At 42.9% G+C, this 287,779-nt stretch overlaps 13 protein-coding genes, 1 long non-coding RNA gene and 3 pseudogenes across 26 annotated transcripts in view; 10 read left to right on the forward strand and 7 right to left on the reverse strand.

The window, feature by feature from the left end:
- The first annotated feature begins 5,871 nt into the window (after positions 1-5,871).
- Positions 5,872-12,112, forward strand: nudt9 (nudix (nucleoside diphosphate linked moiety X)-type motif 9). The gene is made up of 8 exons (XM_021626068.3): positions 5,872-6,607; positions 6,793-7,077; positions 7,201-7,290; positions 7,728-7,814; positions 9,350-9,461; positions 10,271-10,417; positions 10,540-10,624; positions 10,864-12,112. The coding sequence occupies exons 1-8, from the start codon at positions 6,516-6,518 to the stop codon at positions 11,007-11,009; spliced, it is 1,044 nt and encodes a 347-aa protein (XP_021481743.3). The 5' UTR covers positions 5,872-6,515; the 3' UTR covers positions 11,010-12,112.
- A 176-nt stretch (positions 12,113-12,288) lies between these two features.
- Positions 12,289-28,443, forward strand: LOC110537909 (uncharacterized). Its single transcript, XM_021624378.3, has 12 exons — positions 12,289-12,638; positions 21,791-21,902; positions 22,173-22,266; positions 22,456-22,510; positions 23,695-23,835; positions 24,062-24,222; positions 26,024-26,122; positions 26,267-26,412; positions 26,572-26,743; positions 26,879-26,991; positions 27,108-27,192; positions 27,273-28,443. The coding sequence occupies exons 1-12, from the start codon at positions 12,521-12,523 to the stop codon at positions 27,327-27,329; spliced, it is 1,353 nt and encodes a 450-aa protein (XP_021480053.3). The 5' UTR covers positions 12,289-12,520; the 3' UTR covers positions 27,330-28,443.
- Positions 28,444-54,049: 25,606 nt separating this feature from the next.
- Positions 54,050-84,607, forward strand: atp2a1 (ATPase sarcoplasmic/endoplasmic reticulum Ca2+ transporting 1). The gene is made up of 25 exons (XM_090192976.1): positions 54,050-54,302; positions 54,505-54,641; positions 55,991-56,008; positions 59,083-59,165; positions 61,209-61,313; positions 61,727-61,865; positions 64,949-65,029; positions 65,596-65,681; positions 65,951-66,106; positions 66,934-67,075; positions 67,567-67,733; positions 71,298-71,386; positions 71,492-71,594; positions 72,001-72,132; positions 72,398-72,523; positions 72,693-72,911; positions 73,099-73,210; positions 73,434-73,657; positions 73,852-74,072; positions 74,352-74,554; positions 77,671-77,756; positions 78,648-78,781; positions 79,530-79,647; positions 80,218-80,335; positions 84,257-84,607. The coding sequence occupies exons 2-25, from the start codon at positions 54,524-54,526 to the stop codon at positions 84,292-84,294; spliced, it is 3,018 nt and encodes a 1,005-aa protein (XP_090049102.1). The 5' UTR covers positions 54,050-54,302; positions 54,505-54,523; the 3' UTR covers positions 84,295-84,607.
- Positions 84,608-85,327: 720 nt separating this feature from the next.
- On the reverse strand, positions 85,328-95,207 carry rabep2 (rabaptin, RAB GTPase binding effector protein 2). 2 transcript variants are annotated; one of them, XM_021624380.3, is made up of 12 exons: positions 94,948-95,207; positions 94,056-94,217; positions 93,681-93,763; positions 93,249-93,611; positions 91,585-91,680; positions 91,384-91,482; positions 91,173-91,292; positions 90,997-91,075; positions 90,844-90,855; positions 86,920-87,074; positions 86,615-86,731; positions 85,328-86,377 (listed from the first exon to the last, which is right to left on the reverse strand). In XM_021624380.3, the coding sequence occupies exons 1-12, from the start codon at positions 94,982-94,984 to the stop codon at positions 86,273-86,275; spliced, it is 1,428 nt and encodes a 475-aa protein (XP_021480055.3). In that variant the 5' UTR covers positions 94,985-95,207; the 3' UTR covers positions 85,328-86,272. The 2 variants fall into 2 exon arrangements, with proteins under 2 accessions (XP_021480055.3, XP_090049109.1); XM_090192983.1 differs by lacking the exon at positions 93,681-93,763 and having other exon boundaries at positions 94,948-95,128.
- A 1,785-nt stretch (positions 95,208-96,992) lies between these two features.
- Positions 96,993-97,649, reverse strand: LOC110538926 (heat shock 70 kDa protein-like; annotated as a pseudogene).
- Positions 97,650-98,876: 1,227 nt separating this feature from the next.
- LOC110537916 (uncharacterized) lies at positions 98,877-102,685 on the forward strand. Of its 2 annotated transcripts, none has more exons than XM_090192985.1 (3): positions 98,877-99,201; positions 100,953-101,478; positions 101,958-102,685. In XM_090192985.1, the coding sequence occupies exons 1-3, from the start codon at positions 98,958-98,960 to the stop codon at positions 102,172-102,174; spliced, it is 987 nt and encodes a 328-aa protein (XP_090049111.1). In that variant the 5' UTR covers positions 98,877-98,957; the 3' UTR covers positions 102,175-102,685. The 2 variants fall into 2 exon arrangements, with proteins under 2 accessions (XP_090049111.1, XP_021480059.1); XM_021624384.3 differs by having other exon boundaries at positions 98,889-99,201; positions 100,953-101,434.
- Positions 102,686-119,512: 16,827 nt separating this feature from the next.
- Positions 119,513-122,095, reverse strand: LOC110537915 (heat shock 70 kDa protein-like; annotated as a pseudogene). Its single transcript, XR_016485182.1, has 2 exons — positions 122,007-122,095; positions 119,513-121,375 (listed from the first exon to the last, which is right to left on the reverse strand). The product of XR_016485182.1 is annotated as a heat shock 70 kDa protein-like (transcript).
- A 1,958-nt stretch (positions 122,096-124,053) lies between these two features.
- sh2b1 (SH2B adaptor protein 1) lies at positions 124,054-142,116 on the forward strand. Of its 4 annotated transcripts, none has more exons than XM_036937984.2 (11): positions 124,054-124,428; positions 124,895-124,946; positions 125,542-127,734; positions 128,449-128,550; positions 128,776-128,867; positions 129,069-129,151; positions 132,412-132,558; positions 132,724-132,929; positions 136,875-137,049; positions 137,670-137,760; positions 140,433-142,116. In XM_036937984.2, the coding sequence occupies exons 3-11, from the start codon at positions 125,959-125,961 to the stop codon at positions 140,452-140,454; spliced, it is 2,694 nt and encodes an 897-aa protein (XP_036793879.2). In that variant the 5' UTR covers positions 124,054-124,428; positions 124,895-124,946; positions 125,542-125,958; the 3' UTR covers positions 140,455-142,116. The 4 variants fall into 4 exon arrangements, with proteins under 4 accessions (XP_036793879.2, XP_036793877.2, XP_090049103.1 ...); XM_090192977.1 differs by having other exon boundaries at positions 124,107-124,268; XM_036937982.2 differs by lacking the exon at positions 137,670-137,760 and having other exon boundaries at positions 124,080-124,428.
- Positions 142,117-142,362: 246 nt separating this feature from the next.
- On the forward strand, positions 142,363-162,356 carry atxn2l (ataxin 2 like). Of its 3 annotated transcripts, XM_021624381.3 has the most exons (24): positions 142,363-142,695; positions 142,971-143,077; positions 144,301-144,340; positions 144,581-144,637; positions 144,815-144,886; positions 145,888-146,071; positions 146,247-146,368; positions 147,232-147,323; positions 147,597-147,815; positions 150,235-150,542; positions 150,630-150,716; positions 150,821-150,943; positions 151,088-151,165; positions 151,274-151,335; positions 151,421-151,719; positions 152,621-152,687; positions 152,898-153,047; positions 153,182-153,245; positions 153,412-153,575; positions 153,792-153,924; positions 154,129-154,244; positions 160,168-160,350; positions 161,508-161,679; positions 161,769-162,356. In XM_021624381.3, exons 1-24 carry the CDS (start codon positions 142,675-142,677, stop codon positions 161,825-161,827), a joined length of 2,979 nt encoding a protein of 992 aa, XP_021480056.1. In that variant the 5' UTR covers positions 142,363-142,674; the 3' UTR covers positions 161,828-162,356. The 3 variants fall into 3 exon arrangements, with proteins under 3 accessions (XP_021480056.1, XP_036793876.1, XP_036793875.1); XM_036937981.2 differs by lacking the exon at positions 142,971-143,077 and having other exon boundaries at positions 142,380-142,695; XM_036937980.2 differs by lacking the exons at positions 142,363-142,695; positions 142,971-143,077 and adding an exon at positions 143,364-143,498.
- Positions 162,357-162,415: 59 nt separating this feature from the next.
- Positions 162,416-181,224, reverse strand: LOC149979247 (uncharacterized). Its single transcript, XM_090192990.1, has 13 exons — positions 180,792-181,224; positions 179,476-179,590; positions 179,228-179,267; positions 178,978-179,009; positions 178,827-178,884; positions 178,687-178,736; positions 178,530-178,562; positions 176,570-176,612; positions 175,760-175,836; positions 173,617-173,712; positions 171,857-171,946; positions 169,822-169,911; positions 162,416-163,624 (listed from the first exon to the last, which is right to left on the reverse strand). The coding sequence occupies exons 2-13, from the start codon at positions 179,582-179,584 to the stop codon at positions 163,617-163,619; spliced, it is 726 nt and encodes a 241-aa protein (XP_090049116.1). The 5' UTR covers positions 179,585-179,590; positions 180,792-181,224; the 3' UTR covers positions 162,416-163,616.
- Positions 164,002-167,447, forward strand: LOC110537918 (uncharacterized). The gene is made up of 2 exons (XR_002475689.3): positions 164,002-164,172; positions 164,869-167,447. It is a non-coding gene; the product is annotated as an uncharacterized LOC110537918 (long non-coding RNA).
- A 1,145-nt stretch (positions 181,225-182,369) lies between the features above and the next one.
- LOC110537919 (SPNS lysolipid transporter 1, lysophospholipid) lies at positions 182,370-195,514 on the reverse strand. Of its 2 annotated transcripts, none has more exons than XM_021624387.3 (12): positions 194,665-195,514; positions 193,212-193,430; positions 191,431-191,633; positions 188,767-188,918; positions 188,568-188,634; positions 188,212-188,354; positions 187,786-187,938; positions 187,206-187,395; positions 186,119-186,184; positions 185,592-185,690; positions 184,685-184,853; positions 182,370-183,892 (listed from the first exon to the last, which is right to left on the reverse strand). In XM_021624387.3, exons 2-12 carry the CDS (start codon positions 193,420-193,422, stop codon positions 183,822-183,824), a joined length of 1,524 nt encoding a protein of 507 aa, XP_021480062.1. In that variant the 5' UTR covers positions 193,423-193,430; positions 194,665-195,514; the 3' UTR covers positions 182,370-183,821. The 2 variants fall into 2 exon arrangements, with proteins under 2 accessions (XP_021480062.1, XP_090049108.1); XM_090192982.1 differs by having other exon boundaries at positions 193,212-193,427; positions 194,665-195,452.
- A 769-nt stretch (positions 195,515-196,283) lies between these two features.
- On the reverse strand, positions 196,284-202,791 carry nfatc2ip (nuclear factor of activated T cells 2 interacting protein). 2 transcript variants are annotated; one of them, XM_021624389.3, is made up of 9 exons: positions 202,251-202,791; positions 201,530-201,643; positions 201,106-201,160; positions 200,550-200,667; positions 199,827-199,910; positions 199,420-199,672; positions 197,915-198,059; positions 197,119-197,234; positions 196,284-196,865 (listed from the first exon to the last, which is right to left on the reverse strand). In XM_021624389.3, exons 1-9 carry the CDS (start codon positions 202,329-202,331, stop codon positions 196,704-196,706), a joined length of 1,128 nt encoding a protein of 375 aa, XP_021480064.3. In that variant the 5' UTR covers positions 202,332-202,791; the 3' UTR covers positions 196,284-196,703. The 2 variants fall into 2 exon arrangements, with proteins under 2 accessions (XP_021480064.3, XP_036793888.2); XM_036937993.2 differs by lacking the exon at positions 202,251-202,791 and adding an exon at positions 201,953-202,160.
- A 6,086-nt stretch (positions 202,792-208,877) lies between these two features.
- Positions 208,878-209,729, forward strand: LOC149979248 (uncharacterized; annotated as a pseudogene).
- Positions 209,730-211,379: 1,650 nt separating this feature from the next.
- LOC110537921 (SAGA-associated factor 29) lies at positions 211,380-219,092 on the reverse strand. Of its 2 annotated transcripts, none has more exons than XM_036937996.2 (10): positions 218,960-219,092; positions 216,931-217,004; positions 214,327-214,402; positions 213,734-213,806; positions 213,346-213,410; positions 213,073-213,202; positions 212,689-212,835; positions 212,502-212,537; positions 212,187-212,349; positions 211,380-211,915 (listed from the first exon to the last, which is right to left on the reverse strand). In XM_036937996.2, exons 2-10 carry the CDS (start codon positions 216,994-216,996, stop codon positions 211,799-211,801), a joined length of 873 nt encoding a protein of 290 aa, XP_036793891.1. In that variant the 5' UTR covers positions 216,997-217,004; positions 218,960-219,092; the 3' UTR covers positions 211,380-211,798. The 2 variants fall into 2 exon arrangements, with proteins under 2 accessions (XP_036793891.1, XP_036793890.1); XM_036937995.2 differs by having other exon boundaries at positions 218,954-219,090.
- Positions 219,093-221,309: 2,217 nt separating this feature from the next.
- Positions 221,310-222,700, forward strand: LOC110537923 (nuclear protein 1). The gene is made up of 3 exons (XM_021624391.3): positions 221,310-221,549; positions 221,780-221,917; positions 222,199-222,700. Exons 1-2 carry the CDS (start codon positions 221,450-221,452, stop codon positions 221,905-221,907), a joined length of 228 nt encoding a protein of 75 aa, XP_021480066.3. The 5' UTR covers positions 221,310-221,449; the 3' UTR covers positions 221,908-221,917; positions 222,199-222,700.
- A 50,565-nt stretch (positions 222,701-273,265) lies between these two features.
- Positions 273,266-287,779, forward strand: part of doc2a (double C2 domain alpha) — a 56,164-nt gene continuing 41,650 nt past the window's right edge. Inside the window, exon 1 of one of the 2 annotated variants that reach the window (XM_036937998.2) lies at positions 273,266-273,775. The gene's annotated coding sequence lies outside the window, so the exon portion shown is untranslated. The remainder of the gene's footprint in view (positions 273,776-287,779) is intronic. The other variant, XM_036937999.2, reaches the window with a different exon arrangement.

Here is a 287,779-nt window from a genome sequence, read left to right on the forward strand (position 1 = left end):
TGGTCTGCGCATGCTCTAAGGACGCGGCTAGGGATGCCATCTGGGCCGGCAGCTTTGCGAGGGTTAACACGTTTAAATGTTTTACTGACGTTGGCCATGGAGAAGGAGAGCCCACAGACTTTGGTAGTGGGCCGTGTCAATGGCACTGTATTGTCCTCAAAGTGAGCAAAGAAGTTGTTTAATTTGTCTGGGAGCAAGAAGTCAATGTCCGCGACGGGGCTGGTTTTCTTTTGTAATCCGTGATTAACTGTAGATCCTGCCACATTCGTCTTGTGTTTGAGCCGTTGAATTGCGACTCTACTTTGTCTCTATACGGACTCTTTGCTTGTTTGATTGCCTTGCGGAGGAAATAGCTGCACTGTTTGTATTCGGTCATGTTTCTTTGCCATGTAGCCTTGCCATGATTAAAAGCGGTGTTTTGCTCTTTCGGGTTTTGCGCGAATGCTGCATCAATCCATGGTTTCTGGATAGGGAAGGTTTTAATAGTCACAGAGGGTAAGACATCTCCAATGCACTTGCTAATAAACTAGCTCACAGAATCAGCGTTTACATCATTGTTGTTGTCTGAGGCTATCCGGAACATGTCCCAGTCCACGTGATCGAAGCAATCTTGAAGCGTGGAATCCGATTGGTCAGACCAGCGTTGTATTGACCTGAGCACGGGTGTTTCCTGTTTTAGTTTCTGTCTATAGGCTGGGAGCAACAAAAGGGAGTCATGGTCAGACTTGCCGAAGGCAGGGCGGGGGAGGGCTTTGTATGCATCGCGGAAGTTAGAGTAGCAATGATCCAGAATACTAACAGCTCGTGTCGCGCATTCGATATGCTGATAGAATTTAGGAATTATTGTTCTTAGGTTAGCTTTGTTAAAATCCCCAGCTACAATAAATGCTGCCTCAGGATGTATGGTTTCCAGTTTACATAGAGTCCAGTGAAGTTCTTTCAGGGCCGACGAGGGATCTGCTTGGGGAGGGGGGGGGGGGGGATATACGGCTGTGACTATAATTGAAGAGAATTCTCTTGGAAGATAATGCGGTCAGCATTTGACTGTAAGGAATTCTAGGTCAGGTGAACAAAAGGACTGGAGTTCCTGTATGTTGTTGTGATTATACCATGAGTCGTTAAGCATAAGGTATACTCCCCCGCCCTTCTTCTTACCAGAGAGATGTTTGTTTCTGTCGGCAAGATGCATGATGTACCGACTCTGACAACATATCAAGAGTGAGCCATGTTTCCGTGAAACAGAGAATGTTACAATCTCTGATGTCTCTCTGGTATGCAAATTTAGCCCTAATTTCATCCACCTTGTTATCTAGAGATTGGACATTGGCTAGTAATATGCTCGGAAGCAGTGGATGGTGTTGCTCGACTTCTGAGTCTGACCAGTAGGCCGCTCCGTCTGCCTCTCCTGCGACGACCGCTCCGTCTGCCTCTCCTGCGACGACCGCATTGTTATGGGTCAGCCTCTGGGATAAGATCACATGTCCAGGGTGGAGGTCTGAACAAAGGATCCGCTTCGGGAAAGACGTATTCCTGGTCATAATTATGGTAAGTTGACATCGCTTTTATATCCAAAGGTTCTTTCCGGCTGCATGAAATAACACTTGAGATTTTCTGGGCTAACAATGTAAGAAATAATACATTAAAAAAACATATAACTGCATTGTTTTCTAAGGACCTGAAGCGAGGCGACCATCTCTGTCAGTGCCATTTTTGTGCTGCTACAATGTTGTGTTGCTACCATGTTGTTGTTACGTTGTGTTGCTACCATGCTGTGCTGTTGTCTTAGGTTTCTCTTTATGTAGAGTTGTGTTGTCTTTCTTCTTGTGATGTGTGTTTTGTCCTATATTTATATTATATTTATTTTTAATCCCAGGGCCCCGTCCCCGCAGGAGGACTTTTGCCCTTTGGTAGGCCGTCATTGTAGTTAAATAAAGGTTCAATAAAAAAAATATATAAAAAAAATCATGAGTAATACAACAACAGATCTACTATCGGTGTGATCATATAGCCTACCTCAAATTTTGTAATATAATTTACAAACATGTCCTGAACAACAATGCATTGGCAGGGCAATTCAAGCAAAGCCAATATGCAGTGATAATGTATTGGGCCTATAGCTCACTGCACAAAGCTCATTGCTACAGTACTGTTTTTAATTGGTTAATGTTGCATAAGCTTATGTTTTTTTAAGTCTGAGTGGTAGATCTCAGCTTGCATTTTGACTCAAAGTGATCTTGACTCAGAAAAGGTTGGTGGCCACTGTTCTAGAGTTTTCCCTGTTAACACTATCAACGTGTCCCTTTACTGTGGCAATTGTGATCAAATCAAATCAATGCAATATTAGCCACTTTCAATGCAACATACCAAAAAGAAAAAAAACTATGTAAGAGATTTTGTTGTAGGCAGAACGCATTGGAGTAGTATTCTATTGCATTGACATGCACTACTCAGCCCGTACTCTACACAGACAGGTGTGTTATAAACAATCAGAGCTGCAGTAGGCTTATATGCAAATAGACCATTGCCATATGTGGATCTGTGCCATTTACTTTTAACTGGACTACTTTTAACTGGTGTTTACAGCACGAGCGTTGGTGAGTAGATGCACTTGTTTTGAGATCAAAGCGAGAGCTACATGTAGCCAAGCGTGCACATTGTGTTCACATCCTTTGCTAGGTATTGAGTTATTAGCCCAGTTATAAATGATCTGTAGTAAGTAATATGGGAGTGATTGCTTCCTACAAGAGTACAAAACATATATATTTCTAGACATCTTTGAAAAGTGAGTCAGGTAAATAGCTTTTTTTTGTCTTAAAGGGCCAGGGTTGTATTTTGAGACAGGCTGGAATAAGCTAAGTAGCTAATAGGCACAGGGTAACATAATTTGTCTGATTCTCTGTAATAATGATATGGGAATAATAATGCATTTTATTTTGTAAAGTGGTTTCTTGCATCAAACAACACAACAACATTCAGTCACCTCCTTGTCTGAAGGACAAGTGGATAAACAGGTTAATGTTAAGCCATGCATGTTTTTTTTTCAAAAGTGTCATGGAAAGTAGACCTACATTGAACACCACATATTGGCTGCTAGAACAGCTATTTCCATGTTAAAATGTTATGGGATGCATTTTCTCCATTGTTTTTGATGGTAGGCCACTCTGTAGGCCTACATTATGATCAAATAGCCACAGTAGCCTACATGGCCACTGTTAAAACTGTAACTTAAAGTGGGTACAGCCTCATCGTTCACAGTAAATGCACGCTTGAAGTTAGCACAGAATTTTCACAATGTTCAAGTTTATGCTCAGCAGACCTGAAATTTGCTCAGTGCTGAAAAAAACGAGAGGGAATTTTGTAAGCAACCTATTGCTTAGGTAGGAATGTCTGTCACAAGTGCTTGGGAGGATGGGTCATGGCTAGAAGCGTTTGTCAAATTAACATCAGATTTGACATTTTGTAGCAGGTTAGGAGAACTTATGCAGCAGGTTAGGATAATTAACATAGCAGGTTAGGAGAATTATGTTAAGGTTAGGAAAAGGGTTAGGTTTAGCTAAAATGCAACAACAACAAAAAACATTTGACGTTCATTTGACAAAAGCTGGATCCCTTCTAGTCATGACCGGGAGGGAGGGTAGGGGACTAAGCAGGGGATAATTTGGGATCAAAACAAAGATTTTATAACTAGCCCAAGATAGAAAACTGAGGTATAATATTAACTGTCACTTCCACTGGGTTGTTTCAAATGGGAGCAAATTAATCATAGTGGGCAGAACAAGCAAAGAGGTGAGCAGAGCCAAGCACAAACTAGCAAAATCCTATTGGCGCGTTCTAGCATGTGTTTGCATATTTCCGTTAAGGAACTCCTACTCTTTGAAGTCTGCATGTGCAATAACTAAATTCACCCTTGCACTCCTAAAGAACACCATTTTTTTCCCTTTTTTTTCCCCCGCAAAGGGTAAAATCTACAAAACGTAGTCCACTCTGTTTGTAACAGATTATAGTTTTGGGAACAAAAAACTGTATTGAGATCAAATGTTTTATTGATGAGAAAATTAGCAGAATGTCGGACAAAATCCATCTCACTCCATCTTCTCTCACTGCCGGCCACTGGGCATCCTCTCATCACCATATTCGGTGGTGAGTGGAAATGCCTTCTTCTTCTTGTGAATTTCTGGGAAAGCTTTTTGGCATATTGCCGCCTTTTTCAGTTCGGAATGTGCATTCCACATTGTGACAAAAAATACTAAATAAATATAGGGCAAAGGGGAATGGGAAAAACTTAATTGCCACACCATCTTACCCTGCACCTATACGCTTTCCCCAAAAACCCACCACCCCATCCCACTACTTTGGCCCTAAACGATCCTACACCAGGCAGTCAGCCTGGGAGGATGGAACACCTCCTGTCAAAACTTCCTGTAGATCTTCTGCACTAAAATCTCTCACACCATAATATTTCTCTGCTGCTGAAACTAACACATCTATCTTCTGTGATTTCCGCTCCATCAGTGCAGTGCAGTTGATCACAATGGCTATAAAAGCAAGAAATTCAACCTTACTATAATTCATCCTCTCTGGCTCTCTTCAGGCCTACTCACTGTGGGCCTCCCAGTCAACTCACTCACCCTTGGGCTATCCTCTACTCTCTTCACTGCCTCAGCTTAGGAAACGTTCTTCCTCAATCGGACTCTGGCAATCTCAACCTGTCTCTCTCTCACTTCAGATTCCCAGCTGCATGGGCACCCTCACAGTTGACACACTGTGCTTTCTCTATCCCAACTGTACACTCCCTCTGACTATGCCCTCCTGCACATTTCTCACATTGTGGGATCTCCCTTCTACACACTGCTGCAACATTTCCGAATCCTTAGCACCTAAAGCGGGTTCGAAACATAGGCCCTCACAGAATAGCAAATATAACATTACCTGAGCTTATCAGGAAGAAACTCTGTATCAAGGCTCTACAAGACAAACAGGGTATTCTCAGTCTTGCCATTGCCACCGGGTCTACGTCTCACCAAACGGCGAGCGTCACAAACACTATAAGTCATATTACTTTGTTTGAAAACAGGAGATGTAGGTATGTACACCTTGAATGAAGGTGTAAACTCAGGAGACGAATCTCTGATCTTAACAGCGCCATTCTTACGCTTTCACGTCATCGAACCTCCTCCGTCCGTCTCGTGTTCCTTTTTTTCCCTCAAATCGTCCGTCTCGTGTTCCTTTTTTTCCCTCAGATCCGTCTCGTGTTCCTTCTCTTTCCTCAAATCTGTATCCCACCGAAGATTATGGAAAAACTGACAAGATTACATGTCTCTCCGCCCTAACAACAAGGCGGTGGGCTGTCTAGCTATCCTTTCATTGGAATGGTGGATACGTCTCATTATTGCAATCCTTTTAAAAATATTCGATGAGGGTTGTTGACGTGAACCGCCTGTATTCAATGGAGAGAGATTCTATGCTACTAGCCTCATGCCATGAATATGCATAGCCATCTTGAGACAACTCTAATATAAAGTGTTTTTTTTCTCAAATTTGCCGGGATGTCACATGTCCTACTTATATTAGTACACTTGTAACAACTTAAGCATTATGAAACTTATATTTGATCATGTAGCAAATAAGACATACACTATTTGGGGACCAAATTCGACACTCATTGACCTCCATACTAAACCTCTTTGCTTGGTGTGCGAAACAATGAAAAACGCCACCTGCTGGAGGGAGATAGATTTTCCGCCGAGTTGGGCCTCTCTTCCTCTCTGATCCCTCTCGTGTCTACACCACCAAGTGGAAATGCTAACCGGATGCTTCAGATTCATACATCCGGTGAAACATCTGGCTTATTGTTTTATTTGTGATCAAAGTGCAGACTGCCGATCACGTTATGACGACATGCGGAAGCAGAAACACGGGTTGAAACTAAAGACAGTACAGTCACATATAGAACAATGAGCCAGATATTTCACCAGACCTTTAGGTGTGAAGCATCCGGGTATCCACTCCCTACCACATATGGTGATGATAGGAAGCCAAGTGTCCAGCAGTGGGAGAAGATGGAACGAGATGGATTTTGGCAGACGTTGTGCTAATTTTCTCATCGATAAAACGTTTGATTTCACACGCGCACTTCACAGAGTAGGAGTTCCCTAAGCAGAAATATGCAAATGCCTGTTAGAACGCGACAATAGGAACTCGCTAGCTTGTGCTTGGCTCTGCCCCCGCCCCCTTGTTTGTTCTGCCCACTGTGACTCATTTGTCACATTGGCAACGAAAGGCTGTGGTGTATTTGTGGTACAGTGTGTTGAAACTGAATTAAACATCGAATCATATGAGCAAAGGCAGCTTCAAAATTATTTATGATTGCGCCGTCCGCAACAACACTGAAATATTCCTATACGATTCAGTGCGCTCCTTTAAAAAAAAAGCATAGCAGCGGGCTTTCTGTATTTCCTGGTTACTGCAGCATTATCAACTTGTATACAGGCCTGTACAGTGTTGACTGACTGGTTATGATACGAGTGAGACGGAACTGGGTTGGGTCGATTCGAATAGCACTTAGCCTTTTAGGATTTCCATTTTGCCTCTGCACCTCAGGAATCAGGTATGGAATCTTTCTGGAGTAATTTTGGAGACCTATGATCATTCTATTCGTATCATTAGGTAGTTTTTCACCTGCCTTTTTCTCTGCATTGTAGCTACTCCCTGTTTTATGTTACTATTGTCATAGAATGCTAAGATTACTTAAAATGTTACTTTTAGATATTAAATCTCTCTCTCCCTCCCCAGGCCTCTCAACTCATTCTCTCCTGACCAGTTTATTGCCAGAGTTAGTAAAAGCCTCAGTACCAGTGGCTGTAGTCTGTGTGTGCTACCGCCCAGTGTCTTCACCATGCCCTGCTCGGCCCCTCACAACAAGGCCAGATGCCCAAAGTACCCCGGCTCAGAGACACAGCGGTTCCCAGTGCCTGATGACAAAGTTGACTGGAATACTGATTGGCCCCAGTACAGACCAGTGTGCTACACTGCCCCAGCTGTGCTCATCAAGCCTGTATGGGCCGATCAGGACATCAGGTGAGTGAGAGAGAGAGGGTTTCAAATTAATTTTCTCATCTGTTTTACTGACATGTGGCTATAACTGATTAGTTCATTATTGATGATTATTAAGTATTTTTACAATGTTGTATTATTTCACAGGTCTTTCTCCCCGCGGTTTAACGCTCTGGATGGCAATGTGGACAGACGGAGTCACGAGGGAGACTACAGAGTGGAGCAAGGCATGCCACTGTGAGCCTTCATCCAACACAGTTCTACAATGGTGATCCTCAGCAAGATTACACCATAATACACAACTTCCTACTTACAGACAACGTCAACTGCATTCAAATATGCCAAGGATGCCATTTGTTGTCTCAAATTGTGGAAATCTCCAAGAAAATCATTCTTAGCAGATTTGAATTCTGTTGAAGCTGATGTCATCTTGCTGAGTGTATCTTTACAATCTCCAACATAATGCCTACTTGACATGAGCTGTCAGAAGCAACTGTGGCAAATGTGTGACCCTATTCAAGCATTGACTAGCCAATGATAAGCTAGCATTCTGCAGCATGTTACTAAGCAGGGTTTTGCTACAGAGTTCTACATGTATATGACCCCATATCAATTTTAAATAATTGAATGTGTAGCAATTCATCATACGTAAGCTAACTCTTGTCCTCCTGTAGAAATCCTCGCGGCCGCACTGGTTTGACTGGGAGAGGTTTGCTGGGACGGTGGGGACCCAATCACGCAGCAGATCCCATTGTTACCAGGTAACTTCCCCACTTTATTCCATCATCTCTTAAGCTATGCATCTACTTTTCAGATAACTTAACCTTCCCACAAACTCTCTTTAAAGTCAAACCAACTCCTGTGCCCAATGTTGGCCACCCCTACCCCCTCGGGAAAGATATACAGTTGAAATCGGAAGTTTACATACACCTTAGCTGAGCTTACCTTAACTGAGTTTAAATGTACAGTGCCTTGCGAAAGTATTCGGCCCCCTTGAACTTTGCGACCTTTTGCCACATTTCAGGCTTCAAACATAAAGATATAAAACTGTATTTTTTTGTGAAGAATCAACAACAAGTGGGACACAATCATGAAGTGGAACGACATTTATTGAATATTTCAAACTTTTTTAACAAATCAAAAACTGAAAAATTGGGCGTGCAAAATTATTCAGCCCCCTTAAGTTAATACTTTGTAGCGCCACCTTTTGCTGCGATTACAGCTGTAAGTCGCTTGGGGTATGTCTCTATCAGTTTTGCACATCGAGAGACTGAAATGTTTTCCCATTCCTCCTTGCAAAACTGCTCGAGCTCAGTGATGTTGGATAGAGAGCATTTGTGAACAGCAGTTTTCAGTTCTTTCCACAGAATCTCGATTGGATTCAGGTCTGGACTTTGACTTGGCCATTCTAACACCTGGATATGTTTGTTTTTGAACATTGTAGATTTTGCTTTATGTTTTGGATCATTGTCTTGTTGGAAGACAAATCTCCGTCCCAGTCTCAGGTCTTTTGCAGACTCCATCAGGTTCTTCCAGAATGGTCCTGTATTTGGCTCCATCCATCTTCCCATCAATTTTAACCATCTTCCCTGTCCCTGCTGAAGAAAAGCAGGCCCAAACCATGATGCTGCCACCACCATGTTTGACAGTGAGGATGGTGTGTTCAGGGTGATGAGCTGTGTTGCTTTTACGCCAAACATAACGTTTTGCATTGTTGCCAAAAAGTTCAATTTTGGTTTCATCTGACCAGAGTACCTTCTTCCACATGTTTGGTGTGTCTCCCAGGTGGCTTGTGGCAAACTTTAAACAACACTTTTTATGGATATATATATATATATACAGTGAATTGTGAGTTAAATAATCTTTCTGTAAACAATTGTTGGAAAAATTACCTGTCCTAACCGACTTGCCAAAACTATAGTTTGTTAACAAGACATTTGTGGAGTGGTTGAAAAATGAGTTTTAATGACTCCAACCTAAGTGTATGTAAACTTCCGACTTCAACTGTACATCTCTCTCAGAAGTGCCTATGACCCTCAAACTCAACTCTGGACCTCGAAGCCCGTGCCACTGCATTTTTTAAATTGTTCCCCTCTAATCATGTGTGTGCAATTAATGATTTAGACCAGGGACACCGGATGTGTAATTAATTATCAGGTAGAACAAAAAAAAACAAGACTCCGGACCTCGTAGGGTAAGAGTTGAATACCCTTGGCCTATGGAGTTAGGGGTAGATTTCCGTACTGTAGTTTCCGTAGTTTAACCTGTCTCTACTGTATGTGTCACCGCCCTACAGGTGGAAGAGAGACTCAGCTGGACAGCAAGTGTCGCACCCAGTGTCCAAACTGCCAGTTTTGCAGTTTGTGTCCATCAAGAGGAGAGACTGTGGGGAATGGGCCATCCCAGGGGTCAGTGTGATTCTTTAAACTCCTTCCTTCCTCCCTCATCTGTCTAACCCTCATCCTCCACATACAACACCCGTTCTGCCAGTCACATTCTGTTATAGGTCCCCAAAGCACACACATCCCTGGGTCACTCGTCTTTTCAGTTCGCTTCAGCTAGCGACTGGAACGAGCTGCAACAAACACTGAAACTGGACAGTTTTATCTCCATCTCTTCATTCAAAGACTCAATCATGGACACACTTACTGACAGTTGTGGCTGCTTCGCGTGATGTATTGTTGTCTCCACCTTCTTGCCCTTTGTGCTGTTGTCTGTGCCATAATGTTTGTACTATGTTTTGTGCTGCTGCCATGTTGTGTTGCTACCATGTTGTTGTCATGTTGTGTTGCTACCATGCTGTGTTGTCATGTTTGCTGCCATGGTATGTTGTTGTCTTAGGTCTATCTTTATGTTGTGGTGTCTCTCTTGTCCTGATGTGTGTTTTGTCCTGTAGTATTTCATTTTAATTTTAATCCCAGCCCTTCCCCGCAGGAGGCCTTTTGGTAGGCCGTCATTGTAAATAAGAATTTGTTATTAACCGACTTGCCTAGTGAAGTAAAGGTAAAAAATAATTATTCATAATAATACAACAAAAAAAAGCTATTTCCTCCTCTCTCACCTGCTACTCCCTCCTCTTGCTCACCTAGTCCTCCCTCCTCTTCCTCACCTGCTCTGAACATCTGTATCATCTTGGCCTTCTTGGGAGCATAGGGCGTCAACTATGGATCTACACCTCACTGTATTCTTATGGACGATGACGTGTGTTTGTGTGTAGGGTATGGTAGACCCGGGGGAGCTGGTGTCCCTCACCCTGCAGCGTGAATTCTCTGAGGAGGCTCTGAACTCCCTGGCAGCTTCCCCCCAGGACAGAGAGCGGATCCACGAGCGCATCACTCAGCTGTTCAACTCGCCGGGTCTGGAGGTCAGCAGGCTAGAAAGAATTTATCCTCATATGTTTATTTTCATTTTGTATTTGTTTGTGTAGTTGACATAAAACACTTGTTTTCTTTCTCTCTCTCTCTCTGTCCTTCATCTACTTCTCAGGTTTATAAGGGCTATGTAGATGACCCAAGAAATAATGACAACTCTTGGATGGAAACGGTTGCTGTCAACTTCCATGATGATACAGGTAAATCAATGATTAGTCTTATGATATTATAGACCCTGATCAACAACAAGTTAAGGCAGTCTTATCTATGCAGGAAAAATGTTGACTAAATTCAATGAAAACCATGAGGATTTGGCTATTCTCACAGCAGGATAGCATGCAACATGTTTCCTTATCCTGTACATTTTTCCCCATTCTGCTCTTTATTTGTACACACATTGCAGTTCTCTGAAATGTAAATTTTTGCTCTGGTTACCTAGGTAACAGTGTGAGCGAGCTCCCATTGCAAGCGGGCGATGATGCCGGGCAAGTCCACTGGATCGACCTTGACTCCGTCCTATCCCTCTATGCAAGCCACTCCCAGTTCTTGGAGGTGGTCGCCAAGGAGAGGCATGCTCACTGGTAACCAAGGAAACTGTCCTCACGTTCAAGAGGATTGGCCGGAGCAAGGCCCTGCAGCATTATCACTATGTTTTGGCATCATGGCTTTGGTCAGGGAGTAACGAAACAATGATAGCATGTCTTCTTTTGAACAAATCATGTTCCCATCAGCCCTGATTAGAGGGAGTGGTTACAGAGTAACCACATACCACATAGTAAACAGCGAAAAGCAATAGGTAATATACATTTATAAATATATATACACTATCAAAATGCATATTGAGGTTAGAAGCAGTAGAAAGGTCTAAGTAGTTAGGGCCTTTTTATTTCACCATTATTTAACCAGGTAGGCGAGTTGAGAACAAGTTCTCATTTACAACTGTGACCTGGCCAAGATAAAGCAAAGCAGTGCGACACAAACAACAGAGTTACACGTGGGATAAACAAATGTACAGTCAATAACACAACAGAAAAGTCTATGTACAGTGTGTGCAAATGTAGAAAGGTTAGGGAGGTAAGGTAATAAATAGGACATAGAGGCGAAATAATTACAATTTAGCATTAACACTGGAGTGATAGATGTGCAGATGATGATGTGCAAGTAGAGATACTGGGGTGCAAAACAGCAACAACAACAACAAAAATAACAATTGAATATGGAAGGACAAAAACATATATAGTGAGAAGAGCCATACTACAAAGCTCACTAGATGGCAACAACTATGAACCACAAAACACAGAAAAGGGTAATAGGGCTAAAAACACACCACAAAGTAGTTTTAGCAAACTATTGACCCTACAGAAATGGTGAGAAATACATTTGTGTCCTTCCATATTCAAGGCAATAACCACTTAGACCTCTAATGCTTCTAATCTTAATATGCGTTTTGATATATCTATTTAGAATGTATATCACCTATTGTTGTTTACTCTGTGGTGTCCACCAATGACTAATGTGTAACCACTCTGTAATCAGGGCTGATGGGAAACTGGTTTGCTCAAAAGAAGACATGCTCTCATTGTTTTTTTGTTACTCCTTGACCAAGGCCATGATGCCGAAACGCGTCTGAGTTTAGCTTTTGCTTCAATTAAAAATGCCGTGATCAAAAATAAAGGCATTTTAAACAATATATGTCTATTTTGTTTGTGATGAAGCCAAGTGTTATGTAAACAAATATACTTTGGTATATGTGTGTAGGGTTAGTTGGTGGTGCAATTTTTTCATTTGATTTTGTATTACAAAACGTAACATGACTGACCACATACAACTGCACAGTAGATGCATGTGCAAACGACATGATACCAAAGAAAAAGGAGAACCAGGAACTACACTACCCGAAAGGCTTTGCGTATTCTAGTTGACTACGTGGCTCCTACGTTCCTTTACAACCGACCGGGGTGATTTAAACTTAGAATGAGTAAGAAGAGGGTCATTTTTTAGATCAATCTGAAATTTAATGAGTAGCTAGTTAATACTTTTATAGTTTAAAGCAACATTTGTTATTTTCATTGATACGTTTGGATTAACGTTTTGCAATGTCTGGGAAAATCAAGAGCCGAATCGCGGCAAATGCCGACTCGTTGTCTGGAAGTGTGTCTTGCGATGAGCGCATTTTACGAGACTGTCATCAATTGTACATCGATGCCGACAGTGGTGAGTTAGCTAGCTAATGTCTCATCAAATTAAGATTTAATGAAGATATCAACCGATTTCAGCAGACATTTGCTGTCGGAATGTCATTCAGCCTGTATGTTTAGCTGGCTATATTTGGTATGACTCATTGATTCTGACTAACGCGTTAGCTAGTAGCTAGCTAGCATTACGTTGAAAGGGAAGAGGGATTCATAGTTGTACAACTGAATGCCTTCAACTGAAATGTGTCACCCATTTAACCCAACCCATCTGAATCAGAAAGGTGCGGGGGCTGCCTTAATCGACATCCACGTCTTCGGCGCCCGGGGAACAGTGGGCTAACTGCCTTGCTCAGGGGCAGAACGACAGATTTGTACCTTGTTGAAATGTTTGTTATAAAATGCATTTTAGGAAGACAAATCAGACGTTGGGACTATAAGGGTCCATCTTCACAAAGCATAGTTCTGAGCAGGGCTGGCTCCAGGCATAAGCAACATAACCGGTGGCTTAGGGCAGGGTTTCCCCAAAGCCAAACCCTGGTTTAGCCCTGGCCCCCAAATATGTTATTGTGTTCATTGTTTTTAATCTGGGTTCAGCCATAAAGTTCTATCTGGCACAGAATGTTAAAAGTACATGCGTTTAATGGATTAATTATATCACATCAAATATATTAATTCATGTTCATCACACATTTTGTTAAAGCGATAGTTCTCTAAAATGACAAATACACTATATCCTATGGATGAGAGACTATTTATGCTTGATAAAAAGCGGTGTGGATGGTGTGACGTAATTGCATAGCCTCCAGAGGCCAAATTGAGCTCCGTACCACATCGCTGTGCACCTCTCAAGTTGGTTTACTATGTGGAGGGCTCTGTATAGCTCTGCTTTGACATGAACCAAAACGTGGTGCTCATAGTGGCCGGGGACTTATGCAGGGAAACTTAAATCTGTTTTACCTCATTTCTACCAGCATGTTAAATGTGCAACCAGAGGGGAAAAAAAACTCTAGACCACCATTGCTCCACACACAGAGACACGTACAAAGTTCTCCCTCCATTTGGCAAATCTGACCATAACTCTATCCTCCCGCTTACAAACAAAAACAGGAAGTAACAGTGACTCTCTCAATAAGGAAGTGGTCAGATGACGAAGATGCTTAGCTACAAGACTGTATTTCAAGCGCAGACTGGAATATGTTCTGGGATTCTTCAGTTGGCATTGAGGAGTACACCACATCATTCACTGATTTCATCAATAAGTGCATCAACGATGTCGTCCCCACAGTGACCGTACGTACGTACATACCCCAACCAGAAGCCATGGCTTACAGGCAACACTCGCATTGAGCTAAAGGGTAGAGCTGCTGTTTCAAGGAGCGGGACTCTAACCCGGAAGTTTGTAAGAAATCACGCTTACCCCCCGTCGAACCATCAAACAAGCAAAGCATCAATACAGGACTAAGATTGAATCGTACTATACCGGCCCCCCTCCTGTACTCCCTGTTCACCCATGACTGCATTGCCAAGCATGACTCCAACACAATCATTAAGTTTGCTGACGACACAACAGTGGTCACCGACAACGATGAGACAGCCTATAGGGAAGAGGTCAGAGACCTGGCCGTGTGGTGTCAGAATAACCTTTCCTTCAACTTGATCAAGCCAAAGGAGATGATTGTGGACTACAGGAAAAGGAGGATCGAGCACGCCCCCATTCTCATCAACGGGGCTGTAGTGGAGCAGGTTGAGCTTCAAGTTCCTTGGTGTCCACATCACCAACAAACTATCATGGTCCAAACACACCAGGACAGTTGTGAAGTGGGCACAACAACGCCTATTTTCCCTCGGGAGACTGAAAAGATTTGGCATGGGTCCTCAGATTCCTGAACAGCTAATCAAATGGCTACCCGGACTATTTCCCACCCAAATTTTTACTCTGCTGCTACTCTGTTTATTATCCATGCATACAAGGGATGCGACGGTACACAGTATGTTGTCAAATGGTTCGGTACGCCCCCTACGGTTCAATACGCACGTGAACCGTGGAATTACGATATGCCTGTCATTTTCCTATAATTTCCAAAACATGCTTATTGTGCTGCAGACTACACGCACGTTGTACACTCAGATCCACAGAACCAGACGTGCAGCTTGTGAACAGGCCCGGCAGGCAACTGCTTGGGGCACCAGGCCGTTAGGGGTCTCATGAAGGCTGAAAAACTTAACTCCATAGCAATGTGGCAACCGCAGTGAGCGCACCCCCCCCAAACAACCAATGGACGATTTGCAATGACATGGGAAACTTAAAACAAATATTCTCTCAGCTACAACATGACAATGTTGAGCGCTCGTGAGACAAAGAGAAGCAAATTTGAAGAAGCACTGCCGTCTTTCAAATCCGCTCTGTGGGAACATTTTGGATTCAGCGTTCAATATGATGACGAGGGTAAGAAGACCGTAAACAAACAAAATACAGTCTGCAAGCATTGCTTTGACACTGTCAGCTACTCGAGTGGAAACACTTCTAACATGTGTCATTTACGTCGCCCTCACCCGGCCGTATCCCTTGCAGGTGGAGCTGGAGCAAGGAGAGTCCACTCGATAGCGAAAACACAACAGTCTCGCTGGTGCCTTCCAATAACAATTTGTGACAAATTCAGAAAAACATAAAGAAGTAACGAAAGCAGTGGGAGTATTCATAGCCAAAAATGTGCAGCCCTATACGGTGGTTAGTGACTTGGGATTTCGTCACCTGATGAAAAAAGTTGAACCACGTTACAATGTCCCCTCCCGCACACATTTCAACAGCTAAGTAATTCCCAAACTCTATGAAACATCACAGAGAGAAACTGAAAATAAATTGATACAGACACCCTATCTAGCTCTCTCCACTGATAGTTGGACCTCCAGAACAACTCCAAGCTACCTCACTGTGAAGGTTCTGGATTGGGAAATTATTGGGAAATGGATTGGGAAATGAAGAGCTACGTTTTGCAAACTCGTATGAGAGTCATACAAGCGCACTTTTCTTAAATATAAAGACATTTAGTGTGTGTGTGTGTGTGTATATATAGCAGCCTCTAATGTGTTAGTGATGGCTATTTAACAGTTTAATGGCTTTGAGATAGAAGCTGTTTTTCAGTCTCTTGGTCCCAACTTTGATGCACCTGTACTGACCTCGCCTTCTGGATGGTAGTGGGGTGAACAGGCGGAACAGGCTCAGGTGGTTGTTGTCCTTGATCTTTTTGGCCTTTCTGTGACATCGGGTGGTGTAGGTGTCCTGGAGGGCAGGTAGTTTGCCCCCGGTTATACGTCCACCCTCTGGAGAGCCCTGCGTTTGCGGGCGGTGCAGTTGCCGTACCAGGCGATGATACAGTCCGACAGGATGCTCTCAATTGTGCATCTGTAAAAGATTGTGAACGTTTTAGGTGCCAAGCCAAATTTCTTCAGCCTCCAGAAGTTGAAGAGGCACTGTTGCGCCTTAACCACACTGTCTGTGTGAGTGCACCATTTTAGTTTGTCAGTGATGTGTATGCCAAGGAACTTAAAGCTTTCCACCTTCTCCACTGTGGTCCCGTCGATGTGGACAGGGGGGTGCTCCCTCTGCTGTTTCCTGAAGTCCACGATCATCTCCTTTGTTTTGTTGACATTGAGTGAGAGGTTATTTTCCTGACACCACACTCCCAGATCCCTCATCTCCTCCCTGTAGGCCGTCTCGTCATTGTTGGTAATCAAACCTACTACTGTTGTGTCGTCTGCAAACTTGATGATTGAGTTGGAGGCGTGCGTGGCGACGCAGTCATGGGTGAACAGGGAGTACAAGAGGGGGCTGAGTACGCAACATGGTGGGGCCCCAGTGTTGAGAATCAGCGAAGTGGAGGTGTTGTTTCCTACCTTAACCACCTGGGGCTGCCCCTGTGCAACTGGGGTTCAGACCCAGAGCTTCAATCTTAATGATGAGCTTGGAGAGTACTATGGTGTTGAATGCTGAGCTGTTGTCAATGAACAGCATTCTTACATTCTTACGTATTCCTCTTGTCCAGGTGGGAAAAGAGAAGTGTGATGGCGATTGCATCGTCTGTGGATATATTGGGGCAGTAAGCAAATTGGAGTGGGTCTAGGGTGACTGGTAAGGTAGAGGTGATATGATCCTTGACTAGTCTCTCAAAGCACCTCATGATGACAGAACTGAGTGTAGTCAGCCTTAATTCTGGCACAGAATAGCTGACATGATGCAATTTTCCAGAATTTATTTTATTTTGCCACTTTAAAAAAAATTCCCCCCTCTGACCTTCATTGTTTGTCACGCTAATTCTGGCCATTCTACAGAGAACTCCAGTAACGTTTGTAGTGGGCAGTAATATTTAATATTTGAATATGCAGTATATTATAAACAGGACCCTGTCTTTCAAAGGTAATTCGTAAAAAAACAAGTCACTTCATAGATCTTCATTGTAAAGGGTTTAAACACTGTTTCCCATGCTTGTTCAATGAACCATAAACAATTAATGAACATGCACCTGTGGAACCGTCGTTAAGACACTAACAGCTTACAGATGGTAGGTAATTAAGGTCACTGTTATGAAACCGTAGGACACTAAAGAAGCCTTTCTACTGACGACTGGAAAAACACCAAAAGAAAGATGCCAGAGTCCCTGCTCATCTGTGTGAATGTGCCTTAGGCATGCTGCAAGTAGGCATGTGGACAGCAGATGTGGCCAGGGCAATAAATTGCGATCTCTGTACTGTGAGACGCCTAAGGGAGCACTACAGGGAGACAGGATGCACAGCTGGTCATTCTTACAGTGGCAGACCACGTGTAACAACACCTGCACAGAATCGGTACATCTGAACATCACACCTTTGGGACAGGTACAGGATGGCAACAACAACTGCTCGAGTTACACCAGGAACGCACAATCCCTCCATCAGTGCTGTCCGCAATAGGCTGAGAGAGGTTGGACTGAGGGCTTGTGTAGGCCTGTTGTAAGGCAGGTCCTCACCAGACATCACTGGCAACAACGTCGCCTATGGGCACAAACACGCCGTCACTGGACAAGACAGGACTGGCAAAAAGTGCTCTTCACTGACGAGTCACGGTTTTGTCTCACCAGGGGTGATGGTCGGATTTGCGTTTATCGTCGAAGGAATGAGCGTTACACTGAGGCCTGTACTCTGGAGCTGGATCGAGGTGGAGAGTCCATCATGGTCTGGGGTGGTGTGTCACAGCATCATCGGACTGAGCTTATTGTCATTGCAGGCAATCTCAACGCTGAGCATTTCAGGGTAGACCTCCTCCTCCCTCATGTGGTACCCTTCCTGCAGGCTCATCCTGATATGACCCTCCAGCATGACAATGTCACCACACACAGAATGAGCAGTATGGCTGATTTCCTGCAAGACAGGAATGTCAGTGTTCTGCCATGGCCAGCGAAGAGCCCGGATCTCTTGCTGGGCAACATTCTCACAGCAAGAACTGGCAAATCTGGTGCAGTCCATGAGGAGGAGACGCACTGCAGTACTTAGTATCTGGTCTGGCCACCAGCTGCATTGACTGTTACTTTTTATTTTGCCCCCCCCCCCCCCCCCCCTTTTTGTTCAGGGACACATTATTCCATTTCTGTTTAGTTATATGTCTGTGGAACTTGTTCAGTTTATGTCTGTAGTTTAATCTTATGTTCATACAAATATTTACACATGTTAAGTTTTCTTGAAATAAACGCAGTTGACAGTGAGAGGACGTTTTATTTTTTGCTGAGTTTATATACCTCACGTGCGACAAGTAATAAGACTAAGCAATTATCCCATGAAATTATCTTTATCTGGCCCCATAGTATACATAGGAATATGCATGGAGACGTGAGTAACAGTAATGGGCAATGAAGAATAGAATTCTAAACACAAGTGTATTTAATTACTTTGTAAAATGAATGGATTCACATACAAGGCCTAAAGCTTAAATTACAAGGCATTATTTTAATCATGGGCATTAATATGGAGTTTGTCCCCACCTTTTGCCACTATAACAGCCTACACTCTTCTGGGAAGGCTTTCCACTAGATGATTGAACAATGTTGCGGGGGCTTGCTTCCATTCAGCCACAAGCATTAGTGAGGTCAGGCACTGATGTTGGGCGATTAGGCCTGGCTTGCGGTTGACCTTCCTATTCAAGATTGAATATTTTCCTTCACTGGAACTAAGGGGCCTGAACCATGAAAATCAGCCCCAGACCATTCATCCACCAAACTTTACAGTTGGTACTATGCATTCAGGCAGGTAGCATTCTCCTGGCATCCGCCAAACCCAGATTTGTCTGTCAGACTGCCAGATGGTGAACCGTTATTCATCACTCCAGAGAACGCTTTTCCACTGCTCCAATGACGGTGAGCTTTACACCACTCCAGCCGACTCTTGGCATTGCGTATGGGGATCTTAGGCTTGTGTACGGCTGCTCGGCCATGGAAACCCATTTCATGATGCTCCCGACTAACAATTATTGGGCTGACGTTGCTTCCAGAGGCAGTTTAGAACTCTGTAGTGAGTGTTGCAACCGAGGACAGGCGATTTTGACTTGCTATGCACTTCAGCACTCTGCGGCCCGTCCTGTCGCTTCTGTGGCCTACCACTTTGCGGCTGAGCCGTTGTTGCTCCTAGATGTTTCCACTTCACAATAACAGCACTTACAGTTGACCGGGGCAGTTCTAGCAGGGCAGAAATTTGATTAACTGACTTGTTGGATAGGATGCCATGTTTAAAGTCACTGAGCTCTTCAGTAAGGTCATTCTACTGCCAAGAGGTGTCCACATTCTTTTGTGGATGTAGTGTATCAGAGCTAGATGGTGTTACCTTTGCTTCTCAGAGGTATGAAAATGGGGGTTGGCAAGACCAACACAGACAATACTGAATTCCTAAGACAACACAGAGAACATTCTTGTGCACATTTGAAAAGAGGAGTCACTTTGGCGGCTGCCCTACACTTCTGAACGGATTATGATCAAGAAATTAGGTTTGGAACATTTGATATTAGAGGATTAAATACAGAATTAACAAATGATTTTACCCATTGGTCATTTTTTTTTGGGGGGGGGGGACACCTTAGTTGCTTATAGATGAATGGTATTTAGCTACCCATTGATTCATGAAGAATATAACGTATAAATGCCTGACCTTAGTTCAACAGTCGAACCCCATCAGAACCCTTGCATCCATAGCGTAGTCTATGGATTTGAAGTGGTTGTATTTGACTGAAACTGTGGCGGGGAGGACACTGTTAATATTTCAGTTAAGGATTGCCGCTTTAACGTAACTACCAGTAGGAGTTGTTAGCAATAGTTAGTGGTAGCAGTTAGTGGTAGCTAGATTAGTTGGCTAGCTATAGCTTAGTGGCTAATACTAGTAAACTAACAGTTGATCAATCGGCTTTATACGAAACTCGTCACGTCAACAAGCAAGTTTTTAAAGCTACTATTTACAGTGCCTTGCGAAAGTATTCGGCCCCCTTGAACTTTGCGACCTTTTGCCACATTTCAGGCTTCAAACATAAAGATATAAAACTGTATTTTTTTGTGAAGAATAAACAACAAGTGGGACACAATCATGAAGTGGAATGACATTTATTGGATATTTCAAACTTTTTTAACAAATCAAAAACTGAAAAATTGGGCGTGCAAAATTATTCAGCCCCTTTACTTTCAGTGCAGCAAACTCTCTCCAGAAGTTCAGTGAGGATCTCTGAATGATCCAATGTTGACCTAAATGACTAATGATGATAAATACAATCCACCTGTGTGTAATCAAGTCTCCGTATAAATGCACCTGCACTGTGATAGTCTCAGAGGTCCGTTAAAAGCGCAGAGAGCATCATGAAGAACACGGAACACACCAGGCAGGTCCGAGATACTGTTGTGAAGAAGTTTAAAGCCGGATTTGGATACAAAAAGATTTCCCAAGCTTTAAACATCCCAAGGAGCACTGTGCAAGCGATAATATTGAAATGGAAGGAGTATCAGACCACTGCAAATCTACCAAGACCTGGCCGTCCCTCTAAACTTTCAGCTCATACAAGGAGAAGACTGATCAGAGATGCAGCCAAGAGGCCCATGATCACTCTGGATGAACTGCAGAGATCTACAGCTGAGGTGGGAGACTCTGTCCATAGGACAACAATCAGTCGTATATTGCACAAATCTGGCATTTATGGAAGAGTGGCAAGAAGAAAGCCATTTCTTAAAGATATCCATAAAAAGTGTTGTTTAAAGTTTGCCACAAGCCACCTGGGAGACACACCAAACATGTGGAAGAAGGTGCTCTGGTCAGATGAAACCAAAATTGAACTTTTTGGCAACAATGCAAAACGTTATGTTTGGCGTAAAAGCAACACAGCTCATCACCCTGAACACACTGTCAAACATGGTGGTGGCAGCATCATGGTTTGGGTCTGCTTTTCTTCAGCAGGGACAGGGAAGATGGTTAAAATTGATGGGAAGATGGATGGAGCCAAATACAGGACCATTCTGGAAGAACCTGATGGAGTCTGCAAAAGACCTGAGACTGGGACGGAGATTTGTCTTCCAACAAGACAATGATCCAAAACATAAAGCAAAATCTACAATGGAATGGTTCAAAAATAAACATATCCAGGTGTTAGAATGGCCAAGTCAAAGTCCAGACCTGAATCCAATCGAGAATCTGTGGAAAGAACTGAAAACTGCTGTTCACAAATGCTCTCCATCCAACCTCACTGAGCTCGAGCTGTTTTGCAAGGAGGAATGGGAAAAAATGTCAGTCTCTCGATGTGCAAAACTGATAGAGACATACCCCAAGCGACTTACAGCTGTAATCGCAGCAAAAGGTGGCGCTACAAAGTATTAACTTAAGGGGGATGAATAATTTTGCACGACCAATTTCAGTTTTTGATTTGTTAAAAGAGTTTGAAATATCCAATAAATGTCGTTCCACTTCATGATTGTGTCCCACTTGTTGTTGATTCTTCACAAAAAAATACAGTTTTATATCTTTATGTTTGAAGCCTGAAATGTGGCAAAAGGTCGCAAAGTTCAAGGGGGCCGAATACAGTGCCTTGCGAAAGTATATCACCGCTAGCTAGCCCATGTTAGATAAGCTAAAGTTAGCAAAGTGTCCTGATCACATCCCTCCATGTCTCCATTCTAGGGCTGGTAGCAGTGGCCCAGTCCGTTGGCGTGACTCTGCTGGCACCCAGGAAAAAGATCACGGTCATGTTGATGGGCAACCACTCTGCCGGCAAGAGCTCCTTCATCAACTGGTAATGTTCATTCAGATCAAGGTTACCATTGACAGCCACATGAAGAGTGGAGAGAAGGATGCAATTTGAAAAGTGTTCCATCAGAGACTGGGACTTTTCCCTACACTGATGCTATACTGTCCCCTATGCTTCCCTTTGCTTCAAAGTCATTGTAATTATGTCCCGTGGTCCATTTGTTAATGTGTGTCGTGTGTGTGGACATACACCTCGTATAACGTGAATACCAGAAAGAGTGCTTGTTAAAATGTCTGCTGTAACTTTCTGTCTCAGGTATGTGGAGGAACACATCCAGCGTACAGGAGTGGCCATTGAGACGCAAGGCTTCAGCTTTGTCACAAGTGGCCGCAAGAGAGAGTCTCTCACAGTGAGTACAGCTGGTACAGTTCGGCGTGAATTTCCTCTTCAACTTCCGTTTGCCCCTCAATTCATGCACTTTCGTTGAGGTACTTTGAGGGGTTTTACCTTTTCACTGAGTAAGTGCTCACACAGTGGATGGTGGATGTGTTTTTCTCGCAGAATGTAAACTTTGGCTTGGTTTCTTGGTGTATTTTAGGGAAATGCCACGCTGCACCTTTACCCACACTTCAAACCTCTACACGAGCTCAAAGGTGAGATTTCAGAGTTGATTCAACCTCATTCGTCAGCGTAAAAGCAGGACTCAGGAACCCCCCCCCCCCCCCCCCCCCCCCTGTAATACAGTGGCAAGAAAAAGTATGTGAGCCCTTTGGAATTATCTGGATTTCTGCATTAATTGGTCATAAAATTTGAAGTCACAACAACAGACAAAAAGTCTGCTTAAACTAATAACACACAAATTATATTTTTCTTGTCTATATTGAATACAGCATTGCCTGATGTAAACCATGCCTTGAACAAAAGAGATCTCAGAAGATGGAAGATTAAGAATTGTTGACTTGCATAAAGCTGGAAAGGGTTACAAAAGTATCTCTAAAAGCCTTGATGTTCATCAGTCCACAGTAAGACAAATTGTCTATAAATGGAGAAAGTTCAGCACTGTTGCTCCTCTCCCTAGGAGTGGCTGTCCTGCAAAGATGACTGCAAGAGCACAGCACACAGAGCTCAATGAGGTTAAGAAGAAGAATCCAAGAGTGTCAGCTAAAGACTTACAGAAATCTCTGGAAGATGCTATGATCTCTGTTGACGAGTCTACAATATGTAAAACGCTAAACAGCGGGAGTGGCCCAATCAGAGTCCTGACCTCAACCCGATTGAGACGCTGTGGCATGACCGCGTGAGCGGTTCACACCAGACATCCCAAGAATATTGCTGAACTGAAACAGTTTTGTCAAGAGGAATGGTCCAAAATTCCTCCTGACCGTTGTGCAGGTCTGATCCGCAATTACAGAAAACGTTTGGTTGAGGTTATTGCTGCCAAAGGAGGGTCAACCAGTTATTAAAACCAAGGGTTCACATACTTTTCCCACCCTACACTGTGAATGTTTACACGGTGTGTTCAATAAAGACCAGAGAACGTGTTATTAGTTTAAGCAAACTGTCTTTGTCTATTGTTGTGACTTAGATGAAGATCAGATCAAATTTTATTTGATCAAAATGTATGCATAAGTCCAGGTAATTCCATAGGGTTCACATACTTTTTCTGGCCACTGTATATGATGTGATAGTCATGCTGTCATCACCATTGTATTTCTGACAACCCATTCTAAACATTAGTCAGCACTGAGTGAAATGTTTGAAAATACCATTCAAGTAAAGGTCTCTCCCCCTCCCACACACTCACTCTTTCAATTTGTCTTTCTCTCTCTGCCTGTAGGTGTGTCTGAGTACCTGAGTACTGAGATCTGCACTTCGAGGCAAAAGCGCTTCAGCCTGGTGACGTTTGTGGACTCTCCTGGCCTGGTGGACGGGGACATGAAGTACCCCTTCGATGTGGACCAGGCCATCATGTGGCTGGGTAGGTCACCACAATATGGCGCTGTGTGTGTGTGGTGTAGGGTGTGTAATTCTGTGACGGTACTGTTGACTTTACAGCATGTTTTCTTATTCATCTGTGTTTCATCATGACACACACACACACACACCATCTGTGTGTAAAGATGGCTACAGTATTTCATGTTTCTGCATTTCTCTATCTGGCTAATTGAACAGAACATAACAGACTCGTCTCTGTCCCATCCCAGGCGAGCTGTGTGACCTCATCCTGGTGTTCTTTGACCCCATGGGCCAGGCGCTGTGCAAACGCACCCTCAACATCGTGGAGAAGCTCAACGAGAAGCACGGCGACCGTCTGCGCTTCTACCTCAGCAAGGCCGACGAGGCCGGGGGAGAGTCGGACAGACAGGTACACACACACACTCTAGTGGGACATTTTAGGATTAATACAATTCATGTTCAGTTAAGTGCTTAACGCAATGCATTATGCTTTTCCATTTCTGTAATGCACATGATTCTGTTCGTGAAAGGTTTTTTGGTCACTAGACTTGGAGGCCAGACGGGAAAGGTTATGGACAGTTATCCATCTGCTGATAGTATTGGCGCCAGTCTAAAGGTGCCAGTTCCGAGGACACACTGGTTTTCTCTGCTTCCTTGCTGGAGGTTTCGTACAAAACCAGAGATAGAAAAAAAACAAAACAAACAAACAACACACCTTTAACAACGACCACTTTTGTGTCTATTACACCTGGAAATTCACCTGGACAGAGTCATCAGGCCAGGTAGTCATGAGGCATGGTCCTAGGGCTCAGATAGAGATTAAATTCACACAGGACACTGGATAAGACAGGACAAATAATCCAGATATAACAGAATGACCCTAGCCCCACGACACACAAACTACTGCAGCATAAATGCTGGAGGCTGAGACAGGAGGGGTCAGGAGACACTGTGGTCCCGTCCGACTATACCCCCAGACAGGGCCAAACAGGCAGGATATAACCCCACCCACTTAGCCAAAGCACAGCCCCCACACCACTATAGGGATATCTTCAACCACCAACTTACCATCCTGAAACGAGGCCGGGTATAGCCCACGAAGATCTCCGCCACAGCACAGCCCAAGGGGGGGGGCGCCAACCCGGACAGGAAGACCACGTCAGTGACTCAACCCACTCAAGTGATGCACCCCTCCTAGGGACGGCATGGAAGAGCACCAGTAAGCCAGTGACTCAGCCCCTGTAATGGGGTTAGAGGCAGAGAATCCTAGTGGAAAGAGGGGAACCGGCCAGGCAGAGACAGCAAGGGCGGTTCGTTGCTCCAGAGCCTTTCCGTTCACCTTCACACTCCTGGGACAGACTACACTCAATCATATGACCCACTGAAGAGATGAGTCTTCAGTAAAGACTTAAAGGTCTGACGCCATTTACCACATTCACAAGTGTAGTCTCAGTGCTATGATGGGGTCTAAAACCAGACTGAATCGTTTCGTATACATTGTTTGTCTTCAGGAAGGCAGTGAGTTGTTGCGCAACAGCTTTTTCAATTTTGTTTGAGAAGAATGGGAGATTCGATATAGGCCTATAGTTAAAAAATATATATTTTCTGGGTCATTTGACTTTTTCAAGAGAGGCTCTATTACTGCCACTTTTAGTGAGTTTGGTACACATCCGGTGGATAGAGAGCCGTTTATTATGTTCAACATAGGAGGGCCAAGCACAGGAAGCAGCTCTTTCAGTCGTTTAGTTGGAATAGGGTCCAGTATGCAGCTTGAAGGTTGAGGCCATGATTATTTTCATCAATGTGTCAAGAGAGATCGTACTAAAAAACTTGTCTCCCTTGATCTTAGGTCCTGGCAGAGTTGTGCAATCAAATGTTATTAGTCACATGTACTTACTTACGAGCCCCTAACCAACAATGCAGTTAAAAAAATTATGGATAAGAATAAGAAATAAAAGTAACAAGTAGTTAAAGTGCAGCAGTAAAATAACAATAGCGAGACTGTACACAGGGGGGTAATGGTACAGAGTCAATGTGCGGGGGCACCGGTTAGTTGAGGTCATTTGTACATGTAGGTAGAGTTATTCAAGTGACTATGCATAGATAACAACATCGTAGCAGTAGTGTATAAGAGGGGGGGTTGCTGCTTGAAATTTCTGTTTAGTTTATAACATCAACTAATCTCCCTGTCATGTGAATGGCTGTTTCAGAGGGTGATGATGCAGATAGTCCAGGAGCTGTGCAAGCGGCCGGGACTCAACAAGTGTGGCTTTGACATGCCTACCATCTATGTCCCCAACCCCAACAAGGTAGCCACCTTTTTGTACACTGCACCTGAAAGTCACTGGATGTGCCAACCTGGGCAATCTTGGGACTATCCTAGCTAAACAAATGTGTGTATACTATGTACGTGCGTTTTGAACTTCACTTCCACCTGCTTGTCCCAACCCCAGCCCAGTCGCTGTGTGAACCAGATTGAGGAGGCATGTCGCACCATCGAGAAGACCATCAACCAGACGGTCCAGAACACACTCAACTCACTAGAGAAGGACTGTGAGCTCATCACTAAGGCCATTGCAGATACACTCAGCCACGACAGGTAACACACGCCTGCATACTTAGTGTGTTTTACAACTACACTCATTCTCAACTTGCTGAAAAAATAGTGACTGAGGATATTGTTGATGACACGAGCACACATCACTGATCTTCTCTCCTTTCCAACACAACAATCTCTCTGTCTCTCTCTGTCTCTCAGGCAGACCAGTGTAGATAACCGGCGGGCGCGCTGTAAGGGCTGTGTGTTGGCTCTTCTGGGCTTCAGTGTGCCCTTCATGCTGATGGCAGCCCTGGTGCTGGGCAGCCTCTCCAGAGAGCTGCTGGAGATGTCCCTGGGGCATGATGGCATCGAGGCCCTCTCTCTCTACCTGGTCAGTGTATTTGTAAGAGAGAGACAGAGTGAAGGGGTGTGGGGAGGGGTGTTAATCTGACCATGGTCGTGTGTGTGAGACGGAGTGGGGGATGTTTTTGTGTTTGTTTGACTCTTTGCCCTTTGTCCCCAACAGGTTCCTGTAGTGAGAGTGTTTGACTCTATGTCTGTGGAGTACCAGCTCTACAGTTGTGGTGGACTCATCTTCCTCTCCTTCCTCCTACTCATCCTTGCCCGCTTCTCCTTCAGGTAAGAGCTGAGCACACTCTCAAACTGCGGGATCTTGTTCAACTTCAAGTGTCACCAGTTATCAATGAATAATGCCTAAAGCATCTCTCTCTCTCTCTCTCTCTCTCTCTCTGCAGATCTCGGCCCACTCTCTCTGGCCGACAGAAGAGGCAGCTACAGGAAAAGCTGGATTATGTGCAGGAGGTGGTAAAGACCAAGAAGGTAGTGTGTGTGAGCGTGCGTGTGTGTGTGTGTGTGTGTGTGCGCTTGTCCACTAACAGCGTATCTCTCCCTTCCTGTAGAAGAAGCTCTATGAGGAATACCTTCGCCAGAGTGTGGGTGATCAAGATATGGACTGATAGAAAAAGCAAGGGATGGATCGATGAATGGAGGAAACCACAGAAGTACCACTTAACATTCCTACTGTAGAGGACCAAATGTAATGTAGGGTTTAAACTGTTCATGCTTTACCTTCCTGGCCATGCCTTTATGGTGCATTTATGACAAGTTGGAAACTCTGGGGCTGTTCAATGTTGGCCATCAAAGGCCAAAACACTTCTGGTGTTAATCCTGTCCTTCTAATCAGGGACTGATTCAGACCTGGGACATCAGGTGAGTGAAATTAACCACCAGGTAGAAAACTGGAAAACTTGGGCCTCTTTCTACGATGAATTTCCAAGTTGAAAATGTTGGAGTTTCCGACTTGTCTTGAATGCACCAGTTACGTGTCTCTCGGGCACACGCAGGGTGACATGGGAAATGTATCCTTGTCCAAGTGTTGCCAGTCCAATGTCTGTTCATTCATGTTATTGTAAACCATAGATCACCTTTAATGTCTGATACAGTAAGCTCTTAGAAACCAACTCCGAACTGTGGTACTCATTCATTTACCAGTGTTTCACTCCCATGTTACCTGATTGTTGCTTTTCAAATCCTCATGCAAACTGGCATCATGGGACCGGTATTTTTGTATGAGAGAATTCTGTGCACTAACTACATTATGAATTGAACAAAGCATTTATATATATATTTGTTTCACTGTTTTTTGGTAGCCACAGCTGTGCCTGTTTGCTCAGACAAACACCTATGATGCAATATAAACCAATAACATTTACAAGGGACCTGTGTTTTTGTACAAGGTGAACTCAGCAATCTGTGTCTCTGTAAGCAAATCGGCATCAAATGACTTTTGCTGGGCTGTTTACTTGCTGTTTCTTTTGTTCACATGTAACGGTTCAAACCTGCAATTGTGCACTTCCACACATTTTCTGACCTTGATTATGTCAACTGTTACTAACTGTAAGACTATGTAATGGGAGACTCGTGAATAAGCACAACGGCTGCTTTGTACTGATGTGTGACCAAGCAGTTAACAACCATGATATGACACCTTTTTTTTTTTTTTACTTTTCCTACATTGTTACTGTTTCATTCAAAATTATATAATTAAAACGCACAGTTTGTACAAACCAATGTTTTCAGTTCAGCAGGTGTCATGAATTTTTAGAATATCGACCCCATGTTTGGCATCAGCCAAGACAACCTCTATTATTTCCATACGGGCAGTGAGAAAATTGATGTCACGTTTGTTAACCTATTATGTGGCGTGTAGTGTCCCCCCCCCAAATAGGATTTGAGCAGGCAGCGTCACATTTTCAAACCACTTTGTGGTTAAAAATAGTTTAGGCATTTAATAATCAACTGGTCTACACCCCAAGGAGCAAGCTAAGCGAAAGGACAGTGGCCGGGAAGAATTCCCTAGAATGAGGGAACCTGGAGGGGAACCAGGCTCCGAGGGGTGCCTAGTTCTCTTGTCTGTACCGGGTAGTCCAGGCATACTGCATTTCTGAAGCTCCTCTGAAGAGTTTGGTGAGGGAATGGAACATCCTGACCATGAGAGGGTGTTTGGGGCACTCCTGAGCAGGGGGTGGGTCCTCCTGGATTGTGGAAGTGGATGGAACCTCACACTCAGCATCTGTGATTAAGAGAACATTGTGGGGATCAGAAATTAACATACATGGGATGCATCTGTCTTAACTTCTGCTTAAACAAACTGGTAATGTTTATGACATTTCATGTAGCCTACATTTTGTCATGAGGTGAAACCAGGGGCGGACTGGGACCAGATATAGCCCTGGCAATTTCAAGGGATGAATGCCTCTAGGTCTGCCAATGGCAGGCCAAATAAGACCGTAAATGTAATTCTAATCACAGGTAAGCTCAGTTTTGTCATGTGTCAATTTCAGAAACCATTCTCAGTTGAGTTCGCATTGAGTCATACACTATGTGGCCAAAAGTATGTGGACCCCTGATCATCGATCATCTCATTCCAGTTCTCAGTTGTTGCGCTGACGTTGCTTCTAGAGGCCGTTTGGAACTCGGTAGTGAGTGTTGCAACCGAGGACAGACGATCTTTACACGCTACGTGCTTCAGCACTGCGGTCCTGTTCTGTGAGCTTGTGTGGAAGCTTCCACTTCACAATAACAGCACTTACAGTTGACTGGGGCAGCTCTAGCAGGGCAGACATTTCTCCACGCCACCTTTTCTTTTTCTCTACATTATGACACTACGAGATTACTCAGAATAGTTATTTGGAAGACACAGAAGATGGAACAAATCATAGTTTGATTCAGGGCTCTCCAACCCTGTAGGTTTTCAATCCAACCCCAGTTGTAACTAACCTGATTCAGTTTATCAACCTTCTAATTATTAGAATCGGGTACGCTAGATTAGGGTTGGAGTGAAAACCTACAGGATGGTAGCGCTCTAGGAACAAGGTAGGAGAGCCCTGCTCTAGATGGATAAAACCTATTTTGGCATGGACATTGCCATTGAGCGCTTCCACCATTTGAAAGTAGTCAATTGGGCGGGAGCCAGGACTTTCTATGGGTTAAGGAACATGATAGTCCCGCACTTCCCTATGGGAAAAATATAATTCTGATCATAAACTACTCTTAAGACCCAATAGGGGACATAGAGATCATTTTGACCATAGTCCAGCAGCTACGTGAAGATTTATTGGACTTTGTAATAGAGCCACCAAATTTCACACAGCTAGGGCATCTCTAAATAAAGTAGTTTTGGCAATAGTACAATCACAGATTTTGTCCTTTACCCCCCCTGGGTGGTCATTTCCAATATGGCCGCTGACAAATTGGCTAAGAAACCCAAGAGAAGTAACTCCAGAGGTACTCTGCTCCATTCTGAGAGCACACAGACAGAGACAGTGCCAAAGTAAAAATATTTATTAAGGGCTTATGGTTGGACTTGGTGAAGTTGGATTTGTGTGTGGCTCTGTAGCAAAGGAGAGACATAAGCTGGTTGCATAATAATAAAAAGGTAATGGTGATAAGGATGAATCTATTAAACCAATATACCTCAAACAAGGAAATGACATCTTAATGTTATGACTGAACTAAAATATACATGGTAATGGGACCCAAACGTACTCTTAACTTGTTCGCACACAACTGGAAAGAAACTGAGGAATGCCTTGACAGGATTTAAATTATTTATTTTTTTACCTTTATTTAACAAATTTAACAAATTCTTATTTTCAATAACGGCCTAGGAACAGTGGGTTTACTGCCTTGTTCAGAACGACAGATTTTTACCTTGTCAGCTCAGGGATTTGATCTTGCAACCTTTTGGGTTACTAGTCCAACCACTAGGCTACCTCATTCAAACTAACCACTAGGCTACCTCATTCAAATTTAAGGTTTGAATGAGCCTATCAGGACAGTCCTGATAATTAGTGAAGGCTTTGTGGCATTGAGAGAGGGTCAACAGGTGACATCAACTTAGTTGATCAAGTTAATCTCAGTAGTATGTTGCTCCACTGAGGGCAACCGCCAACCAGATGCATGGGGACATATCGGACACGACTCACATTGCCATAGCTCCATAAATAGTTGGCATTTACAGCCCAATGATGGATTGAAAGGTTTAAGTGGGTCTGGAAAACACAATAAAATGGCCCAAAGATGCCATATAAATGTATTTGTACTTTTTTAATGTAGAAAAGTGTTGAAAACGTGCCAACATACTGTTTTTTTTGTTAGTGTATTTATGGATAGTTCCAATAGTTTATGTGCAAAATGTTATGGGTGTTCCCTGAAGTCTACTGATTGCAATGATATATTATATGATATTCTGTTTTGTGTCAATTTTAAATGTGACAGGAAACCTGCCCAGTACATGTCACTTTAGGTAAAATCCTATAGGAATGCATTCCAGTCCAGCAGAGAGACAGGTAACCCATTATTGATGAGAACTTTCAGGCTTTACACAAAGTGTGTAAACTGCCATTTCAGATTGAATAACCTATTATACTCTAAAAGGACCACCAACCAGCTACATTGGTTTTAATTGGGCGGGATTCACATGGACATACTGTACCTCCATAAATAATTTGTACATTACAGCCCAATAATGTTTGAGGTGGTGTGGAGAACACAATAAGCCCAAGTATGCCTTTATGCAGAAATGTGGTGGAAATGTCCCCTCAAATTTGTTCTGTAATTTGAATCGGCACTAACTTCATTAGTAAGTGGCTTATTAAGCCTAATGATGACTTAAAATTAAAATGTTCAAGGTAGCGTGGACAATATAATCAAATGGATCACATATGTTTTTTAAAGAAGTTTTAGAAAATATGATCAAAAATGTGCCCGAAATGCTGTCCAAATCACAGATATTTGTTGATATTTTGATCTCTCGATTTAGAGGATCACGTTTCGGCATGCTCCTAATGATATCAGAATATTGTGTGATATCGGTGGATTAAAATGTCCCAAAACAGTGCTGGCATAATAAGTAATGGTAGTCTTAGTATCGTGTCCCACACATCCCATTCAGAAAGGCAGAGTCCTATTGGAATGGCTTCATGTCCATGGTTCCATTTTCAGTACAGGGAAGTCAGTACAGGAAAAGATTTATTGAAATTGACAAAATAATGAATATCTTATTTTATATCATTGTAATTAGTAAACTTTAGGGAACACTCATTTGACAGTTTTAAGTGTTTAAAAAGAAGATGGAAGGAAGTATGTTCAATAATCAGTATATTTTGTAATTTATTTAAAACTGGCTGACAACGTTCTTATCCCTTGCTAGCTAGCCAGCTACGGCTAACTTACAGTCACGTCAAACAGTACTGCATTTTCATTTGTTTATGCTGTTTTCCCGAGGAGGTGTGGTCTATGGCCAATACACCACGGCTAAGGGCTGTCCTTATAGCACGAGGCAACACGGAGTGCCTGCATACAGCCCTTAGCCGTGGTATACTGGGCATATACTATACCACAAACCCCAGAGGTGCCTTATTGCTATTATAAACTGGTTACCAACATAATTAGAGCAGTAAAACAAATGTTTTTGTCATACCTGTGGTATATGGTCTGATATACGACGGCTGTCAGCCAATCAGCATTCAGGGCTCGAACCACCCAGTTTATAATGAGAATTACACAATGGCTGGGTCAAATCCTGAATGCTGATTGGTTAAAAACTCATTCCAGCCTGTGCCTATTCCACAAGTTACCACCGGCTAAATCTATGACATTAAAATGCCTATTTACTCTGTTCCATCTGACTTTATTTTATAATGTTCACATGTAAACTATTGGAGCTAGCCATGAAAACATTTACCAAAAAACTAATTTGATATGCGATTTCACCACTTTTCTACTAAAGTCTTAAAGGATACTTATATGTTTAATTTTTTGACATTTTATTGTGTTTTCCAAACCCATTCAAACATTGCAAGCCATCATTGAGCTGTTTGTACCAATTATTTAGGGAGAAATGGCCATGTGAATCATATGGCCCCATCCTGTTTCAGCATGGCAATGCCCCAGTCACAAAGCGAGATCGGTGTGGATGAACTTGACCAGCCTGCATAGAGCCCTGACCTCAACCCCAACGAACACCTTTGGGATGAATTGGAATGCCAACTGCGAGCCAGGCCTAATCGCCCAACATCAGTGCCCGACCTCACTAATGCTCTTGTGGCTGAATGGAAGCAAGTCCCCGCAGCAATGTTCCAAGATCTCGTGGCAAGCCTAATGCCCATGACTTTGGAATGAAATGTTCGACAAGCAGATGTCCACATACTTTTGGTAATGTAGGGTACTTACCAGTCTACCTCCAATCTTTAAAATGTTCCTTTATATCATAAAGTGAAACGATCTTGGATATATTTGGTTCTTACCCACTGGACCATGTCGGGTACATGTGCTTAAACAAGGACGTGGTGCTAAAGAACATATCGATATCCACAGGACTTTCCATTCACTGTCAAAAAAAATAATAATAATAATATTTCCACACTAAAACAAGGTAATTGGACTGTCATCTAAAATTGTCCACTCAATTTGCTGCATGCTACCTGGGCTGTTTGAGAGAGGATGGAAACTTTTTGGACCCAATGTCGACTAATTCTGCACTGCAGCGAATTGTGGCAGTTATATTCTAGATTTTCTGTGAAGAGACATGCATTGCTTAAAATTCCATGTCCAAGCATACAATAATGTTGGGTGTGTAGGCATAATAACCTTTCAAGGTTTACCAAAACAAACATTTAGCCACAAGGGGGAGGCCAAACTCTATTGTTGTTTATACCTACTCAATCCTCTTAGATCTCCTGCTAGTGTTGGTTCAATTTGGAATTAGTTGATTTGGGATAACAACAAATGTGAATTTCCATATTCTGCACAGGGCACAGTTTTGCCCCAGGACAGGTGCGTACCTCTCCCTCTCTCTCTCTCTCTCTCTCTCTCTCTCTCTCTCTCTCTCTCTCTCTCTCTCTCTCTCTCTCTCTCTCTCTCTCTCTCTCTCTCTCTCTCTCTCTCTCTCTCTCTCTCTCTCTCTCTCTCTCTCTCTCTCTCTCTCTCTCTCTCTCTCTCTCTCTCTCTCTCTCTCTCTCTCTCTCTCTCTCTCTCTCTCTCTCTCTCTCTCTCTCTCTCTCTCTCCCCCCCCTCCCCTACCCCGCACCTCCCTCCCTTCGCAGCAATTAAACGACAGGCCACACTTCAAACATACAAAAACACGTGGCACGATTATAAATAGCACCTTATGCAAAGTGTTGGAAACAAATCTCTTTATATACCCCCCCAACAAGAGATTGGCCGAAGGCTGTGTCGGGTTTCACATATCAAATTGTTTGTTAACCTAAATCGGTCTCTTAATAGGGAGTGTTAAAAGAGCGGCTGAAGCAGGGGTATCACCAGCCGAGCATCCAATGTCAGATTATAACGAGAGGGGAAGTCATTATATGGCATTATCACTTGGTTCATTTGTTTGACTTTGAGAAAAACACCTATCCGAGCCTCTTTGAGCAGCAGATTTGTTTTGACTTGGACTGACTGTTGATGATATATACAGTATTACGCCAATATCTAGGCCTAGAAGACCTCTTTCTGTGTGCATTGTTGTGAGGCATTGTGTTAACATTTAGGGTTGCGATTGTCCTTTTGTGTGTGCTGTGTTTGTATTTCTAGATGTTTTTATTATAGTACACTACATGACCAAAAGTATGTGGACACCTGCTCGTCACAACACCTCATTCCAAAATCATGGGCATTAATATGGATATCCATATATTAATATGGAGGCATTCGTGAGGTCGGGCACTGATGTTGGGCGATTAGGCCTGGCTCGAAATCAGTTTTACAATTTATCCCAAAGGTGTTTGATGGAGTTAAGGTCAGGGCTCTGTGCAGGCCCGTCAAGTTCTTCCACACCGATCTCGAAAAACCATTTCTTTATGGACCTCGCTTTGTGCACGGGGCATTGTCATGCTGAAACAGGAAAGGGCCTTCCCCAAACTGTTGTTCCAAAGTTGGAATCACAGAATCGTCTAAAAGGTCATTGTATGCTGTAGCGGTAAGATTTCCCTTCACTAGAATTAAGGGGCCTAGCCCCGAACCATGAAAAATAGCCTCAGACCATTATTCCTCATTTACCAAACTGTGCAATTGGAACTATGCATTGGGGTAGATAGCGTTCTCCTGGCATCCACCAAACCCAGATTCGTCCGTTGGACTGCCAGATGGTGAAGTGTCATCATTTCAGAGAACGAGTTTCCACTGCTCCAAAGTCCAATGGTGGCGAGCTTTACACCATTCCAGCCAACGCTTGGCATTGTAAATGGTGATCTTCGGCTTGCTCGGCCATGGAAATCCATTTTACGAAGCTCCCGATAAACAGTTATTGTGCTGACGTTGCTTCCACAGGCAGTTTGGAACTCAGTAGTGAGTGTTGCAACTGAGGACAGATTATTTTTATATGCTATGCGCTTCAGCACTCAGCAGTCTTTTTCTGTGAGCTTGTGTGGCCTACCACTTCGCGGCTGAGCCGTTGTTGCTCCTAGACGTTTCAACTTCACAATAATAGCACTTACAGTTGACCGGGGTAGCTCCAGTAAGGGCAGAAATTTTACGAACTAACTTGTTGGAAAGGTGTCCTCCTATGACAGGGTTTCGTTGAAAGTCACTGAGCTCTTCATTAAGGCCATTCTACTGCCAATGTTTGTCTATGGAGATTGCATGTTGGTGTGCTTGATTTTATACACCTTTCAGCAATGGGTGTGGCTGAAATAGCCGAATCCACTAATTTAATTTGGTGTCCACATACTTTTGTACATGCACTGTAAGATAAGTAGATTCTTGTAATCTTCCCCATCTCCCTCTGTCAGTCTTTTTCAGGTGTTTCAGCACCTCTACTCCCTCGTTCTCTCTCTGCCATTCTTTATTTCTCTCTAGCCATCTTATTTACACATCTCTCTCTTTGTTTCTCTCTCTCTCATTTACTCTAGGCATTGTACCTCTCTGTCTCTATCTCTCACGCCTTCCCGCCCTGTCTCTCGCTCTACCCCCCTCCCTCTCCTTACATCTCTGACTAGGGTGGTGTGGTGAGGAGAGGGGAGTGTCTGTTCCAGAGACATTAAATCAGGCATGTGCGTGCAATGTAAATGTAACCTCCGGGATGGAAACACAATAAAATAAAATCCACCCGGCCTCAGGTTTCAAAATGGACACTAACAAATCGCTCACACAGACAGGTTAGCTTAGATTTAGACAGTGAATATATTTCATTCCCCTTCAGTTTACTGGCCTGCAGAGGGCAGTCTGCTAGAGAGGTTGTGTAAGGGCATGCGCATGCCTGGTTTGACTAGAGTCGCATGGCCCTGTCAAAGTAGTGCCTTATATAGGGAATAGGGTGCCATTTGGGTACAGCCCAGCATACATACATCAGAGTTTATAGTTATCAGGAGCAGTTAGGAACAGTGTACAGTAATTTAATTGGGACTGGCAAACTGTAGTGCACCTAAACAGAGGCTGCACATATCCGAAGTGCACTTATAAGGAGTGGACTGTCATTGGCCATCAGTCTTACTTTCTCCTTGTCAGTCGACAACAATCTGCCTTTATCTGTGTCCTCTGTCTATGCCTTGGACCGACTATCTCTCTCTCTCTTTCTGTCTCTCTCTCTCTCTGTCTCTCTCTCTCTCTCTCACAGACACCTGTTACAACACCCTCAGCTTGTGTTACTGTTATAAATGTAATAGAACACTATGTCTTTCCTCTCCTCTCCTCTCTCTCTCTCTCTCTCTCTCTCTCCCTCTTTTCTGTCACTCTCTCTCCCTCTGTCTTTTCTGTCACTCTCTCTCTCTCTCTAACTATGTTCTCTAGTTATGTTATCTGAACCTGCCTGCCACAACAACAATCTGGCTTTGCACTTTTTGTATGTAAATCATGATTGGGGTCAATTCCATAAAAATGTCAGTCTGCCCGGGAGTTGGATTGTACTCCGATGAAGAAACTCCTCATCCAATTGACTTCTGATGATACAGGCTGTGTCCCAAATGGCACCTAATTCAAATAATGAATGGCACCTAATTCGTCACATGCTTTGTAAACAACAGGTGTGGACTAACAATGAAATGTTTACTCGCGGGCCCTTCCCCAATAACGCAGAGAGAAAGAAAATGGAGAAATAGTAGAAAAGTCAAATAGGTCATTATAAAGCAATAATAGATACACAATGAGCGATGATAGCTTGACTCATATACAAGGGTTACCAGTACCGAGTGGATGTGCAGGTGTACGAGGTAATTGAGGTAGATATGTGCATCCTCACCGACTTGCCAAAACTATAGTTTGTCAAAAATAGATTTGTGGAGTCGTTGAAAAACGAGTTTTAATGACTCCAACCTAAGTGTTTGTAAATTTCCAAACTCAACTGTACATGAAATGAGTTGCAAAATGAATAGGAAATATAGTCAAGACGTTGACAAGGTTATAAATAATGATTTTTAATTGAAATAATTATTGCATCCTTCAAACTTTGCTTTCGTCAAATAATGCTCCATTTGCAGCAATTACAGCCTTGTAGACCTTTGGCATTCTAGTTGTCAATTTGTTGAGGTAATCTGAAGAGATTTCACTCCATGCTTCTTGAACCACCTCCCACAAGTTGGATTGGCTTGATGGGCACCATACGGTCAAGCTGCTCCCACAACAGCTCAATAGGGTTGAGATACGGTGACTGTGCTGGCCACTCCATTATAGACAGAATACCAACTGATAGCATTTTCCCTAAATAGTTATTGCATAGTTTGGAACTGTGCTTTGGGTCATTGTCTTGTTGAAATTGGCTACAATTAAGCGCTGTCCACAGGGTATGGCATGGCGTTGCAAAATGGAGTGATAGCCTTCCTTCTTCAAGATCCTTTTTACCCTGTAGAAGCTGTTCAGGGTCCTGTTGGTTCCAGACTCGGGCACCGCTTGCAGTGCTGTAAACAGAGAGAATAGACTATGACGTGGCTGGAGTCTTTGACAGTTTTTAGGGCTTTCCTCTGACACCGCCTGGTATAGAGGTCCTGGGTGGCAGGGAGCTTGGCCCCAGTGACATAGTAGGCCGTACGCACTACCCTCTGTAGCGCCTTGCAGTCGGATACCAAGCAGTTGCCATACCAAGCGGTGATGCAGCCAGTCAAGATGCTCTTATTGGTGCAGCTGTCGTACTTTTTGAGGAACTGAGGCTCCATGCCAAATCTTTTCAGTCTCCTGAGGGGCAAGAGGTGTTGTCGTGCCTTCTTCACAATTGTGTTGTTGTGTTTGGACCATGATAGATCCTTAGTGATGTGGACACCTTATTCCCCATAGGACACTGGCCAAATTCCTTATATAGTGCATTTGGCCAGTGTCCTATGGGGAATAAGGTGACATTTGAGACTAGGCCATATAGAAGGAGACAGGTATATTGTAATCTCTTCCCCTGCCTTGCTTTCTCCTCATATGACCTCAGTCTCTCCAGCAGCTGCTGATAATGCCTCTGTCCTTCGTTATCCTTGTGGCCTCTGCCTTTCCCTCCTTTTTGCTCTCACACGCCTCTCGCTCTCATTCTCTCTCTTTCTCCCTCTTCTCTCTGTGACTCCTTTTCTCTCTTCTCACTCCTTATGTCTTTGTAATGGAGGTGTGTGATGGCGACACGTGTTGCACCTGCAAACAGTTCAAATGTTTTGAAGAAGACCTCTTGTACGCAGTTGTTTCAGGCAACACTGAAGCACATTGGTTTTATTAATAAAGAAGCATGTTTGACATCTACTTCTGTTGTCCTCCAAGAGAAGCTGAATATTTTCCTCTCTTCTGTTGTTTCACTGTCTACAATGTATATTTAAAAAAGGAGGTGAAGGAAGAGGAGGAGGTGGAGTGTAAAGGTAATGCTGCCGGTGGTGATGATGAAGGTGAAGGAGGAGAAATCAGCACTGAGTATAATAAATAAACTCATACTTTCAACTTTGAAAAAAGGTTTTGAAAGATTATTAGAAAGAGATAATAAGTAAGGAGAAGTGTGTTCTAATCCATGCCAACATGGCGGCTTCAGTAACTGCTAGGTTAGTCCACCCCAGGCCACCATACTTTCAGACGACAGTCTTCAAGCACCTTTTCCCCAATAGTTTGAGCACATACCATTCTCCTCTCTAAAACTCAATGAAGCACTGTAGATGAGCGAGCGGACAGACCGTCGTTCCACTGGACATCTGTTTATCAAGCGGCCGCATTAACACCGTGAAGGATGACGAGTAGGATGAGGATGATGGTGGTGGTAGTGATGGTGATAATTAGTGCGGCGAAGGCTAGGTGGGGGTCGAGCGCTGGACCTTCACAGCTTAGGTGAAAACACGGGCGGTTACCAGGCAACCGTGTCCCTGCCTAGGCCTTGTAAGGCTCGGAGTGGCAGTGAGTCTGAGGGGTTGACAGCTCTACCACCGAACCCCCTGCAGCTAAATATAACTCAGAGGAGAGAGGGGAGGAGAGAGGGAGAGAGAGGGGAAGATGGAGATTGAGAGAAAGCCAAAGAACAGAGAAAATAAGTGAGTAATAGGGGAAGACAGCATTGAGGAGTGACAGTTGAGAAAGCAAGTGAGAGATAAAGTAAAGAAGAAAGAAGTATGAGAGAGAGAGATAGGGAGAATAAATGCAGTGTTAAAGGGGGCGGAAGGGTACAGTAACACTTGCTTATCCCCTCTGTCTTCTCTGGGAAATCCTCAACTGCAACCCCCACCTGTCTCCTTTTACCTAAAATACACAAGGATAACCCTACCTATTAATAGCAAGTGTTGTCATCTGTCACCGGAGAAATGAGACCTTCTGTACAGTTAACTATTTTCCCCTCTGTCCTCTTTGTAGCCCAGCGACCGCTCCCATCGTGAATTATCCCCAGTCAACATCAGATATTCCCAATTGTTATCAATCCATTCATAGCCAAAACATTCCCATTTCCTACCATCTGTCACTAGTCACTCACTCTCCATCCAGCATGTTCTTCTCTATCACTTTTGGCCAAGGACACCTGGGGATGTTCTGAAACAGAATTTATTTATGTTTTTTTTGCAGTATTTAGTTTGAATCGAATCCTCAAGATTTATTTGTATTGATTCACGGGGTTTTGATTCATGGGGTCTCCTCACTATTCCATCGAGGCAAACATCTATCAAATCATCGCCATTTCGCGTAGCTATTTGCGCTCTTGCATTGTTTGGGTTATTTATTTAACCTTTACTTTGACAGGGAGTTGTGCTGAGACCAGGGTCTCTTTTGCGGATGAGCCCTGTAATTACAAACCTCCATTTGGCAAATCTGACCATAACTCTATAGTCCTGATTCCTGCTTACAAGCAAAAACGCAAACAGGAAGTACCAGTGACATATCCAATACAGAAGTGGTCCGATGAAGCGGATGCTAAAATACAGGACTTTTTTGCTAGCACAGACTGGAATATGTACCAGAATTTATCCGATGGCATTGAGGAGTTTATCACATCAGTCACCGGCTTCATTAATAAGTGCATCGACAACGTCATCCCCACAGTGACCTTACGTATCAAAATCAGAAGCGATGGATTATGGGCAACATCCCCATTGAGCTAAAGGCTAGATTCAAGGAGCGGGACACATCTGGACACTTAAAATAAATCCTGCTATGCCCTCCAACGAACCATCAAACAGACAAAGCATCAATACAGGACTAAGATCAAATCCTACTACACTGGCTCTGACGCTCGTCGGATGTGGCAGGGCTTATAAACTCTCACAGATTACAAAAGGAAACCCATCCACGAGTTGCCCAGTGACGCGAGCCTAACAGATGAGCCAAATGCACTCTATGCTTGTTTCAAGGTAAGCAACACTGAGCCATGTATGAGGGCACCGGCAGTTACGGACAACTGTGTGATCACGTTTTCCGTAGCCGATGTGAGTAAACAGGTTAACATTCACAAAGCCGTGGGACCAGACTGATTACCAGGACCCTGGCCTAGTCTGTAATACCCACATGTTTCAAGCAAACCTACATATTTATCCAAGTAGCCATGAAATGCTTTGAAAGGCTGGTCATGTCTCACATCAACACCATCATCCCAGACACCCTGGACCTACTCCAATTTGCAAACCTCTCCAACAGATCCACAGATGATGCAATCTCTATTGCACTCCACATTGCCCTTTCCCACCTGGACAAAATTAACACCTATGTGAGAAAGCTCATTACTAAGCTAAGGACCCTGGGACTGAACTCCTCCCTCTGCAACTGGATCCTGGACTTTCTGACAGGCCGCCCCCAGATGGTGAGGGTAGGCAACAACACACTGGCTATGCTGAACCTCAACACGGGGGCCCCTCAGGGATGCATGCTTAGTCCACTCCTGTCCTCCCTGTTCACCCACAACTGTGTGGCCGTGCACAACTCCAACACCATCATTAAGTTTGCAGACGACCACAACGGCACTGTTGGCACAAAGGCACTGTTGGCAGTAGGTGCAATTGATTCAGCAGCCCTAGCACAGGGAAGTGTTCCCATTTTGAACCATTTCATGTGTCTGAAGGTAGAACTCTGCCTACCCGGCAGGCCTAGAGAACAAATCAAGTGCACCTACGGGCTTACCGCTGGCCAATCAGATAACTCACTGTCTGCACAGTTTCCTCGAGCTATAGACTGTAAAAAGACTCCTCGAATGCACAGCAAAATTGATACTGTGAGATTTCAAATGATTTCAAAAGTTGATGTTTTAGTTGTTATTCAGCACTATCAACACTTTGTTCGACACTTTTATAAGCCATACAATGTGTGTTCTCCCTACTTCCACTTACGTTACAACCAGTACGGCAGATACAATGAATGTCTATAGCAAAGTGGTCCGATAAGCTTGCGTTGTTATTATTAGCAGCTTGTGCCTTTTTTAATATCAAGGAATATTTCACTTTCTCTGGTCATAGTAACAACATGAATTGGTGCATGAGGCAGAAATAATGGGGTGCGACTTGAGTTTGGCAATCAACTGGAACACTGTCCTCATTTCTCAACGGAGGAAAGGGAGAGCAGAGGGACGTCTAACAAATGAACTTGATATCCTGAATACAAAGCGTTATGTTTTGGGCAAGTCCAACACTGAGTACCCCTCTTCATATTTTCAAGCATGGTGGTGGCTGCATCATGTTATGGGTATGCATGTCATCGGCAAGGACTAGGACATTTTTTAGGATAAAAAGAAACAGAATAGAGCTAAGCACATGCAAAATTCTAGAGTAAAACCTGCTTTAGTCTGCTTTCCACCAGACTCTGGGAGACAAATTCACCTTTCAGCAGGACAACAACCTAAAACACAAGGCCAAATATACACTGGAGCTGCTTACCAATATGGCATTGAATGTTACTGAGTGGCCTAGTTACAGTTTTGACTTAAATCGTCTTGAATCTATGGCAAGACTTGAAAATGGCTGTCTAGCAATGATCAACAACCAACTTGACAGAGCTTGATTTTTTTTAAAAGACATAAAGACTCACAGCTGTAATCTCTGCCAAAGGTGATTCTAACATGCATTGACTCAGGGGTGTGAAAACTTATGTAAATGAGATGTTTCTGTATTTAATTTTCAATACATTTACAAACATTTCTAAAAACATGTTTTCACCTTGCCATTATGGGCTATTGTGTAGAGATGGGTGGGAAGATTCAGGCTGTAACACAACAAAATGTGGACTAGGTCAAGGGGTATGTATACTTTCTGAAGGCACGGTATGTTGTCATTCACTGGTGTCCTGTTTCAGTGGCTGCTTATTTTGGCTTTAGCCACAGAGCTAAAGGTGATTTATAGACCTGGGGGCACGATAAGGCAGTCCTCTCCTCTCCATCACCTCCTATGACAACACAATTTCATTACTCATCTGCATACACACAGCCTGTAGTATCACTCCACACGCAATAATACCACTGCTTTGGTTATAAAAGAGATGTATGTGGGTGTGTGTGAGAGAGATTGTGATTGTACGCCTGTATGTGCAAAGAGTAAGGTGTGTGATCATATGCGTGTGCAGAGTGTAAAATTATCTGTGCTTGTGTTCATACAGGGTGGGCGTGAATTTGTTTCAAGGGGGGGTATTCTGTCATGTGGTGTGTGTATGGATGCAGTGTGTGCAGTGTAGCAGTGTGTGTGTAAGGCACAGAGTGTGTCTTGGCTCTTTAAGAGTAGATCAGTTGTCCTGAGTTGTGGGACCACCAGCTCAAAGCCCCAGGAATAAGGATAGGAACAACATTTGGAGCTTAGCACCATTCCACCCCAACACCTGTCACACACAGACCTAACTAGCACATACTGTACACACAGAGACATTTTAACTTACCCCGGAATAGCCCGGAATGTTGATACTTATGTCTGCAAGGCCATCATATATATGTTCTCTCACTTTTCACACACAGGTCTATGTTTCTCCAATTTCCACGTTGTTCTCTACTTGTGGGTTAGGTCTGTTCATGTGTTGCCATATCTCTGCATCCCCATGTCTCAGTGAGAGTATCACTGTCTTCCTATCTGCAATTTTCTGTGTTTCCATGTTTTGTGTATTTATATATATTTTTTTATGGAGGCTTCAAGTTTCCTTCGCATAGCACAATGGCCTTATATCCAATGTACCATTGACTATTTTGTTACCAGCAAACTCAATTCAAGTTTTTCCTAAAGCACTCTCTCTCTCTTTTCTCCTTCCTCTCTAAGTGTAACCTCTCTCTCCCTCTCTCCTTATTGGTCTCCCACTCCCTCCATCTCTTTTTTCATTCATCTGTCATTCTGTCATCAACATGGTGTGCGACCCAGCTTGCACCAGCCTTATATGGCAGAGGCAGTCGGAGAGAGAGACAGGGGGTTAAAAGGCTCGAATATAATTTTCTTAAATCTTTCAGCGCTAACCTGTCAATGAGAGATGCACCCTGGGTCAACAGTGAGTGGCACCCCATGCTAGCTGTCACTTGTGGAGAAACCCTTCTTCCTGCTACAGCATTCAGTGTTATTACCAGATATGTAGCATAGCATGTTAGAACTAGCTAGCTAACATAGCATAGCACGTGAAGTCTAGCTATTTTATGGTTGCATGATAGGTTTAGCTAGTTTTCATAGTATATCATGACAAGTCCAGCTAGTTAGCATAGCATGTTAGGTGTAGTTAGTTAGCATGACATAATATAGCATGTTACTGTAACCTTGGTCTAAGAGCTAGCCAGTTAACATAACATGTTGCTAATGCAAAACCAGTTAGCATGGATCATTACTAGCTAAATAGCTTTTGAATTACATTTGGTTGTCATTTAGATTGCTGGTTATGTACCAGCTAATGTGGCATATAGAGCTGCTGGTCAATAGGGCCTATTTACATCTTAGACATAGACTTAATGGTTGTTTATAAGTGAGTGATCGCTTGTTTACAGTCTCTTGGAGGTGTACTTTGGATGTAGACTTTAGACTGAGGTGAAGATGAGATGGTTAGTAATGGGGGTTAGGAGGTGTTGAAGGGTGGCTGCAGTTGCTTCTCTAAGTAAACAGTCTTGCAAGATGAGACGGGTCGTCCGTCTCCAAGAAAAACTGTCACTCTCTGGATATGAGAGTAAACCTGAAACCCTCAGTGGCCAACCGAGTCCAACGATTCCTCCTGACGCATGTCACACACAGCAATGAGAGTAGATATGCAGACTGAAGCTGCTGCCATAAGTACTGACCCCTCCACGGAGAAGTTGAGACGTGGTTCTGTTACGGCTATACTATGCGTAGGTCATTTTACAGTCACAATGAGTCTGTAGGGGCCAGCTAAGGGTAAGGGCTGTGAAGGGAGTGACAAGGCAGAGTGTTAAGGGTGTCGAGAACTGAGGCGGTTATAGAGTACCAGGTCAAGAGTCAAAAGTCATCGCTGGTAAAATGAAGAGGAATGACAAGGGGGTCCTGAGGAGGGTGGTGGATGCAGGCGGTGATGAGCAGGGGTTGAGTAGGGGGTCGAAAGAGGATTGACACCCACCATCTCAGATTGTTCTGAAATTGTTTTTATAGTTACTAACAGATACAATTAGCATTCCTGAAACATTATTTTGTTGAAATATAATTTGATCTCTGAGGAATTAAGCTAAATGATTTCACCCAAATTGGACATTTTCATTTATAGGATTCAGATTATATTCCATAAATATAGTACCCGACATCCGATTTGAACCAAACTTTTTCCTACCAATGAGTAAGACATGAGGAATCAATTTTTTTCAAAAGCCATACACGGACTCCCCACACCCCATGCCAATCCCACCCCAATGACCAGTATACAGTATCAGATCTCTATTTTTGGCAATAAGTATGAAGCTGTGGCTTGGAGTATTGCTTCTCCATACTATGTCATGTGAATCTGGTGATGTTTTTTTGTTCTCTAGGTTTTGTCATTTAAATTGATTGCATTATCTACCATAAAGTAGTGTGCAAGTAGATAGATTTGTCTCATTATGAAAATAAATTGTGTGGTCATCCTCACAATTCAAGCCAGTCCTCCATGAAAGCAATCCGTTTTTCCTAATAGCAACCTAATGCTTCAACCCAACTCTGCTTGAATAGACCAACAGGTGGCTGCTCTCTGAGAGGGCTATCCCTATGAAATTCTCATATGAAGACTTTTTCGACAAGCCCAAAACTTTGATGGAGAAATGGGCTAGGGACTAAAATGTTGTGACAGCCCTAATACAATAACGAATTGCAAGGCAGACATGTTTTTCAATAGAATGATCAGGAAACGGGTCTATATGTACTGTGATTAGTGACATGTACCATTAAACCCAACACAACCCTATAACATTACAATTGTGAAACGCTATACAGTGTGTTTTTGGGACTTTTACCATTGAATACTATAAAGAGACAATAACATTAAAACCATTAAAACTGCCGTAGCCTAATGGTTTGCTTGTTCACCAGGAATGATCTAACAGTAACTAATCCAGACCTTTTTTGAAGGGAATAAAGGACACACAAAGGGGCCACTTGAATTGCGGATGATTCATTTTCATCATGAGCCAAATCTATTGGTTTTCTACCCAAAGTTGCAAAGAAAATGTTGAGCTATTTAATAAACACGAGACCAGCAAAACTGATAAAAGAGTGTGGCAGTATAGCAGGAACAGCGGCCTCTAGTGGTCAAAACCTGGTACTTTCACACTACTTTATGGTAGATAATGCAAGTGGCTTAAATGACTAATTTCTCTGAACAGGAGATGGGGACCATCAGCAGATTCACGTGGAATACATTACATGGTATGAAGCTTCCTAATACCTGTCAAACATAGAGAACTGATACTGTATACTGGTTGTTGGGGTGTTTCTACCTGTTTCTAACTACATTAACTATTTCAGAACAATCTTGTTGGGCAAGTCCCACAACCTTAACACGGGACAGAGGATTATGTGACAATTCCATTGTTCTTTCTTAGAAATAATATCAAACTAGTCCATTTTAAGCGGAGTTTCAACCCCATACGACCCTGGCTGGATAAAACTGTAGCAAACATGATATCACAATGAGAGGAGGTTGGGAATGAGGTAGGCTAAGAGAGGAGGATATACATTAGAATAGTGTGAGCCACAGAGCATTTAAGCATGTAGCATGTAAATCTATCAAAATGACAAGATGTCAGGTCAGCCTGCTTAAAGGAACTGTCTGTTCACTTCACTCTACCCCTCCTCTCACCACAACTACAAACAAGAACAACCTTAACCTAACCTTCAACGCTCAACCCCTACATATGTTGCGTTAACGGGGTTAACACATTCCCCCACCACACCGAAATAACACCGAAATTTGTGAATCGCGCCGTACCGCTGTCTGACTGCATCACCAAGGGTTATTTATACTGAGGCAGCACAACTGCTACTGTAGCTACGGTTACCTCAAACGTTGCACTCTCCTAATAATACAACACACTATTTTAATGTTTTCAAATACTTGAAGCATTTGCTTTAGCCTGCCTGGAGTGCCAGATGGGCGGGGTTTGCAGTTTTGCGACTTTCTATTGCAGGGATCATCAACTAGATTCAGCCACAGGACAATTTTTTCTTAAGCGGATGGTCGAGGTGTCGGGAAAAACAATCATTTGTAGACTACAAATTGACCGCAAGAAGCCCAAACAGATATATTTGACTAAAACATAATCATTTCAAACGTTGCTTACATTTGTAAACAATCACGTGTCTATTATGCGTAGGATAATCACTTGGAGCTGATTTCCTGGTGTTTTTACAGTCTTTTATGTCCAACAATGAGTAAAAACAAAAAATAATAACACAAAAAATTGCTCAGAAAAGTTGGGGGGGCCAAATAAAACCACCTGCTGGCCAAATTTGGCCTGCGGACCACAAGCTGGGGAACCCTGTTCTATTGATTTCATTGCATTGGGTCAGGCAAGCTCAATCAAGCCCAGATGAAGTATGTGAATTTATTTCAAATGATATTTGAACCCAGGTCTGCAACACATATGGTACTTCTTCTATCACTACTACTACCCTCGCTCATAGTCATTCCTCAAAGTACTGCCCCCACATCCTGCACATTTGATCAATTCCCATAGCCATAGCCCCTCTAGTGTTTCACAGCTGCTCAGTAGATATATGGTTCTGAGAACCACTGATGAAGTTATTCACCCTGAGGATGAAAGCTCTTTAGCTGAAACATTGGTCAAATAGTGTGTGACTTTGTTTTTCAATTTGGTCTGAGAACCACTACATTACAATAACTATGAACTAAAGATTGATTCAGCAGACACTCAAGTCCAAATAGATGGAGCATCCAAACAATAAGGAGATCTGAAGTGAATAGCCACATTCATTGCTAATACATGCTCATCGTATTCCTTGTCATTATTTATTTATATCTCTTATTTAAATTATTGTTTTTAATGTATTTTATTTTATAATATTTTGTTGTTGTGTTTTACTGTCAAGCAGCGATAATTTTGGCACTCTTATTTAGATTTCATTCAGTCAGTCATTTTGACAAAAATATCATTAAGTTGTATTTTTGTCATTTGAATAATGATTTAGTCTAGTTATTGTCAAAATGATGAAAACAGTTGACAATTTTAGTCACCTAAATTACCTTTCATTTTAGTCACATTTTAATCACATGCTGTTTGTATTGCCTCATTAACCTGTAGATGTAGATGTAGAGAGAGAGAGATGTAGAGAGAGAGAGAGATGTAGAGATAGATGTAGATGTAGAGAGAGATAGAGAGAGAGATGTAGATGTAGAGAGAGATGTAGATGTAGAGAGAGAGAGATGTAGATGTAGAGAGAGAAAGATGTAGATATAGAGAGAGAGAGAGATGTATATGTAGAGAGAGATGTAGATGTAGAGAGAGAGAGATGTAGATGTAGAGAGAGAGATGTAGATGTAGAGAGAGAGAGATGTAGAGATAGATGTAGATGTAGAGAGAGATAGAGAGAGAGAGATGTAGATGTAGAGAGAGAGATGTAGATGTAGAGAGAGAGAAAGATGTAGATGTAGAGAGAGAGAAAGATGTAGATGTAGAGAGAGAGAGATGTAGAGATAGATGTAGATGTAGAGAGAGATAGAGAGAGAGAGATGTAGATGTAGAGAGAGAGATGTAGATGTAGAGAGAGAGAAAGATGTAGATGTAGAGAGAGAGAGAGAGAGAGATGTAGAGAGAAAGAGATGTAGATGTAGAGAGAGAGGGATGTAGATGTAGAGAGAGAGAGATGTAGAGAGAGATGTAGATGTAGAGAGAGATAGAGAGAGAGAGAGATGTAGATGTAGAGAGAGAGAGATGTAGATGTAGAGAGAGATAGAGAGAGAGAGAGATGTAGATGTAGAGAGAGAGATGTAGATGTAGAGAGAGAGAAAGATGTAGATGTAGAGAGAGAGAGAGAGAGAGAGAGGGATGTAGAGAGAAAGAGATGTAGATGTAGAGAGAGAGAGAGATGTAGATGTAGAGAGAGAGAGATGTAGATGTAGAGAGAGAGAGATAGAGAGAGAGAGAGAGATGTAGATGTAGAGAGAGATAGAGAGAGATGTAGAGAGAGAGAGATGTAGAGACAGAGAAATGTAGAGAGAGAGAGTGATGTAGAGACAAAGAGATGTAGAGAGAGAGATGTAGAGTGAGAGAGAGATGTAGAGAGATATATAGATATATATATAGAGAGAGAGATGTAGATGTACTACATCATTGGGCGAAACAGTCATTAGCTCCCTTCAAAGTCATTAGCCACCGTTCTTCTTTTGGACATCAAGGTGGCTGCGGCATCTGTGGACATTGATAACAATGGCAATGATGTGACCAAGTGACGGAGGTGAAACCCATATTACTTTGCCAATTCTTTCTGGCACCATTTGGTGATTGAGCTATTATCATTTCATGAATAGAGTCAATTCCATGAATAGAGTCAATGTTATTACTTATTCAACATGTCCAGTGGCGACCCATCATTCAGGGCATGTGGGGCAGAGCACCACCTGTTTTGAACCTCACATTTTTAGCAAAAAATTATTTATCAGTTTGTCACATATCAGTTGGCAAACAATGTAAAAATATATATATATATATATATATTTGAGTTAATAACGCCGCATACAAACATGTTCTGTTTTCTTGAGAAAGGCAGCCTAGCTCAGTGCTTTCTGTGGTGGTGGGGCCAGCCAGCAGAAAATATGGAGCATTGCGCCGTGATTGGCTCAGTGTTCTGTCACTCATGGGGACACTACGTCACCGCCAAGTCTAAGGGTAGAGCTCGAAAATTCTAGCCCCTTGGGTGTTGCCATAGAGTTACATTAGACGTGCCCATTCAAGAAGGCTCAAGGTCATTGGCCACAGATGACTTCAAATCACGTTATATCTAGAGTAGCTTTGATTGGACTGATCATGTCAACATCATACATTCAAAATCTTAGCTCGCAGTCATCATCATGAATCAAGTTGACAATCTACTGGAAAATCCGTTTTAATCCTTGTCATATGAAGCGAAATAATGAAGAGAAATTATAGATAAAACGTATCGGTGCTCATCGGCCATTGGACATAAACATTACACAACAAGTTGGAAATCGCAAATTCAACAATGAGTGGTTTGGAAGGAATCAGTGGCTAACTGTGAGTTCAAGACAACTGGGAACTCGGGAAAAATGAGCTACGACTGGGAAAATACGTTTTGAACTTTTTCATCCAACTCGGAATTGTAAATCGGGAACTCGGGTCTCTTTCTAGAGCTATGACCTGAAGATCACTGCCGTCATCATGATTCAACCTTTTTTGTTGTTGTTCCCAGTTGTCTTGAAAGCACGATACATCCAGAGAATGCCAGACTTTGATGACGAAGTTTGATGACAAAACAAGGTGAGTCCAAACATGTTTTGTATGCTGCTGCATAAATGATGTAATAAGCCAGGGAGGCATACTCTAGCTAAGAAAGTAATACTAAATGTATATACCCCCTTTATTTATCCTACGGTTCTGACTTGATGTACAGGGAGAACACCGTAAGAACGGCCCGTGTTCTGAATTCTGTCGCTGTACATTTCAAAAGTGCTGAACAAATAGTTATATTGACAACTTCCGTCCTAGCTCGCTCATTAATGTCTTAATCGAAATTACGGATGGTCTCTTATCTGCTCGTCATCCCCTTATGCCATAGTTTGTATATCTCAACTTTCAGTAGAAACCACATTTGTTTAAGCAAGTCAGCCATATCAGCTATGTTTTTTTAAAGGCAGTAAATGAGGCTGAATGAACTGTTTCGCTGCCAGACAAGGTTCCGCTGATAGCCAAGTGTAGCAGTGGTAAAGTGTTGGAACTGCTCTTGGGACAGCTTTATGTTGGCTCTAACAGTTTGTGGGCACCGTTTGTCACCGTTGTACTGCAATTCATGTGTTGTTTAGTGTTGTGGAGTGTAGTGTAGTGACTTTGCTGGCATGCATCCCACATATTTTCTTTGTTTGTTGCCCCACCAAGATTTACATGCTAAAATTGCTACTGAACATGTCAGAGGCATGTTTGTTCTAAATAGCATATTTCTATCTGAACGTTCCAAAACATTGCATCCTGCTGAACGTACCCCAGGTTGTTAGATATAGCTACAGTAGCTAATGAGATAACATGACTGAACAAGGTGTAGCCCAAACAAATGGTAACGGTCCAGGTACGCAAGTAGCCTAGTTTTAAAACAGCCTGCGATATGCTGTAGCGGCTGTATCTTTTCAACAGCAAGGGCTAGAATCAAGACGTTTCCTCTGCAGAAAAGAGGGAGACTTGGTTACGTTGGCTACAGAGCCTGGCTATGAAGTGCAGTGAAAGTGGAAGGGTTGAGCAAGACTACAAATTCAAAGACAGCTACTACTTTTCTCTTTTCTATACTCAAGGGAGAGAAAAACATAAGTAGACTGATGTTTTACTATTAAACTCAATGCTGTTATTGTTTTTGATTTCGTAAAGCAGCTTGTGTTTCTTAACCAGGCAAAGGGCAGCTAACTAGAAGGCTGGTGGTGACTGGTTAGCTCTGGGGAAGCAAGAGAGTCACCTGCACGATGTGTATAATCTGTCACACTCATTGCTTGCTCCTCCGCAGCTCACCAGCTGATGTAGGCTGTGCGTGCTGGGTCCTTCCCGCTGCTGAACAGAACTGCGCTGCACATCTGTGCTGCTAATATTAATTGTGCTTTTCACTAAAAAGCTCTCAATCTCTCTGGAAACTCTTGTCCAGTCCACCTAGTAGTCAGATTTTAGTCACAGAGATACAGTAAATTCGTCTCGTTTTAGTCAAATGAAATGGGAAAAAAAAAAAACATTTTTGTTTAGTTTTTTTCTGGGTCTATTTAGTTAGTTATAGTCTCGTCAACTGCCCCTGACAAATAGGTGTTTGATGAATATTTTGTTAATGGAATTAACAAATTAAATAATTCAAATAAACCTATTCCGGTATAGCCGGCTTCACGCAAAAAAAATGTTTCCCCATCATCAAAGGCTGTATATGTATACATGTATATATGTAGAATCTCTAGGAACTGTATTTACCAGATGTAAAGTGAAATGTGTCCCTCACTATCAAATAAACGTCTGAATCCAACTTTTGTCTTAACGGCACCATATTCATGCTGTGTAAACAGCAGGGTTGGGGCCAATTCAGAATTGTATTCAATTCAAACAATGAATTTGAACTCAATTTGAATTGATCACACCTACAGGAAGCAGGAATTTGAATTGAAGGAAGAATAATTTAATTCAAAACCATTCAAACCAATTCAACTGAGACACGAAACATGAAAGGATCATTCATTTGAAAAATCTTTTATCAAAAGGATATGCCACCTATTAATGCAAAAATACAGATTTCTAATATTAATTTGAACTTTGATTCTAATTTAAAGAGTCAGTCAAACAGTATTATTCTTTGTCACAAGATGTTCCCTTCCATGTTCCCTTCCGTGTTTGATTTAATGTATTCTGGGTTTTTTTCCCACCAGATATTTTAAAAACATTAAGGAATTATGAATGATTATAGACAACCCACAACATGATCTTGGAATATTTCCAGACCACTATAATTATAAAAAATTGTTTAATACCACATTCAATTAGTTTTAGCCAAATGTTTATAGATATTTCAATTTGAATTTGTTTTTTTTATGGTGTAGAATGCCCTGCGTGCTTTCTCTCTCAGTTCATTCTCCGCCTCATTTAGGTGTCCAACTGAGCTTATTATTAAGCCTGAGTAATTGTAGTGTGCAATACCCTATAAACTTTGGTCTAATTCCCTGAGATCTGGATATTCTCTGGAAAATGGGTCTGCTAGGCTCTGCTAGAGGCCATGTGCTGTGGGTGACAGCAAGCACAAGTCATCTGCGAAGAGCAGGCATTTAACCTCTTAATTGTGGAGACTAAGACCAAGGACTGAGGATTTTTCTAGAATAGTGTCCAATTCATTGATGTAAATATTGAAGAGCGTGGGGCTGAGATTGCAACCCTTGCAAAGGCCCTGCCCCTGGTTAAAGAATGATGTTCTTCTCTTGACAATGTTGATGCTGCACCTGTTTCCCCCCTAAATAGTCATATTATTATGCCATTTTATTGAATTATGTCATAGGTTTTGCCTCGGCACCACTTTCAATAACTTATAGAACAGTCCTGTATGCCAAATAGAATTAAATACTTTTTGGAAGACAATAAAGTGAGCATACACTGGTGTTATTGTGGTGGACATGTTATTCTATCAGGATGTTTAGGGTGGAAATATGATCGGTTGTGCGATGGTTTGGTATAAATCCAATTTGGTTTTTACTCAAGACGTTGTGCTTATTAAGGAAGTTTAGAACTCTCTATGTCTCTGCCACTGTACTCTCTATTTGCCTCTCTCTCTCTGCTCCCTCTCTCTCTGTGTCCCCCCCTCTGCTCCCCCCTCTCTCTCTTTATCTATATCTGCCTCTCTCTCTGTACCCCCCCCCCCTCTCTGTCCTCTCTATCTCTATCTGCCTCTCTCTCTATCTGCCTCTCTCTGTACCCCTCTCTCTCTCTGTCCCCCCTCTCTTTCTTTATCTGCCTCACTATCTGTCCCTCCTCTCTCTCTGTCCCCCCTCTCTCTCTCTTCATCTCTATCTGCTTCTCACTTTGTTCCCTCTCTCTCTCCATCTGCCTCTCTGTCCCCCCTCTTTCTCTCTGCCTCTCTCTGTCCTCCCCTCTCTCTCTGTACCCTCCCTTTCTCTCTCTCTGTCCACCCTCTCTATCAGCCTTTCTCTCTGTCCACCCTCTCTATCAGCCTCTCTCTATCTGCCTCTCTCTCTTCCTCTGCCTCTCTGTCCTCCCCTCTCTATCTGTCCCCCTCTCTATCTGCCTCTCTGTCCCCCCCTTCTCTCTTCATCTCTATCTGCTTCTCTCTCTGTACCCCCTCTCTCTATCTGCCTCGCTCTCTACCCCCCCTCTCTCTATCTGTTTCTCTCTCTGCCGCACCCCCCTCTCTTTATCTCTCTCTGTCCCCCCTCTCTCTACCTGCCTCTCTCTGTCCCCCCCCCTCTCTCTATCTGCCTCTCTCTGTCCCCCCCTCCTCCTCTCTCTCTCTTTATCTCTATCTACCTCTCTCTCTGTACCCCCTCCCCCCCTTTGTCCTATCTGCCACACTGGACCCATCATTAAATGCCCCCTACCTCTCATTCAAAGCACCCCTGCCCCTATCTCCCCCTCCCTGTTCTACTGACCATGCTCGATCCAAAAACACATCTTATTTTCAGTTTGACGGCAGACAGCGGACCCCCTCTGCAGTTGGTGAACAATTCTTCCACGCGTGACCCCCCCCCCCCCCCCCCCCCCCCCAGGACCCTCCCGGCCCACCCACTTTTGCTTCCCTCAGCCAATGAGGTGCAGGAGCATGGTGAGAGAGCACCAATCGCACCACTTTTGTGTCTGTATAAAACTTTTCATGAGCCTGTGCCAGGTTGCACTTTCTGTCAGTCCAGGGCTCCAGTTTGCCGGAGAGGTGAGAGAGAGAGTTGTGAGAAAGAGTACGAAGGGGGTTGACAGTTTTTATCCCAATCCCACGCTTTTATAGAGTGATGGGTAACAAATCATTTCTCTGGTTGTAAAACCTCATAACTGGAGAACTACCTACTGCGCCAAGCCACGCATTACTGGACAGACGTGTCCTAAACGTGTTTTTGTTTTGTTCTCTTCTTCTGAAGCGTCTCCTGTTTGGTGAGGATGGAGAATGCACACGCAAAAGAGCCGGAAGAGGTCGTGTCATACTTTGGTGTCGACCAGACCACCGGCCTCACACCAGAGCAGTTCAAGAAGAACCTGGCCAGATATGGTCACAATGGTGAGAAAGAGAGACTGAGATGGATGGATGGATGGATGGATGGATGGAAAATAATAGAGAAACCAAGGGATGGACAGAGGTACACGGAGATAGATAAGAGGAGGGATAGGGCTTGTTGGAAAGATGATGGTGAGGAGGAGGAAGAGGAGGAGAAAAAGGAGGAGGATCTGGTTGGGTGTAGAGGTTCAGACCCAAAATGGGGTTCATTGGTCCTAAATGCTGTGGAAAGGATGAATGCAATGGAGGGATAGACAGACAGACATACATACATACAGCAACAGGTGTTCCACTGGCTTGGACAATAGTTAGTCTTTGTTTTGGTTATGAAGAGGGGAAGGTCGAATGTTGACTCTTTGTGATTGGCCGTTGGCTGGCTGGCTGACTGACACATTGGCACACGGCAACCAAAATGGTTCACGTGACCTTGTGATGGTGCGGCAGATGCCATTTGAAGGTCAGCGGCACCAAAGGATGCTTGGGTAGTGTAGTTTGTGATCAGTCCAGTACAGGCTCTCTATCGTGGTTGGTTGGATTCCAGAAGTTCATGACAACTTCTACTTGCATAACTGTTGTATCAGTCCTTTTATTTGAGTGTATTTGCAGTTAGCACACTTGATAATAACATTGAGGGGCTAAGCATCAGACTTGATATACAGAGGCAAAAGTCAAGTTATGAAGCTTATGATAATATTTTTTTACAAAAATGTTTCTTCTTGGTCATCCGTGCTTAAATCATGATATGAAGCATTGGTATAGTCATTGTCTCATCCAGCCAATCAAAAGCAACGACAGACTCAAGGCTCTGATTGGCTAACCAATCAGAGGTCAGTGAGAAGGACAGAGGTTTGCAATGGCTACTGTCGGGCCGACCTGGAACAAACCAAGGCCCTAACACTCGTTTGCAAACGTTTGCTAAAGAAAACCACTTAGTTCGATCCTTTAGAAATAAAGTAGAATCACAGGTGTGCAATACCAGTTTGTTCATGTTTTTGTTTTTGTATCATTTGAAGGTTTGAAATGAGTTCAGAGAGATTTCAGTCCTGACGTAAGTTATCAATCAAAAGGTGGATGACATGAGCTAAGTAAAGGTTTTTAGCTAATTAACTATAGGCATTTGTATCAAGTGCACAAGTTTGCACCTGTATTTTCAATGACCTGATCTGACCGTGAAACAGGTGGAAACAAAGGCTTTGTAAATCTGGTCCTTTATGTTTAAACAGTGCAGAATTAGCATTTCTGCTATCAAAGTTAGAGGTAGCAGGCCTAATGCTGATCTCAATTAGCAATGTTAGTAGCAAATAGCAATGCTATGGTAATAATCTCCCGTCTCTCGCTTTCCCCTTTTACAGAGCTGCCAGCTGAGATTGGTGAGTTCCCAACGTTATCTTTGCCCCTCACACACCTGTCTGTGGTCGGTCTGCACACACTCTCCTATTTCTGTCCCAATGTCCAGGAGGTTACACATCCCATCAGTCACACTACCTCTTTATTTCTTGCCACCATGTCACACACATTTGCAGTCACACATACACACCTGTTGTTCTGCTTCCTGCCTGGGATGATGGACTTCCTGTCAGTCGTGCCATCGTGACATCTGTCATCACAAACCCTCCAGACATTCCTGATTCACCCATTTATCTCTGTATATGCCCCCTCTAGGGTTTAAAATCACTGGATTGGTTGGTGTAGAGTAGCCATATTTCTTATCCAATCCGATGCTTGACAGGGAGTGGCTACACACTTCAGAGAGAAGGAAGGGGAGGATGTGAATGGGATTCCTCTTCTTGTCAAACTTCTCATAACCCTGAAAGAAAAGGATCTTCCTATGCACAGATCTGTGTCCTTACATACCCATCCCATCTGTCACACAAAACCTCAAAAACCCAGAAGTAAAAACTTAAATTGGGTTATCACTAGTTAACACAGTCACAAAGTCATAAACCCCACCCGTTTCTACAATTTCTCTTCTAAAAATCGGATTTTAAACCAGAGGTGGCCGGTAGCACCTCAATTGGGGAAAACCGCCTCATAGTGATGGCTGGAACAGAATAAATGGAATGGTATTGAACACATCAAGGACACAATTTCCATGTTTTTGATACCATTTCATTTATTCTGTTCCAGCCATTATTATGAGCCTTCCTCCCCTCAGCAGCCTCCTGTGTTTTAAACCTAACCCTAAACTTAACGTTAATCTTAACCACACTTCTAACTTTATGCCTAATCCTAACCTTAAATTAAGGCCAAAAATGTCATTTTTGCTTTGATACATTTTTATGACACACCCAGTTTTTGACTCTGTGGCTGTGTTATCTAGTGGGAACCCTTCCAGTTGTGTTGCGTGTGTCTACCCATGAGAGATTATTATCACACTGACTATTCCTCCCTGTAACGGTTATGATTCTCACCTCTGACAGTACTATATCATCGTGATGCAATAGAGACATGGTCATCGAAATTGTTAAAAAAAAGTTTTAAAAACAATTATAATAAATGCAACAGTTGGACAATGGATGAAGGCACTGCAAACCAGATATTGACTGAATTGTAGCACATAAAACATTTTACTGGCACGGACAAATAATGAACGGAGTCCAGGGATTTAGGTATTCAATTTATTGTAGAATGTCCCAATATTTGGGGGGCGGCGGGGGGATGCACTCATATATACATTTCCTTATTATATCAGCTATTTGTTTGTGAGTTAAAATAAGGGAACGTATATGTGCCTACTTTGCATATATTTGCATGTATGCATGAATTTGCATATATTACACATTAACATAAAGGGGAGAGACAGGGCTGTAACAACTAAACACTTGCACTGTCTACCCTATTTGCACTCACCTGCGCTGTCTCAACTGCCTCATTAATTACAGTTATTTTATTTTATGAAAAAAAAAATCCAATCCAATTGGTAGTAGTTACAGTCTTGTCTCATCGCTCATCGAGCCATTCGTCCTCCGAAACACAACCCAACCAAGCCGCACTGCTTCTTGACACAATGCCCATCCAACCCGGAAGCCAGCCGCAGCAATGTGTCGGAGGAAACACCGTACACCCGGCGACCTTGTCAGCGTGCACTGCATCCAGCCCGCCACAGGAGTCACTAGTGTGCGATGAGTCAAGGATGTCCCTGCCGGCCAAACCCTCCCTAACCCGGATGACGCTGGGCCAATTATGCGCCGCCCCATGGGCCTCCCGGTCGTGGCCGGCTGCGACAGAGCCTGGACTCGAACCCAGAATCTCTAGTGGCACAGCTAGCACTGCGATGCAGTGCCTTAGACCACTGCACCACTCAGGAGGCCCCTTCATTAATTACTGTTGTTGTCACTTTATTTAGGATAAAACAACAAGTGTATCAATAGCAGGATACCCTTGGATTATAAATCAACACGCTTGGCTCTGGATTACACCTACTTTACATTGTTTGTGAGACCAGACATGCACTACATGATCAAAAGTATGTAGACACCTGCTCGTTGAACATCTCATGCCAAAATCATGGGCATTAATATGGAGTTGGTCCCTTCTTTGCTGCCATAACAGCCTTCACTCTTCTGGGAAGACTTTCCACTGGATGTAGGAACATTGCTGCGGGGACTTGCTTCCATTCAGCCACAAGAGTGTTAGTGAGGTTGGGCACTGATGTTGGGCGATTAGGCCTGGCTCGCAGTGGGTGTTCCAATTCATCCCAAAGGTGTTTGATGGGGTTGAGGTCAGGACAGGCACAAGCAAGAGAATGTAAGAATCGCAGGAGTAAAGTGAAAACAATCAATCGAGTGAGATTTAAGTGACAAGGTTTTGCGCCCCACAAACAGAGGGGCTGAATAAGACAGCCCCTCAGGTGGTCGGCCGGGCGTGCACGTTGCTAGGGAACATTTCTGTTGGTTTCCACATTGCATGATGTTGGCAAGTGTCTTGAAGAGTGCACTCCTCTTTAGGTCTGATTTTTCTGCGTGTGTAGTAGTAGTAGTATTGCGATTTAATTTGGCATTATTTTTATTGTTGTATTGTGCTAATACACTCCTGCCAACACACACAGATCCACACACACACTGACATTATTCTCATTCCCCCCTCTCTTTCTATCTGCCTCTCTCTTTCTATCTGCCTCGCTTTCTATCTGCTTCTCTCTTTCTATCTATCTGCCTCTCCCTTTCTATCTATCTGCCTCTCTCTTTCTATCTATCTGCCTCTCTCTTTCTATCTATCTGCCTCGCTTTCTATCTGCCTCTCTCTTTCTATCTGCCTCTCTCTTTCTATCTGCCTCTCTCTTTCTATCTATCTGCCTCTCTCTTGCTATCTATCTGCCTTTCCCTTTCTATCCATCTGCCTCTCCCTTTCTATCTATCTGCCTCTCTTTCTATCTATCTGCCTCTCTCTTTCTATCTATCTGCCTCTCTCTTTCTATCTATCTCTCTCTCTCTCTCTCTCTCAGGTAAGACCATCTGGGAGTTGGTCGTAGAGCAGTTTGAGGATCTGTTGGTCAGAATCCTGCTGCTGGCTGCCTGCATCTCTTTTGTAAGTAGACAGTTGTCACTGATTTTGACCGACTATGGTAAAAAGATATTGCTATGGGTTACAGGGGAAAGATTGCAGAGTAATGACACAAGACAAGGTAAAGACATGACCTCCTAGTCGCTAGATTCATTGCTGCGTTAGAATGGTGAATGACTTCAGATGTTCTGTTCCTAACTTCATTGGTATAAGACAAAGTGATGTCATCTGGTCTGCTCCTCAATGATTGGTGTAATTAGAGCAAGGGGAAGATATTCATGCATTGATAATACCTATTGAGTCTTCTCAGATCTCCACAAGTGGGTTAGGGTCTATACAGGTCGATAGGTTTGGGTGTATGTATCTGTTTGTTGGTGTTAGCACAAGTGAGGTCACTTCCTGTCAATTTCCTCCCTCCACGTCCTCTCCTTACCCCAACGCAGGATGGGTAAATGTTTCAGCGTAGCAGCTGTGCATGGTGGCAGAGGCCATGAGAGGACACTGAAAGCTAACACACACACACACACACAAGGTTACATACCTGCACAATGAAAGACACATACTGTACACACACACAGGTCAATTATGATTTGCGTACACACACACACAGAACACATGCTGTGACCCGTCAAGTTATATTTCACATGGATTGATGTCCTCCCTCTCTCCCTCCCTCGCTTACTCACTCACTCGCTCGCTCGCTCACTCTAGGAATCCCTCCCCCATCCCTCTCTCTCACTATTTCATTTCACTGTTGTCTCCCCTCCACCCTCCTGTCTCGCTCTCTCTTTTCAAATCTGTTTCGGGGGTGGGGGGGGGGTGACACAATGTTGTAACCCCCCCCCCCAACCCTCTACGCTCTGTCCCTGGCCAGCTGTCATTATGGCCTTAGAAAGAATGGTGTGTGTGTGCGATATAGTGTGTGTGTGTGTGTGCATGGTGTGTACGTGCGTGCGTGCATGTGTGTGACAAGAGGGCGCGAGGGGAGAGAGGCCCGCGTTATTTTAAGAAAGTCTCAAGCCAGGCCGAGAAACTGTATCCTTCCACAAAGGTCAGGGATGAAAGGAACGAAGGATTGCCGGCGAGAACGCAAGAGAGAGACGGTGTTGCACAATGGCATTGATTGTTGCAAAGACAAACAAACCGATGATGATAGGTCCATACAGCATATGGTTGAGGAAGACACTGTAGTGATTATATTATGCATTTATGAATGACATATTATTAAGTTGATATACTGCGTGAATGCATAAACGCATTGGCAATATTGCTGCAATGTTTCTCATGTACTTCCAAGTGAAGTTTTGCTAGGAATGGAAGGGCTCTGCGATAGCACGGTACGTGTGCGGAGGCTACAATGGATTTCAATGCGGTAACTTTTAGAATAGAGAGACAGAGAGGATGAGCGATATAGAGATCTTAAAAGAGAGGGAATAAGATAATACATGGATCGAAACAAGAAAAGAAAGAAAGAAACAAGCAAAAGAAAGAGAGAAAGAGACAGAAAGAAAGAGAGAGAAAGAAAGAACGAAAGAAAGGAGGAAAGAAAGAGGATGGAAGAATGAAATCATTGCACTAAGGAACAACGGAGTAGAGAAGGGAGAGGCGATGGAAGAAGGTAAAAAGAGGACGGTTTGGACAAAGGAATAGGCAATAAAGAATAATGGATGGACGTATAACATAATGGAGGGATGGAGGGATTTCTGTCTCTCTCTGTGGGTTAGATTGCTTCTCACTCTGCTTCAGTGGATCAGAACTGATCTGTGTCCATGTCAACACAGCATCTTTCCTAAACAGACCAGTGACAACAACTCGTTACACTCACATACACGAAAGCGCACACACACACACGTGAGGAAACACACACACAAAAACTCCCTCTATCACACATGCACATGTGCACGGACACGCATACAAAAAAAAAGTCTTGCATAGAGTGGAAAAAAGTGATTCTGATATAGGCGCATACTGTCAAGTGTCATAAAAATGCATTCCATTCCATTGTCACTAAACATAAATTCTCTTTCTCCCTCTCTTTCTCTCCCTCTGTCTCTCTCTCGCTTTCAGGTGCTGGCCTTGTTTGAGGAAGGTGAGGAAACAGTCACAGCCTTCGTGGAACCCTTAGTCATCCTCCTCATTCTCATCGCTAATGCCATCGTTGGAGTCTGGCAGGTCAGTTAGTGGAAACACACACACGCGCGCACACACAAACACCACACACACACACACACACACACATAATACATCACATGCATTAGTTTACCCGCTCAGGGTCAGAATGTGTTAACCGCGGGGTGGGGGTGTTAAAGGGGGAAATGCAGCAGCCCCCAGTCCTACAGTAAAAATACAGAGGGACGATCAGGTTACCGCAAGCCACAAGCAGCGGGTCCATATTGGCCTTGTGGTGGTCATTTGGAAACTATGTACAAGGATTCACACATAGGGGGGTTATGGGACGAGGGAGCGGGGAGGGGGTGGATGTGACGGGTGTAGGGGGTGGCCATATTGGCATAAGTCTGGCTTTACACTTCTGGACGGGAGGTCAGGAGGAACTGATGTTCTGTGGGGTTATTGTTGCCCTGTAGGAGCGCAATGCAGAGAGCGCCATCGAGGCTCTGAAAGAGTATGAACCTGAGATGGGGAAGGTTTACCGGTCGGACAGGAAGAACGTCCAGATGATCAAGGCCAGGGAGATCGTCCCTGGAGATGTGGTGGAGGTGTCCGGTAAGATTCAGATCTGTGCCCAAGGGCAACTTCTACCCCAACCGGCCCAAGAGTTGTAGGCCCAGTTCCAAGTCGACCCATAGCCCCAATACCCACAAGCCACTAAAAATGAATGTAGATCTGATGTAATCGAGAGAGAATCTACCTGGCCTATCAGAGACGAAGGGTGTACAATTTGTCACAAAATATGTCAAAGTGCTTGAATCTGTCAAATCCTCTCAGATGAACATCACGTCTTTAGGGTTTGCTATTAGCCCCCCCAAGAAAAATAAATAAACAAACAAGGCCTAATACCCATGGTGAATATTGTCAGTCTACTGGTTGACAGACACATCACAAAGGGCACTCTATTCACTTTATAGTCATAGGGCTCTGGTCAAAAGTAGTGCACTATGTACTGTAGGCCCCAGGACCCCTGAGGGTACTTGGCTTATCCACAGAGTGTACTTGAGAAGACTCATGACACCATAGGGCTACTGGTAAAATGCACATGAGGGGGTACTTCAGGGGTACTCAGGGCAGAGCAAAATTCACTTGGTGGTACAGTAACTGAAAAAGGTTGGGAACCACTGATGCAGGATATAGGCTGATATTTGGGATGCATACCAGAGGCTGGTCCTGGGTCAGATTGCTTTATCGCTCTAATGGTTAAGGTTAGGTTTAGGGTTGGCTAATCTGATCCAAGTATAGATAAAGGGACAGATTTGACCAATAAGGGCACATTTTAATGTTGAATGCGTGTTATTCATTTTGCAGGCACAATTTCCAAATTTAGCAGGTGACCTAAGAACAAACACTATAATTAATGCATTACATTTATATTTGACATTTGAGTCATTTTACAGAGGCTCTTAGCCAATGAGTCTTACAGTAGTGAGTCCATACATGTTTTCTTTTGAACCCACAACCCTGGCGTTGCAAGTGCCATGCTCTACCAACTGAGCCACACGGGACCTGCACCAATGTACTAGATGTGTGGCTTGGCATTGTGAACGAGTGTGTGTGTGTGTGTGCCCGTGCGTATTTGAGAGGGTAAGAAAGAGAGAGAGAGAGGGATAGAGAGCGTATGACAATGACTAAGTGTCATTGTGTGAAGAAGGGAGGGAGGGTGGCTGTCCTTGTGTCCTTGAGACAGTGGGTCCTTTTAAGGCAATCAGAGGGTAAGAGAGAGGGAGGTGTAGAGAGAACGAGAGAAAGTTATATATACTGTATATACTGTAAGTGACAGTAAAACAGTGTAACCATCATCCATACATTTTGTTGTTTATTTATTAGCCATTCTTTATTTTTATTTTTATAATCCTATTTTTATTTAATGAAATAAAAAATGACCGAAGATTCCACAATACAGCAGCAGTGTTGTACCTGTATACATGATTAGATGTACTGTTATTATTACTACTGAAATGAACTGTATTTCATTATCCTCATTCCATTGTACTGAAATGCTGTACCACTATACTGCTTTGGCAATATCTACAAATTGTATTTCATGCCAATAAAGCAATCTGAATTTGATGTTGAATTTGAGAGTGATAACGTGTGTGCTTAGTACTCACACCCGTCTATTTATCTCTCTCTCTTACACCCTCTCTCTCTCTCTCTTTCTCTCCCCCATACACCTGTTTGCTATCACATCGCTGTGTCTCGCCCTCTGTCTTTCTCTCCCTCTCGTTCTGTCTGTCCGTGGGGTCGGCTTTCAGTGTTGCTACTCATCCAAAGTTCTAAGACGAGTCAGTCACGTCAGGCTCTCTCTCTCACTCTCATTATTGGCTCTCTCTCTCTCTCATTATTGGCTCTGTCTCTCACTCTCATTATTGGCTCTCTCTCTCACTCTCATTATTGGCTCTCTCTCTCACTCTCTTTATTGGCTCTCTCTCTCACTCTCTTTATTGGCTCTCTCTCTCACTCTCTTTATTGGCTCTCTCGCTCATTCTCTTTATTGGCTCTCTCTCACTCTCTTTATTGTCTCTCTCTCACTCTCTTTATTGGCTCTCTCTCTCACTCTCATTATTGGCTCTCTCTCTCACTCTCATTATTGGCTCTCTCTCGCACTCTCATTATTGGCTCTCTCTCTCACTCTCATTATTGGCATGTACTTTGAATTCATTGGGTCTTCATTGGCATGTACTTTCAATTCATTGGGTCTTCATTGGCATGTACTTTCAATTTATTGGGTCTTCATTGGCATGTACTTTCAATTTATTGGGTCTTCATTGGCATGTACTTTCAATTCATTGGGTCTTCATTGGCATGTACTTTCAATTCATTGGGTCTTCATTGGCATGTACTTTCAATTTATTGGGTCTTCATTGGCATGTACTTTCAATTCATTGGGTCTTCATTGGCATGTACTTTCAATTCATTGGGTCTTCATTGGCATGTACTTTCAATTCATTGGGTCTTCATTGGCATGGGAAGCAATGTTTTACATTGTGTATGTCACTTGCTTTGGCAATCACAAATAAACAGTTCAAATTAAAAAACACAAGTTATATTATTAACTATGTACAGTGTTGTTACAACGAGTAAATAGTACAAGTGTTTTCCGAATAGGTAATATAATTGTTTTTTTTTCGTTTGGTTATAATGTGGTTGGATCAGACTGTCCTGAGGCTTTGTTGGGTTGGTAGGGGTTAATAAACTTCGAGAGTCAAGACTAGTTGGATGAGGGGACTTTTCTCCATGATCAATTCTCTCACTCTAATTTTGCCATACTGAAGAGTCAAGATGTCAAATGGTGATATTTTGACAATGTTAAAAAGCAGTGCGTTGGACAGAATACACTGTAAAAATAAGTCAGACTAAGCACAATGTTATCCAGGGAAAACCTTGATTGTGATAAAGACTGTGGATTCCAGTGTAGCAATTATGTTTGAACATACGTGAAATGAACTCTGAAGTGGAGTGGAGTGTGTGTGTGTGTGTGTGTGTATGTGTGTGTGTGTGTGTGTGTGTGTGTGTGTGTGTGTGTGTGTGTGTGTGTGTGTGTGTGTGTGTGTGTGTGTGTGTGTGTGTATATGCATGAAGTTGAGACAGCTACTTTGAGCTAACATTGTATATGTTTGTTCTTTCTTTCCCAGTTGGTGACAAAGTCCCCGCTGACATCAGACTCGTCAAAATAAACTCTACTACTCTGCGGGTTGACCAGTCCATCCTCACTGGTGAGTGATATTATCAACTCTGACTGTCAGTCGTAACCATCTTTACAAGACCACAATAAAAAAGAAATGAGGGCTGACAGAGTTAATCAGTTAACTCGAGTTCACTTTTTGTCATTTTAGTGCACTCTTTTTTTCCCCTCATTGTCTGAAAGCATTGAAAATACACTGAAAACATTCCCCGCATTGTCTGAAAGCATTGAAAATACACTGAAAACATTCCCCGCATTGTCTGAAAGCATTGAAAATACACTGAAAACATCCAAAATACATGATATATACAGCTAAAATCTACAATGCCATGTAAAAACAAGTTGACATTGAGGTTCAGTAAAGTGCGCTTTCTCAATTTGAACCGTTATTTTAGACAAAACCAAGACGTCAATATTCTTGCAATGTTTTTTGTATGAATTTTTTTTAATTACACTTGGAATATGCAATAAAATCCTGAGAGTTAACTTGATTAAATGTGTTTCATCTTTTGACAGCCCTATTATAAATACATGTAAAACAATTTTGTTGTAAAACTCTCTCACTCTATCTGCCTCTCTGTCTCTCACCTCGCTCAGGTGAGTCTGTCAGTGTGATCAAGCACACTGATGCCGTCCCAGACATGAGAGCTGTCAACCAGGACAAGAAGAACATGCTTTTCTCTGTGAGGGACTCTCCTACATTTTTATCCATCTATCTATCTTTCTATTCCTCCATCTCGGAATCTTTCCATCAATCTAACTGTCATTTTCCACACTCCTGCCCTCTTCTACTCTCCATCTCCTCCACCCTTACAGCCATTCATTGACCGCTCCCTCTTTTCCCCTCTCACTCTCACTCTTTCCACTATCTCCTTCTCCCCTCTCTCTTTCTGTCTCCCCTTCTCCCCCACTCTCCCTCCCTTTATCTCGCTCCCTCTGTCTATCCCTCAAGGGCACCAACATTGCATCAGGCAAGGCTATCGGCGTAGCCGTGGCAACTGGTGTCTCTACAGAGATTGGGAAGATCCGCGATCAGATGGCTGCGACAGAGCAGGAGAAGACACCCCTGCAGGCCAAACTGGACGAGTTCGGAGAGCAGCTCTCCAAGGTGAGACAGACAGCTACTACTATACTACTACTACACTGCTACTACACTACTATTACTACTACTACTACTACTACACTACTACTACTGCTGCTACACTACTACTACTACTACTACTACTACTACTACACTACTGCTGCTACACTACTAATACTACTACTTCACTACTACTGCTACACTACTACTACTACACTGTTACTACATCACTACTACTGCTGCTATACTACTACTACTACTACTACTACATTACAACTACTGCTGCTATACTACTACTACTACTACTACTACTACTACTACAGCTGCTATACTACTACTACTACACTACTACTACTACACTGCTACTACTGCTGCTACACTACTACTACTACTACTACACTACTACTACTACTCCACTACTATTAATACACTACTACTACTACTACTGCTGCTATACTACTACTACTACTACTACTACTACTACTACAGATGCTACTACTACTACTCCACTACTATTAATACACTACTACTACTGCTGCTACACTACTATTACTACTACTACAGCTACACTACTACTACTACAATTCTACTACACTACCCTTTAGTTGTTGCAACTTGACAAGATGAGTTTCCCCACGGCCTTAAAATGGTCAAGTAGCCAATTTTTACCCGTTTTGATTTGATACATCTTAAAGGGATATTTCACCCAAATTACAAAATGACATTGCAAAAGTCATACCTTGTCCATAGACTTAGAATGTAAGGAAACCAATAGTGCAATGATTACAATTGTATTATATATATTTTTAAACCAGGGTTTATCTGACAACCTGTGGTTGTCTATTCCATAACAGGTCATCTCCCTGATCTGTGTTGCCGTGTGGATGATCAACATTGGCCACTTCAATGACCCTGTCCATGGAGGCTCCTGGATCCGCGGGGCCGTCTACTACTTCAAGATCGCTGTGGCCCTGGCTGTGGCTGCCATTCCTGAGGGTGAGCAACTGATACTGGACTAGCACTAATCTAATCTAAAAAGTCTAGATGGGTCAAAGTAAAGTGGACACAAGTCAATCAACCAATCACCCTCAAGACTGTGTTAACCTGGGCTAAAGCCTATGTAGCAAAACAAATGTATTTATTTTTTTATTTATTTTACCTTTATTTAACCAGGTAGGCAAGTTGAGAACAAGTTCTCATTTACAATTGCGACCTGGCCAAGATAAAGCAAAGCAGTTCGACAGATACAACAACACAGAGTTACACATGGAGTAAAACAAACATACAGTCAATAATAAAGTATAAACAAGTCTATATACAATGTGAGCAAATGAGGTGAGAAGGGAGGTAAAGGTAAAATGCATGTCTTCAGGTCTCAAGAGAGGTTTCAATTCACAAGAACATGGTTTACTGTATAACTAATAACACTCTTTTCCCCTCACTCTCTACCATCTGTCCCCCTTCTCCCCCCTCTCTCTCCCTCCCAGGTCTGCCCGCTGTGATCACCACCTGCCTGGCTCTGGGTACCCGCCGTATGGCCAAGAAGAACGCCATCGTCCGCTCCCTGCCCTCTGTGGAGACCCTGGGCTGCACCTCCGTCATCTGCTCCGACAAGACTGGCACCCTCACCACTAACCAGATGTGTGTCACCAAGGTAGGTACACACACATGCCGCACAAACACACACACACGCCGCACAAACACACACACACCGTACAAACACACACACACGCCGTACAAACACACACACACGTCGTACAAACACAAATGCACATGTGTGCTGTGCGTTCTAACACACACACACACACACACACACACACACACATCAGAGATCCAACACACTGTAAAAAAAAAACGTGTAATTTGTTGATCAAATGTTGAGGAAACACACAATCCTATTGCAGCTGGTTGCCTTACAATTTTACATTGATTCAAACCTCAATGCTGACTTGCAAAGTGATGTGTAATTCCTATTGGAGTCCAAAGTGAGGATATCCAGCAATTTGAACTTTTATTCACCTGCAGCCTGCATTGAGAATGACTGCCGGGGAAGGGAAGACTGATTAATGAGACTACCTAAATCATATACACTGGAACAGACAGCTCAGTAACTAACGGGTGCAAAACGTCCAACTACTAACAGATTGGATTAGTTTCTGAAAAACATTAGGAACACTGACCAGGTGAATCCAGTATGAAAGCTATGATCCCTTATCGATGTCACCTGTTAAATCCACTTCAATCAGTGTAGATGAAGGGGAGTAAAAAGGTTTTAGAAGGATTTTTAAGCCTTGAGTCAATCGAGACATGGATTGTGTATGTGTAGCCATTCAGAGGGTGAATGGGCAAGACTAAAGATTGTAGTGCCTTTGAACGGGGTATGGTAGTAGGTGCCAGGCGCACCGGTTTGAGTGTGTCAAGAACTGCAACGCTGCTGTTTTTTTCACGCTCAACAGTTTCCCTGTGCATCAAGCATGATCCACCACCCAAAGGACATACTGTACAGCCAACTTGACACAACTGTGGGAAGCAATGGAGTCAACATGGGCCTGCATCCCTGTTGAACGCTTTCGACACCTTGTAGTCCATGCCCCAATACATTTAGGCTGTTCTGAGGGCAAAAGGGGGTGCAACTAAACATTATTAAGGTGTTTCTCATGTTTTGTACACTCAGTGTACGTTATTTGTGTAATCAGCCAATCAACCAATGTAATCAACCAATAAGTGCCTTAAGAAAGTGTTCAGACCCCTTGATTGTTTCCACATTTTTGTTGTGTTACAGCCTGAATTTAAAATACAATAAATGGAGTTGATGGGCTCTATTTCAACAAACCTAACGCAGCGGTAAATCTAGGCACTGACAGTAGCACTATAGTTTCAGGGGTGTGTCAAAAAATATGTGTGCTATTTTCACCAGCATAATTATAGGCACAGTTGCTGGCGGTGGTGCGTTTTGATAAATAAACCAGTTGTTGGTGTGTCAAGGCTTGCTGGCCAATCAGAACGTGATCCATGGCTAAATATGTGGTTGCTTCAAGTTGTGTATTTACAGTCTTTTGTGGATTGCGTTGTTATCAACTCCAATCCGAATGTTACTCCATTATCACCTATGTTGTTAAATAGCCTGCCCCATATTTGCAATACATGTTGAACATGTTTGCAGTCGAACTGTTTATATAAGCATTGCATTGCTTTAGTATGGAAATACATTGTTAAATAGGCTATAGCATTTGCACTGCTATAGGGGCTCCAGGCCTACCATAAATTCAGTCTGGACATGGACAGGCCTTTCGTAGTCATAAACTAGATTAAATTCACTAGGCTATTGATAAGGCCTAAAAAGACAGTGTATCATTTTTTATCAAATTCTTATAAAAACGAAACGGCAATTTATTTTAAATAGTCTCTGTCTAAATACAGTTACAGGCACCATAACTGCTCCTTGTGGGCATAATACATACATCTTAGACTATGGAGGGTTTTATGCACATTCAAACTTTTCACAGGTGCTGGATAAATATCAAATATAAAGAGAAAGGGGAAATGTCCACACCAATATACTACTGGCAAATGTAATGTTTATAAACATTATGGAACCATCTACAGATCATATTTGCACCCCCGGAAATAGCAGATGAAATTTGCATTGCATTTGAGCCATGTAGCAGTTTACTTCATCACCATAAACCCATGGATGTGAATATTTCAAATAAGTTTATTTTTCAATCAAATTAAACGAAACACAATCAACCTGCTTTTTTAAGCAACAACAATATTTTTTTAAAGGATCGGGTCAGAAGCTTGATATCATAAATTGCGTATCTCATGCCTTGGCATGTTTGCACAGGTACGCCTAAATTATTTTAGGCGTAACATTCGCACGTCTATATACAAACTAGACTCCTGTCAATTGTATCGTTGCCTATGTCCTAGGTCAGATTCTGAAAAAAATACAGCATTGATATGGCATTATAGGAGGTTTGAATAGTTTGAAGGAGCACGGGTGTCTTTGGTAACGTTATTTGGGTGAGGAGCGCTCTTTGAAAATGGGGATGGATAGCCTACTCAAACAAGCGAAATGAAGTATGTAGGTATGTGAATTTTGAATAGCTAATGAAAAAAGTATTAGGGCAGAAACCTCTAAAATATTTCAAAGCATGCTCAGTATACCATTTAAAACTAACTTATTCATAGGCTAGTTGGCTAATGACCAGGCTAAAAAGATGCACCTATGTGATGGTGCTTAACCAGCCTTGATTAAGGGAAGGGTAGGCTATGCTTGGTTCTTATTTAAACGAAATGGAGAGAAACCAATAGTTTATGTTTCTAAATACTAGATTCAGCGGCATAAAATCACATCTCTCTTCCACGGGCACTCACTGTGCGCACTCACTGTGCATCACGGCTGGATAGGCTGCACTTCTGCTCTCAAAATCCATGCAATTATCAACTGCAAAGACCTGCTTTTTGTGAGTCTTAAAACTTCCCATTAGCACTGCATGAAATTGTCACTTTTGCTCGTGTTTTTAAGGACACACCTCAAATATGGCCACCCCTCCCACTACAACGTAAAGTGAGCTGATGTCAGAATCTGGCGTTAGGGCTGGAAATTGCTATAGTGCGAAATTGACGACAACAAAAATGTCTACAAACATGTTTTCACTTTGTCATTATGGGGTATTCTGTGTAGAAAATAAATCTATTTTATCCATTTTGAATTCAGGCTGTAACAACAAAAGGTGGAATAAGTCAAGGGGTATGAATATTTGATGAAAGCAAAAACACGGGTATTGAAAAAGTCAAACTGCAATAAAGCATGCTGGAAAATAGGATAATGATGGCTCTCGTTTTCAGTGGTTTTGAGCAAACATACATTTTGTAATTTTACTCATCAAGCTTGTTTAAATTCAGCTCACCTCAATTATAGTCTGTTGATTCAACGTACAATTGTAAGGCAGCCAACTGCAATAGGATTGTGAGTATGCTCAACATTTGGCACATACTGCAGCAGACCCAACATACATTGTTGCCTCCCTAAGGTAAACATTAATTTGTCATTTTACTCCAAAAATTACTCACACACACATTAGATCAATTTATTGTCCTTCTAAAGTCCACCCAACTCACAAAATAACGCTGATTAAGAAATTTGATCAGTTGGCTTTTTTAAAGTGCATAGTTAAATAGTGTGTGTTGTGTCTTTGTGGTGTGGTTCCAGATGTTCATCATTGACAAAGTGGAGGGAGACAGCGTTTCTCTGGGTTCTTTCGACATCTCCGGTTCCAAGTACACCCCCGAGGGAGAAGTGTGAGTATAGCTGGACATGCACACACACGCACGCACACACACACACACACACACACACACACACACACACACACCTGCTTACTGTCTTCTCCATCTCTCTCTCAGTACTAAGAACGGTGCGTTAGTGAAGTGTGGCCAGTATGATGGCTTGGTGGAGCTGTCCACCATCTGTGCTCTGTGCAATGACTCCTCTCTGGACTACAATGATGTAAGGAGAAGCTTTCTATCTGTGTGTGTGTGTTTGTGAGTTTGGGTGCGTGCGTGTGTGTGCGTGGTACTTTGTCAGCACTCAGTATCTGTATATGTGTAGCTGTTATTTTATGGATCTGATATGTGTATTAGTCTAGCCCAGATCTGATATGTGTATTAGTCTAGCCCAGATCTGATATGTGTATTAGTCTAGCCCAGATCTGATATGTGTATTAGTCTAGCCCAGATCTGATATGTGTATTAGTCTAGCCCAGATCTGATATGTGTATTAGTCTAGCCCAGATCTGATATGTGTATTAGTCTAGCCCAGATCTGATATGTGTATTAGTCTAGCCCAGATCTGATATGTGTATTAGTCTAGCCCAGATTTGATAGTGTCTTTCTCCTCTCCCTCTCTCGTGCAGTCTAAGGGTATCTATGAGAAGGTGGGCGAGGCCACTGAGACCGCTCTGTGCTGCCTGGTTGAGAAGATGAACGTGTTCAACACTGAAGTGCGTGGCCTGTCCAAGCCCGACAGAGCCAACGCCTGTTGTTCTGTAAGTCTTCCTTCCTCCCTCCCTCCACCTTTCCTCTACCCCTCCTTTCCTCCCCCTTTCTGCCCTCTCTCCAGTCCACCCTCTCTCACCTCCCTCTTTTCCATCTGGCTCCCCTCTTCCCCTACTCCCCATCTCATCCCTCTCGTTCCTCCCTCCCTCCCCTCTCCAGCCTACCTCCCATTTCTCCCTCTCTAACGCCTGCCTTCATTTCTAAACCCTCTCCTCCCTCCCTCTCTAACCCATGTCCTCTCCGTCTCTCTCCCAGGTGATCAAGCAGCTGATGAAGAAGGAGTTCACCCTGGAGTTCTCCAGAGACAGGAAGTCCATGTCAGTGTTCTGCTCCCCAGCCAAGTCCTCTAAGGCCGCTGTCGGCAACAAGATGTTCGTCAAGGTGAGAGAACACCGTCAACAGTCTCCATGGAAATGCTCAGAGTAAAGGTCCCGGTGACGTTGTCATATCAATAATCTCTATAGCAATCTTGCAGTGATTGTTTATGAAGTTCCTAAATGCTCCTTGAGTCCTGACCGCTCTCTCTCTCCCTCCATCACCCTCTCCCTAGGGCGCTCCCGAGGGTGTTATTGAGAGGTGTGCATATGTGCGCGTTGGCACTACCCGCGTGCCCCTGTCCGAGCCTGTCAAGAACAAGATCATGGCTGTGATCAAGGAGTGGGGTACCGGCCGTGACACCCTGCGTTGCCTGGCACTGGCCACCCGCGACACACCCCTCCGCATGGAAGAGATGAACCTCGAAGACGCCACCAAGTTCGGCGACTACGAGGTGAGAAAGGAGAGAAGGGGGGGGGGGGGGGTTTAAGTACCTACTGTATTAATTTCTAGGTAAAGAAAGGGGTTCCTGAGTTACTAGGTAAATACAAACAGTACTCCTGGAATTTCTAAATTCATCCGAAGCACTTACCCTACGTCTCCTCTCTCTCTCTCTCTCTCTCTCTGTCTGTGGTCCTCAGACTGACCTTACCTTCGTGGGCTGCGTGGGCATGCTTGACCCCCCTCGTAAGGAGGTCATTGGAGCTATCGAGCTGTGCAGGGCTGCTGGCATCCGCGTCATCATGATTACTGGTCAGTATGCTGGACTGCTAAAATCTGTTGTATTTCCAAGAATCCTCTAACCAGGATTTCTGGAAAACCTTTATCACTCCCACTGTTTCCATCCATCTACCTCTTCTCTGTTGGTTGTCTTTCCTCCGTTATATTTCACTCTGGTGGTCTCAGAGAGGACTGAAATAAATTGAGAAAAAAACAAACAATACAATACTTCACTCTCTCTCTCCCTCCCTCCCAGGTGACAACAAGGGAACCGCCGTGGCTATCTGCCGTCGTATTGGCATCTTCACCGAGGATGAGGACACTACTGGCCGAGCCTTCACTGGCCGTGAGTTTGACGATCTGCCCCTCCACGAGCAAAAAAAAGCCGTCCGCAAGGCCTGCTGCTATGCCCGCGTTGAGCCCTCTCACAAGTCCAAGATCGTTGAGTTCCTGCAAGGCTTCGACGAGATCACCGCCATGGTGAGAGGAGGGAACAGGAACAGAGGAGACACTCCTATTCAAAACTCAAAAGCTTATTGTACAACCATCCAATTTACACAAAAAAACAGAATATGTGTGGAAATACGATTCACATCATAACAGAACACATCACTAACAGTCGTCCTCCTTCTCTACCTTCTCTTTTCTTCCTTCTTTCTCGCTTCCTCCACCAGACCGGAGATGGAGTGAACGATGCCCCCGCCCTGAAGAAGGCCGAGATCGGCATCGCCATGGGCTCTGGCACTGCCGTTGCCAAGTCTGCCTCTGAGATGGTCCTGGCTGATGACAACTTCTCTTCCATCGTGGCAGCTGTCGAGGAGGGCAGAGCCATTTACAACAACATGAAGCAGTTCATCCGTTACCTCATCTCCTCCAACGTTGGTGAGGTCGTCTGGTGAGTGTTCGGGGGGGATGGGTTGAAGTGACCACATCGTGACCCCATCGTGACAGACATAACCGTGGTTGAACGCCAATCCAGACGAAAGACAGAGATTCACTGTATTAGCAGCCTAACTACTTGGTCACGCTCCTGTATTGGCTGTCAAGACACCACCGTGAGCAAGAACATCAATATGACTGCCACACACAGTTCTAGTCAAAACATACTCTTCTCCTTTCTTTGTTTTCTCTTTCTTTCCCTCGCTCTCCTCATCCATCCCTCCATCTCTCTCAGTATCTTCCTGACCGCTGCCCTGGGTCTGCCCGAGGCTCTGATCCCTGTCCAGCTGCTGTGGGTCAACCTGGTGACTGATGGTCTTCCTGCCACTGCCCTGGGCTTCAACCCCCCTGACCTGGACATCATGGGCAAGCTGCCCCGCTCCCCCAAGGAGCCCCTCATCTCTGGATGGCTGTTCTTCAGATACCTCGCCATCGGAGGTACGATAGGATAAGATACCATACCATATAGTATGACAGCATTTTTATTGTCCATTTGCATGGAAATGTATTCTGGGAAGTCAGGAACACATCAAAAACACTAAATACAAAACAAAACCATTACAAATGCACTGGCCATTATGCTTTCCTCCTCTCATGTTCCTTCAACAACCGTTGGGGTCACTAGAATACCACTGTGAATGCATGACCAATACATTGCCTCATTCTAAGTAGTTTGATAGTGTGGAAGTTGTCTCTAAATAGTATGCTATGGTGGATATTGTGTCTAAAGCCCCGTCTATACCTGGTGCTAACATGCAGCCTTTGTCCATATTCTAAATTGTGCCCACGTTTTTAGACAGGTGTAGACAATTAAAAGACTCCTTGTGATCTGATTTTAGTCAGATCTTCCAAGTGTAACAAACAAGATCAGGTCAAATAACACATTTTTTACATGAACGAACAAAATTGAGTAATTCAGCATATGCTCCTAACCAGAGAAACATATTTTTCATACCTGTCCCCCGTGGGAATCAAACCCACAACCTTGGCGTTGCAAGGCGCCATGCTCTGCCAACTGAGCCACATGGGACCTGTTAGCAGTAGTTATACATGGGGCTTATGTAGTACGCTAGTGTGGATACTGGAACACAGTCATGTTCCAGGTTCAACATAGACGCTATGCTCACTATCCATCTCTGACCTAATTCTATCTCATGAAGCTATGTCTGACTCTCCAACCCTGAACTATCCCTGGCTCAGTCGTGAATCTAAATACAACCCTGACCCAACGTCAAACGCTTAGAGCTTTCAACCCTCACCGACTGGGCGTACAGCAGTTGTGGTCGGTGCCATTTAAGATGAGGGAGGACGATGATTTTTTTTAATGAGCATGGCTTTATTTCTATTACAGCATATTGTATAACTGTCATTTATATTCCATTCCCCCGGGCTCAATGTAACATTGATAGGTTTAGGCTACTGCGTGATACTCACATTTTCCCTATACCCATCATTAGATTTCTACATCCTAGCCTATGAATGAAAGTTTACAATGTAGTTGCAGAGGTCGAGAGAAATTTGAGTAATCAAGGTGACAGACAGTGACACATTCAATACCGCCTTCCACACTCTTGCCTACATCTAGCTGATCTAGGGTGTAATCATTAATCCAACAGTTACAAACGAGAGTTTCTCTTGGACAAATTCAGGTACGTTTGTCCCCATTTTATGTACGTTTGCTTCTGTTTAAGAAACGTTTTAACAGAATCGGCAGAATGAATATACCCCTGATCACACACAAACACAGTTCACTTTCATAGCAGCCACATACAAACAGCATGATTACTTTTCTTGTAGTATATATCCTTCTCGCATCTACGTGATCGACCTCCTTTCACAGTTCTCTTCGCTTGTGGACTTCAGTGCACAACACATCAGTTGTCTGTGACCAGGCGAAAAAAAACTTTCCAAGCCAAGCCTTCATATCATAACCGCTACACACAACCTACATCGTTGTCACCATATCATCTAATGTCATAGTCAACATAGCTACTAGAACTAACACATTAGTAAACCCGCTACAATCACACAGTACAGTCAGCAAGCAGTTTAGCCATTGCACTGGTGGGGGCTCCAGTGGCAATACATTTATAAAACCAAAAGCTTACCTTAACTTAGAAGAGTTAAAGTGTTGGATACCCAAAGCTAGCTAGCTAACATAGCATCCCTTTCTGTTTGAGCCGAGTGTTTGAGTAGGCTAAAGTAATTAGCTGCATTCACTAGCTCAGTAAGTGGAAGTGAAAAAAAATATGCAAAGAAATATAGCTAGCTTTCTCTCTCGCTTCACCTTAATTTTTGAAGAAATTAATTTGTTCAAAACTGTTCAACTATTGTCGTTCTCTCTCTTTGAGTCAGCTACTCACCACACTTTATGTATTGCAGTGCTAGTTAGCTGTCGTTTATGCTTTCAGTACTAGATTAATTCTCTGATGCTTTGATTGGGTGGACAACATGTCAGTTCATGCAGCAGGAACTCTGATAGGTTGGAGGACATTCTCCAGAAGTTGTCATAGTTACTGTGTAAGTAATTCTATGGAAGGGGGTGAGAAACATGAGCCTCCTAGGTTTTGTATTGAAGTCAATGTAACCAGAGGACGGAAACTAGCTGTCCCCCAACTACACCATGGTGCTACCCTACAGAGTACTGTTGAGTCTATTGTAGACCTTCATTGAAAACAGTGTATTTGAATCAATTATTTGGTGACGTGAATATATTTAGTAGTTTATATCTAAAGAGGATAACTCGTTTTTTTTACATTTCACTATTTTTTGTTTTTATGAAATTCAACATAGCATTACTTTCTGTTTGAGCCGGGTATTTGAGTAGGCTAAACTAGCTAGCTGCATTCACTAGCTAAGTGAAAACAAACACAATGAAATATAGCTAGCTCTCTCTCTCTCTCTCTCGCTTCAAAAATGTAAAAATGTTCAGCTATTGTTGTTCTCTCTCGGAGTTAACTACTCACCACATTTTATGCACTGCAGTGCTAGCTAGCTGTAGCTTATGCTTTCAGTACTAGATTCATTCTCTGATCCTTCGATTGGGTGGAAAACATGTCAGAGGACGGCGGAAACTAGCTGTCCTACAGCTACACCATGGTGCTACCCTACAGAGTACTGTTGATTCTACTGTAGACCTTTAATCCATTATTTGGTGTCGTGTATATTTAGTATAGTTTATCTAAAAAGGATAACTGTTTCACAACAACAACAAAAAACACCCCTTCCTCCTCTGAGGAGCCTCCACTGGCGCACAGCGTAGACACCCCCCTCTCTACAACACCACATTCAAATTGAGCAGTGCTTTATTGGCATGGTGGTGGGACACAAACTGAAGCCAAAGCAATAATAAAATTAATGTTATACTGTTTCTGAACATCCTCGTGATAAAGGAACACAGTAGATAAAAAGATAATTAAAAAGTGATGCAAAGCAAATAAACAACAAAGTATGTCATCATCTCATCTCTATACTTCCAACAGAAAAAGGAAATCAAATAGGACCAATTATAATTGAGATCAATGTTACCTGACCTCCTGTGGTGTGTGTTCCAGGCTACGTCGGTGCTGCCACCGTTGCTGCTGCGGCCTGGTGGTTCCTCTACAGTGAGGACGGCCCTGGTGTGTCTTTCTATCAGCTGGTGAGTAGCAGCATCAGATACGGAAGAGGAGGGCAAGACCTCCCACATTTTTCTTTCAATTGAAGTCAATGAACTAAGCAGACTGCTATCTCATTGGTGTCTATGGGAGAGGTACCCCCTTAAGCAGACAATGGTAAACGGCTTGAGTCGTTCATCTTAAAATCCAACATCTTTGGTAGCATCACCAATCCAAAATTGGAACCCTAGGCCTAGCTCATTGCTCTCCACGTAGATCTGAATATATATATCTTTAAAAAAAAGTTTCCTATACAATCGCGGGGGGTACGGGCTACCTAGGACTTACATTTAAATGAGTCATTCAACAAAAACGTAGTCCGATGAGTAGAGCAGAGGTTGCGTCCCAAAAGGCACCCTATTCCCTATATAGGGCCCATAGGGCTCTGGTCAAAAGTAGTGCACTATGGGAAATTGGGTGCCATTTGGGATGTACCACTCTGTAGAACAGGGAGTGGTCTCCACCTTTACTGGGTGTGCAGGCTTTTGTCCCAGCCCAGCACCAACACACCTGTATCAGATACTAATATCAAATACTCACTGTATTTTTTATTTATTTTAAAAACTCGACACAATGTAAATATTTGTCTTTGGCTTCACCAATTAATTTAAGAAACCGTACAAAGTACATCTGCAGTTCCAAATTCATTGGTCATTGGTCTAAAACCATAATTATCATCAAGAGATCCTCATTTAAAATACATTAAAGGTCATAGACCTTCAACATGATCATCATCAATCTTGGAGATTTTTCATCTTAGGTGTAGGGTCTACCTAGGATCTACATTTAAACTTCTTACTTAGCAAAAATGTACAGTGAATGATTGTGATAATCCAGTAAATGGTTCCATCCTAATTTCTGATTTTTCTCCTCAGTCCCACTTCATGCAGTGCCACGAGGAAAACGAGGACTTTGTCGGCGTCCACTGTGAGGTGTTTGAGGCTGCTCCGCCCATGACAATGGCCCTGTCTGTGTTGGTCACCATCGAGATGTGCAATGCCCTCAATAGGTCAGACTGCAAATAGAGCTAAAAGCAACTTTGGTTCCTGCCTGGTTCAATATAAAGCAATGTTTGAAGATTCATGGTAGAAATGCTAGATTCAATTCATAACATTAAAAGGCCCGTTTCCCAGTCCCAGATTAAGCCTACTCCTTGACTAAAACAGCACTTTCAATGGAGATGATCCATTTGACATGCTTTGTAGTGCAGGACAGGAGTAGGTTTAATCTGGGTCCTCAGAATTAGCAACATTGGTAGTTTGTTAGCACTGTAATTCTTGATACACACACAGTATATCAATTTAGAGGTGGAACATGAACAGTAAAGTTATATAAAACACTTTGTTTACGTTTATAAATTATAGCACTTCTATAACAGTGTGTTTCTAAAACACAGAGTATCAAGAGTATGATATGAAAGCCCAATCCCAAAAGTAGCTATAACGTTGAAAGTGTAGTGTAACCCCAAAGACATTGGAAGAGTAACTTTAGATTAAACGTGCAGAACAGACATTATCCTCCATCCTTCACCATGTCATCTCAGATCCCCACATGCTTTAGCACACCTCTTGGGACACACACCTCTGTGGATAACAGCGTATAAACACACACATTTTAAATACTTTATTTGGATCCACAAATCAAATGTACATTTCAAGAAGGATCCAAATGTCTCAGTGCGCCCGCGCACACACACAGTGTTTAGCCAGCGTGGATTACGTAACCCCTCCGCCCCATCCCCCCCTTTCCCCTCCCAGCTTGTCTGAGAACCAGTCCCTGCTGCGCATGCCCCCCTGGAGCAACCTGTGGCTGGTTGGAGCCATGTCCCTCTCCATGTCACTCCACTTCGTGATCATTTACGTCGACCCCATGCCCGTGAGTCTCTCTCCACCTCTCTTTGTCTTACTCTCTCGATCTCCTTCTGCCTCTCTTTCTCGCCTTCTGTCTGCTTCTCGCTCTCTCTCCCAGTCAAACATTATTGTTATACAGACATTATTGTTATCCACTCCCCTTTACTGTGATATTCAGCGTTAGAGCATGATTGAAATTTAAAGGCAATGTCCCCGCGTTATCGTCGGATTCACGGTAAACGCTACATATGTCTGCTCAACCTGAACATTTCTATCACATAATCTGTAATGAATCAGCGATACAGATTGAAGAGCCCTAAGAGGGATAACTGAGTAAGAGTATTTGACAACTGAGTAAGGCCTAGATTCAATCTGGGACGTTATAGTGTGATTTACATTTAAAGGTAATTTCCCCGATTGAGCCGACATATGCAGCGTTTACAGTGAGTGGTCTACGCAAACACGGAAACATTGCTTTTAAAAAGGTGCATAGCATAAAAGGGCCGATCGGATTGAATCTAGCCGTAAGAGTATGTGATAACTAAGTAGTAGTGTGTGATACGTGTCTGAAATGTGCCTGTCCTCTCCGCTGCAGATGATCTTTAAGTTGACCCACTTGAATGTGGAGAAATGGATGGTGGTGCTCAAGCTCTCTTTCCCTGTCATCCTCATTGACGAGGTCCTCAAGTTTGTGGCCCGCAATTACCTGGAGGGTAAGTACACACACATCTGTTATCGATTAAATCTACACTGCTCAAAAAAATAAAGGGAGTCACACTCAAAATGAAAGTGGACAATCACACTACAGGCTGATCCAACTTTGATGTAATGTCCTTAAAACAAGTCAAAATGAGGCTCAGTAGTGTGTGTGGCCTCCACGTGCCTGTATGACCTCCCTACAACGCCTGGGCATGCTCCTGATGAGGTGGCGGATGGTCTCCTGCGGGATCTCCTCCCAGACCTGGACTAGAGCATCTGCCAACTCCTGGACAGTATGTGGAGCGAGACATGATGTCCCAGATGTGCTCAATTGGATTCAGATCTGGGAAACGGGCGGGCCAGTCCATAGCATCAATGCCTTCCTCTTGCAGGAACTGCTGACACACTCCAGCCACATGGTCTAGCATTGTCTTGCATTAGGAGGAACCCAGGGCCAACCACACCAGCATATGGTCTCACAAGGGGTCTGAGGATCTCATCTCGGTACCTAATGACAGTCAGGCTAACTCTGGCGAGCACATGGAGGGCTGTGCGGCTCCCCAAAGAAATGCCACCCCACACCATGACTGACCCGCCGCCAAACAGGTCATGGCTGGAGGATGTTGCAGGCAGCAGAACGTTCTCCACGGTGTCTCCAGACTGCCACATGTGCTCAGTGTGAACCTGCTTTCATCTGTGAAGAGCACAGGGCGCCAGTGGCGAATTTGCCAATCTTGGTGTTCTCTGGCAAATGCCAAACGTCCTGCACGGTGTTGGGCTGTAAGAACAACCCCCACCTGTGGACGTCGGGCCCTCATACCACCCTCATGGAGTCTGTTTCTGACCGTTTGAGCAGACACATGCACATGTGGCCTGCTGGAGGTCATTTCGCAGGGCTCTCGCAGTGCTCCTCCTGCTCCTCCTTGCACAAAGGCGGAGGTAGCGGTCCTGCTGCTGGGTTGTTGCCCTCCTACGGCCTCCTCCACGTCTCCTGATGTACTGGCCTGTCTCCTGGTAGCGCCTCCATGCTCTGGACACTACGCTGACAGACACAGCAAACCTTCTTGCCACAGCTCGCATTGATGTACCATCCTGGATGAGCTGCACTACCTGAGCCACCTGTGTGGGTTGTAGACTCCGTCTCATGCTACCACTAGAGTGAAAGCACCGCCAGCATTCAAAAGTGACCAAAACATCAGCCAGGAAGCATAGGAACTGAGAAGTGGTCTGTGGTTATCACCTGCAGAACCACTCCTTTATTGGAGGTGTCTTGCTAATTGCCTATAAGTTCCACCTGTTGTCTATTCCATTTGCACAACAGCATGTGAAATGTATTGTCAATCAGTGTTGCTTCCTAAGTGGACAGTTTGATTTCACAGAAGTGTGATTGACTTGGAGTTACATTGTGTTGTATAAGTGTTCCCTTTATTTTTTGGAGCAGTGTATATTATTCCTTGTAATAATATCCTGTAATATCCACAGAAATGTTCCCTCTATTTTGGGCCCTGGGCAAATTTCAGGTCTTGCGAGTGGAAACTTGAATGTTGTGAGAACTTCCGGCGCATTGTTTACAGTGAACACTGAGGCTGTACCCTTACAATTTTAGACAGCAGCCAATAGGATATCGTGGCTATTTGAGCATAATGTCTATCAGTGGCCTACAAACAAAACCAATTTTGGAAATCCCATAACATTTTCTCAATTTTGATTTCTATGATATAGCCTACAGTAGCCTATATGGGGTGTTCAATGCAGTCTTTTAAAAAACGTTTTTACATGATGCTCTTGTAGGAAGCAGTAACACCCCATTGCTGACCAATTGAAGACAAGGCTCTAGGGTGGACTGTAAATTAGGTTTAAGACTGTTGCTACCGCTGTTGTATATTAGTCAGGATGTTAGAGGAATGAGGAGCAGGAATCCAATACTTGAGTTTATTGCACACACAAAGCACACTGGGTTGTTTGGCGGTTTTGGAGTTGTGTTTTTTTGTCAGTCACGCACAACAAAGAAAGAACAAAAGCAAGATGGCCACCCGATTTAAAATCACCAGCACAACTGCAGCTTAAATAGTGCAGAAATGTCAATTAGTTCAGTGGGAACAGGTGTGGTAATTAGACAGGAGCAAGGCCAGAGTAGAGGGAAAACCTGGTTGCTGCCATGAGGCTTTGTAACACCACTACTTACCTATAACTGGGCTAACTCGCTAACTAGCAAAGAATATCAAATGTGCACACCACACTTGCGCTACCCGTCAATAGAATTATACTCCGATGCGCTTTGGCTTAGCCTCGGCAGCCGATAGTAGCCACTTAATCTGTACTATTTTTTAAGATTTGATGTGCCCAGTCAGTAATACATTTGTGTCCCCTATGGGCCGGCTCGTCCATAAAGCATCCTCCATTCATGCTGCAAAGGCATAATTTTCCTTAACTAGCTTTGATGGTGGGCCGTCCGAAAAACCTGGAATAATGTGTACTGTAGCAGTGATGTAAAAAATACTTTAAAGTACTACTTAAGTAGTTTTTTTTGTTGGTAGCATGCCCCTGGCTATCCGTAAAAAAACATTTTTTACTAGAAAATTATGCAGCCTGGATTGCTTAAGGAATTATAAATAATTTATACATTTACTTTTGATACTTAAGTATATTTAAAACCAAATACTCAAGTAGTATTTTACTGGATGACTTTCACTATTACTTAAGTAATTTTCTAATTTTTTATGACAAATAGGGTACTTTTTCCACCACTGTAGTGTAGTTGAGGAAACGATCGAGAACCGGCTGCCCAGGCTAGCTGTGGCTCTGTCTACAACAAAATCACAGACTCAATCTTAGATTTGTTTTGGTTTGTTGCATTGAAAGTGGCAGATAGTGAAGATTAATCTCTTGCATCTCTGTGCGGGCTGGCATTTCTTCTGCACGGCAGTCCTGGCGGTGGTGCGTGGCCGCGCACGCAAACAGCTTAGAGTGAATATTGATCCAGACTTTCATACTCGCTTCAATTCTAAATATGAATCTATTTAATTGCAAAGTATTTCATAATAACAATGATTAATATGATTTATCTCCCCCACTTTTCCTATACCTGCCACTGCCTTGGCTCCTCCCCCCTTCCTTCCTGTTTTCACTTTGTTTATGAATCAATGGTTTTGTATTGTGTCCAGATGGTGTCAACACTGAATTTACACTGATAATATATAATACCCACCCTTACATGTTTTCACTAAAGTCTGTGTGAGTGTCTTCCTACAGGTTTCTATGTATCCCCATACTGCTTAAAGTTTGTCTAATTTTATGGCTATAATGTCACATTTAGGTAGTAATTGCCTTTGTGTACTCTTCCACCAGCAAGATCATGCTTGGGGATAAGGTTAGCCATTGCAGTTTTAACTTGTTAATATAAAACATCTCCCATATTAATATTTAACTACGGTCAACATACAGCAGCCTATGATTGTATGGAAAAGTCCGTTTTTTTAAATGAACATAGTCAAAATATTGGTATCATTTAGCGGACACTTTTATTCAAAACAACTTGGTCATGCGTGCATACATTTTATGTGGGTGGCCACTGGGAATTCACAATCCTGCCGTTGGAAGCGCCATGCTCTACAGAACCACCAATATTTGGTGTTGAGTATATAAGTGTTGGATAACGTAAATTGAGCCGTACTAATATATAACTAAAATGGCCAGAATAATAGATGCATGCCCAACTCCACATCAATCAATAGTACTTCATGTAGATCTAAAAGGGTTGTAATTATTCAAAATATGGTCATTTTTAGGCTGGGTTGGAATGTTCCCCATATTGCTTATACCTATCCTCCAAATTGATCCCTGGGGGCTAGTGCTCAATTTGGGACTTGAGTCTAGTCCTACCTCATCCGATTGCCAATACCCTGAAAATGACAGCCATTTTCTTTCCCATGCAGTTGCTGATGACAATCTAGTAAGCAAGAAGTGGGACTAAAAGAACACGAGGAGTATAAAGGAGAGAAAAGAATGAGAAGAGAAAACGGTGGAAGCGCTTCCCAGAAACGAGAGCGCAGACCGTCACTAGAAGTGAGATTTTTTTTTTGACAAGCTCAAAGAATGAAACATACAAAAGCCACCAGAAAAAAAATGATAAAAAAAAAAAAAAAAAAAACATGCAAATAAACACTTTTTTCCTTTGTGTATGTATTGAAATAAAGTTAATATATATAGGTAAGCGTTATGAACATGAACAATATATTCAAATTATTCTGACTATTCTTAAAAAATAAAACTGTATTAAAAGAGAATGTGAGTGTGGCTGGTTAATTGTTATTGGTTTTGGTTTTATTCCCAGTATCTCACTTACTTACGGTCGATGAGAAGCATCTTCTCCTTTACTTTGGAGTCCTTTGGTGGCTGTGGAGATCAATCATGGTTTTACAGCTGCGGCTGCAGACTGGGCATGTGAAAGCTTGGTTGGAGGGGGGAGGAATAGCCCTGTTAGCATGCCTATGCACGCTTTGCCTCCAGATGTGTGCATTCGTCCTCCATACTCCTGATGCCCATTGCACAATGAGAGCGCCAGAACGTTTGGCAGGTGGCTAGGTCCTCTTTACTGGATGGATTGATCTTGCACCTCTTCAGAGTGGTTTTAATTCGGTCCTGCATCCGCTTCTTCTGGCCAACAGCAGAGCGTTGGCCTTCATGTGACCGTTGAGCACTTTCGTTTGGCAGTCGGCCCTCTGGCATGTGGATGACATGACCAAGCCATCTTAGTTGGTGATTGTTTAAGGTGGACTGCATGCTACCACTGCCAGCCCGTTTCAGTACCTCGGTGTGGGGTATTCTGTCCTGCCAGGTAACAACGAGAATCTTCTGGAGGCACTTTATGTGGAAGGACTCCAGGGTTTTCATGTGCTAAGGGATCCATGCTTCCCGGCTGTTTAACAGGGTTAACACACACACACACACACACACACACCGCTCTCTCCGCAAACAATTACACAAGAACATGATCCTGCAAAGAGTAGTCTTTCAATGTATATATTTATATATTACGGCAATTAGTATCAACAAGAGAGAATGCCAAATTCATTCATATTATTTTTTACAGGTTTCTTATCTCTTACTCTTCATTTAAAAACATGGTCAAGTCTAAAAAAGGTAAAGATGGTAATTGTGTCAGAGTGGTTTGGAACAGGGTTGGTAGTGTTACTCGCTGGTATCAACGGTCGGAAGTCCTGAGAGGTGGGTGTGTGTGTGTGTGTGTATTTACATGAGTCAGAAGTATCATAATACAGTATAACTTACAGTAGTAGATACTGGCCTTTTCTCAACATATTGCCTTTTAGTGACATCCACTAAAGCAGTAACGGACTGTTTCTCGTCACATCTGACTAGCGGGAATGTCAAGTCAGGAACTCCAATACTAACATGTATTGACTCGGGTGTGAATACAATCCAATATTCAAGTTCTCTCAATAAGTCCAGTTTTAAAAAAGGGGGTTAAGTTTGGTCATAGAATGAGTGTTTGGTCATTGAACATGAGAAAATACATTTTAAAAACTCTCAAATATGGAAAGATGGAGGGCGCTCAAGCAACATGAGTCGAGGTGCAACCAAAATAATAATCAGAACATCATTGAACAGCTCCAAAGTACAAATATTCCAAGTCACATTACAAGCGGAGGTGGTGATTCCCAATGTTGGAGAGAACTGGCCTGAGCAAGGCCAGCACAGATCTGATTCTCATTAGGAGTTGTCTGAAATGCAAGCTGATTTGTATATCAGTGATTATGCACAGCTCCTTGCTCAGCCCACTCCTCTTCAACGTGGGCATAGTCATGATAGTGGTCAAATCTTTCTCTGTGGTTACTGTTGCACTTCATGTCCAGCCGCATTCTTATTGGTCACCCTTGGAATATTTCTTGTTTCTCCCGTCGCTTTGGCTCTGTTGTGTTGCTCTGATAGACTCACGTGGCACCAGTGGGCGGGGCACCCTCTTCAGGAAGCCCCTCCTCCAAGATGTCCCTGACCTGGTCCAGAGTTTCAGCCTGACGGATCAACTCCAGCTTCACCTAGAAGAAAGGGATGAAGGGAGAGAGAGAAGGAGGGGGGGAAAGAGGGGGAGAGAGAGGGGGAGGGGGTGGAGTAAGAGAAGGGAAAGCGAGAGAGAGACCATGAGGAAGGCATTTGACTATGGACCGAAATCCAGCTGGACTGGTTCTAGATCAGTGCTGTAAACTAACATAAACCAACTCAATGTGAATACACCATGAGTGGGCTGGTCCTGAATCAGGACCAATCTACTATACCTGCAGTGACTGCGAAAGCTGGACAAAGTCCCTCTGCACCGTCTGGCTGGTGTCCACCTGAGAACGCATACTGATGATCTGGCTACGCAGCTCCAAACACTGTTGCTGGAGGGACGCCTGGGAAATAGATAGATAGAAAGGGAGTGAGTGAGAATGGTAAGGGTAAGGAGAGAGAGATAAAGAGAGAAAGGTACAGTAACATGTTAAGTGTTCCCAAAGTAGGAAAGATAAGTACACAAAAGGTATAACACGGACAGAGAGACGCACGCACACACACCTCTATCCCTGGTCCCCCTGTACAGTACCTTGTCATGGGTTAGAGTCTTGCTGTCTCCCTGTAGGTGTGAGAGCGCCACCTTGAGTGCTTGTAGCTCGGTGCGACAGGTCTGTAGCTCCAACTGCAGCTTCTCTTTCTGACACTGGACCCGCTCCATCTCGGTCTTCAGACTGGACAGCTGCACTGCAGAGGGCAAAGGTCAACAGGACTATTTTTACTGAACGTTTATTTATCAAGGAAGTCCCGTTGAGGTCAGACGACCTATTTCACAAGGGAAAGACAATGGGCTTGTTGGAGCGGATACGTTTTGTCAAGTCACCGCCTTTCAAAAATGCATTATGTGGATAACTGCCTGAACTGCATGAAAAACCATGTGATCTAAGGTCATGCGGTTTTTGATATAGTCTCCTTCAATTTCTGCAGTTGCTTTTCACCGATGGCACCATACAGCCATTGCCTGGCAACTGGTTGGAACTACTTGTCAACCAATCAGTGTTTTTGTTTGACCCACGCGGACTCGACCAAAGACGTGACTGAAACAGGAACCAGCTTTGCCGCGACTCTAAAGCTACAGGGGATACAAATGAAAGTGATATTTGAGAACTCTGACAAATGCATTATACAATAGCTTCAGAAAGTATTCAACTCTCTTGATTTATTCCACATTTTGTTGTGTCACAGCCTGAATTCAAAATGGATTTTCTCACCCATTTACATACAATACCCCATAATGAAAAAGTGAATTTTTTATTTAGGAAATGTATAGATAATTAAATACAGAAATATCTAACGTACATAAGTATTCACACCCAAGTCAATACATGTTAGAAACAACGTTGGCAGCGATAACAGCAGTGAGTCTTTCTGGGTAAGTCTCTAAGCCACGTGTCAAACTCATTCCAGGGGGGGGGGGCGCTAGTGTTTTCGCTCCTCCCTTGTACTTGATTGATGAATTAAGGTCACTAATTAGTAAGGAACTCCCCTCATCTGGTTGTCTAGGTCTTAATTGAAAGGATAAATTAAACAAGCATACATTAAGCCCTCCATGGAATGAGTTTTGACACTACTGCTCTAAGCGCTTTGCACAGCTGGTTTGTACAACATTTGCCCATTTTCAAGTCTTGCCAGAGATTTTCAAGCAGATTTAAGTCATAACTGTAACACAGCCATTCAGGAACATTCACTGTCTTCTTGGTAAGCAACTCCAGTGTAGATTTGGCCTCGTGTTTTAGGTTATTGTCCTGCTGAAAGTTGAATTCACTCCACGTGTCTGGTGGAATGCAGACTGAACCAGGTTTTTCTTTAGGATTTTGCCTGTGCTTAGCTCCATTCCATTTATTTTTTATCCTGAAAAATGCCCCCGTCTTTAACAATTACAAGCATACACATAACATGATGTAGCAACCACTATGCTTGAAAATATGGAGAGTGGTACTCAGTAATGTGTTCTATTGGATTTGCCTTTGTATTCAGGCCAAAAAGTGAATTGCCTTTCCACATTTTTTTCAGTATTACTTTCATGCCTTGATTGCAAACAGGATGCATGTTTTTAAATTTGTTTTATTCTGTACACTTCATTCTTTTAATTCTGTCAAATAGGTAACATGTGGAATTGTTTTAAGATGGTCATACCAAGGATCATTTAGCTTTTTGATTTAGAATTTTAGATATATTCTTTATATCTTATTTGATAAAATAAAGTGTCTGCCCAATATCTGAGAAAGATGAAAGATCAGGAAAAAAATAATAATAATTGGGACCCATATTTAACAAAAAACCTGGCACTAAACTACTTCCATATATACTTCCATTAATATTTTTAACTGGTACCGGGCTTCAGACAAGTCTTGTGGGCGTCAAAACGACCAACATCTACAGTGCATTCGGAAAGTATTCAGACCCCTTTACTTTTTCCACATTGTTACGTTACAGCCTTATTCTAAAATTGATTAAATTGTTTTTCCCCCCATGAGAAATCTATAAATCAATGATAAAGTCCTTGACAAATGTCCTTGTGTAGCCCAGCCAGAGCCCGGACTTTCCGGGAGGTGCAGATTGACTGTAGGGGGTTATTGAACACTATTATTGCACAGACTGAGTCCATGCAACTTATTATTGTTAAGCAAATTCTTTACTCCTGAACTTATTTAGACTTGCCATAACAAAGGGGTTGAATACTTATTGACTTTTGTGACCTGTTTCAAGAAGTTAGGCGCATGTCGCACGTCACTAGTTCACATTAGAGGCATTTTTTTTTAAAAATTAAAAAATAATCAAAATGCATTTTGGGGCAGAAATGCCTTCTGGAACATGTGAACTTTCATGTGCCTTAATAACAAACTTGCATGCCATCTGTAAATAAAAATACAATTGTTCAATTACTAGCCTAGTTGGTTTAGCCACAGGAAAATACAGGAACCTTCCCGCTAGCCATGATTGGCTGAGATAGACGGGCTGGCCATGCCAAGAGATGAGTTCAGATAGGTCTGCCATTGTAGCATGCTTCTGTATATAACATAAGCTGCACAGTAATGTTTTGATAATCCTTTCTATAGCAGATTTTTTTGAAAGATATCAGAAAGAACTGAAAAAGTGTTGCATTGCTGCTCTGAAGTTAATAGCGCTATCGACTAAGATCAGTGGGAAAAAGTTGTGATGGACTACTTTCTGGAGGACGATCGCGCGATGCCGACTCTGAAAATGATCCGAGGTTGAGAAAATCCCTGATTTAGGTAAAAACATTTTCATTGAACCAGAATTTGTCGTCTTCTGATGACCATGATGGGGGAAGAAACGGCAATCAACAGTGTTGTTCTCACGTTGACCGAGCTTTGAAATCAGTGGAATGCCCAGTTGAAGCAGAGAGATGATTGCCAAATGCGGAGAGTCAAAAAGGCTATTGTATAAAACACCTGTCTCTGGATTACATCTTCAAACTATGGGCAACCATGGCATTCATGACAGAGGGAGAAGCGTTCATCCATGTACATGGGTAAGAGTCTAGCTAAATGTTCAGTTATTACAAGTCTGTAATTTCGTCAGAAAATGGTTTTCATTGCAAGTTAAAGTGTACTGTTAGCTAGATAGATGGCTGGCTGGCTGGCTAGCTAATGTTACATGTATGATCTGTGTAGTAACAATATTTGTATCTCAGAAAGCCATTTGCATTGTTAGTTATAGCCCAATGTCATTGAACCTAGTTGGTTATCTTTAGCTACTTGCAGAATCATGCATGGTAGTATGAGTTGGGATCATCGTTTATTGTTTAGCTAGCTAGCTACATGTCTAAACAAAAGACTCTCCTATGCAAGTAACCATTTCACTGTACCGTTTACAACTTCTGTATCCTGTGCAGATGGATAATGTTGCAACATAGGACCGAATCCAGGTGCTACATTTAAGCTTTACATTTTTTTATTAATTTGTACAAATGTCAAAATACCTAATTCCACTTTGACATTACAGGGTATAGGCCAGTGAAAATAAATCTACATTTTATACATTTTAAATTTAGGCTGTAACACAACAATATGTGGAAAAAGTAAAGGGGTGTGAATACTTTCTGAAGGCACTTCAGAAAGAAAGTATGTTATGTTTTCAGTTTGTGAGTGTGTGATATTATGGGTAAAGAAAAGTTTATTTAGACCTTTCTTAAACATTTGCAGCTATGTTGACACTGCCATGTTGATCTGAGCTTTGCTGTTGGAAAACCACTACAGTGTCCGACTCGGCTGTGGCAGATGGACCTCCCCCGACTTCGTCGACTTTCGTCTAAAGTTGGCTTCATTAGCCTAACTACTCGAACACACCCCATGAGTTTACTATGGTCAACGCCTGTTATCAACTGCCTGTGTGTAATGCATTACGGATTAATTCCTATGGCCTTCTTTACCACACAATTTTCTAATTCTCTCGCTCGCTCTCGCACACACACATACCAATGTCCACTCACCTTGTAAAACTTCTGTTGCGGCAGTACCAGGGAAGAGAGAAAGAGAGAATGGTTAAAAACCAACATACAACTGGCAGTTTCTATTACACTTATCAACACAAAGAAAGAAACAAAGACACAAAGAAATTGCGAAGGAAAGGCAGATGAACAGACCGCTCTCCTCCACGCGGGTCTCCAGTTGTTCCTTTAGGTTGACGATCTCAATAAGCAGCCTCTCTTCACTGTGTGCCCCCTACAGGTGGGAGTACAGTAGTGCATACAGTAATAGTATGTTTCTATGTATTTCAATGATTCTTGACTGTATGAATACACACACACACAAACTGCACCTGTAGTGTAGGACCAAGGGGTGTGTTGGCGTCCCCTGCCCCATCAGTCTCCTCGATCTCCTCCCCTTTTAGCCTGGACAGCTCGCTACACACCCTCTTCTGAGAGAGAGACAGCTCCGCCTGGGAACACAACAAACACACAAAACACCTCAAACACACACATGGACCTCATCCCCCTCCTCCCTGGTTGGACCAGGTGCCTGTCACTCACCAGCCTGCTATGGACGGCATTCTGTGATTGGTTGAAAGATTTCTGTAGCTCCTGTAGGAGGGCCTCTGAGGTCTGAACCTGAGTCTGGAGAACTGAGACCTAACACACACACACACACATAGTAACATTCACATTCAATTCCGTGGATAACTGACGCTTCTCAATATACAATATATGCCATGTGTGTAAATGTGGGAGTACGTGTTTGTGTGTCTCGGTAGTCTGTGTGTCCAGCTCGCTCTCCAGCTCGGTCCTCTCGTCCCTCAGTCGACTCAGCTCTCCCTTCAGCTCCTCAACCTGCACATCAGACCACACCAGACGCCACAAGTCCACATCAGACCACATCAGAGATAATGAGTCCACACCACATCAGACGTCATGAGTCCACTCCAAACCTGTAAAGTTTGGCTCACCTGTTTGATAGACAACGTTGGTGTTTGACTGGCTTTAAGTACACTTAACAAAAATAAATAGAACATGCAACCATTTCAAACATTTTACTGAGTTATAGCAAAATAACATTACAAAATCAATCAATTTAAATAAATGCATTAGGCCCTAACCTATGGATTTTACATGACTGGGAATACAGATATGCATCTGTCGGTCATAGAGATAACCTAACCTTTCTTCTGAAAACCAGTCACTATCTGGTGTGACCACCATTTGCCTCATGCAGCGCGACACATCTCCTTCGTAGAGTTTATCAACCTGTTGATTGTAGTCTGTGGAATGTTGTCCCACTCTTCAATGGCTGTGCAAAGTTGCTGGATATTTGCGGGAACTGGAACACTGTCGTATATATATGATATATGATGTCGGATGAATGGCACGACAATGGCCCTCGGGATTTCGTCACGGTATCTCTGTGCATTCAAATGACCATCAATAAAATGCAAATGTGTTCGTTGTCCGTAGCTTATGCCTGCCAATACCATAACCCCACCACCACCATAGGGCACTCCGTTCACAACGTTGACCTCAGCAAACCGCTTGCATACACAACGCCATAAACGCTGTCTGCCATCTGCACGGTACAGTTGAAACCAGGATTCAACCGTGACAAGCACACTTCTCCAGCGTGACAGTAGTCATTGAAGGTGAGCATTTGCCCACTAAAGTCGGTTACGACGCCAAACTGCATTCAGGCAAAGACCTTGGCGAGGACGACGAGCAAGCAGATTAACTTCCCGAAGACGGTTTCAGACAGTTTGTGCTGAAATTCTTAGTTTGTGCAAACCTACAGTTTCATCAGCTGTCTGGGTGGCTTGTCTCAGACAACCCCGCAGGTGAAGTCAGATGTGGAGGGCCTGGTGTGGTTACACGTGGTCTGCGGTTGTGGGGCCGTTTGGACGTACTGCCAAATTCTCTAAAACGACGTTGGAGGCGGCTTATGGTAGAGAAATTAACATTAAATGATCTGGCAACAGCTCTGCTGGAAATTTTTGCAGTCAGTATGCCAATTGCACGCTCCCTCAACTTGAGACATCTGTGACATTGTGTTGTGTGAAAACTGCACATTTTAGAGTGGCCTTATATTGTCCCCAGCACCTGTGTAATGATCATGCTGTTTAATCAGCTTCTTAATATGCCACACCTGTCAGGTGGATGGATTATCTTGGCAAAGGAGAAATGCTCACTAACAGGGATGTAAACAAATGTGTGCACAACATTCGAGAGAAATAAGCTTTTTGTGTGTATGGAACATTTCTGGGATCTTTTATTTCAGCTCATGAAACATAGGACCAATACTTTACATGTTGCGTTTATATTTTTGTTCAGTAGAAGTCCTAGTTGGAGTGTGTTTCTGTGGCTAGTGCTCACTTGTTTGCTTAGTGAATTGATGTCAGAGTGTGTGTGTTCACCTGTGTGTTAAGCGAATCCCATTCGGTGTGTGTGACCAGGCGGTGGCCGGGCGGGGGCAGGTAGATGGCCTCGGGCACCAGGGTTCCCGTGGAGACCAGGGAGGCAGTGTCTTCCTGGGGGGGTGGGCGGCGTGGCAGTGAGGGCGTGTCCAAGGAGAAGGAGGAGAAAGAAGCGAAGTCACAGTTCTGGGAGAAATAGCCCTCCAGTCCCGCCCCTTCACCCTCCCCTGGTCCCTCAGCCTCCGCTGGTTGGCTATCCCATCCGTCCGTTCCTGGTTCTCTGAGGATATTGGTGGGAGAGTCTGTCGACTGGCTCTCGGACTGCATAGCTCCTGCCTCCAACCTGTCCTTCTTTACACTGCCCTGAGAGAGAGAGAGAGAGTCAGAGACAAGGAAATAGGTTTAGTAACATTGAGGTGAACACACACACACCTGAGACTGCACACTGGCTCTCCTCCATTGGGCACGCTCAGACTGCAGAGTAGATATTCTAGCCTCATACTGAGAAGCCGTCTCTGAGAATAGAAGAGAGAGAAATGAGATGATGACAGACAATAACAGGCCATCTAGGTGGGTCCTACACATTATCTGCGTCCCAAATGAAACCCTATTCCCCATCTAGTGCAATACTTTTGACCATAGCCACCATTGGGAATGCATGATGAATAGAAGGTATGGAGCGACCTTTCTCACAAGAGAGAGGGGGCCCGCCCCATCTATACAATGGTAGGGAAACACTAGTATGTAGAAAAGGTATCTTCCACCTCTGACTGCATCTCCTGGTCACACTTAATATCTCTCTCTGACCTCTGAGGGCCTCCTGAAGAGACTGCATCTCCTGGTCACACTGTTTCTGCAGCTCTCCCAGCTCCTCCTGTTTGCTTAGTTCGCAGATCGTCGCCACGCCCTGCCAGTGCTCCAGCTGCGCTCGGCAACCTGCTAGCTGGGCCTGCAAGCTTTCCATTGCATCTGACAAGCAGAAAAATTGAGAGATAACATAAGATATCTGTTTATGGTGAATATCGGATAATACAAGGTTGTGAATAGAGTTCAACACTGACTTCCATGTATCTTATGAGCAGGATAAAGCATGATCATGCAAACAATTGCACTTAGTCCTACTACACAGGCTATTCCTTCCGATGTCAATAACATTACAAAACATCACATGCAAAGCAATTCATGAATGTAATAAAACACCTGTTGACAATCGAACTGACAGATAACATTGTTTTGTCTGTGTATCAGTGGAGACACGGCAATCCTTGGCACACACACCTGCCATAGCTTCTAATTAGGTTGACTGACGTTTCCACAAAATCATAATTATTATGGCTAAACCCCCGCCCATTTCTACAATTTCTCTTCTTAAAAATAAGATTTTCAACCTAACTACACTGCTAAACTTATGCCTAACTAACCTTAAATTAAGACCAAAAAATATATTTTCGTTCATTCATTTTTACGATACAGGCAATTTTGACTTTGTGGCAGTAACAGAAAGGTCAAACGAGTTCACTTAGAGTGACAGCTCTAGTAATAGCAACATTTTGTACATTTTCAGTGATCTGTAGCTACATTCCTGAAATGCACACGCATTTGTGAGATTTGGTTATCACGAAGGGTTAGTTAGCTAGCAATCAAGCTAGCCTAGCTAAAACACTTGTTGATGGCTAAGTTAGCTAAGTGACATTCTTACCAGTGTCGTCATTCTGAGATTGCTCCGACGGTTCCATTATCAATCCTTTGTGTCGGATCTGTTCTGTAATGGCACCAAATGTCTTAGTCGTGAAAATAATCTGCTGTATGTGTGTTTAGGGGTCGGGTTGGTGTGAGAGCTCAAAACAGGACTTGTTCACTACTGGTCAACTTCAGGAAATAACTTTCCCCGGTTTAAGCCTACGGATATTACGTAAACATCCTTCCTAATGCGGACGACTGGATAGAATTTTCCCTTATTCTTCCCAGTTCCAACTACCGTATTGTCATGGGATGAGCGAATGATAATATGTGAAAAGACATACAGTACTACACCAGTCAAAAGTTTGGACACCTACTCATTCAAGGGGTTTTCTTTATTTTTACTAATTGCTACATTGTTGAATAATAGGGAAGACATCAACACTATGAAAGAACACATATAGAATCATGTGGTAACCAAAGAAATGTTAAACAAATAAAGGTTCAATAAAAAAATACAAAATAAAACAATTATTCAAAGTAGCCACCCTTTGCCTTGATGACAGCTTTGCAACCTCTTGGCATTCTTTCAATCAGGTTAACCTGGAATGCTTTTCCAAAACAGTACTGAAGAAGTTTCCACGTATGCTGAGCACTTGTTGGTTGCTTTTCCTTCACTCTGCAGTCCAACTCATCCCAAACCATCTCAATCGAGTCTGATGCAGCTCTCCATCACTCTCCTTCTTGGTTAAATATCCCTTACACAGCCTGGAGGTGTGTTGGGTCATTGTCCTGTTGAAAATAAAATTATAGTCCCACTAAGAGCAAACCAGATGGGATGGCGTATTGCTGCAGAATGTTGTGTTAGCCATGTTGGTTAAGTGTGCCTAGAATTCAAAATAAATCACCTCCTCCAAAAATCTCACGTTTGGACTCTTCAGACCAAAGGACAGATTTCTACCGGTCTAATGTCCATTGCTCATGTTTCTTGGCACAAGCAAGTCTCTTCCTATTATTGGTGTCCTTTAGTAGTGGTTTCTTTGCAGCAATTCGACCATGAAGGCCTGATTCACACAGTCTCCTCTGAACAGTTGATGTTGAGATGTGTCTGTTACTTGAACTCTATGAAGCATTTATTTGTGCTGCAATTTCTGAGGCTGGTAACAGTAATAAACTTATCCTCAGCAGCAGAGGTAACTCTGGGTCTTCCTTTCATGTGGCAGTCCTCATGAGAGCCAGTTTCATCATAGTGCTTGATGGATCTTGCAACTACACTTGAAGAAACTTTCAAGGTTCTTGACATTTTCCGGATTGACTGACCTTCATGTCTTAAAGTAATGATGGACTGTCATTTCTCTTTGATTATTTGATCTGTTCTTGCCATAATATGGACTTGGTCTTTTATCAAATAGGGCTATATTCTGTATACCACCCCTACCTTGTCACAACACAACTGATTGGCTCAAACGCATTAAGAAGGAAAGAAATTCCACAAATTAACTTTTAACAAGGCACACCTGTTAATTGAAATGCATTCCAGGTGACTACCTCAGGAAGCTGGTTGAGAAAACGCCAAGAGTGTGCAAAGCTGTCATCAGGCAAAGGGTGGCTACTTTGAAGAATCTCAAATATAAAATATATTTTGATTTATTTAACACTTTGTTACTACATGATTTCATATGTGTTATTTCATAGTTTTGATGTCTTCACTTTTGTTTACAATATTTCATGGTATTGTGTCCAAAAAATATATATATGTGAATACTGAATCTGCTATGATGAGAAGCCAACAGCCAACATACCAATAAACTTATTTCAATACATTTTATGTTCAATGTCCAGCAATGCAATACGGTATGAAATTACATATTAACATCAACAGTGTGCTTTCCACTGTCTCTTTACAGTACAACCAATACATATAAACACTTCCTGAATAGCTCTGAGCCATAAAAGGGCATTATAATGTCAAACAGTAGAAATTAGTATTTTCAGAATAGCAAAACATATTCAGTGATACTGTACTAATGCATTTTGAAAAGTCCATTATACAAGTCCCTCACTTCAGTCAATCTCTTCAATTGTTGGGCCTTGGGAGCTGGCACCAGGGCTGGACCGTGCCTGATTTCCACAGCTGCCTATAGGCATCCCTCATTGCTGGTATAGCTTGGTAATGATAGGCTGGCACACTTTCTCCAGCTCCTTCAGCTGAAGCTCGTACTCCTCTTTGTCGTCCTCCAACCAGAAAATGGCCTGGTTGCATCCTGTCCACCACTTTCTTCTTGTCCTCCTCACTGATATTGCCTTTCACGTTGTCGTCCTCAACGCTGCTCTTCATATTGAAGGTGTCCGACTCCAGGGAGGTTCTTGGCTGCTATTTTATCCCTCTGTGCATCGTCCTCAGCTTTGTATTTGTCGGCATCATGCAACATCCTCTCAATGTCCTCTTTGCTGAGCCGCCCCTTGTGGTTGGTGATGGTGATCTAGTTCTCTTTGCCATTGCTCTTGTCTACCGCTGATACGTTCAGAATGCCATTGGCGTCGATGTCAAAAGTCATGCACCTCAAGCTGAGGGATTCCTCGTGGGGCAGGGGGGATTCCAGAGAGCTCAAACCAAATATTCTAACAAGCTATAATGTTATAGCTAAGGCTTTGTCTACACAATCAAAATGGCGTACTTTTTGATTTCTATGAAGCCTGTAGCCCAATTGTTACAGCCATTTATGAAAATAATGAAAGTTACTTACAGTTTGTTAATGTAGAAGTCTCATTGAAAGGTATAGGGCAGTAGCTTAAGGTCGCTCTTTTCTTTACTTACTTTCTTCTCTCTTTAGTGTTCTCATTGAGTCGATGTTTGTAACTGAATTAATTTATATCATCCCTTTTGATATCTCGACATTTCTCAACTCTCTGACTACACTGTAGAGCTCTGCTACCCGGCCCGAGCCTGTACAGCGCAGTACAGTCATATCTGACTAAAACCATAACATGGTGTCAGAAGTGCTTTAAAATCATCAAATAAAAAACGGGAGAGAATATTTCACAGAAAATAATCATGTTCCTTGAGTTTTGTCAGAGTTTAGAGTGATGAAAAGTTGCTCAGCTAACTACTCTCTCGTCTCATTATTGAACAGAGCAGCCCAAGCGGAGCTGACGTTGCTATGGATACTCACACACCCAGAGCTGCCATAAGCAGAGCGTATGCAGAGTAAGCAGCGTGCAGGGAGCGGGCGAGACAGGGAGGAGCAGCTAATTGATTCACTAATGGAGTAAGTTATTTCTGATATCGGCTTTCGGGCAGGGCTGGGCCTTAAATTTGGCAGAAGCAATCGGGCCTAGGTAGGGTAAGGCCTGAACGATGCGGACATGGGTAGGGCTCGGCTTAAAATTCATGCAACTGCAGGGCTTTGCTATACTGACCAATGAGAGCGCAGCTTCCTGTGCAGTGGTCTTTCGGTTACAGAAGCACGGAGACCTGTCCAGAATTACTTGTGGAAGATTCTTTGTGCCATGAACTTTGACAAATAAATAATTTACTATTATAAACTGGGGGGTTTGAGCCCTGAATGTTGATTGGCTGAAGGCCATGTTCTATCAGACCGTATACCTAATTGGTAAATCGGTTTATAATAGCAATAATAGCAATAACGCACCTTGGGGGTTTGTGGGAGATTGCCAATATTCCACAGTTAGGGCTGTGTCCAGGCACAATGCGTTGCGTTGTACTTAAGAACAGCCATAATACATCGTATATTGGCCATATACTACACCCCCACGGGCCTTATTGCTTAAGTGTCCAACGTGGAATAACATCTAAAGGCAATTATTATTATTACTCATGGATCAATTCATTTAAAGTCTTTGCTACTAGTCGCTTTATGGACACCACGGTTGAATCAGATCACCCATTACACAAACTCCACAGCAGGTGGCGGTAATGAAACTTCTGTCAAGCCGCTCAGTGGATGAACGAGGAACAGAGCATGCGCACACCTCATTGTTTTGTGCTGTTCGGTAGCAAGAGAGTACATGTGGAATTCTGTTCGGACAGGACAGAACAACGACTTTCATTCTGCGAAAATGGCTAAAATATCGTTGCTGAGAGTGCTTCTCAATGAACGATTAACAGCAGTTGCTGATGAGATATTTGGGGCTGTTGAAAAAACGGTGGCAGAGTACCAGGAAGAAATCTATCGTTCTAAGGAGGAGAACGAGAAGCTGCGGAGGCTGCTTGATATCGTTCTTAAACCAGATATAAAGTTGCATAGATCGGGTTAGTAACGTTAATTGATTAAAATGTGTGTATATGAAACATTTTAAAAGGGAAAACAACTGTTAGAAAACAACAACAACAACTACCACCCATCCAGGAGCCTATTCACACCCAATACCAATCTAATTTCACCTCATTTTAAAAGTCAGACTTTGTTTTAAACTACTTTTTACGTGCATTTGCAGAAAAACAGTCGCTAAACTGGTGGCATATGAATAAAAAAATAAACTCGACATGCAACAATTTCAACGGTTTTACTTAGTTGAATCAGGCCCTCTATGGATTTCACACGACTGGGTAGGGGCGCAGCTATGGGAGGGCATAGACCCACCCACTTAGGAGTCAGGCCCACCCACTGGGGAGCCAGGCCCAGCCAATCAGAATGAGTTTTCCCCACAAAAGGGCTTATTACAGGCAGAAATACACCTCAGCCGGATGTGGAGGTCCTGGGCTGGTGTGGTTACACGTGGGCTGCGGCTGCGGTTGCGGTTGTGAGGCCAGTTGGACGTACTGCCAAATTCTCTAAAACAATGTTTGATGCGGCTTATGGTAGACAGTATTTTTGTGCATTCAAATTGCCATTGATAACATGCATTTGGGTTTGTTGTTCGTCACTTATGTTTGCCCATACCATAACACCACCATTATGGGGCACTATTCACAGCGTTTGACATCAGCAAACGGCTTGTCCACACAACACCATACACGTTCTGTGGTTGTGAGCCAGGTTGGACGTGCTGCCAAATTCTTTAAAAAGACATTGGTAGAGAAATGAACATTGTTTTCCCTGGTGGAACAGTTCTGGTTCAGTTCTGGTGGACATTCCTGCAGTCAGCACGTCTATGCACGCTCCATCATCTTGAGACATCTGTGGCATTTGTGTTGTGTGACAAAACTGCACGTTTTTGGTTCCCAGCACAAGTTGCAGCTGTGTAATGATCATGCTGTTTAATCAGTTTCTAGATGTGCCACACCCGTCAGATAGATGGATTACATGTATCTTCTAAAATGTCTGTGTTCAGTTGCAGTTGGATCATTGGAATTTACAAAATGCTCTGTTTATTAAAATAAATGTTTTACTCCATGAAGTAATCCAACAATGTGTACACCGCCATTTTGTCTATTTCAAATTTTCTCTCGTTGATCGAGACAGGTGAGTGTCATCATGACATGCGGCACTTTTGGGTGGACCCACCTATCTGTCAATGAGAGAAGATTTGAAATAGACAAGATGCCAGTGTACACATTGTTGGGTTACTTCACGGAGCATAACAATGTATTTATTTTAATAACGGAGCATTTCAAATGAACCACCTGATTGATTGGCCAGGTGCCGCTTGTAAGATATATATCTATATGTTTTTACTTGACCTTTATTTAACTAGGCAAGTCAGTTAAGAACAAATTCTTATTTACAATGACGGCCTACCCCGGCCAAACCTGGACGAACCTAATAGACTTGAGCTCCCTCGTCTCCACTGCTACAGCCACCTTTCAACTACACTACTGTAGTTACTAGGCTACTGTATTGTGGTTGCAGTATTGACAACAGAAATGCTACGGTCATTTTAATGAATCAATAACTAGTAATAAAAAGAGGTAGCCTACCTTTTGGCTGCCTGTCATGTTCCAGTAGGCCTAAAGGAGTTCATGATGCATTTTTCTACAGTGATTATTATGCATTATGTTGTCTTGGTTTATTATTGTTGTCAGCTGAATTCACTTAGTCATCCGTTTCATCCTTCCTCCAGACCTACAGCAGCTCACTGTCTCTGAAAAGGTTCCCCCTGAGCAGCAGCACTGTGAACAGGAGTTGAGCCCCAGTCTGGGGCAGGAGGACCCAGAGTCCACACAGATTAATGAGCAGGAGCTCAGGACCAGTCACGGGAGAGAGCAGCTTCATGCTCTGGAGTCAAAAGACCCTAATGTTATATTCACAATTGCTTGTGTCAAAAGCTTGTGCCAGAATCCGGTCTCAACTGAGCCTTCACATATTTACCAAACCCAAAGTGTGGAATATGAACAGGGACCCTCTCTACCAAGCACTTCAACGGAACAGATCAAAACAGAACCTGATGGAGAGGGCTACATGTCATTAGAACCAACCAGTGAACCTCAGCCCCTCTCTGCATTTCATCACTATTCTGCAGTTCAGCGTGAAAACAGAATTCTCAATGTGGCAAGTGGAGAGCTTCCATCAGGGTCAAAGCCATCGGAATCAAAGAGAGCACGGGTCAGTCAAATTGGTACTGCTGGTCTTCATTGGGGCACGTTATGGTGGGGATTCCTTTCGCACCACGTTTTTTGTTATGACCAGAGTGCATGCTAGTGAGAGAGAACCTGTCTGTGTGTGTGTGTGTGTGTGTGTGTAGAATGCTTTAAGTCAAAACAAAGTTTAATAGATCATCTTGAAACTAACGTTGACACACATTTGATTAAATGGAAATGTCTTCTTTTTTTTCTTTTCTTTTTTTTTGCACATATGTCTCTTGCAAATATAATCTGAACCTGCACATGGATGAGAAATCTTTCCAGTGCCAGGTCTGTGATGATTGCTGTAAGGTAAAGGGTACTCTTGTAAAACATCAGAAGACTCACATAAGGGAAAATGGAGCAATGAAATGGCAGCAGGTCTGTTAAATGAAAGGGAATCCCATGAAAGTAACTTGAGTATTTAGTGCCATCAGTGAGAAGGTATATGAATAGATTAAAGTAGAATTACTTCTAGGTATTCTGATTCTGCGTCTGTCCTGCAGGATCGAGGCCCCGCTGCTGCCACAGCAAGCCAGTCCCTGGACCCTACTCTTTCCTCACCACCTTTCCACCGCCCAGCTGTGCCCCGTTCCATTGCATGGCGCCAAAAGAGGAAGGGGGAGGAATATGCACACGCCCAGCAGCAGGGCGCTCTTTACCCAAAACGCTCAAATGTATACCGCTCGAAGGTACATCCTGACATTTCCATTCCTCATCTGACACCAGAATATGACGAACTGCTCACCAACCGCAGCGGGGGCCGTCCGGACCGCTATGCTGTTTTGCTATTCCGTGCATGCGTAAGCGAAGAGAGATACCGCGAGTGGGAACAGAATACCAACTGGGATGGATCACGAGGAAAATTTGGCTTGCCAGTGAACCTCCGAATGTTCATCAGGACCACTGTGTCTCAAAAGTTTCCTTCCATGAGTGATGTAACCCGAAAAAACATAAAAGACAGAGTAAATGAGTACTTGAGGTCACCGAGGAAGTCTGGACATGGACTGCTCTCGCTTATCTAAGGAATTAGGCATATTTCAGACCGTTCTCATAATCACTTCCTTTCCTAGCTGAGGTGATTACAAACAGCTGCCTACAGTATGTACAGAAACTCTCATTGTCCTGTTTGTCACACTGTACAGTACCTTAATGCGAATCTGCATTTTGAAATACAAAAAAAAAAAAATGAATTTGAATATTTTATTAATAAAAACACAAAGACGTTGAAAAAGTACTCTAGATTCTATATTTTTATTAGAATACTGGTCACAGTTCATGCCTTGATGAGCCATTCAATTGGACAATAGCTAGCCAAAACTCTCTCAATAGAGTACCACAGTATGAGTAATAACATAGTTGTCAAACACTGAAATGGTTCAAATCGTTTTTCCACCATTCGTTTTTCCCAATTGGGGATTTTAGAAACACTTCAAATAAGGGCTGTGTTTTACGGGAGAGTATTAGAGCCATGTGAAGATAAAGAAATCTATGGGTGGTGGTACATGGATATTTATTCTTCTTGCATTAGTAGTACTTAAAAAAAAAAAAAAAAAATTATGTGCCAATATTTTGAGAATAAACAAAACATTTAATTTAGGCAAAGTCCATTTTGAGAATAACGTAGACATTTTGAGAAAGTTCTATTTCAAGAGTAAAGTATGGGATTTGGTTATTAAGCACATAACCATATAGCCCTAATCCCCCTTAACCTAACCTTATTTAAACCAATTTGTAAATAGGCCATGGTAGATCAGGAATTCACCATTTATCAGCATAGAATATCCCATGTCATACATCTAACTCTCCATTTCATTCTCTTAAACACATCCTGCTCAGCTTACATATAGGCTTGCACTGCCAACTCCTCCTGCCCCTGCATTACGTCCCTCATCTTCACTGACCTCACTCCCACTTGGACCCTCTACAACAGAAGACAAGTGTTTCCAGCATGGAAAAGCAATAAGAATGTGTCTTGTACACAAGTAAATAGCCTGTGGCGGAGATAAACTGCACAGTCATGTTGTGTCACTCATTTGACAAATGGATTCAATATTCAAGTTAAGGCTATTGGAAACACTTCATAGCAAAACATAACATGTGTGACTAACTTTATTTTCCCAGAAGGAATTTAATTTGTGCTGTCAGATACATCAAGCACACTTTAATTTAAAACACACAACAGTGCATTATTACATTAAAAAACAGGGCATGTGTAAATTAGCAAATAAAATACAGTGCATGCGGGTGTAGCCTATTAATAAATGTATCCATAAATCGCTAAATAGGTAGCCAGGGTGCCTAGGAGGACAGTGCAGCACTCAGTATCTTTATGGAAGCAGGTATAACGCTAGAAGCCACTTCTACTATCCTGGGCCCCAATGGTAGGAAGGCATACTGGTTAGATATGATGTCCTTGCCCTTTTTGTGTGCCTTTTCTTGTCTTTGAGGCTGCATAGTCGGTTACCTACTATCTTGAAACTCACTGACAACTTCTTTCATTTACTTTTCCAGCCTGTTATAGTTTGTGACCCTGTGTTACCCAGCACAGTGAGGGGCAAGAAGCAGTGGACTGGGCCAGGCAGGACTGGTTCTGAGCCAGGCAGGTGGTTGGTCCTGGCAGCAGGAAAGAAAAAGACAACATGAAGATACATCCAATGTAGTGTATAGTGCAACGACATACGGTGCCTTCGGAAAGTATTCAGACCCCTTGACTTTTTCCACGTTTTGTTACTTTACAGCCTTATTCTAAAATGGTTTAATCTGAGAAAAAAAATACTCATCGATCTACACACATTGCCCCATAATGACAAAGTGAAAACAGGTTATTAGAAATTTTAGCAAATTGATCAAACTTTTTTTTAAATACCGTATTTACGTAAGTATTGAGACATACAACATGTATTATTAAACTAGTTTAAGGCAGATAAAGTAAATATGCGTTTTTATCAGGAGCAAACACTTTGCACGTGTTGTAATAATTACTCCACGTGTTTGACATATGTCCATTTTGTTTTAAGCCGACTTCGCTATTTCACCCGGCTCACGCCCAGGAGAAAGCCCGGTTTCAAAATGAATGTAATCACTTTTCACCCGGTGAAATCTCCCACCCGGGTGCCTGGGCCAACTTGATCAAATTTAAAAATGTATTGTTTTGGGCATTTAAAATGTATTGTTACGCATTATTATGATGTATTATTAGACTTCTTGACGTAAGGACTAAGGCAGGGGTGTCAAACAAATATCCTGGAGAGGCAAGTGTCTGTGGGTTTATTATTTTGGAACTCCTCTCACCTAGTTTTCTAGGTCTTAATTGAAAATGAATTCAAAGGAAATAACCCAATAGACACGTGGCTCTCCAGGAATTGAGTTTGACACCCCTGGACAAAGGTGTAGGACTGATTGTCATAGGGAGTCCCAGCCTGGCTACCCATCAAATTAGCTTTTGTAGGATATTATGCAGTTAAACTGAAGATAGAATTATGGTAGACTGATTATATACATACATAATAAATTAGGGTTGATTTCACCAGAATGTCACCTTGAGGAACGTCACATCAAGGACAAAGAACAGCTTATCCAAGTTTGCCAGCCTGGGGTGCACACCACCCAAGATGATGGCTTTAGGTTCTGTGGGTCCTGTCTGGTGTGTCCTGTACATGACCTATGAATGTAGACACAGAGAATGTGGTTGCAGAGCATAAATACAGTCATTACAGAACACCATTACATACATGAAGGGTACCTTTTGGCATTTGCTGAATGATCGATGAGAAACTCCATATTGCAAATGTAAGGTCCCTTACTCGACGTCCGCGAATGTTTGAAAAATTCGGGCCGTGCACCGGGGCCAGATCTTCCGGGAAGTCATCGAATGAAGTCTCTTGGACAGTCGGTTTCTGCTTTATAAAAATTTCAAATGTTGGTCATTTTTCCGCTGTTCCGGTAAATTCCACCAGATGGCGAATGGAATCTTATTGCAAATGTACAAAACATCCCCAATCACGACATGGCCATTTCTCCTAAATGGAAAAGACTTCGAAGACAAAACTTGGTGAGCATAGGTTTGGACTAATGGGCTGTTAGCCCCGAAACAAGATGGCGTCAAGGCCTCAACGCTTTTTAAGTTAAGGCCATTTTTCTGGGATTAAAGGTCAAAAATGAAAATAGAGCTCTAATTTGACCACTTCACGTCAAAGTACATGAACCTACGGTGTGAGGAAAAAAAGAACCAGCAATTTATCGTAATTTAAGAGAAATCGTACAATGTACAATTGGTGATGTTCAAAGAAATGTGTTTTTTTTTTATCAGAAAAGTTACAGATCCAGTTGCGGCATGTTCAGACAAATCCGTTAAGGTGGGCTTCGGAACTCTACGTGATTTCTGTAATTTTCTGTGATTTTCTGAAATAACACTCAATCATTCAACCCTCTGTAAATAAGTCAGTTCTTAACGTAAAGACTTAAAACTCAAAAATCTGTAAGAGCCTACCCCAAGGAGGATATGTTTTCACTTTCAGCTTCCTGTGTCAACCGGAAGTGCCTTAAATTGGGGTCATAGGGGCTGTTTTCGAAGGGTTAAAAATGTCACATCTTTCCAAAACTTCATACTGTATGTGTGATTGGGCAACCCTCATAAACTGTAAATCAGTCATTTCTCCCAACAGATGTAAAAGAAAAAACTCTCTCTCTCTCTCCCTCACACACACACACACACACACACACACACACACACACACAGAGAGAGCAAGGGCAAGAGTGACACAGTGCGGGCTTAAAGACACGCAGAGCCTGCAATGGCATTACCATAATCTCTAGGCAGTGCCGAGTTCAACGAGACACCCTGCTTGATCGTAGCTTGCTCTGAGCGCAGCAACCATGAAAAAAAGTAGGCCCATAATGAAGCCTGTCCCTAAATTGTAGGTGCTTTTGGGGGACAGTGGCGGAACCGTTAGGGTTAGAAGGACAATTCAACCACAGGAATGTTCTTAAGGTCCTCCCGATCTGTGCAAGCCTAACCTTGACCATGTGGCATTATCCCTTAACAGTGAAAACAGGGTTTTTTCATCTCACAGTTTACAATATCTGTCCCCATAGGAAAACATTGCCTGCTCCCCTAAATTCAACCTGAAGCCTATGTGGGTTATGAATTCCTTATGAACCTGTCTTCGATGACAATTCATCAGACCACTAAGAGGTCTACCTGTGTTGATTCTAAGCTTCCTGGAGCAACCGGAAGTGGTTAAATTTTGATGTACCAAACCTGCAGTTTGTGAAAATCACTGCATTCAACCCTCTGTAAATAAGTCAATTCTCAACATAAAGACTTTAAACTCAGGATTCTGTAAAAGCCTTCCCCAATGAGGATATGTGTTTACTTTCAGCTTCCTGTGCCAACCGGAGGGGCTGTTTTGAAGGGTTAAAAGAGTGAGATCTTAACAAAACTTCATATGTGTGATTAGGCAACCCTCATGAACTGTAAATTAGTCATGATTTACAGTCACTACGGTAAGCACACATGCATTTTATCGTTTTCCGATCTCTGTATGTGAGAGCAGTGCTTCATTTGTAAATTGGGAGGTCCCAGGGGCTCCGAGATACCGGAACACATTGAGAAAAAAAGTTTCTAACACAACATAGCAGTGCAACAGACGGAGTACACAGCCAAGTCTTATGATGGTGAAACGGACAGCACTCTCCAAGGTGCTGATTAATTCAAAGCTTTTTAGATGTCACTGCTTTATGCAGACATACTTGAGAATAGATCATATTTGTTCTATCTTTTCAGGGGGAGGAAATTAAAGTTGTAATCAGCTCTGTAATGCTTTTTTTTAAATAGAGATACCTTGAAAAATATATAATTTTCAATTAATGCACAAAGGCAAATGGGACATTTTTTAATATTGGATGAGCTTTTCTTAGTAATCTACTTGAGAACCATTTAGGGTTCAAGTAAAACTTTTGAATAAGTGAAGCTTTTAGAGAGAGGTTTAGTGCGTTTATATTTAATAATCTTAACCCACCCAATTGATAGTCATTATATACTGTAGATAGGCGCACTTTATCTTGTGTGGTTTAGTGTCCTAGATTAAGCCAAATATTTTTTGCTCATATGATTTGAAAACAAATCATCAGGAGTAGGCAGCGCCATAAGTAAGTGAGTAAACTGAGATACGACTAAGGAGTTAATCAGGGCAATTTTTCCATAAATAGACAGGTATTTACCTCCATGGTTGCAGGATCTTGTCTATTTTTTTTCTAAGTTATCTTTTGAAATTCATTGTGGAGAGCTCATTTATGTATTTTGTGATATGAATACCAAGCATGTCTACTTTACCGTCAGCCCATTTATAGGTAAACTGCAGGGTAGTGTAGAAGTTTTATTCTTTAAATATCCAATACGCAATATTGTACACTTATCATAATTAGGTTTTAGTCCAGAGTCCAGAAAAATTATCTAGATCTTCAATGAGATATTGCAGGGATCTAGCTTGCAGACTTCATATAAAACTTGAGTCATCGGCATACATGGACACCTTTGTTTTTAAGCCTTGGATTTCTAATCCTCTAATGTTGATATTTCATCTGATTTTAATAACTAGCATTTCGATGGCCATAACAAATAGAAATGGTGACAGCGGACACCCTTGTTTAACTCCGCTTGACAATTCAAAACTTGACAATAACTCCTTTATTTACTATTTTACACCTGGGGTTGTTATACATTACTTTTACCCATTTTATAAGAGAATCACCAACATTGAAAACATCCAGGCATTTATAAATAAAATCCAGTTTTGAGGCCTTTTCAAAATCCACTATAAATGCTTCTTAGATGTTTCATGATGTTCTATTATTTCTAGTAGTTTCTGTATATTATCTCCAATGTATCATCCATGTAAAAAAAACCTGTCTGATCAGGATGAACAATACCTGGTAAAAACCTATGCTATGCATTTTGCTAGTATTTCTGCATCACACATTGAAGTGTGAGGCTTCCAGTTTTTAAGATAGACTGGATCTTTATATTTACCATCTGGGTCTTGTTTTAATAATAGTGAAATCAGACCTTCCCGCTAAGTACCTGACAGACTACCATTTCTATAGGAGTAGTTAAAACAAGCTAACAATGGAGCTTTGAGTATATCAAAAAAGGCTTGATTTTCCTCTACCGACATGCCATCAAGCCCTGGAGTTTTTCCAGACTGAAAGGATTTAATAGCCTCAAAAAGTTAGTCCTCTGCAATTTGGCCTTCTCACTGATCTTTATGTAGATGGATTTCCTTTTTTATTATTTGTAAATAATTCCTTACAGTAAGGATGAGACAGAAAAGAGAACATCTGCTTAAAATATTTAGCTTCCTCTTAAAATATAATTTGGAGAATCATAGATGACTCTCAGTAACGAGTTTCTGTAAAATATTTTTGTTAGCGTTCCTGGTGCATTTTTCTCCATATTCCATCCAGTTTGCTTTATTTTTGTAATAGATTACATTAGATCATTCTTGAATAAGTTCCTCCAATTCTTTTTGATTATCCTCTAACTTATTTTGTATCTCTGTAGTATCGTATTTGTTGCTGTCTATGCAACAGTTGAAAAGTTTTTGGTCACTTAGAAATGTCCTTGTTTTTGAAAGAAATCCAACTTTTTTGTCCATTAAATGATAAACTTGGATTAGCTAACACAACGTGCCATTAGATCACAGGAGTGATGGTTGCTGATAATGGGCCTCTGTACGCCTATGTAGATATTCCATAAAACATTTGCTGTTTCCAGCTACAATAGTCATTTACGACATTAACAGTGTCTATACTGTATTTCGGATCAATTTGATGTTCTCTTATTGGACAACAAATGTGATTTTCTTTTTAAAAAAATGACATTTCTTAGACCCAAAACTTTTGAACGGTAGTGTACCTGGACTATTAGTTCACCCCCCCCCCCCCCCCCCCCCAGGAAATTTTCTTTAACGGTCGACTTTGGACACAAAAAACAGTCCAACACCGCCTCTTTCTCAATTTTCAAACAGAAATGTGTTATGCAATTTAATCTATGTGTCATTCTGGTAACCAAAATATCTAGTTCATTAGCTAAGCTAGCCACTTGTAGCTACCCAATAACTCCTCCAGTATGTGTTGACGAAATTTCACAGGATCTTTTTTTCGGGTGAAAGCTGTAGAGTTCGGTAAGAAATAGCACTGCTGTAGCTACCGGTCAAAAGTTTTAGAACCTACTCATTCAAGGGTTTTTTCTTTATTTTTCTTTCAAGGACTTTCAAAGTTCAAATGGCTTGCATTGAGCAATAGCCCTGGTTTCCACAGACAGTGTAGTATATTCTGAGCCTGTGTGACATAGGATGTGAAATCTGAAACCACTGGGATGCCCTTCCTATCATTTAATTTGCTCGTCCGACTGTCCAACTCCTGGCAGAAGCCTATGTCAAAGCCACTGACAAACCACATGCCTGCACTGACAAACCACATGCCTGAACTCACGAGTGAGTTCCAAATGATTTCAGGAATCCAAGCTAGTAATCTGTGAGATATTCACAGCGATGGGGACAGATGTTTTGATCAACAGAGACCTTTAGAAAATAGTCTAATTTTCTCTAACACTAAACATACAAATATGTATTTTACAGTTGAAACCTTATAATTAGTCGTATTAGAATTGTATTAAACTATATTTAGAAAGCATATAAGTCATTTCAAGCTTTATTCATACAGTTTTGTTGAATAGGAAATATACATAAATATTTATTTATACTGTGTACTTGAACTTGTGTGCTCAAAAGTGCCTACACTACACCTCAGACATGTATAACTATTTTTTACCAGAAAGGTGAGGTTTTAACCTTTTGGAGTATGCAATATTACTACTTATTGTTTTTTGCCCTCTCATGGTAATTACTTTTGGGAATTATGTAGATTACATTTCCGATTACATTTAGTTACATCAGAAGACCTGGTTTGGTATTTTGGTATTTTATTAGGATCCCCATTAGCTGTTGCAAAAGCAGCAGTTACTATTCCTGGGGTCCACACAAAACATGAAACATAATACAGAATGACACTCATCTGCTGCCAAACATACCCTTGTAAAACTGACCATCCTACCAATCCTTGACTTCGGCGATGTCATTTACAAAATAGCCTCCAATACCCTACTCAATAAATTGGATGCAGTCTATCACAGTGCCATCCGTTTTGTCACCAAAGCCCCATACACTACCCACCATTGCAACCTGTACGCTCTCGTTGGCTGGCCCTCGCTTCATACTCGTCGCCAAACCCACTGGCTCCATGTCATCTACAAGACCCTGCTAGGTAAAGCCCCCCCTTATCTCAGCTCGCTGGTCACCATAGCATCACCCACCTGTAGCACGTGCTCCAGCAGGAATATCTCTCTGGTCACCCCCAAAACCAATTATTTCTTTGGCCGCCTCTCCTTCCAGTTCTCTGCTGCCAATGACTGGAATGAACTACAAAAATCTCTGAAACTGGAAACACTTATCTCCCTCACTAGCTTTAAGCACCAGCTGTCAGAGCAGCTCACAGATTACTGCACCTGTACATAGCCCATCTATAATTTAGCCCAAAAAACTACCTCTTTCCCTGCTGTATTTATTTTATTTATGTATTTATTTTTGCTCCTTTGCACCCCATTATTTTTATTTCTACTTTGCACATTCTTCCACTGCAAATCTACCATTCCAGTGTTTTACTTGCTATATTGTATTTACTTTTCTACCCTTATCTCATCTCATTTGCTCACATCGTATATAGACTTGTTTCTACTGTATTATTGACTGTATGTTTGTTTTACTCCATGTGTAACTCTGTGTTGTTGTATGTGTCAAACTGCTTTGCTTTATCTTGGCCAGGTCGCAATTGTAAATGAGAACATGTTCTCAACTTGCCTACCTGGTTAAATAAAGGTGAAAAAAATATATACAAAAATAAAAAACCTGGATTCCAATCAATGAGATGAGATTATAGATGTTGGTTAGAGCTGCCTTGCCATATAATTTTTTTTTGTTTTGAGTTTGCTATTCACAAGAAGCATTGCCTGATGTGAACCTTGCCTCGAACAAAAGGGATCTCAGAAGACCTAAGATTAAGAATTGTTGACTTGCATAAAACTGGAAAGGGTTACAAAAGTATCTCTAAAAGCCTTGATGTCCATCAGTCCACGGTAAGACATTGTCTATTAATGGAGAAAGTTCAGCACTGTTGCTACTCTCCCTAGGAGTAGCCGTCCTGCAAAGATGACTGCAAGAGCACAGTGCAGAATGCTCAATTAGGTTAAGAAGAATTCTAGAGTGTCAGCTAAAGACTTACAGAAATATCTGGAACATGCTAACATCTCTGTTGACGAGTCTACAATACGTAAAACACTAAACAAGAATGGTGTTTATTGGAAGACACCATGGAAGATGCCACTGCTGTCCAAAAAACACCATTGCTGCACACCTGAAGTTTGCAGAAGTGCACCTGGATGTTCCACAGTGCTACTGGCAAAATATTCTGTGAACAGATGAAACTACAGTTGAGTTGTTTGGAAGGAACACACAACACTATGTGTGGAGAAAAAAGGCACAGCACACCAACATCAAAATCTCACCCTAACTGTAAAGTATGATGGAGGTAGCATCATGGTTTGGGGCTGCTTTGCTGCCTCAGGGCCTAGACAACTTGCTATCATCAACGGAAAAATGAATTCCCAAGTTTATCAAGACATTTTGCAGTTGAATGTTAGGCTATCTGTCTGCCAATTGAAGCTCAAAAGAAGTTGGGTGATGCAACAGGACCACGATCCAAAACACAGAAGTAAATCAACAACAGAATGGCTTCAACAGAAGAAAATACGCCTTCTGGAGTGGCCAAGTCAGAGTCCTGACCTCAATCCAATTGAGATGCTGTGGCATGACCTCAAGTGAGCAGTTCACATCAGACATCCCAAGAATATTGCTGAACAGAAACAGTTTTGTAAAGAGGAATGGTCCAAAATTCCTCGTGACCGTTGTGTAGGTCTGTTCCGCAACTACAGAACATGTTTGGTTGAGGTTATTGCTACCAAAGGAGGGTTAACCAGTTATTAAATCCAACGGTTCACATACTTTTTCCACCCTGCACTGTGAATGTTTATATGGTGTGTTCAATAAAGACATGAAAACGTGTAATTGTTTGTGTTATTAGTTTAAGCAGACTGTGTTTGTTTATTGTTGTGACCTAGATGAAGATCTGATCTAATTGTCTGACAAATTTATGCAGAAATTCAGGTATTTCCAAAGGGTTCACATACTTTGTCTTGCCTCTGTAGCCTACATATCAGTGCATACACATAAACTATCTAGTTCAAATAGGGGAGAGGCGTGGTGCTGCGAGGTGTTGCTTTATCTGTTTTTGAAACCAGGTTTGCTGTTTATTTGCGCAATATGAAATGGAAGGACGTTTCATGCAATTAGGGCTCTATATACGTAATGCTGTACGCTTCCTTGAATTTGTTCTGGATTTGAGGACTGTGAAAAGACCCCTGGTGGCATGTCTGGTGGGATAAGTGTGTGTGTCAGAGCTATGCAAAAGTTGACTATGCAAACAATTTGGGATTTTCAACCCTGTTTCTTATAAAAATAAAAAATTATGCAGTCAGTCTTTCCTCAACTCTTAGCCAAGAGAGACTGGCATGCATAATATTTATTTCAGCCCTCTGATTACAGTTAAGAGCAAAACGTGTTGCTCTGTTCTGGGCCAGCTGCTGCTTAACTAGGTCTTGCAGTACTGGACCACACGACTGGACAATAATCAAGATTAGACAAAACTAGAGCTTGCAGAACTTGCTTTTTGGAGTGTGGTATCAAAAAAGCAGAGCATCTCTTCATTATGGCCAGACCTCTCCTCATCTTTACAACCATTTAATCTATATGTTTTGACAATGGCAGTTTACAATCTAAGGTAACTGCAAGTAATTTAGTCTCCTCAACTTGTTCAACAGCCACACAATTCATTACAAGATTCAACTTGAGGTCTAGAACTTAAGGAATGATTTGTTCCAAATACAATGCTCTTAGTTTTAGAGATGTTCAGGACCAGTTTATTACTGGCCACCCATTCCAAAACAGACTGCAACTCTTTGTTAAGGGTTTCAGTGACTTCATTAGCTGTGGTTGCTGATGCATTTATTGTTGAATCATCAGCATACATGGACACACATGCCTTGTTTAATGCCAGTGGCAGGTCATTGGTAAAAATATAAAATAATAGAGGGCCTTGAGAGCTGCCCTGCGGTACACCACACTTTACATGTTTGACATTAGAGAAGCTTCCATTAAAGAAAACCCTTTGAGTTCCATTAGATAGGTAGCTCTGAATCCATGATATGGTAGAGGTTGAAAAGCCATAACACAAGGTTTTTCAACAACAGGTTATGGTCAATAATAAAGGCTGCACTGAAATCGAACAGTACAACTCCCACAATCTTCTTCTCATCAATTTATTTAACCAATCATCAGTCATTTGTGTCAGTGCAGTACATGTTGAGTGCCCTTCTCTATAAGCATTCTCTATAAGCATGCTGAAAGTCTTGTTAATTTGTTTACAGAGAAATAGCCATTAAAATAATTAGCAACATCAAATGGTTTTGTGATGAATAAGCCATCTGATTCGATGAAATGTGGAGTTGAATTTGTCTTTCTGCCCATAATTTAATTTCAAGTTCTCCAAAGTTTTTTTCCATCATTCTTTATATCATTGATCTTGGCTTCATAACAGTTTCTTCTTCTTTTTGTTAAGTTTAGTCACATCATTTCTCAATTTGCAATAAGTAAGCCAGTCAGATGTGCAGCCAGACGTATTAGCCACTCCTTTTGCCCCATCACTTTCAACCATACAGTTTTTCAATTCCTCATCAATCCATGGATCCTTAACAGTTCTAACAGTCAGTATCTTAACAGATGCATATTTATCAATAATTGGAAGAAGCAATTTCATAAATTCATCAAGTGCACCGTCTGGATGCTCCTCATTAATCACATCAGACCATCAAATATTTTTAACATCATCCACAAAGGAGTCACAGCAAAATCTTTTGTTGCTCCTGAGTGGCGCAGTGGTCTAAGGCACTGCATCTCAGTGCAAGAGGTATCACTATAATCCCTGATTGGGAGTACCATAGGGTGGCGCACAATTGGCCCAGCATTGGCCGGGGTAGGCCAAACCCGGACGGACACTATTTTAGGCCCAGCTGGATGTAGCCACTCTATTGTGATCACTGCATCTAATGTGAACGGATATAGCTTTAGAATTTAAGTTCTGCAGTATTAGTAAAAATGTGATCGATACATGTGGATGTTCTTGTTCCTGTAGTGTTTGTAAACATCATGGTAGGTTTATTAATAACCTGGACCAGATTACAGGCACTGGTTACAGTAAGAAGCTTCCTCTTGAGCGGACAGCTTGATAAAAACCAGTCAATATTCAGGTCCCCAAGAAAGTAGACCTCTCTGTCTACATCACATACACTATCAAACATACCACTATCAAACATACACTATCAAACATACACTATCAAAATGTGGGTATGAGAAAAGTAACATTCACTGGACAGTTACTTTAAAGCTGCAAATGTTCTCTGAGCCTCATGGCAAAATGTGTAGAGTCGCAGGAAATTTGCTTTAAAACTATTATTTCACAAAGATTATTTTACAATCAGTTTACCCTTCACACTGTGCCTCTTTTTCCAAGAAGGACCGTAGTGATTGTCTCAGATGTTATCACAGAATAAAGAGTTGATAAACTGTTGCTATTACGATGGCTTCACCTGCTCTCCTCTCTCTTGTGGTTTAGCTGTCGATCAAAGTTTTGTTTACAATATTTCATGGTTTTGTGTAAAAAATATATATATAAAAATGTGAATACTGAATCTGTTTTGATGAGAAGGAATACAAAGAAACAACCAACAGACCGAGAAACTTCTCAATACATATTATTTGCAATGTTCAGCAATGCAATATGGTATGAAACAACACATTTACATCACTGTTTCTTTTATATTTTGTTGTGACGTGACGTGACTATCATTATTGTGATGACTGCTATTTATCGAATATTTATCTACTGTCTAATTATTACTCAATTCAATTAATCGTGTAACAATTAACTCATTAGAAATTTGGGGCACCATGGGAAAAGTTTGTTTAATGAGTTACCATCTCCCGAATTAACTCAATAATATATAGAGATCATACCAGTCACTAATGAATAATTTCCTCCTATGAGTCTCATTCTGAACGTCGTAGACTCTGCACACAAATTGATTTGATTATTTATTTACTAACAAGCTAAATGATGACATAAGGTACACACGGTATAGGTTATTGATTAGAAACTTTGATGACAGCAGGTCCCTAGCGGACTAACACAATATGACACTGGTTACACAAGATGGAGAGTTAAAGAGAGAGTGAGAAAACGAGAGGGAGAGAGAAGCAACACTTGGATACATTTGGGAACTACACTCGCAATAACCCTAATACCTTGCCCCGAACTGCCTCTCTTATGGGTAAGCGGTGATGCATGTATTTACGTGTTGAAGGTCTTTGTCGGGTATCTTTGTTAGGCCTGGGCCTTCGTGTGCCGGGTTCCGCTTGGTGAGGAGGGTTTGATTGGGACTTCTTATTTCAGATGGCCTTCTCCTTTGTTCTCTGGTGTAAGTCTCTTGTCCACAAGATGTCACACTGTCCTTCTTAGTTGTCTGTTTACTTGCACTCGTTCTGGAAGAGGGGTCTCCTGAGGACGGCTAGTCAGCCGTGTTGATGATCCCAGAGTGGTGATGAAAGCAGTGTAGGACACGAAGATTTAAAGAGAATAACCAAATGGTCCAACTTAAATTAACCTTCTTAGATACAGAACAGCTACTCAACCATAGCATTGATTTTTAAGAGGTTCCTTTGTCTTCTTCAACCTTGTGTTGCGTTTCGTAGACTTCAGCTGCAGATGGTGGCCCTTCTAGTCTGATATGTTAATTCTTAACTCAACACTTTTATACCTTGGTATGTGCCCAATAATGTTTGTACCATGTTTTGTGCTGCTACCATGTTGTGTTGCTACCATGTTGTGTTTCTACCATGCTGTGCTGTCATGTGCTCCCACCCTCATCAGACTGTGAGGCTGCCTGAGAGACCGGCCCATTTAACATCGCCACCTGTCATCCTAGGCAGCTCTATGGTGAGAAACATCTCGGTTCCCAAGGCAAAAACCCTGTGCTACCCAGGTGCACGAGTACAGGACATCACAAGGCTGCTTCCAACTGTTCTACGACAGATGCCGTGAGTTGACATTGTCGTAGTCCATGTGGGGTCAAACGACATAAGGAGGGCTAGCTCGGAACATCTTAAAATGTATTTTAAAGAACTGATTTTAGCATCAAAAGACTCCAAAAAAACAGCCTATCATTTCAGGTCCAGTACCATTGCTGGACCACGAGTGTGAAAGATTCAGCAGGCTACTGGCATTACACATCTGGCTAAAAGATTATTGTAGCTCTGCTGGAGTCACTTTTATATATAACTTTGACACCTTCTGGAAACAGAAGATACTCACCAGGAATGACAGAGTCCATCCAAATCACCTTGGCTCCTGTCCATGCATGTCAAGGCTGTGTTGAAACAATGACTTATCAATGACCCAAGAACAGCTCAGCTAATCCCTACCATTGTGACAATGAGTCGTCATAATGCTGCATTAAATGTACATTATCCTCGGGGCGTTGGCAGACACAATGTAAGTAACTTAATTTATGTCCCCCTAATTGCCCTGAATACCTTTGTTAATCCTTCAGCTATTGGATGTAGTAATCATGAGCCTATGAACCAGAGTTACACTGTTAGCACTGAGGCGGTGTGCCCTAGTAGGAAGACCACTTTGTGCAGCTCACCCTGCACTATCAAGTCTACTTCTGATAAGATTCCCAGGAAAGGGTTAAAAACAATCAAGCAACCCAGAAAAGTGCTAAAAATAGCCCATATTAACATATGCAGCCTGAGAAACAAGGTCCATGAAGTCAATAACTTGCTTGTAACAGATGACATTCATATTCTGACAATACCTGAAGCTCACTTAGATAATACCTTTGATGATACAGAGGTAGCAATACATGGTTATAACATTTACCGAAAAGACAAATGCCAACAGGGGTGGTGGTGTTGCGGTTTATTTAAAGAACCACATTCCTGTAAAGCTTAGAGAAGATCTAATGTTAAATACTGTTGAAGTAATATGGCTACAGGTTAATCTGCCTCATCTAAAACCCATTCTTGTGGGAAGCTGCTATAGACCACCAAGTGCTAACAGTCAGTATCTGGATAATATGTGTGAAATGCTTGATAATGTATGTGATATCAACAGAGAAGTATATTTTCTGTGGGATTTAAATATTGACTGGCTTTCATCAATAAAATCACTCAATAAAAAGCTTCAAACTGTAACCAGTGCCTGCAACCTGGTTCAGGTTGTCAGTCAGCCTACCAGGGTTTCTACAAACAGCACAGGAATGAAAACATCAGCATGTATTGATCACGTCTTTACTAATGCTGCTGAAATTTGCTTTAAAGCCGTATCCAAATCCATAAGACGTAGTGATCACAAAATAATAGCCATATCTAGGCAAACCAAAGTTACAAAGGCTGGGCCTAATATAGTGTAAGAGGTCATACAATAAGTTTTGTAGTGATTCATATGTTGATGATGTAAAGAATATTTGCTGGTCTGTAGTGTGTAATGAGGCGCAACCAGATGCTGGACTTGACATATTTATTCCAGTTTATTCCAGTTACTAATAAGCATGCACCCATTAAGAAAATGACTGTAAAAACTTAAATCCCATTGGATTGATGAGGAATTGAAAAAATGTATGGTTGAGAGGAATGAGGCAAAAGGTATGGCAAATAAGTCTGGCAGCCAAACTGATTGGCAAACGTACTGCAAATTAAGAAATCATGTGACTAACCTAAATAAAAATAAACTATACTATGAAACAAATATATATATATAAAAAGAATGATAGTAAAAAGCTTTGGAGCACCTTAAATGACATTTTTGTGGAAAAAGCCAGCTCGGCTCCATCATTCATTGAATCACAAAACCCACTGATATTACCCACTGATAACTACTTTTTTATTGGAAAGATAAATAAACTTAGGGAGGACATGCCATCAACAAACACTGGCACTACACATCCAAGTGTATCTGACAAAATTATGAATGACAAGAATTGTACTTTGGAATTCCGTAAAGTCAGTGAGGAAGAGGTGAAAAAAAAGTATTGCTGTCTATCAACAATGACAAGCCACCGGGGTCTGACAATGTGGATGCAAAATTACTGAGGATAATAGTGGACGATATTGTCACATCTTCAATTTAAGTCTTCTAGAAAGTGTGTGCTCTCAGGCCTGGAAGGAAGCTAAAGTCGTTCCGCTACCCAAGAAAAGTATAGCCAACCAATCAGCCTGTTACTAAACCTTAGTAAATTCTGGGAAAAAATGGGAAGGACACTCAACAAGGACGACACTTACACAAATGACTAATGATTGGCTAAGAGAAATTGATGATAAAATGATTGTGTGGGCTGTCAGACATCAGTGCAGCTTTTGACATTACCAATCATAGTCTGCTGCTGGAAAACCTTGTCTTATGGCTTTACACCCCCTGTATATAATGTGGATAAAGAGTTACTTGTCTAACAGAACACAGAGGGTGTTCTTTAATGGAAGCCTCTCAAACTTAATCCATGTAGAAGCAGGAATTCCCCAGGGTAGCTGTTTAGGCCCCTTGCTTTTTTCAATCTTTACTAATGGCATGTCACTGGTTTGAGGAAAGCCAGTGTGTTTATGTATGCAGATGACTCAACACTACATGTCAGCTACTACAGCGACTGAAATGCTTAACAAAAAGCTGCAGTTAGTTTCGGAGGGGTAGCTACTGCCTTGGCAGCAGCTAATGGTGAGCCATAATAAATACAAATATATTAAGCACTTCCTAAATAGCACTGAGTCATAAAAGGTCATTACAATTTCAACCAGTTGAAATCAATATAAGTACAAAGTATTCCTTGAATAGCAAAACGTATGCAGTGATACTTAATGCATTTTGAATAGTCCATCATACAAGTCCCTCACTTTAGTCAACTACTTTGATGGTTGGGCCTTGGGAGCTGGCACCAGAGCTGGACCGTGCCTGATCTCCACAGCTACCTTTGGGCATGCCTCCTTGCTGGTATAGCTTGGTAATGATAGGTTGGCACACTTTCTCCAGCTCCTTCAGCTGATGCTCATACTCCTCTTTGTCTGCAAGCTGGTTGTTTTCCAACCAGGAATTGGCCTGGTCGCACATGTCCACCACTTTCTTCTTGTCCTCCTCGCTGATATTGCCTTTCATGTTGTCATCCTCCATGCTGCTCTTCATATTGAAGGTGTACAACTCCAGGGAGTTCTTGGCTGCCATCTTCTCCCTCTGTGCGTCGTCTTCAGCTTTGTATTTGTCTGCATCCTGCACCATCCTCTATGCTGAGCCGCACCTTATCGTTGGTGATCTTGTTCACTTTTCCTGTGCTCTTGTCCACCGCTGATACATTCAGAATGCCATTGGCATCGATATCAAAAATCACCTCGATCTGAGGGACTCCTCGTGAGGCAGGGGGGATTCCAGAGAGCTCTAACTTCCCCAGGAGGTTGCTGACCTTGGTCATGGCGCTCTCTTCCTTGTAGACCTGGATCAGGACCCCGGGCTGGTTGTCAGAGTAAGTGGTGAAGGTCTGGGTCTGTTTGGATGGATGGGATGGTGATGTTGCGTTTGATCAGAGCGGTCATGACCCCCTCCGGCGGTTTCGATGCCTAAGGACAGGGGAGCCACGTCTAGCAGCAGCAGGTCCTGGATGTTTTCACACTTATCGCCAGACAAAAAGACAGCCTCGACGGCAGCGTTGTAGGCCACCGCCTCGTCTGGGTTGATGCTCTTGTTCAGTTCTCTGCCGTTGAAGAAGTTCTGCAGTAGCTTCTGGACCTTGGGGATCCAGGTGGAGCCTCCGACCAGGACAACGTCGTGGATCTGGGCCTTGTCCATCTTGGCGTCCCTGGGAGCTTTTACCACAGGTGCCAGGGTTCCAATGAAACATCTCCTCAAAACGAGCCCTGGTGATGAAGGTGTAGAAGTCGATTCCCTCAAAGAGGGAATGCTGGCCTGGGAGCTGGAGGACAGGGTTCTCTTGGCCCTCTTGCAGGCCATCCTCAGCCTCCTCAGAGCCCGCTTGAACTCCTCCACGAAGTGGCTGACGAGGCGGTTGTTAAAGTCCTCCCTACCCAGGTGAGTGTCCCCAGCAGTGGCCTTCACCTCAAAGATCCCATCCTCGATGGTCAGGATGGACACGTCGAAGGTACCCCCGCCCAGATCAAAGATGAGGACGTTGCGTTCCCTGGATTTGCCTTTGTCCATTCCGTAGGCGATTGCCCCCATTGTGGGCTCATTGATGATCCTCAGCACGTTCAGCCCAGCGGTCACTCCAGCATCCTTAGTGGCCTGTCTTTGTGAGTCGTTGAAGTAGGCGAGGACTGTGATGACTGTGTTGGACACCTTCTCTCCCAGGTAGGCCCCAGCGATCTCCTTCATCTTTACCAGCACCATGGAGGCGCTTGGCGTCGATAACGGTGTTGTTGGGGTTCATGGTCACCTGGTTCTTTGCTGCGTCACGGGATGAGTCTCTCGGTGTCTGTGAAGGCCACATAGCTGGGCGTGGTCCTGTTGCCCTGGTTGTTGGCGATGATCTCCACTTTGCCATGCTGGAACATCCCCACACAGGAGTAGGTAGTATCCAGGTCAATGCCGATAGACAGGCTTTTAGCTGATGACATCTTGATGGTTTGGAGTTAGTAGCCTACAAAAGAATGAAAGAAGGTTTTAGAAATTGATGTTATTCTACAAAAACCTAAAACATATGAAAACCTAGGAGCAAGTAGTGTCAATCTCCACCAACAGAGGTCTTAGCCTAAATATACTTGAATAACAACCAAACCTGAATTCAGTAATATATGAGTATTTAAGTATTTGTATTTTAAAGGCTTATTTTCTGTTTATTTTTGTATTTTCAAATAATAGGGCCGAAACAACCAATTCTATTTGAAATATTTAAAAGTATTTTCTAATAATTTCCTACAAATACTATTTGAAACTAGTTTCTAAATACATTTCAAATACCCCTTGGACCAAACAGCCCTGGGTTCAAATGCATGGAGTCTTTAAATATTTCTTATTTGAAAATACTCATGTGTATTTAAGTAATTTCACATACATGCTGATACTTTCCAAATGTATTTCCAAATGCATTCCAATATACAACTAATTGTATTTTCAAAGAAAGAATGCACCTGTAATTGAAATACAATAAATAGTATTTGAATGTGTCTCAGAACACTGTTGTCAATGTTGTCAATGCATTTAATTGTGCTATATAGCTAAAGTTAACAGTCATGCATATAAAAATAGGCTACTGGAAGTTACTTACTTACCTGTGATTGTAGAGGTCTCGTTGAAAGGAATAGGGCAGTAGCCTATAAAGTCGCTCTGTTCTTTTCTTGCTTTCTTCACCCACACAAATAATGAAACCAGAAGTTCAGTAGTGTAGCTAGCCTGTTTCCTGTATTCTCATGTTGATTAAAAGGATAAAAAAGTGAATTCAAATTTCACCACAAATGAAACAGCATGCGGTTCAACCTTAGTCAAAAGTTCAGTCAACACCTTGTAGTTCCTCAACAGTGCACGAGATGTCAGTCTATGCATTTCTCACTAATTAATTATATACAGTTTAAGTCGTAAGTTTACATACACCTTAGCCAAATACATTTAAACTCCGTTTCACAATTCCTGACATTTAATCCTAGTAAAAATGCCCTGTCTTAGGTCAATTAGTATCACCACTTTATTTTAAGAATGTGAAATGTCAGAATAATAGTAGAGAGAATGATTTATTTCAGCTTTTATTTATTTCATCACATTCCCAGTGGGTCAGAAGTTTACATACACTCAATTAGTATTTGGTAGCATTGCCTTTAAATTGTTTAACTTCAGTAAAACGTTTTTGTGTAGCCTGCCACAAGCTTCCAAAAAATAAGTTGGGTAAATTTTGTCCCATTCCTCCGGACAAGAGCTGGTGTAACTAAGTCAGGTTTGTAGGCTTCCTTGCACACACACTTTCAGTTATGCCCACACATTTTCTATAGGATTTAGGTCAGGGCTTTGTGATGGCCATTCCAATACCTTGACTTTGTTGTCCTTCAGCCATTTTACCACAACTTTGGAAGTATGCCTGGGGGTGTTACGAATCACTTTTGTCCCGACAGTCTAGGGGGGGGGGGGGGGGGGGGGGATGGTAACGAGACCTGTAACAACTCATGCAAATTATAATAGGACGAAATATAACCACAGACAACTAAATTACAGTCAAACACTCATGGGTTATTTGAAAACACACAGTAATGGGGGGGGAGCAGGAAAGGGGGCTGAGCTGGACCCAAGGAAAGACATAAGTATCCAAACACACCCCTAAGCTAAACTAGCCTACTTCACCAACAGCTAACTAACCAAAAATACAGTGGGTGGTCCGCCCAATTCTAACTAGTATTTTTATACAAAGTATTCCTACAGGTAATGTATGCCCATGGGCGACTTTCCTTGGTACCCCCTTTTCCCACCGTCAAACAAACACCATAACAAAACCAATACTCACAGGTGGTGACAAAGTGACATGTAGTTGCAAAAACCAAACAAGAGATCTACAGACCAATGGCATTGACAGAGCGATTGAGCTCTAGAGCAAACAGACACACAAGGTTTTTAAACCAAGGGAAAGGGAATGTGATAGGGTAATGGAAACAGGAGGTGTGTCTTCTGATTAGCGACTGATTGAGGAATGATGATTGCCACCTGTGAGGGGGAGAGAAAATAAATACACACACAGGATACCTGTATCCGTAACAGTGGGTCATTGTCCATTTGGAAGACCCATTTGAGACCAAGCTTTAAATTCCTGACTGGGGGAGAGAAAATAAATACACACACAGGATACCTGTATCCGTATCAGGGGGTCATTGTCCATTTGGAAGACCCATTTGCGACCAAGCTTTAAAATCCTGACTGATGTCTTGAGATGTTGCTTCAATATATCCACATAATTTTCCTCCCTCATGATGCCATCTATTTTGGGAAGAGCACCAGTCCCTCCTGCAGCAAAGCACCCCCACAACATGATGCTGCCACCCCCCGTGCTTCACGGTTGGGATGGTGTTCTTCGGCATACTACAGTAATCACGGATCTATTCAACTAGTTTGAAATAAATGATTTACTAATCTCCATAAGGATATATTTTAATTACAAAAACATTTTACATTCTATGCAATTATATAGGCTTGTTGTAAAACATTCATGCATTTTTAAACAGAAAGTCTAGTAGTTCAGTATGAGACAAATGTTCATTTACGCCTCATACAATTCACAGACGGTGGTGATTGTTTTTCAAAATGTTTTTAGTGCCCCTCCATTTTCCCACCACCCAAGTTACCCTGAATGCAAACGTAGTCCCTGCAACTCCTCCTGCTGCCACCCTCCTCGCTAGTCGATTTTCCCTTCGCATCCGCTCTCTCCCACTATATCGCGAGAGATAGGGAGCACAGAAATATTCACGTTAGCAACAACTGTTATAAATTTATATTTATATCGCGGATATATGAACGAATTGTATAAAACGCTGGCGCGTATAAATTACAATTATAATGTAAGCCAACGCAAGATTACTAAATTAGTTGTTTTATTAATAGCTGGCTAGCTAATAATAATATATAGGTAGCTAGCTAGCGATTCGCCTGTTGTCTGTAGCAAGTATGGGAGGCTAGCTAACTGTAAGTGGACACTATTTTGAAGACAAGCGTGTACAAGTGGGTAAACATAACATTACTTCAATTAGCTAGCACCCCTTATTCAACGATAATAGCCATAGTCTAGGTAGATACTATAACACACGATATATCGCTACTATTAGCTGACTAAACCGCTGTTATTTAATTAAAAACAGCTAGCTAGGCTTACATTTTAGCTACATTGTTGAATATTGGCTAGTTAGCTACTTAGCTAACTGCTTCAAGCTGGTGCTTTTTATTTAGCTAGCTAACATGGTTCTGTTAAGATGGATGGCGTTGCTAGCTAACTGTGATGGGTCGCTAGTTAGCTCAGTAACGCTTACGCTAACTAGATTGTTTATCACGCGATGTGCTGGCTCTTGTTGCTAGTTAACGTTAGTTAAGCTAACATGACCTCACTGTGTGTCATTTTACCATGTCCATGCACTATCATTACTCCGTAATATCAGCTATCTAGTTAACTGTCTCTCCTCCTCTCCTTTAGGTTATTTTAGCCATCAAGCATTGGCCTCGAGTATCTGACTAGGCCGACAATGGTTTGTGAATTCCAGCTAACTTCGTTAGCCAGTAACGTCAGTACTAACCAGGCTCTCTGGATTGTTTACATCCAGCGCCAGTTTGTAAACTAGCTGGGTAATGTTGTTAGCTAGCTAACGGGTTTCATACGCAGCCAGTTGTTTAGCTACAATAATCTAGCCAACAAGGTATTTTATTTATTTTGTTGCCAGTAAGGTAGTTAGTTAGCTATACCACACTATTTGGCTTTGCTACAGTGTGTGAAAGTGACCATTTGGTTCTTCACCATATCTAGCTACCACATCTAGTACCGTTATGTAAAGATATCTAGCTAGCTAGCTAATTGAATGGGTTGTCAGTAAAACGGGTTGCTTAACAATTTGTTTTTATGGATGTAAAGCATTGACTCAATAAAAAATAAAAAACTTGACAACTGTTGTGACCACTAGTCCAACAGACAACAACTACAGGTGGCAACCGGTGCTAGGGGTATTTGTATTAGTAACAGTTGATTAGATATTGTAGATCATATTAGAGTTGGTTATGTCTCTGGAGAATATATGTAACAGGTAATGTGATGTATCACCATTGATTGTGCTTGTATTGTTTTCACAGGCTGCAGTTGGGTTCTTGTGAATGTGTGGTGGACCGTAAGCAGGGCGGCCACTTGTGAACCTCACCTATTTACCTCACCTCTGTCTTATACCTCCTCCCTGACACCGATTTTACCCTGTCTTTTATCATAGATATTTTTAAATGTATGAAAGCATGTTGCACAGAGACAGACCCCCTATATTTCTACCTCGTCTCAGTCTGTGCTCATCAGTGTGTTACAGTAGTCTTTCAGCTGAAGGTTTTAAATGGGGGTGAATCTACTCTATGCCTGGCATAGTACGGTACTTGAATTCCCACCCGTTTGTAAATTAGCCCTGAGGAGCTGTGCAGGTTTCATTAATTAACCTTAAGTGAGAAACCAAATAGCAGCCAGCAAGTTGGCCAATCAGCCTCCTCCCCCCACGCCCTCCTGGTAGAATGAACGGCTCTCTTTTAACCCCACCTAGCCCTCGGGCAGCCAACTCCTCCCCGCTGCCCCTTTCACCCTCCCCTTCTCCGTCCCCTCCATCCCCCTCCCTGTTGCCCATGTTCCCTCGGCCACCCCCCCTGCCCCCTCCCTTGGCCCAGCCTCACCCCTCCTCGCTGTCGGACACCCCCACACCCTCCCCCTGCCTGAGCTGGACGGAGTTCTGTGAGCTGCATGCCCGCATGGCGGCCGGGGACTTTGCCCGCCACTTCCGGGCGTTCCTCCTGGAGAACCCTCACTACTCCCCCGACTCTGCTGCCGCCTTCTGTCGCCGCTTCACTGACCGCTTTGTCCGACATTTCCAGAGCGAACTGGAGGGGGTGGCCGGGGCGCTGGGTACAGCCCCTGGGATGGAGGCGGGGAGCTGGGCCCCCCAATCAGACGCCACCTCCCTGGAAGAGGAGGCGGTCTCTCCCCCTCCTGTCACCGAGGGAGCCTCCTACCACCCCTGTGCCCCAGCCAACCCGGTGAGAGCCCTGCCCAAGCCTGCCTCCACACGACTGGTGTTGGAAACCAGAAGTGGGGACCAATTTCAAGACTCCTATGCTGTCACAACGGTCCTCCCCCCATCCTCCTCCTCCTCCTGCTCCTCCTCAGTGGGAGGAGGAAACAACGGCAGGCGGGAAGAGAGGGGTGCCCCAGTTACTGTTAAACACTTCACTGGCGTCGGCCCAGGAAATGGAGAAACGACAGCCGAGGAAGAGGACAGCTGGGCGGGCGTAACGGTCATGGAGGAGGAGGTGGAGCCAGATGAGGGGGAGGAGGAGCTGGAAGTTTGCTTGGACAATGAAGACCCCTCCCATATGCCCCAAACGCCTGCCTCCCCTTGCTCCGACACAACTCCTCCCCGCTCCAAGGGTAATGGCACCCCGGCCTCGGCAGGAAGCCAGTCCAAAACCAAACTGAAGAAGCGCTTCTCTCTGCGGAGTGTTGGGCGCAGCGTGCGGGGCAGTGTCCGGGGCATCCTGCACTGGCGCAGCTCGTCCAGCGACTCCCCCCAGAGCTCCTCCCAGCTGCCCTCCAGCTACAGCTACACAATGGGGGTCCAGGACGCTTGCACCGGCTCTTCCTCCAAGAGGAACTCTGGCACTCAGCCCCCTACACCCACCTCCTCCATGCCTGTCTCCCTCTCCCTGCCCCTCTCCCTCCCCCACTCCTCCTCCTCCTCCCTGCCCCCGTCTTCCTCCAGCAGTGCCACCTCCCTCTCGCTATCGGAGGCACGGGACCGCCGGCGGAGCAATGGCGAGGGGGGAGAGAAGGAGAAGTGGAGCCACCGGCTGGAGAAGCTGCGTCTGTCTCGCTCCCCGCCCCCCGTTCTCTCTTCGGCACCCACTTCGGCCGTGGTGTCACCTTCTTCCGGCCTGCCCCCCAGCAGCAGCAGCAGCGCCACCCCGAGGAAGACGGGCCGGCTGGTGAGGGAGGGAGGAGTCAGCGTCAGCTCCTCCATGCCAGATGAGTTTGCCGGGAGCCACGGTGGTTTCCCTGGCTTTTCCTTCGGCCTGCTGCACCACGGCACACAAGAACACAACAACGCTGGTACTGGCTTAAACAACACCTCATCCACCGCTAACGCCGCTCAGACAGCTGCAGTGCAGCCTCTCGTCCCTGGGGGCACTGTGGGCTGGAGGGGTGGTCGGTGGCACAAGTGCCGACTGGTCCTGAGGGAGAGGGACAAGGAGGGGGAGCGCGGCGAGGAGTACTATCTGGAGTTCTTCATCCCGCCTAAAGTGAGTGAGACACCTGTTCAGTGCAACTCGATATTAGGAAGATATTCTTAATGTTTGGAGTATATAGCTGCCCCAAAAAAATCATATTTGATAATGATACATTAATAAGTTTGCAATTTTATTTTCATGTGAACATAATTAATGATGAAATTTAAACGCAATACTCCAGTTTGCATTTTCAAGTTTCACAGTTTTTGTTTAATTTCCCACCAGATAACACTGCCATATTGAGAAATACAATTATTGGAAGATAAAGTTCACATTTGTTATTGTACTACATTATACTGATAGCATTATTTGTGACAAAAAGATTCAAACTTAATGTGCAATTTAGCAATGCTTATTCTTTACAAGGTACAACATTTTAATTCAAATCTTTATTGGGTTAAACTATGTTGTTCCTCCCATTTTCGATTTAATTTCCTCATAGTCATTTGTTATCCTGGCCACGTTAACTTATATCTGTCTATAATAAAACTCTTTTGTAGGGAAAACTAATTCTGATTGGCTGGGCCTGGCTCTCCAGAGGGTGGGGGCCATCGGAGTAGATTGTGTATCTTTGATGTAACACTGAGGCATGACAACCTATCAACATGCTCCTTTGGAATGCTTGGAGATGAATGATGTCATTGGCAGGCATTGTGAAAATTGCACAATTTCTCTGAGTGCACAGATGTGTCTTATTCAATGTTCTTCTCTGTCCCCCTGTCTCAGTCCTCCAAGCCCAGGCTGACTATCCCATGCTGCTCTATTGTGGATGTGAGGAGCACCACAGCCCTGGAGGTGCCTGACAAGGAGAACACCTTCCTCCTGCAGGTGATGCTCTGCTCTGTCCATCCTTTAATTTCCCCTTTCTTGTTCTCTCAGTAAATTCTGTTCAGGTAGCCAGTTCCTGTTGCATCTGTAGACTGACTTGTATTTCGCTCTCTCTCTCACACCCTCTCTCTCTCGCCCTCTCTCTCTCACCCCTTCCTCTCGCCCCCCTCTTTCACCCGCCCTTTCTCTTCACTCTCTCGCTAACCCTATCTTTCTCTCTGTCAGTTGGAGGGACAGGTGCAGTATGTGATTGAGACGCGAGATGCTGTGCAGATGAGAGCTTGGTTGAGTGACATCAGGAACGGTATATGTATCAGGTAAGCAAATTGTGTGTTAAGTTGAAAGAAAACTCTTTAAGTCAGTGATTAGGGTGGTGGGGGGGGGGGGGGGGGGGGGGGGCAGTCAGTGAGAGTTAAGAGGGACCATATATATGCTTGTCAAATATTGATGAGGTCAGCAGAAGTAGAAGTGACACCCCAGCTACTGTAGAGCAAGCTTTGTGTATCTTGACTCTACAGTGAACAGGAGGACATAGAAGCTGTGTGTGGGGGACCCATGGACATCAGTGGAATGCCAGAATTCAGTGACCGCCTCTCTCAAGGTAAGTGGGGCATCCCAAATCGACCCCTAGACACCTCACCAAGCTACTACTCTTAGACCAGTATACACCAACCAGTCAATCGCGGTCCTAGTTAACTAGGCATTCCTAGTCGATCGCCGAACATTTCTTTGCGCTCCTCTTTTTTTAAATGTATTTTTGTTGCCTTGAGCCTTTGGTGGTAGATGGACTTGATTCGGCAGCCCTGTGCGCCGGGTAGGCAAAGTCTTCCCATTTTAAACCATTTCATTTGTCTGAAGGAACAAACTCTGCCTACCTGGCAGACCTGTAGTGCTATATCAAGTGCGCCTACTGCGCTGGCCAATCGGATAGCTCAAATCACCGTGCCAGTAGCTTCCACTACCCCGCAGCAAAGTTTGATACTGGCCAACGGTCTGAGAGGACAGAACACTACCACTCAACACCCCTGCAACTGTTCTGCAATAAAAGTATTTCTCTTCTTCCTCTATTTTCTGCAGTACAATTAACAACCAAGGCAATAAATGCTAAAAAGTCCACTGTACTGAAGCACATATTCTTCCCATCTCTCAGGATCCCTCACCCGGGTCCCCATCTTCCTCTACCACTCTTTTCACTGCTTCGGGATATGACACTTTCTGTACTACTCTAACCCTGGCTACCTCAAATGTCCCTTTCTCTCACCGGACACCTCCAAACTCCAGTTTCATGGGAACCCCCACAACTAACGTATTACTTTATCCTCCGATACCACACATTCCTTCGTCTCATGCCCTCCTTTCTCACATCAAGGCAGCTCCCTCCGACACACTGCTGTAACATGCCCATAGACTTGACACCTAAAACACTATTTTATTTTTGGAACAAAAGCTATCACGGGGTAATTGACACTTCCTACCCATGACCTTATCTGGCAAAGACTGCATCAAAACTCAGCTTGACAGACGTTGTCTTCTCCGTTTCCCCACGCTCTCCACCAAATCTACAACTCACCAAACGGCGGGAATCTTCAATTTCAACTGCTCCTCCTCAACACTTAATGCCATCCCCGTTATCACTCCTTTCAACGGCACCCTGCTCTTCAAAGCAAGTCATCATTGTTGTCCCTAATCGCGTAATGCGGAGCACCCACTCCCTCTGGGTGAATGTAACACAATAAATCATCACGAGTCCACTCCGAGTTAACTTCACCAGCTCAACAGTCCCCAACCTGACACCACATATGGACCCATTCGCTCTACAAATCTCACTCCCACTGGGCCAGAATCATCCTCAGGACAAGGCCCGAATTCGGCGGTCCTCACTCTCGCCAAGGTTCCATCATGGATGGACTTCACGCCGACCTTCCTCACTACACCACTTCTCTCTATATTCAACTTCTTCTCAGCAGTCAGCAATGCACCTGCCACCACAGTTAATTCATCCTCACTCTAATCACCTTCAATTGCCATGGGGCACACAACGTTCAGCAAACTGCTCGGCCACACGATGCCATACACGTTGTTTGCCATCTGCCCAGTACAGTTGAAACTGGGATTCATCCGTGAAGAGCACACTTCTCCAGTGGCCATCGAAGGTGAGCATTTGCCCACTGAAGTCTGTTACGACACTGAACTGCAGTCGGGTCAAGACCCTGGTGAGGACAATGAGCACGCAGGTGAGCTTCCCTTAGACGGGTTCTGACAGTTTGTGCAGAAGTTCTTTGGTTGTACTGACCCTCAGTTCGGGTGGCTGGTTTCAGATGATCCCACAGGTGAAGAAGCTGGATGTAGAGGTGTTGGAGGCGGCTTATGGTAGAGAAATGAACATTAAATTATCTGGCAACCGCTCTGGTGGACATTCCTGCGGTCAGCAAGCCAATTGCACGCTCCCTCAACTTGAGACATCTGTGGCATTGTGTTGTGACAAAACTGCACATTTTAGGGTGGCCTTTTATTGCCCCAGCACAAGGTTCACCTGTGTAATGATCATGCTGTTTAATCAGCTTTTTGATATGCCACACCTGTCAAGTGGATGGATTATCTTGGCAAAGGAGAAATGCTCACTAACAGGGTACTAATTTTTATGTATTTTTCCTTTATTTAACTAGGCAAGTCAGTTAAGAACACATTTTTATTTTCAATGACGTCCTAGGAACAGTGGGTTAACTGCCTGTTCAGGGGCAGAACGACAGATTTGTACCTTGTCAGCTCGGGGATTTGAACTTGCAACCTTCCGGTTACTAGTCCAACGCTCTAACCACTAGGCTACCCCTAATTGTGCCTAATTGTGCACAACATTTCGAGAAATAAGCTTTTTGTGCATATGGAACATTTCTGGGATCTTTTATTTCAGCTCAAGAAATGGGACCAACACTTTACATGTTGTGTTTTATATTTTTGTTCAGTGCATGTTTATTGTGCTGTTCAGGCCTTTATGTAAGGTAATTGTTACCATTGATTTATGATTAGTCTAAAATTGCACAGTCCAAGGTGAGGCCTGATGGGAATTGTACTTGAAAGCCTGTAATTTCATTGGTTGCCGTGCTGGCTGAACACTATAATTTCAGTTATTGATTGAAGCTTGGTTTCTTTGGAGCTCAACCTTTTATTTGATTAATTCTCCAGTGTATGTTCTTGTCCAGTTATTGTTATGTTTGTGATTTTTGATTTACATAGTGTACAGTTTTCCAGCTGCTCCACCTCAGCGCTGTAAATAAACACCCTCCATTCTGAGTTTGCCCCGTATCGAAGTGTCTGCCTCCTCACTGAAACCTCCACTGCTAGGGTGGCCTCCGTTACAGGCCTACTGCAATAAACCTTATTCCTACTGAACTGTTCTTATTTGGTAAATGTTGCATAGGCTTACATTTAAAACAAAATATGTGTTTAGAAACAGTTCTGAGCTGTAGATCTCGGCTTGCATTTTGAAAGTGAACTTGGCTCAGAAAAGTTTGGTGACCACTGCCTTAGACACTTAATCTGTAAGAATCTACAAACAGCAGACATGTAGCATAAGGTAAGGGGGAGCTACTACCATATTCCTTACCTATCCCATCTTTTCAAATATGTCTGCACAGGATAGGATCGAAGAGCCCATTTGGGATTGTTGTGTGACGATTTCCCTGTTTCACAATTTTTTTTGCAGCTTTACAAATATACAGTTGGATCACTTAACACCTGATACAGAAAGCGAGATGAAAAAAGTTGTTTTAACTCTTGAGTCCAATGTTTCGTAGCTGTTTGAAAGTAAAATCTGGTTAAATAAATAATAGGACTGATGTTTTTGCTCCTGTCCTGTTGCAGTGTGTTATGGAGGTGTGGGCGGCTCCTCCCCGCTGATGGACCCTCTCCCTCCAGAATTACCGCCCCGCGCCCCTCTGGACGAATCAGACGGACGCGTGGGTGGAGCCGGCCTGGGCACACCATTTGCGGAGACGCCAGATGCCACAGGTGAAGCCTTAGCACACACGCAAAAGCACTCACATACAAACACGCATGCACACCAGAATGTACAGGGCAAGTCTGGTGACATTTTTTTTTTTTTCTGGTCTAATATTTTCATCAATCCCTCATCCATCCCCTCATCCATCCCCTCATCCCTCCTCACCTCCCCAGGTTCCTTCCTGTTCTCAGATGTGGCGGAGGCGGTGGAGCACCCTCTGAGCGAGTGCCAGTGGTTCCACGGGACGTTGTCGCGCCTGAAGGCGGCCCAGCTTGTGCTGGCAGGGGGTACGGCCAGCCACGGCGTCTTCCTTGTGCGCCAGAGCGAGACACGCCGCGGGGAGTACGTCCTCACCTTCAACTTCCAAGGCAAGGCCAAGGTACAAGAGACGGGAGAGTGTGTGTCAAATCAAATCACATTTTATTTGTCACCTGGTGTAGACTTTAATGTAAAATGCTTGCTGACGAGCCCTTCCCAACAATGCAGAGTTTTAAAATTGAAATGGTAACAAGAGGAATACAATATAATACACAAGAATGGAGCTTACATACAGGGAGTACCAGTACCAGATCAATGTGGGGCTACATACAAGGAGTACCAGTACCAGATCAATGTGGGGCTACATACAAGGAGTACCAGTACCAGATCAATGTGGGGCTAAATACAGGGAGTAACAGTACCAGATCAATGTGGGGCTACATACAGGGAGTAACAGTACCAGATCAATGTGGGGCTACATACAAGGAGTACCAGTACCAGATCAATGTGGGGCTACATACAAGGAGTACCAGTACCAGATCAATGTGGAGCTACATACAGGGAGTACCAGTACCAGATCAATGTGGAGCTACATACAGGGAGTAACAGTACCAGATCAATGTGGGGCTAAATACAAGGAGTACCAGTACCAGATCAATGTGGGGCTAAATACAGGGAGTAACAGTACCAGATCAATGTGGGGCAAAATACAAGGAGTACCAGTACCAGAACAATGTGGGGCTAAATACAGGGAGTAACAGTACCAGATCAATGTGGGGCTACATACAGGGAGTAACAGTACCAGATCAATGTGGGGCTACATACAAGGAGTACCAGTACCAGATCAATGTGGAGCTAAATACAGGGAGTACCAGTACCAGATCAATGTGGAGCTACATACAGGGAGTACCAGTACCAGATCAATGTGGAGCTACATACAGGGAGTACCAGTACCAGATCAATGTGGAGCTACATACAGGGAGTACCAGTACCAGATCAATGTGGAGCTAAATACAGGGAGTACCAGTACCAGATCAATGTGGAGCTAAATACAGGGAGTACCAGATCAATGTGGAGCTAAATACAGGGAGTACCAGTACCAGATCAATGTGGAGCTAAATACAGGGAGTACCAGTACCAGATCAATGTGGAGCTAAATACAGGGAGTACCAGTACCAGATCAATGTGGAACTAAATACAGGGAGTACCAGTACCAGATCAATGTGGAGCTACATACAGGGAGTACCAGTACCAGATCAAAGTGCAGAGGTACGAGTTGCTTGAGGTAGATATATACATGAAGGCAGTGTAAAGTGACTAGGCATCAGGATAGATAATAAGAGTAAAATAAAGAACAGAGCAGCAGCAGCAAATTATGTTTGTGTTGTCAGTCTGCGTGTAGGTGTTCTGTGTGTGTGGGTTTTGGTTGTGTGTGTGTGTGTGTGTGTGTGTATACATGCAAAAAACAAACGGCTCTTTTTCAGGACCTTGTCTTTCAAAGATAATTTGTAAAATCCAAATAACTTCACAGATCTTCATTGTAAAGGGTTTATACACTGTTTCCCATGCATGTTCGTTGAACCATAAACAATTAATGAACATGCACCTGTGGAACGGTCGTTAAGACACTAACAGCTTACAGACGGTAAGCAATTAAGGTCACAGTTATGAAAACTTAGGACACTAAAGAGGCCTTTCTACTGACTCTGGAAAACTGCAAAAGAATGATGCCCAGGGTCCCTGCTCATCTGCGTGAATGTGCCTTAGGCATGCTGCAACAAGGCATGAGGACTGCAGATCTGGCCAGGGCAATAAATTGCAATGTCCATACTGAGACGCCTAAGACAGCGTTACAGGGAGACCAGACGGACAGCTGATCGTCCTCGCTGTGGCAGACCACTTGTAACAACGCCTGCACAGAATCGGTACCTCTGAACATCACACCTGCGGGACAGGTACAGGATGGCAACAACAACAGCCCGAGTTACACCAGGAACCCACAATCCCTCCATCAGTGCTCAGACTGTTCGCAATAGGCTGAGAGAGGCTGGATTGAGGGCTTGTAGGCCTGTTGTAAGGCAGGTCCTCACCAGACATCACCGGCAACGACATCGCCTACGGGCACAAACCCACCGTCGCTGGACCAGACAGGACTGGCAAAAAGCGCTCTTCACTGACGAGTTACGGTTTTGTCTCATCAAATCAAAGTTTATTTGTCACGTGCGCTGAATACAACAGGTAGACCTTAGAGTGAAATGCTTACTTACAGGCGCTAACCAATAGTGCAAAAAAGGTATTAGGTAAACAATAAAGTAAAGTAAAGACATAAAACATCAGTAAAAAGACCGGCTATATACAGTAGTGAGGCTATGAAAGTAGTGAGGCTACATACAGGGGTGATGGTCAGATTCGTTTTTATCGTCGAAGGAATTTAGCGTTACACCGAGGCCTGTTCATTTGAAGCGGGGATTGATTTGGAGGTGGTGGGTCTGTTATGGTCTGGGGCGGTGTGTCATAGCATCGTCGGACAGAGCTTGTTGTCATTGCAGGCAATCTCAATGCTGTGCGTTACAGGGAATACATCCTTCTCCCTCATGTGGTACCCTTCCTGCAGGCTCATCCTGACATGACCCTCCAGCATGACAATGTCACCAGCCATACTGCAAGACAGGAATGTCAGTGTTCTGCCATGGCCAGCGACGAGCCCGTAGCTCAATCTCATTTAGCACGTCTGGGACCTGTTGGAACGGCGGGTGAGGGCTAGAGCCACTCCCCCCAGAAATGTCCGAGAACTTGCAGGTGCCTTGGTGGAAGAGTGGGGTAACATATCTCACAGCAGGAACTGGCAAATCTGGTGCAGTCCATGAGGAAGAGATGCACTGCAGTACTTCGTATCTAGTGTGGCCACCCGCTGCATTGACTGTTACTTTTGATTTTGACCCCCCCCCCCCCCCCCTTTGTTCAGGGACACATTATTCCATTTCTGTTAGTCACATGTCTGTGGAACTTGTTCAGTTTATGTCTCAGTTGTTGAATCTTATGTTCATTTCTAATATTAATGTTAATTTAGCTGAAAATAAACACAGTTTACAGTGAGGACGTTTCTTTTTTTGTAGAGTTTACATACACATGTGGGACAGTGCAAGATACAGGTATTGCAGTTAGTATGGGTACCATTATTTGACTATTTAGCAGTCTGGCTATTTAGCAGTCTTATGGCTTGGGGGAAGAAGCTGTCTCTGAGCCTGTTCCTCTGAGAGCCAATGCTCTGGTACTGTTTGCTGGGCGGTAGCAGAGTAAACAGTCCATGACTTGGGTGGCTGGAGTCTTTAGCAATTTCTCTGGCCTTTCTCGGGCACTGCCTGATGTAGAGGTCCTGGATGGCAGGCAGCTTGGCTCCAGTGATGTACTGGGCTGTCCGCACCACCCTCTGTAGCGCATTGCGCATTTGCCATACCAAGTGGTGATGCATCCAGTCAAAGTGCTCTCGATGTTACAAAGGAACTTGAAACTCTCGACCCACTCCACAACAGCCCTTTGAATGGGGGGGGCGTGCTCACTCCTCTTTCTCCTATAGTCCACAATCAGCTCCATGGTCTTACTGACGTCGAGGGAGAGTTGTTGTCCTGCAGGTGTCTTTCACGCAAGGCACAGTGTTATATTCCTCAAAGCGAGCATAAAAGGCATTTAGCTCGTTTAGCTCGAGTTCTGCATCGCTGGGCAACTCATGGCTAGGTTTCCCTTTGTAATCCGCTATCGTCTGCAAGCCTTGCCACTTACGACGAGCGTCGGAGATGGTGGAATATTATTACACTTTCCTCCTATATTGTCCTTGTGTGAAAGAGAGAGTAAGACAGTATTGATGTTTACATGTGTGTTGGAAAGTACCAGTGTGTTTGTATGTGAAATGGTAGGGGAAGCATCTGTACCATGTTAGGAGATATACCTGCTAAGTAGCACCCAAAGCTAACCCATACCCCCCTCTCTTCTCCCTTCTTTTGTTTCTGCTCTCTCTCTCTCTCTCTCTCTCTCTCTCTCTCTCTCCCTCTCTCCCTCTCTGCTGCAGCACCTGCGTTTGTCTCTGAACGAGGACGGCCAGTGCCGGGTGCAGCACCTGTGGTTCCAGTCCATATTCGACATGCTGGAGCACTTCCGCGTGCACCCAATCCCCCTGGAGTCTGGGGGTGCCTCGGACGTCACTCTCATCAGCTTTGTGGGCGCCACCGCCGTCCGGCAGCCAGGTAACCGGTCAGGGGTGAAAGGTCACAGGATATTCCACTAGGATGAAACGACACTGGTTTTACACTGGCCTCTAAAGGCACGTCTTGGGTGTTGTATGTCCGGTGTATGTGTTTTATGCATTATGATTGGGTTACACTATGCTGTTACGTCAGTGAATCAATATAGTGTGCGTGTGTATCATCCCATTGAAGATATGTGTACAGGCCATAAGTAATGTTGTGTGTGCTAAAACATGGCCACTACATGATGTTTCTGTCAATGTCGTTATAACATAAGACTGGCCGCTTTGCATCCTCATCCTGTGTCCACTACAGCATGCATGCTTACGTACACACACTGGAGTGGCTCCGCATGGCTTGGTCCCATCAATTTGCACTGATGCTCCCACCCATACACCCCTGCCTCTTAAACCCCCCCCCCCCCCCCCCACACACACACACACACACACACACACACAATTACAAATCAACCCCTAGACCATACTACCCTCTATGTCCCTAGGCCCTAGCACTCTACCTCCTTTCCTTCTACACCCTTCTTTCCAACCCCCCACCCCCGTGCCTTCCAGAGCTCTGATTGGCTGTCTCTTATTGTGTTTTCGTTGGGTCATTCTTCGCAGGCCGGGACAGGGCAGGCAGCCGGCCCACAGTCTGTGATGTCATCACCACGCGCCACCCTGACTCTCCATCAACCCCCATCTCTGACTGTGTGTAAGTGAGACCAGACTCCACAGAGAGAGAGACACCGAGAGAGGGAGGGAGACGTAGTGGGAGAGAGACGGCAAGAGGGAGAGAGAGGTGGCGAGAGGGGGAGAGACCTACAGAGAAAGACGGCGAGAGAGAGACAGACCGAGGGCGCGAGAGAGAGACAGACCGAGGGCGCGAGAGAGAGACAGACCGAGGGCGCGAGAGAGAGACAGACCGAGGGCGCGAGAGAGAGACAGACCGAGGGCGCGAGAGAGAGACAGACCGAGGGCGCGAGAGAGAGACAGACCGAGGGCGCGAGAGAGAGACAGATCGAGGGCGCTAGAGCGAGACAGACCGAGGGCGCGAGAGCGAGACAGACCGAGGGCGTGAGAGAGAGACAGACCGAGGGCGCGAGAGAGACAGACCGAGACCTCGAGCGACCTCAAGCGAGGGCAACGGCGAGAGAGAGAGACCCAGAGTGAGAGAGAGACCCAGAGTGAGAGAGAGAGACCCAGAGTGAGAGAGAGAGACCCAGAGTGAGAGAGAGAGACCCAGAGTGAGAGAGAGAGACCCAGAGTGAGAGAGAGAGACCCAGAGTGAGAGAGAGAGACCCAGAGTGAGAGAGAGAGACCCAGAGTGAGAGAGAGAGACCCAGAGTGAGAGAGAGAGACCCAGAGTGAGAGAGAGAGACCCAGAGTGAGAGAGAGAGACCCAGAGTGAGAGAGAGAGACCCAGAGTGAGAGAGAGAGACCCAGAGTGAGAGAGAGAGACCCAGAGTGAGAGAGAGAGACCCAGAGTGAGAGAGAGAGACCCAGAGTGAGAGAGAGAGACCCAGAGCGAGAGAGAGAGAGACCCAGAGCGAGAGAGAGAGACCCAGAGCGAGAGAGAGAGACCCAGAGCGAGAGAGAGAGACCCAGAGTGAGAGAGAGAGACCCAGAGTGAGAGAGAGAGACCCAGAGTGAGAGAGAGAGACCCAGAGTGAGAGAGAGAGACCCAGAGTGAGAGAGAGAGACCCAGAGTGAGAGAGAGAGACCCAGAGTGAGAGAGAGAGACCCAGAGTGAGAGACCCAGAGAGAGAGAGAGACCCAGAGTGAGAGAGAGAGACCCAGAGTGAGAGAGAGAGACCCAGAGTGAGAGAGAGAGACCCAGAGTGAGAGAGAGAGACCCAGAGTGAGAGACCCAGAGTGAGAGAGAGAGACCCAGAGTGAGAGAGAGAGACCCAGAGTGAGAGAGAGAGACCCAGAGTGAGAGAGAGAGACCCAGAGTGAGAGAGAGAGACCCAGAGTGAGAGAGAGAGACCCAGAGTGAGAGAGAGAGACCCAGAGTGAGAGAGAGAGACCCAGAGTGAGAGAGAGAGACCCAGAGCGAGAGAGAGAGACCCAGAGCGAGAGGGAGAGACCCAGAGCGAGAGGGAGAGACCCAGAGCGAGAGGGAGAGACCCAGAGCGAGAGGGAGAGACCCAGAGCGAGAGGGAGAGACCCAGAGCGAGAGGGAGAGACCCAGAGCGAGAGGGAGAGACCCAGAGCGAGAGGGAGAGACCCAGAGCGAGAGGGAGAGACCCAGAGCGAGAGGGAGAGACCCAGAGCGAGAGGGAGAGACCCAGAGCGAGAGAGAGAGACCCAGAGCGAGAGAGAGAGACCCAGAGAGAGAGACCCAGAGCGAGAGAGAGAAAGACGGCAAAAGAGACAGAGAGATATCTAGAGTGAGAGAGACAGCGATCTAGTGAGAGACCTAGAGAGAAAGAGGCAGCATGAGAAAGAGAGGGAGAGAAAGAGCTAGAGACCCAGAGCGAGAGAGGGACCCAGAGCGGGACCGAGAGACACCCCCAGAGCGAGGGACAGCAAGAAAGAGACGGCAAGAAAGAGACCTAGAGAGAGGAGAATGCTCGACTGGGAGCGACCTAGTGAGGGAAAGATGGCGAAAGCGAGAGAGATCTAGAGTGAGAGAGACAGTGACCTAGAGAGAATGATGGCGGAGAGAGGCAGCATGAGAGAGACAGAGAGAGGGAGAAACCGAGAGAAAGACCTAGAGCGAGAGAGACCTAGAGCTAGCCAGCGAGAGAGACCTAGAGCTAGCCAGCGAGAGAGACCTAGAGCTAGCCAGATAGAAGGACCTAGAGAGAGAGACGCCGGCGAGAGAGAGAAACCGATGGAACGCACTATAGCGCGAGTGTAGAGCTAGCTAGTGGCCATTCACCTCAGTGTACTGCTGTGTCTTCCAGTGAAGTTAGTCTGTACTAACCTTATCTAGAACTGGACCTACCATAGAGTATTTTTGAGAACACAGATCACCCCTAGAGCAATGACTTGAGAGACCACCTCTGCTATAGAATGTTGTATCTGCTAAAAAGTTTAGGGCCATGTAGAATCTTCATAGAACATTTTCAGACGATGCGTTGTTTTGTGTTTTACATTAAATGTATTCAATAGACGGGAACAAGGTGTGTATGTGAGCGCACAGTGTGTTTGTGTGTGTCTCGACTGATTCCATGACATGGACCTGTCACACAGACGTCGCGGCCATGACACTCACTCTGTCTCTCCCCCTCTTCCTCCTCCTCTTCTCCCTTCTCACCACTCGCTCTCTGGAAATGTCACCTTTTTATCTTGTCCCCCGCCCGCCCCTCCTTTATTTACACCTTTTACCACTCTTTCTTTCTCTGCTTTTCTCTCTCGGCTGTTCTTTCCTCCCACCAGACTTGACCAGCAGACCCCGTAGCCCCCCCCAGCCTCCTCCTCCACCCCTGCCCCCCGGCCGGCCGCCACCCCCATCCCCACCCCAGGAACGAGGGAACGAGACCGAGCTGGGAGGAGGTGGGGGAGGCACTGCAGCAACTGCAGGAGGAGGTGAAGGAGCGGAGGACTGGGAGGAGAGGGAAGCTCCTCTTCGCCAACTGGAGGGGGTGGAGGGCGAAGAGCGGGAAGGAGGGAGGGCAAGAGCCATTGACAACCAGTACTCCTTCTTCTGAGGAGGAAGGGGGGTGTTTGTGCGAAAGGGAGAGTGGAGGAAGCGGGAGTCATAGCCATTCATAACCAGTATTTGTATTTTGTTACGAGACTGTGAGGGGAAGGGGTTAGAAGGATGTACTAACACTATTAAAACACAAGCATTCTGGGAGATTCAGCCAGATGGAGAGAAAGAGAAAACGGGTGAAAGAGAAGAGAGAGGGATGGGAGCACCGTACAACACTAAGTAAAGGTACACTAATGTTTAGCGAGATAAGCTTTTTGCCGGTACACCTCTTGGTACGCTTTTTGTAGACTTTTGAATCCATTTATGGGATGTAGGTAGTGAGCGATATCCTCTGAACCCAGCAGTACCATACCTCAATATCCTGCAGACATTCTACTGGCCAGCAGTACACTTTCAGAGGTAGAGATGGAGGACAACCATATACTTACTAGGTGGCAAAGAGACTAGGCTAGAACCGGCAGGCAGGATACATATACCTCAATCACTCTTTCAACCTCACTCTTTCTCTCCGTCTCTCTTTTTCTCTCCACTCATTTTCTGGTTTTCTTTAATGGTAGAGAAGTGGCCAGAGGTAGAGAGAGCGATTATATCTATCCTTCACATAAAAAAAAAATGCTTTGTTATTGATGATAATAATAATAATGATATGATTAACAATAATGATAAAGGAAATAATGATGATGGTCGGAAATAATAGTATTAATTTTATTTTTAAAATGCCTTTTATTGTATGTTGTTTACTCTGTAATGCGTAACACTTGTTCCTGCCCCCATTCGGTTATTTCAGTTGAAGTTTGTTTGCCTTTTAAAAATATTCCTAAGCCTCATACTCAGTCTTTCCCTCACACTCATACAGTCCTCTCCTCCTGGACCTCATCCAAATTGAATTTTAATGTGCAGAAATAGAAAATAAGAAAAATATAAAGGGGGGGGGGGGGGGGGGGAGACATTTTTCTACTTGTGCCTTTCTTTGTTATCACCTCTGTCGTACTCCTTCAACCTGTGCCTGGGTTGTGTGGCCATGTCCGTCTTTCTGCCATTCAGTTCAGTGCCTCTTTCTTTCTCTTTGTATCCCCCTCCTTCCTCTTTGTTTATACCTTCACTTCTTCTGTTTGTCCTCTACTCCGAGCTTTGTCATCTTTTACACATCTTACCCCCATCCCCCTGTTCATCCTTTTCAAATGTTGATCTCTATTTGTGCCTTTCTGTCTCTGTCGCTCTCTCTTTTGCTGGGACCTTGTGTTGACGGTGGGCAGGGTTTTGTCCAACCTGTGTGGTTAGTTTCAGGTACAACATTGAATTAAATGATATGATATAATATAATTATACTGAAACATTTTGGCCTCGTGTGTTGTTGCTTTGGTTCACTGTAATTGTTTCTTACTGAATAAAGGGGAAGGATGTAAATGAATGTTACAGTAATTCTTGTAGTTTTGGGTTGCCACAAAGTCAAATAGCTATATCATAAAAAATCATGAAAACAAAAATTCGTTTTTGGGTCATAATTTATGGTTAGGCATACGGTTAGCAATGGGGTTACGGTTCGGGTTATGTTTAAAATCAGATTTTAAGAAGATACATTTTAGATCTAGGCGGGGTTTGGTTGGAAACTAGTGATGACCGTAGTTTTGGGGTCTAAACTGTTTGGCGCGTGCACGTTCTTAATTTGTGAATGCGCACGTACACGCCCCCATCAACCCAGTCAGCCACGCGCAGACTACAGCATCTTTGTGGTGCCAAACCGGCGAATTTGTTTTCCCCGACTTTTAGAATTTGTTCAAGTTACAAATGACATGCAATCGGAGTAAGCCACACGCAAGAGTATATCTACGGAGAGGAAACGAAAACGACGTGCTCAGTTTTAGCTACAGAAGGGACATTACTGCTTGCTCTTCTAGCTAGCTATAGCGTGCAGGGCTGTACTACAGTAGTCAGATAAACTATCGATTGAGTTCCGAAGAGGCAATGTCTTTTCGTCGACAGAACGTGAGTTGTAGTTGTGTCAAGTTGCTAATGGTCACTTGCTTCTACTTGTATTGGTTTCTGTGTGTATGCATTCTAGCTAGCTGGTTCGATATTTGTTAGCAGCTAGCTAAAAGTTGGCTAGCAAACGTGATCTTTATCGATGGTGTCCTCATTGACTTAATTGTACACTAGCGAGGTAGCCAGTCTGGTAATGTCAAATACTATTTAGTAGACTAAAGACATTTAATCCGTACAACTGTTACTTGAGGTGTAATTATTGGCACGTGTCACACCAGCAACAACCCGGTTCATGCGGACGAAAAACCTCCAATGGAACGGCAGGGCCAGCCGGTTTACACCCTCATATCAGCGGGAGTAATACCAACAGAGCTGTGCCTGGAAGGTAAGCACATGTTCGGCCACTGTCGTCAAGCAAGTCCGGGGATCTGCCACATATCCGTAAAGGTTTACCGGTCAATACGAGGATTACAGTGGGCGTGCCCATGTCCAATGGAGGCTTTAAATCGTCGTTTTATGCCAATTGGAACCAAGTACATATAATTGATGTGGGTTGCGGGCCAATGGGCACGGAGGTTCTGCTAAATCGACATTGCTATGATTGACCGTTGTCCGAACCAATGAAATAGACGATACGTTTTGATTGACGCCAATATGCCCATTCACTTTCTGTGGGGAGGGGATTATCCGTGTTTTTGTTGTGTTTTTTAAGCATTTGCTTTAGATTTTGTTTGGCCTGTCAAGTCGTGTGATTTTTCACAGAATCAACAAGACTGCGGAGTAACAGGGATGCACATGACTAAAAAGTATTAATACGTTTTCATGATTTATTGTATTCAACGTCTCTCTCGATATCTATAAATTCGTACATTATTTACCAGTTTGCAGTTGGTTTCCTCCTTACTAGCTGTCTTGTATAGCTTGCTAGCTAACGTTAACTAGACAATCATCAGCTAGCTATTGTATTGCACCTAACAAGCTAATGTTTAGATTTTTGATATTTTGACCATCTTGCCAGTTACTCAATTGTTAGCCAGTTACCAGATTACTTTAGCTAAAATAGTTGCACGTTAGCTGGCTACCGCTAGGTAACGTGAGCTACACTGTTAGCCACATCGCTTTAACGCTGCCTTCAGTTTTTAGCTAACCATAGTTAGCCAGCTTGTGTCAACACAATTGTTTTGGTTAAGCCTCGCAAACAATGTCGTACGGCACTGTAATGGAGAACAGAACACGGTCCGCTTCGGGGCTAGCTTGTTTCCCCCTCCCCCCACCGAATGTCAGGGCTAGCTAACGTAGATCACCGGCGTCGGCACGGATTCGTGACCGTGATAAGTCTTGCCCTACGGCTGCATATACGGGTCTTCTAGATCATCTAGCTAGCTTCATGCAGTCCTATGACAGATCGAGGACCACTAGTCTAAAAAGTCCACATTTGATCAACGCAAAATTATTCCGTGTCCAAAATGCCTCGCAAGTTTGCATGTTAGTTAGCTACATTGAAAGTGGTGCAGCTGCCGGCCCGTTTCTTGCGTTGCAGCATTTTGCCCCGGAGCCAGCTACACCCATTTGTCTTGTCTGTTGCTAATGTTCTCTCTTCACATTCAGGACAAGAAATACAATGAAGCCGCCATCTCAGTCCTCTCCCGTAAGTCATATATCATGAAACGTAGGCTATCCAGCATGTACTACAGAAGTGCATAGCCTAGTACCCTTTTGATGACATAATGTAGGTTGTCTTTCTCTTTGTTTGCTTCCATACTAGTGCACTATTGTAAACTCTAAAATGTTTAAAGGAAATTGGGTTTAGAGTAAAGTCACATTTTTTTGGAGCTTTGAAATACGAGGTCCATGCCATACTGAAGTCAGATATGCTTGTTTACAACAGGTATTTGAAGGTGTCTACAACAACACCAGGATGCTTCACTATCTCACAGCTGTAGTGGTGAGTGTTCATTTGGTCAATTAGGCCTGGTCCACCATGGTGCCTTACTTTGATGCAGCACATACACTATGCCCTAATGTGCACTATTTAAGTTGTCGACAACTGTCTACTAATGTATATCGTAATGAAATGACCAATAACAATTTATTATTATTATTATTATTATTATCCATCAAGGGCTCCACCTGTGACGTCCGAGTGAAGAGTGGAAATGTGTATGAAGGCATCTTCAAGACCCTCAGCTCAAGGGTAATTGTCTACTACCTTGTATTAGACCATACAGGAGTGTAATGCATACCGACACGTTATAGACCGCTCCTAGAAACATGGTTGTGGTCAGATGTTCACCTTGATCTCTGGTGTATTCGTTAGTTGGATTCGTTACAAAACCTAGTCAGTTGCACATCAGAATGCATTCAACTGAAATGTCTTCCGCATTTAACTCAACTCCTCTGAATCAGAGCGGTGCGGGAATGACGCCATTCACGAGGCAAGAGGGGGACGGCCCGTAGGCGCACAGTCAGTTCGCCGAGGCAATAGATCATCTTTGTGAAATAAGAGAATGGATAATGTTTTTTGTGGCAATCAACTTTCAAATCAGCATATTTTGCATTATGGTTTGCGCTATGGTTCAAAGTACTCGGCTAGTGAATTGATGTTAGCTTTACCTGTCGGCTAGCAAGGAAAGTTGGCCTATAATAGCTGGAAGCTACTGGTATCATCTTGCATTGTAAAATGTTCTAGCCTATATTGACATTGTTTAACGAACAGTAAGCAACAGTTTCAACATTTCTACATGCCGCCGTGTCGCATTATTAAAGTGTGTTAACTTGTGTGCAGCATGAGTGACAAGCTAACATGATACAGCCCAGACTCCCAGTGCAGGCTAGCAATGAGTAAGTGGAGCAGGCACAGTGCACACTATAATAAGAGGTCGGCTGTGCTGATAAGACACGCTTGATCCGTGAGACACATTTGACAGAAGTACCGAAGGTAACAAAACTTTTAGTACAGTTTTTCGTGTTCTAGTATTGAAAAACTACTGAAGGTTCGGTATACCATGCAACACCAGGAGGGACCTACTTGAAATTGTCTGACAGAAGTTTTCGTTGCAAAACGTCTTATGTTTTGCAACCGACAGCATTTTGCAGCGTAAGGAATACACCCACAGGTCACATTGACCACTGCCTGCAGCCGCTCTTCACTTAACCTCTGTGGTTCATCTGTGGTCCTAATGTGTTTTTCTCCAGTGTGAGCTGGTGGTCGACGCGGTCCACAAGAGGAGTGAGGGAGGAGAGGCGGATGGAGACGGAGGGGGAGGCTTGCCACCCTCTCTGCCCAGGATCGAGGAGATCACAGACACCATGATCTTCAGCCCCGGCGACCTGGTCACAATGACTTGCCGAGATGTGGACCTCAACTATGCCATCAGAGGTAAGTGTGTGTGAGAGAGAGTGTGTTGTCAGTGTGACTGAAACAAGATAAGGATGTGTGTTTTAAGTAAGCAGTGGAACTGAATGAGACAGATTGGAGGGTGAACCAAGTGTGTGTGTATCATTATGTACCACTAGTAGATGCCCCATTATACCTTCAAGTTGGGGCTTTGTAGATGCTTTCACAGATACAGCAATCAGCTCATCGCGGGTGAACGGGGAACACCGGGAGAAGGTGCTGCAGCGGTGGGACGGAGGCGACAGCAATGGAGAAGGCTTCGACCTGGAGACTGACACGGTGAGGCGCGCTCACACACGCAGAGAAATGCATAGACACAGTAGCTAGGTTGCCATCCAATTTGTTAACAGATTCTAAAATCTGCAGTATAACAAAAAAATCCAATCTCATTTGAGTTTCTATCAAACAGACTTGTTGCTGATAAAAAAAAATAATAATAAAACAACTGCGTGATGACCTAGTGCACATAAACACCCGCGCTTCATTTACCATGTAACAAATGATAAACAGAAGTTCAATGGGTTTCCATCACATGTTTTACTCCACCGATGGTTTTGTCACATGATCTGTTGTGATAAATAGCAAACTTTCCCAATCTGGTTTTAGTGCATGCTCTCGAGACAAGTTTGCTGATTTGGGAAAGAGCAAGATCATTTTTATTTGATAATGGCAGCCAATCATCATGTCACCAGCTTTCAAATAACACCCTCAATATTTATTGGACATTTTCATGAATTTCACCGTGCACTTGCCCACAACGGGAAGTTCACAACTTATTTCATCTGCCTGTAAAGTCTTCATGGTTTCACACGCCGTGATGGTAGTAGGTTACAAGAACCTAACATCATTGCGTGACTCCCAAGTTTATTTCGACATGATGGTTATTATTTCAATAGTTGCACATCGCAGCGTTTCCATCGCAATTATGGCATAATCTATTTCACCGACCAAACGATGGTGTTGTCAACAATAGGACAAATTAGCTATCAGGCCTTTTGAATTTTTTTATTTACATTTTTTTTGTCAAGTAATGAATCTGCATGAAATGGTTGGATGGAAACTTGGTTACTGCTGCGCTCACACACACGCACTTGGTTGGACATAGGCACACACTTACCGTACGGTTCTTCTGTCTCCGTCAGTCTAATGGCTGGGATGCCAGCGAAATGTTCAAGTTTAACGAGGAGACATATGGCGTCACGTCCACCTACGATTCCAGCCTCTCCATGTACACGTGAGTGTTCTCCCCTCAGCTCCTTATTCTGATTGTGGAATATGATCAGGTCACTGTCTATATAGCTCAGTATCATTCTGTGTTATTTTTTTTCCCCAGTGATTGGTCTTTATCACATCTTTTTCAGAGCTGATTGGTCAAAAGACCAATTAGTGAAAAAATTATCAGAATTGGGCTTCCTGTGTGAACACAGCCTCATTCACTCATCTCCCTTTTTCTCTCTCATATTTTTGAATGACCTTGGAAGTCTTATCTGTCTTTCTCCCCATTCAGTGTTCCCCTGGAAAGGGGCAGCTCGGATGGCTTCCGGCAGCGAGAGGCACGTGCGGCCCGCCTAGCGAATGAGATCGAGGGAAGCCCCCAGTACCGTCACCGCACCAACCTGGAGAACGACGATAAGAGCGAGGAGGACAAGTACAGCGCCGTGGTCCGAGAGAGAGATGAGGGGAGGGAGAGGGGCAGCCCTGGATTCCAGAGTAGTGCCGGGAGCAGGTGAGACCGTAAGGGAATCGCAGACATACACTACCGTTCAAAAGTTTGGGGTCACTTAGAAATGTCCTAGTTTTTGAAAGAAAAACACTTTTTTTGTCCATTTAAAATATCAGATTGATCAGAAATACATTGTAGACATTAATGTTGTAAAGGACTATTGTAGCTGGAAACGGCTGGTTTTTAATTGAATATCTACATAGGCCCATTTTTCAGCAACCATCACTCCTGTGTTCCAATGGCACGTGTCAGACACCTCCAGTCCTCAACTGGCAGCTTCATTAAATAGTACCCGCAAAACACCAGTCTCAACGTCAACAGTGACGAGGCGACTCCTGGATGCTGGCCTTCTAGGCCAAGTTGCTAAGAAGAGGCCGTATCTCAGACTGGCCAATAAAAATAAAAGATTAAGATGGGCAAAAGAACACAGACACTGGACAGAGGATCTCTGCCTAGAAGGCCAGCATCCCGGAGTCGCCTTTTCACTGTTGACGTTGAGACTGGTATTTTGCGGGTACTATTTAATGAAGCTGCCAGTTGAGAACTTGTGAGGTGTCTATTTCTCAAACTAGACACTCTAATATACTTGTCCTCTTGCTCAGTTGTGCACCGGGGCCTCCCATTCCTCTTTCTATTCTGGTTAGAGCCAGATTGCCCTGTTCTGTGAAGGGAGTAGTACACAGCAGTGTATGAGATCTTGAGTTTCTTGGCAATTTCTCACATGGAATGGCCTTCTTTTCTCAGAACAAGAATAGGATGACGAGTTTCAGAAGAAAGTTCTTTGTTTCTGGCCATTTTGAGCCTGTAATCGATCCCACAAATGCTGAGGCTCCAGATACTCAACTAGTCTAAAGAAGGCCAGTTTTATTGCTTCTTTAATAAGCACAACAGTTTTCAGCTGTGCTAACATAGTTGCAAAGTGGTTTTCTAATGATCAAGTAGTCTTTTAAAATGATAAACTTGGATTAGCTAACACAACATGCCATTGGAACACGAGTGATGGTTGCTGATAATGGGCCTCTGTACGCCTATGTAGATATTCCATTCAAAATCAGCTGTTTCCAGCAACAATAGTCATTTACAACATTACTAATGTCTACACTGTATTTCTGATCAATTTAATGTTATTTTAATGGACAAAAAATTTGCTTTTTCCTTCAAAATCAAGGACATTTCTAAGTGACCCCAAACTTTTGGGTGCGTGCAGGGTGCGTGCAATTGGCATGCTGACTGCAGGGATGTCCACCGGAGTTGTTGACCTGTAACACGCTGGAGAAGTGTGCTCTTCACGGATGAATCCAGGTTTCAACTAAACTGGGCAGAAAGCATGTATGGCTTTGTGTGGGCGAGCGGTCTGCTGATGTCAACATTGTGAACAGAGTGCCCTGTGGTGGTGGGGTTATGGTATGGCAGGTATAAGCTACGGACAATGAACACATGCATTTTAATTGATTGCAATTTGAATGCACAGAGATTACTGTGATGAGATCCTGGGGCCCATTCTTACTCCACCATCACCTCATATTTCAGTATGATAATGCAAGGCTCCATGTCGCAAGTATCTGTACACAATTCTTAGAAGTTGAAATGTCCCAGTTCAGGAGTTCATCACAGTGCTAGCTGTGCCACTAGAGATCCTGGTTCGAGTCCAGGCTCCATCGCAGCCGACCGCGACTGGGAGACCCATGTGGGCGGCACACAATTGGCCCAGCTTTGTCCGGGTTAGGGGAGGGTTTGGCTGGCCCGGGATGTCCTTGTCCCATCGCGCTCTAGCGATTCCTGTGGCGGGCCGGGCGCATGCACGCTGACACGGTCGCCAGATGTACAGTGTTCCCTCCGACACATTGGTGCGTCTAGCTTCCGGGTTAAGCGGGCATTATGTCAAGAAGCAGTGCGGCTTGGCTGGGTTGTGTTTTGGAGGACGCATGGCACTCAACCTTCGCCCCTCCCGAGTCCGTATGGGAGTTGCAGCGATGAGACAAGACTGTAACTACCAATTGAATACCATGCAATTGGGGAGAAAAGGGGGTAAAAAAAAATCACGGGTTCTTTCTCGGCCTGCACACTCACCAGACATGTCACCCATTGAGCATGTTTGGGATGCTCTGGATCAACGTGTATGACAATGTGTTCCAGTTGCTGCCAATATCCAGCAACTTCGCACAGTCATTGAAGAGGAGTAGGACACCATTCCACAGGCCACATTCAACAGCCTGATCAACTCTATGCGAAGGAGATGAGGCAAATGGTGGTCACACGAGATACTGTGTTTTTTGATCCACCTTTTCTATTTGTGACCAACAGATACATATCTCTATTCCCAGTCATGTGAAATCCATAGATTAGGGCCTAATTTATTTCAATTGACTGTTACTCAGTAAAATCTTTGAAATTGTTGCGTTTTATACTTCTCTCTCTCTAGGGAGGGTAAATACATTCCTCTTCCCCAGAGGGCCAGGGAGATGGGTGTGTCCCCCAGCAGCCTGAGGGGTGGAGCCTCTGGTCCAATACCCAGTCGAACAGGAGTCCCCGGCTCTTCTAGGCCCTCCCAGGGTTCTGATAGGAGCAGCCCGTTGTCCGTCAGGAGCGCCTACTCTCCCCACCAGTCCCAAGCCAGCCCCCCGGCCCAGCCCAGTAGCCCTACCCCCTCTTCCTCCTCTCATCCGATCCCTCACTCCATCTCTCACCCACAAGCTCTAGCTGATGCCTCACGCTCTTCTGTCAATGGAGGTAAGGCCTCTGTCTGTTTGGGTATTTTGAGGGAGTGTGAGGTTTTTGGGTATATTGAGTTTTAAGTGTGCTCTTCCTGTGCATCAGTGTCATCCAGAACTTCTCCCAAAGCCCAGAGATCCGTACAGACCAATAGAACTCTGCGCAACCCAAGTTCCCAGTCCTCACCTGCAGGTACACACACACCTCCTCTGAAAGTGCACACAAACACATTTCCACCACTCATATTCTAGATTATTCACATCCCTCACTTTTCCCTTCTTTCTCTCTCCCCGCAGTCTCTCGCTCTCCAAAACTAGATGACCCCGTTCTGGCTGGCCCTGCCTACCTGGACACCTCCTCCTCGATCGCCTCGGCAACACCCAAGTCCTCTGGCCCCACCCCTCTGTTCACTGTGGATGGTGAGGAGGAGGATTTACTACAGTATTATTCTTATATATTGTTCTATTGAAGTTACTTTTGTGAATAATCTTTTATGATTTCCGTTCCCTTTTCTACCTCTATTTCTCCATCTGTCTCTTGCTATCTTTTTCTCTCGCTCTCAGTGAATGAGATCTTGAGCTCAGCGGCTAAGGAGAGGACAGAAGGCCCAGCCAGCCCTCAGGACGGCAAGAGCGGCAAAGGTTAGCTCTCTCACTTCCTCTCCATGTGACTGGTCCCTGTCCTTCCCCTCATCTCAGGTCTTTTGAAAAGTAGATTTTTCTCTCCTTGATTTTCTCTCTCCCTCTCAGTTCCCTCCGTCCTGCAGAGAACACAGCTGGAGGAGCTCCGGAAATTTGGCAAAGAGTTCAGGGTAAGTGTGTGTCTCGTGTCCATGTGTGCCTGTGTGTGACCCCATGTGTCTTATCTGATTTTGACACTCTCGCTCTCTTCCACAGCTCCAGCCCAGCTCCTCCCCTTCTGCTGGCCCCACTTCCTCAGAGCCCGCCCAGCCCTCCCCATCAGACTCCGCCACCACAGCCGAGTCTATACCCGCCCCTGGCCACACCCCCTCCCAGGACCCCCAGACTGGAGAGGGGTCCTCCTTCACCCCGAACCCCACCACCCCTACCCCCTCTCCAGCCCCCAACACCACCTGTCAGTCATCAGGTCCAGACAGACAGGCTGCAGGGACACCCCAGCCAGCCAGGACCCCTGGCAGCGAGGAGGGCGGCGAGCGAGTGGAGGGCGTGGCTGAGTAAGTGTGACCGAAGAACAGTGCAATACAGTACATTATTCCACAGTGTAGTACAATAGTCTACTTCTAAGTCAACCTAATACCTACAGTTACTATGTAGTAGTGTTGATTAGGGGGTTTAACGGTTCACCAAATCCATGGCTCGGTACGTATTACGGTTGTGGGGTCAAAGAAAAAAATGTAATGTCATTCACAATGTTCCTGGTATTGTCTGTTTTGACTGGATTGTTATGTTGGGCCTCAAGTTTTTACTCCGATGCGTCGTTTGTAACCATGTGGGAGGTGGGAATTTACCAGCTATCGTGCTTGTAAACAAATGGTTTAAACACATTAATAGATTGCTTTTTACAAAAAATGCAACAAAACATTGATCTGCCGAAAATGCTGTTAGAGACCATTTCCTTAATAAGTGATGTCAGAGGTCAACATGTGGGAGAAATGGGTGCTCAGGATGATAGACGAGTTTCCCCACTAGTAATTACCAGCTTGAGGACCGTTCAAGTGGGTTTTTCCCAGTCGTATGTGGTAAATTCCCCTTTCCCTCTTGGTTACGAACGCACAAAGAAGGGTACAGGTTCACAATGCAGACCGAACAGAGGTCCCTGTACACCCCAATAGTACCCGTACACCCCTATAGTACCCGTACAACCCTAGTGTTGATAAGATGTGTTGACACACCCATCTGTAGGTATTATGCAGGATCTGGGTGATATATCATGAATACCGGTATGGATTTTTACAATACCGTATATAACAATATGTTGATACAGTGCTAAGTTAAGTCAAAAGTGAGCCCCATGCTCAGGTGGGCAAGGTAGTCGCTGTGTTGAGGATGGATGTATGGAAAAGGGATTTGAAAGATGATTTGGAGTAGTCATCTCGTTCTCCTTGTGTTTTTTAGCCAGGTGAAGAAGTCTACGCTGAACCCCAACGCCAAAGAGTTCGTCTTCAAGGCACCCATGACCCTGGTCTGTCTCTCTCTTTCACACACACACACACACACACGGAAGTAGTTGAGAACAAATTCTCTCTCACAACAACCTGTTTGGCCAGGAGTTCAACTATGTTCACGCCAACTCACACACCAAATGTAATTGTGTGTGTGATTTGTTAAACTAAACACACACTCACATTATCTCACAAACCAACCTAAACCGTGCACCTTCTCTCCTCCACAGGTGAAGCCGTCCCCAGCCCCCACCCCCCCGCGGCCCACTCCTCTCAGCCCCTCCGTGGTGCTCCAGCCCCCCCCGGGACAACAGGCCATCTACAGCACCCCCTACCTGTCCTACCTCTCCCCTGTACAGATACAGGGACACTCTGTACAGGTAGGACTGAGCCTGTGTTTGACTTTGGTCTCTGTGAAAAATAAGCATTAGTGTGTCTGGGGTGTAAACAAAAACAAATGGTGTGTGTGTGTGTACACACGATGTTGGGGTCTAACTGTCCCTTTGTTTCCCAGCCTCCCCAGATGTATCAGTACACCATGTCCACAGTCCAGCAGGGGAAGTATCCCAGAGCTAAAGGTACACACTCACACCATTGTGTTGCTTAAACAATAGGTTGGTCGCAACACTGTCCTAACCTTTCACTTTTTAATTTAGCAACTGGGGAACATTTTTGAAATCAACAAGTAGAGAATTAAAGTTATGATCAGTATGTTAAGTCCCCCCCCCCCCCCCCCCCTCCCAGGCCAGGTGGTAGGCCCTCGTCCGGACCACCACGGCTCTTCTCAGCCCCAGATGCTCCAGGCTGCAGCGTCTGCAGCAGGCCCTCCCCTGGTGGCCTCCCCCTACCCCCAGGCCTACCTGCAGTACAGTCAGGTCATCCAGGGCATGCCCCACTACCCCGGACAGGTAACTATTGTGCTAGTGGTGCTGGCACTAATACTTATCCACGCTTATAACAGCATAGCTCCGGAGATCCAGAATGTGTTATGGATGGAGGTTTTGTTTCAATAGAAGCATGACCTGCATAGGATTTATTTTTAAATAATGTTTTGTTCATATCATTATCTCACTCTTTTTGTCCTTCTTTCGTTCTTTATCCTCTGCCTCTCGCTTGCTCTCTAGCCGGTGTACTCCATGCTGCAGGGTGGGGCCAGGATGTTGACTCAGGCAGGCCACCCCCAGGCTCTGGGCCCCCCAGGCCCTCAGTACCCTGGACAGACAGAGGGGCCCCCGGGACCACAACAGACCATGTATGGTAAGATAACGCACTGTCTCTGTTTAAAAGTCCACTCAGCAAGACTTCATCATTTTAGTCGTGTACAGGACAACTTCCTGCTTACATGCAGTCGCATCAATACAATTAATTTATTCTAAGACTGTCATTGTTCAAGGCTCTTTGGTTTGTAAATTGTTTGATTCCAAAAACTTCAGGTTCAAGTTAGTCTTTCATCTGTCTTAGCTCCCCAGCAGTTCTCCCACCATTCTAGCTCCATGCACCCTCCGCAGCCCTCCAGCACACCTACTGGGAGCCAGCCCCCTCCCCAGCACACTGCCCCCAGCCCTGGGCACGGACAGGTAAACCAACACGCCCAGCCGTGTGTTTGTTTTGTCACATACACCGGATAGGTGCAGTAAAATGTGTTATTTTACTGAGTCAGCCATGGTAGTACGGCGCCCCTGAAGCAGGGGCACATCGACAGATTTCACTTTGTCGGCTCGTGTATTCAAACCAGCTAACTTTCACCTACTGGCCCAACGCTTTAACCACTAGGCTGTGTGTGTGCGGGGGGGAGAGCGATTCACGTAATGGTGTAGGACAGATTGTCTTGTCGGTATCTTTGCTGCATGTTTCCTGTGAGGAACCTGTAATTAAAGTGGCGCTCCAGCAGTGTTGGGCTTTATGTAAATGTACTTTTTACACAATCAGATTACTTTAATGATTAGCCTTTTTACACGTTACTTCCAGAATCGGAAACGTGTTTCCATGAGCCGATCTTGACCTGTTCCCTCATTTAGTTCTCAAGCAAGTGGAGAAAGGCTGTTTTTAGAGAAATATCATGACTGCTGCTGTCCACAGAAATTCATAGAGGGCGCACCTCTGATCTTTGCTATTGATCGCTTCTGTGATAGCAAAGCCCATAGAGGGTTTTTTCCGTCTGCGGTCTATAACCAGAACTGGTGGCTTGAGAGAGATTTTGATTGAAGAGAGAATCTGTTCAGATGTTCGGCTTAGTCAGGGCTGGTGTTGTGGGCCTGGCCCATCCTACCCTGTACCACCTCGCCCATCCAAATTATATATTGATATTTTATTTCACAGAGACGCACGCTGACAGAGACATCAATCACAGATATAGCATCCAAGCAAGCGAAACCGCACCCCTCTCTCAGTATGTTGTCAACTGCATAAAGCCCCAAAGTGTCATAATACCCATAAAACCTAGCGGTCAAACAGGGAAATGGTTCCAATCGCTTTTGTTTTGCTTAACCTGCCATGACTTTTCTCTCATACAAGGTGACTTATCAATATATTCGGTTCTCTTTACTCTGATTGGAAAATGCTAATTAGCATTAAAGTAGACATCATGCAAGACTACAAATCCCCGCAATCTCCTGCACGTCACCTCTAGTTGACACCTGACACACAGGTATTGTGTCAATGTGAAACTTGCACAAGACGGTTCACAGAATTGTCAATTTAAAGAAATGTAGCCAATTTATTCGTTACTACATTTAGCTAACATTAGATTGTCTCTTTTTAGATTCAGCAGTCTCGTCCAGATCATGGCATTTGTAGTTCTTTATGATAGCCACATTAGCATTTCATTTTGGCAGGGGTAAATACAGGCGAATATATTGGTGGTAAGTCACCTTGTCCTAGAGAGATTTTCAGTTATCAAAACGTCAATGTTAAGTATTTCTAAATGGCATTATGGGAAAAATGAATGGTGGAAAAACAATTGGAACCATTTTGACTCATGCAGGGGCTCCCGAGTGGCGCAGCGTTCTAAGGCACTGCATCTCAGTGCTAGAGGCGTCACTACCGGCCGTGATTGGGAGTCCCATAGGGCGGCGGACAATTGGCCCAGCGTCGTCTGGGTTAGGCCATCATTGTAAATAAGAATTTGTTCTTAACTGACATTTAAGGGTCAATAAAAATACAGTGCTTCTCTATTAGGGCGGAGACATGTGCATCATTAAATACACATTTCTGGTTCCAGCCAATTGGAAAGGAAAGTTTGTGGGTGCACTGTACCCCTAAATTGATGTTGCTAAAATTATATAGTTACTCCATTCTAAATAAAGTCATTCAAAATACTTCACCAGAGAGCATGACTTAGCCAGAGTATCGGTTAGCTTCTTTTTTTTTAAAGTGCTGTGTAGGGCTATGGCTATTTGGGCTGCAAGCGTGGTAGAACTAGATGATTATTAAGTTGCGGCTGTCAGTGAATAGCTAAAATATGTGTAAAGATAATGTGTCTAGAGTATAATGTAAAATATTGAGACAAGGAAAGGGCTGTGTGGTGACGATATGGGCGTCTCTCCAGAATGCATGCGCTCAGCTGTCTCCCGCCAATTCTTGCACATTGTGTGAATTGTTGGCCATTTGTTTATTTTGATCAATTCCCCGTTACGCATGTAACCAGTGAGCCTAGTAAATGTACCGTTAATCCCCGTCATTTGGTTACATACATTTTTGTTAACGCATGTATGTCATTTACTTTTCACAACCTGCTACACTTGTGAGAAAGTTTAGTAAACATTTTGTCTTTTGTTTTGAGTGCTCCATGTGAGCAATGAGCATGTCTGGTTTTTCTGTCCTGATGATGTTGAGGGAGTATGCGCCTGAGCACACACAGAAGTAGGCCTACCCGGCCTGCTACCCACAAATGTAGCCAAGTGCTCAGTTGGGGATGTCTGATTGTCTTAACTCACCACTAATAAGCTGCGCTTCTGTAAATCTGTTTATCATGATCTGATATATCCAGTGGAAACATTAAAAAAAGTCCGTCTGTCACGAGCTCTGGAAATTTGAGGGCCCGGAATAGGCTAGTTGATACATTGTTAAACTTCACTAGTGATGGCTCAAATCAAGGCGGAGTAGAGATTAATGCGATTGAAAGAACCTGCATTTTCATCAGGATGTCTTACTGTTTTTGTCGGCTTTAGGACTATGTATTTTACTTAGTTGACGATGAAAGTTATAGCCTACAGGCCAATGCAGCAGTAGACCTATCTGAATTCCATGCACTAATTTATTTACCTGTCAATGGATCACGGTATATATGACAAGGGGCTAATGCCCTTACATTAGCTAAATTGTAACTTTTAAATTATAATTTTAATTCTGATTTTGGATTAACCACGTGATTTATTTAGTAAGCAGCATATTTTTGGTAGAGCGCGCATGGCTCGCCTTGTTCCCTCCAACAGTCAAACAAATGCTGAGATTTATATTTGTTTTAATGAACGTAAAGTAGTATCGGTGAACATTCCGGAATCGGACAATATTAGCTAAAAATGCCAACATCGGTATCTGCCGGTGTCGAGTTTAACGCGATGTGCAAAACAGATATAACGTAAGTGCATGTGACGCCACGTAACATTATGCACTATACTTGCAACACAGCATTCCTAAACTAGCCCACCATGTCTGCTGTGTGGATCGATCAGTCGAGCAGTCATTTGAAAGAGTACCAACATTTCAGCGAGAATAGAGTAATGGTGTCACTGTTATTAGCTCCACGACATGCATGCTATGGAACGCCGTTTGGGTCTTTGCGTGTCAAAAAGTTACAGTAGCACTGTCAAAGCTGTACAAAAGTCTGCAAACACCGGCCACGAACGATGTGTTTACAACACCGCGTTGGTAATAAAGCATAATTTGTTCAAACGCAACTTCTGGGGTAGCTAGCTTTAGCTTGGTAACGTTACCTAGCTAGCACCAATACAACTAGCCTGAAAACAATGACCAGTAGAAACTGCAGTCATTTTCATTATTCTTAGCAATGATTTAGGAATCCTTGTGAGTAAGTAGCTTGGTTGCCACTTGTTGTTCGCCTATTGAAATTGAACTTCAGTACATTAATTTAAAAGCTAGCCAACTACTTAACCCTGTTGCCCAAAGCTAACGTTATAAGCAGCCAGCTAATGAGGCTCGACCTGACCCTGTTGTGTGTTGTGAAGCTAGCCACAATAAGGATTAGGCACAATAGTGGAATTTGCGGGTTGCCTTCAAAATAAAAGTATGCCATTGACAGTGGTGCAAGTGAATAAAAATAGTAGTATTGTCGTACTTTTATTTTGAAGGCGAACTGCAAAATCCACTATTGTGCCTAAATCTTTTCACCTCTCAACAGGAGCAGCAGGTAAATTGTAATTACTTCGCTACTATGGCCTATTTATTGCCTTACCACCTCACGCCATTTGCACACACAGTATATAGACTTTTCTGTGTTGACTGTACGTTTGTTCCATGTGTAACTCCATGTGTAACGCTTTGCTTTATCTTGACCAGGTCACAGTTGTAAATGAGAACTTGTTCTCAACTGGCCTACCTAGTTAAATGAAGGTGAAATACATTTTTTACAAAGGTAGCTTAGTGGTTAGAACGTTGAGCCAGTAACCGAAAGGTTACTAGATCGAATCCCCGAGCTGACATGGTAAATATCTGTCGTTCTGCCCCATTTAACCCACTGTTCCTAGGCAGTCATTATAAATAAGAATGTGCTCTTAACTGACTTGCCTAGTTAAATAAAAAACATCTGATTTACTTAACAAAAGGCACATCTCAATAGGTGGTCCAGCTTTCCTCATGACATGGCACAAGTGGCAGGGTGGGCTTTCGTCTTTTTGTTCTCTATTGCTCCACAAGCAAGGGGGGAGGCCGATGACATTACAAATTCCTATCAGACCGACTCATTCAATGCCCTACTGCCCTACTCAACATATATATATATATATATATATCTACCCTTTAGTAGTGGGTACTTTACTGTATTTATACTTGGAATATTTATTTAACAGGAAAAGTTCAAAAATCACTGGAAGACATTTTACCAGCCTTTAAGGCCCCTGTTCAGTGTTTTCCATTAGCACCGGCCGTTAGCTAATCAGCCGGTTAGACACATTTTCAAGTCTACTTGTTCCTCTTCATTAACAAGGCTACTTGTCATTTTAAAACTTTCAATTCACTAGTCCGTCAAGCCCTGTCCCGCTAGAATGAACAATATGGATCTTCTAGCGATCTATTGATAGGATAGGCGCCTGTGAGTCAAAGCGAGCGATGACGGGTAAACGCAGTCTGCTGTCTGTCCCGCCTGCCATAACAATTTGTGTGCGCTGTGGTTGGTTGCATTCAAATGTCTTTACACGGAGAAGGCATGATGCTCGTGGATTTACATGTCCCATGTAATGTAAGTGGTAAAGATGAGTTGAATCCACTGTGTAATTGTTTTCTTGCATATTAATTTATTTTTGTTCACGTAGCCAGCCACGCAGCGTCATGGCGCATAGGCTATTTAGCCTAGTGTGCTTTGGTTGACAGTTTATAAAAGATGTCAAACTGACTGACTGAATGAAGTCGATCTATATCCCTTTGCCATTCATAAGTCATGCAAAGTGGTTATATGTACATGGTATTGCATCGGGACAAGTAAAACAAAATATTTCCTAGGTTTCCTTTCGTAGGATGTCAGGGCTTGCCAGACTGAAGGACTGTTGTCAGTAGGTGTATACTATCAAATTGCATCAGTTCATTTGGCTCCCTAATTTGCATAGGCTACTGGTAGGCCAATGCTTTTTGTTGATTAATTGCAGAAACTGTAAATGATAACAACATCAGATGGTGAATCATCACTGCAGCAATAGGTAGTGGGGAGGAGCCTCATTCTGGTCCAAATATGATTAAGACCCTCATGGAATCCAACAATATTCAGAAATGTATTGACTCAAATCATCAAAGATGATTGTCTACTGCTATGGCAAAAACAAAATGCTCACCCCTTTGGGTCCCCAGGACCAGGATTATAAAACACTGAGTTTACGTTAATGTGGGGTATTTACTTAATTTAAATGAAATTTTATAAAAAAACTAATTAAGGTTGGTGTGGCAATTTATATCTTGCAGTAAAACCGTTAATAACTTTAATCTCAAGATGCTGAATGTTCTCCTAGAAAATAGTCCTGATCATTTAGATAAACTAACAAACTGAATTCATACATTTTCTGTCATTTTAAAGTCTTTCTACACAAACACATTTTTCCAATCTGGGAGGTAAACTTGATAGTTTAATTTGACATGGAATCAAGGCATTAGAATCCGTGTTTCCAGAGGCTACCAAACTGGAGCTCCTTAGAGGCACCTGGCTGGCTAAAACACTGCCTATTTATCCTGACCAGCCTGTTTTTAGTCTATGTGAGAGAGAGCATATAGTGTTTGTCTCATTGTTGTGTATCACAAGTATGTGATTTCCTAACACATTTGTCTTCCCCTCTTCAGTCGGGCCAGGGAGGCCCCCAGCCCCAGTCCATGTACCACTCTGGGCCCCTGCCAGCACCCACACCCCCTAACATGCCCCCTGGCCACAGCTCTCCCCAGGCCTCTTACCCCATGCAGGGCTACAGCCTGCCCACCCACCAGCCCATGGCCCAACACTACCCCGGCCTGGGACAGCTCACACAGGTAAAACACCAGACTACTCTGGACCCACAGCCCACATACATTCAACTCGCCAGAGGAGAGAGTAACAGATCTAAGCAAACAATGATACAACAACAGATGTAGCACAAGTCAAAGTATTTTTGTTTCAATTACGTAAGGCTGATACAAGCTTCACGCCGTTGATCTACGTGTGTGGGTGGAGTCAGATGTTTTTGGGAGCAGTGGACAACAGTTAGTAATGGGATTTCCTCACCAGTCCGTGTTTCCTAGACTCCCATTTGCGGTGAAGTTACGTTAGTCTTCCCTTGATAGTATATTATAGTTGTTATACTTGCCAGTGTAACCTACATCTCAATTTGATATGCTGCTTTAAAGTTCAAGACTAGTGAGACTTGTTCCCATATCAGCAAAAAATAGTGGTATATCAGGTAAGGCACATGGCTACTAGCGGTTTTTACTGTTTCAAAATAGTCTGGAATCAGTTATTACTTCAACAAAATATCTTTGTGTGGATTCTAATAAGGCAACGGTTTTTTTAAACAGTCACTGAGATTGTTGGTTATCAATGCAAAATGCTACTTTGCGTAGCCTATGTAGATCAGACCAAGCAACGGCTTCATTGCCTGCATAACTTTAAGCCAGAGCCCAACCCATGCCTGCGACGTTCAGGCCCTACCTAGGCCCGATTGCTTCTGCCAAATTTAAAGCCCCGGCCCTGCCCGAAATAACCTCCTCCATTAGTAAATCCATTAGCTGCTCCTGTCACTCGCTCCCTGCGCACAGCGGCTCTAAGTCTGGGTATCAATAACTATGGCTCAGCTGGGGCTGCTCTGCTCAATGACGAGACAGGAGAGCTACTTTTTTTACTTTTGGTCACTCCTGTCTTATATTTGATGTTGAAGCACTTCTGACACCACGTCATGATTAGTCAAGCCTGTCGGGTTCGGTTAGCAGAGCTTTTAACACTGCCCCCACATGGTCAGATTTGGCGCTCCAAAAAGTCGCCAGCAACGAAGGTAGGACGGCGTTCTACAAGGAACCACCCATTTTGGCGGAAAACATTCACGTACTGCGTTGCGCTCTGAATCTTTCAAGCGCCGTAGTCTGTAGATCACTAGTCTTGAATGTAAATGTTTTTTAAGAAAGGGATGACACCATCTCGCTCCCTCTTTCTCCAGGCCCATGTTGCCCAAGGTATGTCTGGCCCCCACCACCAAGGAGGCCACGGCCCGCCCCAGATGATGCTGCACTACGCCCCGCCCCCACAGCAAGGCCCAGGCTCCGCCCAGCAGCACGGCCCTCCCCCCCAGCAGGGGGCGCACCAACACTACTACATCCAACACCCACAGGGTAAGTAACTTCAAGTCATGGAGCTACATCTCCAATAGAAATTAGCTTCACATTTACAGATTGCCAGTGACTGCTGTTCTGTGTTCTAGCTGTACAGGTGCAGGCTCACCCCACCCAGCAGCTCTCCTTCCACCCCCCTGGAAACTGACACCCCTACCTACACCTTGAGGACCACAGAAGAAGCAGGACACAGGATGGAAGAGGGGAGGGGAAGCTGAGGCCCCCAGTCTTTGACTGACCCAATCAAGTTGTTCTCTGATCGGCTAAACTGGTCTGAGAACTGAAGCCCCCTTCTGGAACCACCGCCGCCACTCTCCTCTCGCCCACAAAATAAGCAACTTGTTTTTTACCCAGAGTCCTTTTAGTTAGAGAGCCCATCAAAGGCTCCCTTTCTGCTACTCTGTTTGGGACGGAGAAAAAAATGGACTTATTTTGTTTTTATGAAAGACAGTCGTCCTCGCTAGCTGGATCCATTTAAGTTGAGAGGATTGACATGGTGAAAGCATCGTCTCATAGTAGACTGAAGAGACTTATAGGAGTTATCAATGAGACTTTCTCCCTTTTAACCTGACCTACTTCCTCCCCATCTCCTTTTACAGGTAACCATTAATAAATAATGAAACTATTAAAATACAAAAAAATTGAAAAATCATACAAAAATAAAGTTTTAAACTCAACCTCATGCCGCTAGAACTCTTTTCTGTGCAAGAGCGAAGGTGAAATGATTGAAAAATAATCTTGTTCATTTAGATTTATTTAAAGGTATATGACAAGCATGTGAATTTCACCATAAACTGAGGCCATCACCCAATAACATATTTTTTATAAGCCCTATTTGCACAGAATTAGTATAAAAAGTCTAACTTACAGCATGTCAGTTTTTCCAGAGGACGATTCATTTTTACCTCATTCAAAATTTAGCATTATGACTGGAGGCTTTTCTAGGTATGAAGATATTTCACATCTTGGAACAGCCTAATATTGACCTAATGGCCTTCAGTTCGGAGAAAGTCAAAATAATGCATAAAAATCATGAACTAACCTATGCAAACTTTTAATTACCGGACGTGTATGGCACTAGGAAAGTTGTGACAAAACAGAATTTAACATTAAGCTACATGCATAGCACTGTTTTAAGCATCAATTTGTTCCCAAACCAGGTGCAGCACCTGTTAAACTAATATCCCTCAACACAGGGATGACGATTCACACTATCAGAGGACCCAACCTTAGGGATGTGATTTGTGCTCATGCACATTACACTGAGTTTATCCTGTCCAAATAGGGCTATAGATTATGGCAGAGCATTTCTTATATAGTGACAAAAAGAACTTCAACTATAAAAACAGATTTGAATGTAGTTAACATGACTCCACAGTAAAAAAAAATATATAAATACATTTAAGAGAAAATGGGTAAACTAGAACAAACATTCTCAGGAGTCGTCAGCAAATCCATACATTGAAAAAGATAATGCCGTCGGCATGTCAACATGGGATCAAATCCGGCCTACTGCCCTTCAACACCACCTTTCTTTCCCCACTGTCATCCTCTCTTTAATAGGAAAGAGCTTAAAGAAAAATCATTATGGTTATAGCTGGTAGCTCACACAAGCAGCTGGGGCACCAAGAGGTGTTTTTCAAAGGCATTTGTCCTACACCACACAAGCCATACAATACATTTTACAACATGTCCTCCCTTATTACCACAGTTTGGAGAGAGACGCCTGGTGGATGATATTAAGGTATTTTGAAAAGTTTCAGCAGCCACAGCAGTGAGTTGCACAGTGCTCTTGTCCATATTGCAGAAGCCCTATGTAGATGTTAGTTACGCTGTGTAGTCTTCCCTTTGACTGATACTTGGTTGCACTCAAATCCAGCTGTCAAGCGACTCATCAATTACCTCCCCGTCGGAATCAGCTACATGATGGGGAGGCTTCACATATCTAAGAGAAGAAAAAAAAAAGTTAGCTTTACATACCAAATAAAGTTGGTACTGAGTTTCAGAATGGTATCACCCACCTGCTTGGTTATTAGATGGTCTAGCAGTTAAATGGTAGTGTTTTTGCAACATGAAATCTTATTCAAATCGGTTCATATACACCACCAGGAATGAGACTTTGTTGTACATTTTCTGACAATAGAGCACTTAGATGTAAGGCAATTGTATAGCAATATAGAGTGGGAAAGCGGCCTTGCGTTTAACAATTAAGTCACTGCAGTAAATAAAACATCTGTCCTGTCCAGGACCAGTCTATGCGGACCGTGCACCACAGCCAATCAGAAGGCCTATATGCAAATCAGTTTTCCACACTGGCCTGCCATCATTCACTTTAAACTGGACTGTGATTACAGGCCGTAGCAAGTGTGCCTTTAGATCATTAGAACGCATTTCCCAAAAGCCACCTGACTGGATTTCTGCAAATGTGTAAATACCACGGGAGTCCTCCTACATTTGCGAACTTCATAGCCCTATTGATGAAACCATGAAAAGGTAGGCTCGCTCGCTCCCTCAGTTGCCTATGCACATCAACAACTAATGATAGCCAGAGCTAAATCTAACGAGAGAACATTTATATAAACCCTCAAACTTTTTCAGCTAGTTCGGCATCAGAATCGTACTGATAAATGGGGAATAGTAAGTAGCCTGCTTGTCCCAACCCACGTTTTGACAACTGAATGGGACTTTTATAAAATGTCCACTTATGTACATAGGATGCATATAGCATTAACATTAAAAGATGATAAATATGTGTCCAGCCTTTGCTGCTAAGCATAATACGCTGCGACCCTAATGAAAAGGTTTTTAACTCCAAATATGGTTTTGTTTGTCACTGCATGGATCACCGGTTGGATTCAGCATTGCTGTATGGTGCACTCAATGTATTGTCGTTGAGTATACTCGATTTTCCTACACATTTGTTAATTTGACTGATAATCAAACAAGATTGTCCACTTCCTCGTTTTCGCACAGCGGTCTCATGTTTGTGCAGAGCCATTCAAATTTTAGTGGTCGCATACACATATTTAGCAGATGTTATTGCGGGTGTGGCGAAATGCTTGTATCATTGCAAATAGGGCATTATTTGGTCGATTTCTTCTTAAACTAAATCTGAAAGGGTTTTAAGGATATTTTTTTTTAAATGTAATTTTATGAACCCAACCCCTATCTGTTGCTTTACCTCCACAGACGTCACGAAGCACTTCCAGGCTGCAACAAAGGGACAAGTGGGAACGGCTTAAAAACAGTAAAATGGCTGAATTGAGAAGTGATGAAAGAAAATGAATAGGATTAAAATGTAGTTTTGTGTTTGTTCAATTTTATTACCATGACTACAAGTAGCACTGAAATTATGCTCCCGTAACATGTATTGTGACAAAAGGATAAATGCTGTGGGCCATGAAAATGTAATAAAATAACATGTGAATACTGTGTCACACATGAGCATAAGGTAACATTACGTATGACATGTGAATACTACATGTATCACATATAGGAGCATAAGTATTATACATACTGTATAAGATCAAATGTCACGTGAAAATTGTATTTTTCAACATACAAGTGACGTGTGGATGCATTTATTGCAGGTTTTGTTTTTGGTTAATCATTGTTAAGCTTTCAATACCGAAGCCAGACTGCAGCATTTTAGTAGCCTCCACTTTCCATCCACTGCGCGCTGTAAACGGGACACACGAAAGCAGCGCAATTGAAGTTGAATTCACTAATGCGAGCACATCACGCTGTAATTTCATTAAGTAAATGACTCAATTGTTGATTCATTTATACATGCCTGTGAGACCTTTTCGGCCCGCGGGCCTTGTGTGCTAGCCGATTAGTCACATTATGGCTGACGTGATCATTGCCCTTGCTAGTTTGATTGTATTAACATTCCAAGCCTTAGTTACAGTCGTCCGTTTTCATTCCAAATATTTAGTAATTGAAGATGAAACAGTGCACCCCAAATGGGTGGAGGCAGCAAACAATGTATCAGGCCAGCTGTGATTTTACAACCTGACAGCAATATTTTTTGGACTACCAAGAAATGGATTGGTGAATTATATTAATCATGTATTTATTATAAATCCCCATTAGCTACTCTTCCTGGGGAACAGCAACATTAAGGCAGTATTACCTTTTTGTAAACATTAATACAGATTCCACAACATATTGTGTGCCCTCAGGCCCCTACTCTTAACATATCTATACCACAAAATCCATGTGTATAGTGTGTATGTTATCGTGTGTTTGTATGCATGTGTCTGTGCCTATGTTTGTGTTGCTTCACAATCCCCACTGTTCCATAAGGTGTATTTTTAAATCAAATTTTACTGCTTGCTTGAGTTACTTGATGTGGAATAGTTGTCATGGCTCTATGCAGTACTGTACGCCTCCCATATTCTGTTCTGGACTTGGGGACTGTGAAGGGACCTCTGGTGGCATGTCTTGTAGGGTATGCATGGGTGTCCGAGCTGTGTGGCAGTAGTTCAAACAGACAGCTCGGTGTGTTCAACATGTCAATACCTCTCACAAATAAAAGTAGTGATGAAGTCGATCTCTCCACTTTGAGCCAGGAGAGATTGACATATATATAATTAATGTTAGCTCTCTGTACACATCCAAGGGCCAGCCGTGCTGCCCTGTTCTGAGCCAATTGTAATTTTCCTCAGGCCCTCTGGTACCTGACCACATGACTGAACAGTAGTCCAGGTGCGACAAAACTAGGGCCTGAAGGACCTGCCTCGTTTGATAGTTCTGTTAAGAATGCAGAGCAACGCTTTATTATGGACGGAGTTCTCCCCATCCTAGCTACTGTTGTATCAATATGTTTTGACCATGACAGTTTACAATCCAGGGCTACCAGATTACCACAGTCATTACAAGGTTTAGTGAATGATTTGTCCCAAATACAATACTTTTTGAAATATTTAGGACTAACTTCTCCTTGCCACCATTCTGAAACTAACTGCAGCTCTTTGTTAAGTGTTGCAGTCATTTCAGTCGCTGTGGTAGCTGATGTGTTGAGTCAACCGCATACATATACACACTGACTTTAATCAAAGTGGCATGCTGTTAGTAAAGATTGAAAAAAAAAAAAGGGGGCCTAGACAGCTGCCCTGGGGAATTCCTGATTCTACTTGGATTTTGTTGGAGAGGCTTCCATTAAATTAAAGAGCACCATCTGTGTTCTGTTAGACAGGTAACTCTTTATCCACAATATAGCTGGGTGTGTAAAGCCATAACACATGTTTTTCCAGCAACAGACTGTGATCGATAAATGTCAAAAGCCACACTGAAGTCCAACAAAACAGCCCCCCAATCTTTTTATCATCAATTTCTCTCAGCTAATCAATGCTATGCTTGTTGAATGTCCTTCCCGATAAGTGTGCTGAAAGTCTGGTGTCAATTTGTTTACTGTGAAAAAGCATTGTATCTGGTCAAACACAATTTTTCCCAAAAGTTTACAAAAGGGTTGGTAACAAGCTGATTGGTCGTCTATTTGAGCCAGTAAAGGGGGCTTTACTATCCTTAGGTAGGGGAAAAACGTTTGCTTCCCTCCAGGCCTGAGGGCACACACTTTCTAGCAGGCTTAAATTGAAAAAATGGCAATAGGAGTGGCAATAATATCCGCTATTATCCTCAGCAATTTTCCATCCAAGTTGTCAGATCCCAGTGGCTTGTCATTGTTGATAGACAACAAGAATAGATGGATGCATTGAACTGCATCCATTTATTCTGCCAATAACACCTTACTGTATGTAATGGAATTTTGAGTTAAATATAACCTATTTTTAAAACCTCTTTTCAAAAGTTTGTTTTGAAGCGCACACTGGGAATCTGATATTTTTTACTGATATGATTGTCTGCTTTTTTCATATCTGCAAAGTAGTTAAAAACGTTGTCAGTTCCACTTTAATAATATCAGGGATGTGATCAGGACAACATACAGTAATGGCTATGGGAGGATAGGTCAGTTTCCATCAAATATAAGTTGTGGTAAGGTTGTGTCCCAAACGGCATCCTAATTCCTTTATAGTGAACTACTTTTAACCAGGGTCCATAGGGCTCTCATCAAAAGTAGTGCACTATATTAGGGAATAAGGTGTCATTGGAACATAACACTTAGGAGTATGTGACGCCACACAGGTGTGGAAGTGGGGCGTTACTACTTCATAGGAAAAGAGGCATTGGAAAGAATATGGTGTAATTGCAGACCACAACTCGGGGTGTTTCTTGATGTGGGTGTTCCCTGATATCAGGAAATGCCAATTGATAACTGCCCTTGGTCAGTTCCGGTGTTATGAAACTGATGGTTTCTGGACACAGGTTTGTTTACATAGCAGGTTAGGGTTAATTAATGTGGCAAGTTAGGAGGCTGAGGTTAAGGTTAGGGAAAGGGTTAGATTTAGCTACGGGGGGGGGGGGGGGGGGGGGGTTCGCCTTTGCACCAGATGAAAGTTGATTGCATTTGTTTTGGAACCGGGCTGCCTCCCGGCATGAGCCAGGTGCCCCGTTCAAGTCCCAAAGCGTAGTTGGCTCAAAACAAATTGACGTAGGAGCATTTGAAGTAATGAGTAGGATTCTGTGTTTTCACATGCAAAAGCGATTGCTTTTGAGCTTTATCAGGAAAGTACGGGAATGCAGATGCCTTGAGCAGCTCAAGAGGACAGAGTGCTGATGTGCGTGGACACGGCACTCGTGACCGCAGAGCAAGGGAGATCCTGGACAAGTAAAGACACAGTACTGTCTAGAGATAGAGAATATGTAGTAAGGGGATGGCCACAACAAACAGAAGGGACTGAATTCACACCATACAGTGTCAGGAAAACAGTGTTGATGGTTGTGTTATGTGGGGAGCACTAGTGATTATTCCACAGCCAGCACGCCAGGCTAACCTACAGCAGGGGGTCTCGCGTATAAAGCCTTGGCTAGGAGTTATTTATGGTGGCCAAAACTAGACCAGGAGATAGACAATCTCGTCAAGACATGTAACATGTGTCAGGAACACAGAAAGGCACCAGCAGCTCCACTCCACCCATGGAAGTTTCCAGAGAAACCTTGGAGAAGATTGCACATAAATTACACAGGGCCATTCATGGGGGAAATGTTCCTGATAATAATTGATGCCTATTCAAAAGGGATGGATGTGTATCAGGTTAGTTCTGCTTCATCCAACCCCTACTATAGATGGCCTACGACAGAAAAAGAACCATGACAAACATACCAAGGGCTTAAATTTGAGGGGGACCCTGTCTATCAGACATTTCAGTTGTGGGAAATTGGATTCCTGGATTCATAGACTCAGCTACTTGTCCTGTTTCCGACAAGGTAAGGTGGTTTGCAGACATGTCGATCAGATTCTTGCCAGACGGGATGTAACAACAAGTGAGTTACCAGTTGTGACGGCAGAGGACAGGCTGTTCTCTAGCTATCCAAGTGCTTCTGTGGTGCACATTCCACAGACAGAGACCGTAACAGAGGAAACAGTTCACCAAGAGGAGAATCTCGTTTCAGAGTCAAATACTGAACACTACCCCTAGTATACGTCATCCACAGAGGCACGCAAAGCTTCCAAGCTGCTTAAAAGACTGAACTCTGAACAAGAAAATAAAAAAATAGCTGCGATAAATTGTTTTTAAAAGATTCACAGTAAAAGAGACTCAAGAGTTAAATACTTAGTTACCCAAGCATGTGAAAATAAAAGTAAACTTGTGAAATTTCATGTTTAAAATGACTGACTTGTTTAGACCAGTAGAGTACATAAGATTAAAATAATTGTTTCCGTTAAAATAACCATTTCAGATTAGATTTAAAATCTTAAGTGGGAAGGAATGTGGTATTAACATCATTACACATAACCAGACGGTGTAGCACTTGGGTACCTATTGGTATCATTATTAGAGTATTGGAATGCGCCACAATACACACATTGAGTGCAGCTGCGACTACCTGCCTGTTACACCATTCTCCGGGTTGGTAATAAAGTAATCCCTTCATAAAGGGCTACTAGCTTACTCCTCTCCCAAGGCATAAAGAGTTGGGAGAGGGGTTGTCAAAAAAAAGCAGGGATTCCTGATTAACCAGGAAAGATCACATCCCAGAAAAGTTGTATTCTATTCAATGTACCAATGTGGGCCATACCTTTAGTATTGACATAGTCGTTGCCTTCTTCATCACTGTCATCACTCTTTTCCACGTCGATATTCATGTTGCCCTCCTCGTCACTGTTTCCTGTGAACACAAACACAGGATTGAGGTATATGCACAGTGCATTCAGAAAGGATCCAGGGCCCTTCCCTTGTTCCACATTTTGTTACCTTAGTCTTATTCCAAAAATGGATTAAATAAATACATTACTCAATCTAAACACAATACCCCATAATGAAAAAGCGAAAACAGGTTTGTAGAAATGTTTGCAAATTTATAAAACAATAAACAGAAATACCTTATTTACGTAAGTACAGACCCTTTGCTAATAGACTTGAAATTGAGTTCAGGTGCATCCTGTTTCCATTGACCATCCTTGAGATGTTTCTACAACTTGATTGGAGTCCACTGGTGGTACATTCAATTGATTGGCCATGATTTGGAAAGGCACACATCTGTCTATATAAAGGTCCCACAGTTGACAGTGCATGTCAGAGCAAAAACTAAGCTATGAGGTTGAAGGAATTGTCAGTAGAGCTCCGAGACAGGATTGTGTCGAGGCACAGATCTAGGGAAGGGTACCAAAAAAATTCTGCAGCATTGAAGGTCCCCAAGAACACAGTGACCTCCACAATTCTTAAATGGAAGAAGTTTAGAACCACCAAGACTCTTCCTAGAGCTGGCCGCCCGGCCAAACTGAGCAATTGGGGAGAAGGATCTTGGTCACGGAGGTGACCTAGAACCCGATGGTCACTCTGACAGGATTTCTCTGTGGAGATTGGAAAATCAGATCCCGAACTTCAACAAGATCTAACATCTCTGGAGAACTGAAAATAGCTGTGCAGCGACACTCCCCATCCAGCCTGACAGAACTTGAGAGGATCTGCAGTGAAGCATGGGAGAAACTCCCCAAATACAGGTGTGCCAAGCTTGTAGCATCATATCCAAGAAGACTCGAGGCTGTAATCGCTGCCAAAGGCGCTTCAATAAAGTACTGAGTAAAGGGATTTTACAAAAGTATTAGGTTTTTATAATTGAGCAAAAAATCCTAAAACCTGTTTTTGCTTTGTCATTATGGAGTATTGTGTGTAGATTGATGAGGAAAAAACACAATTTAATCAATTTTAGAATGCTGTAACGTAACATGTGGAAAAAGTCAAGGGGTCTAAATACTTTCCGAAGGCACTGTATTGTCATGCATTTCACTTATCACTTCAACTGAATATTTTTTTTATTTTTATATATTGTAATATCCATGTGTTTAAGTGTTATTTGGATATCAATATAAAAATAAAAAAAACATTCAACCACAAGATGTCACAAAAGCCCTATTCGCAAGGGACTAGTATTACTGGTTATTATTGGTTATGTAATTATTTCCCCAGAATTTCAGTGTTTCCATTGGACACTTCGGACTGGATTAGTTTTACCAAACTGCCCCTGTAATTCTTCCCCCCCCCCCACCCATTCAAAATTGACCATTATGACGGTAGTCTGAAGGCTCTGCTAGACATGAAGATATTTCACATCTAGGGATAGTTTAATACGGACCTAATGGCCTTCAGTTTGGAGAAAGTCTAAATATTAATGCATATCAATAAGAACCATAAACTGTAACCTATGCAGACATTACCTGACATAGTTGCCAATTTATCAATTCATTGGCACAATACTGTCCATGTTATCTTTTAAAAAGAGAAGTATGGCACTAGGAAGGTTGATATGTGACAAAACAGATCCTTCACCTGTGGGCTACGTGCATAGCACTTTGTTGTAAGCATGAACTTGTTCCCCTGTTCTTACCCAAACTAGGTGCAGCACCTGTTAAAACGCTAATGTCGCTCAAAACACAGGGATGACGATCCAGGTTAGTAATAAAGTAATCCGTTTATAAAGAGCTCACTCCTTCCAAGGCATAAAGAGTTCCATGGGTCATTAAAACTGTCCAAAAAAAGCAGGGATTCCCGATTTAAATCAGGAACATCCCTAAAAAGTTGGATTCTATTCAATGTGCCAATGTGGGCCATACCTTTAGTATTGACATAGTCGTTGCTGCCTTCATCACTGTCGTCACTCTTTCCCACGTCGACATTCATATTGCCCTCCTCGTCACTGTTTTCTGTGAGAACACAAACAGGATTGAGGTATAGAGTGCATTCGAAATTGCATTCAGACCTTCACTTTTTCCACATTTTGTTACGTTACAGCCTTATTCTAACATGGATGAAATAGTCCCCCCCCCCCCCTCATCAATCGACACACATATCCCATAATGACAGAGCAGAAACTGGTTATTAGAACATTTTGCAAATGTATTAAAAACAAAACATTTAAATATCACATTGACGCAAGTATTCAGACCCAGTACTTTGTTGAAGCACCTTTGGCAGCGATTACTCCTCTCAAGCTCTGTCAGGTTGGATGGGGAGCGTCGCTGCACAGCTATTTTCAGGTCTCTCTCCAGAGATGTTTGATCGGGTTCAGGCTCTGGCTAGGCCACTCAAGGACATTGAGACTTGTCCTGAAGCCACTCCTGTGTTGTCTTGGCTGTGTGCTTTGGGTCGTTGTCCTATTGGAAGGTGAACCTTCGCCCCAGTCTGAGGTCCTGAGTGCTCTGGAGCAGGTTTTCCTCAAGGATCTCTCTGTACTTTGCTCCGTTCATCTTTCCCTCAATCCTGACTAATCTCCCAGTCCCTGCCACTGAAAGACATCCCCACAACATGATGCTGCCACCACCATGCTTCACCGTAGGGATGGTATTGCCCAAGTGATGAGCGCTGCCTGGTTTCCTCCAGACGTGACCCTTGGCATTCAGGCTAAATAATTCAATCTTGGTTTTATCAGACCAGAGTAACTTGTCTCTCGGTCTGAGAGTCCTTTACGTGCTTTTGGCAAACTCCAAGCTGCCTGTCAAGTGCCTTTTACTGAGGAGAGGCTTCCGTCTGGACACTCCACCATAAAAGCCTGATTGGTGGAGTGCAGAGATGGTTGTCCTTCTGGAAGGTTCTCCCATCTCCACAGAGGAACTCTAGAGTTCTGTCAGTGTGACCATCAGGTTCTTGGTCACCTCCTTGACCAAGCCCCTTTTCTCCCGATTGCTCAGTTTGGCTGGACGGACAGCTCTAGGAAGAGTCTTGGGGGTTCTAAATTCCTTCCATTTAAGAATGATGGAAGCCACTGTGTTCTTGGGGACCTTCAATGCTACAGAATTTCTCTGGTACCCTTCCCCAGATCTGTGCCTCGACACAATCCTGTCTCGGAGCTCTACGTACAATTCCTTCGACCTCATGGCTTGGTTTTTACTCTGACACGCACTATCAACTGTGGGACCTTATATAGACAGGTGTGTGCCTTTCCAAACAATCAATGGAATTTACCACAGGTGGACTCCAATGAAGTTGAAGAAACATCTCAAGGATGATCAATGCAAACATGATCCACCTGAGCTTAATTTCAAGTCTCATAGCAAGGGTATAAATACTTATGTAAATAAGGTATGTTTATTTATTTGTAATAATTTTGCAAAAATTTCTAAAAACCTGGGTTCGCTTTAAGCATCAATTTGAACACACCCAAACTGGGTGCAGCACCTGTTAAACTCTCTCTTATCGCTCGAAAACACAGGGATGACAATCCGGGTTAGTAATCAGTTTTAAAGAGCTCACTCCTTCCAAGGCATAAAGAGTTCCATGGTTTATTACAACTGTCAAAAAAGCAGTGATTCCCGATTTAAATCAGGAACATCCCTGAAAAGTTAGATCCTATTCAATGTGCCAATGTGGGCCATACCTTTAGTATTGACATAGTCGTTGCTGCCGTCATCACTGTCATCACTCTTTCCCACGTCGACATTCATATTGATTTTCATAACCTCGCCACTGTTTCCTGTGAACACACAAAAACACACAGGATTGAGGTATATACTGTATATGTACACTCCAGTCTAAAACCATCGTGATGTTTATACTGATTAACCTAGAAGACGGATTTCTATTGCATCACTCACCCTGCTCTTTGTCCTCGTCTGCTTCCACATTGACATATCATATGAACGCGATGTGAATACTCCAGACAGCATTTTAGTAGTAATATTTCGTGGCCCATCAAGATGCCTTTTCTTGATTTCTAAACCTCTGTATAAATGGTCTGCACATGTGCTTCACAAAAACTGGAATGAGGAAATAAATATGCTGCTGCTCGCAACATATCCATTCAAAAGGAGTGCTCTATTCAAGCTGCGTCGCTGAAGCGTTCCAGATTAGGCACTAGAAATGTTAAGGTCATTTGAAGCGTTCACCTTGAATGCAGTTTCCGGAAACATAGCCTTTACATTTCAATCACGCTGTAAAGCTGAACTTCTGCCATAAGGTTTGAATACAGCCCTAAATCAACAAAAACTCAGTCTCCTAATCTACATACTGTCATGAATTGGACTGGTGATTTCAACTGAAATGTTTTATTGTTTATGTATTTTGTAATATCCATGTGTTCAAGTGTCTTTAAAGTCCTTTTCGCACAGGACTAGTATTACTATAGAATGTCATTTATGTGGAAAAAGTATACATTGTCATACTTCAGTGAAAGTAAATAGAAAATTGCTCAAGTAAAAATCACCCAGTAAAATAGTACTTGAGTAAAAGTCTAAAATTATTTGATTTGAACTATACTTAAGTATCAAAAGTAAATGTAATTGCTAAAATATACTTACGTGTAAAAGTAGAAATTCTTCCAAATTCTTTATAATAAGCAAATGTATTTTTACTTTTGCATAGCATGGGCCACACTCCAACATAATTTACAGATGAAGCACGTGTGTTTAGTGAGTCCGCCAGATCAGAGGCAGTCGGGATATTCTCTTGATAAGTGTGTGAATTGGACAATTTTCCTGTCATGTTAGGCATTCAAAATGTAACGAGTACTTTTGGGTGTCAGGGAAAATGTATGGAGTAAAAAGTGCATCATTTTATTTTGGAATGAAGTAAAAGTTGTCAAAAATATAAAATAGTAAAGTAGATACCCCACAAAAAAACTTAAGTGGTACTTTAAAGTAATTTTACTTAAGTACTTTACACCACTGGTTATGTAACCATTACCCCAGCATGTCCGTTTTTTCCAGTGGACATTTCGGACGTTACCAAACTGCCCCTGTAATTATCCCCCCCCCCCCCCCCCCCCCCTCTCCCCCCTCCATTCAAAATGGACCATTATGACGGTAGTCTGAAGGCTCTGCTAGACATGAAGATATTTCACATCTAGGGATAGTTTAATACGGACCTAATGGCCTTCAGTTTGGAGAAAGTCTAAATATTAATGCATATCAATAAGGACCATGAACTGTAACCTATGCAGACATTTAATTACCGGACATATTTGGCAAATTATTAATCCATTGACAATATCATCCACTCCATCTTTCAAAAAGAGAAGTATGGCACTAGGAAAGTTGATATGTGACAAAACAGATCCTTCACCCCGTGGGCTACGTGCATAGCACTTTGTTGTAAGCATGAACTTGTTCCCCTGTTCTTACCCAAACTAGGTGCAGCACCTGTTAAAAACTCTGTAATATCCCTCAAAACACAGAGATGACCTGCGAGTCTGCCAAAAAACAGGACGTTTTTAGGGCTGGGACAATAAACTTCCTGCCAGGTAAAAATGACTGACATGGCAGATTCGGATGGGACTAAAATGACAGATTATTCGCACAGGACTAGTATTACTATAGAACGTCAGCTATGTAATCATTACCACAGAATGTCCGTTTTTCCAGTGGACTATTTGGACGGGATTAGTTACCAAATTACAGATGTGGTGATTTGTGCTCGTAATTATGTGCACATTACCTGAGCTCCCCCATTAAAATGTATCCCGTCCGAATAGGGCTATAGTAATGAGTCATTTTCAGTCATCTCTCCATCCTACGTTAACCTACCTGTGCTTCGGGAGCTTAGCCATTGGTTGGAATGACGCAGAGACCCAGTCCCAGGAAGAACTGATGGTAACACCATTCTATAAAGGAGCGAGAGAGATGTTACACAAAACCCAAGAGACTCCAGTACTCTATAGCCACAGACAACAGTCTACACAGTAACAATTGCCACTTTTTTCCCAGGAAGTCCTGGAAATGCAAAGTGTAACATTCACAGTGAGGCACTGACATACAGTATACACAGAGTATAAAAAAAACATTAAGAGCACTTGTTCCTTCCATGACACAGACTGACCAGGTGAATCCAGGAGAATTCCATGATTCCTTATTGATGTCACTTGTTAAATCCAATTCAAATCAGTGTAGATGAAGGGGAGAGACAGGTTAAAGAAGGATTTTTAAGCCTTGAGCCAACTGAGACATGGATTGTGTATGAGTGCCATTCAGAGGGTGAATGGGAAAGACAAAAGATTTAAGTGCCATTTCGAATGGGGTATGGTAGTAGGTGCCAGGCACACCTGTTTCTGTCAAGAACTGCAATGCTGCTGGGTTTTTCACACTCAACAGTTGTGTGATTCAAGAATGATCACCCACCCAAAGAACATCCAGACAACTTGACACAATCTGTGGGAAGCATTGGAGTCAACATGGGCCAGTATCCTTGTGGAACACTTTCAACACCTTGTAGAGTCCATGCCCCAAAGAATTGAGGCTCTTCTGAAGGAAAAGGGGGGGTTGCAACTCAATATATGGAAGGTCTTCCTAATGTTTGGTATACTCAGTGTAATTTGTTTAAATTAAATTAATACTCACAGGTAGCCTGATCCTTGTTCATAGCTGTCCTCGTTGACATACTCTATAGAACAGAGATAGGAGAGACACACACACACGGCTGTCAATCAGTCATGTCAGAGAATAAAGTGCCTTTGGAAAGTATTCAGACCCCTTGATTTTTTCCACATTTTGTGACATTACAGCCTTATTCTAAAATTGATTAAATATAAGAATATGCTCAGCAATCTACACACAGTACCCCATAAAGACAAAGGGAAAAAACAGGTTTATAGAAATTTTTGCAAATGTATTAAAAAAACAGAAATACCTTATTTGCATAAGTATTCAGTCCCTTTGCTATAAGACTCAAAATTGAGCACAGGTGCATCCTGTTTCCATTGATGTTTCTACATCTTGGAGTCCACCTGTGATAAATTCAATTGATTGGACATGATTTGGAAAGGCTCACACTTGTCTATATAAGGTCCCACAGTTCACAGTGCATGTCAGAGCAAAAACCAAGCCTTGAGGTCAAAGGAATTGTCCGTAGAGCTCCGAAACAGGATTGTGTCGAGGCACAGATCTGGGGAAGGGTACCAAAACATTTCTGTAGCATTGAAGGTCCCCAAGAACACAATGGCTTCAATCATTCTTAAATGGAAGAAGTTTGGAACCACCAAAAGGCTTCCTAGAGCTGGTCGCCCGGCCAAACTGAGCAATCAGGGGAAAAAGGTCTTGATCAGGGAGGTGACCAAGAACCCGATGGTCAATGACAGAGCTCTAGAGTTCCTCTGTGGAGATGGGAGAACCTTCCAGAATGACAACCATCTCTGCAGCATTCCACCAATCAGGCCACTCCTCAGTAAAAGGCACATGACAGGCCACTTGGAGTTTGCCAAAAGGACTCTCAAACCATGAAAAACAAAATTCCCTGGTCTGATGAAACCAAGATTGAACTCTTTGGCCTGAATGTTAAACGTCACGTCTGGAGAAAACCTGGCACCATTCCCTACGGTGAAGCATGGTGGTGGCAGCACCATTGTGTGGAGATGTTTTTCAGCGGCAGGGACTGGGAGACTAGCAGGATCTAGGCAAAGGTGAATGGAGCAAAGTACAGAGATCTTTGATGAAATCCTGCTCCAGAGCGCTCAGGACCTCAGACTGGGGGGGCGAAGGTTCACCTTCCAACAGGACAACGACCCTAAGCACACAGCCAAGACAACGCAGGAGTGGCTTCGGGACAAGTATCAATGTCCTTGAGTGGCCCTGCCAGAACCCGGATTTCAACCCAATCTAACATCTCTGAAGAGACCTGCAAATAGCTGTGCAGCAACACTCCCATCCAACCGGTCACAGCTTTGGAGGATCTGCAGAGAAGAATGGGAGAAACTCCCAAAATACAGGTGTGCCAAGCTTGTAGTGTCATACCAAAGAAGCCTCGAGGCTGTAATCGCTGCAAAAGGTGCTTCAACAAAGTACTGAGTAAAGGGTTGGAATACTTATTTAAATGCTTTTTAATTATGGGGTATTGTATGTAGATTGATGGGGGAAAAAAACTATTTAATCAATTTTAGAATAAGACTGAAAACTTAAAATGTGGAAAAAGTCAAGGGGTCTGAATACTTTCCGAAGGCACTGTATGAATGGTTTAATATCCAAATATCTGAATGAATGAGAGTAGGTGCACATGTAGGCAGGTACAGTAGCCTAGCAGTTAGAGCATTGGGCCCGTAACCAAAAGGTTGCTGGTTCAAACACCCAAGCCAACAAGGTGAAACATTTGTCGATATGCCCTTGAGCAAGACACTTAACCCTGGCTCCATATGGCTGACCATGTAAAACAATAAATTTCACTGCACCTATTTTGGTGTATGTGACAATAAAAACACACAAGGAGCAATGTGCCATTTTTCAAAAACTTTTTCAGCAGTTACTCTACACACAAGTTTGAGGCGATCAGTGTTATTGAACATGGTAGGATATTTAACGTTCACATTACCATCTCTTGGACTCTCATAGCCGTCATTACTCTCTGCAAGAAAAAAAGCAAACTATTAAGAAGGAACTGAACTGTGACGTTAGAGAGAGCGGCGGAAGGAGGAAGAAAACAAGTGGAGAAAATAGACATCTGATGTAGAGGAAGAGCGAGACATCACCATTTTCAGTCGGTGTGACAGAGTTCGGTCTCAGAACCATCTGTGGTGAACTGTGGGATAGAAAGGCAGGTACATTTCACTTGACGGGTAATATGAGTCATTGTCATTGTGTGTGTGTGTGTGTGGGTGTAGTAGCTCACATGGGTGAAAGAAGGCTGGAAGGGGGAGCACCCCAGCTTGTGGCAGCAGAGGGGTTGTCTGAGGACGAAGATTCATCATCATCATCTATTTTTCTGAAGACGTTTCATGAAAAGATTTGGGTAGAACTTTAGTCATCACACACATACTCACATGGTGGGTGGGTCAAGCCAAATCCTAGGGTGCTGAGTGGGGAAGAAATCAGAGCGTTGGTAGAGGTTTGTACATGCACGGATATCAATTGGAGATTTGTGCAAACATTCAGGCGCACTTCTGGTTCTCTCATCTGGTATACTTACACAGTGCACCGGACATATATTACAAGTGCCACACAAACTTTTGAATATTTGGTTTCATTTTTATTAATAGGCACTGAATCGTTGTTTAATGAAAAAGTGCTTACTGCTGAGTGTAATCCTCACTGTAATGCTGCTGAATGGACGCTGAGGAGAAATAAAATGAAATTCGTTAATAAATGAGTTTTTTTAAAGGTCTAATTATTGACATTTAACCTTTTTTTTACCAGTTACGCTGACTGAGAAGAACACTTTCATTTACAGCGACAACATTTACTACATAGAGCCCAATTTAATTCAATAAAACTTTATTGATTCCCTCAAAAAAGGTACAGTAACAAAGCCTTGGTATTACTAGGCAGGTTGTGTCTTCTGCAGCTGAGACACAGGCCAGTCAACAGGATGAGTGACAAGGCGACCGCTCCACTCAGCAGCAACGCATACAGCTGCACAGACACCTCCATCACTGTCTGCAGGAATAACACACAAACTCATCCAGTTAGATGACACTTTTGACATGACACTATTAAAGCATTATTATGCTGTCTTCTCTGACCTAGTTTAAGACTAGTCTTGGAATAAGAAGCAAGTTAAATGGAGATTCTCAATTTAAAAGTGTTTTTTGTTTTGTGTGTGCAAGACAAAATAATGGCCCCTAACGTTAAAACATTTTTGAAAAATATCACCTCTGAATAGGAATGTGGTTGTCATTGTTAAATCATCATGTCATTTTCCTTCCTTGTGGTTTTTCATTCTCCATTTCACACCGTCTCTAACTTTCTGGCTAACCATCACTATCAGCGGTTCAGTTCAGCTTCCTAACGCCAGGAAATGGATTTCCTGCATTTTTAAACAGTTAGACAATACCAGCACACTCTTAACACACTGTATGTGTAAATCACACACCTTTCTGTATGTCACATAATATCTACAGTACCGTGGCACATAAAACTCCATGCAAAACTGACACATTAAATAAGACTACCTCAAGAGCAGACACGACTACAATGACACTACGGTGTGGTACCATAGGGCTGGCATTTACTCATTTGCAGAACCTTGCTCCCTCCAAACCTTTTAATAGGTAGTGAGTTGAACTCAAAAGGGCCCATCAGTGACAAATGGTGTCTATTTTGTGTCACGACACTCCTCCTGGAGAGAGCCATGAGGAGGGTGATTTTTCTGCCAAATTCAGACTGGTCTAGATTTGAGAGAGAGAGGGGGGGGGAGCAAGGGACAGCTTATCTGAACGGCTAGCTCAGACCCAGTTAGGTGGTAAAGTACAGAGCTGCTGAACCTGAGGAGTTCAGAAAACCTGGGCCCTGTGCAGGTGGCCATGACGTTGAAGAACATTCAGATTCAGTCATAAAGTAATTTATATCTATAACATTGTGAACATGTCTCCATTCTGAATTCATAGTGGGTTAATCAACATTGTTGAGTACCAGGGATGGGGTCAATTCTAGTCAATTCCAGAAGTACACTGAAACTCCAATACTTTTCAATGCTTTTCACTGGGGAAAATGTGAAATTGGGTTTACTTTCTGGTTGACCCCAACTCAGGTGAATAAATCAACAAGTTACTTCTTCACTTCTAGCTTATTCTCTACTAACCTAGAGGTTAAGAAACTAGGCATAAAGTAGGAGTCAATCAGTGGAGGGAGTTCTTACCAGCACGTGTTGTGTAGATTTCTAACAGAGCGTTAGGTCGTAGGTTGCTGATGATCTGCCAGGTGGTCAATGAAACTGGTTCTAAACCGGAGGTCGAGTTCCGGGCCGAGTTGACCCCAATCCAATCCCCAGACCAGCTCAGTCGTCAGCTACACTGAGATGCGCCATTTTGGATGCATCTGATCTTCTGTCTGTTGCTCGAATCCCTATCCTACCACATGCAACTCTTCCTATCTGTTCTTTTTGTTCACTCGAGTTTTCCCTCCCTTTCAGTTAACTGTAAGGAACCTTGACTGTAGCAGCTTGACTTCGGTGCCTTCCTTGATGCACCTTTTGGTCTGCATGACCTGTTCAGTCGCCTCCTCCTTCCCTTCCTCCCTCACTCTTCTCATCAACTCTCCTACCCTGCTGTCATCTCAGCCTCCCCCAATGTATCTTTTTTCTAGCATTCTCACAATGTTGTTTCAGATCACCTCTCCCCACCACCTCTCCCCACCACCATCTGATCTTATCGCCTCCTTCTCGCTACCTTTCTTGGAGAGACCTGAAAGGCACATTAAAATACAGGGACTGACAAATGTTCAGTTCATGGTTCAAAAGATGTACCATCCTATAGATCTAAATCAAAATCCTACGACGGGGTACCCCAAGGGTCTGTATTTGGACCAATGTTTATGCTGTAGAGGGAACTGTGAGAACAGTATAAGAAGTGGCCAATATTCAGACGCTTGGCTATTATTTGGTCCATGCGAGTCAATAATCAGTTACAGTCAACTAATACTTGAGCTGTCAGTAATTATGCATTATTTTTGAGTCAGGGATGTAGAATCTGAAAGTCAACTCAAATGTCAGTTAGATAAAGTGTATGACAGACATGGAATGGCAAACCATGACAGGTGCCTCCTATAGCACTGTGTGTGTTTCCATCTTCATCAGTGTAGTCAATATTATTCATTTTAGGGGAAATGTTTCCACCACTATAGATGCTCCTCTAGCAGACCGCCATCAGAAAAGCTGGTTGGCATGGCACCCACACTTATAAAATGGCTGCCGGGTGCCTCTGTGGTAGCGTTTAGTGTTACCATCCTGGTTTAACTGCCAGAGCCACTGAGAAGACGCTAGTTCTCAGAAGAACTCAGAAATGTCGAACTGCTCTGGACACACAGTTTCACAGCAGCGTAACGATTGAATAGTGTGAACGTTGCACAAGCGACTTGCTTTACCTCGCTCCCCCTCCCCCCAGGAAACCACACCAACAGAAGGAAGCCGTGAGCTCCTCTCTCACTCTCCAGCAAAGAGAGAGACTGTAGAGAACTGAAAAAAACAAGGGAGGAGGAATTCCTGAATAAGTGAGAGAGGTCAGAGGAGACAAGAGAGGGAAAGGTGTAGAAAGGCTGAATGTTACAGGTTACAGCTGCACTTGGTGTATTTGTGCAGCAGAGTATACAACCCTTCATTAAAGCGTGGCTATGGGCTTACAGGATCCAAGCTTCAAAGACACACATTTATCACCTCTGCAAAGCACTAAGTGACATCTGCGCAGATACATAGCGAAATCATTCCAGGAGTCATCTCATCAACGGTTCATTCTCATCGTTTAATGTTTCAACGAAAGGTTACATCAAATTAAATTCAGGTTAAAAACTAGCAACTTTAACTAATTATTTGAAGGATTCACTTTCCAAAATACCCCTTCTTTTTTCCTTTTTTTTTAAAGAACGTAACAATCGCCTTCATTAAAAAAAGGATATTCATTTTCCTCAGACAACTAAGAAATGTACACTCTGTAATAGACCTGATTTCATCTCCTGGTCGTTGTGACATCAGTGCCTCTATAGGAGGTCACAAAAACCCAAAGTGCACCTGACCTCCCAAGATCATTCCATAAAAACACCAGTAATTACTAATAAAAAATTAAATAATAATAACATTTTTAAAAAAAGGTATTAAACCATAGATTACCTTCTGGACCTGTCTGAAACATACATTTGTCCCTCCACCACGTTCTAGGTCGCTGAGGGACAAATCTAGTGTTATTATTATTATTATTATAATATACCAAACGGGTTTAAAAACAGAACAAGCATGATTAGGCTTAATCTGTTAAAAATGCAACAACTGATCAGTGGGTTTGAAGTCCAATGTGGGTACCACTGGCCTGTGCCTGCAAACTCCCTTTTCTCAGTCTGATACTGTATGTAGTTACACTGAACGGACAAGCATCATATTTACAGTCTTAGTTTGTTGACGGGAGGATGACAGCACTGGTTGGAATGGCTTTGAAATGGGCCGGGCGTAGTTATTCCGTGGCCAATCAGAGCTCTGTGGTTCAGACCCAAGCAATAAGCACAGCAGCAGTAGTGATGTAGTGGTTACCACTCAGAGCGCTCGGTGAAAAATCTCCTGGCGGTTTTCCAGAGGTCTCTACCGTCGAGATATAGTCCCTGTGGAGTAAAGGATGAGTGTCTAAGAGTGACAACCCTATCTGTGACCCTGTGACACATTGGCTTCAACAGGACATATAACGGGGGTGCACGCATCAGAACGCAAAAAAAGGCTTTTCTGCTTCCTTCTTTCCCTCAGGTAAAGAAGTTGCTTCACCTCTAAAGCTCCCTCTTTCTTCTATCTGGTCACCTCTTCCAGCCACAGAGGTTAGCCTTCCATTGATGTGGCTCTTTGACTTCCTGTTTACTAGTCTGCATACATCTCTCATAAGTCACTATGTCTCATATTGTCATGCCAATATGTGACGCCAATCAGAAGTGGAATATCTTGTTGGTGACTACAAAAAACACCAGGAAATTATGAGCGGAAGGTTTGGCAGCTCTGACTGCCATGTTCCTCAGCAGATAAAGGTATTAAAAACCATATCACATCAAATGTTACAAATAATAAATAAAAGTCTCTGCATAGGGCATTGTCCAATCAAAGACCCTAGTCGTAAAACCACTGCTGCACGATTGGTCACAAATAGGGACCAATCAGGGTGCAGCATCTTCCACAGGAGCCTCCAAAGCCCCTTTTATCTCCTCAAATCAAAACACTGGACACTGGCACCCTCGTGGACCTGCCGCTCTTGGGTACAACAATTGGTTCATCATCTGTCAAGGAAAGAACATGCAGTACAATTATGGCATTGTATATTGATTATCAAGATGAGCAGAATGTGCCCTGGCAGTTTCTTGTAACTGTTGCTAGCCTCTCTCTGCTAACATCACATGTGGTCTGTAGACTCATCACGACCGGTCTCATCTTTGGTTGCTCTCAACTATTGTTAGTCTCTCATTGCTCACTCTCACATATCTGTAGTTAGCAGGAGCAACAGTGTTGGGCCAGCAGCATTAGTACCCTGCATCCCACTGCAGGCTTGCCTCTGAAGCTAAGCGGGGTTAGCCCTGGTCGGCCCTGTTATGGGAGACCAGATGCTGCTGGGAGTGGTGTTGGCAGGCCAGTAGGAGGCACACTTTCCTCTGGTCTAAAAAATATATATAATGCCCTAGGGCAGTGATTGGGGACATTGCCCTACGTAGGGTGTCGTCTTTCAGATGGGACACTAAATGGGTGTCCTGACTCCCTGTGGTCAGTAAAGATCCCATGGTACTTACTGTAGGGGTAGGGTTGTAAACCCTGGTGTCCTGGCTAAATTCCCAATCTGGACCTCATACAATCATGGCCACCAAATCATTCCCAGCTTTCAATTGGCTTATTCATCCCCTAGAACTATTCCCCAGGTTATTGCTGTAAATGAAAAGGTGTTCTCAGTCAACTTACCTAGTAAAATAAGAGATTGTTTTTTTTGAAAGGCCCCTCATTGAATTTGACTACTTTGCATGCATTCATGGCTTCACCAGAGGCTCATGCGCAAAAACGTAGCTCCAAGTTTAGCCTCTCACCTGTGGGTGCGTAGTTTGTGGCACGTTGGCGGTCCTTCTCGATGAAGAGGGCGGTAGCCAGGAAGAAAGCCCCGCCCCCAACTGCCACAAAAGAGCAGGTGAGGAGGGAGAGCTGCAGGGAGCGGAACTGCCATAGGTACGAGTCAGTCTGCTTCAGAGAGTCTGACACCTGATGGATGGATGGAGGGAGGAAGAGATGTTACACAGTAAATTAGGATCGTACTCTGTTTTAGACAAGTGTGTGTGTATCAAATGTGTAGGTATGCACGTGTGTGTGTGTGTGTGTGTGTGTGTGTATGTATATATATATATATATATATATATATATATATATCTCCTTTCAAAAGTTTGGGGTCACTTAGAAATGTCCTTGTTTTTGAAAGAAAAGCTAATCGTTTGTCAATTAAAATAACATCAAATTGATCAGAAATACAGTGTAGACATTGTTAATGTTGTAAATGACTATTGTAGCTGGAAACGTCAGATTTTTTATGGAATATATACATAGGCCCATTATCAGCAACCATCACTCCTGTGTTCCAATGGCACGTTGTGTTAGCTAATCCAAGTTTATTATTTTAAAAAGGCTAATTGATCATTAGAAAACCCATTTGCAATTATGTTAGCATAGCTGAAAACTGTTGTGCTGATTAAAGAAGCAATAAAACTGGCCTTCTTTAGACTAGTTGAGTATCTGGAGCATCAGCATTTGTGGGTTCGATTACAGGCTCAAAACTGCCAGAAACAAAGAACTTTCTTCTGAAACTCGTCAGTCTATTCTTGTTCTGAGAAATGAAGGCTATTCAATGCGAGAAATTGACAAGAAACTGAAGATCTGGTACAACGCTGTGTACTCCCCAGCTTTTGAACGGTAGTATGTGTGTGTGATAACAATCACGACACATACCACGCCTATGAGATAAGGACTCCCAGCATCTCCAAGCAGGTGAGAGAGAACGATCTGGAAGGCCTCAGCCGTGGAGCGACGCGTGGGGACCACCACGTACTGAGAAAGATGGAGGAAGAGTGGGGGGGGGAGATAGAGGGGAGGTAGAAGATAATTAGCAAACGTTTTTTCATACCTTATAAAATCGGGCACAATACAAAAGTAACCTTGAGGTTGGAAGGTCAAACACGTGCACTAAAAGAGTTACACTGTCTTGGCATGATCTAAATTCCTCAACAGAAACCGATTCCATATTATCCAGCTAGGACACATTTTTGTTATAGCCCTGGACAAGCACACCAGGTGAGTTTTGTCTGGGGCTTCAACAAAAATGTGTACTGTTGGGGGTACTCGAGGACTGGAGCTGGGAAACACGGCTCTATACTGATCACACTAATTTGACGAGAAACATCTGTAAATGGACATTGATTGAATAGGGCACAACCACCTTGCGTTTAGATAGGGGATTGTTATGCATCTGAACTCACCAACAGGATGTCCGCTACGATGGCCCAGTTCATAGACAGGAAGGTCTCTCCCAGGAAGATAAACACCTGATCACACACACAAAAAAAACTGGTTAGACCACCATTACTATTGGGATACAACGGCAACAGAAAGGAAAGCATGTGCACGTGTGTGTGTGTGAGAGAAAGACAAGGGCTGTGTCCAAAATCTGTCTTACTAAAACTGCATACTGTGTACTAATCATACTACATTCTATTTACGTCCTGTTCAGTAAAATCGAATGCCGATAGCAACACATGCTCCCAAGTGGCGCTGTGGTCTGAGGCACTGCATCTCAGTGCTAGAGGCATCACTACAGACCCTGGTTCGATCCCGGGCTGTATCACAACCGTCCGTGATCGGGAGTCCCATAGGGCGGTGCACAATTGGACCAGCGTTGTCCGGGTCAGGGGAGGGTTTGGCGGGGGTAGGCCGTCATTGTAAATAAGAATTGATTACCGCCATTCGTTTATTTTGGCACTATATCTGAGTATCAGCTGTTGTCAAACACTAGCGATTCTCTCCCTCAATATTGTGTCGCAAATTCTACTAGACGAAAAGCCGAAATGAGTATAACACCCCTGACGTTTAAACCAAACTAGATTTTTCTAAATTTCACCTACTATTAAAACATTCTATCTAAGCACATGGTCATTTCCAGGTAAAAGGACCAACGAGAAGTTCCTAGAAGCATATCAGATTAGGTGTCCAAATGAAAGCTAATTGTCTGAGAAAGTAAAGCATGTATACTGAACAGAAATATAAACGCAACATTTAAAATGTGCTTGTCCCATGTTTCATCAGCTGAAATAAAAGATCCCAGAAATGTTCCCGACGTGCAAAAAGCGTATCTCTCTCAAATTTGGTGCACAAATGTGTTTACATAGTTGTTAATGAGCATTTCTCCTTTGCCTAGATAATCCACCCACCTGACTGGTGTGGCATATGAATAAGCTGAATAAACAGCATGCTCATTACACCTTGTACTGGGGACAATAAAAGGCCTACTATTGAGAACGCAAGTATTCAGACACGGCCACACAGAGAGAGAGATGGGTGTTGACTTACGTATGTGGCGATGGGGCTGGCCTGAGCGAAGACGATGGCGAGGTAGAGGAAGGGAGCTGAGAGGAGGAGTCCTAGAGCACACACCAGGGGGTCAGCCCTCGGCGTCCTCAACCTCAGTCTCCTACTGACCTCTGCACCACTGGCCACGCCCAGGATCCCCGACACGACTGTGATGATGCCAAAGTACAGGCTGGGAAGGGAGAGAAGGTTCATAACAATTCATTCCACAGGAGACATTTGTTTACCCTTGCTGACTCATCTGTGTGTTTTTTTTTTGTGTGAGGTTTTGACAATTTCCTGATAAACTGGATTCCTTTTAAGGCAAAAGTTTGATGTCTATTCTCTACTGCTGCTCTCTGTTCACTGACTCCTACGGTCATCTCAAGCCGTTGAGGTTATCAGGAGTCGAGTGTAGTTGTGGCAACGATGTTGTGATGATTCAATCTTATCCTGTGATCCTGATGATACCTTAACATCCTGACTGATGATCCTATAAAGTGTCATTGTTCAGCGCCTACTTCCTGTGTGTCACCTGTTGGATGTCGGTGTGTGTGTTACCTATCAGATGTCTGTGTGTTACCTGTCGGAGGTGTCGCATGGCCCCTTAACGCAGGGGGGCCTCCCTTCGGTGAAGACCGCAGCTCTGAAGAGGAAGGCCGGGGCCCAGAGTGCCAAGGAGCCAGTCACAAAGGCCACAGCCGTGAAGCCAAACGTAGACAGCACAAAGCTGGGGCTGCACACAGACACACACAAAGATATTGGTTTGATAACTATTCTATAGGACCAAAGATGCATTAGAATTGTGAAATGAATACAGAGCTATAGAGATATGGTCAAAACATAGTGGACTGTTATAGGGAACATGGGTGTCATTTCAGACTCAACTCCAGTCAAAAGTAGAGCACAATATAAAAAAATAGGATGTGATATGATACTCAGCTCTGGTCAAAAGTAGTGCTCTACAGAGGGATATCATTTGACACTGGGCTTGCGATGGCGGACATACTTCCTGCAAAGAGCCTTCATGTCACCCAGCCAGCTGGTCCTTTGGAGTGTGTGCTCCGGTCGGGCCTCGATAGCACCCCTCTTTGGCTCTTTCACCACGAACAGCAGCAACACCACCGCTACCAGTCCTAATGCAGGAGTCACCTGGGTGGGGGAACAACATTTTAAATGGCATAATTGATGTAACTAAAACATGGACACATTGAATTTAAGAGTCAGATGAAAGGTACCACCATGCTTTTATGCATGTTTGTATTACAGTGTATTATTCCCTTTATGGTTGAGAGTGCATGTATTTAGAGTAACTTTTATGTTGAGAGGTATAATATCCAAAAGCTGAGGGATTAGTTAACTCACCCGCAGGGCCCAATGCCAGTCCCCTGCCAAGTCATCAACCTTTGACCCCACGATGTAGCCCAGACCACTGAGGAAGGAAGGACAATGGAACAAACATTCACCACACATTTCGCTCCTCCTATCACATAAGCCAAGACAGATAACAAAGATGGACACAGATGTATTCATTACTATGTTCTATTATGTTCTATGACCTCACCTGCCCACTGGAATGGCGAAATAGAAGACAGAGAGCATCTGCGTCCTCCTCTCCTTGATGTACAGGTCAGCGATGATGGTTGGGGCGATAGTGGAGTAACTGGCCTCCCCAACCCCCACCAGGCCACGCGTCAACAACAGGAGCCAGAAATACTGACAGGAGGAATGTGGCAGAGGAGGAAGGAGAGAGGGGAAGAAAGAGGGGAGGAGAGAGGGGAAGAAAGAGGGGAGGAGAGAGGGGCAAGAAAAGAACATGCCTTCAGGTTAAGATTTAACTTTAATTTAAAATTAGGGGACCATATTGAGACCAGGGTCTCATTTTCAATGGTGCCCTGAGGACAACACATTCAACACAAACATAAAAAATATTTAAAAATTTAAAATAAAATGCAGGTACATTTTTCAACAACACAATACATATTGCTTTCTCTCCCCAATTTCTTGATATCCAATTGTGATCTTGTCTTATCACTGCAACTCCCAAAAGGGCTCGGGAGAGGCGAAGGTTGAGTCCTCTGAAACATGACCCGCCAAACCACGCTTCTTAACACCCACCCACTTAACCCGGAGGCCAGCAGTACCAATGTGTCGGAGGAAACACCATTCAACTGGACTAAAAGTCGAAGTCAGCCTGCAGGCGCCCAGCCCACCACAAGGAGTCGCTAGAGCGCGATGAGCAAAGTAAAGACCCCCAGGCCAAACTCTCCCCTAGCCCAGACGACGCTGGGCCAATTGTGGGCGAACTATGGGACTCACGGTCATGGCCGGTTCTGACACAGCCTGGGATCGAACCCGGGTCTGTAGTGATGCCTTAAACATTGTGTTGCACTGCTCCATTTTTTACATTTAAAAATGGCATTCCTATTTAACATATTCAACATTAAACTCAAACTGCCACCAGGGAATCAAGATGCAGGTTATTCAAAAAAATGGGCAGCATTAAAACTGAAGACGAATTTACATAATTCGGTGGAGACGGGAGCTTTAAAATGTACTCATGCTTTACTCTAGCTCACATCTCTTCACACAAGGAGACAGACAAGCAGGCAGACCGAGAGAGCTTAGGAGTTGCCACACACACACGGATAGTTTGATGCCAATTCATATACACTGTATGAGAACCAGGGCTTTGGAACTAGAGGTCTTCACAAGTCCAAAAAGTTGGATTCGTCCCGAAATGGATCCGTGGCTTTCCCACCCGACCAAATAAGCATACATTTTTTTTACAAAAATGGAGACCCCTTCCGAATGGACCAAAGGTCAATCGGAGCCATTCTGAAAAGTACTGAGGAAAACAGACCCATGCTGGTTCGGATCCGAGAGAAAGAAATCTCCAACTGGGCGCTGCCAGCACCATCAATAAACAAGCAATATTGGCCAAACCATCCACAGTTACATGTCCTTAAACTGCCTAAAACAAATTACAAACAAACAATTTGTTGTGTTTCGACATATTCCAAACTTTATAGTCCATTATTTTTTACTTTCCTAAAACAATAGTCGTCTACCTCACGGGTCGGAGATTTGAGCAATCGATGCATCTGGCCATTGCATGCATATAGACCTAGGTGTTCACAGTACTATATATATATATTTAAAAATATGAATATATATATTATTTAAAGGACCCAAGCTTAGGCTTAGCCCTAGAGACCGGGAGAAAGAGAGATTTGCCAGTACTTGTCAAATGGCTACAACTCCCTATACAGATATAGGCGTACAGGAGGCTAATTCGTTCATGTTCAATCCGAATCTATTTTATAGAATTATTACATTATTCGATTATAGGAGTAACTCTGGAAGACCTAAAACATTCCTCATCTCAAGGTCAACTGTCAGTCAGAGTGTCTGTGCGCACTGCCTTCATAGGCCTGCTGTAGCTAAGCCTAATAATAGCCATACCACACCTTCACAAAAGGTGCTTAACTTTATTAGGGTAATATCAAAAGTAAGTTAAGTCGCTGTTTATAGGGAAAATACGAACAGGTTATTATTTTGTGGCATTCAATGAATTACCAACAAAAGGCGATCGCCTACCTATCGTAGGCTACCGTCTACCTCTCTGGCTCTCCCTTTCTCTCAGCAGCAGGTGCACGTGCGCGCAAGGAGTAGGCGCGAATTAATCTGTAGGCTATGAAAGACATCTCGACCAGCTACAATGTTATTTATTGCCATTTCAACAACAAAAAAATACAAAATTAAATCGGAAACCCTGGTGTGTATAGCCAACCTGCCCCTCGGAAGCATAGTCTAACTGACGTTACAAGGGTAATCAGGAAATTAGGGAGAGATCTAAAAAAAAAATGGAAGGATTTTTTTTTTTAAAGAAGAGATTTTTAATAAGAGAATAATGGAGTAACGTTAACCTTTTCAATGCTAGTTAAGGATACTATAGGTCACATTTCACATTGGATTTATTAACTACAACAAGGTAAGACGTGTTTTTATTTCTAATTTCTGGTGCTGCTCTGCAAAAAAAAAAAAAAAGCTACAGAAAGGAATGATATAAACCGTAACTTTTTTAGGGTTCAACCCGGTTTTATTTTGCTGGTCGGAAGAGTGGATCGGAACCCAAAATATAATGATTCTGTTCAGAACTAAACGATTGGGAAATCATTTTGGCTCCAACCCTAGCTGAAAATGATAGTTAGGAAGTGTCCCTCACTTCTTTGGGCGTGTAGGAGCTGGCGAGTGTCACGATGGACCAGAAGCTTATGCCCACACTCATGATCATCTTCCTGTTGTACCGGTCACCCAGGTAACCAAAGACAGGAGCCAGGAACATGTAGCTGCAGATGAAGACTGTTTGGAGCAGCCCTGACTTCCCATCATTGATCCCAAAGTACTGCTCAATATCAGGCAGAACACCTAAACAAGACAGAGACAAAGCTGTGTTTTACGGCATATGAGAAATGACTTATCCAAATAATATCTTGTGGTTATGACAACATGCTTTTTAGGAGTGGCATACGCTTCCATAGCAAACAGATTCATGATTGTTCTTTGTGTGAAATTATCATAATATACACACGACCGTTCAAATGTTTGGGGTCACTTGGCACATTTTTTGTCCATTAAAATAACATCAAATTGATCAGAAATATAGTGTAGACATTGTTAATGTTGTAAATGGCTATTGTAGCTGGAAACGGCTGGTTTTTAATGGAATATCTACATAGGCGTACAGAGGCCCATTATCAGCAACCATCACTCCTGTGTTCCAGTGGCACGTTGTGTTAGCTAATCCAAGTTTATCATTTTAAAAGGCTAATTGATCATTAGAAAACCCTTTTGCAATTATGTTAGCACAGCTGAAAATTGTTGTTCTAATTAGAAGCATAAAACTGGCCTTCTTTAGACTAGTTGAGTATCTGGAGCATCAGCATTTGTGGGTTCAATTACAAGCTTAAAATGGCTAGAAACAAAGAACTTTCTTCTGAAACTCGTCAGTCTATTCTTGTTCTGAGAATTTAAGGCTATTCCACATGAGACATTGTCAAGAAACTGAAGATCTGATACAACTGTGTACTAGTCCCTTCACAGAACAGCGCAAACTGGCTCTAACCAGAATAGAAAGAGGAGTGGGAGGCCCTGGTGCAAAACCGAGCAAGAGGACAAGTATATTAAAGTGTCTAGTTTGAGAAACAGACGCCTCACAAGTCCTTTACTGTTAGCTTCATTAAATAGTACCCTTCAAAACACTAGTCTCAACGTCAACAGTGAAGAGGCGACTCCGGGATGCTGGCCTTCTAGGCAGAGTTCCTCTGTCCAGTGTCTGTGTTCTTTTGCCCATCTTAATCTTTTATTTTTATTGGCCAGTCTGATATATGTATTTTTCTTTGCAACTCTGCCTAAACCTCACCCTGTAAAGTTTCAACTGAAATTGTCCAAGATGAATTAGCTAGCTAGCTTTATAAACAGTGCAGACAATTCCATTCGGGCTAGCTAGATGAATTATATAGCCAACATTTATATTGATGCTATTTACAATAACCAGAGTGAAACCATGACGTATGACAGGATTGGATGTTGTATGCAATTTCAATGTTTGAGTTGCTTTGTGTGTCAGCAAATTTGTTTGAGATAATCTCACTGCAACACTGCTTGGCGTTAGGCGTTTTCAAAAGAACCGCCAGTCAAGGTGAGCTCCCCCGCCTACAGCCTACTAGCTCCCCGCCCACTCAGTCTATCAGACTTCCTTGTAGTTTGACATGAGAGAAAAACTACTTAAAAAAATAATAATAATAATCAAATCTGGGAAAAAATATTATGACTGATGTTTAAGTCACACATAAGGCTATTTTACATGGGAATCAGATTGACTGTTTGGGGGCTTTAAGGTGAGGATCTATTTCTAAACACTTATGATATGCAGCTCCCCTTTAAAGAAATGTTAGGTGAGCGTTGGGTTAGGTAAATGTTGGTGTAACGTTAGATTGTCAATACCAGCCACAGTGAACCTGTCCATGTAGTTGAGCAGGTTGATGAAACACAGGACAATAACGGTGAACACCGCTCTCAAGCTGGACACTCCGCTGGCTGGCTCTTCTTCTTCCCGGCGCTGGCTAGGCCCCGCACCAGGCTCTTCTGAACCCTCTGCCTCGCTGTCATCAGAGAAGAAGGGCGTGGTGTCCGAGGTGGGGTCGGCTAGAGACATCACAGCTGCTGGAGAGATCAAGGAAGGAAACAGAATGATGAGGAGGAAGTCATGTGCAAAGAGTTCTGGCAAAAACAAAGGAGAGGGAAAATAAGAGGAAAAAAAAACAAAATGAATGGCAGACACACAAATTGCATTTCAAAAGTGTGTCATTGTAAAACCAAAGCTAATGTGAGTGGTGTGGTTGTGTTATTTGGCTAAAGGGAAAGTAATGTCATTTAGAGCCAGGGGAACAAGACAGTCAGAGATAATGTGGGAGAAGGAGGGAGTATAGCGATGTAGTCTTGTGATGTACGTCAACGAAACTAGCTTACTGTCATGTGAACATGGACAGCACGTGTCTGAATGTGCGTGTGTGTGTGTGTGCATTTGTATCAGGAAGAATGGACTCTTTTTTTAGAACGAGTACATGAGGAAACCCAGGTAATGAAAGATACCATAGATAGAACCATGAGTTACGACTTGAGTCTGGTTTCTGTATGGTTTTCCCCATTTCCTCAAGTGTTTTTTAACATCAGACAAAGACGAACTCCAGCTGGTCACCAGACTGTCGGGTCAAGTTGTGCTGACAGGCAGGCTAATACACGAACATTCTCTTTAAAACAACAAGCTAAACTGTGCATAATTAACCACAAAACTATGTCTAGAGTAGAGGGTTAAAATGCATCGTCTGTTTACAGATGGCTAAATAAAATACTTAGCAAGTTAAACTAGATAATATCACAGGCTGTTTACACGCACGCACGCACACACACACACAGTGATTGCAAGAAATCATGGATGTTCTTTCAACTATGGTTGACTATATTAATTTGATCTAGTTTGAGCAGGGTTCCATTGTCTTTGTAAGGTTGCAGAAGTAGACATTATGTAGTTAACGTTAGTTAAGTTAGCTGGCTATCGTTACGTGATTGCTGGACAGCAAATTATGTAGCTAGCTATTCCGACCCTATAGTCATGGGACGTTGATTGGTTAGCTTGTTGCTAGCAACCAGTGGCACCGTAAACAATTACCAATCGCTTTGTTAGCTGGCCAGCTAGCTACAAAACTAAAGCTACCTAACATATTTGGTCATTCATCAATGTCAGTACGTTAGCAAGCTAGTTAATAATATGTAACAACTGTATTCCCTAACTAGCAGCCCAGTAGTGTAATCATACCGACTCTCGTATACTTTGTAACATATGCCCATAATAGCTTTGTGGCTGTGTGAGTCAAAGCTACTTTTTGTCATTGTTTACCTGGTCAACGCAGTGATGAGTCGGGATTGATGCGTCTTCGCGAATTTATATCTGTCTCGGGTACTGTGTTGATGTCAGATCTGCTCTGGGGATTTATAACACACCAGCGTCAACACTTCTGAAAAATTGGTCGGACGAAGGTAAACCGCTGTTTTTGTGAGGCGCAACTAGGCACTCTTAATCATCGCGGCGCAGCCATGTTGAAATTGTATCCAACTTCCGCCCCTTACTCACATGACTTATTACAACACCACCTCTCTTGGAAATCGACCAACAATGAAACTGATACCAGACTGAACACTAAATAGATAGCAAAACCAAAATACCTTTCATTGGCAAATAGTAAAAGTAAATAGTTGAATAATACATCCACAAAGAAATAACCAGTGGAGGCAGCAACAGGAAGGTAGAGGGGGCCAGGGAGATTGGGCCAGGTATGTCCAGGTGTCAGGCCAGGGTGTCATCAGTCACGGTCCAACGCTTCGATCACACCGACAGTCTCAGGTCCTCCGGAAAGGGAGAAAGAGTAAAGATGCGGGTTAGTGAGAGCATGGCTAAGACCATAGTACACCACATGCACTGGGGTTAGAGAATAATCAATAGTGTTGATCTGGACACTGGATCATCTGACCAACACACACAAACAACCTCGCTGTGATACTGTAGGCCTACTTATGTTACTTCAATGAGTCAATTCAGGTAGCATTCGATGTATTGCATTTGTGTTAACCATGGCAACCAGCATTGTAAATAAAGAGATGTGCAGAAAGATAATCAGCCTCGTGTCTGTGGATCCTTTCCCCTTAATGTACGTTCATGTCAGCCAGGCCCAGCTTTTTAAAGATACAGCATTTATTTAAAGCTCTCGTTGAGTCTATTGCTTCAGTCCTGGTTTCGTTTTCACTTATTATTACCTGGTAAATAAGCAACCATGCTGGGTAACCACAAGGAGAATAAAAGGCTAGGAAAAAGTCCATGTCAGCCAAGCCCATCTTTTTAAAGAAACACAATTTATTTCCATCTTTATTTGAGCAAAATAAGTTTTGTTGCGATCACAAGAAAATCTTAACAATTCAGGTAAAGAGCGGCAGTCAGGCAGACAAATCTGAATTTTTGATCACAAAGTGAGAACAATTAGTTTCCCTTGCTGTTATATGGCTGCTACTTATAAATACTATAACAGTAAATTAATAGATGACATTCACTGCTATAAACCCGTCTCCAATATAATCGCATAGTTTACACAGACCCAGCGCGGACCTAACTACTACGATGCCCCCCTCTGGTATGTTCTATTGTGAAATGTCTGGGACTGGTTGTTGTTTCACTGTTAATAGGTAAAATATTTTTGAGTGGTTAAGTCAAGGATTAAATTAACTGCAATACACTGGTCTGAAATATTTTAGCATAACTAGGCTACATACTAGGCATAACCACAAGAGGCATTTCTCCATACTAAAACATGTCACAGTGAAACATGCCTAGCTCAGCTCACTGGGGCATGATTACGGAACGCTCTTTGAAATAAGCGCCCGTGTTGTCATATACCAACAGATTGAGTTCTCACCACACCAGTGTACAGGTCCATTTAAAATCAATTCAGACAACATTACAGTGCATTCATTCGAACAGAGACATTTTTATTTCAAAATCAGTTCAAAACACATCTTGTAAATAAACAATCATAAATTGACAGTGGCAATATTGAAGAGTCTTATTTGGACCAAGTGCAGTAAATGCATCTTAAAAGAACATAGCACTGGGACATCTTTCTATCCTTTTTTTGTTTGTTGTGTCCATCGCATATACAACTAAATCATCTATGACAGGGGTTCTCAAACAGTTCCTTGGGGACCTCCAGCCGTTTCATGTATTTTAACTATATCAGCTAACACACCCGATTCAAATGGTTAACTAATCAAGTCCTTGACTAGGTGAATCAGGTGAGTTAGTATAGGGCTACGACACAATTTTGAAACGTCTGGGGATCCCAGAGGAGAGGTTTGAAAACCACAGCTCTATGAAAATACCACAGGTGTTTACACCCACACCTCAATGACATCACCGTCCTCCATGTCCAACTGGGAGGGCGTCTGGCTGTGGACGACCTTTGACCCGTCAAACTGGAAGCGCACCTTGCGTCTGGCATCCACGGACATACTGGACACATACTGGGAGAGAATGGAGCCCAGGGGGGCATCCTGAGGAAGAGAGTGAGGGAGGGAGCGAGAGAAGAATGAGAGATGCGAGAGAAGTGAGAGTAAAAGAGAAAATGAGAGTAAGGGAATTAGGATGAACTGTGTTCCTTCTATTCTTTATGAACAGTTGAGAAGAAAAGGTGAGTTTAAGGCTGTACTCCAAACAGCTTTGTTCCCTCTGCCCTTGAACCTTACCCTTACACATTTGTGCTCAACCCCAAATTCTTAATTGTGAGAAACGTTGGATAATGCTCACTTTGTGTAGGGAATATTCCTGTGCTGAGCCTTTCTCCTTGGCCTGCAGTCGCACAGTGAGCATGTCACCACTTTGCTCAGACTCGTGTTTATCATCTGCTGCTATGACAACACAGTCTGACAGAAGGGAGGGCAAGGTTAAAACAACAGCACAGAAAAGAGGGTTCGTGATCAAACATTGAGAGTGGAGTTGCTGCCTTAAATTATGAAGCATTACATTAGAACACCGTTTCTCAACTTGTGGCAGTAAAAATGAAATAAAATTATACTCCAGTCTGAACTTAAACGACTTAAATCAGCTAGAAAGTATGTAGAAATGATAATGAATTTAAATATATATATATATATAATTCAATCTGATTATTTTTTTTTTCAATATAGAGCTATTAGCAGCACTATTTTGATAGATTTTTGAGACTCAAACCAGTTTATTTTCATTCTTCATCAAGAATATGGTCAACATTTTATCATTGACAATGAAACAGGTGGGAATGTTGTTCCCTTGTCATAAAATTGCTACATTTACATACAATATAGCATAAAAATAGTTTTCCAGATTTGGTGACTAGCATTTCATTGTTTAGTGTAGAAAGCAATCTAGCACAAAAGCACTCTTTTTACGCAATGCTAATATTGGGTTGTGACTCAGACAACCTGGTTCAATTTGTTTCCCGAGGCAACACCAGTTGTGAACCACTGCATTAGAAGGTGAGGTTCGACACTTTCCCCATTGTAACGACTGTGTGAGACATCCAAGTGTGCATCCCACTAATGTACGCCACTATGAGTCATCTCACCTATTATGTCAGCGATGCCCAGGCCCAGCTCATTGGCTGTGGAGTGGACAGGAAGCTCTATGTCTCTCCTCAGTAACAGGATGCGGGAGGGCGGTACTTTGAGCTTGACTGACAGCTGCTCCACCGCTTTGCTCAGAGGCACCGTCTGGGAATGAAGAGCCTCAAGTTAGGAACTAGAAGAAACTTCCAGTGTACTTGTGTAGTAGCGGTGGCTCACTTAGCTAAGCTAACGTGATGATGAGTAACCTTGCCTGACACCAGAAAACTTGTGTTAGCGCCCCCTGAGTTAATAACACCAAAGGCTTTAGCTTGGTAGGCTTTGAGAGTCTTGTGGAGCACAGGATTCAAAAGCAGTCACATTCATCACAATGCATCACATCCGGCTGTGACTGATCTCAGTTCTGGCACACTCAGAAGTCTCCTGATTCTTGCAATAAAAATGACACTGTTGCCAAGGTAACAGTTTTCCTAATTGAATTTCATAACTATACTGAACAAAAATATAAAACACAACATGCAACAATTTTACTGAGTTACAGTTCACTTAAGGACATTAGTCAATTTAAATAAATTAACTAAGCCCTAAACTATGGATTTCCCGACTGGGTAGGGGTGCAGCCATGGGTTGGCCTGGAAGGGCATAGGCACACCCACTTTAGAGCCAGGCCCACCCACTGTCGAACCATGTCCAGTCAATCAGAATGAGTGTTTCCCCACAAAAGGCCTTTATTACAGACAGAAATTCTCCTCAGTTTCATCAGCTGTCTGGGTGGCTGATCTCAGACAATCCCACAGGTGAAGAAGCCAGATGTGAAGGTCCTGGGCTGGCATGTTTACACATGGTCTGTGGTTGGGAGGTTTGTTTGACATACTGCCAAATTCGCTAAAACAAAGTTGGAGGCAGCTTATGGTAGAGAAATTAACATTATCTGGCAAAAGCTCTGGTGGACATTCCTGCAGTCAGCATGCCAATTGCACACTCCCTCAAAGCTTGAGACATCTGTGGCATTGTGTTGTATGACAAAATTGCACATTGGCAAAGTGCACCTGTGTAATGATCATGCTGTTTAATCAGCTTCTTAATATGCCACACCTGTCAGGTGGATGGATTCTCTTGGCAAAGGAGAAACGTTCACTAACAGGGATGTAAACAAATGTGTACAACATTTGAGAGAAATAAGCTTTTTGTGCGTATGAAACAATTCTGGGATCTTTTGGGACGAACACTTAACATGTTGCATTTATATTTTTGTTCAGCATACATTCAGCCTGAATTGAACACAAAAGCCCTCTTTGATCCTCTAGATGAAGTCTCTGTTAAAGGAGATTTTTAGTCCAGGAATAGATTTACTCTGAATCTGGAAAACTGGCACCTAGAAGTTAATGTCCAAAACCGACCCTGGACCACCAGTTAATGACAACTTACATCTTTAACCTGAATCACGACACACTCACTTGAGCATCACTATGACACAACAGGAAGTGGTGCTCTTCCTGATTCTTACAGTTAACACAGGGATCTTGTAGAGGTCTGTCCGGCTGCGGAACTTGAGGGCGATCTCTCTGGATGTCAGGGGGCTGTGGTCTCGGGAGGGGGCGAGGGGCTGGCTCCTGGGCCGGGAGTTTGGGGACATGAGGATGATGTCATCATCGTCGTACTCAGTGAGAGGAGGGGAGTGGCAGCCGCGGCGTCCAGACCGCTCCTTGGCCTCGGGAGAGAGGAGAGAGCCCACAGCCTTTAGCTTTCTGTTGATCTCTCTGAGAATGAGAGTGAGAGAAAGAAAGAGAGAAAGAGAGAGCCACCGGGGACAGGCGTAGAGAGACCGATAAAGTGACTGGTGATGATATTGTAATTGCATTACTGAAAGGGCATTGTATTTCTGTCTCGGACATAGACAAAACATCAACTCACAGAATCTTTCGATTGGCCCGATTGGATACTTTGACAAAAGGGCTGCCTGGAGGTGGGGGTGGAGAGGGGGAACGGATGTCTACCCTGAGAGAGAGAGAGCATTTTAGGGGGGGGGAGAGGTTACTAAACTAAGAATTGTGAGCCGCTCTGACTCGCACAAGCCAAAGCTCATGCAAGGCTACTTACTTAAACTAAGAATTTGTTAAAGATGCACTACGCAGAAATCGCCCACTATTTCCTGGTTGCTAAAATTCTAATTAGTTTGTCTAATTTCAGTTTGTGTGACAAAATAAGCAAGTATAGTGTAGAGAATCATTGTACCATCTAAACCGCTGTGAAATATCTTTTCCATAACCAAAAATATTGTATTTTCAGCGGTTTGAAGTTGGTGTGCAAAACTGAAAGTAAAAAACGCAAAAACAAAACTTAAGAACAGGGAGCATAGAAATAGCACACATAGAACAGATTTAGTGCTTCTTAGACTTGCTTTCCATGAAAATGACAGCTCTATAACACACATTTACATGTGAATTTGGTCAAGTCCCCAAAAAAGTTAAATATTGCAGCTTTAAAACCATACTTGAAATATTGTACATAAATACAAATTAAATACACTACTGCCACCTTCTGGTTGCCTGGGGTAGTACAAAAACATGCTACATATACAGTAAACACAGTAAATGAAAGCAGGGCAGAGTACACCATTAGCAGCAAGTAACTCACGGATCTTTGTCCTCTGGCTCAGACTCATCCTCTGAGTCATTCAAGGTAATGATGATTGGCTTCTTTTTCTTTGAGGGTGGAGACTTGGACCACGAACTGACCTCCTCTGCATTGTCACCTAGGTAGAGAAATCAAATTTGGGTGGGCATAATTTGTGGAACGTTCCAACAGGAATCTGTTCCAAAAACTTTGTAAATAACAAGGTTGTCAAACAATAACGCATAGAAAGTTGTATAGCGGCTGAATAAGATACCGGGTAGGGAGTGGGCTATTTCATAAAGTTTTTACTCACCACATTTATTCTGAAAAATGTCTATGGACAAACATTAAGAATAAGCTACGTGGTGAGTTGATGCCTATTCGGCAGCTTGTTAGCGAGGTGAATTGATCGTGCTACTTGGTTAGCAACCTTGCAACCTTTGTAACAGAATCTTGTTGGAACGTTCCAGAAATTACACCCACCCATCAAACTCCATGTTCAGTTCAACAGACAGGAATTGAACAGGAATTAACTAGTAGCAGAACAGACCTCTGTCAGTCTGTCTGTAGTTCATACCTGCGTTAACATCACAGGCGAAGAGAGTTGGATTCAGCTGTAAGCTGTTGTTCACCTACAAACATAAATACAAAATGACCCGTATTTGGTAATGAAATAGATTTTACAAATAGCCCAGCCCTGTTGCATTGGCAAGGCAAAACATCTGTGTGGGAGTTTTGCAATTGTTCATCTGCAGCAGTTGATGTACACATCCAAATATGTGTGTGAATGGATCCATCTACTTTGATACACTCAGGCAACACACTGATACAGAGAATCACAGACACATAGACTTTGCCAGTCAATAAAATCAATTAAAGCACATTTAAATAGAATTGACTATGCCAGTAGCAGAGTAGTAAATAACTTCACGCCATAGAATTTGAATAATTAAATAGGAACAGGAATATGACTCATTTAATAGGATCTCTATGGGCCACACCTTGTTAGAGTAGATCGGCACGGTGGTAATAGACGAGGGGTCGATGATACGACGCCGTTTGGGTTGAGGCTTCACGGGGGCGGTCGACTCAAGGTCGCTGTCACTGTCAGAATTCTGAACGAAGGGGGAGATCACACACACACACACACGCAGAAAGCTTTGATCAATGCCTTACATGCTGAATTAACGTTACTGTAAGTTGGATAAACTTGTAAACATTTGACAAACTAGCAAACTTTCATCGATGACACCATACATCCTTCAAATTAAACCTCGAAGCCAGTTCTCTTGCTTTTTTTTCTCCATTCTTCCCATCTAATCAGTGACTGATATAGGTGCAATTCATTATCAGGTAGAACAGAAAACAAAGCAGTAGTCCGGACCTCGTGAGGTAAGATTTGAATACCCCTGCCATACACCAACCATCTCACTCAGCATGTCTAGTTTGATCGGCCCAAAAACAGCCGGTTGGGGGCGGCTGGCTTGGTTAGAACTTAGCATAAACATAGCATATTATGCACGCAAATGATGAAAATAAACATCGACGCTAGCAGCACAAGTAAACCTAGCTATATTATGCTAGCACAGATCGCGCTATTGTTTTAGCTAGCTGTCTACTCGAGTAAAGACTCGCTTGCATACTTTTGTGCTAGATTGCTTTCTACACTAAACGAGCTTATCGGTAATAACTTCTCTTTTGGACGTCCTGGAAAATATTTACCACTTCAGCCATTGTTTCCCTCCAATGTGATGATTTCACCAAACAATCGCAGTGTTTTCTGGGGGGAGGTTGTGACCTCATTCTGGACCAATCATCTCTGGGAAGAAGACGTGGTCGTAGCTTTTCTAAACCCAGGGACGCGTCATCGCATGTCACAGAGTTTCTAAACCCATAGGCGCAATATTGCAAGACTTCTGGGAACACTTACGAAACAGACCAAACAGACTAGGCCGGGGTTTGGGGTATGAGAAGTCCATAAGATAGGTGAAAAGTTCTTCCTTAGTTGTTCGTTTTCTCAAAATCTAAAGGCACAACCTAGATTCGAGCCAATGTCTTAGGTAGTTGAACATGTTATCTGCGGTGGAAAAATTACCAAATTGTCATACTTGATAGGAAATTACTCAAAAGTGAAAGTCACCCATCAACATACTACTTGAGAAAAAGTCTAAACGTATTTGGTTTTAAATAAACTTAAGTATCAGAAGTAAATGTAATTGAAAAAAATGTCCTTAAGTATCAAAAGTAATAAGTATACATAATTTCCCTGGCCAAACCCGGCAAAAGGGCTCCTGCGGATAAAACATTAAAAATTTATCAAATATAAAAATAGGACAAAACACACACGAGAGAGACAACACAACACTACATAAAGAGAGACCTAAGACAAACACATAGCAAGGCAGCAACACATGACAACACAGCATGGTAGCAACATAACAACAACATGGTAGCAACACAACATGGTAGTAGCACAAAACATGGTACAAATATTATTGGGGACAGACAACAGCACAAAGGGCAAGAAGATAGAGACAATAATACATCACACAAAGCAGCCACAAATGTCAGTAAGAGTGTCCATGATTGAGTCTTTGAATGAAGAGATTGAGATAAAACTGCTCAGTTTGAGTGTTTGTTGCAGCTCCTTCCAGTCGCTAGCTGAAGCGACCTAGGGATGTGTGTGCTTTGGGGACCTTTAACAGAACGTGACTGGCAGAACGGGTGTTGTATGTGGAGGATGAGGGCTGCAGTAGATCTCTCAGACAGGGAGGAGTGAGGCCTAAGAGGGTTTTATAAATAAGCATCAACCAGTGGAGTGGGTTTTGCGACGGGTATACAGAGGTGACCAGTTTACAGAGGAGTATAGAGTGCAGTGATGTGTCCTATAAGGAGGTGGCAAATCTGATGGCCGAATGGTAAAGAACATCTAGCCGCTCAAGAGCACCTTTACCTGCCGATCTATAAATTATGTCTCTGTAATCTAGCATGGGAAGGATGGTCTGGTAGCTGGGGTGAAAAAGGAGCCATTACGATAGAGGAAACCAAGTCTAGATGTAACTTTAACCTGCAGCTTTATATGTGCTGAGAGAAGGACAGTGTACCATCTAGCCATTCTTCCAAGTATTTGTATGAGGTGACTACCTCAAGCTCTAAACCCTCAGAGGTAGTAATCACACCGGTGGGGAGGGGCATTCTTCTTACCAAACCACATTACCTTTGTTTGGAGGTGTTCAGAACAAGGTGAAGAGTAGAGAAAGCTTGTTGGACACTAAGAAAGCTTTGTTGTAGAGCATTTAACACAAAATCCAGGGAGGGGCCAGCTGAGTATAAGACTGTATCATCTGCATATAAATTGATGAGAGAGCTTCCTACTGCCTGAGCTATGTTGTTGATGTAAACTAAGAAGAGCGTGGAGCCTAGGATCAAGCCTTAGGGTACTCCCTTGGTGATAGGTAGTGGCTGAGACAGTAGATTTTCTGACTTTATACACTGCATTCTTTGAGAGAGGTAGTTAGCAAACCAGGCCAAAGACCCCTCAGAGACACCAATACTCCTTAGCCGGCCCACAAGAATGGAATTGTCTACCGATTCAAAAAGCTTTGGCCAAGTCAATAAAATTAGCAGCACAACATTGCTTAGAATCAAGTGCAATGGTGACATCATTGAGGACCTTTAAGTTTGCAGTGACACATCCATTACCTGAGCGGAAACCAGATTGCAGGTCTAAGGCACTGCATCTCCGTGCTAGAGGCGTCACTACAGACCCTGGTTCGATTCCAGGCTGTATCACAACCGGCCATGATTGGGAGTCCCAAAGGGCGGCGCACATTTGGCCCAGAGTCGTCCTGATTACCGTTTGGCCGGGGAAAGCCGTCATTGTAAATAAGAATTGGTTCTTAATTGACTTGCCTAGTTAAATAAAGGTTAAATAAAAAGAAAATAAATACATTTCAAATTCCTTATATTAAGCAAACCAGATGGCACAATTGTTTGTGTTTTTAAAATTTACGGATAGCCAGGGGCACACTCCAACACTCAGACATTATTCAGAAACAAAGCATTTGTGTTTAGTGAGTCGCCAAATCAGAGGCAGTATAGATGACCAGGGATGTTCTCTTGATAAGTGTGTGAATTGGTCCATTTCTGCTAAGCATTCAAAATATAACGAGTACTTTTGGGTGTCAGGGAAAATGTATGGAGTAAGAAGTACATTGTTTTCTTTAGGAATGTAAGTGAAGTAAAAGTTGTCAAAAAATATAAATAGTAAAGTACAGATACCCAAAAAACTACTTAAGTAGTTTTTTGTCCCTCCCCCCCACATTCCGAAATTGCATTTTTGTCCCTCCTAGTTTTGTCATTGGAATGTGATACAAAACGAGGCAATGGTGCGGTTTAGGACCATGCGGACGCCTCCGAGTGGTCGGGTAGGCTGTTTGGAGTAATAATTATGTAATAACTATGTCCCCCTACTTTTAAAACCAAAGTTGCTTTAAAGTATTTTTTACATAAAGTACTTTACACCACCGCATGTTATTACTCCAACCTCGTGAAATGTGCAAACTGACATTTTTGTCAAAAACAACTTTATATAGAAGGAGTGCCATTGATTTGAAGGCCTGCACATGCTCAGTTTGGCACGAGACGATCGCTAGACCCGGTGACCTGTTTCTATGCATGAGCTTTGCTAGCCAACGTCGCTATGACATTGCCTACAAATGTGCTTCTTTATGCTGTACTGTCTTTTGTTCTGTTCTGGGCCTGGTTTCCGAAAAACATCTTAAGGCTAAGTTAATCGTTAGAACTATCCTATGGTTCTAATTAGCCTAATTAAGATGCTTCATCTTAGAACCAAATGATGTGCTTGCTTTCAGGGGCAAAGGAAAAACACTACTATATTTCATCTTAAATCATTTAAGAAAAATGATTGATTTCATTAAAGAGATTGAACAGTCTACTCTATATTCTAACAATATGGTTGTACAAGATTTGTGTAAGATTCCCAGCCACTCACCACTCGTTAGTAAATCCAACAAAATGTTAAAAACACTTTTCATGTGTACCCAAATAGTGCTCAGTATTTATGCTGCAATAGTTTACGTGTCGGGGGGCTAGGGTCAGTCTGTTATATCTGGAGTATTTCCCCTGTCTTATCTGGTGTCTTGTGTGAATTTAAGTACGCTCCCTCCTATTCTCTCTCTCTTTCTCCTTCTCTCACTTCTCTTGGAGGACCTGAGCCTTAGGACCATGCCTCAGGACTACCTGGCCTGATGACTCCTTGCTGTCCCCAGTCCACCTGGTCATGCTGCTCCAGTTTCAACTGTTCTGCCTGCAGCTATGGAACCCTGACCTGTTCACTGGACGTGCTACCTTGTCCCGGACCTGCTGTTTTGGACTCTCTCTCTACCGCACCTGCTGTCTCTAACTCTGAATGATCGGCTATGAAAAGCCAACTGACATTTACCCGAGGTGCTGACCTGTTGCACCCTCTACAACCACTGTGATTATTATTATCTGACCCTGCTGGTCATCTATGAACGTTTGAACATCTTGGCCATGTTCTGTTATAATCTCCACCCGGCACAGCCAGAAGAGAACTGGCCACCCCTCAGAGCCTGGTTCCTCTCTAAGTTTCTTCTTAGGTTACAGCCTTTCTAGGGAGTTTTTCCTAGCCACCGTACTTCTACATCTGCATTGCTTGCTGTTTGGGGTTTTAGGCTGGGTCTCTGTACAGCACTTTGTGACATTGGCTGATGTAAAAAAAGGGATTTATAAATACATTTGATTGATTGATATACACGACTGTTCAAAAGTTTGGGGTCACTTCGAAATGTCATTGTTTTTGAAAGAAAATGATTTGTTTTGTCCATTTAAAATAACATCAAATTGATCATAAATACAGTACATTACTATAGTAGCTGGAAACGACTGATTTTTAATGGAATATCTATATAGGCGTACAGAGGCCCATTATCAGAATACATCACTCCTATGTTCCAATGGCACGTTGTATTAGCTAATCCAAGATGATCGTTTTAAAAGGCCAATTGATCATTTGAAAACCCTTTTGCAATTATGTTAGCACAGCTGAAAAATGTTGTTCTGATTATAGAAGCAATAAAACTGGCCTTCTTCAGACTAGTTGAGTATCTGGAGCATCAGCATTTGTAGGTTCGAATACAGGCTCAAAATGGCCAGAAACAAAGAAATTTCTTCTGAAACTCGTCAGTCTATTCTTGTTCTGAGAAATGAAGGCTATTCCATGTAAGAAATTGCCAAGAAACTGAATATCCCGTACAACGCTGTGACTACTCCCTTCACAGAACAGCGCAAACTGGCTCTAACCAGAATAGAAAGAGGAGTGGGAGGCCCCGGAGCACAACTGAGCAAGAGGACAATAATATTAGTGTCTAGTTTGAGAAACAGACGCCTCACAAGTCCTCAACTGGCAGCTTCATTAAATAGTACCTGCAAAACACCAGTCTCAACGCCAACAGTGAAGAGGCGACTCCGGAAAATGTCTAAGTGACCCCAAACTTTTGAACGGTAGTGTGTGTGTGTGTGTGTGTGTGTGTGTGTGTGTGTGTATTTATATACAGTTGAAGTCTGAAGTTTACATACACTTAGGTTGGAGTCATTAAAACTTGTTTTTCAACCACTACACAAATTTCTTGTTAACAAACTATAGTTTTGACAAGTCGGTTAGGACATCTACTTTGTGAATGACACAAGTAATTTTCCAACAATTGTTTACAGACAGATTATTTCATTTATAATTCACCGTATCACAATTCCAGTTGGTCAGAAGTTTACATACACTAAGTTGACTGTGCCTTTAAACAGCTTGGAAAATTCCAGAAAATGTCATTGCTTTAGAAGCTTCTGATAGGGTAATTGACATAATTTGAGTCAATTGGAGGTGTACCTGTGGATGTATTTCAAGGCCGACCTTCAAACTCAGTGCCCTTTTGCTTGACATCATGGGAAAATCAAAAGAAATCAGCCAAGACCTCAGAAAAAAATGGTAGACCTCCACAAGTCTGGTTCATCCTTGGGAGCAATTTCCAAATGCCTGAAGGTACCACGTTCATCTGTACAAACAAAACAAACGCAGCTGTCATACTGCTCAGGAAGGAGACGCGTTCTGTCTAACTAGAGATGAGCGTACTTTGGTGCGAAAAGTGCAAATCAATCCCAGAACAACAGGAAAGGACCTTGTGAAGATGCTGGAGGAAACAGTTACGAAAGTATCTATATCCACAGTAAAACAAGTCTTATATTGACATAACCTGAAAGGCCGCTCAGCAAGGAAGAAGCCACTGCTCCAAAACCGCCATAAAAAAGCCAGACTACGGTTTGCAACTGCACATGGGGACAAAGATCGTACTTTTTGGAGAAATGTGGCCAAACAGAAACTATTTTGCCATAATGACCATCGTTATGTTTGGAGGAAAAAGGGGGGGGGGGCTTGCAAGCCAAAGAACATTATCCCAACCGTGAAGCACGGGGGTGGCAGCATCATGTTGTGTGGGTGCTTTGCTGCAGGAGGGACTGGTGCTCTTCACAAAATAGGTGGCATCATGAGGCAGGAAAATTATGTGGATATATTGAAGCAATCTCAAGACATCAGTCAGGAAGTTAAAGCTTGGTCACAAATGGGCCTTCCAAATGGTCAATGACCATACTTCCAAAGTTGTGGCAAAATGGCTTAAGGACAACAAAGTCAAGGTATTGGAGTGGCCATCACAAAGCCCTGACCTCAATCCTATAGAAAACTTGTGGGCAGAAGGGAAAAAGCGTGTGCGAGCAAGGAGGCTTTACAAACCTGACTCAGTTACAACAGCTCTGTCAGGAGGAATGGGCCAAAATTCACCCAACTTATTATGGGAAGCTTGTGGAAGGCTACCCAAAACGTTTGACCCAAGTTAAACAATTTAAAGGCAATGCTACCAAATACTAATTGAGTGTATGTTAACTTCTGGCCCACTGGGAATGTGATGAAAGTAAAAGCTGAAATAAATAATTATCTCTATTATTATTCTGACATTTCACATTCTTAAAATAAACTGGTTATCCTAACTGACCTAAGACAGGGAATTTTTATTAGGATTAAATGTCAGGAATTGTGAAATACTGAGTTTAAATGTATTTGGCTAAGGTGTATGTAAACCTCCGACTTCAACTGTATATAAACTCAGCAAAAAAATAAACATCCCGTTTTCAGGACCCTGTCTTTCAAAGATAATTCGTAAAAATAACTTCACAGATCTTCGTTGTAAAGGGTTTAAACACTGTTTCCCATGATTGTTCAATGAACCATAAACAATTAATGAACATGCACCTGTGGAATGGTCGTTAAGACACTAACAGCTTACAGATGGTAGGAAATTAAGGTCACAGTTATGAAAACTTAGGACACTAAAGAGGCATTTCTACTGACTCTGGAAAAAATCAAAAGAAAAATGCCCAGGGTCCCTGCTCATCTGCGTGAACATGCCTTAGGCATGCTGCAAGAAGGCATGAGGACTGCAGATGTGGCCAGGGCAATAAATTGCAATGTCTGTACTGTGAGACGCCTAAGACAGCACTATAGGGAGACCAGACGGGCAGCTGATTGTCCTCGTAATGGCAGACCACGTGTAACAACACCTTCACAGGATCAGTACATCTGAACAGCACACTTGCGGGACAGGTACAGGCTGGCAACAACTGCCCAAGTTACATCAGGAACGCACAATCCCTCCATCAGTCCTCAGACTGTCCACAATAGGCTGAGAGAGGCTGGACTGAGAGCTTGTAGGCCTGTTGTAAGGCTGGTCCTCACCAGACATCACCGGCAACAACATCACCTATGGGCACAAACCCACCGTCGCTGGACCAGACAGGACTGGCAAAACAAATCGCTGTTTTGTCTCACCAGGGGTGATGGCCGGACTCGGTTTATCGTCGAAGGAATAAGCGTTATACCGAGGCCAGTACTCTGGAGCAAGATCGATTTGATGGTGGAGGGTCCGTCATGGTCTGGGGCGGTGTGTCACAGCATCATCGGACTGAGCTTGTTGTCATTGCAGGCAATCTCAACGCTGTGTGTTACAGGGAAGACATCCTCCTCCCTCATGTAGTACCCTTCCTGCAGGCTCATCCTGACATGACCCTCCAGCATGACAATGCCACCAGCCATACTGCTTGTTCTGTGCGTGATTTCTTGCAAGACAGGAATGTCAGTGTTCTGCCATGGACAGCGAAGAGCCCGGATCTCAATCCCACTGAGCAAGTCTGGGACCTGTTGGATCATAGGGTGAGGGCTAGGGCCATTCTCCCCAGAAATGTCCGGGAACTTGCAGGTGCCTTGGTGGAAGAGTGGCGTATCTCACAGCAATAACTGGCAAATCTGGTGCAGTCCATAAGGAGATGCACTGCAGTACTTAATGCAGCTGGTGGCCACACCAGATACTGACTGTTACTTTTGGTTTTGACCCCCCTTTGTTCAGGGACACATTATGTTCTTACAAATATTTACACATGTTAAGTTTGCTGAAAATGTATGCAGTTGACAGTGAGAGGACCATTATTTTTTTGCTGAGTTTATGTATGTGTACAGTACCAGTCAAAAGTTTGGACACCTTTGCCTTGATGACAGCTTTGCACACTCTTGGTATTCTCTCAACCAGCTTCACCTGGAATACTTTTCCAGCAGTCTAGAAGGAGTTCCCACATATGCTGAGCACTTGTTGGCTGCTTTTCCTTCACTCTGCGGTCCAACTCATCCCAAACCATTTCAATTGGGTTGAGGTCGGGTGATTGTGGAGGCCAGATCATCTGATGCAGCACTCCATCACTCTCCTTCTTGGTCAAATAGCCCTTACACAGCCTGGAGGTGTGTTGGGTCATTGTCCTGTTGAAAAACAAATGATAGTCCCACTAAGCGCAAATCAGATGGGATGGTGTATCGCTGCAGAATGCTGTGGTAGCCATGCTGGTTAAGTGTGCCTTGAATTCTAAATAAATCACAGACAGTTTTACCAGCAAACCATCCCCACACCACCTCCTCCATGCTTCACGGTCGGAACCACATATGCGGAGATCATCCGTTCACCTACTCTGCGTCTCACAAAGACATGGAGGTTGGAACCAAAAATCTAAAATTTGGACTCAGTCTAATGTCCATTGCTCATGTTTCTTGGCCCAAGGAAGTCTCGTCTTCTTATTGGTATCCTTTTAGTAGTGGTTTCTTTTCATAAATTAGACCATGAAGGCTTGCTTGATTCACGCATTCTCCTCTGAACAGTTGATGTTGAGATGCGTCCGTTACTTGAACTACATGAAGCGTTTATTTGGGCTGCAATTCCTGAGGCTGGTAACTTAATGAACTTATCCTCTGCAGCAGAGGTAACTCTGGGTCTTCCTTTCCTGTGGAAGTAATGATGGACTGTCGTTTCTCTTTGCTTATTTGAGCTGTTCTTGCCATAATATGGACTTGGTCTTTTACCAAATAGAGCTATCTTCTGTATACCACCCCTACCTTGATTGGCTGAAATGCATTAAGGAGACATTTCACAAATTAACTTTTACCAAGGCACACCTGTTAATTGAAATGCATTACAGGTGGCTACCTCATGAAGCTGGCTGAGAGAATGCCAAGAGTGTTCAAAGCTGTCATCAAGGCAAGGGGTGGCTACTTTGAAGAATCTCAAATGTGTAATATATTTTCATTTGTTTAACAATATTTTGGTTACATACAAAATAATCTCTTCGTGTGTTATTTCATTATTCTACAATGTAGAAAATAGTACAAATAAAGAAAAAACCCTTGAATGAGTAGCTGTGTCCAAACATTTGACTGGTACTGTATATATATAAACAACATTTATTCTTACTCAGTGTCCATAGTCAACATACAAATTTAAACAACAAAAAAATATGTTTACTTTTTTTTTTTTTTTTACATCACACATGCAGCATAGCCCGTTCCACAAGAAGCATAGTCATGTCACCACCAGGCCAATACAGACAGAACAGAGAACAGAACATCCTGCACGTCTCACGATGATCAAACAGATGAGCCATGATAACACACCGTTGGATATCAATACAACTCCCTAGATTGACTGAGCCTCACAGATAGCTGCCCAAACCTGCCCTCAGTGTGTCCATACGTTGTGGCTTGGGTAAGGAGCCCATTGTTATTCTGAGGAGAGGGGTGGTTGGAAACTCTTGTCTACACAGCATCTTCAGTCCCCTTGATTTCGACTGACTCCCTCTTCTCTTCTTTACTTCTTTTTGTTCTCTTTGCAGGCCACCACGTATCTCTGAGCTACGTTGAGGGGCGGGGAGTAGCCGTCTGCATACGACGTGTCCTCAAACAGCACTGAGTAGTCGTCCTGGGGCTGAGAGGGCAGAGAGAGCATGGTGGTTAGTGGAGAGAACAGGGTTCACTGATTTGGGGTCAGTTTAGCATTTGCACCACTAATGATTAAGGTTAGAATTGATGGAGGGGAAGCTGCCAAGCGAGGGGCCTGCCTGGATGCAGGGTTTGGTGTACAGTAACATTATCTCCAACTGAACGAGCTTCATGTAGTTTCGTCATCAAATAAAATGTATTGAAATGACATCAATCAGTCCCCCCCCCCCACCCACCCCTCCCTTTCCTTGTCTCACCCGGTGTGGGTGTGTGTGGATGAGGGCTCTGTAGAAGCAGGTAGTCTGGGGGTAGAGGGCCAGCACCAGCTGGTCTTTACTGAACAGGGCCTCCGGGTCCGTCTCTGGGTTGGCCTTCCACTGGGGCAGGGGGATGATACGCCGCCTGCTCAGGGTGTGTCTCCTGGAGGAGGAGGATGGGCGATTGGGGGGGGGGGGGGGGAGTAGAGTAGATAATTGTCATATCCGAGGTAAGATTTTCAGGGCATAAAATATCATGTACTACAAGACAAAATAGTAGGAAGAGAAATATAGAAAATGAAGACAATGACTTACTCTTTTCCTTCCTCATCAATGTCATCCACTTCGTACCTGAAGGACAGAGCAGAAGAATACAACTCAAAACAGTCTGTGTTGAAGCTGATTGGCTAAAAGTGTTAAAGGCTGTAGCTGATTGGTAACAGTGGGATATGGCTGTACTTGATTGGCTAGCAGTGGCTGGAGCTGATTTGCTGATAGTTACTTGTTGGCGGAGTGGCTGTAGCTGACCACCTCGGCCAGGATCCACTGTTCGTCTCCGTCCACGGCCTTGACCCGCGCTGCCACCTTGTCCCCCTGCTTGGCCACGTAGTCACTGCTGGCTGGCATCGCCCCACACAGGGGAGGAGGACTGGAGAGGAGGAGGAGAGGGGGATACAGGGAAGGGGGGAGGGTTTTAGGGGTGGGGGGGGTAATATAGTAATGGAGGACAGAAAAAAAGGGTCAGGTGGAAGAAAAGTGGGGGAGGTACTGAACTTGAACTGTGCACAATAAGAACACAGATTTTCATTTACCGTTGTAAAACATTTTGCTATGTTGCGCAGTACTGAACAGGGCTCAGGAGAGAGACTGAATCATCAGACCCTACCTGTCTCCTGGCTTGCCGATCCACAGCGGGAGCGTCATGGCTGACTGTTGGAGCAATGTCATCAGCACCCCCCTCCGCATGGTCTTCCTGGGGGGGTCATTGTCGCTGTTCACCCCTGCCATCTTAGCCGCTGGGGGAGAGGAGAGAGGAGGAGATAGTGAAGCATGGGCTGCATCTCAATAGTACACAGTGGCTTCTTCTCCTCGTCTCCTCTCCTTCCTAAATAGGATGTAGGCTATTATGAGAATTCAGTCACAGCCATACTCGCCTTACCTATTCGCCTCTCCTCCAATAAGGATTTTATCTCTGCAATTTTGTCGAGGGCATGACGAAGAATACTGTGGGAGAGAGAGTGGTGCCTGAGTTATTACTTTGGAATGGAGCTGTACTTATTTACCCCACATGGTGGCGATGATTTCTGAACGCAAGACAAAAACACATCTAATCACTGAACTACCACAGTTGCTTTGGTGAAAGGAAACATTACATTAAATGGCTTACACCAAACCTATCATGTCAGATCAGCAGACACCCCAAGGGGCATAGTGGAAGGGGCATAGGGATGTCAGTGTAGGCTACCCTGATGAAGACAGCTTGTCTGTCAAAACGTTGGTTATTAAATTATTGCATCTGAGCTCCTTTTCAAGTGTAGGCTACTGACCTGCACTCTGCCTCAGCGTCTGCTCTGGCTGTGGTGTAGAGTCCCCTCAGCTTAGTCCGGTAATAAGGGGAGGCTGGGGGAGATGGGGACAAGAATAACACCTTATTACACTCTGTGTGTGTGTATATATTGTGTGTGTGTATATATATTGTGTGTGTGTGTGTGTGTGTATATATTGTGTGTGTGTGTGTGTGTGGGGGGGGTTGTTGTCTATCCTTGTGGGGATCTAAAATCCCCAAAAGTCCGCACAAGGATAGTAAAATAAAGAACATTCTCCCACGTCCCCATGAGAACAAAGGCTATTTTAATCTTAGGGTTTAGGGTTAGGGTTACAATTAGGGTTAGGTTAGTGGTAAGGTTTAGGGTTACAAGTAAGGGTTAGGTTTAGGGGTCAGGGAAAACAGGATTTTGAATGGAAATTCATTTTAGGTCCCCACGAGGTTGGAAGAACATACCGTGTGTGTGTGGGGTAAAGAGTTAGCCAGACGACACATGAATAGAAACGGTGTGTAACTGTAATATGAAGAGTTCTAAAATAGTGTTGCAGTGTTGATGGACAAAGGGGAATGTGGGGAGGCGAGGTAGAGGCTCACTCTTGTTCTCAGTCTGCATCCTCTCATGTGTTTTCTGGATGTTGAGCAGGTTGTGTTCACTGCGCGACCGCTCCTCCTGAAAAAGAGAAGGAAAGGGATTAATATTACAATATGGTTGTTGCATAGGTGCAACATGACACAGCATATCAGCAAGAATAACATGTCATGTGCACACAAAATATCAATGTATTACACTGACTTATGTTTTGGCAATGAGATTTAATTTGATCTCTGCATATTATTCCTATTCTGCATTGCTTAGGTATCTTTTTTTTTTTAAAGAAATAAAATATTTTATGGGGTAGATCAGCTTTAATATAGCAGATAGATTGTAGCTTCCATCAATGTAATTGTCTGCATCACTTCCAATCGCCCATATATTTCTTTGCAAATAAATATATAAATATACACACACACTTGGAAGTCGGAAATGTACATACACCTTAGCCAAATACATCTAAACTCAGTTTTTCACAATTCCTGACATTTAATCCTAGTAAAAATTCCATCTTAGGTCACAGTTAGGATCACCACTTTATTTTAAGAATGTGAAATGTCAGAATAATAGTAGAGAATGATTTATTTCAGCTCTTATTTCTTTCATCACATTCCCAGTGGGTCAGAAGTGTACATACACTCAATTAGTATTTGGTAGCATTGCCTTTAAATTGGTTAACTTGGGTCAAACGTTTTGAGTAGCCTTCTACAAGCTTCCCACAATATGTTGGGTGAATTTTTGCCCATTTCTCCTGACAGAGCTGGTGTAACTGAGTCAGGTTTGTAGGCCTCCTTGCTCACACATGCTTTTTCAGTTCTGCCCACAAATTTTCTATAGGATTGAGGTCAGGGCTTTGTGATGGCCACTCCAATACCTTGACTTTGTTGTCCTTAAGCCATTTGCCACAACTTTGGAAGTATGCTTGGGGTCATTGTCCATTTGGAAGACCCATTTGCGACCAAGCTTTAACTTCCTGACTGATGTCTTGAGAAGTTTCTTCAATATATCCACATACTTTTACTGCCTCATGATGCCATCTATTTTGTGAAGTGCACCAGTCCCTCCTGCAGCAAAGAACCCACACATGATGCTGCCACCCACGTGCTTCACAGTTGGGATGGTTTCGTCGGCTTGCAAGCCTCTCCCTTTTTCCTCCAAACATAACGATGGTCATGTCGATATAGGACTCGTTTTACTGTGGATATAGATACTTTTGTACCTGTTTCCTCCAGCATCTTCACAAGGTCCTTTGCTGATGTACTGGGATTGATTTGCACTTTTCGCACCTAAGTACATTCATCTCTAGGAGACAGAACGCGTCTCCTTCCTGAGTGATATGACGGCTACGTGGTCCCATGGTGTTTATACTTGCGTACTAGTGTTTGTACAGATAAACGTGGTACCTTCAGGCGTTTGGAAATTGCTTCCAAGGATGAACCAGACTTGTGGAGGTCTACAATTTTTTTTCTGAGGTCTTGGCTGATTTCTTTTGCACGCCCAATTTTTCAGTTTTTGATTTGTTAAAAAAGTTTGAAATATCCAATAAATGTCGTTCCACTTCATGATTGTGTCCCACTTGTTGTTGATTCTTCACAAAAAAATACAGTTTTGTATCTTTATGTTTGAAGCCTGAAATGTGGCAAAAGGTCGCAAAGTTCAAGGGGGCCGAAAACTTTCGCAAGGCACTGTACTTTTTATTTATCACAATTTTCTTTAACCAATTATGGTCTTTAATGCAGGTCCAACAGACAAGTTCCTTATTTTTTCCCCCTTCCACTTTCCTATTCCATATTTGCTGTGTTTTGGTTAGCTGTATGTATGACATAACTCCAACAGTCGTATTTATGATATAATTTACGAAGATTATACCTTTTATTTAAAAAAAATTCTAAAAAGTATGTTTTTTTTTTATCAATTAGTATATTTGAGTTTAACAACAATATTTGTAGTATTATTTGTTCTCTTTTCTGGTGGATTAAATTGAAATTTCAACCAACTTTCTATGGCTTGTTTTAAAAATAGCAATATTTGGGAGATGATTTCCTTTTCGAATAACTGAAAGTGAGAGGTTGTAATCTGAATAATGGCAAAATGGCCTTTCTTGAATATAAGGTGAGACATTCTTACTAATTTGCTAGAGAACCAGTTTGGATTTAAGTATAACTTTTGTATGACTGCAGCCTTTATTGAGAGGTCTAATGCTTTAATATTTAATCACTTCTGCCCTCCAAATTCATATTCATTATATAAATAGGCCCGTTTAATTTTGTCTGGCTTGCCATTCCAAATAAAATTGAATATTTTTTTCTCATTTAATTTATAAACTGTTCGCTAGGTGTAGGCAAGACTATAAGCAAATAGGTAAACTGGGATATGACTAAGGCGTTTTCAGGGCAATTTTTTTAGCTATTACATTACTCCCAAATGTGACTTTAATCACTATGATGGTATGATGTAAAAATATGAGCCATAGGAGTCACGTGTGAATATTACTAGCTAGGTTGCTATTTATCATATAACCGTCCTCCACTGTGGTCCTTGAGTCACTGGTCAGTGCTCCTGATGACAACATCACTTGGGCGTAGCAATCATTGTTTGAGACTTACCTGCGTCTGCTTGATGAGTTGATGGAGCTCTGTTAAAAGCTCTGCGATTTTGGTGTCTGCCGACATGATTTTGCCTGTGGTAACGAAATGTCCAAAATGCATTCATCAAATTAGTTTCACTTGAGTTTAAGCAGCAACATGATAGACATGCCTTGCAGACATGATAGCTATCCAGCAGATTCCAACCCTACTGTTACGCTTGTTTACACTGAGTTGCACTGGGGTCGGAACATCATCATGGTTAGATTAAGACTCTGGGGATGATAAAAATTGTGTTGTACTCCGAATTACCCCATTATCCCAACTGTTACACCGGGAAGATTGAACTGCTTTTTTCCCCCGGAAAGCTGCCCTTTTCGTCCTCATGCTATCCAGCAGTAGCCATTATGGAATGACATGTTGCATTAGACAACAAAGGAGCTGATTGGCTGACACTGCCATTCCAAAATGGTGGCGGTGGCTACTGCTAGCTAGCATGAGGACAAAAAGGGCAGTTTTTCTGGAAAGCTAGCAGTATTTCAATCTTCTCGATGAATCACTTTGGTCTAATGCTGCCGTTTTTCTCTAAATATCAAATAACTTCTGGGTAACAATTAAGTACCTTATTGTGACTGTTTTCAATTAAAATGGTCAACAAGAATCAAAAATAGCTTTTTAGCAAATAGCAATTTCTTTAGCCAGATTTGTTAGGCCTGTCTGGGAGTGGTCTATGTGGGGCAGGGAAAATGGAAAACTATCTGTTATTGGCAGAGAGGTTTGAAACTCACTCGCTTACTGAGGGGATTCGATTTATCTGGCCTGGGCGCCAGGATAGGCGTGTTTTGCAACAGGCAAAAGTTTATTGGATCTGTTTTGGAACCAGACTTTTGTTAGGACTGTCTGAGAGTGGTCTATGTGGGGCGGGGAAAACTAGCTGTTATTGGCAGGGAGGTTTGGAACGCACTCGCTTACTGAGGGAATTCGATTTATCTGGCCTGGGTGCCCGGATAGGTGTTATTCAACGGCTGAATGTTGATTGCATTTGTTTTTGAACCGAGCTGCCTGAGCCATGTTCCCCGTTCAAAGCCCAAGGCGAAGTTGGCTCAAAACAAAAGTGACGTATTTTAAGCACGTGGAGTAATGAGTAGGATTCTGTGTTTTCACATTCAAAAGTGATTGCTTTTGATAAAAACACATTATCTGCCTTTCCAATAAAAACTAGTTTGAAAATTCAAACATAGATTTTATGGAAAAGAGATGTATGTTACTGGATGATGTACCATGCTGCCTTTTTGACAACATGACCGGCATAGATCACTACTCAATTTTAGAAGGGTGCTCCCCCCTAACCGCTTTCCCCATTCATGTCACGGGCCATAGATCCGTGCCAGGCAGCTCAGCATAACCTAATACCGCCCATTGGTCTATTAACTAATTTACCACCTAGGAATGTCACCAGGCAGGCAAAAACTCCATCCCACCAAAACAGGCTGAAATTTCAGGAGGTCTTTTGAAAGAGCTCTTACACTAAAGCCATTATCATAATTGTCACAATATTATTCCAACTACATCGTGTGGGAATATCTATATATATATATATACACAACTCAGAAAATCACATTTTTGACTGCGATGGGCCTTTAATCTAACCGTGATTGCGTTCTGACCCCAGTGCAGCTCAATGTAAACAAGTGTAACGGTAGGGTTGGAATCTTCTGGCTAACATAGCTAGCTACCATGACAGTAAGGTTACATTACTAGGTCGTTTTATTGTTCGCAACGTACGTCACATTTACTTTGTACTTGCAAGTTGTCTGCAAAAGTTAGCTAACGTGGTCAGAACAAACATATTGCAGGAAGCTAGCCAGCTAAATTGTAAAAATCTAGCAAGCTAGCTTCGCTGGCTAAATAGCTAGCTAGCTTCTATGATGACTTAAACGTGATATTTCCTTTTTATCAACCACCAAACGCAGTTTATTTTGTGGAGTAACGTTACATTTTGGTAAATTGTTATACAACATGTTTAGAACTATACATTACCTACCTTTACCTTTGGTAGTTAGGTAGCTTGTTAGCTTTCATTCGTTTCAAGGCCTACTACGGACTGGCAACGAGGACAAACCGTACTACCCCAAACGTTTGTCCTACGTGTCTTTCAATATTGCATCTCGGCCATAGACTGTATACAAATAAGGCCTCTCTCTACCATATGGGTGTTCTAATGTAAAAATAATATATATATATATATATATATATATATATAATAATATATATAATAATCACACGTAAATATAATTGTTTGAATTCGTTTAGTAAATGTTTACAACCCATGTAATTTACTTCACCACTTTCATTCCATCTTCCAAACATCTCTCCTCAATGTTTACATATTGAAACATACAGACAGTTCTTTTGAGGCGTTCTCTTGTAAACACATTCAATCGGACTGTAATGTTCTGTTCTTTTTCTGAAGCTTGTGTAAAATGTTCCGTCAGCAGAATTCTGCGAGGGAGTGGAGGGAGGTTTGGCCTCTGGAAACAAACACCAGCTACAAACCATGGTGAAGAAAACAGCTACACAAACAGCAAAACAATCACTAAAAACAAAACTCAATAGACAACTAATATGAATGTAAAGCTAGGTAGACAGTGCCCTAATGTAAAGCAATATATTGTATATATTTGATATTACTAGTTGGGTGTGTGTGGAAGGGGGGCAAAGGGTGGTGAGGTGGAGATACTGAAAAGTTAATATTCAACGCTGTCATAGAGAAAATGAGGTCGTAAAATGGACCATAGACAGACGCAGATAAGTGTTGGCTTATCTGCCATGTGTCAAAACTGTCTGGGACGCTCTGTGCTGTTTATAATAATGTGTGTGCGTGTGTGTGAGTATTTGTGTGTTCAGTGTGTTTGTTGAGTGTAGGCTTAGTCACAGCTCATATGGGTAAGCTCATATTTCAGCAAATATTTATTGAACAGAGCGCCCACATGACTGAGAAATGCCAAGAAAGTGTGGAAGGAGGAGTCACAGAAAGAGTAAGAGGAGAAGGAGAAAACAGTGAAATAAAAAACAGGAATGTTGTTAGACAGCTGAGAGATAGCCGTTGAAAGGAAACAAGCACAAATGTAAGAAATATGAATAGTGGGAGTGAAAGAGAGACTGGGAGAAAGAGAGAGTGAAGCCTAAACATGTCACCCCGCCCCTCTCAGCTCTGACTCCAGTTTATGGCCAGTACAGTACTGTTTATGACTGTTTATGGAGGCAGCGAGGGAAGTAAAACATGCCAAGAACTCTCTCCCTGCTTCAGTACGCCTGCGTCAAACCGTCCTTGCTCAAAAACAATTAGGTCATATCCAAAATGACTGGTTTGTGGAATATTCAAGCCAGGCTTTAGGAGAAGAGGCTACTTTGAGACGTTTTACTCATAGCTCCTGGTTCAAGGCCTGTAATTTATTCTACAGCGTCGGAACATGAGTATATTTATGTGAGGGAAGGGCCTTTCCTCATCGTTTTCACAGATACAGACAGCCATGTGTTTATTTGTCATGACTACAGTCTGAATCATTCTATCTAGGACACACACATATATATATATATATATTCCTTTATGTAGGCCTACAGTACAACATACATTTACTTTCCCCTCTATTAACATGCACAGGTGAGAACACACACACAATGGGATTTCATGGGTGCTATAGAACTGCGATCAAAATGGGTTCAATGCCTACTGAACAATCAAAATCTGTCGAACAACTTAGCATTGTCACCAAAAGTTGGTTCACCCTGCTCACATTCACACACCTCACCTTCAAAAGCACCCTTTGGATTGGCCTTGACAGACAAATGAAGGTCATACAAAGACAGGGGGGCTGTTAGAAAACGTGAGAAGTGTGAGCTTTGAACCACAGGTGTTGATAAGACTGAAGGAAAAACATTGTTAATCTAATCTTTGTCTCCGAGGAGGGAGGAGTTGATAGGGCAGAGAAACCATGTCGGTGAAGGAAACTAGGTGCATTTAGAATTAAGAAAAGAGTTAATTAATTGCCCGTGTAAAATAAATTACCATTGGAAGATTACCAATAGAAAGAAAGGATAAAGCATAATTGTGCAATGGAATAGATTACACAAATACAAACAGGCTACTAATAAAGAGAAAGACAACATGTACCACGAGATGTAGAGCAAATTAAATCAATAAAGGGCACCTGATGAAAATAAACAAACATGAGGGACCTTAAACTACAGTGACATATTTTATTGAAAGTTGGCGTCAAACATTTACCAAAAACTCATGCAACGTTCACTGACTCAGGCAATGGCCAATGACTCATAACAAAACTGGGAGACATGGAGAAAGGGAGGAGCGACCATGCTTTATAAAGCACACGGGCAAGCGCATAAACCACTCATTTCTAGAGTAAAAAAAAAAAAGAAACACCCGTGGAAAATAACTGCTTTCTAAAGTTGTTTTTGTTGCTGTCCGGCGAAAAGTTAGTGTTCATTTACTGTTTATCTGTTCAATAGAAGAGTCGCTATGTCAAGCTTCGTAGACGTGAAGAATGTTGAGCCAACTTACTTTGAAGAACAACACTATGACGAATATGAATACTATAACCTTTCAGAAAAATACACATGTAAGTATCAGTAGTTTTTATACTTGTTTGTGCAATGGATTATCAAGTTACGACCACCAAATCATGGTCACCGCAAAGAATTGAAAAATACATTTCAAACTCCTCAACGTGTCGTAAGTGGCACATGTTGACTGCTATGACGTTGCAATGGGGGCAAGTGAGTTTTTTAAATTTGTTTTTATTGTTTTCAAAGTCTCTCAATCTGAACTGTGAACTCGCACTGTTTTCAGGCGGCGCTAGCCGCAAGGGGCGGTCAAAGAAGGAAGCCAGCGACAATACCAACCGCCCCAACCCCGGAGGACACGAGCGCAAGCTCGTAGAGAAACTTCAGAACACTGAAAAGAAAGCCAAGGCGTGAGTAAATGGAGGTAAGCCCCCCCCCCACACAATCTTTGGATACACTTCACATTTTTAAACATTCATTATTTCATCTGGGGCTCAGGTGTGGGACTAAATACAAAGTTTGAGAAAGTGAATATTCAACATTTGATCTACAGTGAATTCTTTTTTTTGTATGCTTATTGGCCTACTAAATACTATTTTAAGGCATTGTTTTGATCCTATATCAGTAGTCTGTTCCTACCACCCTCATGTAGCAAACGGTCAAGTAGGCAGAACGTAACCAAAGTGCATTTGTCTTTCCGTTCAGGACAAATCGGACGGCTAACCCTGGCAACCGACCATGGCCGCTTTGGCGACAAAACCAAATGGGCAGGCAGACGGTGAACTCTGATGTAGAGGGAGGTGAATATGAGGACGGGTCACATGCTGCCAATGAGTTTGACTGTAGCTTCAGTGAAGGGAGATTTCAGTCCTCTCCTTCATAGAACTGATGGTACGGTCGGTGGGAGTGGCCCCATATTGGTTGTTCACCTCATTCATGGGTAGATCTCTGCTGAAGGTGATGTAGACCACTTGTGCAAGCGGCTTCTGAACGACCTTCCCACGCAAGTGGAGAGTAATGTGGGTGTTGGCAGGCTGCATCGCTTTTCAGTATCAATGTGGTATTGTTTTTAAGTCTTAATTGACGATGCTTGTCACTTAATGTTTTTATAAACCAAAGAGGTTCTGAAAATTGATTGATTTTTAAAAAGTGTATTGAAAATAAATGCTTTCATAAAATATATTAAAAGTCTTGGTGTAAAGTGGTACTCCAGTCTCCTTTTCATGTCCATTTAACTCAATTTACTTAACAAAAGGCACATCTCAATAGGTGGTCCAGGTAAGTCACGACATAGCAGGGGGAGGCTGACATCACAACTTTCCATCCAACCAACTCTTTGAATGCCCTATTCCTTAAAGTTTGCAGTCTAAACACTATTTTTCTTAACCTTTTTTTTTTAACCTTCTGGTGTGTGTAGTTTACTGTCTTTATACTTGGGATATTACTTTTCCAACATCACTGGAGGACGTCTTTAATTATGAATTTGTCTTCATGGATGGTGTCATGGGCTTTAATCTTCAAACAAGCCACTAGGTGGCAGTAACAGATGTGTCAAGTTAGTCCTCTTTGGGAATGCTCTATTTTAGAAAATTTGTGCCAAAGAATTAAGGGATTACTGTCAAATTGACAATTTGAAGAGCCCTTGACAAATAACAAAAAATGCAAAAGAAAAGCAATTTGTATGACTGCTCATTCAACTGTTTAATCTAAATGGATAATGAGAATAACAAGTGGTGCTTTGCATCTCATCTGAAAATGAAGGCTACCCTTGCACTGAAATGAGTTGATATTGGACAGGGTTTTTATATTCGGTTAGTATCACGTCTTTCAAGGCAGCATAGCCTACATGGCAGTTTGTCTTGTTTTGAAAGTAATTCCCTATTTCTAAATTGAAGAGAAACTTGCTGTCAAATGCACTCACAAGTGTGACAAATAAAATTAGCTTTTTGATTTGATACAGTGCTGTTAAGGTTACTGTAGACCTTCAATACAAAAGTGTTTTAATCAATTATTTGGTGACGTGAATATTTAATAGTTTTATCTGTCAATGTTTCACTATTTTTATTAAATACACTGAGGATGGTCCTCTCCTTCCTCCTCTGAGAAGCCTCCACTACTTGATACCTAAATCAATACTGTCATTGTGGTTCTTCAAAAATTATGCATAATACTTGTTGGATGTGCATTTGGTGTCCATCTGTTGTTGATTTACAGCAGGGTCTCATTAGATTCAACAGAAAAAGCATCAAGGTCTTTTTTTCATGTTTTTGTGCCTTGGATTGGAAACGAGTCTACTGGGGGTGAATATCGGATAAACTATTGTGCAACACCCAACGCTTTTCCTATGAATTATTCTGGATATGACAAATTACATAGCCTAGTGGGTTTATTCACAATATGATCTGGTAATGAAAGAACATGTCAAATACATTTTGTTTTCCATGTTACACCTGCAATTTTAAACAATACAAAGGGCTTGAAGTAGCCTACTTGAATTTGGAGCTCAGAAATGCAAGCACTGGAATAGGCCTACCTTTTAAAATCAGACATTTCCTCAATTCGGTACTTGGAAAAGTCATTGTAATTATTGTTGCCAATTTAAAAGTTCTCCTTATAGTTATCCGTGATTTCGTTTTTGTGAGTGATATGGCCACTTTCGTTTGTTTCCCGCGGCTTCAATTGAAGGATGTTGTGCTCCTCTGTTGCGGTAAAACCACATTCTGTTATGTGGATGACAACATCTAATGCTGGCTTCAACTTGGCTTTCCATACAAATTCTTCCATTAAAATAGGAACCTGTTTATTTTTTATACTTTTTGCATGCTTTTTGGGGGAGGTGAGGTTCTATATTAGGTCCTATGTACAATTATATAAATTATACAATTGTATAACATTGAGGTCCTTGAAATGTACAATTAAGTGCTTGAAAAAGTCCTTTAATGTCCTTGAATTTGACTTGACAATGTCTGTATGAACCCTGCTTAAAGAATGTGTAGTCCTAGGTCTATGTTATGTTGGTAGAGTTATGAGCCAATTTGCATATATTCATTTTAATTCCTGTATATACACATGTCTAACTGCATGACAATATGTTTTATTTTTGTTTCAAATCATATTAAATGTTGGTCCCAGTGTCACACATTGGCCCCATTTATATTTATAAAAATAACCATTAGCAGAAATGAAAACAAGATCATGTAATGAAAACGTATTCATGAAACACAGGGGAATATACATTCATATACACACACTGTAGCCTTTTACTGCATGTACATGCACACACACAGTTGTCAAATTCCCCCTGCTGTCTTTGGGGAGTGTACCTCAGCGTAATACTAACTAATCGGATTATATAAATCACCCCATCATGGCCTCTTGAAAATAGACACACACACACACACACTTGCATGATCAAACAAACAGAGATATTGTCAACAAACAGACAGATGTTAGCTAATTTCATGTTCGTACTTAACAGCAGATAAAAACAGAAGACAAGGCTGCATTTACACAGGCAGCCCAATTCTGTTCTTTTTTTCACTAATTGGTCAGATCAGCTGTTTTGCCATTGGGCAAAATATCAGAATTTGACTGCCTGTGTAAACGCAACCATAGTCTGGGACAAGTGATTGGTTTGTTGATGAATTATAGATGTTTCTGGCATTATACATACATAAATAAGTTACAGCTAACAGAATATAAGCATTCAATGGTCTGGATGCTATGGTCTGTTTCTGCTTCAGCCAACTTGTCATTGTCATGCCAGATCCAGATCCCATTAGAGTTGTTCAAGGCATAGCCTATGCATTGACTTGTCAGTTATTCAGGCTCGATGTGTAATGACAGGAGAAATCACGAATTCACTACTCCCCTCCACTCACTCATGACATAGGTGCCAATAGGATTTAGGCTTATATAAAATCAGGGGTTAAATATATGCATAGAAAGGCAGACATATAAACAATTTGTCAGATTGTTGCATGACTTGTGCATCATCACATCAACTGGTTTAGAGGAATGGGAAAGAAGAGAACACTCGCCCAAACGGTGTGCCCCCCCCCATCTGCAGTGGAGTTACCGGTGAATTTAGAAGTTGCCCTGGTTGCCTAGCAACTAGCCATTGGAAATTCCTGAAAGAGACCACTGAGACCATGGTGAGTGCATGTTGTAGTGTGTTAGAGAGATCATGTGTGTATGTCTGTGCACATGTTGCTGTTGTATTATACACTATACAGTGCATTCGGAAAGTATTCAGACCTCTTTCCCTCTTCCACATTTTGTTACTTTACAGATTTATTCTAAAATGGATGAAATAAAAAATTTTCCTTACCAATCTACACGCAAAAGAAAATTCTCGTCTGTTATCGTCACAGCTGCATATATAACCCCTCAAGCAGATACCACGACGGCCCTCAAGGAACTTCACTGGAGTCTATGTAAACTGGAAACCATACATCCTGAGACTGCATTTATTGTAGCTGGGGATTTTAACAAAGCAAATTTGAGAACAAGGCTACCTAAAATCTGTCAGCATATTGATTGCAGCACCCGCACGGGCAATATACTGCACCATTGCTACTCTAACTTCCACGATGCATACAAGACCCTCCCCCGCCCTCCCTTCGGGAAATCTGACCATGACTCCATCTTGCTTCTATAGGCAGAAACTCAAACAGGATGTACCCGTGACTAGAACCATTCAACGCTGGTCTGACCAATCGGAATCCACGCTTCAAGATTGTTTTGATCACGCGGACTGGGAAATGTTCTGGGCAGCCTCAGAGAATGACATAAATCTATACGCTGACTCAGTGAATGAGTTCATAAGGAAGTGCATTGGAGATGTTGTGCCCACTGTGACTATCAAAACCTACCCTAACCAAAAACCATGGATGGGTGGAGGCATTTGCGCAAAACTGAAAGCGCATTTAACCGCATTTAACCATGGAAAGAGGACTGGGAATATGGCAGAATATAAACCGTGGAGTTATTCCCTCCACAAGGCAATCAAACAACCGAAATGTTGGTATAGGGACAAAGTGGAGTCCCAATTCAACGGCTCAGCCACGAGACGTATATGGCAGGGTCTACAGGCAATTACGGACTACAAAAACAGAACCAGCCATGTCACGGACACCGACGTATTGCTTCCAGACAAATTAAACACCTTCTTTGCCCTCTATGAGGATAGTAAATAAATACAGTGCCACCGACTCTGCCCGCTAACTAGGACTGCTGGACCCCATTCTTCTTCTCCTTGGCCGACGTGAGTAAGACATTTAAACATGTTAACCCTTAAAAGGCTGCTGGCCCAGACGGCATCCCTAGCCGCGTTCTCAGAACATGCGCAGACCAGAGTTGCACATGGAGTAAAACAAACATACAGTCAATAATACAGTAGAAAAATAAGTTTATATACAATGTGAGCAAATGAGGTGAGATAACGGAGGTAAAGGCAATAATAATTAGGCCATGGTGGCGAAGTAAATACAATATAGCAATTAAAACACTGGAATGGTAGATTTGACAGTAGATGAGTGTGCAAAGTAGAAATACTGGGGTGCAAAGGAGCTAAATAAATAAATAAATACAGTAGGGGAAGAGGTAGTTGTTTGCGCTATTTATAGATGGGTTATGTACAGGTGCAGTGATCTGTGAACTGCTCTGACAGCTGGTGCTTAAAGCTGGTGAGGGAGATAAGTGTTTCCAGTTTCAGAGATTTTTGTAGTTCGTTCCAGTCATTGGCAGCAGAGAACTGGAAGGAGAGGCGGCCAAAGGAGGAATTGGCTTTGGGGGTGACAAGTGAGATATACCTGCTGGAACGCGTGCTATGGGTGGGTGCAGCTATGGTGACCAGAGAGCAGAGATAAGGTGGGACTTTACCTAGCAGGGTCTTGTAGATGACCTGGAGCCAGTGGGTTTGGCGACGAGTATGAAGCGAGGGCCAGCCAACGAGAGCGTACTAGTCGCAGTGGTGGGTAGTATATGGGGCTTTGGTGACAAAACGGATTGCACTGTGATAGACTGCAACCAATTTGTTGAGTAGGGTGTTGGAGGCTATTTTGTAAATGACATCGCCAAAGTCGAGGATCGGTAAGATGGTCAGTTTTACGAGGGTATGTTTGGCAGCATAAGTGAAGGATGCTTTGTTGTGAAATAGGAAGCCAATTCTAGATTTAACTTTGGATTGGAGATGTTTTATGTGAGTCTGGAAGGAGAGTTTACAGTCTAACCAGACACCTAGGTATTTGAGGTTGTCCAGAGTAGTGATGCTGAACGGGCAGGCAGGTCAAGGTAGCGATCGGTTGAAGAGCATGCATTTAGTTTTACTTGTATTTAAGAGCAGTTGGAGGCCACAGAAGGAGAGTTGTAAGGAATTGAAGCTCGTCTGGAGGGTTGTTAACACAGTGTCCAAAGAAGGGCCAGAAGTATACAGAATGGTGTCGTCTGCGTAGAGGTGGATCAGAGACTCACCAGCAGCAAGAGCGACATCATTGATATATACAGAGAAGAGAGTCTGCCCAAGAATTGAACCCTGTGGTACCCCCATAGAGACTGCCAGAGGCCCGGACAACAGGTTCTCAGATTTGACACACTGAACTCTGTCGGAGAAGTAGTTGGTGAACCAGGCGAGGCAATCATTTGAGAAACCAAGGCTGTTGAGTCTGCCGATGAGGATGTGGTGATTGACAGAGTCGAAAGCCTTGGCCAGGTCAATGAATACTACACATGGCTACACAGTATTGTTTCTTATCGATGGCGGTTAAGATATCATTTAGAACCTTGAGCGTGGCTGAGGTGCACCCATGACCTGCTCCGAAACCAGATTGCATAGCGGAGAAGGTACGGTGGGATTCGAAATGGTCGGTGATCTGTTTGTTAACTTGGCGTTCGAAGACCTTGAAAGGCAGGGTAGGATAGAAATAGGTCTGTAGCAGTTTGGGTCAAGAGTGTCCCCCCCTTTGAAGAGGGGGATGAACGCAGTTGCTTTCCAATCTTTGGGAATCTCAGACGACACGAAAGAGAGGTTGAACAGGCTAGTAATAGGGCTTGCAACAATTTCGGCAGATAATTTTAGAAAGAAAGGGTCCAGATTGTCTAGCCTGGCTGATTTGTGGGGGTCCAGATTTTGCAGCTCTTTCAGAACATCAGCTGACTGGATTTGGGAGAAGGAGAAATGGGGAAGGCTTGGGCGAGTTGCTGTGGGGGGTGCAGTGCTGTTGACCGGGTTAGGGTGGCCAGGTGGAAAGCATGGCCAGCCGTAGAAAAATGCTTATTAAAATTCTCAATTATAGTAGATTTATCAGTGGTGACAGAGTTTCCTATCTTCAGTGCAGAGGGCAGCTGGGAGGAGGTGCTCTTATTCTCCATGGACTTTACAATGTCCCAGAACCTTTTTGAGTTTGTGTTGCAGGAAGCAAATTTCTGCTTGAAAAAGCTAGCCTTGGCATTTCTAACTGCCTGTGTATATTGGTTTCTAACTTCCCTAACAAGTTGCATTTCACGGGGGCTGTTCAATGCTAATGCAGAACGCCACAGAATGTTTTTGTGTTGGTTAAGGGCAGTCAGGTCTGGAGAGAACCAAGGGCTATATCTGTTCCTGGTTCTAAATTTCTTGAATGGGGCATGCTTATTTAAGATGGTGAGGAAGGCATTTAAAAAAAAAAACAGGTATCCTCTACTGACGGGATGAGGTCGATATCCTTCCAGGATACCCAGGCCAGGTTGATTAGAAAGGCCTGCTCGCTGAAGTGTTTCAGGGAGTGTTTGATAGTGATGAGTGGAGGTCGTTTGACAGCTGCCCCTTTACGGATGCAGGCAATGAGGCAGTGATTGCTGAGATCTTGGTTGAAAACAGCAGAGGTGTATTTAGAGGTATATTTAAATTCAGAGGTATATTTATTTTATTTTGTATTTGTCTCCAGGCAATCAGACTGCTTAACAGCAATCATTAATTCAGAGAGGCTGCTGCCTACATAGAGACTCAATAGTCACTACAATGCAACTTTAATGATGTTTACATATCTTACATCACTCATCTCATATGTATATACTGCATCTTATACCATCTATTGCATCTTGCCTATGACGCTCGGCCATCGGTCATCCATATATCAATATGTACATATTCTTATTCCACCCATTTAGATTTGTGTGTATTAGGTAGTTGTTGGGGAATTGTTAGATTACTTGTTAGATATTACTGCACTTTTGGAACTAGAAGCACAAGCATTTTGCTAGTAATGGAAATGGTCAAAAAAAGTATCTCATTCAATTATTGATACCTCTGTCCCAAATGTCCCACTATGTCCTTTACTGTTTGAGTTCAGTGAGTACCACTTATTTTATTCTTCTTTATGATATTTTTGTCCAGAGGAAGTGTTTCTCTAACCCAAACACCAGATGGCAGCCTCTAATATAATGTCCCAAGACTCAAGCCCCCTGTTCGTCACGTGACCTTGTATTGAAACATTTACTTACTCAAATTACTAAGATATTGCATTATTAGAGGCCTATCTGAAATACACTAATATTACCATTAACATTGTTACTTTGACTAGTCTCCATATCTGTTTCTTTCAACTAGGACGTCCCAATAGCAAGACCCTCACAATAACTACTGCTAATACACACGGATCACTCTCAAACAATGTTCAGCTTTTACCCCTACCGTAAGCTTTAAAAACAAAACAAACACAATAACTTTCTTCATATTAGAAGGCATTTTAGTCTACCGTAGCAATGTTACTCTATATACAGTGGGGCAAAAAAAGTATTTAGTCAGCCACCAATTGTGCAAGTTCTCCCACTTAAAAAGATGAGAGAGGCCTGTAATTTTCATCATAGGTACACTTCAACTATGACAGACAAGATGAGAAAAAAAATCCAGAAAATCACATTGTAGGATTTTTATGAATTTATTTGCAAATTATGGTGGAAAATAAGCAAGATTTCTGGCTCTCACAGACCTGTAACTTTTTCTTTAAGAGGCTCCTCTGTCCTCCACTTGTTACCTGTATTAATGGCACCTGTTTGAACTTGTTATCAATATAAAAGACACCTGTCCACAACCTCAAACAGTCACACTCCAAACTCCACTATGACCAAGACCAAAGAGCTGTCAAAGGACACCAGAAACAAAATTGTAGACCTGCACCAGGCTGGGAAGACTGAATCTGCAATAGGTAAGCAGCTTGGTTTGAAGAAATCAACTGTGGGAGCAATTATTAGGAAATGGAAGACATACAAGACCACTGATAATCTCCCTCGATCTGGGGCTCCACTCAAGATCTCACCCCTTGGGGTCAAAATTATCACAAGAACGGTCAGCAAAAATCCAAGAACCACACGGAGGGACCTAGTGAATGACCTGCAGAGAGCTGGGACCAAAGTAACAAAGCCTACTATCAGTAACACTACGCCGCCAGGGATTCAAATCCTGCAGCGCCAGACGTGTCCCCCTGCTAGAGCCAGTACATGTCCAGGCCCGTCTGAAGTTTGCTAGAGAGCATTTGAATGATCCAGAAGAAGATTGGGAGGATGTCATATGGTCAGATGAAACCAAAATATAACTATTTGGTAAAAACTCAACTCGCCGTGTTTGGAGGACAAAGAATGCTGAGTTGCATCCAAAGAACACCATACCTACTGTGAAGCATGGGGGTGGAAACATCATGCTTTGGGGCTGTTTTTCTGCAAAGGGACCAGGACGACTGATCCGTGTAAAGGAAAGAATGAATGGGGCCGTGTATCATGAGATTTTGAGTGAAAACCTCCTTCCATCAGCAAGGGCATTGAAGATGAAACGTGGCTGGGTCTTTCAGCATGACAATGATCCCAAACACACCGCCCGGGAAACGAAGGAGTGGCTTCGTACGAAGCATTTCAAAGTCCTGGAGTGGCCTAGCCAGTCTCCAGATCTCAACCCCATAGAAAATCTTTGGAGGGAGTTGAAAGTCCGTGTTGACCATCAACAGCCCCAAAACATCACTGCTCTAGAGGAGATCTGCATGGAGGAATGGGCCAAAATACCAGCAACAGTGTGTGAAAAACTTGTGAAGACTTACAGAAAATGTTTGACCTCTGTCATTGCCAACAAAGTGTATAAAACAAAGTATTGAGATAAACTTTTGTTATTGACCAAATACTTATTTTCCACCATAATTTGCAAATACATTCATTAAAAATCCTACAATGTGATTTCCAGGATTTTTTTTTCTCATTTTGTCTGTCATAGTTGAAGTGTACCTATGATGACAATTACAGGCCTCTCTCATCTTTTTAAGTGGGAGAACTTGCACAATTGGTGGCTGACTAAATACGTTTTTGCCCCACTGTAGGTTGGAGTCATTAAAACATATTTTTCAACCGCACCACAAATTTCTTGTTAACATACTATAGTTTTGGCAAGTCGGTTAGGATATCTACTTTGTGCATGACACAAGTAATTTTCCAACAATTCCAACAAAGCAAGAAAGAGGCCACTGCTCCAAAACCACCATAAAAAAAGCCTGACTATGGTTTGCAACTGCATATGGGGACAAATATCATACTTTTTGGAGAAATGTCCTCTGTTCTGATGAAACAAAAATAGAACTGTTTGGCCATGATGACTATCGTTATGTTTGGGTGAAAAAGGGGGAGGCTTGCAAGCCGAAGAACACCATTCCAATCGTGAAGCATGGGGTGGCGGCTTTGCTGCAGGAGGGAGGGAAATAATGTGGATATATTGAAGCTCTCAAGCTCTCAAGACATCAGTCAGGAAGTGGGTCTTCCAAATGGATCTTCCAAATGGACAATGACCCCAAGCATACTTCCAAAGTTGTGGCAAAATGGCTTAAGGACAACAAAGTCAAGGTATTGGAGTGGCCATCACAAAGCCCTGACCTCAATGAAACAGAAGATTTGTGGGCAGAACTGAAAAAGCGTGTGCGAGCAAGGAGGCCTACAAACCTGACTCAGTTACACCAGCTCTGTCAGAAGGAATGGGCCCAAATTTACCCAACTTATTGTGGGAAGCTTGTGGAAGGCTACCCGAAACATTTGACCCAAGTTAAACAATTTAAAGGCAATGCTACCAAATACTAATTGAGTGTATGTACAATTATGACCCACTGGGAATGTGATGAAAGAAGTAAAAGCTGAAATAAATCATTTTCTCTACTATTATTCTGACATTTCACATTCTTCAAATAAAGTGGTGATCCTAACTGACCTAAGACAGGGAATTTTTACTAGGATTAGAATTGTGAAAAACCGAGTTTAAATGTATTTAGCTTAGGTGTATGTAACCTTCTGACCTCAACTTTACATTTTAAAATAAATTACAAATATATCATGTTTTTATTGTCCTATTAGGATGGAACGGGGCCCAACCCTATATCCTAGATGCCCATCTGAGCGACCTACCTACTAAGAAGTCCTTAGTAGGTAAGAATTCCTTAGGGGCCCCACCCTATTTCCCTCTTTATGTGTTTGAGCCAATCTGTTGTGTTGTGACAAGGTAGGGGTGTTATACAGACGTTAGCCCTATTTGGTAAAAGACAAAGTCCATATTATGGTAAGAACAGCTCAAATAAGCAAAGAAGACAGTTGTAAATCCTGCAGCGCCTTTTGTCACAATCTCCGATTTTAGAAAAACAACAAATGTCGGTACGCATAAATGTCTTATATCGGCTGAAAGCTTAAATTCTTGTTAATATAACTGCACTGTCCAATTTACAGTAGCTATTACTGTGAAAAATGGCATGCTATTGTTTGAGGAGAGCTCCTAACAACAAAACAGATTTTTCACCGTTATAGGTTTGATAAATTCACCTGTGTACTTATATTCTGAAATCTTGCTATGATTCATCATCCAAAGCGTCCCAGAGATAACATGAAGTGACATTTTGTTAGATAAAATCATTTTTAATATCCTACAAAGGTCCATATAGCATGCACAATCAATTTTGTATTTTGATTTTGTATTTCCTCGTTCAATTTGCAAAGAAATTAATCTGTGAATATCTAACCATAAACGTTGTTTCAACCAGTCGAATCACGTTCATATGTATTCCTCAGAGATCCTAGAACGTAACCAGACTTCACTATATCATTAGGGGTGTAGTATATCCTATAACAAATTTGGTCATAGACACCAAATTTGGTCATAGAGCGACACCTTCATGGCACACCGATGACGTGGGCAGTTTTCACTTGATCAACTCTAACTTTGTCAAAAAAGCACCAATCGGAGTCAAACAAAGCTAGCTAGATAGCCAATGAGCTGGGCTTTACGCAAACCCTGTATCTGTCGCAAAATTTAGTTGCTAACCCTATGCGACAGCATGCCTTTTCCTTTTGGACAAAAATTATAAGAATATTCCGAGTTATGAAGTTATGAAAACTGGTTGTTTTGCAAATGTTGAACTTATAATATGGCTATGAATACTGGAAATGCTAAATCAAAGTCCAAGTATACAAATTTGATGATATTCTTGCAGAAATTTTTTATATGAATGCAAATGTCTCCTTCACGATTTGTCCAAATGTACCTGGTGACTTCACACTAAATGTCATGTAGTTCCCTCATACTTCAAGTTATCCGTCTTTGCACATACACTGCTTCCATATTGTGGACACCATCGGAATTACAACCAGAGTGATGGCTAGAAGTGGGACCTTTCTGTTTCATTTCAACAATGGTGGTAGAAAATAAGCAGTTGTTTTTTTTCTTTGTATTTTCTTCTACTAGATCTATTGTGTTATATTCTCCTACATTCAATTCACATTTCCACAAACTTCAAAGTGTTTCCTTTGAAATGGTACCAAGAATATGCATATCCTTGATTCAGGGCCTGAGCTACAGGCAGTTAGATTTGGGTATTTCATTTTAGGCGAAAATTAGAAAAAAAGGGGGCTATCCCTAAGAAGTTGTTAATGTCAGTCAATCAGGAAAATTTCAAGAACTTTGAAAGTTTATTCAGGTGCAGTCGCAAAACCCATTAAGCGCTATGACGAAACTGGCTCTCATGAGGACCTGTTCAGAGGAGACTGCGTGAATCAGGCCTTCATGGTCTAATTGCTGCAAAGAAACCACTACTAAAGGACACCAATAAGAAGACGAGACTTGCTTGGGCCAAGAAACACGAGCAATGGACATTAGATAGGTGGAAATCTGTCCTTTGGTCTGATGAGTCCAAATTTGAGATTTTTGGTTCCAACCGGCGTGTCTTTGTGAGACGCAGAGTAGGTGAATGGATTACCTCCGCGTGTGTTGTTCCAACCGTGAAGCATGGAGGAGGAGGTGTGATGGTGTGGGTTGCTTTGCTGGTGACATTGTCAGGGATTTATTTAGAATTCAAGGTACACTTAACCAGCATGGCTACAACAGCATTTGTTCAGCGATATGTCTTCCCATATGGTTTGCGCCTAGTGGTACTATAATTTGTTTTTCAACAGGACAATGACCCAAAACACACCTCCAGGCTGTGTAAGGGCTATTTGACCAGGAAGGAAAGTGATGGAGTGCTGCATAAGATGATCTGGCCTCCACAATCACCCGATCTCAACGCAATTGAGATGGTTATGGATGAGTTGGACCGCAGGGTGAAGGAAAAGCAGCCAACAAGTGCTCAGCATATGTGGGAACTTCAAGACTGTTGAAAAAGCATTCCTCATGAAGCTGGTTGAGAGAATGCCAAGAGTGTGCAAAGCTGTCATCAAGGTAAACGGTGGCCACTTTGAAGAATCTAAAATGTTAAATATATTTCGATTTGTTTGACACTTTCTATGTTACTACATGATTCCCTTTATGTTATTTCATAGTTTTGATGTCTTCACTATTATTCTACAATGTAGAAAATTATAAAACTAAAGAAAAACCCTTGAATGATTAGGTGTGTCCAAACTTTTGTCTGATACTGTATATATTTTTTGTAAGTTACTTTATGAAGACACAAACTACTTCTGTACATTTATACTGTTTAATATCAAGTAATAAAAGCCTTGTATTGAACACACATGCTGGCTAACATGCTGACCACACCGCTCACTTTACGTGAGGTAGCGTTGCAAAATAAATGTACACATACACGTTAATCAATCATTTTATCCAAACTGCTCATGTGCGTCAATGAGAGTCTGCGTAGCCAGGCACTAAAATATAACTTGGTTCTATTTTTGACGCGTGAAGTGCTGTAAGTCCCGCCTTTCTCATCTCCTCATTGGTTTTTAGCAGCATATACCCACGTGGATGATTTAAATATGAACTGAGGTCCACACTTCAGTCCAGTTGGTGGTGTTAATGCACCTTAAAGTTGGTTGCCAACCGCTATATAAAGTCCAAAGAAGAAGAAGACTGAATGAGGAGAGATTACTATAAACTAACTGGGTATACCCTTTTATTATGGCATTAATTGTCAGAGTAGAGAGGACCTTGTGCATTTCAGATAAAATAACGACCCAATGTTCATATACCAGGACAAATTAGCTAGCAACATTAAGCTAGCTAGCTAGCTCAATTGCCATGAATGTTTCATGCGTTTCGACCTGTCCCCAAATGAATATAGTTGGTTCAGAGTTTGTTTTTATATTTAAACCTTCGTGTCTTGATGGCGTGTGGTGTGACTGGACAAAATTAATTTACGCACAATGGCGCATGCGGACACACACGCGCCCGGTCTTGTCAGCATGTAAAGGATCCTTAGGCTTCCGCCTTCTTCCCGTGACATTCCAGCCCCCCCCCTACGCCACTGCTCAACATTAACATTACACCACATCCCCCTTTCTGAAGAACAAAGGGTGGTAGTACCTTTGTCTCAGCAGGTCATAAGGGGTTATCCTGCCCTTGTAAAACAGACCTGTTCCTCGTCTGGCTTTTTACTAAAGCTCAGTATATCACGTGAACATTTCACTGTTATTTTATTTAACAAATATTTATGTTGAACCGTTCTCACTACATTAAACTTTTATACATGTTACTTTCATTCAGTCAAAGATTAAATCTCTGGTTTTATCACTTCTCTGCCTGATCTTGTTCTCACAAAGGCAGGTGCGACCTGACAGTTTATGTCAGTATGTCCTCCTCAGGTAGCTGCATCTGTTGGCTGTCTTCACAGTTGTTCTTTGTAGCTGGCGCGGTGTGCCAGTGTGTTTTGTGGCTCGCTGATAAGGTAAGAGCAGGGATTGTGATGTGGAGATGCCACTGTGCCCTGTGCTTTTGCTTCGTTGTCTCCTGGTGACAGTCTGGGAAGGTCTCTCACCCAATGTCTCTTGAAGTAGCCTTTTGCTTCCATCCACCTCTTCTTTCTTTCCTTGAGTTGAACTTTCCTGAAGTCTGGAAGTACTGGCTCTAATGTGGCTGGTAAGGTAATGCGACTAGTTCTGCTAGTTCTGCTGACTGAATCCATTGCTCAGACCTGTAAGATCTCTAGGCAAGCAATTCCAGAAATGGATCTGCAGCGAAGGCTTTGCAGGTCTCTCCCTGAAAACTGTGGCCCATTATCTGTGACTAATGTCTCTGCTATCCCGTGGCGGGCAAACAAAGATTTCAAATGTACAAGGACATCTTTGGACCTCGAAAGACTGAGCTCAGCTATGTCTACATACAGTATCTTGAGAAATACTTGACCACCAGTAAGTAGTTAGTGCCGCTCAATGTGAATAGGTCTGCACCTAGTTTCTGCCATAGTCGGTCTGGTAGTTTGGTTGGCATGAGTGGCTCTCTGACGTTTGTCCACTCCTTGACTCACACCCTGCAGTGCAAGACTAACTCGCTTAACTGACTGCAAAGGCCTGGCAACCATACTTGATTGTCTAGCACATTCTCTGCATTAGACTACTGCCTGGTGTCCCTCATGTGTTTTCTCGAGCACACTGTTTCTCGTTGTAGATGGCATCACTAACCTAGTGCCCTGTAAACAGAAGACCCTCACGCACAATCAACAGAGCTCTCTCAGTCCAGTAGTGCTTTAGTGCCCCGTCCAGTGTGCCGGGGTCCGGCCATCCTTCTATGCAGTGTCTCATCACTTCTGAACCCGGCAGACAAGTGATCACTCGTGGGTAAGTTCTCTATTATTGTGTCGATATCGATGTTTGTATCCTCCAGCAGTTCACCATCGGCTCTACTCCCACTGTTCAACACAGTTGCGCTTGAGAGCGTATCGGCTGTTTTAAGGCTCTTCCCTGGAACATGAGTGAAGAAGTAAGAATACTTAATGAGCTTGATTCAGAATCTCTCGTCCTATGATAATGTCACTGGAACACTTTCAGCTGCTCACATCCCCAGTACCGCTGGTTTTTCTTTGACAACATCTGTGGAGATGATATGACTGAGGAACTTTACCTCTCTTTTCCCAAACTTGCACTTTTGTGATGCCCACTTTTTTGGCTTTTTCCAGGACTGTGTGTACTCTCGCGTCGTACTCAGCTTGATCTCTCCCCCAGACTAGCACATCATCCATGTGGCACACCACTCCATCGAGACCCTCTATCACCTCCGTCCCCATCTAGTTCTGGAAGTGTTCTGGAGCGGGGGCTATCCCCAATGGAAGACGGTTGAAAAAGTACCTTCCGAATGGAATGATAAATGTAGTGTAGTGTGCCGACTCCTTTGTTAGTGGTATTTGCCAAAATCCCATGTTAACATCAAGCATTGTAGATATCTGTACTCCTGCCAACATTCCCAGTGTTTGCTCCAGTGTTGGCAGGATGAGTTTCTATCTGCACACAAACTCATTCAGCGAGGTTATATCCACACAGATGCGAACCGTGCCATCTTTCTCAGGAACAACAACCATCCCTGAGCACCAGTCATTAGGCTCCTCTATCTTGGTGGTTACATCCCACCGTTCCATTCGCTTCAATTCCTACACCTTTTCCATCAACGGTAGGGGAACAACAGCAGGGGAACTCTCCATGGCACCTTGAGTGAGAACTATTTGGCATCTGGCTTGAGTTTAATTGTGTAAGGCTGCTGCACTAAACCTAAACCACCACAGAGCTTGGGGTACGTTCCTTTAACTGTGTCCATGCCTATGGTATCTAGCCTATCCACTAACTTCAGCTTAGTTAAAGCTGTGTGTAGGTTTTTCACTACATAAATGTATTTGTTTGCTACCCCAACTACACTAAGTCAAGCTCCCCCCGGCCCAGACAGTGGTTTGTTGACAGAGGTTAGATTGTCTACATTGTCCTCTTTAGTGATCTCTTTGTACACCTCCTCTGGTATAACAGTCAGGTCAGCTCCTGTATCGATCTTAAACCTGACATTGGTATTTCTGATTTGTATCCGTACGGCCCATGGGTCTTCTCCTGCATTCACTGTGCCAAGGAAAAGTCTACTATTGTCTTCTGAGACGACATTTACTGCGATACCTGACGTACACACTTTTCCATAATGTCCTCTCTTACCAAAGTTGTGGCACTGAATGAGGCGTTTTCCCACAATTGGAGCATATTTTCTGTCTTTGCTCACTAAGTGCATCCTGTTTACTTTTTCCCTGTGTGTGTGCTTTTCCCTTTTTCTTGAACTTACTTTGTTTGAAGCTTTTCTCAGCATGCACTGCATCCATGGTAATTGCTTTTCTAGCACTACTATCTCTACCCTCAAGTCAGTTTGTTGTCCTTTTATTACCTCAGATTGTGTCGCCATATTAGTGTATTTTGTTAGAGTCAAGTCTTTGTGTAACTGCATTCCCTCTGACAATGTTGTTTTCAGACCTACAACTAGTCTGTCCCTCATGAGCGTTTTCATATAATGGCCCCTAAGTTGCAGTTTTCAGCCAGTGTATACAGTGATGTGATAAACGAGTCTACAGTCTCATTTGCCTGTTGCATCCTCTGACTAAAACTAGCTCGTTCGTAAAGAAAAAAACATTTGTCACAAAAAAACGTTTCAAAGCTTTCTTTCACGCTGGTGTATACCAGTCTGTCTTCTTCTGTGAGATTGAGTCATCTTAGCACATCATCTGCCTCTTCACCCATGCAATAAACTAGTGTGTTTACCTGGTTTTCCCGTGATAAGGTGTGCAAATTGTTAGCCAGTCCAAAATGTTCAAACCTTCTGATCCTTCTGATCCATTTCTCCAACACTCCTGTGGTTTTGAGAAGTAAAAAGATTCCAGGGGTTGTATGGTGAACGTCGCACTCGGTGGTGCTCTCCCTTTTTGCCCCGCCGCTGCAGGTGCTTGCTGTGCAGCCTCCTGTGCTGGAGCTTGCTGCTGCTGGCAATCCATAATGCTGCCTCGCTGCTAGAGCCACTCTCCTCCCTCCGCCGCGTTCAGTCCTCTGAACTCTTTTCAAAGTATGTCAGTGGCCACTTCTGACACCACGTCGTGTAGGTTACTTTACGAAGACACAGACTACTTCTGTACGCTTAAACTGTTTAATATAAAGTACTAAAAGCCTTTTATTGAATACACATGCTGGCTAAAGAATCCCTAGGCTTCCGAATTCTTCCAGTGACATTCCAGCCTCTACTACAATCCATAACATTTGATTTGATTTTGATTTGATTAGAAATAACTTTCAGTCCCTTACAAAACTCAGTTTTGGATGAGACTGACTTTATGACCAAAGTTATACTATTTACCCTTTTTAATCAATTTTGACACTAGAATGACCTCATACCGATGCCACATAGGCTGTTTAGAACCAACTTCTTTGGTTTTAAACGGCCTAAGGGGCAGTTGACCTTTAACACATGTCAGTGATCAGACACTCACTGCTCTCACTCCTCTGTCTCTCTCTTCTCTCTTTCTTTTTTTCTTCTTTCTTTCTTTCTTTCTTTCTTTCTTTCTTTCTTTCTTTCTTTCTTTCTCTCTCTCTACCTCTCCCCCTTTCTCTCCACTCTCTATCCTCTCCTCCTTTCTCCTTTCATTATCTTCTCTTCATATTTTCTTCTCTTTCTCTTCCTCTCTCCCCTATCTCCTCTGGCCAGAGGGTGTCTCCTCAGTTTGTTCCTAATTCACTGGGTAATAATGAACAAATCATTTAGCTATTAGCATTAGATTAAATAGGCAGGTTGTCTCAGGAAATCGAAAATGTTCCACTTGTGTTCTGGATGACTCAGGAATACTCCAGAATGTTTTATGACCAACTTGTTTCCATGGCGATGGCTTGTCTGGAGTAAGTGGACATCACATCAGCACTTTGACCGTCTGGTCAGTCTGGGTCACTCACTCACTCATCTCCATCGCACCGGCTGGCGCATAGGGCAGCAACAGAGGCACTCAATTTCTCTCTGTCTCTGGCCATCTCCACTGTCCCCCAACTCGATTGTTCTCCGCCACATTGTCTTGGGCCTCCGCTTCTTACGTCTGCCCTCTGGAGTCCAATGGACAGCTATTCTTGGGATAGAGTCTGTACTCTTTCTCAGGACGTGTCCAATCCAGCTCCAGCGTTGTTTCTTAAGTATGGCATCCATGGCTTCCTGCTTCTTTTGTCTAAGGAGGTTGGTGTTTGATATTGTGTTTGGCCAGAAGATGTGCATGATTCTCCGGAGACGAGTTGTGTGGAAGGTAGATCATTTTTTCAGGTCTGCTTCTGTCATTTTCCAGCATTCTGAACCATAAAGGAGAGTTGCCAGTACACAGCTCTGGTAGATTTGAAGTTTTGTATTGGGCTATATTGTCCGGATTTCAAGACTTTATTCATAAAGATTGCTCTTGCTTTATTGATTCTGGTACAGATGTCTGGTGCCTCCATCATGGCATATGGTTCTCCCAAGGTAAGTAGAATTGCTGGGTTAACTCCAGGTCATGTTTGTTGATTTGTACTGCTTTTGCTGTGTTGATGCTGATGGGCATGACCTTTTCCTTGCTGCAGTTGATAAACAGGCTGACTAGCAGGTCAGTTTTATCTTGTAGATGTTGGTGTGTGTGATAAAAGAGCAAGGTTATCCGCAATGCCGCGCAGAATAAATGCTATTCTGTGCAGAGATGCAAGAGATTGAACTACACTGAGTTGGCCCATTAGTTTTCACTATATAGATCAATGTTCTTTCTGTGTTCAAATCAACATTATATCAGCCACTTTTTTTCATTCCCGTTTCTAGCTTGATCCATTCCTTGCGTGGCCTTCTTCTGTGTGCTATTTGGTATTTTATTAGGATCCCCATTAACTGTTGCAAAAGCAGCAGCTACTCTTCCTGGGGTCCACACAAAACATGAAACATAATACAGAATGACAGAATACAGAACAGCATTAGACAAGAACAGCTCAAGGACAGAACTACATACATTTTTAAAAAGGCACACGCAGCCTACATACCAAGGCATACACACAAACTATCTAGATTTTGCTTTATCTGTTTTTTGAAACCAGGTTTGCTGTTTATTTGAGCAATATGAGATGGAAGGAAGTTCCATGCAATAAGGGCTCTATATAATACTATATAATCGTTTTCTTGAATTTGTTCTGGATTCGGGGACAATGTAAAGATCCCTGGTGGCATGCCTGGTGGGATAAGTGTGTGTGTCAGAGCTGTGTGTAAGTTGACTATGCAAACAATTTGGGATTTTCAACACATTAATGTTTCTTATAAAAAGAAGAAGTGATGCAGTCAGTCTCTCCTCGACTCTTAGCCAAGAGAGACTGTCATGCATAGTATTTATAGGAGTGGCTATAGAGGCAGCTATCATCCTCAGTAGCTTTACATCTAAGTTGTCAATGCCAGGAGGTTTGTCATGATTGGTCGTTAACAGTCATTTTTCCACCTCTCACACAATAACTTTACAAAATTCAAACTTGCACTGCTTTTCTTTCATTATTAGTTTTTTTATGCATGATTATAATTGCTCTCTGTTTGTCGGGGGTATTTCCTGCCTAAGTTTGCCCACTTTGCCAATGAAATAATCATTAAAACAATTGGCTACATCAAATCATCTTGTGATTGAATAAGACATTTGATTCGATGAAAGATGGAGTTGAATTTGTCTTTCTGCCAATAATTTCATGCAAAGGACTCCAAAGTTTTCTTTCCATAATTCTTTATATCATTAATCTCGGCTTCATACTAAAGTTTGTTCTTCTTTTTGTTGAGTTTAGTCACATCATTTCTCAATTTTCAGTAAGTAAGCAAGTCAGACTTATTAGCCACTCCTTTTGCCCCATCTCTTTCAACCATACAGTTTTTCAATTCCTCATCAACCGATGGAGCCTTAACAGTTCTAACAGTCTGTTTCTTAACAGGTGCATGTTTATCAATAATGGGAAGAAGCAATTTCATAAATTCATCAAGTGCAGCGTGAGACCAACAAATATTTCTAACATCATCCACATAAGAGTCACAGCAAAATATTTGGTATGATCTCTTATATACTATTTTAGGCCCAGCTGTTGGAACTTTGGCTTTCCTGGATATAGCCACTATATTGTTATCACTGCATCCAATGTGTACAGATATAGCTTTAGAACAAAGTTCTACAGCATTAGTTTGACAGCTTGATGAAAACCAGTCAATATTCAGGTCGCCAAGAAAGTAGACCTCTCTGTTTACACCACACACTATCAAGCATTTCACACATATTATTTAGATACTGACTGTTAGCACTTTGTGGCCTATAGCAACACCCCCAAAGAAAATGTTTTAGATGTCCCAAGTGAACTTGCAACCACAATACTTCAATAACACTTGACATAAGATCTTCTCTAAGCATTACAGGGATATGGCTCTGAATATATACAGCAACTCCTCCCCCATAAGCATTTATGTCTCTTCTATAAATGTTATATCCTTTAATTGCTACTGATGTATCATCAAATGAATTATCTAAGAGAGTCTCAGAAATGGCTAATATATGAACATTATCTGATGTTAGCAATTTATTGATTTCATGAACTTCATTTCTAAGGCTACATATGTTAATATGGGCTATTTTCAGCCCTTTCCTGGGTAGCTTATCAGAGATAGACATAATATTGAAAAGAGCAGACAAAGCAAGATAAAAAAATATACGTTCAGCAGTCCATTAATCAATTGGTGTGTGTGATGCGGTGTTGAGGCTACGAACCCATAGGCTTGGCTCTCTCATCCCTTCCAGGCTTCTGGGAGGGACGGTGGACAATGAGCCTGTCGTAGCGGATGTACGCAATGTCCCCACGTGCTCTGGCAGCTTTCATGGCTGGGATCAGTTCTTTCCTCTTCTGGCGCACAGCTTCAGGATAGTCCTTGTTGAGGGAGATGTACATTCCTCTCAAGTTCTTGGCTCTTTCCGGAACAGCTACCTTGTCCTTGAACCTCAGGAACTTGACCACTATCGCCCTGGGCCTATCACCTTGTCCGGTGGTGGGTTTTCCAGGCTGTGGGCACGCTCCACCTCAATCCTCCTGTGGACCGTCTTCAATTTCTTAGAGATCATTTCGCTCACTTTGTCCTCAGACTCCATCCAGGTCTCATGTGGAGATTCTGCAATTCTGTCCACAACCATGTTGTTTCGCCTTGATTGTCCCTCGAGATAGTCTGATTCATCTGTCATTGTTATCATGGATTCACACACAGAACTGATGTCCTCTCTCAATGATTTACAGATCGCCGTCATCTTGCCGTTCTCCTGTTTCAACTCGTCGAGCTGACCCTGGGAGAACTGCAAACTGTTCTTCAGGTCCTGGACCTCTCTGGTCAGGTCGTCCATTCTTTTATTAGTAGAATCCACGAGTATTTCGAACAAAACACTTGAAACTATTTTCTTGTTGTTGTAACAGCTACTTATAGGTCTCTTTTTGTTTGTTCAAAAGATCCTTCACGTGTGATAGAGAGACACCACTGGCACTGTTCTCAACGGTATTCCCGCCGGCTTTGGTCTTTGTCATGGTAGTTAGCAACGTATGTTAGGCTGTTACTCCTCGCAGTTCCAGACAGGGCAGGTCACGGGGGAAATTTAAAACAACAAACAGCAGGGATCTAGACAGCCACAAACCCGGGACAATCTGCAGTCCCAGCCACAAGGGCTAACCGCGTCGCGGGCTGCTTTCAAGAACACCTCGCTAGCTTGATGTTCAGCTAGCTAGCAGCTAGGCTAGCTGCGACTCCAAATAGCTCCTCAGACTCGTCCTTGGTTGGCAGGATCACTGGAAAGATACAAGTAGTCCCAGCAATTGATTCAAACTGTGTCGCGGGATCCAACATAAGAAGCTAGGTAGTGTCGTGTCTGTGGCTATGCCGGATTAAGTGATATGACATGCTATTCTATAAAATCCTTTCTCCGTAATTAATATTACCTGATTGAGCTAATCATGTAAATGTAATTAACTAGAGAGTCAGGGCACCATGAAAGAATATTTATAGAGCTGTTATCTTCCGAATAAACTCTTAAAGACTTAGTAATATTTTACATCAATAGCAGTCAATATTAATCGTCACCTTAATTCAGTCTCATCTGAAAGTTGTAACTTCTTGGTTATCTTCACGAACCCTGGCTAACAAGTTGAATCAGCAATACAAAATTGGGTTTAATTATTTATTTACTAAATACCTAACTAATCACACAGAATTACATATACACAGAATGAATTATATCTTGATTACAAATTGCGTCATAAAGGAAAACGTCCTTAGCAGGCTGAACAGATATGACAGCTGGTTGCACAAAGAAAAGGGGCTGGGTTTGAGTGAAAGAGCGGAAAGACTGAGGGACAAAGGGAGAAGCTGTGCTATTGTAAATACAGTATTTTATGCGTTCTAAATTACCGCCCATTTGGAAAAGGAAAATCCAATAAATATTTACTCTGAGCTGTGCTTCGGTAGGTTGGTGGTAGATGGAAGGCCGTGTTGCCCAACCGAGTGAAGGTGGTAAATGACCTTTTAATGGCATCAGACCGAGGCTCTGCATCTGTCCTCGTGCTCCTAGACCTTAGTTCTGCTTTTGATACCATCGATCACCACATTCTTTTGGAGAGATTGGAAACCCAAATTGGTCTACACGGACAAGTTCTGGCCTGGTTTAGATCTTATCTGTCGGAAAGATATCAGTTTGTCTCTGTGAATGGTTTGTCCTCTGACAAATCAACTGTAAATTTCGGTGTTCCTCTCTGGTTCCGTTTTAGGACCACTATTGTTTTCACTATATATTTTACCTCTTGGGGATGTCATTCGAAAACATAATGTTAACTTTCACTGCTATGCGGATGACACACAGCTGTACATTTCAATGAAACATGGCGAAGCCCCAAAATTGCCCTCGCTAGAAGCATGTGTTTCAGACATAAGGAAGTGGATGGCTGCAAACTTTCTACTTTTAAACTCGGACAAAACAGAGATGCTTGTTCTAGGTCCCAAGAAAAAAAAGAGATCTTCTGTTGAATCTGACAATTAATCTTAATGGTTGTACAGTCGTCTCAAATAAAACTGTGAAGGACCTCGGCGTTACTCTGGACCCTGATCTCTCTTTTGAAGAACATATCAAGACCATTTCAAGGACAGCTTTTTTTCCATCTACGTAACATTGCGAAAATCAGAAACTTTCTGTCCAAAAATGATGTAGAAAAATTAATCCATGCTTTTGTCACTTCTAGGTTAGACTACTGCAATGCTCTACTTTCCGGCTACCCAGATAAAGCACTAAATTAACTTCAGTTAGTGCTAAATACGGCTGCTAGAATCCTGACTAGAACCAAAAAATGTGATCATATTACTCCAGTGCTAGCCTCCCTACACTGGCTTCCTGACAAGGCAAGGGCTGATTTCAAGGTTTTACTGCTAACCTACAAAGCAAAGCATTACATGGGCTTGCTCCTACCTATCTCTCTGATTTGGTCCTGCCGTACATACCTACACGTACGCTACGGTCACAAGACGCAGGCCTCCTAATTGTCCCTAGAATTTCTAAGCAAACAGCTGGAGGCAGGGTTTTCTCCTATAGAGCTCCATTCTTATGGAATGGTCTGCCTACCCATGTAAGAGACGCAAACTCGGTCTCAACCTTTAAGTCTTTACTGAAGACTCATCTCTTCAGTAGGTCATATGATTGAGTGTAGTCTGGCCCAGGAGTGGGAAGGTGAACGGAAAGGCTCTGGAGCAACGAACCGCCCTTGCTGTCTCTGCCTGGCCGGTTCCCCTCTTTCCACTGGGATTCTCTGCCTCTAACCCTATTACAGGGGCTGAGTCACTGGCTTACTGGGGCTCTTTCATACCGTCCCTGGGAGGGGTGCGTCACTTGAGTGGGTTGAGTCACTGATGTGATCTTCCTGTCTGGGTTGGTGCCCCCCCCTTGGGTTGTGCCGTGGCGGAGATCTTTGTGGGCTATACTCGGCCTTGTCTCAGGATGGTAAGTTGGTGGTTGAAGATATCCCTCTAGTGGTGTGGGGGCTGTGCTTTGCCAAAGTGGGTGGGGTTATATCCTTCCTGTTTGGCCCTGTTCGGGGGTGTCCTCGGATGGGGCCACAGTGTCTCCTGACCCCTCCTGTCTCAGCCTCCAGTATTTATGCTGCAGTAGTTTATGTGTCGGGGGGCTAGGGTCAGTTTGTTATATCTCGAGTACTTCTCCTGTCCTATTCGGTGTCCTGTGTGAATTTAAGTGTGCTCTCTCTAATTCTCTCTTTCTTTCTCTCTCTCGGAGGACCTGAGCCCTAGGACCATGCCTCAGGACTACCTGACATGATGACTCCTTGCTGTCCCCAGTCCACCTGGCCGTGCTGCTGCTCCAGTTTCAACTGTTCTGCCTTATTATTATTGGACCATGCTGGTCATTTATGAACATTTGAACATCTTGGCCATGTTCTGTTATAATCTCCACCTGGCACAGCCAGAAGAGGACTGGCCACCCCACATAGCCTGGTTCCTCTCTAGGTTTCTTCCTAGGTTTTGGCCTTTCTAGGGAGTTTTTCCTAGCCACCGTGCTTCTACACCTGCATTGCTTGCTGTTTGGGGTTTTAGGCTGGGTTTCTGTACAGCACTTTGAGATATCAGCTGATGTACGAAGGGCTATATGTAAATACATTTGATTTGATTTGATTTGATTTTTATTTGAACCTAGTCCTTTGAAGAATGTATCTGGTGGTAAATTGGATACGTTGTAGTAATGTGGTTGTATGGTAGACGGGATACTCTGTCTGTTCTTTCCTAGCCCGCATTTGCAGCTGCTGTTGCTAACTCAACGGCTAGGAGGTACCACTTCTGTAGTGAATAAGAGTTCAAAGTTCATACCATTCGCAACCAAAGCTCACGCTGAGGTTGATTTAGTTCTGTAGTTAACATATTAGTCCTTTTAACGCAGAGACTGCAGACCTCACGTGCTTGGAACAGGAGGTTACATTTTCGTCAAGGCTTTATATAGTGGAGCGAGAAGGGTGTGTTTGAAAAGTTTTATAACCTATGTCTCTTCACAGGGGCGGGCCACTGATTGAGCAGAGCCCTAACCTTATGAAAACCCAAATCTCTCATTTGGAAGCTAAAATTACATTTAATCTCTTCACCAATAATTTTATATTCAAACATTTAAATTGAACAACAATTCCATGTGAATCCGATAATTATAATGTGCAGACTTTCCACTGTAGAGTTTATGTCATCCTATCATTGATGAGAATGTCTCAGATGACAACCGAACTGACATCATATTCATTAAGTACCACCGCATATGTTCAATTGGTCGGATTAACAGAATATAGGTCATTTCCCCCCACCTTCTGATGTTCCCAGAATCGATCGATCGATCTATCTATCTATCTATCTATCTATCTATCTATCTATCTATCTATCTATCTATCTATCTGTCTATCTGTCTATCTGTCTATCTGTCTATCTGTCTATCTGTCTGTCTGTCTGTCTGTCTGTCTGTCTGTCTGACTGTCTGTCTGTCTGTCTGTCTCCTTTCTTTCCCTCTCTATTTCCATATCTTGATCTTTCAAACAATGTAACATATCTATATATCTATCTATCTATCTATCTATCTATCTATCTATTTATCTATCTATCTATCTATCTATCTATCTATCTATCTATCTATCTATCTATCTATCTATCTATCTATCTATCTATCTATCTATCTATCTATCTATCTATCTATCTATCTGTCTGTCAATCTGTCTGTCTGTCTCTCAATCTCATTTCTTTCCCTCTATATTTCCATATCTTGATCTTTCAAACAATGTAACATCTTCAACTTTCAGTTTTTTATTTAATTTTGCATTTACAATTTGAAGGGGTGTCCACATACTTTGTATTCACAGTGCCTTCGGAAAGTATTAAGACCCCTTGACGTTTTCCTAATTTTGTTACATTACAGCCTTTTTCTAAAATGGACTAAATAAAAAAATCTCCAATTAAATCCATTTTAGAGTAAGACTGTAACGTAGCAAAATGTGGAAAAAGAGAAGGAGTCTGAATATTTTCCAAATGCACTGTGTATGTGTATATGTACACTACCAACGTACATAAACTACCATTCAAAAGTTTGGGGTCACTTAGAAATGTCCTTGTTTTCCATGAAAACGTACATGAAATGAGTTGCAAAATGAATAGGAAATATAGTCAAGACAAGGTTGACAAGGTTATAAATAATGATTTTTAATTGAAATAATAATTGTGTCCTTCAAACTTTGCTTTGTCAAAGAATCCCCCATTTGCATTAATTACAGCCTTGCAGACCTTTGGCATTCTAGTTGTCAATTTGTTGAGGAAATCTGAAGAGATTTCACCCCATGCTTCCTGAAGCACCTCTCACAAGTTGGATCGGCTTGATGGACAGTTCTTACACACCATATTGTCAAGCTACTCCCACAACAGCTCAATAGGGTTGAAATCGGGTGACTGTGCTGGCCACTCCATTATAGACAGAATACCAGCTGACTGCTTCTTCCCTAAATAGTTATTGCATAGTTTGGAGCTGTGCTTTGGTTCATTGTCCTGTTGTAGGAGGAAATTGGCTCCACATAAGCGCCGTCAACAGGGTGTTTCATGGTGTTTCAAAATGGAGTGATATCCTTCCTTCTTCAAGATCCCTTTTCCCCTTTACAAAACACCTACTTTACCACCACCAAAGCACCCCCAGACCATCACATTGCCTCCACCATGCTTGACAGATGGTGTCAAGCACTCCTCCAGCAACTTTACATTTTTTCTGCGTCTCACAAATTTTCTTCTTTGTGATCCGAACACTTCAAGCTTAGATTCATCTGTCCACAAAACTTTTTTCCAATCTTCCTCTGTCCAGTGTCTGTCTTCTTTTGCCCATCTTAATATTTTATTTTTATTGACCAGTCTGAGATATGGCTTTTTCTTTGCAACTCGGCCTAGAAGGCCAGAAACCCGGAGTCGCCTCATCACTGATGACATTGAGACTGGTGTTGTGCAGGTACTATTTAGTGAAGCTGCCAGTTGAGGACTTGTGAGGTGTCTGTTTCTCAAACTAGACACTCTAATGTACTTGTTCTCTTGCTCAGTTGTGCACCAGGGCCTCCTACTTCTCGTTCTATTCTGGTTAGTTTGTGCTGTTCTGTGATGGGAGTAGTACACAGCATTGTACGAGATATTCCGTTTCTTGGCAATTTCTTGCATGGAATAGCCTTCATTTCTCAGAACAAGAATAGACTGGCGAGTTTAAGAAGAAAATTATTTATTTCTGGCCATTTTGAGCCTGAAATTGAACCCACAAATGCTGATGCTCCAGATCCTCAACTAGTCTAAAGAAGGCCAGTTTTATTGCTTCTTTAGCCAGAACGACAGTTTTCAGCTGTGCTAACATAATTGAAAAAGGGTCTTCTAATGATCAATTAGCCTTTTGAACGGTAGTATGTATATACATACATACATACATACATACATACATACATGCACACACAGACACACACAGACACACACACATACATACATACATACACGTACAGTTGAAGTTGGACGCTTACACCTTAGCCCAATACATTTAAACTCCGTTTTTCACAATTCCTGACATTTAATCCTAGTAAAAAATCCCTGTCAGTTAGGATCACCAATTTATTTTAAGAATGTGAAATGTCAGAATTGTCCTCCTGAAAAAGAGAAGGAAAGGGATTAATATTACAATATGGTTGTTGCATACATGACGCAGCATATCAGCAAGAATAACATGTCATGTGCACACAAAATATCAATGTATTACACTGACTTATGTTTTGGCAATGAGATTTAATTTGATCTCTGCATATCATTCCTATTCTGCATTGCTATGTATGTTTTTTAATTTATTTAAATAAATAACATATTTTAGGGGGGAGGTCAGCTTTCATATTGCAAATAGATTGTAGCATCCATCAATGTAATTGTCTGCATCACTTCTCATATTTTTTTTTTGCAAATACACACACACACACACACACACACAGTTGAAATAGGGAAATGTACATACACCTTATGTCACAGTTTACTTCTGTTGAAGGAAAGGCGGACCAAAACACGGCGTGGTTTGTGTTCATCATATTATTTAATTAAAGAAAGTACTGAACACTGAATACAAAAACAATAAACAAATAAAGACCGTGAAGCTATCATAAGGACTGTGCTGACACAAGCAATCAACATAGACAATCACCCACAAACAAACAGTGCAACCCAGGCCACCTAAGTACAGTGCCTTGCGAAAGTATTCGGCCCCCTTGAACTTTGCGACCTTTTGCCACATTTCAGGCTTCAAACATAAAGATATAAAACTGTATTTTTTTGTGAAGAATCAACAACAAGTGGGACACAATCATGAAGTGGAACGACATTTATTGGATATTTCAAACTTTTTTAACAAATCCAAAACTGAAAAATTGGGCGTGCAAAATTATTCAGCCCCTTTACTTTCAGTGCAGCAAACTCTCTCCAGAAGTTCAGTCAGGATCTCTGAATGATCCAATGTTGACCTAAATGACTAATGATGATAAATTCAATCCACCTGTGTGTAATCAAGTCTCCGTATAAATGCACCTGCACTGTGATAGTCTCAGAGGTCTGTCAAAAGCGCAGATCATGAAGAACAAGGAACACACCAGGCAGGTCCGAGATACTGTTGTGAAGAAGTTTAAAGCCGGATTTGGATACAAACAGATTTCCCAAGCTTTAAACATCCCAAGGAGCACTGTGCAAGCGATAATATTGAAATGGAAGGAGTATCAGACCACTGCAAATCTACCAAGACCTGGCCGTCCCTCTAAACTTTCAGCTCATACAAGGAGAAGACTGATCAGAGATGCAGCCAAGAGGCCCATGATCACTCTGGATGAACTGCAGAGATCTACAGCTGAGGTGGGAGACTCTGTCCATAGGACAACAATCAGTCGTATATTGCACAAATCTGGCCTTTATGGAAGAGTGGCAAGAAGAAAGCCATTTCTTAAAGATATCCATAAAAAGTGTCGTTTAAAGTTTGCCACAAGCCACCTGGGAGACACACCAAACATGTGGAAGAAGGTGCTCTGGTCAGATGAAACCAAAATTGAACTTTTTGGCAACAATGCAAAACGTTATGTTTGGCGTAAAAGCAACACAGCTCATCACCCTGAACACACCGTCCCCACTGTCAAACATGGTGGTGGCAGCATCATGGTTTGGGCCTGCTTTTCTTCAGCAGGGACAGGGAAGATGGTTAAAATTGATGGGAAGATGGATGGAGCCAAATACAGGACCATTCTGGAAGAAAACCTGATGGAGTCTGCAAAAGACCTGAGACTGGGACGGAGATTTGTCTTCCAACAAGACAATGATCCAAAACATAAAGCAAAACCTACAATGGAATGGTTCAAAAATAAACATATCCAGGTGTTAGAATGGCCAAGTCAAAGTCCAGACCTGAATCCAATCGAGAATCTGTGGAAAGAACTGAAAACTGCTGTTCACAAATGCTCTCCATCCAACCTCACTGAGCTCGAGCTGTTTTGCAAGGAGGAATGGGAAAAAATGTCAGTCTCTCGATCTGCAAAACTGATAGAGACATACCCCAGGCGACAGCAAAAGGTGGCGCTACAAAGTATTAACTTAAGGGGGCTGAATAATTTTGCACGGCCAATTTTTCAGTTTTTGATTTGTTAAAAAAGTTTGAAATATCCAATAAATGTTGTTCCACTTCATGATTGTGTCCCACTTGTTGTTGATTCTTCACAAAAAAATACAGTTTTATATCTTTATGTTTGAAGCCTGAAATGTGGCAAAAGGTCGCAAAGTTCAAGGGGGCCGAATACTTTCGCAAGGCACTGTATGATTCTCAATCAGAGACAACTAATGACACCTGCCTCTGATTGAGAACCATACTAGGCCGAAACATACAAATCCCCAAATCATACAAAAACAAACATAGACTGCCCACCCAACTCACGCCCTGACCATACTAAATAAATACAAAACAAAGGAAATAAAGGTCAGAACGTGACACCTTAGCTGTTTTTCACAGTTCCTGACATTTAATCCTAGTAAAAATTCCCTGTTTCAGGTCAGCTAGGATCGCCACTTTATTTGAAGAATGTGAAATGTCAGAAAAATAGTAGAGAGAATGATTTATTTCAGCTTTTACTTCTTTCATCAAATTCCCAGTGGGTCAGAAGTTTACATACACTCAATTAGTATTTGGTAGCATTGTCTTTAAATTGTTTAACTTGGGTCAAATGTTTCGGGTAGCCTTCCACAAGCTTACCACATTACGTTTGGTGAATTTTGGCCCATTCCTCCTGACAGAGCTGGTGTAACTGCGTCAGGTTTGTAGGCCTCCTTGCTCGCACACACTTTTTCAGTTCTGCCCACCCATTTTCTATGGGATTGAGGTCAGGGCTTTGTGATGGCCACTCCAATACCTTGACTTTGTTGTCCTTATGCCATTTTGCAACAACTTTGGAAGTATGCTTCGGGTCATTGTCCATTTGGAAGACCCATTTGCGATCAAGCTTTAACTTCCTGACTGACGTCTTGAGATGTTTCTTCAATATATCCACATAATTTCCCCTTCTGATGACGCCATCTATTTTGTGAAGTGCACCAGTTCCTCCTGCAGCAAAGCACCCCCACAACATGATGCTGCCAGAGGACATTTCTCCAAAAAGTACGATCTTTGTCCACGTGTGCAGTTGCAAACCGTAGTCTGGCTTTTTTATGGCGGTTTTGGAGCAGTGGCCTTTCAGGTTATGTCGATATAGGATTCGTTTTACTGTGGATATAGATACTTTTGTATAGATATAGATATAGATACTTTCTGTTTCCTCCAGCATCTTTACAAGGTCCTTTGCTGTTGTTCTGGGATTGATTTGCACTTTTTGCACCAAAGTACCTTCATCTCTAGGAGACAGAACGCGTCTCCTTCCTGAGCGGTATGACGGCTGTGTGGTCTCATGGTGTTTATACTTGCGTAATATTGTTTGTACAGATTAATGTGTTACATTCAGGCATTTGAAAATTGCTCCCAAGGATGATCCAGACTTGTGGAGGTCTACAATATGTTTTAGGAGTTCTTGGCTGATTTCTCTTGATTTTCCCATGACGTCAAGCAAAAGGGCACTGAGTTTGAAGGTAGGCCTTGAAATACATCCACAGGTACACCTCCAATTGACTCAAATTATGTCAATTAGCCTATCAGAAGCTTCTAAAGCCATGACATCATTTTCTGGAATTTTCCAAGCTGTTTAAAGGCACAGTCAACTTAGTGTGTGTGTGAACTTCTGACTCACTGGAATTGTGATACAATGAATTAGAAGTGAAATAATCTGTCTGTAAACAATTGTTGGAAAAATGACATGTGTCATGTACAGGGTAGAGTGGTTGAAAAACAAGTTTTAATGACTCCAACCTAAGTGTATGTAAACTTCCGACTTACTAATTTACTAGAGATTCATTTTGGATTTAAGTACAACTTTTGTATGACTGCTTTCTTTAGTGAGAGGTCAAATGCTTTAATATTTAATCATTTATGCCATCTGAATTCATAGGCCTTATCTAAATAAGACCTTTTAATGTTGTCTGGCTTGCCATTCCAAATTAAATTGAAAATGTTTTTCTCATGTTATTAAAAAAGCAGGTTGCTAGGTGTAGGCAAAACCATAAGCACATAGGTAAACTGTGATATGACTAAAGAGTTAATCAGGGTGATTTTTCCACAAATAGACAAGTATTTTCCTTTCCATGGTAGCAAGATCTTATCTATTTTTTCTAACTTTCTACTAATTTCTTTCTTTCAGGATATGTATACCAAGTATTTCCACATCCCCGTCAGACCATTTTATTGGTAAACTATACGGTAATGTAAAAGTAGCAATATTTTGTTATCCAATATGTAATATAGTACACTTGGTTTTAATCCAGAGAGGTTATAAAAAGTATGTAGATCCTCTATGAGGCTGTGGAGGGATTTTAATTGTGGATTTAAAAGAAAACATGAATCATCAGCGTACAATGACACTTTTGTTCTTAAGTCATGGATTTCTAATCTCTTAATATTATTGTTACAACTAATTTTATTAGCTAATATTTCAAAGGCAAAAATAAATAGATATGCCAATAGTGGACAACCTTGTTTTACTCCTCTTGACAGTTAAACATTTTCTGAGATGTAGCCATTATTTACTATTTTACACCGAGAGTTACTATACATAACTTTAACCAATTTTATAAGTGATTCTCCAAAATTGAAATATTCCAGGTATTTATATATAATCTCCAGTTGTACTTTATCAAAAGCCTTTTCAAAGTCAGCTATGAAAACAAAGCCTGGTTTCTCCGATATTTCATAGTGTTCTATTGTTTCAAGTACTTGTCTTGTATTATCTCTAATGTATCGTGCATGTAAAAAACCTGTCTGATTAGGATGAATAATATCTGACAAAACCTTTTAAAAACTATGCACTAAGCATTTAGCAATACTTTTTGCCTCACAACACTGAAGTGTAAGAGGCCTCCAGTTTTTTAAATGGTCTGGATCTTTATATGTATATACCACTTGGATCCTGTTTCAGTAATAATTCAATCTTCTTGTTGAGTGTCCGATAATCTACCATTTATATAGGAGTGGTTAAAACATTCTAATAATGATCCTCTGAGTATATAAAAAAAAGTTTGGTATACTTCCACTGGTATGCTATCCAGCCCTGGAGTTTTCCCAGACTTAAAGGCTTAATTGCATCAAGAAGTTCCTCTGTAATTTGGCCTTCCACATTAGTATTTTTGTACAGAGGTTAATTTTACATGATTAATAGTAAAAATAAATGCTTACAATTATCTTCGGTTAGTGGAGATGGAGGAGACTGAAATGAAAACATATTCTTAAAGTACTTGACTTCCTCTTTCAAAATATAGTTTGGTGAATCATGAGCGACTCCATCATTTGTAACAAGTTTCAGTAAAAAAAATGTTGGTAGCATTTCTATATTAAAGATTGAAAAATAATTTGGTGCATTTTATCACATATTCTATCCAGTTCACTTTATTTTTATAATATATTACACTGGATCTTTCTTGAATAAGTCACTACATTTGTTTTGTTTTTCCTCTAACTTACTCTGAGCCTCTATGGTACAGTATTTTTTGCTGTCCATCTGTACTGTTAGTCCTTCAATTTCCTTTGTTAGTATGGACTCTTTTGACCAAAATTGCTTTTGTTTTATAGATGAGTTCTGAAATGCATGGCCTCTAAAGGCACATTTAAAAGTGTCCCATACAATAAGGGGATCAGTTATAAATGAGTCTGCCCTAGTTAAAAACAAGTTATCATCCAGTAGGCTTCGATTAAATTTACAGTATCCTCACCCATGTGGAAATTCTGTAAGAGTAATATATATGCCAATTATGTGATGATCCGACCGCATTCTGTCCTCTAATCAACACTTTTTAAAAACTTTTGTGTAACTCCCAATTGTGCAACGCCCTATGGGACTCCCAATTACGGCCAGTTGTAATACAGATTCTCAACAGTTACACCATCCCAGACCCCAACTCAAGAAAGGTCTTTATTTACGAATGCATATCGATTTGCAGCTGTATGAGAAGGCCTGCAAAAATGGGCAAAAATGGGGAGATTTGTCATGTCCAGGGTGATGGAGATCAGATATACCCCCTTCCCCTGAAACACACACACGCTGGACCCCCATTGTGACCATATTCCCAATCATCTCCGTGCAGTCAGACCTTTGATGATTTTGTGCCACCAGGGCCACAATAATATGCCTCCTCTCTGAATGTCCGAGTGTGACCCCCCTCTCCATGGGTTAATAGCCCCGGGAGATGGCCACCGTTTTACAGTCTCCTAACCAATTGTGCTATTATGTGTTTTTTTTGCGATATTGTCATGGTAATTTCCTGTATTACTAAACATTGAGAGAGCAAACCACACACAAGTTAGAGTATATTATAAAGTCCATCTTTAATTATATATGAGCTTCACCATAGCCCTGTGACTCTCAGATCAATTCAGTGTCTATAAATTAATTCTCTGAGAGCGCTTACAAAACAATTCTTAGTATCATTTATAGTGAAGACACACCCCTCTCAACTCACATGACAAATAACAGATCTTAGGAACATTACAAAGGAAGACTTTACTTGAGAGAGGAGTATCCCATAGCCAGACAGCATTAGCTATAAATTATCGTTCAGTTTGGTCTCTTAAACAAAGTTCTAATCTTTTTCTTGGTACAACATAGTACCAAACCATTACCTCATCCAATGGCATATATCAATGGTCAATACTAGATACTTCCATCTCAAATACAACCCCTCCTGGACAAGATCAGAAAAGACAGTGAGCCTCTTAGGTCATACACTAAATCAAGATAAGGGCAACCTCAGAGGGGACATACAATAGTTACAGACACATTCCCATAAGAAGACAAGCCTCCATTCTGTCCTCCTCCCCTTCTGATATTCTTCATAGCATCACATGGTTTAACAGATATATTGACATATGAAGACAAGCCTGACCTCTCCCCTCTCTGGGCCTCTAGTGACTAAGCCCTGGAGAAGAGAGAGGAAAATGCAACTGCCAACAGGATTATCCAAAAGAAAACATCCTAATGACAAATATCTCACATAAGCATTATTAGGTAAATAAAACATCTTATTTATCAATGTTACCTAACTAATTCTGATTCAGCCACAACAATATTTGTAAATTATTTTGGAAATAATGATTCTGCAACCGTATCTTACGGCAGAAAAGATCTTCTAGATATCAGGACAGCGATCACTCACCTCGGATTAGACAAAGATTTTTTCAACAACAACAACAACAACAACAACAACAACAACAGCAGCAAGCAGGACTCACACAATATTCTCCAAACACCCCACAGGGCAGACAACCCAATTATTCGCAAAAGGAAGCTACGCAGAGGAAGAAGAGCCGGATGCCTCGTCCGGACCCGCAGAAGACAACTAGGAAAGCTGCCGTTACCGTCAATATTACTCGCCAACATGCAATCATTGGACAATAAACTAGACGAATATCCTACCAACGGGACATCAAAAACTGTAATATCCTATGTTTCACGTAATCGTGGCTGCACCGGCAGGATAGAACAGCACACTCTGGTAAGAGCAGGGGGGGCGGTCTGTGCATATTTGTAAACAACAGCTGGTGCACAAAATCTAAGGAAGTCTCTAGATTTTGCTCGCCTGAAGTAGAGTATTTTATGATAAATTGCAGGCCACACTACTTGCCTAGAGAGTTCTCAGCTATACTTTTCGTGGCTGTTTATTTAGCACTACAGACAGATGCCAGCACTAAGACCGCACTCAGCCAGCTATATAAGGAAATAAACAAACAGGAAACCACTCACCCAGAGGCAGCGCTCCTTGTGGCCGGAGACTTTAATGCATGGAAACTTAAATAATTTCTACCAAATCTCTATCAACATGTTAAATGTGCAACCAGAGGGAAAAAAATTCTAGATCACCTGTACTCCATACACAGAGATACGTACAGAGCTCTCCCTCTCCCTCCATTTGGTAAATCCGACCGCAACTCTATCCTCTTGATTCCTGCTTACAAGAAAAAATGAAAGCAGGAAGCACCAGTGACTCGGTCTATAAAAAAATGGTCAGATGAAGCAGATTCTAAAGTACAGGACTGTTTTGCTATCACAGACTGGAACATGTTCCGGGATTCTTCCGATGACATTGAGGAATACACCACATCAGTCACTGGCTTTATCAATAAGTGCATTGAGGATGTGGTCCCCACACTGACTGTATGTACATACCCCAACCAGAAGCCATGGATTACAGTTAACATTCGCACTGAGCTAAAGGGTAGAGCTGCCGTTTTCAAGGTGCGGGAAGCTTACAAGAAATCCCACTATGCCCTGCGACGAACCATCAAACAGGCAAAGCATCAATACAGGGCTAAGATTGAATCATACTACACCGGCTCCGATGCTCGTCGGATGTGGCAGGGCTTGCAAATGTTTACAGACTACAAAGGGAAGCACAGCCACGAGCTGCCCAGTGACACGAGCCTACAAGACGAGCTATATCACTTCTATGCTCTCTTCGAGGCAAGCAACACTGAGGCATGCATGAGAGCATCAGCTGTTCCGGACAACTGTGTGATCACGCCCTCCGTAGCCGACGTGAGTAAGACCTATAAACAGGTCAACGTTCACAAGGCTGCGGGGACAGATGGATTACCAGGACGTGTGCTCCGGGCATGTGCTGACCAACTGGCAGGTGTCTTCACTGACATTTTCAACATGTCCCTAATTGAGTCTGTAATACCAACATGCCTCAAGCAGACCACCATAGTCCCTGTACACAAGAACACAAAGGCAACCTGCCTAAATGACTACAGAACCATGGCACTCATGTCCGTAGCCATAAAGTGCTTTGAAAGGCTGGTCATGGTTCACATAAACACCATCATCCCAGAAACCCTAGACCCACTCCAATTTGCATACCGCCCAAACAGATCCACAGATGATGCAATCTCTATTGCACTCCACACTGCCCTTTCCCACCTGGACAAAAGGAACACCTAAGTGAGAATGCTATACATTGACTACAGCTCAGCATTCAACACCATAGTACCCACAAAGCTCATCACTAAGCTAAGGAACCTGGGACTAAACACCTCCCTCTGCAACTGGATCCTGGACCTCCTGATGGGGTGGTGAGGGTAGGTAGCAACACATCTGCCACGCTGATCCTCACCACTGGAGCTCCCCAGGGGTGCGTGCTCAGTCCCCTCCTGTACTCCTTGTTCACCCTCGACTGCATGGCCAGGCACGACTCCAACACCATTAAGTTTGCTGACGACACAACAGTGGTAGGCCTGATCACCGACAATGACGAGACAGCCTATAGGGAGGAGGTCAGAGACCTGGCCTGAATAACAACCTATCCCTCAATGTAACCAAGACCAAGGAAATGATTGTGGACTACAGGAAAAGGAGCACCGAGCACGTCCCCATTTTCATTGACGGGGCTGTAGTGGAGCAGGTTGAGAGCTTCAAATTCCTTGGTGTCCACATCAACAACAAACTAGAATGGTCCAAATACACCAAGACAGTCGTGAAGAGGGCACGACAAAGCCTATTCCCCATCAGGAAACTAAAAAGATTTGGCATTGGTCCTGAGATCCTCAAAAGGTTCTACCGCTGCAACATCGAGAGCATCCTGACTGGTTGCATCACTGCCTGGTATGGCAATTGCTTGGCCTCCGACCGCAAGGCACTTCAGAGGGTAGTGCGTACGGCCCAGTACATCACTGGGGCAAAGCTGCCTGCCATCCAGGACCTCTACACCAGGCGGTGTCAGAGGAAGGCCCTGAAAATGGTCAAATACCCCAGCCAACCCAGTCATAGACTGTTCTCTCTACTACCTAATGGCAAGCGGTATCGGAGTGCCAAGTCTAGGACAAAAAGGCTTCTCAACAGTTTTTACCCCCAAGCCATAAGACTCCTGAACATGTAACCAAATGGTTACCCGGACTATTTGCATTGTGTGCCCCCCCAACCCTTTTTTACACTGCTGCTACTCTCTGTTTATCTTATATGCATAGTCACTTTAACTATATATACAGTCAGTTTTACATGTACATACTACCTCAATTGGCCCGACCAACCAGTGCTCCCGCACATTGGCTAACTGGGCTATCTGCATTGTGTCCCGCCACCCTCCAACCCCTCTTTTTACTCTACTGCTACTCTCTGTTCACCATATATGCATAGTCACTTTAACCATACCCGCATGTACATACTACCTCAATAAGCCTGACTAACCTGTGTCTGTACAAAGCCTTGCTACTCTTATTTTCAAATGTCTTTTTACTGTTGTTTTATTTCTTTACTTACCTACACACACACACACACACACACACACACACACACACACACACACACACACACTTTTTTTTCTCCGCACTATTGGTTAGAGCCTGTAAGTAAGCATTTCACTGTAAGGTGTTGTATTCGGCTCACGTGACAAATAAACTTTGATTAGATTTGATTTGATTACTGCAGCTAGTGTTGCCAGCACTGACACTGTCTGGGTGGGGGCTCCCCACCGAAATCCATACCGGCAAGGAACAAGGTCGTCAATGTTCTCATTAGCAGCTTTGAGAATATCCTTGTATATTATGCTCTCCCATCATGGGGCTCTGGCTTTGCAGGACCAACCCTGCCAGAAAGACTCAGAATCTTGAGAGGGCGGTGTTGCTCTAGAAGGTCTCTGACAGCATTTTGGCTGCTTACAGGCAGCTTACAGCAGGCCCATAAAACAGATCGGGACTTCTCTTTAGTATCTGAGTTGTTCAGGTGGGTGTCTAGGGTACAGGGTTGTGGACCGTTCCATCAAGATAGGACAATAAATAAATACATTAGATGCATCATTTATTTTAAAATGCAGTTCCACCATGATAGGAGAATAAATAAATAAAATGTATATCCCTCATCTGCACAAAATTGAAAGCTCTCTCACAACCCCTGCTCAGAGTGTGGTGTGTGTGTTTTCTGGTGTTTGGGAAAATGTGGCATTAAGTGAGTGAGAAAGGATATGCAACCATTTCCTTTCTCACTCACTTAATGCCACACTTTCCCAAACACCAAAAAACACATCACACCTTCCATCACAATACATCCACACATACCCACATACTGTGCCTTCTGTCTGCTGTGTTTTTATATCCATCGTGTTGAATTAGTACTTTTGTGTTCCAATTAGTTATATTTGTTTTTCTATTTTTTTGTTGTTGTGTTATTACAATCCCTACCATGGCTAGTATTGTGTATTCCATTATTCGCCACCTCTATGAGAACTTTGTAATTTTTAGAATAGCCATAGAGTAGTCTTTGTGTCTCTGAACATTTTGTTATCACGCGTTTCTACGCGTTTCTCTTTCAATCTATTTTACTGGAAGATTGAATACAGAACTTTACGGCGTTCTGCAATTTCCTTCGGGAACTGATCATTCATGTCTATTTCTGAGGTCCTTTTCTTCGTAGGTGACGTCAGAGGTCAGCATGTGGGAGAAGTCGGAGCTTAGGGATGATAGACAAGTTTACCGCTAGTAAATACGAGTTGGAGAGGCATGATTTTCCCAGTCGTATGTGGTAAATGCCACCTTCCCACTTGGCTATGAATGCAGCATAATCCACAGCAGGAACGTCCATATACGGGCATTGTTCTTCCCTATCCAGGCTGTATCACAACCGGCTGTGATTGGGAGTCCCATAGGATGGCACACAATAGGCCCAGCGGCATCCGGGTTTGGCCGGTGTAGGCCGTCATTGTAAATAAGAATTTGTTCTTAACAGACTTGCCTAGTTAAATAAAGGTTAAATATATATATATATATATATATATATATATATATATATATATATATATTGGAATGTAGCTTTTGAGCAGGAACTCCATATATGGGCACCGACTTTCATATTGGGATGCGACCAGAGCAGAACCTCCATACATGGATGCGGTAAAGGAGTCAGATTGGTGCACATTCAACAAATCTGATGTAACGAAGTGGATATTTGTCAAATCCGTCATGATTGGTGTATTGTAACAGGCCCATAATGTGGTTACTTGAGTCCGATTTGGATATATTTGGCTGTTTTTACTGTATAACATGCAGAAGTTGTCCCGTTTCAGTTTTAGAAGAAGTGACTACTAAATAAGCTGGTTAGCATAGCTAGCATACAGAAATCGGTGGTGGTACTCAAATTTGTTTAACTGTAACGCATTTAGCTAACGATGACATGGACATGTGTTGGGGTTGACATCCATACAAACATTATACTCTGATTTACCTCAACATATTGTGAAATACACATATAAACAATAGCCTAAATGTAGGCTAATGTAGCTGGCCGGCATCTTTCACACATCGCTCTTTCCCCACAATTCCATTGTTTTGGTCGAGTTCGATTGAACTCTTTTTTACATTTTATTTTACCTTTATTTAACTAAGCAAGTCAATTAAGAACAAATTCTTATTTACAATGACGGCCAAGCCCGGACGACATTGGTCCAGTTGTGCAATGCCCTATGTGATTCCCAATCACTGCCAGTTGTGATACAGCCCGGAATTTAATCAGGGTCTCTATTGACGCCTCTAGCATGGAGATGCAGTGCCTTAGACTGCTGCGCCACTCGGGAGCCTACTGTATTAGCCACAAGCCCACCTCACTCACATGAATCCGCTTGCTTGGTCAACCACCCTCATAGTTTTTAAACGGTATCCTTCTTCACTCTTTTGTACATTTGCCTCACAAAGAGTCCGTACTGCAAGTTTGTACTAATCCATTGACCCACCACCATCCCGGCCTCCTCCCCATTGAGTCACCCTCCAGACTTCCTGCACAATGGCGGGCCAGCTCAACCCCACGACAGGGGGCTGGCCCTGCCAGCAGAGGGGCCAGCACAACCTTGGCTTACTGCTGGAGGGTTGGCCCTACCAGCAGGATCACAACTGGGGCCTGATCCTGTCGGGAGGCCAGCTACCAACCTCTGTCCACGATCAAGGGTCGGCCTCCCCATCGACTCACCCTCCAGGCTTCCTGCGCAATGAAGGGCCAGCCAGCAGGGGGGCCAGCACAACCTAGTTAGCTCAACCCTAGTTCACGACTGAGGACTGATCTTGTCGGGAAGCCAGCTTCCAACCTCGGTCCACAACCAGTAGCTGGCCTCTCCATCGACTGACCCATCAGGCTTCCTGTGCAATGGTGGGCCAGCTCAACATCGGGCACGACCGGGCTGGCCTCCCCGACCGCCATTGATGCCAAAACCCTCATACAAAACTCTGTCAACTACTACCCATTCCACCACTACCCCTTCCACTACTACCCCTTCCATTACTAACCATTCCACCACTACCCCTTCCATTACTAACCATTCCACTACTACCCCTTCCATTACTAACCATTCCACTACTACCCCTTCCATTACTAACCATTCCACTTCTACCTCTTCCATTACTAACCATTCCACTACTACCCCTTCCATTACTAACCATTCCACTACTACCCCTTCCATTACTAACCATTCCACTATTACCCCTTCCATTACTAACCATTCCACTACTACCCCTTCCATTACTAACCATTCCACTACTACCCCTTCCATTACTAACCATTCCACTACTACCCCTTCCATTACTAACTATTCCACTACTACCCCTTCCATTACTAACCATTCCACCACTACCCATTCCATTACTAACCATTCCACTACTACCCCTTCAGTTCGTCAGATGGTGAGAAGCCGAACTGATTAAATGATTTTCATCAGGTTCTTGCTCAGGGCCGTCCACAGACATTTTGGGGGGCATGTACTCCCCCCAAAAAAGGGCACCCCCCAACAACAACAAAAAATCCCACAACTGTGGTCACGGACTCCTTGAGCAATTTTTACAAGAAGAGGGGAAGGCTGTCACGACTTCCGCCGAAGTCGGTCCCTCTCCTTGTTCGGGCGGTGTTCGGCAGTCAACGTCACCGGCCTTCTAGCCATCACTGATCCATTTTTCATTTTCCATCTTGTCTTCCTTCACACCTGGTTCCAATCCCATCAATTACATTGTGTACTTAACCCTCTGTTTCCCCTCATGTCCTTGTCGGAGATTGTGTGATTGTATGTGATTGTGCATGTATTATGCTGGTGTGCGACAGGTTTTGCACACACTTTTGTTATTTTGTACATTTTGGTTTTTGGAATTTTATCAGCATTTATTAAACAACTCCGTATTTAACAAGTTCGTTCTCCTGCACCTGACTTCCCTGCCACCTACACGCACCCATTACAAAAGCAGCACAATCTGATGAGTCAAGTATTTTGCAAAACTATTTTGAACTGGAATAAATGCTGCACTTATTAACAATGACCAACACAACTCCAGTCAAAATGGAAGATTGTAAGAAATACTGTATTATACCATTACTATACCCAACCTAACTCCATTTGTTACCACTATCATGTATCCCAGTGGTTTTCAAACTTTCTGACCCGCAACCACCAAAAAGGAGTTTAACATTGTGCTTGACCCAGGTTTGATTTAATTTTATTTTATTAGGATCTCTTTTAGTCGCCATTTGGACTAATCTTCCAAGAGTCCTTAACATTAAAATACAATTTATAATACAAACACACTGTCACATATAACACACTATTACAAACATACATAATACACTAGCATAATGACCCAATAAATACTCAATCTAAAATATTCTTCATCTACTATAATCCCACAACATTTCTGTATACTATATTTAAATTGTTTTTAAATAATGTTTAAACGTATATATTGAAAGGTTTCTAGTTTGCTCAGTTAATTTATTCAATTTCTTTATTGCTCTAAATCGAAATGTTATTTTGCCCATTTCTTTTTTCTGTCTGGATAACGCATAGATGGTGGACAATATATTCCTAGTATTTACGGAATGTCTGTCTCTTACCAACTGAATACCATTGTGAATAGAACTTGGCCATTTTAAATGATGTATATTATAAAATAAGATAAGCATGTTTTTTTCAATTATCTTGTCGATTGATGACCAACCAAGAACACTGCGCATGACTGCAACAGAAGAACCATATCTCCGCCTTAAAACAATCCTTGCTGCTTTATTCTGTGCATTTTGCAGCCTCCTAACTTCACTAGAAGATGCATTTCCCCAGACCACCGAACAATAGTTCACTTCACTCTCAACCAATGCCTGTGTTATTTGCTGAAGGATTTTCCCTGGTAAATATTTAGCTATCCTTCTGATTATGCATGCTGTTTATTTTTTTTTTTTTACATAGATTAGTTATTTGAGACGACCATGATAAGCAGTTGTCTAGCTGCACTCCCAGTAGTTTGGTTTCTGCCACTTCTTCAATTTGTACTCCTCCCATACTTAATTGTATCCAATGCTGTTTTGGCCTTTTCCTAGTTGAACAGACCAACTTAACTTTGGTTTTCTTGGTGTTTAAAGCAAGTTTGTTTTGGCAAACCCATTTCCTGATAATCTCCAAATCTCCTTGCAAAGCTTGCTGTACATGTTGAACCGATTGTCTTGCTGCATAAATTGTAGTATCATCTGCAAATATAGTAGCTTGAGTTTCAACCAAGGCATAGGGAAGGTCGTTGGTGTATATTAAGTAGAGAAGTGGCCCAAGGCAGCTGCCCTGCGGTATTCCACAGTTTAACACATTAGGGGAAGAAAATGAACCATTGATATAGGTAGACTGTTTCCTGTCAGTTAGATATGACTGTACCCAATTCAATGCTACCTCCTTAAAACCATAATGCATTAATTTTGTCAAAATAATTTCATGATCCACTAAATCAAAAGCTGCACTGAAATCTAAAAATAGTACACCTACAAACCTGCCATTATCCATAGCATTGAGCCACTGATCAGTCATGTCAACCAATGCAGTGGTAGTGGAATGGTTTTTGCGATAAGCATGCTGATTGGCTGTAATCAGATCATTCTTTTCCATATACTCCCACATTTGTCTACTCACAATACCCTCCAATATCTTACTGAGTGTAGGGAGTAGACTAATTGGTCGACTATTGGCAGGAGTAATGGGTTCTTTGCTGTCTTTCGGAATAAAACACAGTTTCGCATGCTTCCATACATTTGCAAACAGCCCCTTTTCCAGTGACCAATTAAATATGTATCTCAGTGGAACTGCAATCTGGGGAGCAGCACAGCGAAGCAAAACATTTCCATAAGACCATAACCTGTAGATTTACCATCAGGTAATGACTTCAATAGGTTTAACACCTCCTCCACTGACACCGTTTGTAGACTAAAAGAGCAGATCTTATTGCTCATAATATGATCATCAATCCATTGGACAATAGCTTGTTTGGAAGAATTTATGTCTACATTGTTGCTTAGTAATTTAATTTTCTGTGTAAAAAAATCTGCAAAATGATTGGCAATATCAACTGGTTTTGTTATTATTCTCCCGTCAACCTCCACACTAGGTTTGATGGTAGACTGGCACATGGGACCTCAAAGGAAAAGTCTGTTTGCTCGAATGCTCTTTCTTCATACAGTACAGAAGCTGTGTTTTGAACTGCAGTTTCAAAGGCATTCTTTTTTCTTGTTTTTGGTGGCGCACCAAATCAGATCAGATCCAAACTTTTTTCTCCACTTAGCTGAGTAATACATTTTGTGGGGAATTATTATTTATTTTTTATCAAGGGGTGTGCTGCAGCACCCTCAGCAAATTAAATCACACTTTATTTGTCACATACGCCTAATTCAACAAGTGTAGACCTTACTGTGAAATGCTTACTTACAAGCCCTTAACAAACAATGCAGTTTTAAGAAAATAGAGTTAAGAAAATATTTACCAAATAAAATACATTTAAAAAACACAATAAAATAACAATGTGGCTATACTGTCTATAGGTGGTACTGGTACTGAGTCAATGTGTGGGGGTACAGGTTAGTCGAGGTAATTTGTCAATGTAGGTAGAGTCAATGTAGGTAGGGGTAAAGTGACTATACATAGATAATAAGCAGCGAGTAGCAGCAGTGTAAAAACAGGGGTAGTCAATGCAAATGTTTCCGGGTGGCCATTTGATTAATTGTTCAGCAGTCTTATGGCTTGGGGGTAGAAGCTGTTTTGACCTTGACTTGGCGCTCCAGTACCGCTTGCCGTGCGGTAGCAGAGAGAACAGTCTATGACTTGGGTGACTGGAGTCTTTGACAATTTTTTGGGCCTTTCTCTGACACAATCTAGTATAGAGGTCCTGGATGGCAGGAAGCTTGGCCCCAGTGATGTACTGGGCTGTACACACTACCCTCTGTAGCGCCTTACGGTCGGATGACGAGCAGTTGCCATACCAGACAGTGATGCAACCGGTCAGGATACTCTCGATGGTGCAACTGTAGATATTTTTGAGTATCTGGGGACCCATGCCAAATCCTTTGTCTCCTGAGGTGGAAAAGGCGTTGTCGTGCCCTCGTCACGACTTTCTTGGTGTGTTTGGACCATGATAGTTTGTTGGTGATGTGGACACCAAGGAACTTGAAGCTCTCAACCTGCTCCACTACAGCCCCATCGATGTGAATGGGGGAGTGTTCGGCCCTCCTTTTCCTGTAGTCCACGATCATCTCTTTTGTATTGCTCACATTGAGGGAGAGGTTGTTATCTTGGCACCACATGGCCAGGTCTCTGACCTCCTCCCTATAGTCTCATTGTTGATCAGGCCTACATAATGATGGTATTTGAGTCGTGCTTGGCCATGCAGTCGTGGGTGAACAGGGAGGACAGGAGGGGACTAAGCATGCACCCGAGGGGCCCCAGTGTTGAGGATCAGTGTGGCAGATGTGTTGTTGCCTACCTTTACCACCTGGGGGCGGCCAGTCAGGAAGTCCAGGATCCAGTTGCAGAGAGAGGTTTTTAGTCCCAGGGTCCTTAGCTTAGTGATGAGCTTTGTGGGCACTATGGTGTTGAACCCTGAGCTGTAGTCTAGGAAAAGCATTCTCACATGTTCCTATTCTCACGTGTTCCTTTGTCCAGGTGGGAAAGGGCAGTGGTGAGTGTGATTGAGATTGCATCCTCTGTGGATCTGTTGGGGCAGTATGTGAATTGGAGTGGGTCTAGGGTTTCCGGGATGATGGTGTTGATGTGAGCTATGACCAGCCTTTCAAAGCACTTCATGGCTACTGACGTGAGTGCTACGGGTCTGTAGTCATATAGGCAGGTTACCTTTGCTTTCTTGGGAACAGAGACTATGGTGGTCTGCTTGAAACATGTAGGTATTACAGACTCGGTCAGGGAGAGGTTGAAAATGCTTCCTGCAGCTATGCTTATAAATATTGTATTAAATTCAGTGAGACGTTAACAGCTGCTTATCGTTAAACATGCAGTATATGCTATGGCCAGTAGCCACCCAAACGAGGCCTATCTGAAATATGAAAATGATCAAACAAGTCGTCAGGTAGCCTATAGTTCTGGCAAAGATGAGTCTGTAGTTGCTAAACTGTTATATGGATGATAAGCGTAAGCCTACCTTGTTTTTGTCAGGCAAAACCTGAGGACTTGAAATAAGTTATTTCTGGTCACTAACCTGGATATGCGTGCCGGGCTCTGCGCTCCAATGCTGATGACTGGTCATTGGTCAACAATCAAGACATGCACATTTTAGGTTCTGAAGCATAGAGGCGAATTTAACGACCACTTGCAGGCAGTGGGTTCAGAACAACAATGACAAAAAATTTCTATATTCCTTTTTACATTTTTGGGGAAATTATACCACAATGAAAAGGATACTTTGGAGACTAAAAGTGCACGTGCTGGTCTTGCTGATAGAGAGGTTAGTGCACACTGTAGCAAAATAACAAACGACAGTTCAGGTAACCCCTCCTTGTTTTACTCTATTTTCTTCCCTGTGGTGTATGATGAATAGACCCAGACAACTATCTGTCTTTCTTCTTTCCTCTCATCTGTTATTGTTTCATAAAGGCTGTCTCTCACTTCATGGCCTGACAACACACTGGAGTGGAAAAGTGAAATTATACAAGGGCTGGGTCTAATCCTGAATGCTGATTGATTAAAAGCGCATTCCAGCCGGTGTCTATTCCACAAGTTACCACTGGCTAAATATTTTATTTTTAATTGAACCTTTATTTAACTAGGCAAGTCAGTTAAGAACAAATTCTTATTTACAATGACGGCCTACTAAAAGGCAAAAGGCCTTCTGCGGGGACGGGGGCTGGTGTCACGCCCTGACCTAAGTACTCTTTGCTTTCTTTATTATTTTTGGTTAGGTCAGGGTCTGACATGGGTGATGTCTTTGACCCTGTCTAGGGGTTTTGTATGTCTATGGGTGTTTACTCGTCTAGGTGTTATGTATGTCTATGGTTTGCCTAGATTGGTTCTCAATTAGAGGCAGCTGTTTATCGTTGTCTCTGAATGGGAGTCATATTTAGGCAGCCATATTCCTTGGATATTTCGTGGGTTATTGTTTATGGTTAGCTGCCTGTGTCTGCACTTGTTTATATATAGCGTCACGTTAGTTTGGTTGTTTTTGTATAGTTTGTTTAGTGTTTCTTCGTTAATAAATAGAAGAATGTATTCACATCACGCTGCGCCTTGGTTTCCTCCATTCAACGAACGTGACAGCTGGAATTAAAAATAAAATAAAAATTCTATAAAAATCTAGGACAAAACACACATCACAACAAGAGAGACAACACAACACTACATAAAGAGAGACAGAAAACAACACCATAGCATGGCAGCAGCACATGACAACACAGCATGGTATCAACACAACATGACAACAACATAGTAGCAACACAACATGGTAGCAGCACAGGGTACAAACATTATTGGGCACAGACAACAGCACAAAGGGCAAGAAGGTAGAGGCAACAATACATCATGGAAATCAGCCACAACTGTCAGCAAGAGTGTCCATGATTGAGTCTTTGAATAACTTTAAAATGCCTATTGACATTTGACGTTAAAATGCCTATTTACTCTGTTCCATCTGACTGCGCAATCCACTGTATCTTCAGCCCAGGCAGGGAAGTTATAAACTTATTCTCCACGATAATAAGCATCTAGACATTATCTCACATTTCTTTCAGACTAACATTTTGCTTTCCACAGCGGAGATTTGTATAAACCTTGCAGTCTGTCTCTGACTGTCTCTAACTGTCCCGTAGTAATGAACGTGAACTGTAGAGGTCAGGAGTCGGGACGAGAGAGAAGCAGGCCACGTTTCTCAGCCAGTTGAAATCATGAATCAGCTAGCATCATTTTTATGGATATATACAAAGAAATGTCAATTGAAAAAAAAGGTCAAATGTAACAAAATGCAGCTAGTTTGCAGTCTTTCCAGCTTCAGTTTGAAGTGATTGCGTTAGCTGTGTTGTTGGCTGGCTCCTCTGAACAACAGTGTCCTGACGAGAGAGCACATTTTATAGGCCAGGTGAAATCGTGCCTCATTAGCTTATTGTTATGGATGTATCCAAATAAATGTCACGAGAAAACAGCTGAAACAAATGCAGCTACTGTTGCTATTCTTTCTGCACTGTTTGACGTGACTGTAAGTTAGCCATAGTTGGCTAGCTAGCAAGTAAGGGATAAGAACATTGCCAGCCAGTATGGCAATGGAACATTTAGAACGAACGAGTGGGTCGCATCCATAGATACAGAACAAAACGACTAAACCACTGGGTTGCGTCTGTAGATACAGAACAAAAAGACTGAACCACTGGGTCGCGTCTGTAGATACAGAACAAAAAGACTGAACCACTGGGTCGCGTCTGTAGATACAGAACAAAAAGACTAAACCACTGGGTTGCGTCTGTAGATACAGAACAAAAAGACTGAACCACTGGGTCGCGTCTGTAGATACAGAACAAAAAGACTGAACCACTGGGTTGCGTCTGTAGATACAGAACAAAAAGACTGAACCACTGGGTTGCGTCTCTGGCAACCAAACCATTAGAACAAACCGGCTTGGGTAGCAACCGTAGATTTGTTTAGGGACTATATATTGTGGAAGTAGTATGAATGAATTCATCAACATTTTTAATGAAAATATGTCAATCATTATTTGAATATGTTGGTAACCCGTTGCATAAAAGTGATAATGCCCTCGAAGCCGGTGTTTGGAGCATACATTGACTTGACTTCGTCTCGGGCCTAACAACACCCGTGCCAGTGTATCCGCCTAACACCGTCTTTGAGGGCATTATCACTTTAATGAAGTGATACAAAAACAAAAGAAGTCCCCAAATGCGGCAGTGTAAAGCATCAATGGATTTAATCAAAGACAAAGCTCTGTGCTTGTGAATTGGATGGTTGTTTCTTCAATAACAGTATTCAGACACGAACACAGACATAAGCACGCACACACACACACACACACACACACACACACACACACACACACACACACACACACACACACACACACACACACACACCGAGAAATGGTTCCTAGTTGAAGCCACTGTAGCTGAGAGGAGAGGCTGTTGTGCTGAAGCTGAATCTTGCAGCTGGTCTTATAAATAAGACAGCAAACAATGTGTCACTTTTGGGTTTTATAAGAGAAAAACCAACATGGCCTCACGTTTTAATAAAACTGATGCGTATTACATGGCTCTCCAGTTCAGAGGGAGAGAGAGATGAAGAGAGACAGGGAACAGAATGGAGGAGAGTGGCTGAAGATCAAAAAACAAAAAGCAGCACCCCAGGAACCCTGATACAATCCCTTTGGTGCGCAGGGAGGGGAAGAAAGGAGGGAGCGTGTGTGGGAGGAAGAGAGAAAGAGAGAGGGAGAAAGAGACCGGGGAAGAGAGAGAGAGAGAAAGAAAGAGAGGGGGATTCAGAGAGAAGATATTAGATTTGAGGTGTGATTTTTTGGGGGGAGGAATTTTTTACGAAGGGAAACAGTCGGGATCCCTCACCCAAGGGACACATATCTGTGCTGTCTGTCCACACACTTACCAGAAGAAGACGAGAGAGAGAGAGAGAGAGAGAGAGAGAGAGAGATGGGAAGAGAGAGAGAAGAGAAAGAGGGGAAGGAGGAAAGAGGAGAGAGAGAAAGAGGAGAGAGAGAGAGGGAGAGAGAGAGGGACAGAGAATAAAGAGAGAGGGGGCAGAGGGAGAAATATGGCGAGAAGGAGAGGGAAAGGCAAGACAAGAGGGAAAATTTATGATCTGATCAGTTACACCCTTCCTGAGAAGAAAACCCTCTGTTATTATCTGTGTGTGTGTGCGTGTGTGTGTGTGTGTTTGCACATGCTTTTGTAGATCAACATGTGTGTGAGAGTAATGTGCACGCATGTATCATTAGGCATCATTAGACACAAATTATACAGAGACAGAGAGACAGATGCGGTAGCTGGCAGCGTGTCGCATTAAGCTCTGTTCTACCACTGCAATCATCCCATGATGAAGAGAGAGTGGAGAAGAGGAGAGAGAGAGAGAGACAAGATAAGATAAGAGAAGCGAGGAGAGAAGACGAGAGAAAGGAAGAGAGGGAGAGGGAGAGGGAGAGAGAGAGAGAGGGAGAGGGAGAGAGAGAGAGAGAGAGAGAGAGAGAGAGAGAGAGAGAGAGAGAGAGAGAGAGAGAGAGAGAGAGAGAGAGAGAGAGAGAGAGAGAGGAGAGAGAGAGAGAGAGAGAGAGAGAGAGAGAGAGAGAGAGAGAGAGAGAGAGAGAGAGAGAGAGAGAGAGAGAGAGAGAGAGAGAGAGAGAGAGAGAGAGAGAGAGAGAGAGAGAGAGAGAGGGAGAGAGAGAGAGAGAGAGAGAGAGAGAGAGAGAGAGAGAGAGAGAGAGAGAGAGAGAGAGAGAGAGAGAGAGAGAGAGAGAGAGTACATCCCAATACATGCACTGTGATTAAACACAAAGGTTCATTACTGTTGACATTGAAGATTAATGCAGGCGGGCCAAGAGGATATTGCACACAAAAAATGTAACTGCACAGTGAAGAGAAGAGGAATGGAGAGGAGGAGAGAGGAGGGCAGAGAGGAGAGACTGACAAAATGCAGAGAAAGCCTAGAGAACGAATGACGGAGAGAGGAGAGGAGAGAGGGAGGGGGGAAAAGTCGTAATATTATCATTATACAGATAACTCACTGCAAGCAATATTTTCGCAACCCAATCCTCCCCTCCAACACTCACACACACACATACACACTCCTGCCTCACCACTCGTCTTTCTCTCTTTCCGTAACTCTATCTGTAACACTGTAGATTTCTTTATTGAATGTTAAATACTCACTCCTCCCAATCTCTCCTCTCTCCCACTCCAACCAGCTATCCCTTCCCCTCCTCTCTCTCTCCCTCCCTCTCTCTCTCCCTTGGTTTCTATCTTTCTCCCTCGGTTTCTCTCTCACCACCTGTTAGTTCAGACCCCGTGCATTGAGATACACTTGTTTATGAGGGAAGCTTTCACACTCTCGCAATCAGAGGTAAGATTTACTTTCCTTTTTTTGTTGTCTGTTATCAACTTCATACCTTCTTCTGTTGTGTTACTGCATTGTATTTGGTTAGATTCATTTCTTACATTCTCCTTTTTTATATTTGTATGTAATCCATCACTTCTTTCGCGATAACTGGCTCATCTGCTTGCGCTCTCTCTCTCTCTCTCTCTCTCTCTCTCTCTCTCTCTCTCTCTCTCTCTCTCTCTCTCTCTCTCTCTCTCTCTCTCTCTCTCTCTGTCTCTCTCTGCCTCTCTCTCTCTGTCTCTCTGTCTCTGTATCCCATAGGTGTACTGTATCATGATGTTAACACCTGCTGTCTCAGGAGTCCGGCTGATCAGCCAGTCCCGTTTATGTACTCAGAGTAAACCTGACCCTGCAGGGTTAAAGTATTAATTTAAAGTCAAATCAAAGTTTATTGGTCGCATACACAGTTTAGCAGGTGTTATAGTAGGTGCAGCAAAATGCTTCTGTTACTAACTCGTAACAGTGCAATAACATGTCCAAATTTAAACGTAAGGGCAACTTTAAACGTTTTTCCCAGTGGGAAGAATCTGATTAAGAATCCAAGTAGCACTGTATCAGTAATCAAAGATCAGCTAAAAATGATATACCCAGATGTAGATATAATACAGTGAGCTAGGTCAAGAATCCAGTACATACAGTTGAAGTCGGAAGTTTACATACTCCTTAGCCAAATACATTAAACTCAGTTTTTCACAATTCCTGACATTTAATCCTAGTAAAAACTCCCTGTTTTAGGTCAGTGAGGATCACCACTTTATTTGAAGAATGTGAAATGTCAGAATAATAGTAGAGAGAATGATTTATTTCAGCTTTTATTTCTTTCATCACATTCCCAGTGGGTCAGAAGTGTACATACACTCAATTAGTATTGTGTAGCATTGCCTTTAAATTGTTTAAATTGTGACAAACGTTTCGGGTAGTCTTCTGCAAGCTTCCCACAATACGTTGGGTGAATTTTGGCCCATTCCTCCTGAATGAGAGCTGGTGTAACTGAATCAGGTTTGTAGGCCTCCTTGCTCGGACATGCTTTTTCAGGTCTGCCCACAAATTTTCTATAGGATTGAGGTCAGGGCTTTGTGATGGCCACTCCAATACCTTGAATTTGTTGTCCTTAAGCCATTTTGCCACAACTTTGGAAGTATGCTTGGGGCCATTGTCCATTTGGAAGACCCATTTGCGACCAAGCTTTAACTTCCTTACTGATGTCTTGAGATGTTGCTTCAATATATCCACATAATTTTCCTACCTCATGATGCCATCTATTTTTGTGAAGTGCATCAGTCCCTACTGCACCAAAGCACCCCCACAACATGATGCTGCCACCCTGTGCTTCCCAGTTGGGATGGTGTTCTTCGGCTTGCAAGCCTCCCCCTTTTTCCTCCAAACATAACGATGGTCATTATGGCCAAACAGTTCTATTTTTGTTTCATCAGACCAGACGATATTTCTCCAAAAAGTATGATATTTGTCCACATGTACAGTTGCAAACTGTTGTCTGGCTTTTTTATGGCGGTTTTGGAGCAGTGGCTTCTTCCTTGCTGAGCAGCCTTTCAGGTTATGTTGATATAGGGCTCGTTTTACTGTGGATATAAATACTTTTGTACCTGTTTCCTCCAACATCTTCACAAGGTCATTTGCTGTAGTTCTGGGATTGATTTGCACTTTTCGCACCACAGTACATTAATCTCTAGGAGACAGAACACGTCTCCTTCCTGAGCGGTGTGACGGCTGCGTGGTCCCATGGTGTATATACTTGCATACTATTGTTTGTACAGATGAATGTGGTACCTTTAGGCATTTGGAAATTGCTCCAGACTTAAGGAGGTCTACAATTATTTTCTTTCGATTTTCCCATGATGTCAAGCAAAGAGGCACTGAGTTTGAAGGTAGGCCTTGAAATACACTGCTCAAAAAAATAAAGGGAACACTTAAACAACACAATGTAACTCCAAGTCAATCACACTTCTGTGAAATCAAACTGTCTACTTAGGAAGCAACACTGATTGACAATAAATGTCACATGCTGTTGTGCAAATGGAATAGACAGGTGGAAATTATAGGCAATTAGCAAGACACCCCCAACAAAGGAGTGGTTCTGCAGGTGGTGACCTGCAGGTGGTGACCACTTCTCAGTTCCTATGCTTCCTGGCTGATGTTTAGGTCACTTTTGAATGCTGGCGGTGCTTTCACTCTAGTAGTAGCATGAGACGGAGTCTACAACCCACACAAGTGACTCAGGTAGTGCAGCTCATCCAGGATGGCACATCAATGCGAGCTGTGGCAAGAAGGTTTGCTGTGTCTGTCAGCGTAGTGTCCAGAGCATGGAGGCGCTACCAGGAGACAGGCCAGTACATCAGGAGACGTGGAGGAGGCCATAGGAGGGCAACAACCCAGCAGCAGGACCGCTACCTCCGCCTTTGTGCAAGGAGGAGCAGGAGGAGCACTGCCAGAGCCCTGCAAAATGACCTCCAGCAGGCCACAAATGTGCATGTGTCTGCTCAAACGGTCAGAAACAGACTCTATGAGGGTGGTATGAGGGCCACAGGTGGGGGTTGTGCTTACAGCCCAACACCGTGCAGGACGTTTGGCATTTGCCAGAGAACACCAAGATTGGCAAATTTGCCACTGGCGCCCGTGCTCTTCAAATTTCAATCAAATTTATTTTATATAGCCCTTCGTACATCAGCTGATATCTCAAAGTGCTGTACAGAAACCCAGCCTAAAACCCCAAACAGCAAGCAATGCAGGTGAAGAAGCACGGTGGCTAGGAAAAACTCCCTAGAAAGGCCAAAACCTAGGAAGAAACCTAGAGAGGAACCAGGCTATGTGGGGTGGCCAGTCCTCTTCTGGCTGTGCCGGGTGGAGATTATAACAAAACATGGTCAAGATGTTCAAATGTTCATAAATGACCAGCATGGTCGAATAATAATAAGGCAGAATAGTTGAAACTGGAGCAGCAGCACAGTCAGGTGGACTGGGGACAGCAAGGAGTCATCATGTCAGGTATTCCTGGGGCATGGTCCTAGGGCTCAGGTCCTCCGAGAGAGAGAAAGAAAGAGAGAATTAGAGAGAGCATATGTGGGATGGCCAGTCCTCTTCTGGCTGTGCCGGGTGGAGATTATAACAGAACATGGCCAAGATGTTCAAATGTTCATAAATGATCAGCATGGTCGAATAATAATAAGGCAGAACAGTTGAAACTGGAGCAGCAGCACAGCCAGGTGGACTGGGGACAGCAAGGAGTCATCATGTCAGGTAGTCCTGGGGCATGGTCCTAGGGCTCAGGTCCTCCGAGAGAGAGAAAGAGAGAAGGAGAGAATTAGAGAACGCACACTTAGATTCACACAGGACACCGAATAGGACAGGAGAAGTACTCCAGATATAACAAACTGACCCTAGCCCCCCGACACATAAACTACTGCAGCATAAATACTGGAGGCTGAGACAGGAGGGGTCAGGAGACACTGTGGCCCACTCCGAGGACACCCCCGGACAGGGCCAAACAGGAAGGATATAACCCCACCCACTTTGCCAAAGCACAGCCCCCACACCACTAGAGGGATATCTTCAACCACCAACTTACCATCCTGAGACAAGGCTGAGTATAGCCCACAAAGACCTCCGCCACGGCACAACTTAAGGGGGGGGGGGGGGGGGGGCGCCAACCCAGACAGGATGACCACATCAGTGACTCAACCCACTCAGGTGACGCACCTCCTCCAGGGACGGCATGAGAGAGCCCCAGTAAAGCTGGGGCTCTTCACAGATGAAAGCAGGTTCACACTGAGCACACGTGACAGACGTGACAGAGTATGGAGACGCCGTGGAGAACGTTTTGCTGCCTGCAACATCCTCCAGCATGAACGGTTTGGCGGTGGGTCAGTCATGGTGTGGGGTGGCATTTCTTTGTGGGGACGCAGGTCTGGGAGGAGATCCCTCAGGAGACCATCCGCCACCTCATCAGGAGCATGCCCAGGCGTTTTAGGGAGGTCATACAGGCACGTGGAGGCCACACACACTAATGAGCCTCATTTTGACTTGTTTTAAGGACATTACATCAAAGTTGGATCAGCCTGTAGTGTGGTTTTCCACTATAATTTTGAGTGTGACTCCAAATCCAGACCTCCATGGGTTGATACATTTGACTTCCATTGATAATTTTTGTGTGATTTTGTTGTCAGCACATTCAACTATGTAAAGAAAAAAGTTTTTAATCCGAATATTTCATTCATTCAGAACTAGGATGTGTTATTTTAGTGTTCCCTTTATTTTTTGGAGCAGTGCACATCCACAGGTACACTTCCAATTGACTCAAAACATGTCAATTAGTCTATCAGAAGATTCTAAAGCCATGACATAATTTTCTGGAATTTTCTAAGCTGTTTAAATGCACAGTCAACTTAGTGTATGTAAGCTTCTGACCCACTGGAATAGTGATACAGGGAATTATAAGTGAAATAATCTGTCTGTAAGCAATTTTTGGAAAACTTACTTGTGTCATGCACAAAATGGATGTCCTAACCGACTTGCCAAAACTATAGTTTGTTCACAAGAAATGTGTGGAGTGGTTGAAAAACGAGTTTTAATGACTCCAACCTAAGAGCATGTAAACTGTAAATCATATTCGGTGTGTATAAACAATGTAACTAAAGTACAATGTACAGTAGTATAAATATTATGATTAGCTTCTTTGGGGATACAGTATTTAAATACACAGTGTGGAATGAGAAGTGGCCAGTGGTTCAATGTCTCTATAGCTTGGGACAGCAGCGTTGGCTGTGGTTTGTGAATGAGAGTGTGCATCACCTGGTAGATGGCTAGCGATGGCTGTTCAACGGTCTGATGGCCTGGTAATATAAGCAGTTTTTTAGTCTCTCGGTCTTAACTCTGATACACCTGTACTGTCTCCGTCTGTCAGACGATAACCAAGTGAACAGTCCGTGGCTCGGGTGGGTGAGGTCCTTAATGATCTTCTAGGTCTTCCTTTGACACTGGGTGCTGTAGATGTCCTGGAGGGCAGGCAGCATGCCCCCAGTGATGCGTTGGGCTGCCCGCACTACCCTCTGGAGAGCCATGAGGTTGAGGGTGGAGCAGTTGCCGTACCAGGCGTGATGCAACCCGACAGAATGCTCTCAATGGTGCATCTGTAGAAGTTTGTGTGGGTCGATGGGGCCATGCTGAATTTCTTCCACCGCCTGAGTTTGTAGAGATGCTGTTGCACCTTCTTCACCACGATGTCGGTGTGGCGAGACCGTTTCAGGTCCTCAGTGATGTGCACGCCGAGGAATTGGGAGCTTTTGACCCTATCCACTTCAGCCACATTGATGTAGATGGGGGCGTGCTCTCTCTTCTGTCTCCTGTAGTCCATGATAAGCTCCTTTGTTTTGTTGACGTTGAGGGAGAGGTTATTTTCCTGGCACCAGTCCGTCACGGCTCTAACCTTCTCACTGGCTCGTCGTTGTTGTTAGTAATCAGGCCTACCTCTGTTGTGTCGCCAGCAAACTTGATGATTGAGTTGAAGTCGTGCGTGGCCACGCAGTCATGGGTGAACATGGAGTACAGGAGGGGAATGAGCACACACCCCTGGGGGGCCCCCGTGTTGAGGATCAGTGTGGTGGACGTGTTGTTGCCTTCCCTCACCACCTGGGGTCGTCCCGTCAGGAAATCTAGGATCCAGTTGCAGTTCAGACTCAAGGCCCCGAGTTTAGGGACACGCTTAAAGGGCACTATGGTGGGATTGAAATAGATGTACCCCTTTTCTGCAGTCAAATGACTTAGCGGCCTCATGGGTGGAGTGTTATTCATATTTTTCATAATTTCATAATGAATAAAGATTATTTTGTTCAAATGCAGAAAATCTATTGTTTCTCTGTCAAACAGTGTTGTTATATTTAAGTCTTCTGTGATGTCTATAAAGTGTAATATTGGGATGCAAACTCAACTCTACAGTATATCTGACATGGTACAGGTGTCTTCTTTTTTTAAACCCATAAGCATGTCTGTGAGGTATATACTTTACTTCAAAGTATATTTGTTTAAGACTACAAAGAAACACTGATTTGATCTACACAAAATACTCTATAATGTCAAAGTGAAAAGAAAATTCTACAGATGTTTACAAATTAATACAAAAAATGATAACTAAAATATAGTTGTTGCATAGGTATTCACCCCCTTTGTTTAGGAAAACCTAAATTAGCTCAGAAGTCAAATTTGGCTTAACAAATCACATAACAAGTTACATGGACTCACTCTGTGTTACAAAATAGTGGTTGACATGGTTTTTGAATGACTACCCCTTCCTCTGGCCCCCATATACACATCTACCTGTAAGGTTTCAATCAGTCAAGTATTGCAGTTCAAGCACAGATTCAACTACAAAGACCAAGGAGCCTTTCGAAAGCCTCATAAAGAAGGGCAGTGATTGGTAGATGACAAATCAGACATTGAATATATCTTGAAGCATGGTCAAGTTAATAATTATGCTGTGGTTGATGTATTAAACCACCTTGACACATCAAAGAGGCAGTTGTCTTTCTGAACTGCGCTGCAGGACAGGAAGGACACTGCTTAGGGATGTCACCGTGAGGCCAGAGTTCAATGGCTGTGATGGGAGAAAACTGAGGATGGACCAACAACATTGTAGTGACTCCACAATAATGACCTAAATGAGAGTGAAAACAAGAATACAAATATACATCATACGAATATTCCAAAACATGCATATGTATGCAACAAGGCACTAAAGTAATACTGCAAAAAAACATGGCAAAGGAATACATTTTTTTGGACTAAATGCAAAACCTTATGTTTGGGGAAAATCCAACACAACACTGCCTCCTTATTTTCAAGCATGGTGGTGGCTGCATCATGTTATGGGTGTGCTTGACATTGGCAGAGACTGTGGAGTTTTTCCAGATTGAAACAAAAGGGGATGGAGCTAAGCACAGGCAACATCCTAGAGTTAAACCTGCTTCCGTCTGCTTTACACCAGACACTAGGAGAGGAATTCCCCTTTCAGCAGGGCAATAACCTACAACACAAAGTCAAATCTACACTGGTGTTGCTCACCAAGAAGACAGTGAATGTTCCTGAATGGCCAAGTTACAGTTTTGACTTCAATCTGCTTGAAAATCTATGGCAAGACTTGACAATTGCTGTCTAGCAATGATCCCCAAAAGCTTGACAGAGCTTGAAGAATTTTGAAAAGAACAATGGGCAAATATTGCACAATACAGGTGTGCAAAGCTCTTAAGAGACTTACCCAAGAAGACTCACATCTATAAATCAGGCTTTTCTAACATGTATTGACTCAGGGGGGTGAATTCTTATCTTATCAAGGTTTACAGTATATATACATTAGTGTTTTATTTTGTATTCATCTTTAAAAAAAATGTTAAGATTTTTCTCCCATTTTGACATTACGGAGTATTTTGTTTAGATCGTTGACAAAATCAACTAAATCCATTGTAATCACACTTTGTAACACAATAACATGTGAAGAAACCCAAGGGGGGTGTAGACCTTCTATAGGCACAGTAGGTATTCCTCTTGTCCAGGTGGGATAGGGCGGTGTGCAGTGCAACCACGATTGCGTCATCCATGGAGCTGTTGGAGCGTGTGTGGTGAAGGTGATATGGTCCTTGATTTGCCTTTCAAAGCACTTCATGATGACAGAACTGTGCTACGGGGCAATAGTAATTTAGTTCAGTTACCTTGGCTTGCTTGGGAACAATGGTGGCCATCTTAAAGCAAGTGGGGATGACAGACTGGGATAGTGAGTGGTTGACAATGTCCTTAAACACTCCAGCCAGCTGGTCTGCGCATGCTCTGAGGAAGCGGCTTGGGATGCCATCTGGACCAGCAGCCTTGCGAGAGGGATAACACGCTTGAAGGTCCTTCTCACGTAGGCTACAGAGATCGGGAGCCTGCAGTCCTCGTGAGAAGCGGGGGCCCACATCGGCTGCTCTGTTTTCCTCAAAGCTCCTCAAAGCGGGTGAAAAAGATGTTTAGCTTGTCTGGCAGTGAGGCTTCTGTGTCCAAGACGTAGCTGGTTTCTTCTTTATAATCCGTGATAAGTCCCTGCCACAAACATCTTCTGTCTGAGTCGTTGAATTGTGACTGTCTTTTTGCTTCTATGCTTGTCTTATGGAGATCATAGGAGGTCTATTTGTACTTGTCCATGTTTCCAATGTTTTTACTATGGTTAAATGCGGTGGTTCGCGCATCATTTATTCCTCAGCACAGCATTCTCCACCCTCTCTCCTTCTCTCCATCTCTCTCTCTTTCTCCCCTTCTCTCCACCTCTCTTTTCTCCCTTTTTCTCTTTCTCCCTTTCTCTCTCTCTCCTTTTCAATCTTTTTCTCTCCCTCCATCTCTCTCTCTCTCTCTGTGCATTCATGAATGAATATGGAATATCAACTTTATATAGAAATTGATAGTGCTTTTTTGGGGGGGGGGATTGCTAAGATCTTGCTACTTATTCATTCATGCGAATCCACCACGTCCTCGCTCTTTTCCCTAGGTGTTTCCCTGTCTCTGACTATTTGTTTATCTCTCTCTCTCTGTTTCTCTCTCTTTCTCTCCGAGATTCAGATAAGCTTTATTAGCACGGATGATAAAGCCACTGTTGCTAAAGCGGAACGAAATAATGACATCAACAATAACAATCTATCAGAAATGAATAATAGTAGTGACGGTGATTAGAGAAAGGGGACAATATATACACAGAGTGTAGAAAACATCAGGAAGACCTGCTCTTTCCTTGACACAGACTGACCAGGTGAAAGCCATGATCCCGTATTGATGTCACTTGTTAAATTCATTTCAGTGTAGATGAAGGAAAGAAAACAGTTTAAAGAAGGATTTTTATGCCTTGAGACAATTGAGACATGGATTGTGTGTGTGCCATTCAGAGGGTGAATGGGCAAGACAAAAGATTCAAGTGCTGTTGAAGGGGGTATGGTAGTAGGTGCCAGGCGCACCGGTTTGTTTTCACACTCAACAGTTTCCTGTGTGTATCAAGAATGGTCCACCACCCAAAGGACATCAAGCCAACTTGACACAACTCAATATTTGGAAGGTGTTCTTAATGTTTTGTTCATTCTGTGTACAAAGGACCATTGTTTTTTACCTGAGGGTTTTTCTCAACAACAACAGTCTTCTACCAAGGATCCTTAAAGGTAATCTTTCCCAATGAGGAACTATAGGGGAGCCAACATCAACCTCTATGTAGGTGTGAAGTTTTATCAAGGGAAACATTCTATCACATGACATAGTGCCTTTGTCCCAAATGGCACCCTAGTCCCTATATAGTGCATTACGTTTGACCAAAGCCCTACGGGACCTGGTCAAAAGTTGTGCACTATAAAGAGAATAGGGTGCCATTTGGGACGCAGAAATGGTCCTTTGTAATATACTGTGGGCCCACAGAAAGGCGTTCAGTCACGGTAGGATTACCGGCAGCAACCGATGCTCCACGTTAGCTAAGCTCAGCAAGGCAGCGAAACAGGAGGATATGCAAATGAGGCCACAAAGACCCGGGTGGTTTTCCAATTGCCTCGCAAAGATGTGCCTTCAGAAAGTATTCATACCCCTTGACTTATTCCACATTTTGTTGTGTTACAGCCTGAATTCAAAATGGATTCAATTGATTTTATTTTCTTACCCATCTACACATAATTCCCCAAAATGACAAAGTGATTTTTTTATGCCTTGAGACAATTGAGAAATGGATTGTGCAACATTGGCCCATTATTCTTTAAAAAATTATTCAAGCGCTGTCAAATTGGCTGTTGATCATTACTAGACAACCATTTTCAGGTCTTACCATAGATTGTCATGTAGATTTAACTCAAAATGGTAACTCGGCAACATTCACTGGCTTCTTGGTCAGCATCTCCAGTGTAGATTAGGCCTTGTGTTTTAGGTTATTGTGAATTCACCTCTCAATGTCTGGTGGAAAGCAAACTGAACAAGGTTTTCCTGTGCTTAGGATTTTGTCTGTGCTTAGCTCCATTCCATTTGTTTTTTATCCTGAAAAACTCCCCAGTCCTTAACTCTTACAAGCATAACCCTAACATTACGCAGCTTGAAAATATGGAGAGTGGTACTCAGTAATGTGGGGTACTGGATTTGCCTCAAACGTAATACTTTGTATTCAGGACAAAAAGTTACTTGCTTTGACATATTTTTGCAGTATTACTTTAGTGCCTTGTTGCAAAACGCATGCATGTTTAGGAATATGTATTATTCTGTACTGGCTTCCCTTTCACTCTATCAATTAGGTTACTATTGTGGAGTAACTACAATGGTGTTGATCCATCCTCAGTTTTCTCCTATCACAGCCATTACTAGCCTTATCAAGATCTGCATCCCTCCTCCCATTCTTCACCTATCTGGTATCTCTTGGGTTCTTCTAAGGATCTCCTGGTGGGATTGCCAACACAAAAACAGCCTAAGTACTACGACCTGACAATGTCGACCTGAGACTCCAAGCAAAAGTCGACAGAGTCCCCCCCTGGATCCTTTATCTGCAGTCCTCGTTTTCATCAAGTCCATTCTCATTCCCCCCCCCTGAATCCTCCTTCTCAAATCCCATTCCATTTCCTCAATACATATTCTAAACCCATTTCAATGTCTGGTCCTTCAACTAATTGAGACTTGATTGATAGCTGCAATATCTACTCTGGGTATATTAGAGAGAATTCAGTGCAACTGTTCTCTCCGTTCTGGACAGATGGTACGTTTTTATTCTCTCTCTCTCTGTTCTTTTGGTTCGACCAAGGCAAGTCTACTGTGTGGAGGATCCACTGGATCCACTGTTGTTCTATGAACTCTAAACAAATAAATTCTATAATCTATTTTCAACAACATTTACTGAAATGCTTCCCTTATGAAAAAAAACCCAGACATTTCACACGATCACATGTGATCTTATGTGAAGATAATATGTAAATGCAACATCTAATAACATAACTGCACATGTGAGAATTTCAGCACGTGAGAACATATCATGAAATAAACGTGACCACATGGGGATTTGTTATTATTTAACTAGGCAAGTCAGTTAAGAACAAATTCTTATTTGCAATGACGGCCTAGGAACAGTAAATAGAGATGCAAAAGTTTTTCACAGGAAAGTTCAAATGTCACATTTTATTTGTAAAGGAAGTGATGAAATCGAATGTGGGACTAAAGTAAATGGTACACTGTTAAGCTAAAATAGTGTGGAAATTTTAATCAATAACAATATTTTTACATTTGAAAAAACTCTCCAAGTGATATAAACTATTACCCAAACTGGGATTTGAACTCACGACCTCTGGATTTGGTATACGCTGACCTTTCTGTTGCGCCACGAAAGCTAGGGTTTTTAGAAATCCCTACTCAGAGATGGTGGTGTAGCAAGAAGATCAGCCTGCCGTGAACCAAGCGTTTGCGAGTTGAAATCCCAGGTTGAGAACATGTTGAATAATAATTGCTGCATAAATAAACATACACAATGTAATCATGTATGTCAAAGTGTGCCAACTATGTAAGTTTAAAACACTATTTCATGACGTTCCGGCGACATCCTAACCAATCATTTTTGTTTACTAGGCATCACCTGTGAAACCTCGTAATTTGAATCCACATGTGAAAAGTTGTGATCACGTGCAAATCCACATGTGAAACTTCATGTGAAACCATGTGGTTTTGGAACACTTCACATATGATATTTCACATAAAGTTTCACATGGATTTTTAGATGTGATTTCACAAATGCCCTGAAATAAAACATTTGTGGTTAGGATGTCGCCAGAAAGTCATAAAAGAGTTGCATTGTTTTCAACTTACATATTGTGCAAAACATGGACATTTCACATGTGGTTTTTCCATAAGGGTTGGCTGCCTAAAATGAAGGAATCTTTAAAGTTTTCTTCCTCCTGTCAGAATGCAGTTTCTTTCTCCCTTCTATCAAATCTGAAAGAATCATTGTTTTTGAGCTGCAAAGATCTATCTCAGGAACACTCGATCACAGCAAATTTACAAAGGACCATTGTTTTCAGGCGTCCTTCCTAACTCATTTGCCGGAGAGGAAGGAAACCACTCAGACATCTCACCATGAGGGCCAATGGTGACCTTAAAACACTTTTGGTCCATTTTCGCCTAAAATGACATACCCAAATCTAACTGCCTGTAGCTCAGGACCTGAAGCAAGGTTTTACATATTATTCTTATCATTTGAAAGGAAACACTTTGAAGTTTGTGGAAATGTGAAATGAATATAGAAGAATATAACACATTAGATCTGGTAAAAAATAATACAAAGAAAATAACATGCTTTTTTGTGTACCATCATCTTTGAAATGCAAGAGAAAAGCCATAATGTATTATTCCAGCCAAGGCTCAATTTAAAATTTGGCCACTAGAAGGCAACAGTGTATGTGCAAACTGTTAGACTGATCCAATGAACCATTGTATATCTGTTCAAAATGTTGTATCAAGACTGCCCACATGTCCCTAATTGGTTTATTAACACATTTTCAAGTTCATAATTGTGCATTCTCCTCAAACAATAGCATGGCATTCTTTCACTCTAATAGCTACTTTCAATTGGACAGTGCAGTTAGAATAACAATAGTTTAAGCTTTCTGCACATATCAGATATGTCTATGGGAATTTGTTTTGTTACTTACAACCTCATGCTAATCACATTAGCCTACGTTAGCTCTAGTAACGCACAGTGTCGTGCAATGCGACATGCACTGCAGAACAAACAAGCGGAGGGATGATAGTTTGGTCAGGATTAAGCAGGGTGGCAGTGGGATATAAGGAGAGTGAGGACAGGTGTGTGGAGGCTGATTAGCAATGAGTTACAGCTGAGGCTTGTTGAGTTGTGTTCAAGGCAACTAGCTCAAGTGTTGCATTCAAGTCTGGTCCCCTTTCCTGACCAAATCAAATCACATTTTATTGGTCACATACACATGGTTAGCAGATGTTATTGTGAGTGTAGCGAAATGCTTGTGCTTCTAGTTCCGACAGTGCAGCAATATCTAACAAGCAATCTAACAATTCCACAACAACTACCTAGTAGACACAAATCTAAGCAAAGGGATGGAATAAGAATATATACATATAAATATATGGATGAGCAATAACCGAGCGGCATAGGCAAGATGCAATAGATGGTATGAAATATGGTATATACATATGGGATGAGTAATGCAAGATATGTAAACATTATTAAAGTGGCAATATTAAAGTGACTAGTGATCCATTTATTAAAGTGGCCAATGATTTCAAGTCTGGTTATAGGCAGCAGCCTCTCTGTGTTAGTGATGACTGTTTAACAGTCTGATGGCCTTGAGATTAAAAAATAGCTTCTGTCTCATGGTCCCAGCTTTGATGCACCTGTACTGACCTCGCCTTCTGGATGGTAGCGAGGTGAACAGGTTCGGCTCGGGTGGCTGTTGTCCTTGATCTTTTTGGCCTTCCTGTGATATCAGGTGCTGTAGGTGTCCTGGAGGGCAGGTAGTTTGCCCCCGGTGATGCGTTGCGCAGTCACACTGCCTGTTTGGGTGGACTATTTCAGTTTGTCAGTGATGTGTATGCCAAGGAAATTAAAGCTTTCCACCTTCTCCACTGCTGTCCCGTCGACGTGGACAGGGGGGTGCTCCCTCTGCTGTTTCTGAAGTCCACCTTGAGAGAAACCAGGCTCAGCTGGGAATCCTCTTTTGGCTGGTTGGGTAGGATTCAGTGCATGAGGCAGATTGTATCTGAAATGAGGCAGGGACTGGGCTTGAGTTAAGGCAGGTTCTGAGAGATGAGCATGTTGTGGGCTGTCCTGTTATTGATGTCAGAGCGGCTGGTGGGCTGTGGCCAGAAGTTGAAGATTCTAGGAGAGAGTTTCAGCTGGTGGAGGAAGAGCCAGGAAGGCTGTCGAAAGGGAATGGTGAGCCGGAGGGCAGGGCTCTCCGAACTGAG

This window comes from Oncorhynchus mykiss, chromosome 12 (genome assembly GCF_057628025.1).
Source record: "Oncorhynchus mykiss isolate SJ-2025 chromosome 12, ASM5762802v1, whole genome shotgun sequence".
NCBI classification, from domain to species: Eukaryota; Metazoa; Chordata; class Actinopteri; order Salmoniformes; family Salmonidae; genus Oncorhynchus; species Oncorhynchus mykiss.

Excerpts from the sequence above, each read along its gene's own strand:
- atp2a1 (XM_090192976.1), top strand. The coding sequence starts at position 54,524 with ATGGAGAATGCACACGCAAAAGAGCCGGAAGAGGTCGTGTCATACTTT. Across the intron at positions 73,211-73,433 it reads CCGCGTCATCATGATTACTG|GTGACAACAAGGGAACCGCC; the intron begins GTCAGTATGCTG and ends CCTCCCTCCCAG. Across the intron at positions 79,648-80,217 it reads TTTACGTCGACCCCATGCCC|ATGATCTTTAAGTTGACCCA; the intron begins GTGAGTCTCTCT and ends TCTCCGCTGCAG.
- atxn2l (XM_021624381.3), top strand. The coding sequence starts at position 142,675 with ATGTCTTTTCGTCGACAGAAC. Across the intron at positions 146,369-147,231 it reads TCGACCTGGAGACTGACACG|TCTAATGGCTGGGATGCCAG; the intron begins GTGAGGCGCGCT and ends TGTCTCCGTCAG. Across the intron at positions 147,324-147,596 it reads TCCAGCCTCTCCATGTACAC|TGTTCCCCTGGAAAGGGGCA; the intron begins GTGAGTGTTCTC and ends CTCCCCATTCAG.
- nudt9 (XM_021626068.3), top strand. The coding sequence starts at position 6,516 with ATGATACGAGTGAGACGGAACTGGGTTGGGTCGATTCGAATAGCACTT. Across the intron at positions 7,815-9,349 it reads GCAGATCCCATTGTTACCAG|GTGGAAGAGAGACTCAGCTG; the intron begins GTAACTTCCCCA and ends ACCGCCCTACAG. Across the intron at positions 10,625-10,863 it reads CAACTTCCATGATGATACAG|GTAACAGTGTGAGCGAGCTC; the intron begins GTAAATCAATGA and ends CTGGTTACCTAG.
- LOC149979247 (XM_090192990.1), bottom strand. The coding sequence starts at position 179,584 with ATGGAGGTGTCTGTGCAGCTGTATGCGTTGCTGCTGAGTGGAGCGGTC. Across the intron at positions 178,737-178,826 it reads TCCAGCCTTCTTTCACCCAT|TTCACCACAGATGGTTCTGA; the intron begins GTGAGCTACTAC and ends TCTATCCCACAG. Across the intron at positions 169,912-171,856 it reads CGACTATGTCAATACTAAAG|GAAACAGTGACGAGGAGGGC; the intron begins GTATGGCCCACA and ends TTGTGTTCACAG.
- LOC110537916 (XM_021624384.3), top strand. The coding sequence starts at position 98,958 with ATGTGGAATTCTGTTCGGACAGGACAGAACAACGACTTTCATTCTGCG. Across the intron at positions 99,202-100,952 it reads TATAAAGTTGCATAGATCGG|ACCTACAGCAGCTCACTGTC; the intron begins GTTAGTAACGTT and ends TCCTTCCTCCAG. Across the intron at positions 101,435-101,957 it reads CGGAATCAAAGAGAGCACGG|GATCGAGGCCCCGCTGCTGC; the intron begins GTCAGTCAAATT and ends TCTGTCCTGCAG.
- LOC110537919 (XM_021624387.3), bottom strand. The coding sequence starts at position 193,422 with ATGTCTCTAGCCGACCCCACCTCGGACACCACGCCCTTCTTCTCTGAT. Across the intron at positions 191,634-193,211 it reads GGACAGGTTCACTGTGGCTG|GTGTTCTGCCTGATATTGAG; the intron begins GTATTGACAATC and ends TGTCTTGTTTAG. Across the intron at positions 186,185-187,205 it reads CCAGCCCCATCGCCACATAC|GTGTTTATCTTCCTGGGAGA; the intron begins GTAAGTCAACAC and ends GTGTGTGATCAG.
- rabep2 (XM_021624380.3), bottom strand. The coding sequence starts at position 94,984 with ATGGAACCGTCGGAGCAATCTCAGAATGACGACACTG. Across the intron at positions 93,764-94,055 it reads TCTTCAGGAGGCCCTCAGAG|AGACGGCTTCTCAGTATGAG; the intron begins GTCAGAGAGAGA and ends TTCTATTCTCAG. Across the intron at positions 91,681-93,248 it reads GGGATTCGCTTAACACACAG|GTTGAGGAGCTGAAGGGAGA; the intron begins GTGAACACACAC and ends TCTGATGTGCAG.
- LOC110537921 (XM_036937996.2), bottom strand. The coding sequence starts at position 216,996 with ATGTCGGCAGACACCAAAATCGCAGAGCTTTTAACAGAGCTCCATCAA. Across the intron at positions 214,403-216,930 it reads AACTCATCAAGCAGACGCAG|GAGGAGCGGTCGCGCAGTGA; the intron begins GTAAGTCTCAAA and ends TCTCTTTTTCAG. Across the intron at positions 212,538-212,688 it reads TACAGCCACTCCGCCAACAA|GTACGAAGTGGATGACATTG; the intron begins GTAACTATCAGC and ends TCTGTCCTTCAG.
- sh2b1 (XM_036937982.2), top strand. The coding sequence starts at position 125,959 with ATGAACGGCTCTCTTTTAACCCCACCTAGCCCTCGGGCAGCCAACTCC. Across the intron at positions 132,559-132,723 it reads GGAGACGCCAGATGCCACAG|GTTCCTTCCTGTTCTCAGAT; the intron begins GTGAAGCCTTAG and ends TCACCTCCCCAG. Across the intron at positions 132,930-136,874 it reads ACTTCCAAGGCAAGGCCAAG|CACCTGCGTTTGTCTCTGAA; the intron begins GTACAAGAGACG and ends TCTCTGCTGCAG.
- nfatc2ip (XM_036937993.2), bottom strand. The coding sequence starts at position 202,036 with ATGTTTATGCTAAGTTCTAACCAAGCCAGCCGCCCCCAACCGGCTGTT. Across the intron at positions 201,161-201,529 it reads TGCCGATCTACTCTAACAAG|GTGAACAACAGCTTACAGCT; the intron begins GTGTGGCCCATA and ends TTATGTTTGTAG. Across the intron at positions 199,673-199,826 it reads CGGGCCAATCGAAAGATTCT|AGAGATCAACAGAAAGCTAA; the intron begins GTGAGTTGATGT and ends TCTCATTCTCAG.
- LOC110537923 (XM_021624391.3), top strand. The coding sequence starts at position 221,450 with ATGTCAAGCTTCGTAGACGTGAAGAATGTTGAGCCAACTTACTTTGAA. Across the intron at positions 221,550-221,779 it reads CCTTTCAGAAAAATACACAT|GCGGCGCTAGCCGCAAGGGG; the intron begins GTAAGTATCAGT and ends CACTGTTTTCAG.
- LOC110537909 (XM_021624378.3), top strand. The coding sequence starts at position 12,521 with ATGTCTGGGAAAATCAAGAGCCGAATCGCGGCAAATGCCGACTCGTTG. Across the intron at positions 24,223-26,023 it reads GGGGAGAGTCGGACAGACAG|AGGGTGATGATGCAGATAGT; the intron begins GTACACACACAC and ends TGGCTGTTTCAG. Across the intron at positions 27,193-27,272 it reads AGGTGGTAAAGACCAAGAAG|AAGAAGCTCTATGAGGAATA; the intron begins GTAGTGTGTGTG and ends CCCTTCCTGTAG.